The sequence below is a fragment of the Sminthopsis crassicaudata genome, chromosome 5, assembly GCF_048593235.1.
Source record: "Sminthopsis crassicaudata isolate SCR6 chromosome 5, ASM4859323v1, whole genome shotgun sequence".
In the NCBI taxonomy this organism is placed as follows: domain Eukaryota; kingdom Metazoa; phylum Chordata; class Mammalia; order Dasyuromorphia; family Dasyuridae; genus Sminthopsis; species Sminthopsis crassicaudata.
The window spans coordinates 131,848,327-132,136,684 of record NC_133621.1 but is presented as its reverse complement, the minus strand read 5'-3'; the positions used below and the strand labels follow the sequence as shown (position 1 = coordinate 132,136,684).

At 33.9% G+C, this 288,358-nt stretch overlaps 1 protein-coding gene across 5 annotated transcripts; it reads left to right on the top strand.

Moving 5' to 3' along the window:
- The first annotated feature begins 72,148 nt into the window (after positions 1 to 72,148).
- Positions 72,149 to 284,305, top strand: MDFIC (MyoD family inhibitor domain containing). Of its 5 annotated transcripts, XM_074268246.1 has the most exons (6): positions 166,752 to 166,874; positions 166,972 to 167,211; positions 168,001 to 168,157; positions 191,302 to 191,424; positions 235,673 to 235,948; positions 281,522 to 284,305. In XM_074268246.1, the coding sequence occupies exons 3-6, from the start codon at positions 168,064 to 168,066 to the stop codon at positions 281,767 to 281,769; spliced, it is 741 nt and encodes a 246-aa protein (XP_074124347.1). In that variant the 5' UTR covers positions 166,752 to 166,874; positions 166,972 to 167,211; positions 168,001 to 168,063; the 3' UTR covers positions 281,770 to 284,305. The 5 variants fall into 5 exon arrangements, with proteins under 5 accessions (XP_074124349.1, XP_074124345.1, XP_074124347.1 ...); XM_074268248.1 differs by lacking the exons at positions 166,752 to 166,874; positions 166,972 to 167,211 and adding an exon at positions 72,149 to 72,253; XM_074268244.1 differs by having other exon boundaries at positions 166,734 to 167,211.
- The last annotated feature ends 4,053 nt before the right edge of the window (positions 284,306 to 288,358 follow it).

Here is a 288,358-nt window from a genome sequence, read left to right as displayed (position 1 = left end):
GAGTCAACTGGATAACCCATAAATTGTTCTGATATCTTTTGTATCAGTGGCACGAGGGAGTTCTTATAGGGTCAGTGAAGATGCTGAACAGAAATTTAACAACCCAAAGTGCCTCATGCCATTGAAAACGTCTACCAATGCTTCTACATTGGGGGCCAAGATGCCTTATTCATTCATCATCCCAAGATTACATATATCTAGTATATACCATAAATAAGTATATACCTATTAAGTATATGTGTAATATAAGGTAATAGGATTATAGATCTAGAAGAGATTCAGAGAATTTTGGTCAATCTCATTTTACAAATGAAGAAATTGAAGGTCTTGCTTTAATGACAAGATATAAACCCAGGTTATCTGGGTTAAGAGACAGTTCTTTCAACTGTTTTATACTTTATCCTATAGGATATGATTTTACCTAGAAACCCAGCTTAGGTGCCATTGTTATGACTCAGGAACATAAGAAGAAACTCAAGCCATATTTCTAATGTAGAGGCATCCTTGGGATAGGTCTATGTAAGGAGAAGATAAGCATATGGCCCATTCTCATCTAGGGCTTGGTAAAATGAAAAAAAAAATGATGAATTTGGAGTTATAAGATCTGAGTTGAAATCCTAGTTCTGCTTCATAATACCTGTGTGACTTTGACCAAGTCTTTTAACTTCTCTGTACTTCCATTTCCCTTTCTATAAAATGAGGGGATTGGACTACATCACCTCTATTTCCTTTCTGCTCTAATACTATGATCACTCCATATTAGCTTACTATACTTTACAAACTACCAGGATCTCTGGAAGATGCCTGAATCCTTTAAAAAAAAAATTCTGTTACTTATGTCTCATGATGTGTTTTTTCCCTAAGATGTTTTAGTCCAGTATCTTATGGCTCCTCATCTCCAGCCAACTGAGATGCACAAATTATTTTAAGCTTGTAAATATTAATATCCTAAAACCCCATTCTAAAGCATTTTATTGTAATATGGACTTGCTTTAAATCCTATACCCTTTGTAGTTCTCTCACTATAATGAATAAAACTAAAACTACAAGTATTATCTTTATACTTTGCCACTCACATAATGTATGCAGTAGGTATTTAATATTCCCATCTGATGAACTGAACTGAAAGGAATTCCTCCCATTTAGTTGCTATCTCCGACCATTACCATAGTCTCCATTGCCGTTGCAGCATCTTTCAATGGGAACAAGTATTGAGCCTTCTGTTATCCTCCTTTCTCAAATAGTTTTTGATCCCCTCCTTCTTTGTTAGTATCCAGCATGTTAAACTCATAAAATATAGGTCTTCTGATTCACAGCTGGATGTGCTTAACCCGTCCTAGCAGGCTGTGCTTTGTGCTTTTAAATTATTTAGACCTGCCAGAGAAGTCTGAATCTGTTTCATCTTCGCCTTGTCTTCTATAATATTTTTTTATCTTACAGTGTTTCCATTAGTCATCATGGGCATGCTTATGGGCTAATATAGCCCTCTAAATCACCTTCTGGCATTGAGAATTCTGCCTTGGGGCTTCCAAAGCACTGGAAATTCTGCAGGGACCCCACTCCTCCAGGCCAGTTGAGTAGATTCCCTGGATCTTTAGAGAAACAAGAAACACACCCTGACAGTAATTCCCTCCTTTGAGCACACTGAAGTTGCATTTCAACAATTGAATGTTACATATAGAGTTTAGATTTATATTATTTAAAATATATACATACATATAACACCCCTCAAAATGCATTTCTTTCCACTGCCAGTTAAAAAGTTCTTCTCCCTGTGAAAGGTGATATTTGTCAAGTTAACGATGGCCTGTATTGATAGAAAACCTGTAAATAGAATGAAACACCTTTAAACAGCACATATTGGAGATTAACACCCACCTCATAGGCAAAATATTTTAACTGACTCCTGCAATATGTAGTTACCAGGATTCTGGGATTATTGTTTGACCTGAAATATAATCTGTATAATTATGAGCTGTGTGATAAGAGGATTCCATTGTACCTCAAAATTTGAAATCAATCTCATGCTTAAGTCTTAGATATGTATTCACATTAAATTATGAACAGAAGTTCTTGACAATTTTATATATGGGTCAGAATACCACTCTCCCATAATTGGAATTGGAACAGTCCTGCCCATTGTCTGGCACATAATTGGCATTTTCCATATTTGTAATAATATAAGTATGGTGGTTTGAACATACTCCCAGATCTAATCCAAACCAAGAAATATTTCTTATGTTCCTACTATGGCCAAATCATTATACTAGACTCTGGGGTTATAAAATATACAAAGACAAAATGAAAAATAGTTCCTGCCTGCAAAGAGGTCCTCCTGAATTCAGGGCTGGTGCTCTATCCACTGCGCCACCTAGCTACCCCCCTACCTGCAAAGAGGGATTCTATTTTATTATAATGTGGGGATACAATATGTAAACAGGAAGAAGACAGCCCAAGTAGGAAGATTAGAAAAGGCAGAAGCCTAAGGTTAGGAATTCATAACCTAGACTCTATGAACTTGTTTATTTTTATTTTTCAAAAAATATTTTTGATAATTTTCAATATTGCTGGTTTCCTTTATAACCCTATGTTTTTATCTTTTGCATTTTAAAAAAATTCTAAGAAGTTAAGAATATGAAAAAGCTCAATGACATCAAAATCAGTTAAGGATCTCTGCTTTAGGTAGTGGCATATGAGCTGGATATAGGGTTGCAATGGAGCCAGCTACTACTAGCTAGTGAGAGCTGATTTTTAAATTTTTCAGTGAGAGCATTTACACCTCAGAAATTGGCAAACACTACACATCAGAGCTTGTTTGGTGGTTCTGTTGATTTTCTAGACTTAGGAAAGTGATGGAGAAAATGTTAAATTTAACAGATTAAACTTTAAAGTGTATCCTATGTATATTCTTCTCCTCCCCCAACAACCACCTAGACCTGATTGTTAAACATTTATCAGCACATCCCCAGCTGAGCCTTCAATGAAGCTAAGAGGTAGAGATGAAGAGGAAAAGAATTCTAGGAATAGGTGATATTTTCCTAAAAGAAGTAAATGTGTATTACACTTCTTTATGAGTAGAACAGAATGAGAAAGCATAAAAATAGGCAGCTACACACTCAGCAGCAAGCTTAATATCAAGGATTCTCTCAGGAAGAAATGAGAATAGGTTTAGCTGCAGGAAAGAAGATGGAATGGCTGCTCATAGATCATTAGAACTGGAAAAGACATTAAAGACCATTTGGTTTTATTCTATCATTTTAGAGATAAATAAAAAAAAAATTTAGAGAAAGAAATGATTTGCTTAAAGCAAACAAAGTAAGTACCAGAGTCTGGATTAGAAGTGGTCTTCTGTCTCCTCTTAATCCAGTATTTTTATTTTTTTCAAATAAATAAGGAGTTCAGTTAAAATTCATTCCAAGGCAAAAAGCAGGGGGGGGGGGGAATAGGAGAATGACTATGGTTACCATGTTTTTCACATTCTTTTTTTTTTTTTTTTTTTTTTTGTTACCTTTGTTTATAACCCAAAATACTTTAGAATAAAAAACAGATGGATAAAGGTAGGCAACAAATGGACCATAGCTTGGATTTTGACTTCAGTTGAAAAGGACCCTTACTTTTTCATTTATCTTTTTGCTTGTTAAATGAGAGCAACATGCAGTTTCTATACATTTCCTTTTATTTAGTACAAAAATAACCCTATTTCATTGCTGTCATGAATGAAAGACACTCTTGAAGTCTTTAAGGTCTCTGTAGCTAAAGCAATGTGGGGAGATAAAGAAGTGATTCTGATAATCTAGTCAAACCCAGGGTGTCCCTGGGTGTTTCTAAGTGATGGCCTCAAATCACCTTCCCCTTCCAGCTGTGGGTACCAAACTTCAATGGTCAAGCTAAGACTCCTTTGTCTGAAAGATTTACTGCAGCAAGATTTTGCACTAGTGGGGAAAAATCCTGTTCAACAATAACAAAAGGAGAAAAAGAAACAAAATATTCCATTATGCATAAGGCATGCATGCCATTTTCAAGTGCAACTTGTTCAAAATTTTGAGATTTTCTTGAGAATTAAATATTTTACATTTAATGCTCAGATTAAAAATATGAAATGAGTTCTGTGTGACCCTCTCCTTACCCCATCTTAGCCAACTTACTTGAGTTTTTTTCTAAGGGGAAAGAAGGAAGGAAGCTATTATATTAAGTTCTTTATTGTTCAGCACTGTATGATTCTTTGACCTCATTTGAGGTTTTTTTTTTTTTTTTTTTTTGGCAAAGATTATGGAGTGGTTTGCCATTTTCTACTCCAGCTCATTTTGCAAATGAAGAATCAAGGAAAATAGGGTCAAGTGACTTGCCCAGGATTACAGAAGTAATAACTCTCTGAGACTAGTTTTGAACTCAGGAAGATGAGACTGCTTCATTCCAACTCTAGCACTCTATCCACTGTGCCACATAGCTGACTATATTAAGCTCTATTATTTGCTAAAGACTGGTGATAAAAATAAAGACAGAACAAAAGACTTTGCTTTCCCTTCTTGAGCTTCCACTTTACTAGAGGAAGACTTGAGCAGGGTGGCAATGGTTAGAAAGGTTGAGAGACATTTGGATAAGAAGGTTCCCGGCAGGGGTTTGATTGTGAAAGTGAAGGAAAACTGGTGAGAGGACAGCTTTCTTCTTACTGACATTTCCTGAAATTATAACTTAAATTGAGAGCTGAAAGGGAGGTTGTATAGTCTAGTCACCTTATTTTTACAAATGAAGAAATGGAAGCCCAGAATAGTTGCCAAAACTCACACCCATAAAAATGGGTAAATCTGGGTTTGAACCCCAGTGGTCTTAATCTAAAGCCACTACTGTAGTCCCCATACCATAGTCCCTCACTTGCTTCTTGCTATTTATTGTCTTTGGACAATAAAACAAAGTATCTCTTGGTAGCAACTAATTGTTTAATGATTAACTCTTTTCATTGTTGACATCAAAGACAGAAAGATATTTATCGAAGTGTAGAAATGGGGCCAGTTTACAAAAATTTAATTCTGAGAAGACAATGGAATCACATTGAAGGACAAGTGAATTTTGTCTTCACAATAGAACCTGTATACACAAATGACAATAGACATAGAGTCTATGGCTTTATGATCCAATGATCTGCTGTAATAGGCTGTTTCTATATCTGTAATATGTGATTTAACTGAGTCGACAGATTGATGTGTGAAGACATCAGCTGAGTGTTCTATGCTGTGTTTCCTGTTTGATATTTACTATTCTCTTGGACACAGGCATGGATGTAGCCTGTGTGCCAGGAATGGAACTTTCCCTCATAATATTTCCTGTGGGGGACAGGGAGGAGGGAAATAACACCTTTAATACTATCTGGCCCATTAAACAAATAAGAATTTGCCAGCTCTTTATCTCATCTACCAGCCACAAGGTGTATATGGGAGAAGGGAGGGCAAGTATTTGTCCTCTTATTTGAAGATGCTGCTACTTATGATGATTACAATCTGTGTGTGGATGAGTGGAACATAAGCACTTTGTGTGTATGTGTGTGTGTGAATACATCTAAAAAGATGAGTGTATGTGTGACTATTGCATGTAAATCTAACTGTTATACATTAGTGTCAGAGAATACTGTCCTATAGATAATTCCAATTCCTTCTGAGTCAAATGCATACCATAGTTGATAATAATATCATAGGATTATAGATTTAGACCTGGAAGAAACCTTGAAGGTTATAATCTAGAAATCAGGAAATTGAGGCAATCAGAGCTTAAATGACTTGCCCAGGATAAAAGCTAAGTGTATGATGTGGGATTTCAATACAGATGTTCCTGACTCAAAGAGCAGTGCCCCTTTCCATACAAGTGCAAATCACTGTGCATTAACTAGATTGAGATAAGCCATGGTCCCTGCCATCATATAGCTTGCAGTCTACATAGTTCCGTGATGTCTTAGCTCTTTCAAGTTTGGTGACACCTTGGAGTTCTTCCTGTCATAATGTATTATGATTGTGTTGAAAGCCTGCCTTTCCAGCATACTTTTAATGAATGTGACACACAACTCCCCTCTCCCCCTCTTTTTTTTTTTTTTTTTTTTGAGTGCTTTGCTAAAGCTGAATAAACACAGGCAATGCAATTACTCTCAGGCACTGGCAGTAAGCATTTGAATGTGGACAATGTCTTGGAACCTGAAAAGACCTGTACTTGCAGTGGATGCTCTGAGAAATGTTGAAGAGTTTGATATCAGTCAACTGATATGAGATTTTTACATAAAGAAAACTTTCTTTTCCATTGAACGGCACAAGAGAGAGGGCCCTGAAGAGAAAGGTGTTGTGCTCTTCTCTCATGGCCCCACTTTCTCTAAGAAAAGAAAAAAAAAAACCACTTAGGGAATTATTGAAAGCACACTTCTCACTAGCATAATATGTCACCACTTTAGAGAGATATATTTCACAAAAGATATCAAGAGTCTGAGGAGAGCATTGATACCTCTCTTTGTAAGTCATACTGACTGGCTTGGTTGTATCTTACAGGCACAAACAAGCATGCTCTCGATATAACTTTACTTTGTTATTTATTATGTTAGTATTACAATCATTATGTTACATTATTATGTTATTCAAAAAGTTGAAGCTTACAACTATAGAACCTCAAAAGGTATGAAACACTAAGGAAATTCATAAAGTACAAAATCATTACAGTAACCACAATGCTTCCATGCTTAAGTATTTTAAATAATACTTTCCTCCCCAACTAATATAACCTTTTTTTTTAACCACCAAGGATACACTCTTTTATGAAGCTATGCTTTATGAAAATAGAAACAGAATACTTCAACAACAATACTATATGATGATCAATTTTGATGGATGTGGCCATTTTCAATGGTGAGATGAACCAAATCAGTTCCAATAGGACATGTATACATATATTGTATTTAATTTATACTCTTAACATATTGAACATGTATTGGTCAATCTGCATCTGGGGTGGGGGGGAAAGAGGGAAAAAATTAGAACAAAAGGTTTGGCAATTGTCAATGTCGTAAAATTACCCATGCATATATCTGATAAATAAAAACTATTAAAATATTTTAAAAAAGAAAAAGAAAATAGAAACAGAAATACTAATGAAATATAAGTACCAGGTATCTCCATTTTTAGGTACTGTGGTGGCTAGAGAAGAATTTTTGAGTCCTTTACTTTGTAGTTTTGACAGGACTTCATAATTTCATAATAAAATATCAATATCAGATGATGTCGAAAGAGAAAGCTGTATTAATTCCACTATTCTTAAGTTATCCTGGAAGGAAGTGAAAAAACATTATGTTTCTGTCTTTGACTTATCTTCATTTTAGATCTTGTGCAATACAGCCTTCTTACTTCTAATGATAAATAAGAAAACTACCTTATTCCAGCTTTGCAATTCCCAGAAAAGTTTAGCTCTTATGGGAAAAGTAAATGAATGGGTCAGACACTATAGAAACTCCAAACTTCATTCTTGTTTGTCTTTTAAGTCCTCAAATAGAGATAGAGAGAATCAAGGCAAGTATTGAAGTAACATATTGAGACCAGAGAAATGTGGCAATTCTTATTGACCACTATCTTCCAACAATCCATTGGAAATGACCAGAGAGAATGAATGTTGCTGATACTAAGAATATCCATATTCTTAGTATCAGCAACATTCATTCTCTCTGGTCATTTCCTTGAGCATGATGAGGAAAAATGGTGATATTTTCAAAGGTGTTCCATTACACAAATTCCATAAACTCAATGAAGAGAAGTCCCATTTATTGAAAAAAAAATTGGAAACAATTATAGTTTTTAATTAGCTAATAAAAATAACAAACAACTAGTGAGAAGCTGGGATGATTTCTGGGTTATGTAGCCAGTTATGTCTTCTCTGGGTCTAGCCCCACTTGGATATCCTACCATCAGTTAGTCTCATGATATCCCAAATAACTTATCATCTTCCCTGCAAAATTTCTCCTCTTCTCAATTTTCCTATTTCTGTTTATAGTACAGTCACTCTGGGAAAAAGGAAGGAAAGAGACCAAACATTTATTAAGTGCCTACTATGTGTCAGGCATTATGCTAAAAGCTATTAACAAATCTTATCTCTTTTAATCTTCACGGCAATCTTTAAAGTACATGTTATCATTATCCCATTTTATAGTTGTTGGGGTTTTTCAGGGGGTAATTAGGGTTAAGTGACTTGCCCTGGCTCACTAGCTAGTCAGGATCTGAGGCTATATTTGAACTTCCTGACTCCACTGTGCCCCTGCCTCCAACCTCCACTTTATAGTAGAGGATACTAAGGCAGACAGTTAAATGATTTATTGAGAGTTATGTAGCTAGTAAGTGTCTGAGACCAGGTTTAAATTCTGTTCTTCCTTTCTCTAGGTCCAGTGCTCTATTTCCAGCTTCTTAAACTGCAGTTCGCAACCTCCTGTGGGGTCTAATAACTGAATGTGGGGCTGCAAAATTATGATTTATTATCAGTAAATGCTGATTTTGTATACCTATTTTATGTACCTCTAGGGAAACATAAAAAAAAAAAAAATTTCTTGGGTGAAAAGGGGTCACAAGTAGAAGTTTAAGAAGCCCTGAATTATACTACCTACCATTTCAGAGTAATTTTTGCTTTTTTCTCCTTTCTTACCTAAACATTTAAACTATTTCAATGTCTTGTTTATTCCACTCTCAGTCACAAATCTATATCTCCAATACTAATCTCCTGAGCTCTAAACCCAGCTCTCAAACTATTTACAGGTTTAAGTTTAGTTGCTTAGGGCTATCAGAATGTTGGCCACTTCACTATTTTGTATTATTTTATCTCTGATTCCATGAATTACAAAATTGCAGAATTTTAAAGATGAAAGAGACTTCATTAACCATCTAGTCAAACCTTTATGCAAAGAAATCCTCATAACACATAACAAATGGTCATAGAACCATTGTCTGAAGACCTCCAAGAAGGGGAAATCTACCATTTTTACAGGCAAGTCATCCAACTTTTGGACAGCTCTAATTTTAGGAATTTTTTCCTGACATCAAGACTAATAAATTAGTCTTTTTGTAATTTCCATCCATTACTCATGGTTCTGCCCTCTGGGGCCAAACAGAACAAATCTCATCTCTCCTCCAAATGATAACCCTTGAAATATTTGAGCACAGCTATTATGTTTCTGCCTAACTTTTTTTTTTTCCTTTTTGTTTCTAGACTAAACATGTCCAATTCCTTGAACTGATCTTTTAACTGCCAATAGGTCATGAACTCAAGGCTCTTACCATCATGATTGTCTTCTTCTGTATATTCATTTCCAGATGAGATCAGTTGTAAGTTTGGGAACAAAATGTCACACTTTGCTGCTGCTTCATCAGTTACCAGTATCCTTAGCAATATGCTCATAAAATGACTACTGGCATTACTATAGTTCATAATCAGTAGATTATTTGCATTAAGAAACTTTTCTAGAAGTAAGTAACTTTTGGCCAACGATAGGATGGCAAATTGGAAGGCTGTTGAGCTAAGTTTTTCTTTGTGGTCTTTTCAGCAGCAAATAATTGTTATTCTCTCATCCCTTTCAATCACCATAGTTTTTTTTTTTAATATTTAAAATTTATTTTTACAAGTATTCTTGATTGTAAATCTCCTTCCTATTGCCCTACAATAAAGCCAAAAAAAAAACAAAAACAAAACTTCATTAAAACAAATATGCATAATCCAGCAAAACAAATTCCCACATTATTCACATTCAATATACATGCTTCATTTTGAATTTTAAGTTCATTTCTTTTCTGGCAGAAAGTAAGTGGTATGAGTGACCATTATCAAGGCATTTGTGTATAACTATTTATATAACAAAATCCAAGCACATAATCTTTTTAGAGAAAAGGATTTTTGAATGGCATGATTCAAGGAACATTCTTTACTAAGCCTTCTTACTTTAGTTCTATCTTTTTGAGGTCAGGAAGGGTGTGATGTTCTTTTCATTTTAAATTTTGCCCTCCTGTTATAGGATAGGGTGCCATTTATATTCATTTCACCATCTTAGTAACTACTTCCCTTAGTGGGGAGCAAAAGAGTAAGAAAAACGTTTTTACCTGACTTCATTCCTGCCGAATCTAAGGATCACACGCCTTTTGGGGCATTTAGCAAAATGAGGCTTACAAAGATACTGAATTCCTAAACAAAAGAAGAAAATGATCTCTTTATTTTGCCTTATGTGCTACTTGAATTTCCATCAGAAGGAAGACATGAAGTTATATATGTGTATGAATGCATATATACATTCCATATATAAAATAGATACAGATATATAAACATATGTGTCTATACATGTACAATTTATAGGTATCTGTGTATTTAATGCAAATATATACATACTTATGCATGTATGCCTGGATATCTACTTGCTTACATATATACATAGACAGACATATCTCATAGGGATGAAGTTAAAACATTTGCTGAAATATTAGTATGACTTTTGGCATACCTTGTGTTCCTGTCCTAATAACAGAAAGTTAATGATCTAAACCCCAGAAATATGTATTTGGGCCACACATCATGGAGGTACTCGAGGCAGTTTCATGGAAGATGAATGGTTTTGATTTTTTTTTCCCCGTTAATTTCTGAATGACACATTTTGGAATTTCTTTCTCTCCCCTCCCCCCTTTTTTCTTCACTATTAATTTTCCATTATCTAATGACTCTTTTGAAAAAGAGAAAGTGAATGATCTGTGGGGATATTTAGAAGGAGAGGATTTCAGGTGCCTCAGGCAATGTGGTAGGTCTAACAGCTAAGTCTGAACTACTTTGGGATTTGAACACTCTTGGAGCCAAATGGCACTTTTTCAGCTTCAGTCACAGTACTGGAGCCGAGCAAATGGGCTCCTTCACACACAGTGTTTTCTCAGGATGAGAACAATACTGGCTTTCTCCATGCTAATTGCCCCTCTCTGATTTTCCCCGACATTTTCCTCACCCTATCTGCAGATCAGTCAAAGGCTGAGTTGTACCTTTTTTTTTATTATTAGTATTGGACTTTGGGAATATAGCCTACTGCAGTGTGCAAACATGAGTAAAGCAAATACACGACAACATGAATAAATTCATTTAAAGTAAACTACATTCTTATAATTACTTTATTGGATATGCAGGATGGTTTCCTCTCCTTAGGCAGCATGTACAATCATTTTATTTATTATTGCTGATAATAATATTATTAATATTCATAATAACAACATTTGTTGAAGACCTATGAGGTTGTAGCCTGTAAAGAACAAAGGCAAGGGTCCTGCTTTGTGGCCTTCCAATCCAACTCAGATGGACAAGGAGACACTTACATAGGGAGGGCTTATAGAACACAAGAAGGACAGGAGAAAATGCATTGGTTTGTGAGCTGCAAATACAATGATGCTCTTTCAAGATTATTATTGAAGTTCACAGGGCCAAACACCAAGTCAAATCAAGTCAATCTCCATAAGATTTGCCCTTTCACACCCATCAAAAAAATCATTTAAGGAATTTAAGGAAATTGAGTAGATATCTTGGGCATCATGTTCATTTCTAAGTGAGTAAGTGGGTGAGAGAGAATGAGAGAAAGCATGGGGGATAGGGTAAGGATGGCAATGAAAAATGATGTAGGCATATATAGACAGATATTATGTCAAGAATTATCTGTCTTTTGGAGAATAGGAATCATCACAAAATTTTATGAATTACTACAGTAGTGGTATTATTTGGTATCAGTACATTGAGAAAATACATGTCAAAAAGCTACCATGAATTTATTAGGGATTACTATAAAACCAGAGTAGTGATTGATTGGTATATGGAATTACCACCATTCTACCAATTTTGAATACTCTGCAAATTATATCTATGAGAGCTGCCATGATCACTAAGAAATTAAATGATTTGTACAGGATCACACAGTCAGTAGATATTACAGTTAGGATTCTGAGCCTAAAATCTACCTAAAATCTACTTTACGTCCAGCTCTCTATTATGCTATACATGAATTTAGTGATACTGTTAAATTAACATGTATTAATCATGGAATCTGTATCTATGTTAAATTCTGAATACACATATGTGCAAATCATCATTTAGTCTATGGAAGACCAGCTTATAACTGCTTTTTTCTGCACTCATAGATTGAACTTTTGTTAAAAAAGCATTAATCTTCAAAGCTTCTCTCTACCCACCCCCTTTTCCTATTAATATACAAACACTTTTTCCTGGTCCATGCATGATCTACATGTAGGGAATTAGTTTACCTTAAATTTATATAAAAAGTAAGCCCTACAATAATGGATAACTAATATACACCAAAGATTCTGCTTTGTCTCATTGACAAAGTCATTCTTTATATCTTGGTGAGAACCTAGGAGTACCAGATACACTGTTTCTGGGTACTTCCCTTATGTTTTACGGAAGAGCTAGATCTTTCCATCAACTAAGAATTATAGTAAGCTAGTTAAACTCTGCCCAGGAAATTTCAGGGAGTGATTAAGTACTGAGAACAGTAGATAAAATGTTTGAGGGTTTTTTTTGTTTTGTTTTGTTTTGTTTTGGTTTGGTTTGGTTTGGTTTTTTTGCAGAAAAAAGGGCAGAGGAGAGAGGAGAGGCAATAAAAAAAAGAATTTACAAGGACTATTGAATGGGGGAGGCATTTTGACAGAAGTTATGAATGAAAGAAATTGAGATACATACTGTTCCCTCTTCCTTCTCTATCCTGACTGTTTCTCATTTTCTGTGGTTGTCATCTTTTAGCACTTGTGCATTGTTCTTTGTTGATCTCATAATGTTTATTGACTCAATTATCCTCGCTATGCAGATAATTCCCAAATGTCTAGGCCCCCTTTAGACTCTTGAACTCTGAAACTGTCTCAACAAATTTCTGTTAGATTTCTCATAAATATTCCATTGGCATCTTGAACTCAACATGTCCAAAACAGAACTGATCGTCTTCCCCTTAGAGGCACGCTCTTCCAGAAGTGTCTAGTGATGTTCATTCACCAGATTTTTAGAATCATTATTTACTTTTCTGTCTTCTTATCTGCTTGTCCTTCCCATCAAACCAGCTGCTAATTCTATCATAATATCTCTTGTATTCAACTTACACAGTTGCCGTCTTCATTCAGGCTATCATCATCCTCCACTTGGACTATTGTCAGAATTGCTCAATTTATCTCCCTTTTTCAAGTGCCTTTTTTCTAATTCTTCTCTCTTCATTGCTAGAAAAAGAGTCTTCTTCTTCAGGTTCAGGTCTGGCCATGTCACTTCACTGCAGTTAGTGCCTCCCAATTGCCTTTAGGATTAAATACTAACTCATTTGCTTAACATTTAACAACTTCCACGATCTGGCTTCACTTACCTTTCTATCTATATTTTATATCCTTTTCATTTCATGTACTTCATATTCTAGCTAAACTGGATTACTACTTGGTTTTTCCCAAATTTAAAATGGTATCTCTTACTCCTAATAATTTATATAAGCCACATTACTAAGGGATTTCTGAACAACTTAGTCTACTTTCAATTAATCAGTCAGTCAACATGCACATATAAAGTGCCTTCCATATGTTGGATACTATATTAATACTGGCTCTTTAAAAAAACAAAAATGAAACATTTGCAGCTCTAAAGGCTCTTATAGTTTTTATACATATGTAATTACATGTAAAATGAATGAGGTATTTTTGTTAGGCAACAGGAGCTAGGATTGGACAAAGGCACGTGTAGGAAGTAGAGTCTGAGCAGAGTTTTGAAGGAGCCTTGAGATTCAAAAAGAAAGAAAGAAGGAATGCATTCCAGGCATAGGGACTACCTATCTATCCAAAGTTACAGAGACAGTTGATGGAATTAAATGAGTGTCCAAAGCAAGAAAGTCAATTTGTCTAGACTGCAGAATGCATCAGTAACATGTAATAAACTTGGAAAGGTAGACTTAGAACCATATTGTGAAGATGTTAAATGGCAGAGAAAAATTTGAATTTTATTCTAGAGGTAATATGAAGCCTCTAGGACTTCTTAAGCAAGGTAAAACAAGGTAATGCCTGTGGGTTTGGAAATATTATTCTGGTTGATATGTGGAGCATAGATTGGAGAGGGAAGTGTCTAGAATCAAGGAGACCAGTTAGAAGGTTATTAAAATACTTCAAGTATGAGGAGAAAAGGCCTTGCGTTTAGACACTAAGTAGTTATGTTCCTGGGGAAATAATTCTGTCTGCCTCAGTTTGCTCAGTCAAAATATGGCAGATAGAATAGCATCTACTTTAGAGTTTTGTGAGGATCAAAAAGCATACTAATTTATACAACACATAGCACAGTGCCTAACAATATGTAAATGAAGGTGATTGATGAAAGAGATATTATGGAGAATAGAAATAACAAGATTTGGAAACAGGTTGGATATTGGAGATAAAGGGGATTGAAGAATTGAAGAATTTCCCAATGGTATTGCTCTAGGCAGAAACATAGAAGTTCAGAATATGGGTAGGTCCAAGGTGTGTGTGTTGGGGGGGGGATAGCAAGTGAGAGGCTGCATAGCTAGAGCTTGGTATTTAGAGTCAGGAAGATCAAGGGTTCTTTAGGAACTAGCTGTATAATCCTAAGTGAATCACTTAACCAATGTGGGACTCAGTTTCCTCATCTGTAAAATGAAGAGATTTGAATTTTTGATTTCTGAGCCTCTTTTTATGATTCTATTTCTTCAGAAAACAAAGGACCCTCATGTTTCACCTGAATCAAGAAGCCATATCCTATAGATTGGACCAAATTGGATTTATATTTTGTGAAATTGAGTAAGCATTTTCCACAGACATTTTACCAAGTGTGGTCAGTGTTTTGTCAGATAACACTTTGAAAACAGACCCCATTAATGCCATCTGTTTTCAATTTGAACTTGTGCTAAATGGATGGCCTTAGATTTAAGGTGCCATCTTAAGATCCATTCTGAAGGCATATCTATGTACTCCCCTTCATTCTTTGGAGCTGTTATTCTTTCAAACTGCCATTCCTTTCTAATTATCAATGATGAGAAGATTTTTAGTGGTTCTGTATTTGACTTTTCTTATTCCCCTCTTACTTCCATCCACCAAGTAGACAATCTGTGTGTGGCCAAAAGGACAAAGGGAAATTCGTATGCAGTTCATGCCCTACCTGAATGAGAATTTTTGATGTCAATGGAGCCTGTTTCCTTCTAAGAGATTAAAAGCATTACTTTAGAGAGCTGTTTAATAAGATGTGAGCATTCATATGTTGTCTTGCTAGCTTTTAATGGTAATTAAGGTTGTAAGTGAGCTAACAGCAAAACTGCTTCATTGATAGGAGCCATTCAGAAACACCCTTCAAGCTGACAAGTTGGAGAAGAAACTGTCCAAAAAGCTTCTGGGCAAGAATCTGACACAATTACATAGTAAGCTCATAAATCAAACTTATCTTAAATGATCATGTTCAGTGCAGTTTTGGTTGCTTAATTTGTTTCTGTTATTTTAAAATCAGATTAAGTCCAGATTTTGGTTTAAAGATTAGCCATATTGCAAAATGAGCACAAAACATTCTTGGACCTGAATTAAAAAAATAATATATCATTAATATTCAAAACTGCAATGGAAAAATGTTTATTTGGTTCTATTTTTTTTTAGCACATTTACTCATAAACAAGTGAATATAGCTACAGTATTTTATAATTTACTGTTCTTATGAGATGGATGGAGATAAAAGAACATGTGTTTCTACTCTATTCTCTTTAGGATAATATATATTATATTTCTATTTCCAGTCAGAATTTAGGAATTGAAACCTAATAATTTTTAAACTGTAGTTTACCTCTTTTTTTGTATAATGATGAGCTTCAGTGGTTCAACAGAGTACATACAGGATTCTCAAAGGTTATGCTAGAACACTAAGATCTTTCAGGTTCTGCCATGCTGGAAAGACTTTGAGCATGGCCCTGGAAACAGACTATGTCTGATTTCCAATAACCATTTTCGTTAAAGGGAAGCAATGGAGAGCATGCTGAGCCTGATTGGAATGTTGACCTTTGCATCAATTTGATGCAATTTGCCTGTCTCTGCCATTTATTACCTGACATTGGGCATGTCATTTAACTTCTGTGTTCTTCAAATTCAGCTAGCTAGGTGGCACTGTGGAGAGAGAACTAGGCTTGGAGTCAGGAAGACTCTAAGTAAGTTCAGACACTAACTAACCATGTCCCTGGGCAAATAACTCTGTCTGCCTCAGTTTCCTCAACCAAAATATGGCAGATAATAGCAGCATCTATCTACCCTAGAGTTTTTCTGGGGATCAAATGGGATACTATTTATATAACACTTAGCACAGTGTCTATAAAGTACATATTTTCATCCTCTCTGTTCCCTAATTTATAAAATGAAGGGGTTAATGGGAACAGAGTGTGGAACACAACATAGCATTCTCATTCTCCCTGTTATTATTTGCTTGTATTTTGTTTTCTTTCTCAGTTTTTCTTTTTCTTCTTCCTTGATCTGATTTTTCTTGTGCAACAAGATAACTGGATAAATGTGTATACATATATTAGATCTAATATGTATTTCAACATATTTAATATGTATTGGATTACCTGCCAGCTAGGTGAGGGGGTGGGGTGAAGGAGGGGAAAATTTGGAACAAAAGGTTATGCAAGGGTCAATGTTGGAAAAATTACCCATGCATATGCTTAATAAATAAAAAGCTTTAATTAAAAAAAAAAAAGAAAAATAAATAAAACGAAGGGCTTATCTTAGACCAGAGATGGCAATACTCCCAATGTTAACAAGATTAAACAAGATTAAAATGTAATTGGGAAATATTTTAAAATACAAATAAAACTTCTATAACAAATAGGTAGTATTATTATGTGGTTTTCTAAGAAAGCACACAGAAATCCTTATGTGCTGTTTAGTGATTCTGTTTCTATTTGAGTTTGATAACAATGTTTTAGATGACTTCTAAAGTCTCTCCCACCTCTACCTCTATGAGAAGCATGGAATATCACCCATAGTAGGTGATGAATTCTTTAACCATGGCAACTCATCAGAAAAAAATTAAAAATATTTGGTCTGCTTCTGCATTTAAAGTGGTAGAATGGAAGAAAAGAAGGCAGACAGTGCCAAGAATAACAGTTTTTTAGACTCTCTACAAATTTTAACTTAACAGCTGGTAATTAAAATGTGAGATCTTTGTCTAATGAAAGATGAAGCAACATGTTACTGGAAGAAGTAAATTATATTAATATAGATATCCACACAAAAAAGGGACCTAGAAGAGACAAAGAAATTTCAATTAAAGAAAAGGATTGATCACAAGGTTTTTTGAAAGAGGTAAATAGAATTGGTAAAAATTATTTTGTGATGATTCTGAAAAAAACAAGAAATACCATTATATCTATAATTTTCCATTTAAGGTTTCCTGAATGAATATAAGGAAAAGGGCTATTGTAAAATACAATTGCAATTTATATCCCAAGATCTTTTCTGGAAAACGAAGCAGGCTGAGAAATTCTATAAAGAAGTTAATAGCATTTTGCAAATTTAGTCAATATATAATTTAATTCTTTGTAACTTTAATGCAGAAGTAGTCATGGGAGAAAAGTTGAAAAAATATGTTGGAAGATATGACTCACCATCACAAAATGAAACAAGCCAAAACCATAGAAGATTAAACTCAAGTTTATATGTCATGAATATTTTCTTCAAGAGAATAGTCAAGAGACATTGAACACAGCAAGAATGAAATAAATCATCAAAAAATATAAAAGTGATTATCATGAAAGGAAATATATGATTACTGATGTAGTAATAATTTCTAAACCAGCTGACTATGTCAGGTCATCTGCGTAATAGAATAAAGATCAAAATAAATAGCAAATTAGAAGAAAAATACAAATGATATTTGACATGCAGTTAAACAGTTTCAACTTGAGCTATTTAAATGAGCTATTTATAACAACAATAACAAAAGAAAGAAAATGAATAAAATAACAGACATTGAAATGGACTACTATCATGTTTTATGAAAATTTAATTGATATGACAACCATCAAACTCACAAAAAAAGATGAAATAGACTGAAAACATCTTATTCAACAAATATTCATTTTTAGTGAAGGTAATGGGAAAGATATAATGGGGAGGAGCAACATTCATTTTAAAATATAAAGTTAATTTTTAAACACTACAGATAAAGATGGTGAAAGATTGAAGACTATTGCTTCATAAAATAGTGAAAAAAAGTAAGATGAGTTCAAAGGAGACTGGAATAAAAAACAATTAAGTTAGATGATCATAGGAGTATTCATTTAAGATGGTACTGGAACGAGGACAACAAATATTCTTAAAAAGCAGAGAAGATCTGTCAAGGTAACTGCAATAAACTATTTTTTTTTTTAATGAATGACAATGGAACTACCACATTTGGACTCAAACATTACCATACCCAAAGTGTTAAGAAAACAAAAATGGAAAGCATGACTGGATCAGACCAAAATTATCTGTAGGAGGTCCATACTAGAGGTAACATAATTTTGAGAGTATAGAGTAACTAATTCTTGACATCTGAAAAAAAGATAAGATATATAGCAACTCAGAAAAAAAATCAGATATTATTATTATCCCCTCCAAAATTGAACAATATAAATTAAAAGCTACCAAAACCTATCCAGTATTATAAACTTTTTTTATGAAAATAATTTGCATACTTTTTTTTAAGGGACTCTGTAATGAAAAGATAAGTCTAGTAGATAGCAGATTTGCCCAAATACAGTTTCACAACAAATCTTTACAGTTACATAATTGATTAAAAGAATCAGAGAATAAAAGATCTTCTAGAAATTTTTGTTTGCTATCTATAAAAAAATTTTTAATTTGGTAGAGGAAATAGTCTTAATGGCTTTTCTTCAGAAAGATGTTTTTCACACAAACATTAAACACATCCAAAAGACCACTCGTCAAAACAGAGAACAATTTTGTTCACTGAGCTTCCCTCTGTGATTGCCTCCCATATTATCTTTATCTATTCCCTTTCTATAATGTAAATATTTCACCCTTTATTTAGTAATATTAAAGTGTATCAGATTTCAGATTATATGTAGTATATACATATGTAGATTATATAAATATAATACATTTACATTCCATATATTATATATTAGAAAGAAACTATATATATATACACAAAACATAATAGAGATTATAGAAACAGATTCAAATATATGCAAATAATTAGTTTTTGATAAGCTGACAGAAAATAAAATCCAGAGAAAAAATTTATAATTTAAAAAATGTTTTTGGGAAAACTGGATAGTAGCATGGTGAGAAAAAAATCTAAATCCTTATCTCATACCATATGTTGTAATGAATTCCAGCTAGATCAAAGAGTGAAATATAAAAAAGAACCATTAAAAAGTTTGAAGAAAATAGAGTAATATTTTTTCTTATTTATGAACTGAAGATAAATTTTTATCTACTGATAAAAATTAAAGAAATTATTGGAGATAAGGTAAATGTTTTTGATTACACAAAAATAAAAAAAGTCTTTACAACAAAAATGGAAACAAGAGTTTAAAAAATAACAGATGTGGAAAATATTTATACTAAATATGTCTTCCTTCCTTTTAAAGCTCAGTCTCTACCTAGAGCACAAAGAGTTGCAACATTTTTATGATTGACTCAAGCAAAAAACAACTGTCCAAAATATTATGTTATACACATATAATTTAGAAATTTATTTTTATTAAAATTTGTCAGATAACTTCAACTTTTCTATATAGCATGGAAAATTTTTTTATCTAGATTATGTATCTCCATATATGGATGGCTCATTCTAGGAATGCAAACTCCTATCAAAACCTTTTTAAAGAATTCTGCATTGAATATTTTGCATTTACTTTTAAAATTGTCAGTATTTGTGTCTTAAAAAAAGTAGTGTCCTTTTATGTTATTCCATTGTTCAAAGGGAGTACTTGTTTCTTGCCAATTGAAGAGTTTCTTTCTTGTAGATTCAAGAAACATAGAGATTCCTTATGGAGTCTCTCCATAACCAATGAAAACAGTTGGCAAATGGTTGCTGTCAGTAAATAATTGGGAATCATTCTACTTAGCCTTCAAAAAAACAAATAAAAAGATTATACTGGTGTCTTTTCTCCAAACAATGTTCCCTTGGCTATTAAAATATGCACAAATTTTGCCTTATTTATGTTTTCCATATTCAAATCCCTGAAACTTGGGCTACTTCCGCCCACATTGTTTTCTTTCCAACAAGGATAGAGGCTTATCAATGCTCTATGTATGCATTATATAAAAAGGAAATAAATAGATAGAATAGATGTTTAATGCTTCCCCTGTAAATTCATCATTTCAAAAGCATGACATTTCCCTTTGGGGCCGTGTTCTCAAAACCTAAATCTTTGCCAGTGTTAGTGAAAATAATAACCAATCAATACCTTTTCTAGGTATTTGAAGCCTATTTCACTCACATACTTTTCTACCATTTCTTTTTCACCTTCCCTTTTATTCCAGAAAAAGAAGTCTTTATAAGTTTATAGACACTCCCCTTGAAGGAGAAGAGGAAATGAATAAGAATGTTTTTGAAATTCTATCCATTGTTGAAGGCCTAACTCAAATGCCAGTTCCTATGCAACAACAAACTGACACTCATGTTATGTTTTAAAGTTTGCAAAACACTTATAGGTGAACACATATGGAGATTAAGTCACACTTGTAATGATGTCATTGTTTTAAAGATACATTACATGATCCCTTTCATCATGGAGACCAATCCCATGGGGTATATGACATATGCACAAAGGATATTTCAAAAGTATCTTCATCACAATAGCATAAAGTTCTAAGCAAGGAATATCCTGGGAATAAAGTTCACTAACTACCATGCTATGCATTGAGAATACAAAGAAAGGTAAAAGACATTCCCCAGCTCTTAAGGAGTTCACAATTTAATGTGGGAGACAAGACATAAACAATTATATGCAAATAAGCTCCATGCTGAATAAATAGGAAATAATCAATAGAGAGAACATGAGTAGAAGGTGACAAATAATCTGGGTTAGCTGGAGTACAGATGTGTCCAAGAAGGGGAAGTTGGGATGACTAGAGCCTTAAATGTTAGGTCAAAGAGGAATGAGCATTTTCAGTTTGGGGAGGTTAATACAAAATTACCTATTAGAAATGATTGGAACTACAAATAAATTTTTCCAATTAATCTTATTTTTACAGAAGTGTCAGGAAATCAATTATAGAAGCCATTTGGAATTAAAGACCAGTTTAGAGTGGTCAAATTGTAATCATCTCTTAACTAACCTACTGATAGTTTATTCAAAGTCATTTTTTTTGAAAGGACAATTCCACTACAAAATCCTATGTCTGACTGTCACAAAAGAGATTTAAGATTGTGCAAATTTTGATCATCATGAAAGAACTTGAGTAAATAAACTCTGAAATAAAGTTTGTAGTATATTAAAAAAAAAAAAGCTGATATGTAATGAAAGGATCTTCCTCTAGATAACCTTTCAGTTTTCTAGTGACATATTACAATCACTACTAAACTTTCTTCAGCAATCTTTTCCTGTTGATAAGTTCAATTGTTATTTGAAAGTCATGTTTGAATTAGCTGTTTTAGTCACCTTAATAACCAGTGCTAGTGACAGTTTGCTCAATTTAGAAGAAGAGATGGATGGATATTGAACATAAAGGGCCATTCACTATTTCATGATTCAATTTAAAAGTCTCACAAAAACTTCAACTTATTTTTGCCCTTCTACTAAGATTTTTTTTTCCCTTAAGAATGTTTCTCAGGTCAATCTCTGTTTCATGTCTTTGTCATAGCTGCCATTTTTATCATGCTTCACTCTAAGAGAGGTCATGTTTATGATCTAACACATTATTTATATATACAGACTTTTACTTTTAGGTTAACCAATTGTATCCAAAATAAAAGGTCCCCCCCAATCATCAAGTTGATTTTAAAAAATCATCCAAATACCTTTTTTGGATGACAACAGATTTTTTTCCTCACATAGATTCATTGTGTAGACATAACCTAAATGAACGAACATGAACAGACTTAATATGCACAAATAAACACTACTTTTTTTTTTTTTAAACAGGCTGTGTGTGTGTGTGTGTGTGTGTGTGTGTGTGTGTGTGTGTCTGTATGTCTGTCTGTGTCTGTGTACCCTACAGCATGGGATTAGGCCAGTGTTGGCCTAATTTTTAATAGAAATTTCTTATCAAGTGAGTATAGTTTCAATACTGATATTGATAAAATCTCTTCTGGGATTGCTTGCTCAACACTTTCCTGTGAAACAAACAAACAAACAAAAATTTATTTTCATCTACAAAGAGTTATGATCTAAATCATTCCACATTTGTTAATAAGTTCTTTCCAGAATTCTTATGTAGTGATATCCATATCTCCACATTGTTACAACAAAAATAAAAAATAAATGAAATCTAACCTCTGTAAAGTTTTAAGGCTGGTAATAAAAAAAAAAAAAAAAGTTCAGGGATGAGGACATCAGCACATCTGTACATGCTGCATTAGTTTTTAAATATATCCATAACTTTCCATTGATCAGAGTCTGAGGTAAATGATTAAATTACCATGGCTTTCATCTGAAATGTAAAACAAAAGAAGTTCTAAAAGCTAAGCAATCAATATGATAAAGGAAAAGAATCGTAGTTGGAACTCTGGCTAATGTAGACTGATTTTGTTGAAATTGTAGACTCTAGTACAAGATGAATGAAAAGCAGAAAGCTTATAGATGTTCTTCAGTTCACAGGAACACAGCCAGACAATCTTATTTATGCAGTGAAACTTTGAGTTTGACAAAATGTACACTGGCCTCTGGAGACTCAACTAAATAGCTAGTATTTTAAATGTTTAAAACTCCTAATAGGGACCTATCCCAGTGCCTCATTTCTTGAAGTTCTTAAAGTATCATGGCAGAGGTTGGCGAGTCATGATGAACTGCAATGATTTTTGAGTTCAGGCTCTGTGGTGGGCTGTCAGTTTGTCAGTTGAGGACTAGCCTTGCTAAGTTCCACAAGGCTCATCCTCAGAAGTTTGGGCAACAGCTGTGACTTGCATTTAACAGCTGCAATTCATGTAAATTATTTTCTAAAGAGTAGATGGGTAGTCATCTTTGAAATTAATGAACTGAGAAGCAATTATAAATAAATATTTTAAAGATCAGTCTTTTCCAGGAGTACTAGGCAATATAGAAATATAGCAGAGAGCTAGAAGGATTACAACTTGTATGCTCTCAGTTGCACTGCTCCACTAAGCCTCTGAAGCCTTCTTGATAATTCTTCCTTTGAGTTTACATGGTCTCCACGTGCAAACATTTATTGAGAACTTATTATATACCAGGCATTGTAAACCCCTATTTTATACTATATAGTAGAGATACAAGACAAAATGAAATAGTTTCTGCCCTAAAGAAGTTTTCATTGTATGGGTAGAGATAACTTATGTAAGGATATACAAAACATATATATATATATGCAACCCAGATTGGTTATAAGAATCATACTAAAATGATATTTCTCTTTTTTTTAACCTAAATATGTTATTTATTAGGTGCCATTTTAATCAAACTAACAAAGTATTTTTGCATACAGTTAGAAAAATAAAAATGTAATTTATCTGGATGATTAGAAAGATAAAGAAGATCAAGAGAAGTAATGAAAAAACAAATGGGTAAAAAAAAGTGCCTAGCAGTACCAGATCTCAGACTATTGTATGAAGCAGTAATAATCAAAACTATTTGGCACCAATTAAAAAACAGATGTCAGTCAATAAAACAAACAGATATTATTTATATGACATTAATGAAGGGCATAATATCTTTTAATTTTCAATAAATCCAAACATTCCACTAAAATTGTTGGGAAAACTCAAAATTCATTTAATAAACCTTCAGCATACATCAACATCTTCATCCATGAAAGCTGAATATGTGATAAAATGATATTTCTCTAACTCACAGCCTGAACACAGAATTTTATCATGTGTTTACACATGGCAAAGCTATAACTACCCATTTTGATGCCTCCAGCAAGTACAGCTAAGCAAGTTATCAAATCAACTTTGCAATTAATAAGATTAAAAACTATACAAGAAATAATTGTTATATTCAAGTGAGCAGGATATGATAACCCAAAACATTGTCCCATAGTGGGAAAGATCTACATAATCTCACTTCATCTTTACTTTTTCCATCAGGGAGACTCTGCTACAACCAGACTGGTCCCTTCATAATCCCATGAGCCTTTGCATTTTCATTGATGTTTCTTGTGTTGTTTCATGTAATGCTCCTCAATTGAAATGACCTCCAAAAGGTTTTGTTGATTCAAAGCCTAGTCAACTCAAGTGGTACTTCCACTATAAAACATTCCTTGTCTACACTTGCCCTCATTAATAGCAACTTTCCCCATTTATAATTTAATTAGAGACTATCTTGTAATTTTTGTGAATTGTTTCATATGGGTTTATTTTTTTTTCCTCTCTGATTAGATCAGTAAGTAGTTCCTTACCTAGGGTCCATAGACAAATTTCAAGGGGTAGGTTAACTTAGTTTAAAAAAATTGATGAGTATTTTATTATAATTTATATACTTTGTAATCCTGTGTATTTTACTTGATTCATTTAAAACATTATTCTGAGAAAGGGTCCAGAGGTTTCACTACATTGCCAAAGGGATCCATGATACAAAGAACGTTGAGATTCCGTATATTATCTGGTTTTAAAAAGTGCAAAGACATAGTCTTATATTTCTTTGTCCCCTCAGTATAGTACACAGCACTGTGTAGGATGAAGAGGAACTCAATAATTTGTAGTTGTTTATAAGGGCTGGTCAGAAAGATGATCTCTTTTTGCACGTGGTTCAAGAAAACATTGACTAGCTTTTCTATTCATTTCATTTAAAAAAAATTTTTTTCCAGTGGAAGTCAATGAATGCTCATAATTCAGTAATTCCACTCAAAGGCAATCCTTTGCAAGCAAATAATACGGATCCTGAAGAGTCAGTCTAATTTTTTTTTTTTGTTTCAATCTTGTTATTAATGAATATAACCCTGTTCATTTAAATAATCTGAAATTTGGCTGTTGTTAGTATAGTTATTTTAATACCTGGAGAATTGTATAAAATAGAAAGGAAACACAGAAAGGTAAAATAGTGAATGATTTGTGGTGAAGGGAAAAAAAAACCCACTTTTTGTGTGGAAGGAATCAATGAGGAGATATTGTTTTACGTGCCTAGTTAACTTAGCAGCACTTGGAAATTCTGAAACACATGGGATGCACACCATCAAATAGGGGATTTCTGAAATTACAGTTGTATGCTAATTACTCATTTTAGGCAGTGATTTTTCTGAAGCAGTAAATGATCCTAGGCCCTTCTGTCTCACTAAGGGAAAAAAAAAAGTTCGAAGTCGGGGACTGTTAGTCACCAGTGTAGGAATTGCCACTTTTCTAAAATCTGAATAGAAATGAATTCAATAAAGAGAGACATAATGACGGATTTATAAAAGTAACGTTCCTTCACATAATGGGTTTTCTATTCTAATGTTTCTTTACTGTAATCCTTTAAAATTATGCAAAAAATTTATTATTTAAGTGATAGTAAAGAATTCATTAAAAGATTAATAGTTCTGGTTTACCAATTCGCTTACTAGGTCACTTAATTATTTAGTTCATTAATTCTGTAAATGTCAGACTTACCATGAACTCTGGTGATTTGCATAAGTAAGGTTATAGTTCTACTAGCAATCACAGTCTAACAACTTCAAATAGGAACTTGGCATCATTTATATGTTTTAAGTGAAATAAAGTCTCTCTCTCTCTCTCTCTCTCTCTCTCTCTCTCTCTCTCTCTCTCTCTCTCTCTCTCTCTCTGTGTGTGTGTGTGTGTGTGTGTGTGTGTGTGTCTTTCCCCTTCCCTCTTTCTTACCAATGGAAATCCAAGAGCAGAGCAATTGTAACAATTTAATCTAGAGATTCAGCCTCTGATCTTATCCATTTAAAAGGTTAGTGGTGGGCAGTTCAAATTTTAAAATAGCAAGAAAATAGCATTGAGTTTAAATAATCTGAAAGACTCTTCTGAAAAACATGGGTTCCATTTAAAAAGATTTTATCATTGAAGGAACTATCAAGTCTTCTAAGGATGCATATTTTATTTTATTTATTAAAAATGGTTACTCACTGGGATTGCTTCAAGAGGAGCAACATCTCATTATCATAAGGGTCCTAGAGCAGAGTTGGCAGTTCATATATAATGAATATCATTTACACCATGCTAATGCATTCACATCACTCACAGGCACTGTTTACATTTATTACTTGTGAGTCTATACAATATAAAATTGGCACATTATTAGATTTAACAGTGGAATTAGTGTAAATAGCCATCAGCTGTTATTTAATCTTCAATACTAGTCATCCGGACAATGCAGAAAGCAAGATATACCTTTTGCTTTTGTTTCTCCACATGTATTATTTCCCACTCGTTTAGTATATCTGAAAGGAGAAAATCAGCTGTTGGTGTATAAGGCAGGAATCATCAGTGAGGTAGCTTGAAGCCTTTAGACTATACAAGAAGCCACTAACTGCATTTAACTCTAAAGGCAATTCTCTGGACCATTTTTTATCATACATAGTTTTGGTTTTTATCCCCCTTTGGCGATGTCTTTGGGAGAATTCTATTTGTTTGTAAGTTGGCTTCAAAATATTACACTATTGCCTCTTGGTTTCCCCATGGGATTATCTTCAGTTTATATGGATCCTGACTTCTTATGTGAGTGTCCCTAAAAAAGTCAAAAGTATAGCTAGATGGTGACAAAAGAATGTTCACCCTGTAGCATATTTGAGTTCAGTACCATGGTATGTTATTATTTAGTGCTCATTATGTTCAAGATGGCTAGCAGATGATAACTTATTTTCCTTAAGGCCCAGAAGTCTCAAATGCTCTCACTTTTTTGTCCTTGGCTTTCACTTTGAATCTTAGGACTCATCCCACTTTTCTTGTTTGTCTGACTACTTCAGTGTATCCAACCCTGGGCCCTAGCTTCTGCTTTTGCTGATCCACTATGATCTGATTACTCGTTCCCCATTCCTGACTTGATACAAGTATGGATTTTTCATCTCTCCTCTTCTTTACCCATGGTTCTGATGTCCAGTCTATCCTGACTCTGACTTCCCCACCTCCTATCCTGAAATAATTCTTCCTGTCAAGAAAGTGAACCATTTCAGCTCTGACCATATTTCCTAGTGGACTCAAGCATGATGGTAACATGATGAAAAGAAGGCAGAGTATAGAAAAATGGAGAAATTAAGTCAGGTTATTCAGAGGCAAAACTTATAGGCCACAGAAAAGGAAAGCAATATGGCAGTTTAAGGAAAGTATTATAAAATTATATACATATATATATATATATTTGTTCAGGAACATATATCTATGAGGATGAGGTACGGACTAACAACAGTTCATAGACTGACTATGCTGTCTGTAATATTCAGAGACGATGGCCATTTATAATATACAGCTCCCCACTCCATTCTTGTTTTTGCTCTACATAATTGGGCGAAAGAAGAAATCATGGTACAATGACACAATGAAAAACTGGAATATGTATACTTTATTCAGTGATGGAAGCCATGACCCAGTTATACTGCAAGTGACAACCACATACCATATGGGAACTTGCCGGAAAGAACTTATCCATTAAGACTGCATGTTACAAAACAAAAGCATATGGACCAAAGTTTTGTGCTTTGACTATCTCATCTGTCAAATGTAAATGATTAAATCTGAAAATAAACCAAAGCATTTTAGAAACTGTTTCTAGTTTATTCCTTGAGAATTATTATGGTCAGAATAAGAAAAGACAGCAATAGAGTTAGAGTGCTTCATTCTCCTTTTGCAAACTGCTAAGGATTTTTTTTAATATTATATTGAATCTATTTCCAATGAATTCCTCTTGGTCAGATCCACAAAGCCATTCTCTATTTTCCTTGGATTTCCTGCCAGTATTAATGAAGCATCCTCCTCCTTTAGGTTTTTTTTTTTTTTTTTCCAGTTGGCTTTGATCTGGAAATGATACCTTAAGATGGCTATGAGATTTTTTTCACTGACTTCAACTCAATTTCTTAGGCATGCTTGCAATTTTTTCTCCAACACTATTTCCAAAAACACCTTATTTGCAATTTCACTCAATGTTTTAACAAAACTTTGTCCAAGACCCAATTTTTCTCTTTTTCTTATGTATTTGTTATCAAAGAAAATAGGAATAGATTAAATGGTATTTAGAGTGAATTTTCTTAGAGGAATAGATAAAATGAATGAAAAAAGAAGAGAACTGAATGACTCCAAGAGTGTAGGTGGCTCTGGTGTGTGGATTTTGAAAGATAGGTTGAGTATCTTGGTCTATAATATAAAAGAAGTCAGTATAAGACTATTCAGGGAATAAATGGAAATGCATGGTTAAAATGTATGAAAAATTCAATTCAATTCCACAAGCATCTACTATTATTATTAAACATCTACTAGTACAGAAGAACAGAAATTTGAAAGTGGCATGGAGAGGTAAAATAGAGGTAAAAAGAAATAAAAAAAAATCATGCGGGTCTGGATTCAGGGTATTGCCAAATTATACTAGTTAGAGGAAACATGTAGCGTGATAAAATGATAAAGCAAAAATGTTCCAGATAGAAAAGGATAGAAGAAGAATAGGGAAAGTGTAATTGCTCCTTACATTCCTATACCATGTTACTAATTATGAAATGCTTCATACACATGATGTCATTTTATCCTCCTAATGCCTATAGGATAAATGAATGAATCAAATGAAAAAAGTATTTGCTAAGCACTTACCATGTCGTAAATACTGAGATTATCCCTTTTTAACACTGAGAAAACTGATAACTTGCTCAAGGTTCTATAATCTCTAGGACAACACATCTAAAAATGAACTTCTTATTATCTCCTTATTTTTAAAAATTCTTTATCTCAATGGTACTACCATTGGTTAGTACCACATAATTTTTCATATTGAGTTAACTTTGACTCGTCATTCTTCACATCAACTTAGATACCAAGTATTTCACCTTCTCAGTACCTTGTATGTAACCTCTCTTCATCATTCATGCTTCTACCATACAAGTGTCAGATCTTCTCATTTCTTTTTTAATCTATTGAGGTAATCTCCAGAAGGATTTGTCTGGTTCCAGGTATATATTATTACCAGACTTCTTTAGTAATCTTCATTGCTGTTGTTTTTTATCCTTCGTTCTCAAAGAGGATCAGGAAGGTGATCCTATGACTTGCAAGTGAATTGGATTTAAGTGAGGGAGAGCCATGCAAAGTCACCAGTCTTACTCTCTCCTTTGGAGCCATCTGGGTCCAGTGGCAGGATCAGAATGATTAAAGATGGCCCTGGATACAGTAGAAGACCTAGGTCTTTTTAAGCTGAGATCTTTTCCCAGGCTCTGTTTGCCTGAGGCAATGACCTTTCTGTGACTAAGGCTAGGTATGAAGAAATAAAGCATAGAAAGATTTCTTTTTATTCTGGCAAAAAAAAAATAATAATAATCAATCTGGGAGGGGAAAATCCTTAGGGTTTCTGGCCAAAAGAGAAATAATTACTATTTACATCAGAGCCCAAAAGATAGCCAAATGGAGCTTGGACTGGGATCAATTGCTGGCCAATCAATGAGAACCAGAGTAATTTGAATTTAAGGCACCATCCTTTAAAGCAAAATCTAGGCTGTAAAGATTTACAGGAATCTTGTGAGGTTTCAGTGATCAAAATTTACATTCCTTGGAGCAGAGCATCCACAGTTTAGAGTGTGATACCCTATGTGGACAGAGGAAGGGGAAGGAGGGAGCAAATGAGAGAAAGAGAAGAGGAAGGGAAAGAGGGAGGAAAGGAAAGGAGAGAAGGAAAGAAAGAAGGAATGAAGGGAGAGAGGGAGGGAATGAAAAAAGGAGGGAAGGAGGAAAAGGAAAAGGGAAAACAGAGGAACAAAGGAATGGAGGAGAGAAGGAAAGATGGATTGCATTGCCCAACTAGAACTGGCTGACTGGGTCCCCAGTGGGGCAACTTCTACTACTCATAGGTTGTTGTTTTTTCTTTATTCTTGAAGAGGATCAATGATATTAGGAAGATGACTTGCCTCTCTCTTCCAGAACCATCTGGCTCCAGAGGCAAAATATAGATCAGGGTGTTGGAGAAGGCCCTGAATACAGTGGGAGACCTTGACCTTTTTAAGGAATTTTCATACTTAGCTGATGAAATTAGTGAATAGAGTTTTGGGCTTGGACTTAGAAGGACTTGAGTTCAAATTTGACCCCAATCTATGTGATCCTGGGCAAGTCATTTGCTCTCTGTTTGTAAAGATGACTTCCTTTATCCAGATTTCTAGAGGGAACTGAGTTTTATGATCAAATCATCTTGTCAAGAAGAGGAGCTGAAACGTTTTTGCTCACTTTCTCATTAATATGTCTATTCTCCTCATTAAGCCTTTGCCAATCATGGTTGATTTTTAATTTGTTAGGGACATCCTCTTCGCTGAAAGTATTTAAGCATTCAAGGATCTCCGTGGCTTTGTCTTTAGGTATTGAGAAAGATTGATGATCATCATTTATTAATTATTAGCTAACCTAATTAATAAATTGATCATTAATTACCCAGAAACTGTCTCTTAAGATTTTCATTCACAACAATATTCTTTCTCATCTCATTCCTTCTAATATAATTTCAGCCAATTTCACACTTGCAGTTTCCGAAAATATCTTCAGACCACACAAGTGTGATCATATTATCCTTCTAATTCAGGGACTTCTTTTATTTGGAAGTGTTTGTGATCTTATTAGTTTGCACATGCCCTTTCCTAGGATCAGATGGCAATCCATTTATACTCTCTCATTCTTTTGTCTAGGACAATCTGTTAATATGCCAACACCTTGCTAGGGGCCTTCCTATAAATTTTTTAATATTGGGGGTTCTCATTGGAGCATGGGCTGTCCATTAGCACAATTGTGTATGTTAGTACATTAGTATGGTTAGTACAATTCTGGCTTGACTCTAATTAATCAGGTTTTATCTTGGAATGAAATGAGACACTTGTAGACCTCTTACCAATGAACAAAAATAGGATTACCTAGCTATGTCATGAAAGGATCTTCAGCAAAGAGACAGCACTAGCTCAGATAGATGCAGATCCCTCTATACCCATAAGTATCTGGTCTGGGGTGCAGGATGTGGTGACTCACACAAACATGGGATATTTGCTAAATTTGAAAAGCACTCCATTTTTTTTATTATAGCTTTTTATTTACCAGATATATGCATGGGTAATTTTACAACACTGACAATTGCCAAGCCTTTTGTTCCTATTTTTCCCCTCCTTTCCCCCACCCCCCTCCCCCAAATGAAAGGCTGACCAATACATGTTACATATGTTAAAGTATAAATTAAATACAACATATGTATACGTGTCCAAACAGTTATTTTGCTGTACAAAAAGAATCGGACTTTGAAATAGTGTACCATTAGCCTGTGAAGGAAATCAAAAATGCAGGCAGACAGAATTAGAGGGATTGGGAATTCTATGTAGTGATTCATAGTCATCTCCCAGAGTTCTTTCACTGGGCATAACTGGTTCAGTTCATTACTGGTCTATTGGAACTGATTTGGTTCATCTCATTGTTATTGAAGTGCATAATAATCTCCTGGTCCTGCTCATTTCATTCAGCATCAGTTCCTGTAAGTCTCTCCAGGCCTTTCTGAAATCATCCTGTTGGTCATTTCTTACAGAACAATAATATTCCATAATATTCATATACCACAATTTATTCAGCCATTCTCCAATTGATGAGCATCCATGTAGTTTCCAGTTTCTGGCCACTACAAAGAGGGCTGCCACAAACATTCTTGCACATACAGATCCCTTTCCCTTCTTTAATATCTCTTTGGGATATAAGCCCAGTAGTAGCACTGCTGGGTCAAAGGGTATGCACAGTTTGATAATTTTTTGAGCATAGTTCCAAATTGCTCTCCAGAATGGCTGGATGTATTCACAACTCCACCAACAATGTATCAGTGTCCCTATTTTCCCATATCCCCTCCAACATTCTGCATTATCTTTCCCTGTCATTTTAGCCAATCTGAAAAATGTGTAGTGGTATCTCAGAGTTGTCCTAATTTGCATTTCTCTGTTTAATAATGACTTGGAACATCTTTTCATATGGCTAGAAATAGTTTCAATTTCTTCGTCTGAGAATTGTCTGTTCATGTCCTTTGACCATTTATCAATTGGAGATTGGCTTAATTTCTTATAAATTAGAGTCAGTTCTCTATATATATTGGAAATGAGGTCTTTGTCTGAACCTTCGACTGTAAAAATGTTTTCCAGTTTATTACTTCCCTTCTAATCTTGTCTGCATCAGTTTTGTTTGTAAAAAAAAAAACTTTTAAATTTGATATAATCAAAATTTTCTAGTTTGTGATCAATAATTATCTCTAATTCTTCTTTGGTCATAAATTCCTTCCTCTTCCACAGGTCTGAGAGATAAACTATCCAATGTTCCTCTAATTTTTATTTATAATTTCATTCTTTATGCCTAGATCATGAACCCATTTTGACCTTATCTTGGTGTATGACATTAAGTGTGGGTCAATGTCTAGTTTCTGCCATACTAATTTCAAATTTTTCCAGCAAAAAAGCACCACTCCTAATAAACTAGTTTCTTTTATGCTTTTAGGCTATTAGGAAGGTGCATCAGTGATTGAGGCCTTTGTTCCCTAAGTATAGTTTTGGAGATAGTACCTTTGCATTTTAGGTGCGCAAATTTTAATGGAAACCCTAGTAAAATTTGTTCCCACTATATAAATAGTCCACTTAATTTTCCAATTATATTCTTTTCAATAATATACATTACACAATCTCTGCAAAATTCTCCATTGGCAATTGTTTACTATCTAATTATATCATCATGCATCTTTGCATTTGCTTTTGGGTGATTTGTAACTAATTTTTTTTTTTTTTTTTTTTTTTTTTTTTTTTTTTTTAGGAAACTATAGAATTCTGTGATTCATATCATCTGCCTCACTGTAAGGCATCAAAGCCAATCTTCCTGAAGGAAGTTAATTTTCATTGTCTATCATATAAATCGTAATGTTTGTAATCTAGATCTTTACAATCTTGTTCCAACTTACCTCTTCAACCTTTTATCATGATATATTCATTTATACACACTGTGATCCTGCCAAACTATCCTTGATCCTCAGTATCTTGGGTTTTCTCATTGTGGAATATCATAATCTCCCCATCTTGGAATTTTTCTTTACTAAGCACACTCTCTTCTTCAATTGATGAGTCCCTCCTAGGGCCTCCATTTTGTGAAGCAGCCTAGGTTAGCCAGTTTTTAATTCCCCTTCCAATTTCCAGACTTCAAAACTATATCTCTGCTATTTTTCATCCTGGAACTTTCCTCAGTTTCTAGAGTCTTCTCACCCTGGAACATCCAATCATATCATGGTCTTCATCTCTACCCCCATTCCCTCCAGAATATTATGAATGTTCAAGAAATGTTTTCCTTCTTCCTTCCTTCCTTCCTTCCTTCCTTCCTTCCTTCCTTCCTTCCTTCCTTCCTTCCTTCCTTCCTTCCTTCCTTCCTTTTCCTTTTTTTCATTTCTATTTTTCTCCTTATTCCCATATTTTATTCTGCCTTTTCCAACAGCTGAGTCTTGACTTAGGCCATTCTCAATATATAGGTCTAATCTCTCTCTTCTTTTCTCCTTCCCACCCTCCAATACACACTCTCATCAAACTTTCACATTCCTTTAAGGTCCTGTTGTCATTTATTACATGAAACTTTCACTGGTCTACGTCCTCTATCTCCACCTCAAGTTATAAGTAATTTCATTCTTTTTGAGTCTGTTATGATCCTTTGTGTTATGGTTAACTGTGTCTAAGTCTTATCTACCATTATAAACTGTAGACAGGCTCCTTGAAGGGAGCTTTATTCTTATAAACTCAGCATCTAATACATTCTTTTTCCTCAGTAGCCAATCTATGGGGTTCAGCTAAATTGGTCTTCTCTCTTTTTCTCACATATAGAAAGAATATTCCATCTCCCATTTTTGTATCTTGTAGAAGCTATCCTTAGAATGCATGCTTTCTTTACTCATGCTTCATAGAATCTCTTTCTGTCAAGATGTGATTCAAGTGCCACTTTCTCCATGAGGCTTTACCTAAATAGTAGTTATTCCCTCCTTAATTACCTTCTAATTAATTTCTTGTTGTTCAGTAATTTCAGTTATGTATAAGTCTGGGTTTTTGGGTTTTTGTTTTCATCTTCTTCCCCCCCCCCCCAAGACTATTGGGGTTAAGTGACTAGCCCAGGGTCACACAGCTTCTAAGTGTCTGAGGCCCATTTTAAAGTCAGGAAAATGAATCTTCCTGAATCCAGTTGCTCTATCTACTGCACTACCTAACTACCATCCTCTTTAACAACCTTGTTTTTATTTTTTTATATGTATGTGTGTCTATGTATATATGTATATGTTTATATATATCTTTGATACATTGCCTCCCCTGATAAGCTCATTGAACATAAAAATTGTTGATGAGCCTGGTGAAGCATTCTTAATATTAAACCAGCCCTGCATTCCTGGAATAAATCCTACTTGATCATAGTGTATTATCTTGGAGATGATTTTCTGAAGTCTTTTTGCTAATATCTTATTTAAGATTTTAGCATCAATATTCATTAAGGAGATTGGTCTATAATTTTCTTTCTCAGTTTTCGATCTACCAGGTTTAGGTATCAGTACCATGTCTGTGTCATAAAAGGAGTTTGGTAGGACTCCTTCATCCCCTATTTTTTCAAATAATTTATATAACATTGGGGCTAATTGTTCTTTAAATGTTTGGTAGAATTCACATGTGAATCCATCTGGCCCTGGGGATTTTTTCCTGGGGAGTTGATTAATAGCTTGTTCTATTTCTTTTTCTGAAATGGGACTATTTAAGCAATTTATCTCCTCCTCTGTTAATCTAGGGAGCCTATATTTTTGGAGAAAGTCATCCATTTCACTTAAGTTATCAAATTTATTGGCATAAAGTTGGGCAAAGTAACTCCTTATTATTTCTCTAATTTCCTCTTCATTGGTGGAAAGATCCCCCTTTTCATTTGTAAGACTATCAATTTGATTTTCCTCTTTCTTTTTTTTGATCAAATTTACCAAAGGTTTGTCTATTTTATTGGCTTTTTCATAAAACCAACTCTTGGTTTTATTTATTAATTCAATAGTTTTTTTACTTTCAATTTTATTGATTTCTCCTTTTAATTTTTGTATTTCGAGTTTAATTTTTGGTTGGGGGTTTATAATTTGGTCTTTTTCTAGCCTTTTAAGTTGTAAGCCCAATTCGTTAATCTTCTCTTTCTCAATTTTCTTCAAATAAGCCTCTAAAGATATAAAATTTCCCCTTATTACTGCTTTAGCTGCATCCCAAAGATTTTGATATGATGTCTCATCATTATCATTATCTTGGATGAAATTGTTAATTGTTTCTATAATTTGCTCTTTCACCCAGTCATTCTTTAAGATGAGATTATTCAGTTTCCAATTACTTTTTGGTCTATTTACCCCTAACTTTTTACTGAATGTAGCTTTTATTGCATTGTGATCTGAGAAGAAGGCATTTATTATTTCTGCCTTCCTACATTTAATTTTGAGATCTTTATGTCCTAATATATGGTCAATTTTTGTATAGGATCCATGAACTGCTGAGAAGAAAGTATATTCCTTCCTATTGCCATTCAGTTTTCTCCAAAGGTCTATCATACCTAGTTTTTCTAATGTTCTATTTACTTTTTTAATTTCTTTCTTGTTTGTTTTGTGGTTTGATTTGTCTAAATCTGAGAGTGCAAGGTTGAGATCTCCCACTATTATAGTTTTACTGTCTATTTCTTCTTGCAGTTCTCTTAACTTTTCCTTTAGAAAGTTAGATGCTATACCACTTGGTGCATATATGTTTAGTATTGATATGGCTTGGTGAAGCATTCTTATAATTTCAGGTAGGCTGAAGCTAGATGTCTTGAGCTCAGGAATTCTGAGCAGTAGTGACTTATGCTGCTCAAGTGACCATACTAAGTTTGTCATCATAGTGAGATCCTGGGAGAAAGGGGTCATCAAATGATCTAATGAATCAGCTCACATTCAAAACTGAGTAACATCAAAGCTTCTGTATCCATCAGTAGTGGGATCAGACCCCTTAGGACTGGATATTTTCTTTACTTGCATCCTGGAAAAGAGGGGGAGACCCAGCCAGAAAAAAAAAAGAAGAAAGAAAATAGAGCTTATTTAATATTCTAGTATCTATATTCCCAGAGGTTAGCACAGTGCCTGGAATAAAGTAAATGCTTGTTGATTTATTGTTAGATGTTTAAGAAATGTTTGTCAATTATTACTTCGAATTAAATCCTAGGACCTCCACATAAGACAGGGATGAATGAGGGGAAAATTTGAGCCTAACATCCTGTTGTTTAGCATGCTTACACAATCAAACAGATTTTTGGAATCTAAATACTTTGGGTAAAGGTGAACCATTTTAATTGATGCTTACTAAGGCACCTATGGGGACAACAAGAGTTGTAGAATAAAAAAAAAAGTAAACAGAATTATTTCTAAATGTTTGGTTTTTAATTATATCATTAAAGAATGTTGGTAAAGGAATTCTTAGTTGATACAGAGATATGCAATATATTGAACAAGTTTATTCAGTTGATCATTAGTGAATTTTGAAAATATGAAGTTACTAAGCCTACCCTTAAGGAATACTCTGGCTCTATTTAACATTTTCACCTCCGATCTATCATCATTACTCAAAGCTACTTGTGGCTGACCACCTATTTAACCACACAGTCATTCCTCTTTATTTATATTGAGTTCAGCTGAATAAAAGATGTCTACAGGGAGACTCTGCCTCTGTCAGGGATGAAAGGATATTATTAATGTTACTGTGCAAGAACATTCCTCAGCATTTATTGATCATTGGATTATTAATCTGATACTTGCTTATTAAAGAATAGTATTGAAAATAATAATTTTTTTTTACCGCCTATACTCTATAGTAAGGCAATTAGTCAGAGTAATGCACAAACTTCTTTAAGTATTCCCCTTCATCCTGTTGTACCTTCTCAGTAAATATTATTAAATGTTTTATGTGAAGCTATAACTATCAATTTTGGTGACCAAGATGAGTGAAACAAAATACTCACTTAATTCAGCTGAAGGTAGTGATGGTAGGCATAAATCCAGAAACATCCTAAGTCTTTTTCTTCTCAGAGAAGGAGGGTAGGATCTATATAGGAAAGCACTCATGTGGACTATTCTTGATGGAGGAAGAAACAGCTATAATATATCTACTTATTTTAGATAATTCTTGTTAAGGGTTAAGTTTTTTTTTTAATAATATGCTATTGAAAGATTAGTGCCTTCTAAATTCTAGCACCCAGAAAAAAGTATGTTCATAGCTCCCTAGTTCCAGCTCATTTCATATGTCAATATATTTAAGAGTTTACTCTCTCCTTCCATCTTTCCTTAATATAAAAGAGATTCAAAGGAGGTGGTCCCCATGTGAATTGAAGACTTCTGTGTGTTGTATTAGGGATTATCTAATGTAGGATGCAGTAAGATGAAACTATACTACTGCCCACCTTTGGACTGTTCACAGGATCATCTTTTTTTTGTTAACTCCTTCTCTGGATTCAAAAGCAGTCTGACATTCACTCTCTAATATACTCAATAATTTTTAAATTTATAGAAACTTTCCAATTGGCTTATTATACCTATTATACTAGGAATAGGGAAATCTCTCCTCTGGCTTGGTTTTCCTTCTTTCAGACTTGAATCATAAAACCATATACTTAAATTAAAGAATCATTATTAATGTACATATGATTAGCAGTATCAGTAACACAGTTAGTATAAGTAGACATTAAAACAAGGAATAGCAAGTTGTGACTTGAATCATATGACTAGAGAGTCTGATGTTTGAAAAAAGAGTAGGGCTTGAGCCTGGGAAGAAGAGAGTACTCCAGAAACAATTGGAGACTAGGACTGAGTATTCAGGGCAGAGCTCAGCAGCAGGACTAGGTGAAGGAATGTCAAGGTAGTCAGGGGGTGGGGATTAATGGTTCTGGAAGCTAACAGATAGGATGAAAAGGACAGTCTGGAGGATGGTTGACAAAGATCGAGTCTGAACTGGAGAGGAAGAAGCAGTAGATAAGAGAAAAGTCAGAACCAGACTCTGAGTTAAAAGCTAAATGAAGGGAGAGAGTCATTTACTGAAGTGTGTTCTGTGTTGCCATGCAAAGAGTGTTAGTTTGTAGTCAGGGGCTGTAGGTTCAAATCCTGGTTCTCCCATTTCTGACTGATATGACCTCAAGTTTTTTAACTATAAAATGGGAAGGTGGGAATGAACAACCTCTAACATCCCTTCCAGTTCTAAATCTATGATCCTCTATGTTTGTGACTGCAGTAAAGGTTTGCCAAGTATAACCTTTAAATGTGCAACTGGGAGATTCCCTTAGCAGCTTTACCCTTCTGTCAAAGGGCCTGTTAAAGTGAATTTTATTCTCTCTAGATTAATAGTGAGGGAAATTCATTTTGGCTTGGGTCAGAGTGATTGGTCTGATGTGAAATACTCTAAGAATAGTTCTATATCTGAGCATGGGGTTGCATATGAAGCAGACACAGTTTGAGCTTTTGTGATAAGTGTGTAGATGCCAACTCTAGGCTGGGATTGGAGTGGCCCACCCAGATTCAGCAAGTTGCCAAGTCTTGGTTTAGGATATTATTTTTCTTTTGATATCAATATCTGTTTCTTTGTTCAAGTCCCATGACATTTCATAAGCAAAGCATCTCATTGCTTAGATAAGATATTCTTTTCCAGTCTATATCTTGGTAAGTTTTTTTTTTCTTTTGGGTGGAATAATGAGTCTTTCCAGTGGCCCTTTTTTCCTTCCCTTTATACTGGGGTCACCATCTCTTTCCTGCCACCCCTCCCCTTTGGGTAAAACAAATCTAGGTCAATTATAATTTTTGAATGAGGAAGAAATAAAGGTTTTAAACTCTTTGAGGATAGGAAATGTATTCCCCATAATCTATTGCACACCCTGTGACAATTTAGAACAATGCCTTGATCACAATGGATATGTAATGATTATTTGTTTATAATGTTGATTGGCAAAGAAAACTCATGAGATATTAAAGTGATATTTTAACTTTAAAACTATCTATGAAAAATCGGGCATGGTCTAAGTATATGCCTTTACCCCAGGTATCAGGGGACCTGAGTTCTAGTCTGTGCTTTTAACTAACTTCTTGATTTGAGTATCAGTAAACTTATTTGTAAAATGGAGATGATATTTGCCTTATGCTTGATAGGAGTTTTGTAAATTGCAAATGAGCTGAGATAAATCATAAAAAGTCACTTTGTAAGTTTATAAAGCATTATACAAGTAGTAGAATGGATAGAAGGTCGATCTCGGATTAAGGAAAACCTATATTCACTTTTTGCCTGATACATACCAGCTGTTTGACCATAGGCAAATGACAACTTTCTAATATCCTTAAGGAGCTAACAATATAAATTATTAGAACTTAAATTGTCTAGGATGGCTATCTTCGAGATAGAGGGTACATACAAGTTAGTGATTTTTCTAGTCTTTTTTTTTTCCCTAAGCAGCTCAGAAACTATATTTAAAAAATCTGTTCTAGAATTTTACCAGGAATGTATTTGAAGCATATTATTTTATATCTATTAGAAACCAGCCTTTTTTTTCCTTTTCAAAGTTGGACAATGCTTTATCAGCTCTAGGTTAATAGTATTTTAGTTATTGTCCATGATTCCTCAAAGCTTACTAACAGTGTTTCTACAATCACATTTAAACTCGTATCAGAATTCTGCCATGTAATTCACCTAGACCTGGAGATTTGAACTCACTTAATGCATGTAAGTGTTTTCTTGCAGCTCTCTTGGGCCTCCATTCCTTCTTAATAATGTTTATTCTGCCCTTTCTAGTTTGAAGATGGATTTATTCAGTGGAGAAAACAGAATCAAAATGGAGATTGAATACTTTTGTCTTCATCTATTAACATTAAATAATCCTCCTCAAGAAGATCTATTCTTTATCTTTTTTCCCACTCAAACTATTAAATATCCCTTTCATGTTATCTTTAAGAGTTGTAAATCTCTGATTATTTTGTTTTTTAATCTCCCTTACACCATTCTTAGAGTTTTATGCCACCTTTTTGTATTTGTACCTCATTATATTATATTCTTTCCATTTTGGGTTACATTCTTTCAAAATTTGAGCCCATCAGAGAGTTCCTTGTGTAGCTACATTGATCTTTAAAATTTTCTCTCCTTTTTCTTCTCTCTGAGACTATTCGTGGTCATTTTCTAGACTCTTCAATTCTTTCTGAGTTGAGGATCAAGAATATCTTAAATGAAGTATTTTTCATTTACTAAATATTTAGCAAGCATCACTTATATGAAATAATAATTTTGATATAATGCATAAGGTTCCTAAGAATTTATTTATTCTATATAGAGTGCTACAGTGGGTGCTGGAGGATGTACAAAGTTTAAATAAAAAGTAGTAATTTCACTCATGCAGCATAAATTCTAGTAGGGGGAGAAGATACATAAGAACCATAATTCAAAATTAGAAACAAGTACATTAAAGAAATGCAGAACAAGCAACAATTATGATTCAAAGGAATTTACTCAGGGAGGGATCAGGTAAGTTTTCCTGATGCAGGTGACAACTGAGTGGATATTTAAAGGATTCATCATATGAAGATGGGAAGGGAGATCATTCAAAATCCAGGAACCAGCATAAGCAAAGGCTTGAAGATAGGAAAGCACATGGAAGGATAGATATTCAAGAAACTATCTTGAAACTAGGTATAAGTATGGGAAAAATATGAGATGAGGCCAGAAAGGCAGTGTGATCTCAGAATGTGGAAGACTTTAAACACCAGGTGGAAGAGTCATACATTTATTCTGTAGGTAACAGGGAACCATAAGAAAATTTTAGGGACATATAGGTGGTACAATGGATAGAGTGCCACTCCTGGAGTCAGGAAAACTCATCTTGCTGAGTTCAAATCTAGCCTCAGTCATTTATTAGTTATGTTACCATGGGCAAGTTACTCAACCTTGTTTGACTCAATTTCCTCATCTGTAAAATGAGTTGGAAAAGGAAATGGTCAACCATTCCAGTATCTTTGTCAAGAAAACCCCCAATGGGACCATGAAGAGTTGGACATGACTGAAGAATGACTGAAACAGCAGAAAATTTCAAGTGTACTGACATTTGCTATATATAAGGAATATTTTTCTGACAGTAGTACAAAGGATGGATTGGAGTGGGGAAGGAGTACAGTCAGGAAGAATTCAACATTTTCAAGTTAAAGTATGAAGTGCTTTTATTTTTCTTAGTTTTGAAGAGTGAAAATATGCAGGATAAAATTTCTGAACACTAAAGGTTCCACATCTATTCCCCATCCCCCCTTCATTTTTTTTTTTTTTTAATTCTGTCATCTGCTCATTTAATTCAACTGAGTGACAGATAGGTGGAACGTGTTATTCCTGTGAAGGAGAATGGATTTCTTGGTTAGTCACCACTGCGTGCTTTACCAACATGGTTAGTGCCTTCTCTATTAGGACAATTCAGTATAGGAACTGAGGAACGTGATGTGGATGAATCAAGATAGAATCAATTTTCTAGGTTGGTATGAAACCCATCTGTGCCATTGGAAGTCCTATCTTTTGGATAAGATTTCCCAACCACTTGGGTCACTGGAGATTTCATGGTCTGTGCTCTTATTGATGTCCTGTCTGAATTCTCCTATGTGTAATTATTTTCTTTTGACCTCTCTCTCCCTAGTAGCTTCACCCAGATATAATATTCTTCATTTTGGTTCCTAAATTGTTTTGTGGCATTTCTATGCATAGTTAAACAGTCAGCATGCTTTGCTGTGGATTTGCATTTCAAGATATAACCTTTGGAAGATGCAACCTTTGTGTCTATTTTCTGTATGACTTGAACACTTAATAATTCTAAAGTAAAGCAAATGTTGTGAAACACAATAAAGAGCTATGTCACTGAGGTGTTACCAAGTCTACACTGAAAATCGTGTGCTTTCCCCATGTGTGCTGTCTGTGTGAGCCCTTAGCCCAGTCACATGTCAAAGGATAAAGCAGGAAAACGGTAGGTTTGAGAAACTAGGAATTTTTCTTAACTAGCTAATTTTTCTTAATACTAGAATTATAATTAATAGGGCACATTGTTTCCTTCATACTGGCTCATTGATTTATGACTCTGAGAATGTCTTAGCATAACAGGGCTTGGTCTTTGATGGAAAAATGATTAGTTCATTTGTCTACTCAAGTAATTGCTTGATTTAAAAAAAAAAAAAAAAAAACCCAAGCAAAACAATACACTGGAACAGAAGGGCGTGGAGAGAGCAGCTCAGCAACTGGGTTCCCAAACAATGAAGTAGGGATTGTGCTTGCCTAAAGGCTGGTGTGATGAGAACAGGTTCTTCTCCTTGGTTTCTTGCTTAACCTGGAATAAATGAAGTATCCTTGCCTTTTTTTTTTTTTTTTTTTTTACAACTTTCTTATTGCTCAACCTCAGTCTCTGATTGTACATTCCTTACTTTAGAGTCAGCCTTCTCTTATCTGGCACTCCTCTTTCCTACCCTCTATAACAGCGCAAATTACCAAAAGGCTCCGGAAAAAAATCTGCTTGGCTGTTACTTTATCTCTTATTCTATGATGATTCTTCTTCATATGGAATCTCCTTTTTCTTTTTTCTTTTCACATGGAACCTTCTAATAATCATCCCTTTCATCAACAACATGTAATTTTTTCCAATCAAGAAGGACTAGTAAGGTTCCTGATCCAAGCTATCTGCCAGCTGGAAGAATAGACATACATCCCCTGATCTTTAAAAAAATATTGATAAAGTATTCCCCAAACATGGAAATTTCACTTTCACCCATTGGTTTGAATGGGTCTGGATCTGAAACCTTAATCTATTCTTAACATGGAAACTGGGAAAGAAAGGAAAATTTCAAGGAAGCATATCTGTGAAAAATTGACCAAGAAAACATAATAGAATGATAATATAAAGATACGAATTAGGAGTTGATCTGAATTCTAGTCCTGATTTTGCCAGAAATTAGCAGTGTGATAGTAGGGACATAAATTATACTCTTTGAGCCTTAATTTCCTTACTTAAAATTATATATGATAAAATTATAATAATAGCTCACATTCATATCATTTTATATAGTTTCAAATTGACTAAGGACTCTGGCCCCAGGTCCTTGGGAGTTTGCCTCAATGCTCCAGCTCTGCTGGGAGGATCTGGTGGTGGTGAGAGCAAGAGGAGGAGGAGGAGGAGGAGAAAAAGGAGGATGAGAAGGAAGTGGCAGAGGAGGAGGAGGAGAAGTGCTACTGATGGTGGGTACTAAAGGAATCCAAATGAAGGAGAAATTACTGTAGTAGAAACCTAAAGAAGACTTCTTGGAGGAAGTAGAAACTGATACATGCACTGAAAACCAGTTTTCCAATTTTATTAGAAAAACAGGACTTATGAAAAACAAGCAAGTACTTTCAGTTATTTATAAAACCTAATGAAAAAGATCTTAGGTAAAGAGCTATAAGGGATCTTACTATCAGATTCAACCTCTTCATTTTACAGATTAGGAAATCAAGGCACAGAGACTTTGAGTTACTTGCCCAGGGTCACATTGCCAGTAAATATTTGAAGTAAGATTTAATCTCGTCTTCCTCATTTCAAGTCCAGTTTTCTGTCCACTATGATTTGCTATCTCTTAAAAAATAGCAATAGGTACAGGAAAGCAGTCCTTAGAATCAAAGTGTTATTTATTCCGTCAGTCTGAGGGGTCAGTCTTCACTTGACTAAACCCATCCCTAGTCTCCTCTGAAGAAAACCTTTGAAGCTATCTTATTCTGAGCAATTAAACTGCACTCCAGATTTAAAACATAAGGAAAGTGCAGAAGGAACTGCTGAAAACAACAAAGGGAATGTGGGCTATCTTCTCTGCTTAGTCCTAAGTATATTTTTTGCTAGATATTTCCATTTTGGACCTGACTGTTTTTTTTTGTATAGTGCAAGACAGGGAATCAATGAAGGCACTTCCCCTCACTGAAAGAGAAAAAGATAAAAAGAAGAATGAATAACAAAGGGGAAAAATGGGTTTTTAAATAGGTAAAAGAAAGACCACACTGGTAGAAAAGGATAAACAACTCTGCACTGCCACCTCATGAAGTATGCTCTCCTAGTTTCCATTTAAGGCTGTTTACCCTGAGAAGAGAAGATAGAATTTAGCTGGGGCCTCAAATATTCATACTCTCTAGTTCAGACCACAAGTTCTCTCAAAGGACATTTATAGATGCCAATCTTTTTTCTTTTCTTTCTTTCTTTTTTTTTTTTTTTTAAATCTAAACTCAGCAAGTCTTTTTCAAACCAAGGAAAGCATATGATCCCCATGGTGAGTGTGTGTGAAGAGCCATTAGAAGGATTTCTGGGACCTAAACAGGGGGAAAATGCAATTAATTCCCCACTACCTTTTACTCAGTTTGTTTTCTTTAGTAGAAGGAGTCAGGAATCAAAAACAAGTGAAATCATTTTTCTTAAATCTTTCAAGAAGTTCACTTTGGGGCTGAGACCAATGATGAACTCTGTAAGCCAAAAATGGCCTATTTTCACAAAGAGTTGAGTGATGGAAAGCAGGCGGTGTCATGGAAAGTGTTATGTGAATGCTCAAATGAAAAAATATCTGGCTGTGAATGGATAGACATTGCTGAGCCTTTCTTATAGCAACCTAACCAAATGTCTTTACTTTTGGAGGATGATCATTTCAACTCATTTGCCTAAATTTTGAATCATCAGGTTCCTGTGATACAATTTGATAACCTTGAAAAGCTTCTCTCCCATTTTGAGATCAGATTTGAGCACAGATTAACCTCAAAGAAATGCTATAGATAGCCTAAGCTGCATGACTGACAAAGTGCTTTTAGTTGAGAATTTTGATTATAATCCTTTTCATAATGTAAATTCTGAATGTAGTGCATGGTTCCTTTACCACTAGTAACATTTTTTTTTTTTTTTAAATAAGGAAGGGTTGTCTTCGATCTATAATTGCTAGAAAACAACCACAACAAAGAATAACAGGTTATAAAATCGCAATAAGAGTCATACTATTAAGATAGAATGAGGCTAATATGGGCCTAATGGCAGGATAAAAGTAGTTATTCTTCTAAAAATAGGGATAACCATATTCCTTCTAGGTCAAGTATGACAAGGATTTCATAACATGGAACCTTGTGTACTAATCTTACTCAATCAGTCTTTGTTCATTTATTCAAAGTAATCCATTCCTCTTTAGAGATTTCTTCACTTCTTTTCTTCTAGAATATTTGAAATAAAGATGAATTTGAGATGGTTGATTTTGCTAGTCATTTTCCTGATAAAAGTGTTTAAATATAAGGGGATTCAGAGAAAATTTCAATTCAGCTAAATAAAGTTTTGGCATAATAGTTATTATTCTTAGTATTTGGGAAATATTTCAAATATTGGCATTAATGCAAAAATCACAGGGATGAAAATTTATGGAACTTATTACTTCTTAAAAAAAGTTATTAGTCTATTATAATTTAAAATTCTGTGCACACAATTTAGGGAAAAGATCTGAGAAATATTCTCAGATAATATTTCAATGTTCTGAGAGTCTTAATTTTAGTAAATTTGTAATATATTAACCCCCTAATTATTTGGATCTATTCAAATAGCATTTAGTGGCCCTGATACTCTAAGATTCTTTATTGTTTTGCTTTGATGATTTTTTTTTTCCATGTGATTCCTAGGTTTGTTTTGTTTATTTTTCCCCAGGGAACAATATAACACAGATAAGATGAGAGAAGCTGAGTTGACTATGACACTGAACTAGGAAGTCAGGAGTTTTATACTCTAGTTAAAATTTTGCCACTAATTAGCTATGTGATCTTGGGCAAGTCCTTAACCCCTTCTGACCTTCATTTCCACACTGGTAAAAATGAACTTCAAAGTACCCTCCAACTCTCAAATTGTACTGTTCCAGGCAAGGTTAGGCTATAGATTTAACCTAAAGACAAAACAAGTCCACTTTAGGTGTTTCAAGTATACATCAATATTTGAGAAAAGGGAAGATGCTGCTAGGTTATAACATATTTGTGAAAACTGGAGTAAGCATGTTTTAAGCAAGGCTTCTCTTTAATTATTGTCTGAGTTTCACATAAAGTCTGCTTCATCAACTGGATAAATATTTGACTGCTGTTCAGTAAATTGCATTAGTTTACTTTAACTGTATGCTCAGCCTTATTCAGGCATCCTACATTAGGCAATGTAGTGTGTAATGCATCTCTGCAGGTGACCAGAGCTATTCTCTGTATGAGGTAAATTAAAACTCATATTTTAAAAATTAAACATTCTTGCACTTCATGATTTCAATATTTAATTATAACCTGTGTCAAGGCCTAATCTCTGACTGAGTCAGGCATGAAATTAATCAAAAAAAAAAAAAAAAAAAAAGGAGGCAAAAGCTTAGCAATTCTTCTGCACTGTAAAAATAATGTGATTTCTTGAGGAACACGGTGATTTTCATATCCATTTTATGAGGAAGACTCCAATGACAGGGGAGTTAGATGCTCTATGTTACCACTATGGTTGAAAGATTGGCATGTCAGAAAATCAATGACATGGTATGATGGCTGTTACTTTGACAGAGAAGCAAACCTCTCTTTTTTTCAATAAAAGAATAAACTGGAGATCACTAAACCTGTTGAGAGAGTTAAGAGAAGATAAAAGAAACTTAAATGCTGAAATAAGTTTAAAATATTGATACTGAATGGGAAAGGACAAAACAAATCTACAAGTTCATTTCTAAACCGTCACAATTTTCTTTATTTAAATTTTAGCCTTTTTTGGTAAGAAATTATTTTTTGTAAAAATTCTGATTTTAATGAATCTGTGAATTTTTAAAGTGTTTTTTTTTTAAATCAGTTCAGATATGCATGAAATTTGAGAGAGGAAAAAAACTTCTTATAAGTTTTTACATGAAATTAGATGATTGGCTGTACCTGAATTGTACTTTGTTATCATCAAGATATTCTTTATATGCATGTATGGAGTAAAAAAGGATGCTGTGAAAAAGAGACTGTAAGATGGTAATCTTTTCAGGAAGGAGGAAAAGTTTCATCTAATTTTCCTGTATGTAAGGGGACATAAATGAACATACTACTTTGAGTTAAAGGTAGAATTATCATGTTAACATACTTTAGGCCAGGATGATATTTAAAATAATGAGTATTACAGTCATTTTCTACAAGCAAAGGATAAAACAAATGGATTTAAAGTACATATTAAGGCAATCATATTTAAATGTACATAGGCATATATGCGTGGATATACATACATGACTTTATATATGCACATATATATATATACATATGAAATGCCAAGTTTTTGAAATTTGGTTCTGATTTGATAATACTTCTAAGAGGACAGAACATTCTATGTATTAAAAAATAATTAAATAACTTGTACTACAAAAAAGCCATAACTAGGATAGGACAACAGCGTCCTTGTCTAAGGACGCTGAAATTTAGAAATCCTTACAGTTTTTTAGCAAAATAGAAACAATTGACTTTAACAACTAATTTGCACAAAGGATTCGTTCAAATAGGAAGTTACTAGATAGTAAAACTTTCTCCTTTCCTTAGTGGAATGGTCTTACTTTTTCTTGGGATCTCTGCTCATAGGTGCTACTGACCTTTCTGTCTCCCCTAACCCAACTTGAATTGATCTTTAAAAGCTGGTAATTTGTATTTATTCATTTTTTTTAAAATATCAGTATCTTAATCAAATATTCTAAACATTTCTTAATAACTTTTTCATTATCCTTCTCCCCTTAAACTATCTCCTCTTCCTAATTTCTGTTTTATCATTGAGAATATCACTATTTTTCTAGTCAACCAGACTCCCAGCCAAGGTCATTCTTGACTCCTCACTTTCTGTCACCATCCATACCCAATAAGTCACCAAATCTTATTCTTTCTTTCTTGGTAAGATCTCTTGTAAAAGCCTTCCCACCTCCTTCTCTCCTCTGACACTATACTGCCATTATCTCGGGACCAGCCTTCACCATCTCACAACTAGACTACTGTAATAGACTTTTGGTTGGCCTGGCAGGACCCTTTCTTCCATTCAGCTGTCAAATAGATCTTCCTCAAGTTCAATTCTACCCATATTACTCAAAATTTAATAAATACCATTGGCTCCCTATGATCTCCAGAATAAAATATAAAAACTATTTGACTTTTAAAGGCATTCATAACCTTGACCCTTCCAACTTTTCTAGTCCTCTTGCCCCTTACTCCTTTCCAAATATTTAATAATATGATGATACTGACTACTTTGTTGCTCTTTATATAAGACATTCTCTTTCCCAATTCCTGGCATTTTCACTGGCTGGCCTTGCTATTCTCCTTGCTCATTTATATCTCTTGGCTTCCTTCAAGTTTCTGCTAAAGTCCCACCTTTTTCACAGAAGTCTTTCCCAGTCTTTCTTAATATTGTGCCATTCAATCTGAAATTGTTGTAAATTATCCTGTATAAATTATCGGTTCATACTTGTTTGCATATTATCTTTTTCATTAGACTGAGCGGGATTGTATTTTGCCTTTTCTCAATGTTTAAGCATAGTTCCTGACACATAGAAGGCCCTTGATAAATGCTTCTTGATTTGATTAAACAACCCTTTTCAGTGTTCTTGAAACAAATACAGTAACAGCAGAAAGGACAAAATATTGGCCACTTCTGACAATGGATAACTTACTTCATATCTAAAATTTACCACTATTGTGCTGGAGGAAGAAAGTTCTATTCCACTAGAACCAAGATAGATGATGATTTGTTATACCACAAGCATTTGATTTGCATTAAACTTTCTATGAAAATTTTATTCCTTTATTCTGCTTTCTGTATTCTCATTTCTGTCTTTGTATCTATGGTACCTCATTTAGTACTTGGCATATATCAATCACTTAGTAAATGCCTGATGAACTGAATTAAACTTAGTTGTAAATGGACCATCTATAAAAGGTATGATACCCAGCCCATTGACATGGGAAGTATCATCTAAGTGTATGGTATCTGATGTGAACCTCCACCCCTTTTCTCTCTGTCTCTCTTTCTCTCTCTCTTTCATATGACTCACTCATTCCAACCTGCAGCGATGCTGGAAGTTCTGAGTTTTCTTTTTCAGGCAGGAGAGCATGTTGAGAGATGGAAGGTGTGGACAGTCATTTGATTACTTAAGCAAAAATGTAAACTTCCCCTCAGGGATCCGGGAGTAACTTTGGTGTGCGTGTATGTGTGTGTGTGTACGTGTGTGTGTTGTACTCCTACCACTTCCAGTGTAGTTCATGACTCTCCTCCAAATGGTATGTTTCTTATTTACACACAACAGTCACCAAGACACCTCTGACTCATAAACATGAAACAATTATCTCATAATAAGGCAAATCAAAAATATTCATACTTTCTTTTTTTATGAATGACTCAATGAGACATCATCATAATATTTTCTGAGTAGATGCATTAATAAAAAGTAAAAGCAATAATAATTTAACATTTTCTCAATAAAAAGCAAGAGCAAGAATAATTAAAATATACCAGTTTACCCATAAACCTGAGTCATTTTCTCCTACAAATATACCTGGGTTCCATGGGGAAAAATGGCCACACACACACACACACACATTTAACAAGGAGGTACATAAATAGGGAAACCCAAGTGCCCAGGAAGCCAACAACAATAGACACTGATATTCTGGGTTTTTTTTTAGAGAACAGTATATGACACACATAACTGGATAGGACTAACAGTATCTCTCCTCTCTGACCCCTTGCTGATCAAAGCTGGTGGTCAAAATTACTTTACTAAACTCTCAGTTTGCCACTGAAGAAGTGACAATTCTTTTAGCACATAGCCATCCTTAGTAGGTTATGAAAAAAGTGTTATGTTCTTTCAGCGACAAGAATTTCACTTAAGCCATATCTGCTCAGTGCTCTAATGAACTTGCACTTCTTAAGTAATAGGTTAACCTGATCTTTCCCCAGTCAGCTCTTCAAATAGCGAGAGATTCTGCCTTGTCCAATCAGCTCTCCACAAAGTCAAACAAAGTCTTATGGGGGAGGGGGGAGATTTGAAGCCTGTATTTCTCTTAAATTAGAGGGTAGTAGAAATAATTTCTGAGAGATTTCACTCTCATCCTGTAATGACTTCAGAAAGCAGTAAATTTAGGTAGTTCTCTATACGGCAAAGAGATTTACCTCTTTTCCAATGAGCCACATAGCTCTTAGCGGACCATCACCTCTTGTCCAATAAGCAAGACTACTAGTAAACTAGCTAGAAAATCTTCCTGTTAGCTCAGTTCCTGTTATCTTCTGGATTCTGTTGTGTCTAAGCAGCTTTTCTCAGCCCCTCTTGTACCTTTTGTCCCTGTTCCTCTTACATTCAGTTTTTTTCCACTTTTCTCTTTTTTCTACTCTTCTTGGCTCTGTGACTCTGAAAGCCTCACATCAGGGCTTTCTCTAAGTGAGTAGGGAAAATGCTAATTATGGACACACATACATGTGTGTCTATGCATATATATATATATATGTATACACATAGTTATACATATACACAAGCAAAATATGGAGACTAAAACTTATTTATTAGGACAGTTTTACAATGTGGTATATTATTAACAAGATTCAGTTTTGACATGGTTCAAATTATATCTCTTGAAATATTATATAGGTATTACTTTAGTTAGTATTTGGCAAGTATCAGTCACTTAATAGTTATTTTATAATTGACATAACATTTTACTTAAAATATGGCTATGAGGCTAATCACCAAGTGCTTTTGTGATAGGGAATTATACTATAATTACAAACTGGATTTTAGGACTTGAATCAAAGTATAACAATGAAGCAATACTTTGTTTAGGATTGGAGGCAACAATCTGTTCAAAGGCATGCATGGTGAGAGAAGATGGAGTGTAGAATAAGAAGAACCCTAAATAGGTCAATGCCCTTAGAATTTTGAGTGAAACAGAGAATATTATGCAAAAAGCCTGGATGGAGGATAGAGCTGCATCATGAAGGTTGGGTTTAGGAATACCAATTAAGCAGCAGTATGAGGAATGGTGAGAACAAGGGGAGATGAGATTGAGAGAGTATTTATAAAGCCACTGAAATAATACAGATGAAAGATGATGAGGGTCTCAGTATGTTGACTCTAAGTGAAAAAAAAGAAATGGATGTGAGTGATATGGTGGTAGAATAAATGATATTTGGCAGTTGATTGGATCTGGAGAGGTTGGGGTGTTGGAAGAAGAATGAATCAAGGATGACTGAAGTTTCAAACATGAGTAATTGGAATAATGGTGGTACTTTTCATAGAAATAGGGACATTAGAAAAAAATAGTTTTTTTTTGGGGGGGAATGAAATAACTTTTTTTCATCTTTAAAAGGAGGAGGTTGGCCAAGAAAACTCAGTGGTCACTTTAAAATCTATGATCTCTAATCTTTTTTGTCTCTAAGCTTCCCACTTTGCCACATTGTCTCTCTTGATTTTATTATTTATATCATAATTTTTTCTCAGAAACCTGTGAGATAGGAAGTATATTAATTCATGATCATAGGGTTAAGAAAAACTTTAGCAACCATCTAGTCTAACTCATAATTGAAAATAAATGAATGTTGAATGAATGACTGAAAAAAAAGAAGGAAACAAGCATTTATTAGGCATCTACACATGCCTATGTATTGTAGTAAATGCTTTTCAAACATTATCTCATTAAATCCTCACAAACTCCCTGGGGTAGGTAGTGTTGTTATTCTCAATTTACAGTTAAGGAAACCAAGTATGATAAAGGTTTAAAGAGTTGCTGAGAGTCACGTAGCGTCATGGAGCTCATAAGTGTTTGAAATCAGATTTGAACTTGGTTCTTCTTGGCTCTAAATCTAGCATTCTATGTATTACATCACCTAGTTGCAAAATATGGAAAGTTCTTGGGGATTAACAGGAAGTGGGGCAGAGTCAACTGAAATCTGGGGTCAGCTAGGGAGAGTGGGCTGGTTTGCTTTTCAATTATCAATTAAGACTACTGAACCTGAGGGTAAGATTGCTAAAGCAGCAACATATCCCAATAATTTATCATCCAGCTTTTGCCCGAAGAATTCCAATGAAGGGGATGGGAAAATATTAATATGCATTTTTTTATATCTACATCTATATCTGTGTAGCACTTATTATGTGTCAGGCATTTTGGTAAGTTTTTTTTTAAAATAAATATTATTTTTGTTTATTCTCACAAAAACTTGCAAGGAAGGTATCCTTATTATCTTCATTTTGCAGTTGGGTAAACTGAGACAGATAGTGGTTATATGACTTACTGAGGGTTGCAGCTTATATTTGCCAAATTCAGGGAATCCTGACTCCTGGCCAGCACTGTACCATGCCTTCAGCTAGTTCCAATGGGGAAGCACCCATCAGTCTGTTTTTACAAATGAGGAGAATGAACTTCTGAGATTTTAAATGGCTTGTTCATAGCTCAGTTAGATATGTGAGACAAGATTAGGATTGAGGTTTCTGCTGACTTCAAGTTCCTATCCACCATACTACGCTGGCACTTCAGTTTCACATTGTTACAAACAATGTGATTTAGAAATTAATAAGTAGAGATGATTCCTCTTTTTAGAGGAAGGAGTTTGTGGAAGAAAAGGAAGAGAAAATACTAAAAGAAACATCAAAACATTAATCAATACATTATCAGAGCAATGATAAAAGCACTCTAATTTTTCCTGTCTTTATAATTTTTCAAAGGATACAAAATTATTGCTCAGTACAGGAAATGTTACATGTTTCTGTATTAAAACTGGGATCTTTCAAATTTCACAGATGAGAGAAATCTGATACGCAGTGTTTTTCAATATGCTGTGTCTTATTGGGATAGGATTTGGACTATTGAAGGATGCCAGAGCTCAGGAGGCTGCAAACTTCAGAAAAAAAGTGTTGGTGTAGGTTTTCACAGAGACACAGTCTGCATATACTTGCCTAATTTGCAAGCTCCTCAAGGGCAAAGGATTAATTTCACTTTGGCTTATTCCTGATTCCTAGCAGAGTACTTGGAACATCCTAGCATCTTAATAAATACTTGTTGATTTATAGTCTTACCAGTTCAAGTCAGAAAGTACCAAATGAGAATCTTTGTTCTCTTTCAAAGATAATTTTCACTAGGCTGGGAATGGTGACCTCTATTTTATTTCTAATCCAGAGGAATTTTTTTTTTCTCACAAAATTTGGTAGTTCATGAAAGTTCTAAATTATGGCATAGCATCCTTGCATGTACTTAGTGGACAGACTGGGTCAGATAGGAGGCCAAGGTAGCATGACTTCATATAATCCACAGGGAATCCCAATTTTGAATTGAAATAACTTGGATGTACTGTATCAGTATTCTGAACATATTATTAGATGATTCTCATAGTTTCATTAATTCTGATTAAGCCCCATGTAGGCCCTCAGACCAATGATTTACTGTCCCTTGAAGATACTTGAATATTCATTAACTTGTGAGTTATGCAACTACTTATGAATCTTGGTAATCATTTATCTGTTATAAATGTCTCCTACCCCCATTGGAGAAGAGATATCCCTACAAACTGATGCCTTAATTTCTAGCAAACCAACCATCCTTTCAAAGACTCAAATTGATATTGTCTTTGTCCGAAAGATACCCAAATTACCTCACTTATTCTATGCAATAAAAATAAGATTCAAAGCAATTTTTTGGTTTGTTATAAACAAAATAAATGCTTATACCATTTGACTTGGTATCAAATGACCTAGGTGAAAATCTTGGCTCTGCTACATGCTAATTGTGTGGTTAGTAATGACTACTTAGAGGTAAAATAAGTTTCCTCTTCTGTAAAAATGAAGGAGATAGAACTAAATAACTTAAAAATTCCCTTTCAGCTCCAAAATTCTGTGAAAAACTGAACTTGTAAAGTTTTAGCATCACAGAGATGAATATTTTTAAAAAGGGGACTGGAAAATTGTTAATGGGAAGGCTACAAGATCTCTCAGAGAAATTGTTTCTCTAAACAAGCAGATAGGATTTGCATATTCTCTCAACAATCTACCTCCACCACAGGTGTGATCAATTGATTGCCAAATCAAATTGGCAATTATTTTCAGTGACATCTGAGTAATTGCCACCATTGTGGTTCTGTGACAAATTGCAGAGTTTGTTTTGTACAATTTGTGCATCCTTTGATTTTGAAGAAGCCCTTCTCTTCAGCTTCCCTACACTAGGTAAATATTCCCTTCCCCTCTGGATATCCCGAAACCCTTGCTTCATTTCCTACTTGTCTCTGTCCTGCTACCAGATTAAAAAAAAAAAAAAAAGCCTAATACCGCTCTCATTCCCTTCTCAATCTACATTCCTATTTCTTTAGCTCTGTGGTGACAATAATGAGGAATGCAATTTAATGGCATGATTGAAATAATTCATACCCAGTCATTAATGACTGATAATAATAACTCCAAATAGGATATTTGTATTTTAAATGAAAATTCTCAAATGCATATTTAATTGGTTTAATGTATGAGGATGATACTTTTATTATTTTTTTAAAGAACTTTTGGGATGCATTTGCCTACTAAGAACATATCCATTCCCAAATGGCACATGAAGTGGGTTCACTAACTTGTTACTCCACTTCTGAAAGATTGTTGTTACTTCAGAGATGAAAGTTGGATCAAACTTCAGAGAAAGTGAAATGAACCTACAAGTTATATAGCCAGCTGTGAGGCAACTATTTAGATTTGAATATCACTTCTGTAATTCTATTACCCCTTTTTAGGCACAGAAAAAATATGGAATTTTAAATGTAACACTGCTAAATAGCAGTTTATTTAATTTTTTAAAAAAAGTGTTAGCTATTGTTATATTCCCCCCCACTTAATAGTATTTTATTTCTTTGCAATTATATGTAAAGCTAATTTTCAACATTCATTTTATAAGATTTTAAATTCCAGATTTTTTTCTCCTGCTCCTCTCCCCAATCCAAGACAGCAAATACATGTACAAGCATATTAAACATATTTCCACATTAGTCATCTTGTGAAAAAAGAATCGGAACAAAAAGTAAAAACTACAAAAAAGAAAAAAAATTAGTTTTCTTTGACCTGCAGGTAGACTCCATAGTTCTTCTCTGGATGTGAATGGCATTTTCTATCATGAGTCTTTTTGAATTCTTAGATCACTATATTGCTGAACAGGACTGTCTGTCCTAGTTGATCATCATATAATGTTGCTATTACTATGTACAAGGTTTTCTTGGTTCTGCTTATTTCACTCAGCATAACTTCATATAAGTCTTTCCACATTTTTCTGAATTTACCAGCTCATCATCTCTTATAGCACGATAAATTTCCATTAAATAATATACCACAATTGGTCAGCCATTCCCCATTTGATGGCATTCACCTCAATTTCTACTTCTTTGCCACCACAAAAAGAGTTATTACAAATATTTTTGTATATGTATGTCCTTTTCCCTTTTTTATGATCTCTTTGGGATATGGACCTAGTAGTTGTAATGCTGGATCAAAGGTTTTATAGCCTTTTGGGCATAGTTCCAAATTGCTCTTCAAAATGGTTGATCAGTTCACTATTTCACAAGCAATGCATTAGTGTTCCAATTTCCCTCCAACACTTACCATTTTACTTTTCTCTCATGTTAATGGATATTATGATAGATATAAGGTGGTACCTCAGATTTGTTTTAATTTCCATTTTACTAGTCAACAGTAATTTACAGTATTTTTTATTTCACTAAAAATAGCTTTGATTTTGTCTTAAAACTGCTTGTTCATATCCTTTGATCATTTACTGATCAAAGAACTGGAAAATGACTTGTCTTCTTATAAATTTAACTCAATTCTCTATATGTTTTAGAAATGAGGTTTTTATCAGAAATTCTGACTGTAAAAATTGTTCCTCAGCTTCTGCACTTCTTCTAATTTTGGTTGTATTGGCTTTGATTGTGCATAATCTTTTAAATTTAATGTAATCAAAATTATCCATTTTGTATTTCATGTCATTTATCTCTTGCCTTCTCCATAAATCTGATAGATAAACTCCTAAATAGCATTTTGAATAAATTTTTCATCTAGTCAATAATTCAGATTCTTCAATTTTCATGTACTTTTAAGTATTTGAAATAGAATGACACATAATTCTTGGTGAAGTTTTAAGCTATTTCAGCTTAAATGCTATAATACATACCATGGTATAATGGAAAGGGTACTAGAGTTTGGTATTTTAAGACTTGACTTTACCTCTTTCCAATCTTATGTCCCTAGCAAGTTACTTATCCACTCTGGGTTTCAGTTTTCTCACTTGCGAAATGATAATTTTTGACTTGTGTTTTTTTTTTTAAACCTTTTCCAGTTCTAATATTGTCCTCCTATTCTACTATCTCACTTTTCTTTTAAAGGATAAAGGAATGTGAATCATTTCACAATAATTATGCCACCTTAATCTCTGCTGTTATGGTTGATCAGTAAGACATGCTCATTTTAAGATGAGGAAACTGAGGCAAATGGATGATGTGACTTGCCTGGAGTCACATAGATCATAACTGTCTCAGGCTAGATTTGAATTTCCCAATATTCTATCTACTATACCACTTACATGCTCTTATCTAATCTCTGGGTGATATGATGAGATATATATATATATATATATATATATATATATATATATATATATATATATATATATATATATATATATATATATATATATATATATATATACACACACACACACACACACACATATATATTTCCCCTGAGTCTGGGGTTAAGTGACTTGCCAGGGTCACACAGCTAGGAAGTGTTAAGTGTCTGAGATTTGAACTCAGGTCCTCCTGAATTCAAGGCTGTTGCTCTATCCACTGTGCCACCTAGATGACCCTGATATGATGATATTTACTGTAAAACTAAAACATTTTCAAGCCCTTCCATCTTTACTTATATACTAAAGTAATTCCAGTTTTAAAAGTTCTTTAATTCTCACTGTTATAGTAGCTTATACTGTCACTATGTGTTAACCAATCTGATCCCAGGCCAAGCCCCATTTGGTCATCCTTTGAGTCCTGATTGACTCAGATTTAATGCAAATAGAAATCATTTCTGCTTTGCCTAAAAGCCCTGAGAGTCTTCACCTCCCAGATTCATTTAGATTTTGTGTGTGTGTGTGTGGGGGGGGTAACTAAGGGAAAGAGGAGATTCTTTCCCTCAATTGCTATCTAGCCTCAATCACTTAATGGTTGCAGCCTCAATCAACCTCATACCAGTTGAAATCCTTTTTAAAAAGGCCAAGGTCTCCCATTGCATCCAGGGCCATTTCCAGTTGTCTTGATCTATGTCTTGCCATTGGACCCAGATGACTTTGGAGGGGAAAGTGAAGCAGGTGACCTTGAACAGACCTCCCTCATTAAAATGTAATTCACTTGCCTGTCATGGCATTGTCTCTCTGATAGCATGATCCTCTTTGAGAACAAAGAACAAACAACAATAGAATATGCCTTTCTACTCAGTATACAGCAAAATCTGACCATGAAGTTACTCAGGACCAACCCTGATATTCTGTCCCTAAGTATAGTGTTCAGATTTTAGATAAGATCAGAAGATATATAAAATGACCATTAAAAAAAACACAATTTCAAAATAAAGTAGCATAATAGCTAAAGTGCTATATCTGGAGTTAGGAAGACCTGAGTTTTCACTCAACTTCAGATACTAGATGTGTAACCCTGGGTAAGTTACCCATCCTTTCTTACCCTTGATTTTCTCTTCTGTAAAATGGGGGTAATAATAGCATTTACTTTACAGAGATACTGTAGGATCAAATGAGAAAATGTGTTTAAAATATTTGGTGAATTTGAAGGCATTATATAAAGGTTAGCTATGATTTTGATCTGGAAGAAACCTTTTAAGTCACTTAAGTAGAAGGGGGAAAAAAGTGAATAACCATTTTAAAATATTGCTTGCTATTTTCCAGGCACTATGCTAAGCACTTAAAAATTTTTTTTTTTTTTAATTCATGAGGCAGAGCCAAGATGGCAGAAGAAAGGAAGGGACTCCCTGAGCCTTCCTAAATTCCTCTCCATAAAACTTTAAAATAATATTTCAAAACAAATTCTGGAGAAGCAGAAGTTACACAAACATGGGGTAAAACAATTTTCCATTCCAAGATAACTGAGAGGGTAGATAGGAAAGGTCTATCTTACTACAGGGAGAATAAGTGCTGTACAGTAATGGTCCAGCTCTGCATTCCCAGAGAATCCATCAACAAGCCTTGGGGGCAACTGAATCACCCAAAGTGACCTCTGGAGTTTTCCGCCCACATACAGTAAGAGAGTAGGAAAAGAAGTTGGGACAAGGAAGTAGGTCAGAAGAAGATTATAGAGGACCCTTTGCTGGCACTGGCTGAAGGACTCTGTTACATTATCCATATAGGGATCCTAGAAAGAGTTGTGGGGTAGTAGCTCCAGGGACAGGAAGAACACTAACACACTGAAACTCAGAACCATAGAGTAGGGTTAAATGGAAATTGTAAGAATTCACTGATCAAAAGTGAAAACTCCTAGTAATATAATATAAAAATTCCAGAGCTCCTAGGTCAAGTAAAAAATACTTCAAGTAGTTATAAAGAAGCAAATATCATGGAACCACAATAATAATATCATTTAATAGCCTCTACATTGAATTATCAGTGGGCTTGCAACATGATATTCTATAGAACAAAGGAACTAGCTTTAAAAACAAGAATCATCTTCCCAGAAAAACTGTGTATAATCCTTCAGTGGAAAAACATTTAATTAATTTCAAGCATTCTTGAACCAGAACAAAACAGAAAATCTAATTTTCAAATACAAGATTCAAAAGTACCATAAAAAAGGTAAATAAGAAAGAGAAAGCATAAGGAATTCAATAAGATTACACAGTTTACTGGGAAGACTATACTTTAAACTCTTAAGATCTTTATTATTATTATTAGGGCTGTTAAAATTATTTTATGTATATAGGGAGAAAGGACATGGATATAAGGCATCTATGATGGGATGATATCCAAAATAATAAAATGAAGGAGTGGGGAAAAAAGGATGCACTGGGAGAAGGGGAAGAATGTGAAGTAAATTACCTCACATAAAAGAGGATTGAAAGAAATTTTACAGTGGAAGGGAAGAGTAGGGGGAGGGAGAAGTATCAAGCAGCACTTCATTGAAACTGATTGAAGAGGGAATGGCATACACACTCAGTTGGCCATAGAGATCTATCTTATCTCAAAAGATAGTAAAAGGAAAATGGGAAAAGAGAAGGGAGAGCTGATGGAAGGGAGGGTAAATTGGGAGATGTGATGCAGAAACAAAACAATTTTGAGAAGGGCAGGATGAAAGGAGAAACAGGATGAAAAAAAACACAGACAGAGACAGAGACAAAGAAAAAGGAAGATAAAGGGGGGAAATAGGATGGAGGACAATACACAGTAATCATTGCTGAATGTGAATGGGATAAATTCACTACTAAAAAGGAAAAGGATAGCAGAGTGGATAAAAAACCACATTCCTACAATACATTGTTTATAAGAAACACATTTAAAGCAGAAAGGCACATCCAAAGCAAATGTAAGAGGCTGTGGGAGAATCTATTATATTTCAGTTGAAGAAAAAGAAATAAGAGGTAGCAATCATGATCTCAAAGCAAAAAATAGATTTAATTTTAAAAAATAAGGAAGAAAATTAGATCTAGCTAAAATGTGCCATAGGCAATGGAAAAAGCACAGATAAATAGAAACACCCAAATTCTTAAAGGAAAAGTCAAATGAGTTACAGAAGGAAATACTAAAACAATAATAGTGGGGGAACCTCAATTTTCCCTTCCCAGAAATAGATACATCTAACAAAAAAAAAACAAACAAGAAAAGTTGAGAAGATGAATAGAATTTTAAAAAAATTTAGATGTGATTGTTGGTGGAGTTGTGAACTGATCCAACCATTCTGGAGAACAACTTAGAACTATGCCCAAAGGGCTGTCAAACATTCCATACTTTTTGATCCAGCAGTGTCTCTATGGAGTTTTGTCCCAAAGAGATCATTAAAAAAAATAAAGGAGAAAGGACCCACATGGACAAAAAATGTTTGTAGCAGTTCTTTTTGTAGTGGCAAGGAACTAGAAACTGAGTATATGTCCATTAGTTGGGGAATAACTGGATACATTATGGTATATGAATGTTATGGAATATTATTGTTCTATAAGAAATGATCAACAGGATAATTTTAGAAAGACCTGGAGAAACTTACATGAACTGATGCTAAGTGAAGTGACTAGAACCAAGAGAACAATGTATACTGCAACAACAAGATTATGTGATGATCAACTCTTTTGGACTTGACTATTTTCAACAATGAGCTGATTCATGCCAGTTTCAATAAATTTGTGATGGAGAGAGCCATCTGCATCCAGAGAGAGGACTATGGGGACTGAATATGGATCACAACATAGTATTTTCACCATTTTTGGTTGTTGTTTGCTTGGTTTTTTCCCCTTTCTCATATTTTCATTTTAGATTTAATTTTTCTTATGCAGGATGGTAAATGTGGAAATATGTTTAGAAGAACAGCACATATTTAACATATATTGGATTACTTGCTCTCTAGAGAATGGGAGTGAGGGGAAATGAGGGAGAAAAATTTGGAACAAAAGTTTTTGCAAAGGTGAATGTTGAAAACTATCTTTGCATGTATTTTGAAAATAAAAAGCTATTATTAAAAAAGTTAGATATGATATATCTCTGGAGAAAATTGCATGGGAATAGAAAGAATATATCTTTTTTCTCAGAAGTACATGAAAGCTCCACAAAAATTAACTGTTTTAGGGCAGAAAAGTATTGAATAAAACTCAAAGTAAGAAAACCCTTGAACTAATAAATAAAACTAGGAGCTGACTTTATGGAAAAAATAATAAAATAGATAAACCAATTGTTCATTTGATTTTTAAGAAAAGAATAAAACCAAATTACTAGTATCAAAGATGAGAAAGGTGAATTTACCATCAATGGACAGAAGATAAAAGCAATTAGTACATATTTTGCCCAATTACATACCAATAAATCTGACAAAGTGAAATGGATGAATATTTGCTAAAACATAGATTGCTCAGATTAACAGAAGAGGAAATAGAATAGTTAAACAATAACTTCATCTTAGAAAAAAGGAATTGAACATATCAATGAACTCTGTAAGAAAAAATCCCTTAGATGAATTCACAAGTGACTTACTTATATTAGACATTTAAAGAATAATTAATTCTAATGGTGCATAAACTATTTGAAAAAATAGTCAAAGAAGTAGTATTCTCCTTTTAAAACACAGATATGGTTCTATTACCCAAACCAGGGAGAGTAAACTCAGAGGAAGAAAACTTTAGGCCTATTTTAAAAATGAATATTGATGCAAACATTTTCAATAAAATGCTATCAAGGAGATTACAGAAACATATAAAGAACATATAAAGAGGTAGAATTTATATCAACAATGCAGGGCTGGTGCAATACTAAGAAAAATATCAGCATAATTGATCACATTAACAATCATGCAATTATCTCGATAGATCCATAAAAAGCTTTTGATACTATACAATACTCATTTCTTTTAAAAACACTAGAGAACATAGGAATAAATAGAGTTTTCCTTAAAATGACAAGTAATATCTATATAAAACTATGGGCAAGTATCATTTGTAATGGGGATAAGCTAGAAATCTTCTCTATAAAATCAGGGATGAAACAAGGATGCTCACTATCACCATTGTTATTCAATATTGTATTAGAAGTGTTTAACTATAGTAATAAGGGAAGGAAAAGAAATCAAAGGAATTAGAATAATCAATGATTAAACACAACTCTCTTTGTAAATGCTATGATGTTACAAATACACATTCTTAGAGGAACTACTAAAAATGTAATTGAAATAATTAACAACTTCAGCAAAGTTTCAGAATATAAAATAAAGCCACAAAAATCATTAGAATTTCTATATATTATCATTTAAGTCCAGCCATGAGAAAGAGAAATTCCATTTAATATTACTATAAACAATATAAAATACGTGTGAGTCTACCTGGTGATACAAACCCAGGAACTATATGAGCACAATTCCAAAACACTTTTCACTCTAATAAAGTCAAATCTAAACAAATGAAAAAGTATTAATTGCTGTTGAATAGGCTAAATCAATATAATAGAAATGATAATTCTACCTAAATCAATTTACTTATTCACTTTCATACCAATCAAACTAATAAAAATTATTATTATTATTATTATTGCTGAAGCAATTGGGTTAAGTGACTTGCCCAGATCACATAGCTAAGAAGTGTTAAGTGTCTGAGACCAGATGTGAACTCAAGTCCTCTTGACTTTAGGTATGGCTGATACTCTGTTCACTGCGTCACCTAGTTGCTACCCAAAATTATTTTAAAGCTAGGAAAAAAATAAAATTTCTGGAAGAACAAAAGGTCAAGAATATTAAGGAAATTAATTTTTTAAAAGTGTGAATGATGTATAAAATTAAAAAGTGTTTGCACAAACAAAACTATAATGCCATCAAGATTAGAAGGAAAGCAGGATACTGGAGAGAAATCTTTCACAGCAAATTTCTCTGACAAAAGCCTAATTCCTCAAATATATAGAGAATAGGGTCAAATTTATAAAAATATGAGTCATTCTCCAATTGATAGTGGTAAAAGGTTATGAGCAGGCAGTTTTCAAATGAAATCAAAGCTATCTATAGTCAGAAAAATGCTCTAAATAACTATCAATTAGAAAAATGCATATTAAAGCAACTGAGTTACCATTTTATATCTTGATTGAAATGATGGAAAGGAAAAATGACAAATGTTAGAGGGGATTGGGAAAATTAGGATATTAATGTTGGTGTTATGCAATGATCCAACCATCTGGAGAACAATTTGAAACTATGTCTGGAGGCTTATAATTTTTTTTTTTTTTTTTTTTTTTGAGGCAATCGGGATCAAGTGACTTGCCCAGGGTCACACAGCTAGAACTTGTTAAATGTCTGAGTCCAGATTTGAACTCAGGCACTCCTGACTTTATTTAGGCTGGTGTTCTAACCACTGTTTCTCCTAGATGCCCCAATTATAAATATTCTTTGACCCAGCAATAGCACTGCCTGTATTCCAAACAAACTAAAACAAACAAACAAACAAAAACAATAAAAGGGAAAAAAACCTATGTGTACAAAATATTTATAGCAATCTTTTTTTTCTCCCCGAGCTAATTGGAGTTAAGTGACTTGCCCAGGGTCACACAGCTAGGAAGTGTTAAGTATCTGAGACAAGATTGGAACTCAGATCCTCCTAATTTCAGGTTTGGTGCTCTATCCACTGCTCCACCTACCTGCCCATATGGCAACTCTTTTTATCATTGTAATGAATTGGAAATTGGAAGGATGCCCACCAAATGGGGTATGGCTGAAAAAGTTGTGTTATGTGTTGTGATGGAATGTTATTGTGCTATAAGAAATGATTATCATAATTACATGAACTAATGCAAGTGAGCAGAATCAGACTACTACACACAGCAACAGCAATTCTATGTGATGATCAGCTGTGAATGATGAAAAAATGCTATCTACATCAAGAGAAAGAACTGATGGAGTCTGAATATAGATCAAGACATACTTTTTTTTTTTTTTGCTTTATTTTTCCACTTTTTTTTGGTTTCTTTCACATAACTAATATGGTTTTTCATGACTGCATATATATTATCTATATCAAATTTACTTGCCATTTTATCTTGGGAGGATGTGGGGAGGAATAAAAGAATTTGGAACTGAATTTTTTTTTTGAAATGAATTCTTAAAAACTGGTTTTTTTTTTACATGTTATTGGAAAAAAATTAAAAATATATTAATTCATTTGATCCTCATCACAGCTCTACTAGATAGGTGCTGTTATTAGTCTCATTTTATAATTGAGGAAATTGAGACAGACTCAATTTAAGTGCCTTTTCAGGGTCACACAAATAGTAAATTCTGAAGATGGATTTGAATTTAGATATTCCTGACTCCAGACCAGCGTTTTTTTTTTGTTTTTGTTTTTTTTGTTTTTTTTTTAATCTACTGAATTATCAACCTCCAATTACCTCCTTTTATGAATAAGGAAATGAAGTCTTACAGAAGTAAAATGTTTTGACCAGTATCACACAAGTACTAAATAGAAGAAGAATGATTTGAATTCAGGTGATCTACAGCTAGATCTAAAACTTTTTTCATTACATGACACTGCTTTTTTTTTTTTTTTTTTTTTTTTTTTTGACACTTTGTCACTCTGACTTTCAGTGCTTGAGCAAAAGCAAAAAGACCACCAAGAAGATAATAAAAAGCAGTCTATATTGAAAGCAACGCAAAAATAAAAATAATGAGGAATAATTTTATATCACAGAAGAGAAGATAAAATAAAGGGAAAAATTAAAGATAGTATTTCTTTATCATCACTATTAATATAGAAAATAATATTTGTAAACCATCTGGAATATAGTAGATGCTTACTAAAAACTTATTCCCTTCCCTTTCCTTAGCCAAAGAGGTATTTGAGAGAATATCAATAATTACTAACCTGTGCCTTTTATGCTTGAAGAATCTTTATGAAAATAATATATACATCTATGAAGAATGTCCTTTATGAAAATATGACAATGGAACAGATAAACTTTCACAAATTATTTTCCATAGCATATTACATCTTTGTAATCACACAATTGACCAAAAGATGTAAAGAATATAATATCCTGCTGTTTTACTGTTGCATACAACTCTAGAGCAAAAAAGCTTTAAAAGCTCTTCTCCAACAATAAGGCTCTAATGCATAAATGATTACAAAACTTTTTTGATATATACAACTATAGAAATGCTATTCAAGGACATTCTGACTTAATAGTTTTATTTAAGATCAAGCAAAGCATTAAGCAGGGAAATATCAACCTGCCATTGGTGCTTTCCAATATCCTAGAAGACATCCAATAGAGTTTAAATGACATGTATCCTTTGATGAGCACAGAGTCTCAGCTGAAGACATAGTCTTTTCTGATTTTGTGGTCAACACTAACCATATTGAGAATCAGCTTCATTGAGCATGTAGTTATACAAATCATAGCTGATCATCACATAGAATTACTGTTGCTGTGTATAGTAGTCTGATTCTGTTCACTTGCATTAGTTCATGTAAGTCATCCCAGCTTCAGCTAGTTTTTCCTCCTGAGAAGAGTAAATTCTGTAATCCTTTTTTAGTTGAAAGACCATCGACCACTTCAAAGTTCTTTTAGAAAGCATTAACATTTTGGAACCATAGGATGAGGAAGGCCCCTACTTTGGGAAGACCCAGATCTTAGCACCCTTTTTCCTCAGTGTTCTGTCTGTTCCTTTAAAACAACCTTTTCATTTTCAGAAGGATATTCTTTGTCACAAGGCTACCTGCAACTAGCCAATGTCCTCAGGCTTAATCTTTTTAAAAATAATATCTTAGAAATTCTGATATTAGTATTTTTGTCAATGGGGCTTGCATCTCTGTCTGAGAGTTCACACTAGCTCTGGGTAAAAATTCTTCACACATACGTGTTTAATCTCTTGTAGCTAGACTGTATCTAATTAACATCTTCTCCAGAGGTAGTCCTTAGGGCAATTGCTAACGACTTCCATGGCCAAGGGTTTCCCTATTTCTTAGTCCAAAGCCTTTTCCATTTTCCCAGCCAGACTAATCTGTGGTAGCATGGACACAAAAGTAAGTAAGGCTAGCAAAATCATTATCTTCCTCCTACTTAGGCATATTCCAGCCTCTTCTCTCCCTGGAGCCAAGATATCTTTTTTAGATTTTATCACCATTACAGAAAAAGAAGAAAAATACTTAACAAAACAAATGCTTAAGTCCCATAGACATATACAGGCACCAAAGGTTCTATCAAAGGGCATTCTTTAAAATGGCTTCCCAGCAATCCCATATTGATTGGGTGTTTCTGAGTTGGCAGTAACTGTCTTGCCCATATCCTTCTTTAGAAGAGAAGGTGGTCTGAGATGAATTTTGTTTAGAAGCTTTTGTTTGGAAACTATTAGTGAGTTTCTCATTTTACATTTAGCTATAAACTGTTAGGATTACTAAGTGAGAACTCAGGTTGTCTGGATGGTGACAAGGTGAGAATTCAGGTTTTCTGGACAATTACAAGGTGAGAACTCAGGTTGACTTGATAGAGGGGGCAAGCTCATTGGCTGGGGTGGTTCTTCCCAGAAGCCCTTGCATTATCCCACGCCCATTCTCTGGGAGGATAAAAAGAGACAGCATTGGGCGCAAAGGGCAGATCGGCCTGGAGAAGGATAAGAGCTGGAGGAGATTCAGAGCCAGGATTCAAGAAGGAAGACTCTCTGCATTACATCAGGCCTGACGGGGCTCTCTGCAGGAAGGGAAGTCACTTCTAAGGACAAGAGTTAACAGCAACTGCCTGGAGACAACGGTTCACTACAGGAAGAAGAATCTGTCTTAAGGATTTGAGTAGACACAGCAGATCTCCTCCCAGAGAGCGATCCAGCAGCTTCTGGAGACCACAGCTCGCTACATTTGGCGTCCACACGTGGGGCAAGGACTTTTGCTTATCCTGACAAGAGGAGCTAGACCAGACCTTCGCAATTTGGCGCCCGAACAGGGACAGACACAGTCCTGATTCCAGTAGAAAAGCCTCCCATCCAGATCTCAGTCTCTCTGACCCAGAACCGTGAGTAAAGAGGAAACTTTGTTAAAGATTAAGTGAGTGTGCTACTAGATAAATAAGGAACTTAACTTGTTAAGGGCTAAACCAGGAATCTCTTATAGCTGAAATGGGGCAGATGTTAGCTATATTCAATCCCTGGACCTCAGCCGACTCATCCCCAGCCCCAGAAGCAACCTCAGCTCCACCCCCATTCAGGAGTGGTACTATAGAGAGTATAATCAACATAATTGAGGAGCAGAGTTTACTTGTAACCTGGGTACAGATTGCTAAACTCTTGGCTGCATTAAGACGCACATCCCCTTGGTTCTTAGAGGAAGAAAAGATAGATGTAGATAAATGGAAGCTAGTGGGATATGAAATGAAAGAATTTCAAGCAAAAAATGGGCCTCGTTCAATTTCTGCAGAAGTATTTTATATCTACAACATAGTTCAATTAGCCTTAAACTACCAAGCAAGTTGTAGGAGAAGGAAAAGTTCTAAAAATGAACAGAGGAGGAAGTGTGAGGAAAAAAGGAAAGATCAAGATCTTTCCCTAGAGCAAGAGGATTTAAATGAGGAATTATGGTATGATTCTCTTGAAGAAGCTTCAACCCTGCCTAGAGAACAGATTATTGACAGGCCCACATCAACCCCACCTTCAGAGATGGAGGAAGAAAGAGGGGAAGAGGCAGAAACACAAACAGAATTGCCTGTGAAGAAGCCTAAGCCTATGACAAGATTAGAAAAAGCATTGGTTAAAGCTAAGAGCAGAAGGACAGGATATAAGTGATTTTATACATGCATATCCTGTGATTGAAAATACTGACTCTGTAGGTAAAAAAAGGAGAAGATATGCACCTTTAGATTTGAATAAAATTAAGGATTTGAAAAAAGGTTGTACCCTTTATGGGGCTACATCAGCTTATGTCAAAATGTTACTAGATGGTTTGTCTTATGAAGTCCTAACCCCGAATGATTGGAAATCCATAGCAAGGACATGTCTGGAACCTGGAGAAAATTTATTATGGCTTGCGGAATTTCATGAATTATGTAAAATTCAAGTCAGATGCAATTTGGAAATAGGAGTTAACACACAATTCACTTTTGAGCACTTGGCTGGTGAAGGTCGGTATGGAGAGAATTCAGAACAGACTGATTATACCATGACAATATATGAACAAATTGCAAAGGCTGCAATAAAAGCTTGGGGTGTCCTTCCTGGACAGAAAGATCGTGGAGAGGCTTTCACTAAAATACAGCAAGGTCCCAATGAACCTTTTGCAGATTTTGTGGGACGTTTGCAAACTGCTGTCAAAAGAACTATTGGAGAAAATTCAGCTACAGAAATAATGACCAGACATCTGGCTAAGGAAAATGCCAATGAGATTTGCAAAAGAATTATATGGGGATTAGACAAAGATGCTCCTTTAGAGGAGATCATAAGACGCTGTGCTACAGTGGGAACAAATGCTTTTTACACCCGGACAATGATGAATGTGGAAAGACAGGGTCCCTCCTGGCAAGGGACTTCTAGAGAAACTCGGAGATGTTTTCAATGTGGAAAAATTGGACATCTAAGAGCTCAGTGTAGGTATGGAGATACAGTGAGAAGACAGGGTGAGAGAAGACCTAAAACCCCATGTCCAAAATGCAACAGAGGACTCCATTGGGCATCAGAGTGTAGAATAATTCAGGGAAATGGGATGAGGGGCCCAGGTCCAGGGCCCCAGGCAAAAAAGACGTGGGGTATGATGGCAGCTGATGTTACACCCAAAGAACCTTTAGAAGGCCAGGACTCTGATTTAATCAACCAGCAGAAAAGCAATCACATGGCAGAAAGGGATTACCCAATCAGTCAGCCAAAAGGCAATCAGATTGCAAAAATGGATTACACTTGGGGAGAATACAGGCCTTTTAAACCCACCAGAAGGGCAGTGTCCAGTGAGAGCATCTCCACTGTCCTTAGATAATCGCCAGGTGATGTGGAGAGATCCAGAAAGTGGTGAATGGAAGGGACCAGATAGGTTAACTGCCTGGGGGAGAGGGTTTGCTTGTATTTCTTCAGCAGGAGAAGGAATCAGATGGGTGCCAACAAGTCATATTCGCCTTGTCCATCAGAGAGAGACAGAAAAAGAGAAAGGCCTCAAAATAAAGGAGAAGATCTAAGAAACATCTGACACTGAAAGAGCATGGATAATAAGAAGACTGTTAAAGAACGTTAAAACCAGCAGGAATCATTGGACTTCCTCACACAAGATGAGACTAATGGACAATGGACTTATGGACATTTATAAATTTTCAATTTATGATTATGTTATATACTTCTAGCATGTGTTATGTTACTATGTTACTATGTGCTTATGTAATTTATGTAATTATCTGTAATACTTCCCATATTGATGGATTTATGTTTCAAGGTCATGACTGTCCTATGTTCTAAATCAAAAGAAAGGGGGAGATGTTAGGATTACTAAGTGAGAACTCAGGTTGTCTGGATGGTGACAAGGTGAGAATTCAGGTTTTCTGGACAATTACAAGGTGAGAACTCAGGTTGACTTGATAGAGGGGGCAAGCTCATTGGCTGGGGTGGTTCTTCCCAGAAGCCCTTGCATTATCCCACGCCCATTCTCTGGGAGGATAAAAAGAGACAGCATTGGGCGCAAAGGGCAGATCGGCCTGGAGAAGGATAAGAGCTGGAGGAGATTCAGAGCCAGGATTCAAGAAGGAAGACTCTCTGCATTACATCAGGCCTGACGGGGCTCTCTGCAGGAAGGGAAGTCACTTCTAAGGACAAGAGTTAACAGCAACTGCCTGGAGACAACGGTTCACTACAGGAAGAAGAATCTGTCTTAAGGATTTGAGTAGACACAGCAGATCTCCTCCCAGAGAGCGATCCAGCAGCTTCTGGAGACCACAGCTCGCTACATTTGGCGTCCACACGTGGGGCAAGGACTTTTGCTTATCCTGACAAGAGGAGCTAGACCAGACCTTCGCAATAAACTGATTTGGGAGAGATTATATTTCAACTTTATTTTTCAATCATGGGAAAGGTAGATGAATACATAACCTGCAGTCAGGAAGTTTCATCTTTGTAAATTCAAATCTGGTCTCAAATGCTTACTAGCTGTATGTCCCTAGGCAAGTCATTTCACCCTGTTTGCCTCAGTTCCTCACCTATAAAAAGAACTGGAAAAGGAAATGACAAACCACTTTAATATCTTGCCAAGAAAATCCCAAATGGAGTCACAAAGCGGTAAACATGACTGAAAAGACTGAAGAACAAACAAGTTTTTTTTAAGTAAGATTTTGTTTATTGTTTTTGTTTTTTTCTAAAATGGAATAATAAAAAAATTGTTTTTACAAATAATTACCCTCAGAAAACTGTGTCATACTTTACCACAAATATCCCTGGCACTCATGAAATGAATGGATATAATCTTAGATGATTCTAAGCATGTGGTCAATAAATAGGGGACAAAAAAAAAGTTTTGAAAAAAAAATTTAAAAAGGATCTTCTCATTGATGAGTATAAATTGTCATGTTATTGAAACTATGTCCTAAGGCTATGTGAATAATTATGTTGTGATACAGACTACACCAAAGTCAGCCATTTTACTGTAATAAACTGGTTATAGGCATAACATTTCAACTCATTCAAAAACATTTTTAATACTATCTGTTTGTTGAAATTGGGGCTTCTGGGTCCAACTGTGCAACTCCTAATGGAAGGAGTTATTTTAGACTCTGAAGGAGGAATTTGCCCTAATTATTCTTATGGGAAGAGTTTAGCCATTGGCTGGCCTTCATATCACTAAAGTTTTCCCACAAAAACATGCTAATGAGGGAGTGGAAAATAATATGTCTATTCCTTGGAAATATTGAAATAAACTAGTTGAATATATTAGAGCTTATTTAGAGCTCACATTCAAAGAATCTTCCTGGATGTGATGATTTTTGAAAGTTGAGTGAAGTGGTTTGAAATAATTTGACCTTTTTGCTAACTCTGAGCAAATGAATAAACTGATAGAATTAGTGCACTTAACAGAAGGGGTCATGGATTTGAAATTCAATTTTACAAGAATGAGCTAAGTATAGAGAAACTCATCACCAGGAGACTAGCTACTTGGAGAGAAATTATTTGGTTAGGACAACCTATGAAACAAAGAAAAATGCAAAATGGCCATTAATTCTGTAAAGCCTTCTTTCTCTTCTGTAGTTTTAGAACATTTAATAATTATTATACAGGGCAGCAATGTGGTATAGTGCTGAAATAATGGAAGAACTGCATTCAAATCCAGCTGGAAATATTTAAGAGTTGTGTGATTCTGGACAAAAAGAGTAGATAAAAATGAGAAAAATGCTTCAAATATGTAAAAATATAAAAATATTTAAGAGTTGTGTGATTCTGGACAAATCATTGAAACTCTGAACTTACAGGTTTTTCTTTTCTTAGATAAAGATAATATCAGAATTTAGGGTTTTTTGGGGGAGGGGGGAGAAGGACAAGACAATTGGAGTAAAGTGACTTGCTCAGGGTCACAAAAATTATATAAAAAACTACAAATCTACTATATATAACTTATTATTCCTTTCAAATACATGGCAAAATTATTATGCATATTTCTTTTTTTTCTTCCCTCTTTTTCTCATGAATAGAGATGGTTATTCCATCCTAGAGACCAATATATATATAGCCACACATGTGTGTATGTGTGTGTATATATATATATATTTGTTTGTTTGTTTATTTATTTATTTACACATTGGACATTCCCATCTTTTCTACCACAAGGAGTGTAATGGGCCTGGAACTGATCCCCCTGTGCGGAAGGGAGCCGCCCTAATGTCAGTCATCTCCAGGATGTGGTTCTGGGTTGACTAATAGAGCTACGGTCAGTAGATGTGTGGAACTATGAGTTGCTTGGCCATATAAGGAGAAAAACGGCTAGGCATTGCTAAAGGAGCTGGCCCCCGCCCACGAAGGGAGGAATCGGGGAGGGTCCAAGAAGATTCTGTATAAAAGTAGGGAACAGCAACGGCTCGGGGAGACATTTTGGGGAGCAGACAATAAAGAACAGCTCTGCTACATGTTGGCTCTCTGTTTGCTTATTCCCCGCTCCTGTCTCCGGAGCGGGGCCGGAGACGTCCGAAGGCTGGTGGAAGCTAGAAGCGCGGTAAGCAACTTTCGGTTTCCAGTGAGACTGCAACAAGGGGTGTGGCAAAAACCCCCAACAAAGGAGAACTGCTTTAGCCATTTTAGAGCATAGGTTCTTTTCCTTTTTCTCTGATCATCTTTAGAAAGAGACCAAGATCATCTCTCCTTTTAATAATTTTGGCTTTTCTCTCAAGTTTATGGAATGACTATACCATTAGCTTTTTGAAGAATGAATATTTTATCAGTAACAAGTTCTTCACTGTTAAAATATTATTCTTTTTATTCTTCATGATGATATTGGGAATTCACCGTGTCTAGCATTTTCTGATTCTTTTCTCAAAGAAAGTATTCATGTTGCTTAGACTCCTGCACGGCCTTTCTCATTCTTACTCTTGAACAATATTTTCCAATATATTTTCCCATCCTTATACATGACCATCTTTATATTAAAATCACTAATTATCAAAGTATATGTTTATTTAATTTTGCGGGTCTTATTATGTTCTAGAATTTCTTTACTTCTTCATTCTTTGAAACAGATGTTGATTCCTAAGCTATGTCCATTTTCATAATAATCTTTTATTTTAGAATGAGCACCACAATTATCCTATGAAATTATGTCTCTTTTTGTTTTAGGATGTCCAATTAAAAATACGACTTTGAGGGTAGTTAGATGGCATGATGAATAGAATAACAGCCCTAATTTTGGAGGACCTGATTTCAAATCCAGCATTAAACATTTAATACTTACTGTGTGACCCTGAGTAAGTCACTTTACTCCAATTGTCTTGTCCTTCTCCCCCCTCCCCCAAAAAACCCTAAATTCTGATATTATCTTTATCTAAGAAAAGAAAAACCTGTAAGTTCAGAGTTTCAATGATAATGAAAAAGAGTAGATTAAAAATGAGAAAAATGCTTCAAATACGTAAAAATATAAAAAAATATATCTTTCAATTGAAATAGCTTCATCCTAATCTACTTAAATCATTCTCCAAAAGGGAAATTTTTTACAATGAAATCAGTTATAACAATTTTATACACAACTAACCAATATAGATCAATTACTATTACTAGAAGATAAAAAGAAAATTAAAAAAAGAAATTAGTTAGCCACCACTTAAACTGCTTGCCAAATAGGAAGATATTATATTGCAGGCAAGAACAATATTGATTTAGAATATAAATTTGTAAAATCTTATGGAGAATAGTGGTAAAATTGATTACTTCAATATGACAATTTTTCTAATGTTACTTATAAATGAGTTTTTCCTTTGGGAGAGCATTTATGGTTTATTCAATTTAATTTTCTGATATTAGGTTGGTTAAGAGTTCTGTTTCATGTTCCATTATAGGCATTTAATTTGAGTATATGTGTAATCACACATTTTTAAAAATTGTGGCAAAATTTTAAATTCTCATTGTTTTTATTCCTTTTTTTATTTTTTGGTCAGTTTTTTCCTGACTTTTTATTTTAAAAATCAAATCTCTTACCTTTTTGTTTTCCACATTTCATGTTTCTTCTCTAATTTTCAAGATTTCCTCTTTTGTGATTATTTTGGGTTTGTTCATTCATTGATTTTCTAGCATTAAAAATTGGGTTCTAATATTACCATTTCAGATGAGCTTATATAGAAAGTGGAAATGACAGTGAAGAAAACAAATATTAGAAAACATTGCATTATGCTCAGCATACACAGAGGATCATAATTCTTAGGTCTCTAAAATTTAGATAGATACTGAAGACATGGGGGGAATTTAAAAAAAATTATCTTTACAAAAAACAAGTGACAGAAAATACCATTCACATGTTCCACTTATATCAATTTGTGTTTGAAAAATTTAAAGCATTCCTAAAAGCTGGGGTCTTCTTGGCAATGTGCAAATGTGAAGAAAAGAATATATTGCCTATTTGATAAGAGGTGACACTTTGTAATGAAGTATTAGTTAAATATCAGTGACAAAGAATTTAAGAGTCATTTATGATCTTTTGTAATATGATTTTGAAGTTGATTTTTGGTAACAAGCCAAAGAAAGCAGAACTGACTGAGAAGGTGTCTTAACTCTTGCTTATGGAATACATCTCTAATTTAAACTTCAAGATTTTTCTATTTTTCTTGGTGGGAGACAGGGAAAGAGAAAAGGCAAAAAAAGAGAAAAACATAGAGAGATAGAAAAAATCAGAGAAGGGGAAGGAGAGAAAAGATGGGAAGCAAAAGAGAAAGGAGAAAAGGACAGAGAGGGGAAAAGGGAGGGAAAGAAAGAATAAGAGAGAGGAGAAGAGAGAGAGAGGGGAGAGGAAAGGAGAATGGGGAAAGGAAGTGAAAGCTTCTGAATATAAGACCATGGTTAAGTCTATTTGTTCAGAGATTTATCTCTGTATTTCTCCATTGTGTGGCCTTTTTAGAAACACTCATTATACATGAAATAAAAATCAAAAATTTTAAATCTGTGGACAAAACCCATTCTAAAAATACAGACAGAAAATAAGTAAGAATTAAGGAGATCAGGAAGCTCCTGAGAGTAAGCAACACCAATTCAATTGATGTAGAATTAGGAAGGAAGAAGAAAGAGAATAAATTTTCATGGTCTTAGTGTGACAGGATATTTTCTCTAGGTAGGTTAGCAATAGAAGGAATGCTTCAGCTGCTCATTATTATATTCAATTTGGGGGGTAATGGTGCTCTTTGCTTAAAACTAGTCAGTTATGAATCTGTCCCACAGAGTTCCAAAATTCATGGGTTATTCTTAGGTAATCTAACTTCTGTCTCTATGATCCATGATTCTTCAATTCCTCATTTCACCTGGGAAAAAACTATACTTCCCAATAGCCCCTTTACCAATGAGGACCTACACAAGTCTCCCTTAATCTTACTATAGCACTGACCAATTGCTCTTTGAAATCAGTTATTTCTATATCTTGTGAAACTAGCTTCAATACACATACACACTCATGTATATGTATATGTGTGTGTGTGTCTATGTATATATATATGTGTGTGTGTGTATTATATATCTATATATATCTATATATAAATCTCTCTCTCTCTCTCTCTCTCTATATATATATATATATATATATGTCAGCATTTCTTAATTAAGTACTTTGGCACTCTGGATATGAGCTTTTGATTGGAAATGGTTCTGTATTGTAACTAATGAGTCTGGAGACAGAAAACCTATATTACCTGACCTTTGCTGATTACTACATGTATAGTCATATGATTTGGGGCAAATCACTTCATTTCACTGGGTCTCAGTTTTCTCTGTAAAATGAAATGATTCTAGATGGCCTCTGAGGACTCTATATTTATGATCAGATTATATTTTGTCTTTTGCCAATACTCAACAGAGCTTCCCCATTATATCTAAGCAGCTCCTGGCCCAGTGCCTGCTTTATACTTCATCTTTACTATTTATACTGAAATATGTTCTTTGCTTATTGGCTTGTGTTTTTGAATAATTGACCTTGGGTTCTTGGCTTTTAATATTCTGCCCTGCAAATTCCATTAGTAAGTCTGTATAGTTTAAATGCTGGCACATAATAAGTGCTTAATAAATATTTGTTGCATTGAATTGGTTCTCAATTAAGGAAAATAAGGGAAAATAAATTTGAATGCAGCTATAATATGCTATATCCTTGACTCTGAAAAGAAATAGGATTGTGGATAACTCTTACTTTCTTAAGGCAATCTAATGATTTAAATGTTATTTGATTGGTTTTATCATGAGAATTCTATACCTAAACCTTTCCCCTCTCTCTTCTTTACAGAAGTGGGAGATATAGGTATGAAACACTGTGTACAATAGACTCTTTTTTAATTTTTTGGTTAGTTTTAAAGAAATAATTTGCTTTTCCCCTTTAAAAATATTTTCTTAGAGCTGACAACTCACTTAGAAAGGGGAGGAGAAAGAGCATACTGGTAAATGTAGGTAATGTAAAAACAAAAGACACCATAAAAAAGTGCAAGAAAATGAAAATAATTCAATGCTTACCATGTGCAAGGGAATCACAGGAGCACATATGACAATGGAAAAGACATTAGAGATTAGAGATTATCTAGTCCAAACCTCTAATTTGTAGGTGAGAAAGCTGATCCCTAGAGAGGTTAATTGACTTGGTCAACATCATACCACTATTAAATGGAAGAGTCAGCATCCTCTAACTTGAAATTCAGTGCTCTTTTCAAGATACCATTAAATTTAATTTGAAAACCAAGGGGCAAACAATGCAATATAGTGGGAAAAGCCTTTGATGTGGAGTCATGTCTTCTAGGGGCACAGTGAACTTGGATTTAAATCCTATCTCATACATTTACCATGTTGTATGACCTAGGCAATTCACTTAATTTTTGTCTGCCTCAGTTTCCTCAATTGAAAATTAGGGATAATAATAGCATCTGTCTCAGATTTGCAATGAGGAGTCAATGAGATAATGTGTTAAGTACCTTTCAAATCTTAAAGTATTATATAAATAGTACTAATTTTCTGATTTCAAGATTTAATATGAGACTATGAGCGAAGCTTTTAAGTTCTGTGAGCCCCATCTTCTTTCTTGACAAATGGAGATATTATTTTCGCTATGTAACATATAACATTGATTGTTGGGAGGGAAAGCTCTATTTAAATGTCTTGGATTACTAGGTTCAACACATAACAGGTGCTTAATAAACATTCATTAAATTGCATATTCAGTCTTGCCTTAGCTAAAAAAAAAAAAAAAAAAGAAAAGACCCCTCTAATATATTGATTTTATCCTTGAGATGGATTTCTTTTTGGTATATAAGGAATTTCAAAAAGTAACAGAAAAATAGGTAGAGTAGTGTAAGGGTTAAGGAATTGGTCTTGAAGCAAGAAAGGTGTTAGTTTAGGTCCTGCAATTGGCACATACTGGCTATGAGACACTAGGCATGTCACTTAAATTAATTTTTATTGTTTTAGGCAACTCTCTAAAACTATGGGTTGCAGAGAATGTGCCAAGCTCTCTTCATAGAAGTTTACTAACTTCTGGGATGACTAATTCTGGGATTTCTTGTACCAGTGAAATCACAGATTCAGGCTTTATCTTGGTGGTTAGAAACTTATTCTTTGCTATGATCCTCAAAAGCATTGTATAATTTATGGCTGTGAAATAAGCCAAGTTTTTTTTCAAAAGACAAACTTCTCTTTCTTCACCTTTTCTTACTCTAGAATAGTCCCTCCAATTATTTTTTCACCTTCCTGATAGAACAAAGTATCCAATGTCCTCAAGTTCTCTCTATAATCTATCCCCTTCTCAAAATCTACTCTCATAGAATTTAATCAAAGTATAGTGAAAATGGTAATAGACTTGGAGTGAGAAAAAGTGGGTTCAACAATTGGCTTTGCTGTTTATTACTTGTGTAATACAATTTAACTCTTTTTAATTTAATTAGGTAAAAATTTAATTCATCTCTAAAATAAAAGGGTTGGGTGTACTGATCAGTTGGGGAATAGATGAACAAATTATGGTATATAAGTGCAATGGAATACTCTTGTGCCACAAAAATTGCCAAAAGAGACAGTTTTAGAAAAACCTGGAAAGGCTTGTATGAATTGATATAGAGTAAAGTAAATAGAACCAGGAAACAATTTATACAATAAAGTAACATTGTGAGAAAAAGAAATACTTAAGAACTCTGTTCAGTATATTGACCAATCACGATTTCAGTGGATCTATAATAAAAAGTATTACCGTACACAGGGGTAATGGGATTCGGAATGAAAAATGAGATTTTGTGGTTTTGAACATTAATAATGCAAGAATTTATTTCATTTACATATGCATATTTATTATGTTTTTTGTTTTCTCTTAAATCAGGGAGGAGAAAAAAAAAAAACTTGGAAAGTAAAATAAAGTGAGAGAATTGGAATATGGTCCTTCTCTATTTCACAAGGAAATTATGAGAATTAAGTAAAGTAATCATAGCTACATAAATCTGGTTCATAAAACTAGAAGTGACTCCAGAGGTTGAGTCCCACTCATTCAGTGTACATTTATGAATATGGAGACCTAGAAAGTTTGATTAACTCAAGATCATATGGCATGTCAGGATCAGAGATGAAATTTTGATGTAGGTCCTTTGAGACTAGAGCTACTGCTTCTCAATATCAGAGATTTTATGGTATTATAGTATATAGTATATAGTATATGGTATATTATAGTATTACATGTATAGATATATGGATAAAAATCAGAAAGACCTGATTTCAATCCTACTAATACATGTCAACTATTTGCCAGGTGGAGAGCCACTTAATCTCTCAAATCCTGAGACTACTCTCTAAGACTATGAATTACAGAAGTACAGTTATTCCTTCTTGTTCCTGCAATCTGGAAAATCCAAGTAGAACTTTTTTTTTTTTTTTGAGGTTGGGGTTGTGACTTGCCCAGGGTCACATAGCTAGGAAGCCAAGTAAAACTTTTTGACCCTCCCTTCCTATCAGATAAGAAGTCTGATTATTTTTTTCTTTTTCTTTTATGGGGTATTTATAGTACCTTATTGTAAAATTCAGGTTAAGTATTTAATCATCTGCCTTGGGTAGTCTGCTGATCTTCATGTCTGATCTGCAACTTATGCAAAACTCCCCCTAGATTTCCATTTAGTTTTCATAACCAACCTGTGATATATCATAACTGCAATGGAGAAAGTCATGATGTGGAAGGGATAGCTAACCTGCACCAGTGTAGAGAGATTTCCATATTGTTGAAATCACTTTTCATGAAATGTTAAAAAAAAGTCAGGGGCTGTCAGACTCCTAGCATGAAGAGCTAAGGTCAAAGGAATTAGATGTACTACAAAATCAATAAAGTATAAAGACTATAAAGATCTGCATTAAAAAAGTAAATATGATAATCCAATCATACTCTGGCTCTTGTGAGACCATATTTAGAGTGTTGAGTGGTCACCACAGTTTAAAGAGGACAAAAATGAGTAGAGGGGGACAAATTGAATAAAGAAAGACCTTGAATCCATAAAATATGAAAATTGATCGAAGGAACTTCAATATTTAGCCTCGGAGATGGGAAGGGGGCTTGGTCATTAAAGTTGTGTTCCAGTATTTTTAGGGCCATCACATGAAGAAGGAATTAGATTTGTTCTGTTTGGCTTCTGTGATACTGTTATTTCGTTGTGAACCTTCTATATAGAGAAAACTAGCACTCCTGGAGTGTAATCAGGCAAAGATAGCTTATGATTTAGTATGTGCTCCCAAGGCTTATGCTGAGTAAATTCTAGGCAGGCCTGAGATTGTCTAGTTTTCCCGACAGGAAGCTGTACCCCTGCCAGGTGAGCTCTATGTCAGCCCAGCAGTAGCTTGAACCAACTTGGGGAATAACCGCTAGTGAAATTGAGTAAATCAGCTGAGCCAAAGACGTTTGACAGTCACACAGTTAACCCTTTCACAGGTATTTTAGGAAGTGAATAAATGAGGACATTATAATAATTAAGATTTTTTACTTTTTTATTTTTCCCCATGAGACCAAAGAAATGGGAACAGATGGGAGAGTAGTAATAGAGATGGATGTATGAAGTCACCATGAAAATAGTACCATTGAATTCAAGGTAAAATCATGTTGGAAAAGACCATATTTTATTTCCCTAAAGCATACTTATAAAATCAGATTTTTGAAAAAGAAATATTCTCTCTATTCCTGAAAAATGTAAATGCTAACATTTTTGAGAGCTCCCTTCTAGGGTTCTACTGCACATAATAAAAATTAACATGCAGGGTTTTAAGCTTGTTGATAATTTCTCCTATGATTCTCACCTACTTTATCTATCGTATTCAATTTTACTTGTGGAAAGTACTCACAAATTCTTCTGTCATATAGGCTGCAAATGCTTGAAATCCATAGATGTTCACAACCACTCATGCAGAAAAGAAATATTTAACTACAAAGATATCTTGTATTTGGGGAGCTATTTGCCAACGCATCTTCCTCTGATATTTGAAGAATATGCCAAGTGATCTGTGTATAGGAACTCTAAGGCAATGCTCCCAAACTAGCTTTCTGAATATTTAGATATTATGTTAAGTGCTTCTTGCTCTAAAGTTTGAAGATGCTGTTTTTATCAAATAAAAGCATATTGGGTGTTCTTATTTTCTGTAGGGACTTCTCAGTTTGTCTAAAGATGTACACATGAACAGTGGGTTGTAGGAGTCTAGCCTTTTGTAACAAAGTAAAAAAAAAAGATAAAGTGCATTAATTATCACTAATAATTTAACTTTTGTTAAGAGAAAGGTTAATTATAACACTTGTATGATAACAACAGGTCTTCATTACTTTGAACAAATATGAAACATTCACATTGGAACAACTACATTTGGTTTAATATGAATTGCTATTAAGGAAAGTTAAATCAATATTTCATTTTTAAAGTGAACTCTAGGTGTGCCTTTTTATAAGAAAACCTAATCTACGGAAGTACAAATAGACAAAACAGATAAATTACAGGGAGAAAACTCATATTATCAATGGATTCTTGCCTATACAAAGAGTTCCAATAGCTAATTGGTTTCCCTAACGACCTTAAGTGATGAGATAGAAATAACCACTTAGCCCCTGTGTGATCTTAAGAAAGTCATTTAACTTCTTTGGGCCTTAGTGAGTTTATTATTATAAATATTTGTTAAAGAACATTATCTATTTATCAGAACCCACTGGGGGCAAAGAAACTTATTGAGCAAGTGTTAAAAACCATTGCCAACTAAAGGTCAAAATTCACTGCATTTATAATGAATATTAATAGGGGAGAATTTTATTTATTTTAAACAATGTGTATTCAATAAATGTACTACATAAAATTAGACATACCTAAACATAAAATTGAGCATTATTCTGAAAGGGACTTTAGAAATTACCCATTTTGATTTTCCCCGTTTTAAAAATTAACTGACATTTAGAGACATTAAACAATTGCCCATCATTTGGTTATTTAGTAGCAGAGGTGGAACAACAAACCAGATCTTGTGATTTCCAGGTCAATATTCTTTTTGCAACACTGATGCCATATTGGACAGAACTCTCAGAAAGAAGTCTGGAAGAGCTGAAAAAATAATGGTAAAGTTTAAGAATTCAAATATTAATTAGTCTTTCCCTTTTCCATAGTGCTTTATAAAAAAAAAAAAAAAGATTTTTTTCCCCTCTTTTCTTTCATCCTTAGCTAGATGTCATGTGACCTCTCTAGAACTCTGTTTCTTCATTGGTGAAATAAAGGATTTGGATGAGAGGTCTTCTAAAGTCCCTTTAACATCCAAATTTATAATCCTATGAATTCTATATTCATAAATATAGGTATAGATCAAGGTTCCATTAATACCGTATTGAGTCTACTTCTTTTAGGACTTGTGACCCAAGACAAGTCATTTTTATCTCTCTGAGTCTTAGGGCCTTCATTTATATTGAAGGAATTCAATAATAATATCTGTTTTATTTAGCTTGTGAGGATCAAGTGATATCATTGTGGAGGGAAAAATATTTTGTGAACAGTTAAGTATTAGACAGATGTTACTACTGATGTATCAGGGTTTGGATGATGACATTACTAAATACTCATTTGGAAACATTAGAGAGAGATTATTTAAAAAACTGACATATTAATGTTATTGCTAATGAAAAAAGAATGTTTGAGGAAGTATTATGCTCATTAGTCTATTAGAGTAATTAGTTATTTAATTATTCTTAACATCTCCAAGTCCTATCAGGCAGGTTGAATTATGTCTATCCCAAATCTGGAGCAGAAAAGAAATAACCAGCTGAGGAAAAACTGAACTGGGACTCTGATAATAGAGGGAAAGTGGACTCTGTTTCAAAATCTATGGAGTTAAAATTGAAGGCTAGTAACTCTTCTTAGTAGTTTCCTTTCAAGTAGTCAAATAAGTCCCGGAATATTTTTCTTGCTGTCTGAAAACTTTTCCATTATCTCATACAAAATCTTGTCCTAAAATTTTCCTGGACATTGTCTCAAGGGGTGTAATGACCTTATAAGAACAATTTTTTTCTAATGTAAGTACAGGGGCAGAACCATGATGATGGAGTAGAAAAGACACTTAGCTGAGCTCTCCCAATTTGCCTTCAAATAGCTAAAATAATAATTTAAATAAAATTCTAGAGTGGCAGAGCCTACAAAAGGTCAGAATGAGACAATTTTTTCCACAGCTCAAAACAATTTAAGGGGTCAGAAAAGGAAATCTGTGTCATGAGGGTGGAGGCTGTCCCAATACCCACATGAATGATCTAGCAATAGTGGGATCAGGTAGTGGTGGGTAGAAGAAGCAGCAGTTTTGGGAAGGCTTAAAAGCCAGAGACAATAAGGGGATTAGGCAACTGTTTAGGAAGAGACTATAAGGGAGGTCTGTGCTAATCTGGATGTAGGATCAGATTCGATTTAGTAACTCCATTACCTAGAATCACTTCTGGGTCCTAGTTCAAGGACATTAAGGAGCACATTTAGTCAAGAGGGGACAGGAGCCCTGAAAGGGCAGTATCAGTTCTGATTCCAAAGGATTAGGGACCCTGAGGATTAATATCACTCCCAGTCCCTAGGGATCAAAAGCCCTAAATCGCAATATTGATTGTAATCCCAAGGAATCAGGGGCCTTTGCTGGGTATAGATTCCCCTCCCCCAAAATGTGACCACACCTCATTCCAGATCACATCATCTTGGAAGGTCTGAAAACTTTCAAAACCCTAGAACTACCTCAGAAAACAGCCTTGCTCCCAAATTCCCCAAAACCAAAAATCCCATATCCTGAAGCTTCACATACTGCCCTTCACCCCCAATGTTAGAAATGGAGCCTTTTTAACATAAAATTCAAAATTAAGTCTTAATCTGACCATGAAAAGCTTCTATGGTGACAATAAAGATAAAAATACAAATTCAAAACAGCTACAAGCAAAGCCTCAAAGTGGGAGGGAAGAGGTGTGAATTGGATACAAGCCCAACAAGAATTTATGGAAGAACTAAAAAAATGATTTGAGAATCAAATGTAAGTGGTAGAGGAAAGTTTAGGAAAGAAATGAAAACAAAAGAAGAAAATTAAACTGTTGAAGAAAGAACTCTTTAAAAAAACAAAATTGGCTAAATGGAAAAAGAGATACAAAAATTCGCTGATAAAAATAATTCCTTAAAAAGTACAGTTGGCTAAATGGAAAGTACAATGGAGGTACAAAAGTTCATTGAAGAAAATCATTCCTTAAAATTAGAATTGGGAAGAAACAATAAAACAAAGTAAAAAAGATTTAACAAAATAGAAGAAAATATGAAAAAATATTAAATATCTAATCAGAAAAACAACTGCTTTGGAAAATGGATTGAAGAGGAATAATTTGGGAATTATAGGACTACCTGAAAGCCATAATAAAAAATAGACATCGTATTTTAAGAAATTATTAAAGAAAACTGCTTTACTGATATCTTAGAATCATATGGTAAATTCTCCACCATCTGAAAGAGATCTCAAAATGAAAAATAGAAGGAATATTATATCCAAATTCTAGAGCTCCCAAATCAATAATAAAATACATCAAGCAACTAGAGAGAAGTTATTCAAATACCATGAAGCAAAGTCAAGACAAGATTTAGCAGCTACCACATTAAAGGAACAGAAGATTTGTACTATAAAAGAGAGCTGAGATTACGACCAAGAATAATGTACCCAGAAAAACTGAGAATAATCCTTTAAGAGGAAAAATGGATATTTAATTAGAGGACTTTCAAACATTTCTGATGAAATGAACAGAGCTGAATAAATAATTTGACTTTCAGATAGAAGACCCAAGAGAAGCATAAAAAGAATTATAAGAGACTCAATAAAGTAAAAGTGTTTATCTTTCTTTAAATGGGAAGATGAACATAAAACTTCTAAGAACTTAATATTTATTAAAATAATTAGAAGATTTCTACATAGAAAGAAGACATGGGAATGAGTTGATTACCTTGTGATGATATTCAAAAATGTATAGTGAGAAAAAGGATGTACTGGGAGAAGAGGGAATGTAGGGGAAGAATGAGGAAAATTATCTCACATAAAAGAGGTGCATAAGAAAGAACTTTTACACTGGAAAGGAAAATGGTGGTGGTAATGGATCAATCCTTGATTCTCACTTACATCTAATTTAATTTACAATCTGATTTAAAGAGTGATATATACAAATGTGAGTGAGTGAGAGTGTATGTGCGTTCATTTGATAATTAAAATCTATCTTACCCTGTTAGGAATTAAGGGGAGGGCTAAGGGTATAAGGTAAAAAATGAGGTATAGGATGGCAGGGAGGAGGATAGATAAAAGAAGACTGTGGTCAGAAGCAAAACAGATTTTAGAGGAGAAACAGGATAAAGAGAGAAAGATAAACAGATGAAAAAGATAAACTGGGAAAATGGAAAGTTAGTAATCATAACTGTGAATATGAATGGAATTAACTAATTTATAAAATGGAAGTGGGAAGCAGAATGGATTAGATAGCAAAATTCAACAATACATTGCTTACAAAAAACACACTTGAAAGAGAAAGATGCACACAGATTTAAAATAAATAAAATAAAAGTGCTGGAGAAGAGCTTACAATTAGAAAGATAATCACAGTCTCAGACAAAACAAAAGCAAAAATGAGCCTAATTAAAAGGGATAATTATATCTTGCCAAAAAGAACCATAGAAAATGAAGTAATATCCATACTAACCATATATGGCACCAAATAATATAGCATTCAAATTCTTTAAGGACAAATGAAATAAATTATAGGAAGAAATGGATAGTAAAATTATATTAGTCAGGGACTTCAATTTTCTCCTCTCAGAACTAGATAAATCTAACTATACAATAAACAAGAAAGAAGTCAAGGAGATAAAAATCTTTAAAAAGTTAGAAATGATTAACCTCTGTAGAAAAACTGAAAGGAAATAGAAAGGAATATATCTTTTTCTCAGCCATATAGAATACTTTCACAAAAATTAATCACATATTAGGGCATAAAAGTTTACAACTATGCACAAATAATGCAGAAAGCAGAGCATTTAAGAGCATAATGCTGAAAATTAAATTCAATAAAGAGGAAATGGAAAAGATAGAAAGTAACTTAAATCTAAATAATCTATTTCTAAAGAATGAATGGGATAAAGAACAATTCAGAGAAATAATCAATAACTTCATTAAGTAGAATGACAACAATGAGACAACATTCCAAAATTTGTGGAACCAAAGCAATACTTATGAAAAAATTTATGTCTCTAAACATATTAATCAATAAAAGAGAGAAGAAATAGCAGAATCAATTCATGCAAATAAAAATAATAAAAAAGAACAAATTTCTTAACTTTTGTTCTAAAATGTAAGCATACTGGAGAATGTTCTTTTTTTTTATTATTTAATGGTTACAGTCATGTTTGACACTATTTGGGGTTTTCTTGGCAAAGGTACTTGAGTGGTTTGCCATCTCCTATTATTTAAGAGAAAAGAAACTGAAGCAAACTGGAATAATAGTATTTGAGATCATATTTAACTTAGATCTTCCTTCTCCTTCTCCAGGCCTAGCACTCTATCCATTGAGCTACCTAGCTGCCTGGAAGTACCAAATCTTTTTCCCTCCAGAAAAGTCTTTGGGTAGATCAGAAATGCAGACCTAGAAATGAAGAGAAGAATCCTTGAAAAGGGAGAGAAAAGGCTCATAAAAGAAAGATTATATATATATATATATATATATATATATATATATATATATATATATATATATATATATATATATATATATAACTTTGCTACCTTACAATTCTGCCAAAAGATACTACTTTTAACGCATTTTATTTTTACTCATTTAAAATAAGAATTTACAAAAACATTCCACCTACTTAACTTTTCTGTTTCTATAATATTTAAATACAAAATATTCAAAGTAAATACACAAATACACAGGTGTTAAAGTTAAGTTTATTTAAGTATAACAACTTTTGTATAAAGTCAAGTTTAACAATGGGAACAATTGGAATACTTTAAATTTTACTTTATAGAGTTTAGTAGCCACCTGTTTGGCACTGTCTGGTTGCCGTAGGATTGGTTCTTGTTTTGAGGTAGCAAGAAAGGTGCTTCTGAGACCTAGATGATAAGAGAGCAAGGGTAGAATAAAGAATGACAAGAGCTCTCACAATTCAAACTGAATAAACAATGCTGTTGCATGAGACTCCAATCTCTCTAGGAATAGAGCCTTCCTACAGAAATGGGAAAGCTGGTTTGCTACCTTCTCAGCACCCTTGCCACTGTGGCCAAACCAGTTTGATAAGTTTCTATTTTTGTTTTCCTTAGGTTCATTAGCTAGGCTTCTGTGCATGCTCTCAGATTGGCTAATAGCTGGAACTGATTGACAGGTGTGACAAACTCAACTGGGGGCAGCTCTTTGTAAAGGGAATTGATTTCTCTGTAAACACAGCTGTCAGCCTTCAGGACCCTGCTTGTGTCTCCAGGCTCCACAATTTATTCTGACTTCAGGGGTGGGAAGGGGAACCTGCTTGTAGTGTTTCTGCTATCTTGATAAATTCACCTCTGAAATGTCATCAAGTCCTGAAAGAAAGAATATGCTAATCTAAGTATCTGAATTGAGTTTTGAATAGTCATAGAATTATTTTGAGTTATGGCCCAGGATTTCAAAAAGAACAAGGCATTAGAGGGTCTTTAAAAATAAAAGCAAATATTAAGACAATAATAATAATAATACTTAAAAAAAATTTGGCCAATTCAACAAATAATTACTTTGAACCTATGTCATGCACGGTATTAGGTTACTGGCAAAAAAGTAGTCACATAACAAGTTTGTATCTTTACATAAAATTTTTATTTTTATAGACTCAGACTTCTAGCTAGAAGGTACCTTATAACTCATCAAACTCTGTCTTCTTTTTATAAATAAGGAAGCTGAGACTCACAGAGATAAAGTAATTTGGCCATGGTCATGTACACAGTAAAATAAACAGAAGTAGAAATCAAGCTACATCTTGGAAATGAAATTTATCAGAGAAACTTGTGGAAAAATTTTTTCCCCTTCTAATCTTACTTGCAATATTTTTTTGGCTCAAATACTTTAACAATTTGTCTTCTGTGATCTTTATGTACTCTGTCCTAGCCATAGATCTGAGACAATTTCTTCCTTGTTCTGCTAACTTCTTTCTAATGTATCCTTTAATATCTAAATCATGCAATATTTAGAAGTTATTTTGGTGCATGGTGTGAGGTGTTGATCTAAATCTTATTTTTGTCATTCCAGTTCTGGGTTTTTGAAGTAGTTTTCATCAAATAGTGAATATTTATCTAATAGTTGTGATTTTAGGATTTACTGAATGCTAAGTTATTAGTTTCATTTTCTTCTAAATGCCATTTACTACATCAGTCCCACTGATTAGTCTCTCAGATGTTTTTTAACCAGTACTAAATTGTTTTGAAAATTGTTGTCTTATTAAGTGCTCTTGGATAGGGTGAGCGAATATAATTAAGATGACAATACTCCCTAAACTAATCTATTTATTTAGTGCTATACCAATTAGACTCCCAAGAAACTATTTTAATGACCTAGAAAAAATAACATCAAAATTCACATGGAAGAACAAAAGATCAAGAATTTCAAGGGAAGTAATGAAAAAAAAATCAAATGAAGGTGGCCTAGCTGTACCTGATCTAGAACTATAATATAAAGCAGCAGTCACCAAAACCATTTGGTATTGGCTAAGAAATAGACTAGTTGATCAGTGGAATAGGTTAGCTTCACAGGACAAGATAATGAATAAAAATAGCAATCTAGTGTTTGACAAATCCAAAAATCCCAACTTTTGGGATAAGAATTCATTATTTGACAAAAACTGCTGGGAAAACTGGAAATTAGTATGGCAGAAACTAGGCATGGACCCACACTTAACAACATATACTAAGATAAGATCAAAATGGGTCCATGATTTAGGCATAAAGAATGAAATCATAAATTAGAGGAACATAGGATAGTTTACCTCTCAGACTTGTGGAGGAGGAAGGAATTTGCGACCAAAGGAAAACTAGAGATCATTATTGATCACAAAATAGAAAATTTTGATTACAGCAAATTAAAAAGCTTTTGCACAAACAAAACTAATGCAAACAAGATTAGAAGGGAAGTAACAAATTGGGAAAACATTTTTACAGTTAAAGGTTCTGATAAAGGCCTCATCTCCAAAATATACAGAGAATTGACTCTAATTTATAAGAAATTAAGCCATTCTCCAATTGATAAATGGTCAAAGGATATGAACAGACAATTTTCAGATGATGAAATTGAAACTATTTCCACTCATATGAAAGAGAGTTCCAAATCACTGCTGATCAGAGAAATGCAAATTAAGACAACTCTGAGATACCACTACACACCTGTCAGATTGGCTAAGATGACAGGAACAAATAATGATGAATGTTGGAGGGGATATGGGAAAACTGGGACACTGATGCATTGTTGGTGGAGGTGTGAAAGAATGCCACCATTCTGGAGAGTAATCTGGAATTATGCCCCAAAAGTTATCAAACTGTGCATACCCTTTGATCCAGCAGTGCTACTACTGGGCTTATATCCCAAGGAAATACTAAAGCAGGGAAAGGGATCTGTATGTGCCAAAATGTTTGTGGCAGCCCTTTTTGTAGTGGCTAGAAACTGGAAAATGAATGGATGCCCATCAATTGGAGAATGGTTGGGTAAATTATGGTATATGAATGTTATGCAATATTATTGTTGTGTAAGAAATGACCAACAGGATGAATACAGTGAGGCTTGGAGAGACTTACATCAACTGATGCTGAGTGAAATGAGCAGAAGTAGGAGAACACTTCAACAACAATACTATATATATTCTGATGGAAGTGGATATCTTCAACATAGAGAAAAGCTAATCCAATTCCAGTTGATCAATGATGGACAGAATCAGCTACACCCAGAGAAACAACACTGGGAAATGAGTGTAAACTATTAGCATTTTTTTTGTTTTTCTCCCCAGGTTATTTTTACCTTCAGAATCCAATTCTTCCTTTGCAACAACAACAACAACAAAATTCGGTTCTGCACATATATATTGTATCTAGGATATACTATAAGATATTTAATATGTATGGGAATGCCTGCCATCTAAGGGAGGGCGTGGAGGGAAGGAAGGGAAAAATTTGGAACAGGAGTACAAGGGATAATGTTGTAAAAATTACCTATATATATGTACTGTCAAAAATGTTATAATTATAAAATTAATAAAAAAAATAAGATAAAAAAGAAAATTGCTGTCTTTTAGTATAATTTGAAATCTAATGCTATTAGGTTACTTTCTTTTCCACTTTAAAAAAAAAAAAGCTATTCCCCTTGAGATTATTTACTTTTTTCTTCAGATAAATTTTATTTTGTTTTTTTCTATTGCTCTATAAAAAATACATTTTTGATTTGCTGTGGTCCTAAATAAAAACAATGATTTAGGCAACATTATCATTTTTATCATATTGACATTCTCATGATCAGCTAATACTTTTCCAATTATTTAAGTCTGGCACCTTTATTGTATTGAATATTTTGTAATTATATTCATATAGATCTTTGTGTTTCTTAGTAAGTAGACTCCCAAGTATTTTGTATATTCTGACGTTATTCTACATGACATTTTTTCTTTTTATTCTTTTTGGACTTTGTCAGTAATATACAGACACGATGATTTATTTGGATTTATTTTACATCCCTCAACTTTGTTCAAGTTATTTCAATTAATTTATAGCAGATTCTCTAAAGTTCTCTGACTAAGCTATCATATTATCTGCAATTATTCCTCAATTATTTCTGTTTTTGTAAAAAAAAAAAACAGGAATTCAAAGAATTCTTTCCTTTAATATGAGAGATATATCTGTCTAGAACCAAGAAACAGCATTGTTTGGATAATGGGGATTGATAGACAGCCTTTCCAATAAGAACAGGAGAAAAGTGAGGGTGTCTTCTATAACCATTATTTTATAAAGCAATGGAAATGCTAGTTATAGCAATAAGACCAGAAATAATTGAATTTTGCCAAAACCTTTTTTCTGTATCTATTGATTTAATCATTTGAATTTTTTCTTCTTTTTTTTCAATGTGATCAATTAAGTATGTAGGTTTCTAAAGGTAAAAAAGAGCCCTGGATTCCTGGTATAAATCCAGATTAATGTGTAATCTTTCTGATATATTGCTCTAGCCTTAGCTAATATGTTCTTTAATTTTTTTTTTTTGTATCAGTATAAATTGCAATCCTATGAGAATGTAAACACTTCATCTTTGTCTAGTTCTTTCTCATTGCTTACATATTTATTTTTTATGTTTCTCTTGATTTTAGTATTTATGCAGTATTTCAATGTTTCTACTCAGCTTTTTGTCAGGAATTCTTAGAAATCCTTTATTTCACTAAAACCATTTAAAAATATTTTTTTGTTTCATCTTTAACCTTTTGTCATACTCTCAGCTTCTTTATATTAGTAGATACCAGTTGTATTTGATTCAAACTTTTTCCTTGGTCCTTAAAAATCTTTCATTCTGGCTCCTTATGGTATTTTTCTTTGCTCTAGAAAATTCTGGTGTATGGCTTTTACATTCCAGGGAGTTTTCTTTCTTTCTTTCTTTCTTTCTTTCTTTCTTTCTTTCTTTCTTTCTTTCTTTCTTTCTTTCTTTCTTTCTTTCTTTCTTTCTTTCTTTCTTTCTTTCTTTCTAGGAAGTAATTGGTGGATTTGTAATGCTTCGGTTTCCTTGTCTCAATTTCCCTGAATTGTTCTGCCCCAGTTTCCTTGGTGGCAACCCTCCCCCTTCCTGGACATTAGGACTGGTATAATTAGGGCTGCGGAGTTCTGGCCACTTTGGCATTCCAAAGAGTCATAAAACTCCAAATAGCTTATCTCAAATACTTGGGCATCTTCTGGCCCAGACTTTATGTCTCCTGATTGACCATGTTCTTCACTCCCAATGTTTCAGAACTTATGATCCTTTCTCCTTAGCCCCAACCTGTCAGAACTGAATTATTGTCCTGCCTGGAATTTCCACTCACCCAATGCTCTGCCTTGCCTTTGTTTCTCTGATAGCTGGAGCCCTATAAAAGTCTCTGGAATTATTAGTTTACTGCTGGATGCTTTGAAATGAGGGTCCCATCCAAGCCGTCTGGCTATCACCAGTCCAACTTCTCCACTATTAAAATATTAAAAACCTCTAATCTCTGTCTTGCCTCAGTTTCTATGCCATTGCATTTCCATCCTGTTATTTCCCCTGAGCTCTCCTTATCTAATATGTCTGGGAAGTTTTCTTTCATGATTTCCTGAAATATGTTAACCAGGATTTTTTTTAGGTTGTCAAAAGATTCTTAAATGATCTCTCCTTGATATGTTTTCTTGGCCTATCATTTCTGATAAGAATTCCCTTTATACTTTATTATTATTTTTGGATCCTTTTACTTAGTGTTATTATTTAGTATTATCTTGTGGAATCATTAACTTTTTCTTGGGTCTGTTTTAATTTTTAAGTTTGAGCTTTGTTGATGTTTTCCTAATCTATTCTATTTATAAGTGTTTACTCCATAGCTTTCATTTCTTTCCCAATTTTTTCTTCTAGTACTCTCATTTCATTTGTAAAATTATTTTTACTTAAAAACATACCTCTTGCTTAATTTCTTCTAAGGATTATAATTTATCCTGTAACAAAACTGTGGGATATGTTTTGTTTTTTTACTTTTTCTTTATAAGTTTGGGGAAGTCCTATTTCTCTTCTGGATTTGTGTCCTACTGTGAAGACAGATAGGTTGCATAACATTTAATTAGGAAGCGACTAGATTTTTAAAATGTATGGTATCTAGAATTATGTGCTGTTATTTGGCTGTTGTATTGCACATTACAGAAATAAATATCTAGGAAAACTTTTTAAATATGTTATTGTGCCAGAATTTATGAGCATAGCTTCTATTAAGAATAGTGAGAATTTTATCTAATAATCTCATACACATTAATGACAAAAACCCTACCAAATATAGAGTAAAAAAATCTTTTTGAATCTATTATTATAGGTATGCAAACATATTTTTGTCTGATGATTTTTATAATGAAACAAATTCTGGATACTAGCCATACTAGTATGACTAGATTTTAGTACTAGAATAACTCTTTATGATGGAAGACTTTTCTATTTCTTTGTTTATTCATTCTTCTAGCTTTGCTTCTTGATTTAGGATTTTGTGTTACTGCCAGGATCTATATATTTCTGGAATATATGTCATGACCTTGTTTGATTATGACTTTAATTCTTTAGTTTCTGATGCTATTTTCTCTGTGTATTAAGTTCTTTGTTCTTCAAAGATCACAGGGGTGCCTTGGGCCAATGTCTTTAAATTTTCAACAGGACCTAAAAGATCTGATATAGTTGATTGATATTTTCATGGATTTCCTAGGCTCTAGAGTCTTGTGTCTAGGTAATGTAATATATGCTCACTATATATAGCAGATAGGTGCTGGCTCTAGTCCATGGGCCAGTAACTTAGTAGGATCTATTTAGAGCAGCACTGCTGGTTTAGACCAGAGGCATAAGTTCATGATTCAGTTCTATGTTTCAGAACAATGGTACTTTTGAGGTGAGATCTGAACCTAGATCTTTCTGACTTCAAATCTAGTATCCCATCTATTGTAATTGTCTTCTCTAAAATATAACATTCTCTTGTTGGAGTTTTCTTGGGGTTCTGTGAGAGCAGCCTTTCCTTCAGTTCAAATGCAGACAGGGATTAAAGTCCAAATCCTTTATTGTCTCTTTCAAAGTCTTGTCTCCTTTCCTTCAGCCTGGTTAGCTTTCTTATAGTCCAGATCCTTTATTATCTCCTTCCTGGTGCTGGATAGCTTTCTGGAGGCCTTTCAGAACTTGGTTTCAGTGGAGAAGTGGAGGATAGCCTGCCACCACTTCTCTGTCTTCCCTCATTCTGATTCTGGCTAACTTCTCTGAGCTTATATGATCTCTTATCAAAGGTATGAATCTTGTTACAGTAAATACTAAGTACATGTACTGAACTAGAGAACTATTAAGCACCGTGCTAAATTAGATAACTATTGTCTTCATCAATTCCACTGACTTAGCACCTTGTTTCAAGTTCTGGCCCATAACAGTCTATTACACATTTTGTCTCTAAAATAAAATGAATTGTATAGAAGCTCCTATAAGAGTTGCCAGTGTTAAAAGTTGAATCTAGTTTATTGTAGGCTCACTTACGATCCAGCAATTTTTACCTAATTTAGATCTAGATATGGGTGTCAGTTATATAAAAAATAATCTAACCAAGTACAGAGAGATTTGTCACCAATATTATGGTTGCCAACTCAAGAATTTTTTGGTCATGGCAAGTCATACAGCAGATTAATTAATATTAAAATAATATTTCATCTGAGAAATGCAGACATAATATGTTATCAATCCTGATAATTCTCTTTGTCTTTCTTGTTCTGGACTTGTGAGAGTGTAGAGAATTTCAGGTGTGAAAACTTCTTCAAAAGATGCAGTTCAACAATTAGAGTTTATAACATACTTTTAGAGTTGTCTGAGAGCATTGAGAGGGTAAGTGACATGCCTAGGCTCTCACAGCTAATATTTGTCAAAAGCAAGATAGCCCTATGTCTTCCCTATTCCAAAGCTGATCTTTAAGGTTATTTCCTCTCAGTATTCCCTTGTGGGGTAAAGTATACTTTGACCTTGTTTTTATCACTGAAAATACAAGTGTAGATATAGGGAGTTCACTACAACCCAATTCTCAAGGGAAGGGCAAAGTGAAACCTAGAAGCTTTCTTTTCTTAGATTATATCTCATGGGAAAACATTGTTAGGATTTCCTGGAATAGAACAGGAAGTTTTGTCAGATTTTTATAAAATCTGTATCTGAAGAATACGAGCCTAGAACCATCAAAAGTTTTCAATGACAGAACCAAATGATTGCATGCTTCATCTTTTGTTTTACTTCAACTTAATCTTCAGCCCTAACACTTTCATGTTTAAGTCTCTGTTATGTAATTTATGTGCATCAACATCTGTAGTGTACATGACATTTATGAAAGGATTAATTAGAAAAAAGACTTTGAAAACAGCTTAAAAACATCATCATGCCCTTAGGGCATGAACAATCAGTGTTGTGGTTCAAAAATGGTGATATCTTTTAGGTGGGTTTCATTGGTGGGTTTCATTCTAAGAAGCACATAGGTCCTTCTGGAGAACATGGTGGTTTCTCTGGTTATGGGCTATTTTAAGAAGAGAATTTCCTTTTGATTTTTTTAAAGGTAATAAAATCAACAGCAGTCTTTTCAGAAATTAGTGACCTATATCCTCTAGAATCTGAAGGTGATCTTTTTATGTTTGATTGTTTGGGGTATGCTCTGCTTTATAGTGAGAAATTTGTAAAAACTTTTAAGATGTCTTCTGGAGCTTATAATTTAGTTCAAAATGAACTCATTTTCAAATGCTAGAAACTTGATTTATTTAACATATTTTTAAAAAATCAAATATTTATCATACATAAGGAGGCACCATAGCACAGCTTAGTCTCAGAGTCAGAAACATACAGATTCAAACTATGGCAAGTAGAGTTCACAGGATTACAGAGCTAGAAAGAACCTATTAAGTCTTCAAATCCAACCTCCTTATTTTTCACACGAGGAAACTAAGGTTTACAAAGGTTAAGTGACTTGGCCACAGTTTTATTAGCAGTAAGTAACTGAGTGCCCTGGGCAAATATATAACCTCTCAGTGCCTCAGGGAATACTCTAATAAAGTAAATTGTGTTATTGCTGTTCAATCAAGGGAGCTTCTCACTGGGAATTCTTTACATCCAGGAAGTAGAGTCAAATCAATAAGCTTTTGATAAAAAACAAGTTTCCTCCCCTATATTCCTTTCTATGTCTCAAATGGGAATCATTAATTGAGAATTGAAAGGTATCTCAAATATCTCAATTCTCTAAGACCCTTATTTTCATGACAAAGAAATTTACCCAAGAAGATTAAGTATTTTGTCCAAGATCACAGAGGAGTTATCTGTCCAAAATACTTTTCATCATACATAGATATTCTTAATGAAAACACAGAAATCAGATTATGCAACATAAGGAGCAATTAATTAAAAACTCCCATTAATGAAATTTGATAAACCTAAAACTTTGAAAACCAATAATCTCCTGATCATACTGACCCCATTTCACATCTACTTGTACTGTTTACTGCAGGAGCCATTCATTCATTTAACTTGCTCAGCATACAAATCCCGAATGTTAAGTTATGGATATTTAAGAAAAGCACCAGGAGGGTATTTAGGATTTCTGTGTCAGCTGAGACAAAAGTATTTGACACATCATGTCAGACTGCATTGGCTGAGGTGGTGTACCCTGCCTAAAATAATGTGATTTGAAGGCAACAGTGAAATCTGGGGGGAAAGAAAGTCTAATTTTACAAAACTACAATTAAAAAAAAAAAAAGAATACCCAGGTGTCAAAATGATTCTCAAAACTTTCTCACATCCTGCCCTCCCCATGAAGATCCAGACAGGTAATCAACTGAAAATAAATGTTATGTTACCCATTGTTTGTAGTGGATTGCAGGTAATCAGAACCCAGTAATCTGTATCCTTCCCTGTTATGTACCACATAGCATTTGTATAATTCATTTCTTCATCCATATTTCATTCTTATTAATCATCATAAATAAGTAAGTTGCATCTTTTAATGACACACGGTTGAGGAAATTGACTATGTCAGAGTGTGACAGTGCTGCACAGTCATCATTAGGGGGATTTATTATTTTTGAAAAAAAGCAAGTTAAAAGATTCGTCTCAATAGGCAAAAGTGCAATTTAGGTTTTATTGTGCAAGAACCTCAAATGGAAACAGTTCTCTGGAAACTGTTTAACATACATGCAATTCAAACAACTGTCTTTATAGGGCCTTCAGTGCATCATCTTACTACAACAAAGTTCTACGCCCATGTTATTCCTTTCAAACTTCATAGTTGGAGCACTGCGTGAATACCTTTGCCATAGGAACTCACTGAGGCAGCAAACATTCAGCTTAGGATCTTTCCTCCAAATAACAGGCTTTTGGAGAAAGCTCCTGTTGCTCCCTTCAGAAGCAATTAATGGTTTTCAATACACCTGGAGCTTATTAATTCAGGAAGACATCTTAAAGCTGCAGTTCACATTTCACTTTAGTCTGTTTAGAAACTAAATAAAAGAAGGATTTCAAGATGCTGGTGAGTCTTATTCAGTATCTCTCCACCCCCTACCTCCCCCTCCCAGTCCTAGAAGACTTTTTCTGCTTCCTTTGGCAAAGAATTCAGAAACCCCAGCCAAAGTAGCTTCAATATGCCATGCGAATATTTCATCTCACCCCAATTTAACTATTTCAGATAGGAAAACATGAAATGGTCTTTAAAGAATAGTACACATTACTTGCTTAGATGAAGTCTGGCTTCTGTGAGATTCTCTAGGGTAGTAGAATGTGTAAGAAGGCTGACATTTCTTTGAAGAGGGCTATGTGATAGTTGATTTATTGTGTTATATGGTGGGAAAGTTTACTGGCAGCTCTTACAATTTTTAAATTTAGATAATCATGAATAGCTAGAATAGTTCATTAGTACCTTTGGTAATTCTGAAACACTCTGAAAACTGATCTCTACAATTTCCAATGGCTTTTTCTTAGTATAGAGCTTAATGGAGTCTATAGCCTATAATCAGTATATATATATGCTACTTCCAGTCTCTCTTCCTTTCCAATTTATCTTCTTTAGGGCTCCCAAAATAATCTTCCCAAAACAAAGGGCTGACTCTGTAACCCCACACTGCTCAAGAATCTTTACTGGATCCTGTTGATCTTGGAGTTAAATGCAATCTTTTTAGATTGGTATTAAATCCTTCTCAATCTGCTTCATTCTGTAATATTATTACCTTTCGTCCACTCTCTTTTCTTTTTCTTAAATAATAGTTTTATTTTCAAAAGTACATGCAGGGGGCAGCTAGGTGGTGCAGTGGATAGAGCACCAGCTCTGAATTCAGGAGGACCTGAGTTCAAATCTAATCTCAGACACTTAACACTTCCTAGCTGTGTGACCCTGGGTAAGTCACTTAACCCCAGCCTTAAGGGGAAAAAAAAAAGTACATGCAAAAATAGTTCTCAACATTTACCTTTGCAAAACCTTGTGTCCCAAAATTTTCTCTCTCCTTTTCCCCTACTTCCCTTCTCTAAACTGTAAATAATCCAAATATAGTTAAACATATACAATTCTTCTAAACATTTTTCTACATTTATCATGATGCACAGGAAAAACTAGATCAAAAAGGAAAAAAATGAAAAAGAAAAACCCCCAAACAAATAAAAAAAGTGAAAAAACTTTGTTTTGATCTATTTTCAATCCCTATAATCCTCTTTTTGGATGCAGATGGCTCTTTCCATCACGAGTCTATTTGGAATCACCTCATTGTTGAAAATAGCCACATCCATCAGAGTTGATAGTCACATAATCTTGTTGCTGTGTACAATGTTCACTTAGTTCTACTCACTTCACTTAGTATCACTTTATGGCCTTTCTGAAATCATGCTGGTGACATAGTTCTACAGAACACTGGGCCTGAAGTAAGGAATATCTGAGCTCAAATCTACCCTCAGATGCTTAACTGTGTTACCCAAAGTAAATCATTTAAACTCTTGTCTACCTCAGTATTTTCATGTACAAAAATGAAGATAATAATAGAACCTACCTCATAGGGTATTGTAAAGATCTAGTGAGATAGATAATATTTGTAAAGCACTTAGCACCAGCACATATTTAACCTATGTGTGTCTGGTTTATAATAGCAATAACTTAACAAATACTTGTTTCATTTCAATGTTTCCTTCTCTATTTGTACATTGTGCACATGTGTATGAACATATACATGTACATGAATGTATAGTTCTGTGATAATTACAGAAAAGAAATGTCAGTAGGCATTCCAAAATTATGTTATTTTCCTAACATGATTATTCATATAGTTGAATGACTGAGAAAATTTTGTCTAAGAATAATATGATTTCTATTTGGCTTAAATACAGAGACTACAAAAAATGACAAATAAATTAAATAGAGGGAGCAGTGTGGACAGGACATTAATTGCTAACTGATGGTAGAACTAAGTGTTGGTCTTGCCAATCTGGAAAAAAAAATTGGAAAAAAAAGTTACTAAATTCTTTATGTCCTTTGATCCAACAATTACTCTTTGGTTTATACTTCAAGGAAGTTAATGATAGAAAGAAAAGACCCATATGTACCAAAGTACATATCAGCACTATTTGCAATAGCAAAAAAAAAACCCAAAAAAACAAAAATGTAAGAAAAATCTATGAGTCCAATGATTAGAGAATGGCTCAACAAATTGTTGTATGTTAATATAATCAGATATTATTTCTCTGAAAGAAATGACAACTACGAACAATTCAGAAAGACAGAAAGACTTGCATGAGATGATAGAGTAAAGAAAATAGAATTTTAAAAAATGATATACACAGTGACTTTAACAATGTAAATGAAAACAATGCCAAAAGGCAACAAATCTAAAGTCAAATCCAATGGGTAATGCTGGTTCCAAATGATTAAACTTAAAGTACATATCCTTCCTTTCTGGTTAAAAAAAAAAAAAAGTAAACTAAAAAAGAAAAGGAAAGTGACATGCACTTCAGTCACAATCACTCCAATAGATGGTTTTGATAATTTTTTTTTTAAATGAGAAAGTCTACAGCAAGTTGATTTGCAGGAACGTGACTAATATGTCAAAATACATATACCTGTATAATCTATAATGGATTGCTTGTAATCTTGGAGAGGGGGAAGGTGAGAGAAGGAAGGAGAAAAATTTGGAACTCAAAATCTTACAAAAATGAATGTTGAAAGCTATCTTTACATATAATTAGAAAATAAAATACTATTTAAAAAATCTCAACACCCCCAAACCAAAATATACCAATAAAAACAACCCAGGAAGAACTAACTGAAAGTTTCTATGATAAACAAAAGATAAGCCAAAAAAAAAAAAAAAAAAAAGAAATGGCACCTTTTCCTCATAATGTGAGGAAGGTACAAAGGGGTTAGCAAAGCTTTAAGAAATCAGTGTTAATTCTGTATTTAGTCAATTCATTTCCACAAGTATGAAGCATTTTGCTAGATACTGGAGATAAAAGGTAAAAATTAAACCAATAGTCCTCAATCAGAAAGAGCTTCTATTCTGTATCTGGTTATTCATAGTTAAAGAAAAGTAATGATCCCTGTTAGTTCTCTCAGAATATTTCAGAATTTTTGTGCTAAATTATTTAGTTAAATCACCCAACCCACTGGAAAAAAAAAATAAGCATTTTGCATGAATTCTTTAGAATTCATTTTTCTCCTATTGGTCAGGTAAACCTGACAAAAAGATAGACTTTACAACCAAGTCAAATAGAAGAAGTGCAGCAAATATCCAATTAATGTTCAAGGAAAAAATATTTCAGAGATCACAGAGTCTTAGAACTAAAATGAAACTTAGGAGACATCTAGTCCACCCTCTCGTTTTACAGATGAAGAAGCTTAGGGAATGACCTTTATTCCTCTTTGAATTATAATTGTTGAACTTAACCTTACCCAGACAGCTAAAAAGCGAGGAACTGATTCTGGAATACTTAGCTATCCTAAACCGTCAAAAGAATATCTTTTCTTGAGGGGGAGAGAGAGTTGATTGAGAGGTCACTATTTCTAACTGACCTAAACTATAGTAACTCCAAAAGGTTTAGTCTTCAAATCTGTACTTACAATGGATTTTATACTGAATAATGAAAAAATGGGCTTATATGCTTGAAGATGTTAATATCAACAAAATTATAAGTATTTGAAAATCTCTTACCGGGTATGATGTATGAATGTGTCAGCATGTAATTATCTGGAGCTCTGCACCTTGAAATAGCATGAATGTGAGTGCCAATGATTAGGCACCATTATACATACTGAACCTATTAAAAACATTTGATCTCAAAAAACATGTAGCAATAAATACTTCTGATCTCAAAATGTATACTAAAAGTAAATACATTTGATTTTTAAAATATATTGGCATAAATATGCTTGATCTCAAATATATTCAAATAAATATAATATTTCTCCTGCTGTATGTGGCAAAATAAAAATATGGAATGTCTTATAGATGATTGCTCCATGTTTTTTCTTTTGCTAAAATTAAATTCTCAAATGAATGATACTATAATCACCTCAGTTAAAAATGCAAATTTTTCCATCAGAATAACTTCAAATGTATACAAATCTTAATATAGTTTTAAGCTGGGAAAAGGAGCCTTAATAATACTCTAATTTAAACCTAATATTTTTAAAAGAAAGACATACAGATGCTTAATAAGTACAATGACTTGCTCAAAATCCCACCAATAAGTATGTGGTTGAAAAAGGAGGCAGTCCCTCTTTCACTATACCAGTTCAATTCCATAAAAGATATATATATATATATATATATATATATATATATATATATATATATATAAAGTACCATGTATGTACAAGGCATTCTATTAGGTGCTAGGGATAGAGAGCTAAAAAGGACCCTCTACCTACAAGGAGCCACTTGAAATGAACTGGCATCCCTTCAATTATTCTTTTTGAGGTTGGAGTTCAGAATCTGTCTAGAAATGATAGACTTGACTTTGGTAGTTGATAAGAAAGAAATTGGCCCCTAGAGTTAGCATATAAGGGTCAAGAACAATACTCCAGAGGAGAAGAAGACAAGAGAAAAATAAAGAAGTTATGATGGGGAAGCATATCATGCTCAACCTATAACCATGCAGTCAATCAGTAGAGAAAGTGTTTTTTACGTATTCAGTGCAACTTCCTAGCCTATGGCTCTCATCCCATACAGAATAGTTGCAAAGACTTTTCTGTACTACTCTTTTGTGCAAACTAAATAATCAACCAAAAGATCAAAGTTCAAAAAAGAGTTAGTGATCTATTGATCTATGAGTACTCATCCTGTTATTCCAAGGTAAACTTTATAGTGGGCAAAAACCTATCTGTGAAATGAGGTTAACCATAGCACCAAACCCAGAGTTGCTGTGAGGATCAAATGAGATAATTTTTGTATAGTGCTTATAAATCTTAATTGGGAACGCTATTTATCATCATTATCATTGTTATTATTATTGTTGTTAGGAACACAGAGTTAGGTAGGGAATACATTATGTTCTCTTCAAACAAGTGACTTGAAGGAGACCTCAAATTGCAGTTGTCCTAAGATTCCCTTCTGCTTCTTCATGTGTGTGAATAAAATAAAAATAATAATATAATTATAAGTAGTGTTTATATATTTGTCCAGTGCTTCACATACCTTAAAGAGCATGCAAATGCTATTTATTATCATTATTTTGGTTAATATTATTATCATTATTAGATATCCTCTGAGTCTGAGTTTGGCAGACATCATCTCATAGTGTGTTTAAACCAGGGAATTGAAGGAGATCCCCAAACTGCAGCCATTTCTGGGTTTCCTTCCTGCTTTTCCCTTTATGTAAGTTTAATAATAATGACGATAGCTAGTGTTGAAATAGCACTTAAAAGTTTACAAACATTTTATAAATATTTCCTTTTATCCTTACATCAACCCTATAAGTTAGCTGTTATTGTTATGCCCATTTTACAGAAGAGGAAACCGAGGCTGACAGCAGTTAGGTAACTTGCTCAGGATCACATAGCTAGACTGAATTTAATCTCTTTTTGATTCCAGGTAGAGCTTATTTTGGATACTGTATATCTTTCTATATTCTCTATCACTTAAGCCACCCTAGTATACAAAGTATCATATGTATAGGTTTACTCATATACCCATTGAATGCAGCTTCCTGACCTATCAATAAGCATTTATCTACAAGGAAGGTAGAAGAAACTAGGGGTATGCTGGTGTATGATCAATTTACTATCATACCAAATAAGTTATATATACAATAATATATCTATATCTATATCTATGATATATACATATATGTGTTTTATATATAAACATACACATGGGCATACACACACATATATATCCAACCAATATATACTTGACTAACAGTTTTCTGTTTCTGAATCTTTCCTTAGGATTGCTTTCAATTCATCTTATTAAAGTACCTTTGCCAGTCCTGTGAGATCTAGGTCTAGGTACATACTGTCAATGTAAACAGCTAATTATTTACTGTGATATATAAGAGGCTTTGGAAATACCTTCTCTACCTTCTTTTAAGATATTTTGCCTACTCAGATGCAAGTCTTTTAGTATTATTCCTTTGAGTTACACATTGACAAACGCTAAAAATACAAATCCCAGGAGGACACATATGATATTGAAACCATAGTATAAATTAGATAGCTAAATCTCTTGACTCTAAAAGACAGGGGTACCTCATAGGATCATAGAGATACAGATTTAGAGATAGAACAGAAAGAGGTCAAGGATTCCTGTTCCCTCATTTTAGAGATGAAATTGGTTAAATGATGCCCTCAGGGTCAGAGAATTAGTAAGTATTGGAGACAATATTTGAATGTAAGTCTTCCTGACTCCAAATCCAGTGCTCTATTCATTAACTCATTCTGCCATGATCAGTAGGTGACCATTGGCTCTTTGATGAGGATAGGTTAAAAAGGGAAGTGGGAAACACCAACGATAAACTTTTATCTGTTTCACAATTTTTGCCTAGTTTCACCTTCTGGAGATATTGTTAACAAAAATATCTGTGACATATTATAGGAACAATAAAGAAGGGGTTAGGAAAACCTTTGATGTGAATAGCCTGTCACTTAATAATCAAAAATCTACTACTATACATCCTTTTATTTTGCACTAAATACATGAATTCTACTAAATTGAGAAGCTAAGGAGAATTTAAAGGATAAGAAAAGAAAGAGGCAACTTGGAACTTACAACTCCTGAAAAGAACAATAAAACATTATTTTCCTTTGGACAGCTCTAGGTTTCTGCAATGTTTCCATATTTAGTATTTTCTCCCAGAGGCATTCAAAATGTTGAAGCATAATCACTATGTGTAAAGAGTCAACCTATGTTGGGACAATGGTTTAACTTTTTCTCTTGACTGAATTTCACGGTCCCCTCCTGGATTCTTTTCCTCTTGTTGGGCAAATATAAGATTGCTATCTCTCTTACTGCTGCCATCCATTTCTACTATCTAAGAGAAGTTGCACTTACCTTTTTTTAAAGTGTCAAATATTGATGGTTGTGTCTGAAAAAAAGAAAGTGCTTTAGCTGCTGTTTGGGAATGCCAATACCAACACATGAGAGCTGAATGTAGAGCTGCAATTGTATCCAAGTAGAGAAAGTGTCATGTGAACTTTAAAGGATAAATCACTGCTTTCTGTTCTTTAGGAAACCTGACAACCCTTATATTTCTTGTTGCTTGATTGCCAAGTCAACCAGTCTTGGCATTGTCATTTACCATGTCTGAAATGTGACTAATGCAGCTACCTTAAATGGCAAAATCATGGGGTCAGTGAAATATTCTTTGAGTATCAAGTGGATTATAAGTAGCTTTGAAATTTGATTTGATTTTAATACTGCCCGCCAGACAGATACCAAATGGGCATGTCTATAGCTTTATTTATCAAGGCACAGCTCCAAAAATGACCCTAATTTTAGCAACAACATAACCTATTTCATCTTTTAAGCATGCATAGGTTAGCAACCTCCACAGATTCCCTTTTCATCTCTGATAAGTTGCTTTGTCAGAATGGACTCACCATTGAGTGCATAATCATTTTAGTAGCATGGATGTAAGCGTCAAACATTGTGGGGAGGAGCATGATGTCAACTATTACTAGTTTAATGGACACTTCTGCCTGCTCTAGGCATTCATCATCTCTGTAGCAGTAGCTCAGCCAAAGGCCCAAGTTTTCTATTCTAGTCACTAGCTACAATAAACATATATCTCACAGAGATTTTATCAATGTCAGATTATAGATACAAAATTCCTCAGGCAGAAAATAATCTTTCAGGTAGTTGAGGGTTCCCCCTCCCCTTTTTTGGCATGTATATAAACAGGAGATGGAGATTTCTTTTTATGATTCCAGCTGCAGAAGGTGCTATGTCTGTGTTTTAATACTAAAGTTGTTTCTCACATTTTTTATTTCATGTTTGAAAAATTAAACAACCAGAAACGGAAACAGCACTTGAGTAGTTATTTAGTTCCAGCACTTTTTAGAACAATAAACCTGCCTCAGTGAACACAGAAACATAAACTAAGCCTATGATTAATGAAAAAAAAAAAACTATACCATACTATATCTCTACTTCCTCTTTGTATATTTATAGACTCACATTCTTAAACTTCCCCTTTTTTCTACTTTGTTTTCACTTTAAAACTGGGGTTCTGTTATGAGGTACTTGGCTCTTGCTGTCTTAAGACTTTACGAGTTTCAGCTACCCAATAATGCAAGCCAATCTCAAACTCTGGAGCCAGGCTCATGGTTTCTTCCTTCTCCCTTCCTTCCTTTCCTTCCTTCCTTCCTTCCTTCCTTCTTCCTTCCTTCTCCTTCCTTCCTCCTTCCTTCCTTCCTTCCTTCCTTCTTCCTCCTTCTTCCTTCCTTCCTTCCTTCCTTCCTTCCTTCCTCCCTTCCTTCCTTCCTTCCTTCCTTCCTTCCTTCCTTCTTCCTTCCCTTCCCTCCTTCCTTCCTTCTCCCTCCCTCCTTCCTTCCTTCCTCCTTCCTTCCTTCTTCCCTTCACTTCCTTCCTCCTCCCTCTCTCCTTCCTTCCTTCCTCCCTCCCTCCTTCCTTCCTTCTCCTTCCTTCCTCCCTCTCCCTCCCTCCTCTCTCTTCCTTCCTTCCTTCCTCCTCCCTTCTCCTTCCCTTCTTCCTTCCTCCCCCTCCCCTCCCTCTCTCCTTCCTTCCTTCCTTCCTTCCTTCCTTCCTTCCTTCCTTCCTTCCTTCCTTCCTTCCTTCCTTCCTTCCTTCCTTCCTTCCTTCCTTCCTTCCTTCCGTCCTTCCTTCCTTCCTCCTTCCCTCCTTCCTTCCTTCCTTCCCTCCTTTCTTCCTTCCTTCCCTTCCCTCCTTCCCTCCTTCCTTCCTTCCTTCCTTCCTTCCTTCCTTCCCTTCCTTCCTTCCTTCCTTCCTTCCTTCCTTCCTTCCTCCCCTCGCTCCCTCTCTCCCCTCTCTCTTCCTTCTTTCCTTCCTTCCTTCCTTCCTTCCTTCCTTCCTTCCTTCCTTTCCTTCCTTCCTTCCTTCCTTCCTTCTCTTCCTTCCTTCCTTCCTTCCCTCCCTCCTTCTGTCCCTCCCTCCCTCCCCTCCTTCATTTTCTTCTTTCTTTCTTTCTTTTCTTTCTTTCTTTCTTTCTTTCTTTCTTTCTTTCTTTCTTTCTTTCTTTCTTTCTTTCTTTTCTTTCTTTCTTTTCTTTTCTTTCTTTCTTTCTTTCTTTCTTTCTTCTTTCTTTCTTTCTTTCTTTCTTCTTTCTTTCTTTCTTTCTTTCTTTCTTTCTTTCTTTCTTTCTTTTCTTTCTTCTTTCTTTCTTTCTTCTTTCTTCCTTCTTCCTTCCTTCCTTCCTTCCTTCCTTCCTTCCTTCCTTCCTTCCTTCCTTTCTTTCTTTCTTCTTCTTTTTAATTTCCTTCTTCTTATTCTTCTGGCTTATTCCATGTTCTTTAGTCTCCCTGCAGTGATATGTAAAAAGCAAGATTTTTACATTGTTAAAAAAATATTTCCTCATGAATCATGTTGGGAAGAGAAAAATCAGAACAAAAGGGAAAAATCACAAGAGAAAAAAAAACAGAAGAAAAAGAAAAAAATATAAACATAGTATATGCTGATTTACATTTAGTCTCCATAGTTTTCTCTCTGGATGTGGATAGTGTTTTCCATCTGAAGTTTATTGGGATTGCTAAACAGCCCAAGAAGAACCAACTGTCATAGTTGATCACCGTTCAATCTTGCTGTTGCTTTGAACAATGTTTTCCTGATTGTGCTTGTTTTTGTCCAGCATCAGTTCATGTAAATCTTTCCAGGCCTTTCTGAAATCAGCCTGCTCATCATTTTTTTTTAAGAGAACAATCGTTATTCCATTGCTTTCATATATTACAAAAAAAGAAAAGAGCTACTATAAACTTTTTTTGCACATGCGGATCCTTTTCCCTCTTTTACAATTTCTTTGGGATATTCCAATTGGGATACAGACCCAGTATTGGCATTGTTGGATCAAAAGGTAAGTACAGTTTTATAGCCCTTTGCAAATGGTTCCAAATGTTCTTCAGAACATTTAGATCATTTCACAATTCTACCAACAATACATTAGTGTCCCAGTTTTTCCACATTCCCCTCCAACATTTATCATTATTTTTTCCTGTCCTCTGAGCCAATCTAAAAGGTGAGAGGTGATACCTCCAAGTTGTTTTAATTTGTATTTCTCTAATAAATAGTGATTTAGAGCATTTTTTCAACATGATTATAGATGGTTTTAATTTTTTCATCTGAAAATTAATCTGTTCATTTCCTTTGATTTATCAATTGGAGTTGATTTGTATTCTTATAAATTTGACTTAGTTCTTTTATTTATTTTAGAAATGAGATCTTTAGCAGGAACATTGGCTGTAAATTTTTTTCTCCCCCGCTTTCTGCTTCTCTTCTAAACTTGGCTGTGTGTTGGTTTTATTTATTACAAAATCTTTTTAACTTCATGTAATCAAAGTTGCCCATTTTACATTTCATAATGTGTTCTAGTTTTGATTTGGCCACAAATTCCTCTCTTTTCCAAAGGATCTGATAAGTAAACTACCCCCTTGTTCTCCTAATTTGTTTATAGTATCGCACTTTATACCTAAGTCATGTATCCATTTTGACATTATTTTGGTATGGGGTGTGAGATGCAAGTGTTTTTTTAGTTTCTAAAATATTATTTTCTAATTTTCCTAGTACTTTCTGTAAAATAATGAGTTCTTATGCCAGAAGCAGGAGTTTTGAGGTTTATTAAACACTAGATTACTGTGATTATTGATTATTGTGTCATCTCCTAGTTTCAATAGCCAAGTTCTCTTCCTTGTACCTCAGATTCAGCTCATCAGTTCCTTACTTGCTACTCCAGATCTTCTAATTAAATGACCTTACTTGCTGAAATCTTAATTCCTGTATGCCTGTTCTTCGACCTTCTCTATCTGAATGGTATAGTTGAAAGGACATTGTGGGTATCACTTGACCTCTCTCAGTCTAAACTGTCTCATCTATTAAAGGTACAGATTGAACTTTTTGGGCCTCAGAAGTATATTCCAATGTTTAAATTTGTGATCTTCTGTTTTTGTCTTGGGGGTTAGAAAATTGCGTGCTTATTTTACCCCCTGAGTTGTGTTTAGATTACCCCTTTCCCACTGAACCCCTTTTTTTTTCCCCTAAGGCAATTAGGGTTAAGTGACTCGCCCAAGGTCACACAGCTAGGAAGTATTAGGTTTCTAAGGTTAGATTTGAACTCAAGTCTTCCTGACTTCAGGGATGGTTCTCTATCCACTGAGCCACCTAGCTGCTCCTTCAACCTTATTTTCTTAAATCTTCATTGACTTCTTGCTATTTGGACTTCTAGTCATTACCATACTTAAAACACGCAGGATATTGGACCCAATTGGAGAATTTTTCTTAATAATATTTATACTTTTCCCATTTCTTCCATTCATCAATAGAGCTCTCATTTTGAGATCTATCCTCATTTTCACCATGACATCCAGCTCCTCCTTGTTAGCAACAGAGGAGATACAGTTATTGTTGAACTTGTTTATCTTCTCTAATAGCATGTTGATTCTTTGAGAAAATAGTTGTACCCAATTTACCTTTATTTCCCTCAAATGTCTAATATCTTGACAGATCCTAATCTTTATACAGATAAGCTGGGCCTTTGTCATCATATTGAAGCTTCTCTTTTTTTCTACTATCTGGCCACCTCTGATTACTGAGAAAAATTACACAAACCAAGGAAAAATATGTTCAATAAATGCTTGTTGAACAAATGAATGAACGAGCCAATTCTTCCTTTTTCAGGAAACTGTTATTTATTATTGTTTTGCACATATTATAGGAAATTTGTGGAAATGAGCCTATCTGCAAATCTTCAGATGAATGCTATCCAAATGTTCAAGAAAATATTCATTTGAATCTCTAAAGATATTAATATCAAAAGGGACAATAAAACAGATTTAACAGTTTAAGAAATAAGTTAATGAAAACATTTGTGTAGTGAATTTGAAAATAAAATAATTTTATACTGATAAACTTGCTGACCCTTTAAATGACTGAAAATTTTCAAGTCATTAGAGATAAAGTATTTTAAAACTGACTCCCATTTTAAAATTCATAAATTGACTTTATTTTATAATTAGGACCAATCTGTTTACATATTAGCTTCTTCCTAGAGTCTTTCTCTCCCTTTGCCCAGGCAAGGGCATGTCTCTTTTCTTGAAGTGGGAAGCCAGAAGAACCAGGATCTTTCCTTTCCCAAGGTCTTGCCCACATTTCCCTTCATTCAGCTTTATGTAAATGGATTTGAGCCCTGGGTTAAATTCATACATGTATACACCCATAGGCAGACAGACTCACAGATATATACACGTGTGTGTGTGTGTGTGTGTGTGTGTGTGTGTGTGTGTGTGTGTGTGTTCAGGGCTTCTATTGAGTTTAAAATAGGAGTGTAACCTATTTTAAGAATAGTTTATCAATAATTCAATACTAACCTTGGTTTTAGTTTGCTTTCATACTTTTTAAAAATCTGTATCTTCATACAGAATATTCCAGAAAATATATCTCTGCCATAAGATCAAGAAACTTGTTTTTGAATATTGCCAGTCCCTGGAAAGAATTGGGATAATTTGAATTAAAGTGTATTGTTTTAAAAATAAGTTCTAAATTTTAAAAAATAAGCCTAAAATAGGTTGAATTTAAACTAAAAATGATTAAATAAGATTTTAGTCTAATATCCTGGATTTTATGAATTGTAGGATCATGGATTTAGAGATGTAAAAGGCTGTGGAAGTAATTTTGTCTGACTCCCTCATTTTATAGCTGAGAAAATTGAGACCCAGATAGCACCTAGGCGGTTCAGTCCATAAAAAGCTGGATCTGGAGAAAAGAAAAACTGTATTCAACTGTCTCTGACAGCTTTCTAACTGTATGAACCTGAGTAACTCACTTTATCTCAGTTTCTTCAAATATAAAATGGGAATGATAATAGCATCTACTTCCAAAGACTGTTGTGAGGATCAAATGAGATAATAATTCTAAAGTGTAGCAGTGACCCAAAATATAGTAAGGTCAATATAAATGCTGGCCATTATTATTCTTATTATGTAAACATTAATTGTATTATTAATATTATTATTTCACCTGAGATAATACAAGTAGTAAATTACAGAGCTAGGAACTGAACCAAAGTCCTCAAACTCCAAATGTAGCATTCCTTCCACCATATAAACATTTTTCTTTACAAATATTCTGTTCCACAATTATGATGAATTATAGAAATGAGTAAAAAATTCCAGTTTTTATATAGTCACTAAATTAAGTATTATTTAAGGTATAATTGTGTTTTTTATTTTACTAATGCCTTTTATTTTCATATCAGTCATTTCTCAGTTATGCCCGTGTCTCATGGATATATACCTTATATAAAGTTAAGACACTGCTAGAAACAGTGAGTTCATCTGGCAGCATATGCAGCATTTTGTCTCCATAATTCCTCTTTCTCCTCCTCTATGAGGAGGAAGGAGCCTTTTTTTTTTTTCTCCAGGGAAAATCTGAATATGATTATCTTTTAGAGTTGTTTTCATTTGTAACTTTGTAGTCTTTGCATAGGTGATGCAATGGATACGGCTCTGGGCCTGGAGTCAGATCAGAATTCAAATCTTCCCTTAGACTTTTACTAGATGTATGACCTTGGCTAAGTCACTTAGCACCTACCCACATAAAACTGGAGAAGGAAATGGTAAACCATTCCATTCTTTTTGCCAAGAAAACCCTATGGACCGTTGGTATACATCATAAAGAGTCAGACATGACTGAAAGATTGAAGAACAAACAAATCTTTGCATACAATGCTCTTGGTTTGTTTACTTTACATCAGTTTATACAAGTCTTCTCATATTTCTCTGAATTCCTTGCTATTTATCATTTCTTATGATGAAATATGTGATCATATTTACATTCCACAATTTGTTCTGTCATTTTCCACGTGATGGGCACACAACTCAAATCACATAAGATGAAGAGTCATTAAAAGCACACAAAATAATCAGCTAAAAACAATCATAATTACTCAAAGAACCTTGCTTACAAAATTTTATCCATAGCATCTACTGACAAATTACACAGCATGCATATGGATGGCACAGTGTGTATGTAAAAAAGACCAAAAACATCTCTGATGTTTATATGAATATGAAGACTTTCACAATTATGTAGATCTGAGGGGTTAAAATCAGTAAAATAAAATTACCAGAGTAGATACTCTAATCTCTGGTTCAAAAAAGATAGTAGAATTATGTAAAACTTGCTGGTTTCTAAATGATACTGTATAGTGGAAGTGCCAGTATTTTGCATAATCCATGTTACTGGGCGTAGTATCTGACTAGAGACTACTGTCTCTTCCTGGTAGAGTAACTGGGCATATTTTAAAAACTGAATTCAGCATTTTAAGAAATTAGACATAATTTATTTAAACTTGGCTTCAGGAGCTAGAAAAGGCCTTAAAAATAATTTAGTTTAACTCACTCATCTTATAGACCAGAAAACTGAGCCTTGGTAATGTTAAATGATTTGTCCAAGGTCATAAGAGACAGTAAATGAACCATTAGCCCATTTTAGGTTCTTTGACTCTGCTTCCGGTGCTTTTATACCACTATGACCCACTGATTCTCTAATCTCCAAGTACTTTAATTTAAATATGTTATAGGGTAAGAATCATTAATGTAGGGAGAGGAAGATAATCAATCAAGACTTAATGGTATTCCCCACCTTATGTGCTAGAGAAACAGATCCAAATTCCTTATTCCTTGATCTTAAAGAATTCTCTTTTCTTTTCTCTCCTTTTCCTTTCTTCCTTCCTTCTTCCCTCTCTCCTTCCCTCTTTCCTTCCTTCTCTCCTTCCCTCCTTCCTTCCTTCCTTCTGCCCCTCCCTCCCTCTCTCCTTCCTTCTCTCCCTCCCTCCCTCTCTCCCTCCTTCTCTCCCTCTCACTCCTTCCTTCTTTCCTTCCTTTTCTTTTTCTTTCTTTCTTTCTTTCTTTCTTTCTTTTTTTTTTTTTGAAAGGGAAGATGATGGTTTATACCTTAAAGAACTTTGACCTCTTCATCAAGGCACTTCGTAGCCAGAAGCTAAGTTTTTGGGGACTTCTGTTTCTTCTTGCAACAGGAAAAAAGTGAAATCATTACTATATGTGGGAATAGCTTTGTGCTGTCTCTGCCTATGGCTTTGGATCTGTTTCCCTGACTTTAGGCCAAGGACTTAGGGTTCCAAGCTACTTACTTGCTTAGAGTTTAGCAGTACTGTGATCGCTATCATGCATAAATAACACAGTGGAGATGACAGTCATTCTGGATTATTCTTTGTGTATCCCTGTGTGAAAAGATTGGCTACCAAATCTCATGGGGAGGATTTTCCCCTCATAGCATGCTTTAAGAGCTTTTGAAATGTTTCACTTCTGTCTTTTGAGCATATCTTGGGGTTCTGTTAGACCATGGAATAATGCAGGGAGGTAATTTCTTTTTCCTCCTGTCCTCCCCACCCCAAAGCAAAGAAAGGAGACAATAAGCACATAGCAATGAGAAAATAAGGTTGCCAAAGTGAATTTGGATTTGGACCCATTTGGCTGCCTCTTTGGCTCTGTATTTGTTTCCCTTAGCACAAGTCAATAAAAGGTGATCCTGATAAATAGATGATTTCAACTTTTAGGGACAACCTCAAGGGTTCTGGAGTTCATGGACTTCAGAGTCATGGCTGGCTGCCTAGTGGAAAATGCTTCCTGCTACTCTTCCTCCTCTCTTCAGAGGTTGTGATGACTACAGACAGGATCATTTTGAACCCAAACTGAATATGAGTCCTGATCTGTTGGTCAGGAGATTTGGACTTTGAAAATTCAAGCAATATCCAAGGTAAATAAGAAATATATATATAAAATAAGTGTGTGTATATATAGACACAAAAAAACCATATACACATATACATATATCAGTACCATGAGCAACATTACCTCCTGGGAAAGATAATTAATGCTATAAGTCATTGTTTTTTATTCAGTGGTTATTAAGGAACTGTTATGGGTCATTTATGTTTTAAATCTTTCTTTTATGTGGGAAATAGTTTATTCTACCTGGCATCTTATACGGTGAGAACCTTTTCTTGAAGGAACTGTGCTAATTCCTTTTGGGGTGACCTTGCACAGGAACTATACTTTGTTTTAGAGTTTAGGAGAGAAAGAAATGCTCTTTATAGTTCGGTTGGGAACCTAGGACTTGGGGAAAGCCCAGAGCAAAACCCACAAGAAGACAGCCCTCCATTTCCTCCTTTTAGTGTCTACTTCCCCCTTTCCCCAAAATAAGTTTTTAATTTAGTGTTACTCACACCTACATGTGATGCTTGCACATACAACTTTTGCTTGACGCTGTCTCTACATTTTTATATTTTATTATTTTCTGTGGAGTATCCAACAATCACAGAGATAGAAAATCAGTTCAATCCAGTAGGCAAAGCATAACATAGAATCAAAAGAACCTGAATGAAGTGTAGTGTCAGAACCCTTAAAATATGTTGCAAAACACTGTATATAAACCATTTAACTTCTATGAGGTGCAATTCCATCAGGTATGAAATGGAATTGTTGCTAGACAAGCACTTTAGAAACCATAAAGTGAACATTCATTATTTGTTTTAATGGCAATTTTACAAAAGTAATACTCAAATCACCTGATTGTGAGAATTGTTGTGTCAGCCAACTTAAGTTCCTAATTTATAATGGTGTCACTTCTATACAAGATGATGACTACAGAGGAAAAGCTATTGAATATTGAGTCAGAGGACTAGGTTTTAAATCCTGTCTCTGCCATTTGCTGTTTGTGTGATCCTATGAATATCATTTAATTTTTCTGGACCTCAGGTTCCTTATTTGAAAAATGAAAGGGTTAGACCAGATGACTTGTAAGGGTCTTTCCAGTTCTAACTCTCTGATCTTTCTATCGTATGCTTATACTTAAAGTGGAGAGAGACACAACTTAAACCCCAATTTGTCCATGAGAGGCATCCTTTTAATCCTGTCCCTGTACTTCATACTCCATTGTGTAGTTAAGCCTATTTTGCATTTTTATGTCAGTAACAATAGTGTCTTACTAGGAATATTATTATTCCCATCTAACAAATGTAGAAACTGACAGAGTGGAGTAGTAGCAGAGACTAGATTTGGATTAAGAAAAGCTGAGTTTTAGCTCAGCTCTGCAATTTACTAGCTGTGTTACTTTGGGCACATCTTTCCTTTTCTCTAAATGTCTGCTTTTCCGATGGTAAAATGTAGGGATTCAACTAGGAGATTTTTTACTTCCTTTCCTGCTTTAACATTTCATAATTCTCTAGTAGACCCTCTGGGTTCACTTCTCAATTACCTCTCAAATTGATGGGGTGAGTCTCTAGGGACCACCTGAATTCTCCTTGTCTCAGAATCTAGGAACAGAGTTAGAGATGCCAGCACTATTGCTTAGAGCCTTCCAACTGATGAACTCTCCTGAATATTGATTAGCAAATTGATATCTCCTCACTTTCAATTGAGGGCAGCTAGGTAGCATAGTGGATACAGTGCCAGGCCTGGAATCAGGAAGATTCATATTATAGAGTTCAAATCCAGCCTTAGACACTTACTAGCTGTGTAAATCTGGGCAGGTCTTTTAACCTTTTTTGCCTCAGTTTCCTTATCTGTAAAATAAGCTGAAGAAGGAAATGGCAAACTCTAGTTTCTTTGTCAAGAAAACCCCAAATGGAACCACAAAGAGTTGGATATAACTGAAATGACTGAATAATATCAATTAACCAGTTGACATTAATTAGCTTGATCACATATATTAAACATATGGGAAAATATAGCAAAAAATATGGGAAAGTGTTAAAAAAATACCTCCTCACACCCTTCCCCTCCCCAAATAACAATAAAAGAAAAATAAAACAGACATAAATCTTTCCTTTGGGAGATTGTTCTCAAACTTAAGTGCTTTTTCTCCCTCTTGTTCCCCAATATGGTTTCTGGGAATCCTTTTCTCCCTTTACAGAGTCCCCACCAAGTTTACATTAAGGCAAGGCATAGTTGATGGATGAGTCACTCCCCTGAGCCAGTGAAAGAGCTTTTCATCATCATAGAGTAAACTGACTAAATACAGTCAGAGGATATTTGGGCATATTCTGCTAGGGAGGAAAGGGTGATAGATAGAAAATAGATAGATAGATAGATAGATAGATAGATAGATAGATAGATAGATGTGGGGATTCAACTAGGAGATTTTTTACTTCCTTTCCTGCTTTAACATGATTCTCTAGTAAACCCTCTGGGTTCACTTCTCAATTACCTCTCAAATTGAAGGGGTGAGTCTCCAGGGATTACCTGAATGATAGATAAATAGATAGAAAGGGCTTTTCATACACACACACACACACACACACACACACACACACACACACACACACACAGACCCAGGCTTGCCAAGTTTCCATAAATCTTGGAACTAGATAAGGTCTCATTGCAGTCTTCTGACCCTATACGGTTAAATTACTTGCTTAAGTTCACATAGCTAATATATGATAGAGCCAAGACTTCTCATTCCAATTTCCATAGCTTTTTTTTTTTTTTTTTTTTCTGGATGCAGATGGCATTTTCTCTCCAAATTCTAACGGGATTGCTTTGGATCACTGAATCACTGAGAACCAAGTATTTCATAGTTGATCATCACACATTCTTCTGTTGTTGTGTACAATATATTCCTGGTTCTGCTTCCTTCATTCCACATCTGTTTGTGCAAATCTTTCCAGGCTTTTCTATAATCAGCCTGTTCATCATTTTTTTATAGAACAATAATATTCCATTATTTTCATATGCCACAACTTATTTAGCCATTCCCCAATTGATGGGCATCTGCTCATTTCTCAATTCTTTGTTACCACAAAAAAGAGCTGCTACAAACATTTTTGCATATGGGGCCCTTTTCCCTTCTTTATGATTTCCTTGGTATCCAGACTCAGTAATGGTTCTGCTGAGTCAAAGAGTATGCATAGTTTTATAGCCCTTTGGGCATAGTTCCAGATTGCTCTCCAGAATGGATGTATCATTTCACAATTCCACCAACAATGCATTAGTGTCCCACATCCCTCCAACATTTATCATCATCTTTTCCTGTCATCTTAGCCACTCTGAGAAATTGAAATGGTATCTCAGAGTTGTTTTAATTTGCATTTCTCTGATCAATAGTGATTTAGAGCATTTTTTCCCCCCATTAAAGCAGGTGGCTTTAATTTCATCATCTGAAAATGGTCTGTTTATATCCTTTGACCATTTATCAATTGGGGAATGACTTGTATTCTTATAAATTTGACATAGTTCTTTCTTTATATATTTTTGAAATGAGACCTTATCAGAAACACTGGCTATAAAGATTTTTTTCTCTCTGTACTTCCCTTTTAATCTTGTTTCTGTTAGTTTTGTGCAAAAACTTTTTAATTTAATGTAATCATAGTTGTCCATTTTGCCTTTCATAATGTTCTCTAATTCTTCTTTGGTCATATATTCCTCTCTTCTCCAAAGATCTGACAGATAAATTATCCCTTGTTCTCCTAATTTGTTTATGGTATCCTCCTTTACGCTCAAAGCATGTATTCATTTTAATCTTATTTTGATTATGTGGTGTGAGATATAAGTCTATGCTGAGTTTCAGTCACATTATTTTCTAGTTTTCCCAGCAATTTTCGGCAAATAGTGAGTTCTTATTTCAGAAGCTAGACTTTGGGGATTTAATCAAATACTAGATTCTATAGACCTTGATTATGTTATTGAGTGTATCTAATCTATTCCACTGATCTACTACTATATTTCTTAGCCAGTAAGCTTTATAATATAGTTTTAGGCCTGGTACCGGTAAGCTGTCATCCTTTGTATTATTTTCCCATTAATTCCCTTGATATTCTTGACCTTTTGTTTTTTCTAGATGAATTTTATTATCATTTTTCTAGTTCTATAAAATAATATTTTGGCAGTTTGATTGGTATGGCATGGAATAAATAAATCTATTTAGGCAGAATTGTCATTTTTATTATATTAGATTGGTCTGCCCATGAGCAATTGATATTTTTCCAATTGTTTAAATCTGACTTTATTTGAGTAAGAAGTGTTTTGTAATTGTGTTCCTATAGTTCTTGGATTTGTCTTGGCAGATAGACACCCAAATATTTTATTTTGTCTATACTTATTTTAAATGGAATTTCTCTTTCTATGTCTTGATGGGCTTTGCCAGTAATATATAGAAATGCTGATGATTCATGTGGATGCCTTCTGATTCCAAGTCCAAGCTTTCTACTAAATTATATAGTACAGCTTTTCCACTCCATTTTCAACTCTCATTCTTTTGAATCCTTAATTTCTTTAATGTGATGTATTTGACTTTTTTTTTCCTTTTCTACTGGCAGGCTTTGATGTTTTCCAGAAAGTTGGAGTAAATGGGCTAGGATATGATAACTCTATGGATATTAGGGGTGAACCTTAGAATTGGATGCATTATTAATCTTTTGTTAAATGACATCTCCTGTGACTTGGAACTATTGTTACTGGGGTTGCCCACTAAATGTCACTGGGAGCAGACCTATGTATAATATGACATATATATATATATATATGTAATATAATAAAATAAATATAATCTTCTTCTGTAGGTTATAAAAAGATCTGTAAAGAATTTTCCCTCATTCTCTTTTGAGTGCATTCTTTGGAATTCCACCAGTTATTCCAGAACTTTCAGTAAGAGAAATATTATTTCTCTCCCTTATTCTCTTTCCTCTCCAGCAGAGAGGTAACAGGAATAACTCAGTTGCTGAAAGTATAATATTTCAGGTCTGGCTATGTTCCTTTAGAATGTAAGCTAAATGTTACACATTTTCTAAATAATTGAGTAAACATTAAACCATTTTGCTGGCAGATCTCCTAAGTGTGGAGAGTAAATACTGTGGGGAATGTTTGAAACCATCATATTATCCAAACTTCTTATTTTCAGACTATAAAATGCAATATAATAAAATCTATTACTGAGTTTCTCTACTTTTAAAGTTGAATACTATAAAAATATAAAGATCCTCATCAAATATTTTTTAACTTCTTAATCTGCTTTCACTGGGATTTTTTTCACATTGCCACCTTGAGTCCATATATACAACTTGCATATTTTACTCACTATTCTACAAAAAGCACATTTTTTTCTTATAATCAAATAGATTACAAAACAAGAAACTCAAATTCATTTAAAGGCCAGTTCCTGTTGCATACTTGAAAAAGAAGTATTTATTGTTCCCTTTAAAAAAATCTAGCACTGGATTTGTTATCAGGAGTTTTGAGTTCAAATATTGCAGCTGTCAATTACTTCTTACGTGATCTTGAAGAAGTCATTTACCCATTGTTAGATTCAACATTCTTAAGGAAGTGGCCTTTAAAATCTTGGCTAGCTCTTCATTTCGTTTCCATTTTCCTTTTCCATTTTTGATATTGAATGAATAAGTGAAAAAATATTTATTAAGCTCTTATGTACAAAATATTATGCTAAGTACTTCAGGCATAAATAGAAAGGCAGAAACAGCTCGGGTTTTAAGAAATTCTTTAAGGAGGAAGCAACACATAAAAGAGATTTCATCTACAAGTCAAGTGAAAAGGTCTCAATATTGAGGGTGCAGCAACAAAGTAGATAGTTATGTATCTTTCTTTAGTATCTTATCTTCTGATAAAATCATATTTTTAATGATGTACCATTTGATAGCCAAATATTTTCATTCCTGTGCCTTTAATAGGTATGTTTGTTGAAGAAGTAAAGAATACAGCTCCCAAAGAAGCATTTGCCAAGTTGCATTTATATAGATTTGCTTCCTTGGATTATGTCTTTGGAGGATGGACTGGAAGATTTGCCTCTTTTGCTTGGACTATAAGTAATTTATTTTTCTTCTTTTTTTAAAAAAATCAGACTAACTAGTGAAGTTATCAATTTTATTAATTTTTGTCTCCAGTTCTTAGCTGAAGAGGCTCATAACTTAATCTAAAATTAAAGATCTTTAGTTAGTTCCTATCAGCCATTGCACCTTAGAAAACAAAAGCTAAGAAAGCCAGGAGAAAACCTTGTGGATATAAAGACAAGAGTCTCTTGCAAAAAAAAATATTTAAATCATTATATCATTCAACAAGAATTTATTGTCTATTCTGTGTCTAGAATACTGTTCTAGGTGCTAGAGATATGTCCACACAAACAAAATGAAAGTTCCTATCCATGAGTACCTTATATTCATCTGATGGGATATAACATATTCAAAGACTGGAGGCAGAAGAATATCACAGGCATGAGGGACAACTTGTTCAAAGAGGGAGAGGTAGGAGATGGAATATATTTATACAGGTGATAGCTAAAAGGCCAGTGTGACTAGAAAAAAAAGTAATATCCGTGTTGCCTACCTCAAAGAGTTATTCTGAATATCAAATACAATCATGTTATATATAGTCCTTTAGCATCTTGTCATACCCGTGAGTCCCTAGAATATTAATCTCATGTTTGAGGTACTCCGTAGATCAGCACCCCCCCCCCCCCAAACCAGCTACTCATAAGCTACTCCTAATGAATTTTGAACTAATATGTTGTGTAACTGTTAAGAATAGAGTTAAGGGAAATGATATATGATCACCCCAGAATGCTAGATGGAAGTGTGACTGTGAAGGGCTTTAAATGTAAAAGAGAATAGACATTCTATAAAGGGAAGATGACAGCCAACAGAGAGCAGCATGATGACATCAACAGAGAATATCAACATCTCTTCAAATTTGGAGGTATGAATTGCCCTGGTGTGTATGCTCTCCAGATTTTGGAACTGAATGCATGGAGTACTGGTGTTTATCACTTCATGTCTACTTATCACATGTGTTCCCTACATATCTCTCTATATAAATCTCCCACATTTATGTGTACTCCAAATTTAGTTCTAATGCTTATTGTATTCCCTTGTGTTTCTATGTGTGCCACTCTGGAGCATACTGGTGCTGAGCAGTTAAATCTTCAATCTTCCCTGGAATATCTCTGGTCTTTGCTGGAAACTTTTTAGCTTATTTATCTGTGCTCTAACTGGTTTTTATGGTAGGACTTCTTTCCCCCAGTGCCCACAAACATCTGGCTATTTAAAAAAATAGTTTTCAATTGAATGATGAAACTTACTATAGTTTCTCTTTGGATTTCTTTACCCTTTTCCTTTAGTCTTTTTTATTTTTTGGATCTTTTCTAGAACAGATATATACTTTTGACATTTATGAAACAATATTGTTTGGAGGTCCTCATAATATTCTTTTCCCAATAAAAAATTTCCCCCCAAGTGATACATAGAAAAAAGAAGTTAAGAAAATATAATTTTCTGCACTTATAGTTTAGTTGCTTTGCTCAAAAGGATGCAAGTAAATTGTGGACTAATATTCATGATTGTAAATTTAGAATTGGAATCTTAGAAATCACTATAACAACACTTGCTTTAGAGATGAAGAAAGTTTAAAATGACTTTCCCAAGAGCTCACTGATAAGTGGCAGAGCTAAGATTTTACTCAGATTCTCTTACTATAAATCCAGCACTTCAGTGCACTACTCCAAGCATGAGAAAGAAAAATTACAGGTTTTGCCTTCAGTTAACTTGAAAAGGCAATCAACTGTCCCCTAACCTCCCTACTCCACCCCCAAGCTTTCTCTCAATATTCTAATTAGTCTGGTTTTGGACTATTTATCTAGGGTATTATACTGAAATAATAATACCTTACCTCTACATGACACTTTAAGCTCTTCAAAGCCTTTTCTGTACTATCTCTGACTTGATTCTGATTAAAAAAAACAACAAAGGGGCTAACTAGAAGAGGTGTTATTTCTGCTTGTTTCTTTACATAGAGTTCTTAACTCAAAATTATATGAAGAAATTAGTCTCTACACAGTTTACTGATGAACTACAAACTCTAATTTAAATAATATCTTGTTTGGGGTAGTTTTTAAGAGGAAAAAAAATCTAAGCTTCTAATTTGAAAAAAAAAATGGAAAAGTAATTCTTTCCAAGGAGTTATATCCGAGCATATAATCAGAGGGGTGTGTCCCATCATTTCTAGAAGTCTGCAAAACATGATCCTAGCTTGGAAAGAAATTTCAGAAGGACAGATGGAGTTTGGAGGGAATATAACCCACACATTGAACTAACATTTATATGGCACTTTATAGTTTTCAAAGTTTTATGTATATTATCTTATTTGAGCATCACAATGAATAAGTGTTATTATTATCTCCATTTTACAGTTGAGGGAACTGAATCTTAGGCACAGCTAATGAATGTACAGTGTAAGATTTAAAACCATTCTCCCTGACTCCATGTTTCATGCTCTATCCAAAATGTCACTAATGAGGGTCTACGAAGTGGAAATAAAAAATTTGCATGAGAGCTTCCTTAGGGTGGGAGCCTCAAGAATTCAAGTCAAGCCTATAAATTACTTTTTAAAAACTAACTAGAGAACAGCTTTTAAAAAAAAAATCCTTTCCAGGACCCATATGTGCAAAAATGTTTGTGACAGCCCTTTTTGTAATGGCTAGAAACTGGAAACTACGTGGATGCCCATCAATTGGAGAATGGCTGAATAAATTATGGTATATTAATATTATGGAATATTATTGTTCTATAAGAAATGATCAGCAGGATGATTTTAGAGAGACTTGGGGAGACCTACATGAACTGATGCTAAGTGAAATGAGCAGAATCAGGAGATCATTGTACATGGCAACAACAAGATTATACAATGATCAATTCTGATGGGAAGTACCTCTTTCCAACAATGAGATGATTGAGATTAGTTCCAATAATCTTGTGATGAAGTGAGCCGTCTACACCCAGAGAGAGGACTGTGGGAACTGAGTGTGGACCACAACATAGCAATTTCACTCTTTCTGTTGTTATTTGCTTGCATTTTGTTTTCTTTCTCAGTTTTTTCCTTCTTGATCTTATTTTTCTTGTGCAGCAAGATAACTGTATAAATATGTGTATATATATATATATATATGTATGTTGGATTTAACATATATTTTAACATATTTAACATGTATTGTGTTACCTGCCATATGGGGAGGTGGGGAAGGAGGGGAAACACAAGGTTTTGCAAGGCTAATGTTGAAAAATTACCCATGCATATGTTTTTAAAATAAAAAGCTTTAATAAAAACAAAATAAAACAAAAAATTTAAAAATCCTTTCCAACACTTTCTTCATAAGAATTGATATTCATATAGCACTTTTAAATTTGCACTTCATCATGACAAATATTTTATTACATGAAACTTCTAACAATCATATAAAGTATGCTAAAGTATCATTATTCCCATTTTGTAGATAAGGAAATTGAGACTCAGTGAAATTAAATGGCTTGCTTTTGAATACAAATGTAGTAAGGGTGAAAGACAGGATTCCAAGTTTGGAATTAGATCCATCATGCAATCATTGATTCTTCCCTTCCCCTCACCCACTTTTATCCCATTTTGAATGATTACCAGATAGCAGTAGGTATTGATAACATATAAAAGTGCAGTCCCTGTGTTGTGATTCAATTATGCCATACATAGTGTTGCGGACTTTTGCAAGTTGTTATGCCCTCATTGGCTTCTGCTATACTGGATTGATGGTAGAAGTGTGCCAGCTATACCTGCTGGTGCCAGTTTGTCAAATCTTGAGTATATTTACACCTCAGAAATTCCCAATCATTACAAATCAGTTCTTAATTTATTGTTTTGTTGACAGTCTAATCTTAAAATATTAATAATGGGAATTAAATTTAAAAGTATTTGAGGCATAATTAACTACTTAACACAGTTGGCCAATCTAATTTTAGGAACAACTTCCCCAAAATGATTAGTATTACTCTTACATGCTAAATTTGGTCATTCAGTCAGAATAATTTTTGAATAAATCATAATACATATAATGCTTTTGTTCTAAGATTATAGTGAATAAAGCTTGATTTTTGCATGGTCAATCTAGGTAGTTCCCCCAATCAGCTCCAATTTAGGTCTCCTAGACTTCTTTTTTAGTATTGATTAATCCAGACCAACTATTTTCATCATGTTGTTCTCCTTCATATACCTATTATTATATTTGTGGGACTATAACATCAGGAATTAAGTACCCTATTTAATATATAATGTACAAAAATCTATGGGAAATTCAGTATAATACTTGGAGTGATTTAATGAAACAACAACAATAACAACTATTCTACAGACTGTGAGCAAGTTTCCTGTGTTAGAATTATTAAACCATGAAATATTTTGTAAAGGAAGCTGTGAAAAATAGTTCATTTTACTCATTTGAAATAAAACTAGAGAAAGCATTAAAAATTATACTAGAAAAAAACAAACAATTCTACTCTGGCAATTGGATTTATTATGTGTCCTAAAATGCTGAAAAAGAATTCTATCAATAAAACATGGTTTGGTGAAGGATTTAGTTGGAAACATTTTGTTCCTTTAAATAATATTTGTCTTTCTCAAAACATTTGTTGTAAATATTTCAAATACTATCTTCCAACTCTCTACCTTTCAACTGACCTCCAAAAAAGCATCTTTAATTTGGACAGCAGAAAATACTGTGCATTAAACATGTTACCTTTAGAATTTTATAGGCTTCTCAGCTGAATTTCAGGATCTATTAACAGACTTCAGTCTCAGTTGCCAATTTTTTAAATAACTAGAAAATTGACAAATAAAATGATCAGTAATTTATGGGAGGAACCTCATGAGAAGTAGCTGGCTAGAGCTTTTAAAAATAATACAAATGATCTTGCATTATTGTATACATGTAGTTCTCTCTTTCTCTGTGGGCCTCTCTTGCACCCAGCTACAAGAAGAAATGAGAGGAGAATCTTTACTTCCTTAGTGAGGTAATAACCTCCAACTTGAAGTAAGAAAGCAGAAGCAAGCTTAAGCCAGATAAGGTTGGAGATCCCTGTCAAAACAAGACAGTCGAGACCAAGAACACCATTTGCCATGAGAATTTTGTTCTCCTGAGTATCCCTGCATCCTCACTCCATTTCTCATGAGTCTGAGATCTAGAGTTTTGTATTTGGCCAACTGAGTTGTTTTGTTTATTGCATTTTTTTCCATTTCGCAAATTCTGTTTTTCAACAAATTGGTATCTTTTTCATATCTATTTTGTAAGAAGTTAATATGCTTTTTCCATTTCATCAAATTTATTTTGTAGGCAGTTATAGGCTTTTCCCATTTCATCAAATCTATTTTAAGGAGTTTTCTTCAAATAATTTCTGTTTTTCCTTTTCTATACCTTCTTGCAAAGATCTCATTTTCTTTCCCCATTTTTCTTCTCTCTTTTAAGATCATTTTTGAGAACTTCCAAGAAAGCTTTGTAAAATGGGAACCAGCTCATATGTCCATTTGGGGCTTCATCTGGAGTTGAATTGCCTTTAGGAACCTCAGGGTTTAAGGTCTGTTTTCTCTCTCCATAAAAGTTGTCTATGGCCAGATCCCTTTTTGTATTTTTGCTCATTTTTTAAAGGTTGAGATCTGCTCTTTTAAGACAAAGGGGTGACAGCTGCTTTTGCCCTGGGGCCAGTATTTCTGACTGACTTCCAGTGCTGGATAATTGTGGTTGCATGGCTTTCAATTTGCCTTTTGTATTAACTTTTGGGGTTTTACAGAAAATCTGCTAACCACTTGCTTGCAACTAGGACAGAGTAGCCTAAGAGTCTCACAGAAGATTCCCCACTGTGTCCATGGAATGCTGTGGCTCCCCACCCCAGCTCTTGCCATGGACTCCCTACACTGTGGTCTGGACTTGGCAGACTGTCCCTCTGCCTGATTGAAACAGACCTGTTCTGAAGTTCTTCCAACATATTTTCTTCTGGATATGTGTTGTACTCCAAATACTTATGGGTTCTGTCACTCTAAAACCAGTTCAGAGGCTTAATCTGCTGTTGTTTTGAGATGAGGTCAGAAGAGGTCACAGAAAGCTAGGTCTGTTTTCTGCCATATTTGCTCTGCCCCCCCCCCTCCACTTCCCACCTAGAGTTTCTTTAAGAGTTTTGCCTCTTACTCTTAGCCAAAACACAGCAGCATTGGCTACTCTGTCCTGGTTCAGAAGCCACTGGATCAGCAGATTCTCTGTGAGACCTTCAACACAACTATAAAAGGCAAATAGAAAACCCTTGAACCCCAATATAATGCAGGACTTGGCCATGCCAACCTAGCATGAGAGGGAGTTCAGCAGTAAGAGCCCCAGAACAGCATGAAGTTGCTGTTGTTTGTAGAGAAAGCTTGGGACAATGTCTCCTTTGCCTTAAGAGCAGATCTCAACTTTTAAAAATGTGCAAAAAACCAAAAGGAGCTCTGACCATAGATAGTTTTTATGGAGACAGAGAACAGATCTCAAACCCTAAGGACATTAAAGGCAAAACATCTCCAGATGAAGCCTCAAAGAGTAATATAAATTGGTCTCTTTCTTACAAAGCTTTCTTAGAATTCAAAATTTTAATATAGAGTTAGAAGAAAAATGGGGAAAGGAAATGACAGCTCTTGAAAAGGAAACAGAATTTATCTGAAGAAAACCATTCTTTAAATAATAGTTTTGGCAAAATGGAAAATGAAATTAACTCCTTGAAAAACAAAATTTCTGAAATCCAGTGAACAAAATAATTCATTTAAAAATTCAATTGGTCAAATGTAAAAGGAGATAAAAAACCAACTGAAGAAAATAATTCACTAAAAATTAGAATTGAACAAATGGAAGCAAATATCTCAATGAGACATCAAGAATTAGTCAAACAAAACAAAAAAAAATGAAAAAAATAGAAGAAAATGTAAATTACATCATCAGAAAAACAACTGATCTGGAAAATAGATCCAGGAGTATGTAGAGGGGGGGAACTCTGAAAAGGTATACTTGAATTAAGGACAGCATGGTGCTTATGGTGATGTAATGGTTGAGTGTGCTCAGTATGTTGTAGTGATGTAATCATACTGATTTATTTAAGGGAGTCTCAGACACAGAAGGCTCTCTTAGCCACAAACACAGAGAAGACTTTAGGATCCAGATTCCAGATTCTGGACTCCATATTTGGCCAGTCTTATGGTGGCTGTCCTGTCTCCTTCACTCCTCCACTAAGACCAAGGATTCGAGCTGATCCCAAGGTCCACCAGAGTCCAGACATTACACAGGAGAGAAAATCTAAGAATTGTTAGACTCCCTGAAAACCATGATGAAAAAAGAGCCTAGACGTATTTCAAGAAATTATCAAGGAAAACTGCCCTGATGTTCTAGAACCAGAGGGTAAAATAAGCATTGAAGCAATCTACCAATCATCTCTTGAAAGAGATCTGAAAATGAAGACTCTAAGGAATATTGTAACTAAATTTAAGAGTCTGTCTTTTCACCTAAAAACCAACCTTATGGGAAATATGAATCAATTCCTTTGTTCATTCAAAGGGGAAAGGAAGTAAGAAATTAAACAGATTTACTAGACTAAATTTACTAGAACTTTTGGGACAGACTGAAAATTGTGGGTAAATAGCCAATTTGGAGCAGCCAGATGGAGTCATGGATATAGTTTTGGATGAGGAGTCAGAAAGACTCATTTTCCTGAGTTCAAATCTGTCTTCAGACACTTATTAGCTGTTATGATTCTGGGCAAGTCACTTAATCCTGCTTGCCTCAGTTTCCTGATCTACAAATATGAGCTGGAGAAAGAAATGGAAAATCATTCCAATATTTCTGTCAAGAAAGCCCTAAATGGGGTTGCACGTAATGTTGGACACAGTATAATAATAAAGCCAATTTATAACTATTTTAGTTAAACTATGTTAGTTATGGATTATTATTTTGCTTATTGATGCTACAATAAGAGTTAAAACAACATATGGCAAGCCCATTCTTTTATGTCATGGTCACAGCGACAGGGTCATTGAAGTACTGAAAGTTCCAGATAAGATCTAATTGGGTAAATACACCAATGCACACCATCCTCCTTGCCAGTACTCTGCCAAGAAGAGTAAAAACAGAGGAATAACAGGTTGCTTACTTTCTGAGAACCGAAGAGAACTCATTGCTTACTCTCTACTTCTAAGCAGCCAAGGTTAAGTCAAGGTGCCTGCATAAGTATTGGACACCCCAGTACCCAGATTCTCAGAGCTCATTCCTATTGGGTGAATAGCTGTCAATACCACCTAATATTTAAATAAAAGAAAATAGCTATTACCAAAACTAGTTTTATTTTTTTTAAACAAGATAATTGGCTAGCTGAACTTCAGTGTAAGATAGTTTCCTGACATTATTACACTGAAGTTCAGCTAGCCAATTATCTATCTATGTATCTATCTATCTAAATATTTATATATACATATATATGTATATATATACATATATATACACACACATATACATACATATTTACTTTTACAGTTAGGTTTTGATTAATGCATCTCATGGATTCCTTGGGAATTCTTGCATGTATTCAAATTTGAATTATAGAACCACTTCAGGAGATGCTTTATTTGCACGAATGTGTACATATCATTGACTTCTATTTTTTCCCCTTTTATTTCTTAAGTCCTTTCTTTTAATCTCTCTTCTAAAAGGCAGAAGATGAAACAAGGCCAATTCTCAAAGTGGTTTATATTCAGCAGTACTATTTATGTCACCTGGACAATTGAACAATTCTAACTTTTTTTCCTTATCCTCCTTTCCCTATCCTTATATATTTTAACTTTACACAAATGTCAAAATAAACTTTCTAATGCACAGGTTTTACCATGTTATTTCCCTGTACAAAAGTGTGGAGTGGTTCCCTATTGTCTATAGGACTGTCCCAAAACTCTCATAACAATTTGAAGCTATCACAGCTATAAAATATTAACATGACAGTAAGACTTTTGGGATATCTCATATAGACTATAAATTCTTTAGATATGTAAAGAGTCCACAAATTGCTTCCATTCTACCTAACTTTTCAGATTAGTTTCATATTATTTCACTTCATCTAAACTGCATTGAACTGCTAGATGCTTGCCAACACACTTCCAGCACTCCCATTTCTGAGCATTTATGTAGGGCCTTGTTCATGTTGCTCATGTCTGAAACACATTTCCTGCAGATGTATGTGTTGAAAACTTTCTCTTCCATCAAGGCCCAGCTCAGTATCAACTCCTTCAAGAAATCATGATGAAACACAAGGAGAAAGTAATCCTATTTCCTTATCTAGACCTCTTCTTTGCTCCAGTCATAGCCTAAGTTTTATCATAATTATTTGTGTAATTGTCTTGTCTTCCCACTTAGAATTTTAAGCTCCTAGAGAATGAAAACTGTCATTATTCATCTATGTATTATCAGTGCCTAGCACACATGCCTTAAATATAGGATGCATTTTAAATTGCTTAGTGAATTGAAGACCTATTTCCTTTAAGATCATTTTTTTTACCATTAAAAAAAAAAAGGCAGAATTTAGGAAAGGAAAAGCAAAATCTCTTTTTTATGTTGTCTACATAATCCATTGTGAACATAGATTTCTGAATAATAATTTTTATGTCCTCTTAAATATTACCCATATTTCTTTGTTTTCTTTATTTCTTCAATAAGTTTGCATTGCTTTCATAGTAATTTAATCAAAGTTTTACAAAAGTAGTTGTAATTATGTGAAAAGGTCTTGTTTCATGAAATAAGTGGAGTATGGTGCTGCTACAAAGCAACACCATGGCTATTTCAATAAAAAAAAGGCAACAGCTGACAAATATATATGGTGCAAGAATAGGCCCTGCATCCCCTTGAGATTCTAAAGCCCCAGGCTTTTATAATCTGCTTCGCATTATCTTCCTTGGTGTTAGTTTTCAGGACTCCATAGTAATTCCCAGACATCTTCAGTCATTTCAGGTATATATCTCATCTCTAAAGTCCCTCATATATGCTGCCTTTCCCCATTAGATTGTAAGATGTTTGAGGGCAAGGACTATTTTGCTAAGTTTAATGTGTCTCCAAAATCTCTCTGTCTCTCTCTCTCTCTCTGTCTCTCTCTCTCTCTGTCTCTCTCTCTCTCTCTGTCTCTCTCTTTCTCTGTTTCTCTCTGTCTCTCTGTCTCTGTTTCTCTCTTTGTCTCTCTCGCTCTCTGTCTCTCTCTGTCTCTCTCTCTCTCTCTGTCTCTCTCTTTCTCTGTTTCTCTCTGTCTCTCTGTCTCTGTTTCTCTCTTTGTCTCTCTCGCTCTCTGTCTCTTTGTCTCTCTGTCTCTCTCTCTGTCTCTCTCTCTGTCTCTCTCTCTCTCTCTCTCTCTCTCTCTCTCTCTCTCTCTCTCTCTCTCTCTCTGTCTCTTTCTCTCCCTGTTTCTCTTTTTCCCTGTCTTTGTCTCTCTGTCTGTCTGTCTGTCTCTCTTACTTGTGGATGATTTTCTCATGATGTATCTCTAAATTTAGCCAGGCCCGCTTTGCAGATTAGACACATACAATACTTGGTAAACAATTATTTTTGGACATTAAAAGCTTAAGACAGCATTAAGACTTTGGGGACACCCTGTTTATCTTTGGGTCTGTATGAGGCCTGTCCAGGCTGAGAGACACTGATAGAGTTTGCATTTCTCTCTCTTAGCCTTGAAAAATCCAGAATCTTTTCTATGTTCTGATAATAAAGTTTAGTAGGACTTTAATGGAGGCATCTAAGAAAATGAAATTTGATGGAATGAATGTCAAATCCTGCACTTATGCTCAAAATTTCAGTGTGTAAGAGATAAGAAAACAGTATTATTTTTGAAAGCAGACATGAATGTTTTAGGTAACTGTGAGCCAATAAGACCCAACTTTCTAATGTGGTAGGCAAAACAAAAAGTATCGAGGATTGTTTTTAAAAGAATGAGATGTATATGGGGGCAGTGAGTGTAGATAGGGGAAAGAAGGAGGAGCTGTGTTGCTATGGCCAGTTTTAGTTGGGTCCCCGGGGCAGGGGGGAGGGTGCAGATTCTATAAGAGGACCCTGACATTAGGGAGGTGATGGCATGAGTTGGATTTAGGTAAGGGAGGGCTATGCAAGGTCACCTATCTCACTTTCCCCTCCAGAGCCATCTGAGTTCAGTGGCCAGATACAGATCAGAATGATTGGAGATGGCCCTAGTTAGCAAATATATCTGGTATTGTATTCAGGGATGATCTTGAGCACATGTAGAGGGAGGTGATCAAACTGGCTGTCATAAAATGATCTATTACAGACATTGTGGCTATTTAGCCTGAAGAAGAAAAGATGTAAAAGGCAAGTATCTACTATCTGAAGGGCTGAAGTATGGAAGACAAATAGACTTATTCAACTTGGACGCTGAAGGGATCATTAGGACAATGGATGAAATTTAAAGAGAGGCTTGATCTCCTCAACTGGAGATCACAACAAATGTAATTAGAGTTCCTTATAACAATGACAACAAAATACAAATACTCTTCTTAGAGTCAAAAAATCTGATTCTAGCAGTTTATGTCTATAAAGATCTTAAATTTTCTTACCCTCAGCTTCCTCATCTATGAAATGGGGATAACTGTAACATCTATTTCGCCTGGTTGTTGGGAGGAAAGCAATTTGTAAGCAATGAAATACAATATAAATGTGAAAAAGGGAGAAAGTCGGTTTGTTAAGTAATAAATTTTTCTCACCACAGAAGAGGAGGGATGAATGAACCTATATCTGTTATAAATTAATTTCTTGCCTTAGGTTAGAGATGGATTTCATGGACTAAGAAGTTATTTCCAATTCTATTTTCTGTGATTCTTTAACTTAACCAGAGGGAGTGATTCATTTGTTTGTAGAACTTTATCATGGCTGCATCTTGTATTTTATTGATGTTCACCAGCTGTGAAGGATATCTTAAGGTAGAGTCTTGTACATTTAGAACTATTTGTTGGTGAGCAGGTGAACATTAGGAACCTGTGAAATGCCCAGCATATTTTGTGAATATCATATGACCTCACAAATTACTTTAATTAAGCAATGACATATTTACATTTAAACATTCAGATATGAAGGATAAAATGTTAAATTTTCAGTTATAGGAAACTTCAGTGTCCTTTTGAGAGGTATGATAAAAATCAAAATTTAACAAATACTGTGAGTATGCAGTTCATTCTGGGCTATGTGCCCCCTTTCTTGTCTTTTCCTGTTTAGTTTTTAGCTTACTCTGTTACATAACCATTGCCTTTGCTTAAAGGTCAGCCAAGAGTAAAGTTATATCTTGCTGGAGGTGAGATGTAAACAGTGTCTGATCTTGCCCTGCCATTTTTCTTAAATCTTCTACAGAGCTGGGTTAGATTGTGCCAGTATTCATAAAAGAAGATTACATTTTAGAATCTGTATTGTATTATTCAATAAATATTTCAAGGTGTCTGCAAACATGGATTAATGGGTATTATATTTCAGGAAACAAGAAAGGTAGCAACCTGCAGAATTAAATAAAACACTCACGTTAGATGCTCATATAAACTGTAACTTAAAATATAAGTGTAAACTTCCTTTTCCTTTTGTTTCATTTTCCTGTCTTTATAAACCAATAAAAAATAAAGCTGAAAGAAACAAACTGGCTAGCGGTAACTATCACAGGCCTAAATATGACCTTCATACCACAAATCAAATGACTCCAAACCCTTTCTTTTAGCCAACAATGTTATTAGTCAATAAGTGTATTTTGATGAAGTTAAAAGATTTGTATGAACAGTGAAATTTCTGGCCAATCATTAGGGTTTCATGTGTCAAACAGCATACATGCATGAAGAAGTATAGTGGGAGGTAGACTGGGGATGTGTAGTGAAGGAAATGGCATTACTGATCTTAGAGTTCAAATTCTATAAGTGGATAGAACACTTGGGCCTGGAGTCAGGAAGATCTGGGTTCAAATGCAGCCTCAGATGCATAATAGCTGCATGACCCTTAGCAAGTCATTTAATTCTGTTTGCCTAAATCACTGGAGAAGGAAATGGAAAACTTTTCTAGTATCTTTGCCAAGAAAATATTACAGATACTATTGGGCTGATATGATCCACAGTGCCACAAAAAAGACAGAAGGACTGAATGATTGAACAACAAGCCATGGAACTATGGACAAATTTCAGTTTCTTGGGGCTTCAGTTTACTTATTTGTCAAATAAGTAGTTGGATTATAGCCACCCTTTCTTTTACTGCTAGAGCTATGATCCTACATATATAAAATATGAGGTTGAAGGGAAAGAATCTGAATGATCATTTATTTTACTATTTAACATGTGCTACAACAGAGCCATCATACATCTTAATGGCATCAACCAGATTTCATGGAAAAATCCTAAAATGTTATCTGTGTTCTTTTATGTAAACACAATTATACACACACAAAAAAGTAGTTTTCTGGATATTAAGTTGAACAAAATAGTACTTACAGGTCTCTCTCTCTATATATATATTATATCTCAAAAACTATCTAGTCTCATTCTCATTTTTACATTTGAGTAAACTCAAGGTAAAAAAGTTGTGTTAGGAACAGCTAAGTGGTACAATGGGTAGATCAACAGCCCTGAAGTCAGGAAGACCTGAGTTCAAATCCAGCCTCAGATACTTAACACTTCCTAACTGTGTGACCCTGGGCAAGTTACTTAACCCCAATTGCCTCAGGAAAAAAAAAAAAAAGTTGTGTTAGATATTACTTAGGATACACAGGATATCTTAATTATCTCTTTGGTATTTTATTAGTTGTTCAATATTTCTTAAATACCCACTGTGTGTGTATGCTTATCACAAAAAAGATGCAAATTAAAAAGGAAACAATTTATTTATTATTATTTTTTATTAAAGCTTTTTTATTTTTCAAAAAATATGCATGGACAATTTTTCTACATTAGCCCTTGCAAAACCTTGTGTTCTAATTTCATCTCCCTTTCCCCCATGCCCTCCCCTAGTTGGCAAGTAGTCCTATATATGCTAAACCTGGTAGAAATATAGGTTAAATCCAATATATGCACACATTTATACAATTATTGTACTGCACAAGAAAAATAAATCAAACTAGTAAAAAAAGAGAAGCAAAATAAAATGCAAGCAAACAACAACAAAAAAAGTGAAAATGCTATGTTGTAGTCCATACTCAGTTCCCATGGTCCTCTCTCTGGGTGGAGATGGATCTTTTCATCACTAAACAATTGGAACTGGTTTGAATCATCTCATTGTTGAAAAGAGCCATGTCCAACAGAAATGATCATCCTATAATCTTGTTGTTGACGTGTACAATGATCTCCTGGTTGTGCTCATTTCACTTAGCATCGTTCATGTAAGTTTCTTTAGGCCTTTCTGAAATTATCCTGCTGGTCATTTCTTACAGAACAATAATATTCCATAACATGCTTATACCATAATTTATTCAAACATTCTCCAATTGATGGGCATCCATTCAGTTTCCAGTTTCTTGCCACTACAAAAAGGGCTGCCACAACCATTTTTGCACATGTGGGTCCCTTTTCCTCAAAAGAAAACAATTTAATATGATATTAAAAATAATTTTAGGTACACAGAGAAACTGAACTTATTTTTAATGCATTTTAAAATATTTTAATGTATGGATCATGAATTTTTGTATACTTAAATAACATTATATAGTACAATATTATGGTCTTCATTTAAATAAAAATCATTTTTATACAAATCAAGTTAATGAATCCAAAAACTTATGCTTTAAGATATTTACAAATTTTGACATAGCTTAAATTTAAAAATAAATAAAATATCTGCCTTCTTTTTCTCCATGGAAACCATTGTAAAGGTAAAGGTAGTTTGTAAATTGTTAATTTGAACTTGAAACAAGGAGCTAAGTCAGTGGAATTGAGGAGACAATGTAATCATCTAGTTTGGTCCTACAACAAATAATGGTTTCCTAGTGATGTAATGATTAGTTTATACTCAGTGTAGAGCATATAGAGCATATAAGCTAGAAGCTCCCAAGGCACTAGAAGTTCTTGGAGGCTGAGACAGATTCATTCCATAGTCCACCTTTGTGGTAGCTGGAGGCTGAAGGACAAACCTTTGGATTCGGAGAGATTCAGAGAGCAGAGAAGACAGGTGGGAGCTCAGGCTCTTGGAACCAAGGAGAGAGATAGGCCTCTAAGAAAGCTAACCAAGCCTCAGGAAAGGAGACAAGATTTTGAAAGAGACAATAAAGGATTTGAACTTTTAACACCTGGCTGTACTTGTGGTGATTACATTGAACTGAAACTAAGGCTGTTCCTAGAGACCCCAGGAAAACCAAACCAAAGAGAACATTACAGTAAATAGTGGGTCATTTTATTATTAAGCATAACAAAGAAAAACTAGTTAAGATTAATTTATAACCAATTTTTTTGCCTTTTTTTAAAAAAGCTTTTAATTTTCAAAACATGAACAGATAATTTTTCCACATTGACCTTTGCGTGGTTTTGTGTTTCAGATTTTCCCTTTCTTTCCCCCACCTCCCTCCCCTAATTGGCAAGCAATCCAATATATGTAAAACCAAATTTTAAAGATCTTGAAAATAATGAATTATCATCAGTCTCTTTTGAAATGGAAATCTTGCACACATTAGGGAGAAACAGAAGTCTTTCTCTCATCTCCATCTCTTCTTCTTCCCCTACTCTCCTTCCTTCTTACCATTTTTTTCGTTATTAAATGTCCTGTGGTCTATAGCTCTTTAGCCACGGAGTAATAAATAGCAAACTGAAGTCATATAACTTTCTAAGTGTGCTAGGCTAGGACTATTAAATTCAAATAGAAACATGGGCCATTCAACCATATATAATGATTTCTGTGGAGGTACGTAGACTCAAAAAACCACATGTTTACATTATCTATATTTAATTATATTTTATTTATTTTGTTAAATATTTCCCAATTACATTTTAATCTGGTTCCTACCCAACATTAATTCAAGGATGTTGTAGGGCCACAATTTTGGCACCTTTAATCTAGTCAATTTATTATGACTCTTAAGTGGCTGATAAGATGCTAATCTGCATGTGTAGAAGTTTCCTGTTTCAATAAAATCACAAAAACAGTCCTTATCCTACAATCTTATAGATTATTTGGAATTCTTCATTGGATTCCAATCACCTATTTCATGCAATTTAGGCATCATGATAAGAATGAACATTGAGCAATTTCAATTTTTTTTTTCTGAGCTAGACTACTATTAGTTAATCTTTAATTTGATTTAGCCCTTCCTAATATTTGCAAGATGCAATATATAAACATATAATATATAAATATATATAAACAAGGAGTTCCTTCCATTCTGAAATCAAATTTATTCCAAATTATTTCATTTTCTGAATATTTGAATCCCAGGATACCCAGCTAACTTTACTTTCAAATGTTTTTAGCATCTAAGACATTTTGGCTTATCTAAAGTTTATTCTACCCTTTATATCTTTTTTTTTAAGTTATAGTTTTTATTTTACCAGATATATGCATGGGTAATTGTACAGCATTGATAATTGCCAAACCTTTTGTTCCAATTTTTCCCCTCCTTCCCCACACCCCCTCCCCGAGATGGCAGGTTGACCAATGCATGTTAACTATGTTAAAGTATGAATTAAATACAATATTTGTATACATGTCCAAACAGTTATTTTGCTGTACAAAAAGAATTGGACTTTGAAATGTGTACAATCAGCCTGTGAAGGAAATCAAAAATGCAGGTGGACAAAAATAGAGGGATTGGGAATTCTATGTAATGGTTCATAATCATTGCCCAGAGTTCTTTCCCTGGGTATAACTGGTTCAATTCATTACTGCTCTATTGGAACTGATTTGGTTCATCTCATTGTTGAAGAGGGCCATGCCCATCAAAATTGGTCATCATACAGTATTGTTGTTGAAGTATACAACGAACTCCTGGTCCTGCTCATTTCACTCAGCATCAGTTCATAACCTCTCCAGGCCTTTCTGAAATAATCCTGTTGGTCATTTCTTACAGAACAATAATATTCCATAATATTCACATACCACAATTTATTCAGCCATTCTCCAATTAATGGGTATCCACTCAGTTTCCAGGTTCTTGCCACTACATAAAGGGCTGCTACAAACATTCTTGCACATACAGGTCTCTTTCCCTTCTTTAAGATCTCTTTGGGATGTAAGCCCAGTACTAACACTGCTGGATCAAAGGGTATGCACAGTTTGATAACTTTTTGAGCATAGTTCATAGCCCTCTCCCTGGTCCCCATCAGGTCTAGTCAGTCAGTAATCAGTATGGTAAGCCTTGTGACCTCAGACACCTGCCAAATCTTAGAGACCTGGAATACTCCTTGGGACTGAGGTCTTTTATGCCTCAGGAGCAAGAAGCTAGCTGCATCACTGAAGTTGGGACCAATCATGTTGTAAAAGAGGAGAAAGTTCCACTGGGAGTCAGTGGAGTGGGTGTGGAAGTTGTGTCACTAATACTCAAACCAAAAGGCAGAATCTAATTAAATATATTTTAAATAAATTTTTATAATTAAGGAGGTGAATATGTTCAAATAAATGTTAATGCTACTCAATAATCTTTTCTCTAAAGTCTATCCATTTCACAAAGCATAATCATATTTTATAATGATAATAACACTACTAATAAAATTTACACAATACCTTCTATATGCCAGATACTTTACAAATGTAATCTCATTTGCTCCTCACAAAAATTTAAGCTGTAGATGCTATTATTATTCACATTTTAGAGTGGAGAAAACTGAGGCAGACAGAGGTTAAATATCTTGCTCAGGATTACACAGTTAGTAAATGTCCATGCTGGATTTGAATCCAGATCTTCCTGACTCCAGACCCAGAATTCTATTTACTATGGCACCTAGATACCTAATTTATATTAAAAGAAAAATAAAATGTTGCTTGCAAGAAGTAAAATATTCTGTTCTAAAAGTGAACAAACTAGAAGGATTAAATAATTAGATTGGTAGTTGATGTTTCTGGTTGGTTTAGATCAATAAATATGGTAAAAAATGCCACTGATACATATTTTATTAATATATTTAATATATATTCATATTTTTGTCTTATACAACACCATAGAACCACCATAGAACACCATAGAATATTCTCCATAGAACTGCATAAACTAATAGCTAAATTTATATAGAGAAATAAAGAGGAAAGAATATCATAAGAAATTACAGGAAAGAGAAGCTAATTTGATAATGCTGTACTTGAATTCCTAGATCTGAAAATGTATTATAAAATAGTTAAGAAAACTATCTTACGATAGAGAAATAAAGCAATGAAACAGAGTAGAGATACCATGCATACAGTTAAATGCATATAAAAAGTTAGTGCTTAATAAACCTATAAATGGAGAAACATTAGTCATTTAAATGTATTTAGAAACAGTGAAATAGTAGATAGATCCACATCTCACATGATTTATTCTACTGAATTCTACCGTTAAGAACAAAAGAAAAATACCATGATAAATATGTAAGAAAATAGTAGGTAGATTACTTTTTTTCTATACAAATAAAAGGTATTATTAGGAACAAGCTGTGCTTGATTACATTGAAATAAAAACATAAGTTACAAAAGCAATATAGTAAATATAAAGAAAAATAAGTTTGGGTAAAATATAAAAAATGGAACATTTAAAAATGATGTCTAAACTCTCAGAAGAGTTTATTTATGAAGGCACCTTCTAGTCCTAAAGAGATATAAACAGTTTATAAAACAGGGAACATGAATTACTAATAAACACTCCAGAAAGTGCTCAAATCACACGAATATCCAAAGAATTATAAATTAAAACAGCTTTGAGGTAGCCCTTTGTATCCTCCAAAGTAGCAAAAATGATTAAAGCAAGGAAGTCAAGTTGCTGAATTTATAGGGGAATAGGTCTATTCAATCATTGCTGATAAAATTGTAAAGTCGTAGAATTAAAAAAAAAAAAAACATTTGGCAGTATAAAGTAATGACAAAAATTAATATATTCCTTAACTCAATAATTGTCTTGCTGGGAATAAACCATAAGCATATTGGGGGTGGGGTGGGGAGCAGAAGACAGAGAGAGAAGAAAGAAGAAAGAAGAAGAAAGAAGAAGAAAGAAGAAGAAAGAAGAAGAAGAAGAAGAAAGAAGAAGAAGAAGAAGAAGAAGAGGAGGAGGAGGAGGAGGAGGAGGAGGAGGAGGAGGAGGAGAAGAAGGAGAAGAAGAAGAAGAAGAAGGAGAAGAAGAAGAAGAAGAAGGAGAAGAAGAAGAAGAAGAAGAAGAAGAAGAAGAAGAAGAAGAAGAAGAAGAAGAAGAAGAAAAAGAAGAAGAAGAAGAAGAAGAAGAAGAAGAAGAAGAAGAAGAAGAAGAAGAAGAAGAAGAAGAAGAAGAAGAAGAAGAAGAAGAAGAAGAAGAAGAAGAAGAAGAAGAAGAAGAAGGACAAAGGGGAGGGGGAAAGAGAGGGAAGAGAACCCTAAGCATATTATCAGAGTCAGAGACAGAGATAAAAACACACACAGGCATCTGAGCAAATTACAAGAACAGACACATAGAGATATAGTGACATACAGAGAGAGTGACAGAGACAGAGAGAAACAGATAGAGTCAGAAGCAGAGAGAAACAGAAAGACCTATGTGTTCAAAGATTTATGTGGCATTGTACTTACACATTTTGGAAAAGCCACTTCAATATCCTACATCAGGCTATATATATTGTACTACACAAATATAATGACATATTATGACAATATTCACAAGTATGATAAATGTAAAATCCAAGATGGCTTTTTAAAAGCAGTACAAAGCAAAAACCAAAACCAGACAGACATTCCTTTATACAAACTGAAATACATGCTTGAAATAAACTCCTTCTTCAACTTTCACTATTTCTTGGAATCCCTGGGTACCATTAAGACTCATTTCAGGCACTTCGTTCTATGTGAAAATTTTTCTGATCTTCCAAGGAAATCTAACTAGGGCTCCCCTTAACAAACTATCTTTTATTCTTATGTATATATTCCATATATTCTTACAAATATAAATGATGGTGAGGGGATAATGTTAAGGCTTTTATTAAGTGCTTACTACAGTGATTCTCAATTTGTGACTCTTAGGAGTCCCTGAGACTCAGGGTATCCATGAAGACAAAACTATTTTCAAGATAATCCTAAAATGTCATTGGCTTTTCCAAATACTTCCCTTTTTCTTTTCTTTTCTTTTTTCTTTTTTTTTTTTTAATTACATATCTGTGTCAGACCAGATTTTCTTCATATGCTTCAATTGAAACAACATATTGCAAAAGATGGAATGCAGAAGCTGATATGAAAACCCATCTGTCTTATTAAGCCAGACATAAAAGATATTTGCAAAAATATGTAAACCAATTCTACTCTTCTCGCTATTATTTTTTATTTTGGGAAATATAATTATTTTTCATAAAACATGCTATGTTAATGCATAATGGGTTTATTATTATTTTTTAAATTAATTAATAAATATTGCTCAAAATATTATTTTAATTTATAATAAAGTAAATATAAACAGATGTAACCCACTTATGGATCTTAGGAGATTTTTCCAGCAGGGAATAGCAGCTATTTGTATGTATACCGACAGAAGAACAGTAAGCCTCTATTGGAGAAGTTCATCCTTTACTACTGAGTGTGCAGTTTCAAGAGGGACTCACATAGAGAGGTAAGGGAGGAAGGGGACACCGGCCTTGCCATCCAGATCAATGGGGTGACAGATGTCACAGCCAGATTACCCTCAAGATGTAACCCACTGAAACAAAAGCTTTTTAAGGTCCCCAAATTTTAAGTGTAAAGGGATCTTAAGACCAAAAAGTTAAAAAATTAATGGCTTACAACATTACTACAATTGATGGCTTAATATTATGTTAAGATGTATATACCCAAACAAAAAGGTCCTTCTTTTTAAGAAGCTTTTTTAAAAAAAAAATTATTTAAAACTTAAATGCAAAATAAGGGAAAAAGAAAATAGCAAAAGATGGGGAATCAAGTAGAGATGTGAGTCTGGGCAAGATTAGGCAGTTCACTTTTCAGAAATTAGCATCCCAGAGTCCAATGTTTTGATGGGATAGAGATAAGGAAAATGGCTGGAATGTAGGTAGCCTAACATGGTAATGGCTGGAAATTTTTATTCATGTTTGTCTTATCTCCCATGTTGAAATGTAAGCTCCCTGAGGGGAAAAATTTACTGCTTAATCCAGTGCCTGACATACAGAAAGCACTTACTTAGTGCTTTGTTGATTAATGGTTTAAAGAACCAACTATGGGTGTACAAAAAGAATAGAGTAAATGGGAATAAACTGGACTAACCTCATTTGAGAGTTAGCAAAAGTGTCTAGAATTAGAGGAAGTTGTTATGCTATTTTTCATCTTGAAGTATTTATCTTAGTGAAAAGTTACAAAAGACATTGAATTGGCTTTTATTGATGTTCAGTTATTAAATTTATAATAAATAGTTTCCTTTAAGTGAAAAGACTGAAGTGATCTGGCCTGAAAATAGGAAGCTAGCTGGCTTTGAAACAAGGCTATGGGACAGGTCCAAGAAAGCTGGCAGTCATCCAGTCATGTGGAAGCAAATGAAGAAGCCACCATCTCTAAAGATCATAATTAAAGCAAAATATTTGAAATTATATAAAATAGCACCAAAGTTAGACTTTTTAAAGGTTTCATTAAAATGTGTTGAATTTTTACCCTGTTGGGGATAAGGGTGAGTATGCTGATATTCTTGAAGGAAAACTCCTCCAGAAAAAAGAGCATGGGTTCCTCCACTTTACCATTTATCACCAAGAACAATGCAATGATTAATTCTATTACCTGTTGCCAAAAGACCCAGAAGGAACTGTGGTCAGAATTATCATTCCCAGATGAGTCAGACATTATTATGATTTCAACTCTATTTAACTAAGACCCTGTTTTCAATATTATTGAAGTCAGTTGACATGCTGTATGACTTATCTATAATGCTTAGGCAGTTTTACAAATTCAAATATTCATATATAAGAAATGAGTTGCTTTGCCTGATAGGTAACTCTTCGTGGTCCAAGGTCCCAAAATTGTACATCGTTTGGTCCTCAGCAGTGTTTTAACTATTTCAAAAAGTAGGAAAAGTGAAGGAACTCAACTTATAACTTTTTTAGTCAATGAACTGAAATTAGATATGTGGTCCATTTCAAAAAAAAATTAGAGAGAGACAACTATCCATTTAAAAGTTTACAGTATTTGAATTGGGATAGTTCTAGTGTTTTGTTTAAGCTATAATAACTACATTATAATTGTAGTGCACACCTCTTATTTCTGTTGAGATATTGAATGTGGTGGATAACTATAGCTTCAGTTTTGAGCTGCAGTAGACTAAACAGATTTGGTTTCTACACTAAATGACACACCACTAGAGTGAATGGGAGTGAGATGGCACCAGAAGGCTATCTAAAGAAGGATAAAAGCACCTAAGTAGAGAATAGAGCTTTGATACCCAATCAATAGTGGGCATTTGGCCTATGAAAAGATACTATATTTCCATTTCCGGCTTGGATGAGCTTGGGAGTTACAGTCTTCCCAAAATAAATAACAACAAAATCAACTAACCATAATGGATGGGAACATTAGTAGAACCAGAAAAATTGAGGTCTAAGAAAAAAATCCAGACAGGTAATGCCCTTCCCCTTTCTCCATTACAAATTAAGATAAAGATATACAGAACCTATCTACAGAATCTTCTTAAAGCTATCCATAATTCAGGAATTTGGTATCAGCAATAGTTTAGTACCTAAATATTCTCCCAATCAAGATACATTACTCCTTTTAATGTCCTGAGGGGAAAAAAAAAAGAGAACCTCTTACTCTAAGCTACAACTTAGCAGTTTTCAAGGACTACTTTCTTGGCCACTTTGTATTTCTTTATATTTTCTCTGCTGATTAAAACTAAGGTTAGCTTATGGAAGTTTATGTCCTTTCAGAATAATAGTTTCTTGATCCTGGTTATCTCTTTCCAGTCAGTCTTCGTTGATTTTTTAAGCAAAGGGGTAAGAAAAAGAAAAGGATATTGAGTAAAGAAGGTAATGTTTTGAACCTTTATGGATTTACTTATGCCTGAATTTTAGATATAGTAAAATATACATGCATATTTGATGATAACTTGTCTTCAGGGAGAAGAATGACTATTTATGGCACTAGGATAGGAGTCAGAGAGACTTGAATTAAAATACAATCTAAGACTCTAGATTTGTGACATTGGGCATGTCTCTTACTTTCGGTCAGCCTCATTTTTCTCATATGTAAAATGGGGATGATAACATTTTCCAGAATTACTGAGAAGATCAAATGAGTTAAGATTGATAAAGTATTTTGTAAAACATAAACTAAAAATAATAGATAATGATGATTAAAATCACATACTGTTTACAAGAATTCTAGTATCATATAGGATCTATGATCTCATCAATGTGTATTTATTTTACTTTACAACTTTTCCATGCCTATGTGTCTAGGGCAACTTCCATCCACGGATCCTACAAATTCAACACAAGGGGTCCACTCAACTTTCTGAGAGACTTGACATTTCATGGCTATCACTGAAAGATAAGGACTGTCTACTAGCTATTGAAGATGTATGAAAATCAAAGCCTGTATTACTAATTACTGGATGACTATATAGACAACAAATTAATCAGAACCTCTTCAAACTCTTAACTACCCACAAATAGTACAAAATAACAAAAGGCCTTTGAATTTTTAAGTGCGATGTGAAAAATTATATCATAAAATAAAACTTTATTTTCAAGTATGACCAAATTCCTATAATTTTGACAAAGTAAGAACAATAGCAGAAATAACCATATTCTTTCTTGAACAATGGTCTGTCTTTCTATTGTGTCTCAGACTGGAACAATTTGGGAATGAGTCAGTGCCAGGAAAGGCATTTGCTGAACATGTATTAATGTGAATGAGCTAGAGCCTCTGGCTATTGGGTGGGGAAAATGTAGTTGCTATTGAGAATATCACAGTCCCAATTCCTACAATTCTCTTGGAAATTCTCTGTGATTTGGAGCAGCCTAAGCATTTTATATGAACTTTTATTCATGCATCATTTATCTCTTATAATTTATTCATTCAACAAACATTTCTTGAGGCTAGATGTTGGTGATATAAAAACAAAAACAGAATTAGCCAAGCTGTCAAGCAACTTATAAGGTGGGTATAGGATAAATATAAAGTAATGGAATAGAGAAGGCAGTAACATTGGGGGAATAAAAAAAATGCTTCATGTAGGAAGCAGCTAAGTGATGTTGGGCCTTTAGTTAGGAAAAATTGTGTTCATGAATTCAAATCTGGCCTCAGATATTTACTAGCTATAACTCTGGGCAAGTCACTCAACTCTGCCTTAATTTCCTAAAATGTAAAATGAGTTGGACAAGGAGATGGCAAACTACTCCAATATCTTTGTCAAGAAAACATCAAATGGGGTCACAGAGAATCAGATACAGCTGAAATGAGTGAACAACAAAGGAGGAAACAGGAACTGAGTCTTAAAGACAGTTCCAAGAGGTAGAAGTGAAGACAGAGCATTCAAGGTATGTGAGAGGCAGTTTGTTGAGAGCCCAAGAGAAAAGAGATGGCATGTTCTCTGTAAACAAAAAAATAAGTAGTTCCAGTTTAATTGGGATATAGAGCTCATGAGTGGGACTACTATATAATTAACCTGGAAAGTCATATTGGATCTAGATTGGGAAGGGTTTCACATACCAACAGAGCAGTTTGTATTTTATCAAAAAGGCAATAGGGAGCCACTGAAGCTTCTTGAATGGGATAATAGCTTGGTCGTTGCAGTGTTTTGTGTATATTCATTAGGCAGCTAGATGGGGGATGAGGTGAAGAAAGTAAAAACAGAGCTAATCCAATTAGGAGGGTAGTGACTATGGAAATGGAAATAGGGGATCTAGGACAAATCTTATCCATGCTCTCCTACAAGTTCAGCACAAAGGGTCCACTCAACTTGTTGGAAATCTTGACATTAAACAGTTATTGTTAGAACATGAGGACCTTCCCTTGTCATTGTAGACATATATGTAAACCAAAACTGTGTGGTGAAAGAAAATAGAAGCTTAGATAATTGCTGGATGACTAAACATTTGGAGGTGTGGAGGAAGAAACAAGATTCTGGCTAGATTCACAATGGGTAGAATAGTGTGCTGGAATGAATTTATACTGGCTTGTGAGTGTCAATTAAATTTTCAGAATTTCAGAAAATTCAACAGATTTGGGCATTTTGCCCAGTTTCCTCATCTCTGAAACAGGGATAATATTTTTCTACTATAAGATGATACCTAATAAAAAGGGTTGATGTAGAGACTATTTAGGAATCTATTGCAATTATCCGGGAAATGAGATGCTTTTGATAAGATATGAGGGATCTTGTAATCCATAAGACTTGACAACTGATTGCATATGAATTAATCAGTGAGAGAGAAAAGTAGAGGAAGACTCCTGAAGTTGTGAATCTGTGTGCCTGGAAAAATGGTAGTACCCTAGAGAGAACAAGGAAGTTAAGGAAGGGTGAGCATACAAGAAAGACAATGAATGAAGTTTTGGACATGAGTCTGAGAACTTAAGATATCCGTTTTCTCTATTGGATTAAAAATTTCTTGAGATAGGAATAATATTTTACTCATCTTTTTGTTTACTCAATAAATATTTTTGAATGACTGCTTTATAAATCACAATGCTATATGGTTAATTTATGGTTAATTTATGACAGTCTAGTTGCAACTTTTTTAGTCATTGGTACATAAATCGATCCAACAAATATTAATTGAATACCTCTCATAGATTTAATATTGTGCCACACTAGGTGATACAAAAGAATTATATAAAGGCATACAACATGTAGTTTCCCTATCCTTGAGATACTTGTATCCTAGAGGCACCAAACTTATCCTTCCTTAAATTTTATTTATACCCAGATTTTCCTTACCCAAATTTGAATCATTTCTACAGCATTTTTTAATTATTATTTTCAAGAAGGACAATTCTATTTACAAGAATTCATTATTTCAACAAGCATTTAGTAAGAGCCCTCAATGTGCCTGTGGCTGGCATTATAGGAAATGATAGGTTTAGCTAAATCTTCATGAAGTTTGTAGTAAGTGCATTGGCTGCTGTTGGCAATGAGGAATAATAGAAAGAGTAGTGATTTTAGGATTAGAGGATGTGGGTTCAAATTTTACTCTTGTTCTTTAATGTGGCCAAGTCATTTGCCCTCTCACAGCCTGTTTCTTCAGGTTCAAAAGGATAGGGTTGGACTGGGTGACTTTTAATTCAGGTATATATCTATTATTCTCTTTTAAAAAAACTTTTGCTTTTTACTTTTTTGGTTTAAAATAAAAATCTTGAAAATTCAGATGAACAGTATTAGAAGACACAATATAGTATTTGCATCATTGTGGTATAAGGGATAGAGAGTTTGTTTTTAAGTCAAGAAGGCCTGGATTCATAACTCTGCACTGATACTTGAATTATAGGTAATCATCTCTCATCCCCCCTATAACTCTCTAAGATTATAATAAATTACAAGGGAGATATAGATCTAGATGGTAGCATAATGGAGGGAGAGTCACCCGTAAGAGTTGAAATCACTAAAGAAATAACAGATTCAGACCAAAAAACATATATTTAATGTTCTACTGAAGTTGCAAGCTTTATTCCCTGAAGTCATGTAGCTAGTTAGCGATGAAGGTAGAATGTGCATTAAGGTCTCCCAATTTGTACTTGGTCCAGTTAGAAAATTATCACATTGCATTAATATTTTTTAAAAAGTTTTTTATCTTTACCATTCAATTTTATTATTGATATATGCATTATTGCTATAGTGATTCTAAGAGAACCAGATATATAAAATTTTGCCTAAGTGACACTGGATGAAAATACACTTAGATATAGGAGTTTTAAAGGATTAAAGGATTTAAAGGAATAGCTTATTAAAAAATATGAATACAATAAATTAGTAGAACCCACATGGCTGCTGTTATGGTAGCTATTTATTTCATAAAGTAAAAGCATTGAAATATTCCTGACTTATTCTTTCGTTTTACATTAAATTAAATGATTCTCTGGATTGCCAGCCTGTTACTGATGCCCTAATGAAATAATCTGGTCCTTGTGTTGGCCCGTGTTCCAGCAAAAGGCTACTGAGGAGGTTTATTTCACTTTGGGTGTTCTGACAGCTTCATTTTACCCTCAGTAAATTATTCTATTTACTTATTGAGTTATAAACATTTGACACTTGACATTCTGTATTAATCACATGAGTTTACTTCTGAACAGTGACTATTGTCTCTGAAGCAATATTATCTCAATTGGGAAATGACTTTAGAACATTGTACACAATCAGATCCTTCTGACTCCAGTGGTGTCTAAGCCACCATATTCATGTTAATAATGCTTCCTTGAATGCAGAAATCTGACTGTTTCCTTTTGTACTATGTTGAAATTTCATTTCCGAGCAGCAATGAGACATAACAAGCTTTGTAGTTCCAAAGAATTATTTCATTTCCTTACTGCTTCAAGTCACTCCGATTTCAGCCTATGGCCTTATAACATCACAAGGGTCTTTAAAATCATTCAGAAATGCACATTCTTTCTTGCTTCCACCGACCCAGCAATGACAGTTGTATACTACAGACTTCTAGGAAATTTCTCAGAAAGCTAAGAAATGTTGGGTGCTATGGGTCCCTCTTAGAGAGGTGTTTTCCTGGTTATTTTTTTAAACCAAAGAATCATATCTGTAATTGTCAACTACTTGCTAACTATAAAAGGAATTTATAAATGAAGCAACTGTAATTTCAATTTCATTTCCAGATTAGTGAAGTTAGTTATTAGCAAAAGGTTATCAGAATCTTCATATCCTTAAAAGGGTTTTTTAAAAGTAAGAGTAATGAAAATAAAGACTCCTCTCCCTCCAAAAGAAGCATAGTAAAATCATCTCACCAGAATTAACTAATTCTAACTAGATAGTGCTATTTTATATACTAAAAGGCAATGCCTGGTTCAAAATAAAAAGTAGTTGACAATATAACACCAGGTCTATGCAAATGAGGGCTTCCCACTAATAGTATTTGGAGAAAATTGAAAAATAGTCCTTAAAGAAAGGCAAAACTTTCAGGAATTTAAGGGAATAGTACCTTAGTATCATAACTACATTTTATAAAGATTTTACTATGCATTCAATATGATGAACTCATAATATGCAAATCTATTCACCAGTTAATACACATTCATTACATACATGGATAATGGTTCCAAAGGAGCTCTTATAAATATGCTCTGAATACATATTAGGAATGATCTGTACGGTATAACTGGATTTATTGTATATTAAGAGTCTAAAATGCAGAATGTTAGTTGGCTAAAACTCATTCACAGGATATATCAAAGTAACTAACACAAAGGAAACATTATTGTGTAACTTCCAAATGCATATTATGTAAGAGACAAGAAATCAGAGTCAACATCTGAGTCCATTAATGGATTAGTTGACTATGTAGAGAAGAACATCTTGTTCTAGTACATTATTTATTCTATGAATATAAGAGATAATTTAGATATGAAGATGTATGTGCTATTTTGATGATATAAAATATTAGAAAGATAATTGCACATGGAACATATTAGTATTAATAAGGGATAAGGAAATGCAGGCTTATATTTTTTGCCTACCCTCTAACCTTAGTAATCTTAGAGTCACGCTGTATGTATAAGAAGAACAGCTAGGTAGCACAGGTCTTGGAAGCAGGAAGACTCATTTTAAGAGTTCACATCTGGCCTCAGAACTTATTAGTTTTGTCAATCTAAGCAAGTCATTTAACTCTGTTTACCTCAGTTACTTCATCTATAAAATGAGCAAAAAGAATGACAAACCACTCTGGTATATCTTTGCCAAGAAAACCCCAAATAGGATCACAAAGAATTGGATACACTAAAAATGACTGGATATAGCTAAAGGTAATAGATAGATTGTATTTATAATTTCCTTGTTATAAGAAAAATTCTGATGAAAAATTTCTATCAATGCAGGTCAGCACTATTTCTGCAACTTATGGTCTTAGAGAAGTATCTAGAGCCCTGAAGATGAAATGAATTAATTATATGGGAATCTCAAAACCTTTATATTTTAGGAGCCAGATTTGAAACAAGGTTACCCTAGTTCTGAAGCTGGTTTTCTAACCAGTATTCCACACTGCCTCTAAAACAATAGATCTCAATATAAAAAGCATTGCTTTTGTATCAGAATAAGATGATTTGAAGCTCTAAGAACCTGTAGTTTATCAATATGTCAGTATCCTGATGGATAAGCAAATTTGTTGTTGTAGTCATTTTGTCATTTCTGACTCTTCATAACCCTTTTTTGGGTTTTCTTGGCAAATACACTGGAGGTTTGTCATTTCCTAATTCTGCTCATTAACAGATGAGGAAACTGAGGCAGATAAGATTAAATGACTTGCTCAGGGTCACTCATCAAAATGGGTCTTCCTGATTTCAGGCTTAATACCTTATCTTTTTACACTACTTAGCGGCCCCTAAAGACCTATTTGAAAAAAAAAATCATTATTTTCTATAGGTATTGTATAACTTCAGATCATTACAGCATCTAAAGAAGGGAAGATAGTTGAGGATCACTTCAAATGGTGGATATAAGCAAGTAGTAAAATAAGGGATTATAAGGAAGTATTATCAGTAAAATGATGGGCTGATTTTCTTGGTAAAGAACAATAAAACAAACAACAAAAGATAATAACTCAAGTGTATCTTTGAGCTTTTGGAGAACTTGAGGAAGCATTCTAGCATGTTGGATAGGCCTCTGTGGTAAACTTATTATTATGGAGAAGATTTACACAGAATGGGAAGATAAGATATGTGTGTGATCTTATGGATTATTGAATAAAATATTTGTCTTATCTCTTTGAGTTTTTAAGTTTCTTTGATGAGAAAGGCTCTTCAGACATAGAGAAATATATTTTTATAAATGAAAATTTATGGAATCTCAGAGCTTGAGGTAATCTTGTCCAACCTGTTCATTTTCTAGATGATGAAATAAATCGAAAGTCAGATGTGTTATGACTTGCCCAAGATAGCACAGAAAATCTGTAACAGTTCAGGAAGGAGAATCTAGATTTTCTGAATCACTGTCCAGTGATTTTCCCTCCTGATTATAACACTCTGTCTTACATTTAGAATTTAGGAATACTTTTTACATGGTGAATATAACTATACTTATGGGCCAGATGGGAGATCAACACAAAAATTGTTTTTTTTTTTCCCTTCAATAACCTAGTGATTCTATGTGTGTGAAGGTACATGTTTTATATGTATTTCTTTGTGTATATATATATATGTGTGTGTATGTGTGTGTGTGTATATATATATATATATATATATATATATATATATACATATATATACATGTACACACACACACACACACACACACATATATATATATATATATATATATATATATATATATATATATATATATATATATATATATATATATATATATATATATATATAGAGAGAGAGAGAGAGAGAGAGAGAGAGAGAGAGAGAGAGAGAGAGATACACAGAAGATGAACCAGGAAGTCAAGTGCATAAATATAGCTGTAGTAATCAAGTTCATATATAGATCATTAATTTAAAACAATTAAATTTTAACATTATTTGTTAATAATAGCACCTACTTCCAAAACTGGCATGAGAATAAAAAATATAGTATTTGTAAAATTCTTTATAAACTCAAGGTAGCTATCTGTCTATTTATCTATCCTTATACACACACACACACACACACACACACACACATTTATTTATAAAATTAATAAAAGCATCAGATTTGGGAACAGGAAAATCTGAGTTCATTTCCTATATCAGACATTAGCTCTATGACCCTTTGTGAGCAAGTAACTTAATCTGGCTTAAATTTGGTTTTTTTAATCTATTAAATAGGGATGATAGCATCTACCTTGAAGGATTGTTGTGAGGCTCAAATGAGATAATAATTGTAAAGCATTTAGTATAGTACCTAGAACATAGCTATGTAATGTTACTTATTGTTATATGTGTACTTTATAAATCTTATAGAATCATATACATGCTAGCAGTTGCTATTATGAAGATAGTAATGATTGGATATAGATTAAGTATGGCTCCAGAAGACAAATAGAATGCCTACTCAGGGAGGAAGGGTAACCTTTAAGAAAAATATAAAGGGAGCATTCAAGACAAATAAATGTTGCTCATCCAATGTACTAAATCAGGAACTATCAATTCATAAAGAATTAATTAGGTAAGTGAACAATATAATTCAGGCCAGGAGAAATTAGGAACCCCAACAATTGTTTTACAAGTATTCAATTAAGATAGAACTAGCCAGATTGAGCTACCTCAATCTAGAACATTTAGGACGTCTGGTTGTTTAAGTTGCATCTGACTTTTCTTTACTCCATTTTGGGGTTTTCTTGGCAAAGTTACTGGAGTGGTTTACCATTTCCTTCTTCAGTTCATTTCACTGATGAAGGATTGAGTGAGGCAAACAGGATTAAGTGACTTACACAGAGTCACACTGCTAATAAGTATATGAGGTCGGATTTGAACTCAAGAAGATGAATCTTCTACTTTCCAAACCCAGTGTTCTAACCACTGTACACCTAGCTGTCCCAGGACTCACCACCTAGCTGCCCCAGGACATGTGTACTAACTTTGCATAAGCACCTTCTTCATCCCCACTAAAGTAACTGGGTAATCATCCTTATTTTCTATCATTTTACCCAACCTACATGCAAATTTCCTCCTCAGAAACCTTATGGCAGGCCTGACTTTTAAAAAATTTTCTTCATGAAATATTGTTTTATTTGTCAAACTAATAAAAGAAGTGCCTAGGTTTACCAGAATTCAGTGTAATCAAAAGGAGCATCTACTATTCAGTTGGGGGGTAAAATATAGGCAGAAGTGATCAGATACTGGGATTGACTAAAAAAAAAAAAAATTTAGGAATATTAGAGACAAGTTCATTTGCTCATTTCTAATTTTCATTTTCAAATATAGAACAATCTATTTGCCTATTGAGTACATCAAAGAGACAACTAGGAAAAGAAAATATATTATAGTACAATCCCATTTTCTATATTATAAAAATAAATCTCCGTATTTTATTATATGTTAGCATAATACCGATTCACATAGCTCCTTCCTACTTATCCTGGTTCTCTGCAGGTTGGAAGCTAGGTTGTCATAAACCTATGGAGGGAAATTTGAAGGTTTATGGTAGTAGAGGAATTCATTTCCTTGCCCCACAGGCACTAAAGAGCAGGTCAGATTATAGCAGGGATAATCAGGCATTTGCCCCTTGGCCTGCATAAAAATACTGTGTTTATTGGATTTTGATAAGTAAAGGGATAGCAGAGAGCCGCAAGATCCTGGAAGGTGTGTCTGGTGGTCTGGTTCTATGGGGATTTGCCAAGGTTGAAATTTTGCTAACTTTCTATTTTATTCACTCTTACAGCCCTGAATAGATGTTATTGTACCCTGTGGAGCTAGGAAGAGGATAGAGAACTAAATGACACTTATGAACCTCACAGGATGTTGGAGTTGCAAAGTGTAAAGTACTATTTTATGGAAAATCACATTTCCTAGCATTCAGTGGCGTTTAGTTCTTTTGTTTAATATATTGGGGAATTAACATGATAGTGTGGAGAAAGTGTTACATAATCTGTAAGAATATTTTTATAGAGTTGGTAGTTGTATGCATGTAATATAAATATTGACTGACAGTGGAACAAAGTAATCCCCTAAGGTTATAAAAGTTATTAAATTTGCATTACAATTTGTAAAGTTGAATACTAAAGGGAATATGGTCTAAATAAGTTAATTATTTTAACTCAACTCACTTAGTTGACTGGCATGTTTGCAGAAATATGAATTACAAGTCAAATTTTTTTGTGTGTTGTAACACAGTAGTTTGCATGATTTAGTATACCATAGAATCCATTTTAAAATTGATTGTCTTTGCAAATGGTTACCTACTGCCTAGAAATTTCCATGAGAAAACAGTCAAAGCCACCAAAAAAGATCTATCTAATAATAATAATAAATTTGCTTTTTAGAAACAGTTTATTTTTTTCTTTTTTCTTTCTTTATTCATTATACCTCTCAAATGAAAAACATACACATAAACATGTCAAGGGAAAGCCAAATAGTTTGGATGTATTTTTAATTTGTACTATGAAACCAAATGCCTTTTATCTAATGTTTTAAAATTTCTATCCAATCTACCTTGAGCCTCCACTGAATACAATAAACCATAGACAGGCAGAAAGAAAAACACTTCTGCTGAAATTCTAATTAATTAAACTTCATTATCATCCACAAATATGAAAGTAAGATTCATATAAGTAGATAGGCTATCACTGTTGAGGAGTTTTCACCAACTACAAGAATGGTGTAAAGTCACCAGGGATTTAGGAATGAATTTTCTTCATTTCATCTCATTTGGAGTGTGCAGTTTTTTATGTATCTATTGCCTGGGGCCGAAGTGCACCAGGGAGACATATGGAAAAAAGGGAGAGCCATTAAAACCTCCTAACCACACTTCAAAGTGCCAATTGTTTTTCTAGGATATTTCAGCTTTCTCTTGGGTTAAGAGTTGGGATTCTCTGATTAATCAAGCATCCCTACCTCATCCCTTAAGCCCCACCCATTTTCTTTTATGAATGGGGGGGGGAAAGAGGCCTTAGTTTCTTGATTTAGAAACTACTGACTCTTGGGAAGGCATGGCTTCCACAGAAGTGAAATGAGAGAGTGATCGATGTCCCTTATGCTGAAATAAAAATCTGAATCTATAATTTGGGATGTTTCACAATGCTCAGTAGCCTCTTTCATGAAATGGTTATGCTCACTTTGGGAATAGCACTCAATTAAAAAAACACTATTTTGAAAAATGGATTCTGGGAAAATTCCAGACCATCAGCTTGAGATTACTTTTTCTAAAGGGTCTACTTGGTCAAAAGATGCTGTTAAGTGCTTGTTTTATAAATTTTTTTTAGAAGTTTCGTAACAAAAATGTTGAGCTATCATCATCATAGCTAGACATTTTATAAGAATAATACTTTAGTGGAAATAACAGAAACCAAATGAAAAAATATATGTAGTTCCTGAAATAGCAAACTTTTATGCTCTTTTGTGCCTGTGATGGTTTGACTTTATGGGGTCTAACTTTAGGGTAAGGCAAAAATTTGGGTAAGAAGTCCGTTCAGTAATGACTAACATTTCTATAACTCTTGGTAGGCATGAAATATTTTGCAAAATCTGAGATTAAAAAAAAAAAAAGTAACCTTCCCAAAATGACATAGATAATATATGGGGAAGCTGGGATTTGAATTCATGTCTTCTAATTCTAAGGAGTTTGATATGCTAGGGAACCATGCTGCTTTTGTAAATCTTAGGTGAATATAAGGCAGTCTATGAATCTTAAACAAATTAAAGGCTCCTGTAATAACAATATTCCTCTAGTTTGGCACAGATAAATTTAAAGAGATGATATTGTGAATGAATATGTTGTGGTTCAAAATATATTTGCCTAGGGGGAAAATTGACAAAAGGGCTGAATTCCTATCTTTATAGGTACCTTTGTTCATTGGATCATAAATTTAGAGTAGATGGATCCTTAAAAGTCAGAGTACAATCCTCTTATTTCACAGATATGGAAAACTTAGTTTAGAGATGTTAATTGGCAGCTAGTTTTAAGGCAGAATTTAAGTCAGATTTTTCTACTTCAATTCCAGCATTCTATCTACTTTGCTACCTCATAGCAACATAAAATACTAGAGTTAAAAATGACCTTAGAGTGTATCTAACCCAACACCATCTTTGTTTTATAAACATGGCAATTGAGACCCAAAGCAGTTAAATAATCTTGGGAAAAGATCAGAGATCTTATTTGTGGGAAGAGCCAGAAGCCTGATCTTCTAATTCAGCATGCTTAGATAGAATAATTTGCCACCTGGAATTTATAAGTTTTATTTTGAAAAATGGGGTCTCCTTGGATTAGACCCTTTTGCTAGGTTCTGCAGGAGAATTTGTAGATAATCCCTTCCTGGTTCCATCCAATATGTTGAACTTTGGAAGCCTTTCTGGTCACAAGGGATTCAGGGATTAATACTGTATTGATAATTAAAAAAAAAAAAAGTCATCTAATTGGTTTCAGAATTGGAAGAACTGATGACTCAGGAGGTGCTAAGACAACATTGACTACAAATAGGAAAAGTATGATCTGTCTTCTTTGGAAGTTGTGAGTGAGGAGTTCTGCTTTTACCTGTAGGAATGGACAGCTACCCCATCTCCCCCCTGGCTAGTATATGTTTCTGAACATATAACATTTCTGGTTGTTTTTGTATTGACTGTTTCCTGATTTGAAGTATTACAAGATGGGAGTACCCACATAATTTTATGAATTTCGTATCTACTGAGGTCCCCTCAAAGGTCCTAATGGTGACCAGGGTCAGTAAGTATCAGAATCCACTGTGAGATGAAAATATAGTCACTAACTACTGCTGGAGTCACAAGGAGACTCAGAAGTTATTCTGAGACATAATTAGGCAATGAATAGGTATTGCAAGGTCTGGAGAAATTGCAAGATGGCACTAGTATAAGGCAGAAATGAAACAATTAACCTTATAGTTTATTCAATATATTTAAGCTTAAGTGTGGCAATTTACCCCTTCTAAATAGACAGTTGATACTAGAGTAAATTAACTAGTAATAAAGCCTGAACCTGAAATTAATTTTTTTTCAATGAACAAAAAAGAATTTTTTTTTTCTTTTCACTCCTTAATCCCATCACCATTGGGGAAAACAAAGGGAAAATAAAACCTTAAAAACAAATAATAAATTCTTGCATTGGCCATGTTAAAAATATTTGATTCATTCTGCACATTGAAACCATCACTTCTCTCTGGAATCATGGTTAGTTATTGGGTTTTTCAGAGTTTTTAAGTTCTTCCAAAGCTGTTTATTCTTACATTGCTGTTGTTAGTGTGCAAAATATTCTTGTTTAGACCATAATGCATCAGCTCACATAAGTCTTCCCAGGTTTCATGGAAACTTGTTATTCAGTTGTGTCTGCTTCTTAATGATCTCATGGATCATGGCATATACCAGATCTTTCTATCACCCACTATATCTCAAGTCTGTCTAAGTTTATGTTAATTGTTTCCATGACACTATCTATCTTTCACAACCTTTTTCATCCCCTTTTCCTTTTGCCTTCAGTCTTTCCCAGTATCAGGGTATTTTCCAACAAGTTCCATTTTATCATTGTGTGGTCCAGGTATTTAAGCTTGAGATTAAGTATTTGACCTGCAAGTGACTAGTCTGAATTAATTTCCTTAAGTATTGACTTATTTGACCTCCTTGCTGTACAAGGGGCTCTCAAAAATCTTCTCTAGCGTCATAGTTAGAAAACATGGATTCCTTATAGTTCAACTCTCACAGCTATACATTGCTTACTAGAAAAACCATAGTTTTGATTGCCTTTGTGAGCAAGGTGATGTCTCTGCTTTTTAGTAGCTTTCCTTCTAAGGAGTCAGGCCTTTCTTTTATTTCATGTAGTCATTGTTTGTAGTGATCTTTGAACCCAAGAATATAAAATCTGTTACTGCTTCCATTTCTTTTCCCTCTATTAGCCAAAAAGTGATGGGATCAATTGCCAACATCTGTGTGTGTGTGTGTGTGTGTGTGTATGTGTGTGTGTGTGTGTGTGTGTATGTATGTGTGTGTGTGTGTGTGTGTGTGTGTGTGTGTGTGTGAAACTCTAGCTTTTACTCTCCTATTTCACCCTCATCAAAGCCTTTTAAATTCCTCTTTATTTTCTGCCACTGGAGTGGTATCATCTGCATATCTGAGATTGTTGATATTTCTCCTGGCAACTTTAATTCTGGCCTTTGATTCCTCCAGCCTGACATTTCCCATGAGGTAATCTGCATATAAGTCAAATAAATAGACAGTGAGAATATACAATCTTGTCATACTCCTTTTCCAATCTTAAACCAATCCGTTGTTCCATGTTGGGTTCTAATTATTGCTTCTTGGGCCACATACACATTCTTCAGGAGATAAGTAATATGATCTGGGTACTTCCCTCTATGTACTTGCCATATTTTGTTTTGATTCACAGCTCCTGCAACTGTCTCTTTCATCATTTCTTGGGGGAACAAGAATATTCCATTAAATATAAAAACCATATTTTGTTCAGCTACTCCCCAAATGATGGGTACCCCCTTAGCTTCCAATTCTTTGTTATTATAAAAATAGCTATAATAAATGCTTATTTTATGAACTCTTAAGTAGTGATATCATGGACTTATGATTTCATATTGATATAGAACACTCCCTATATAGTTGCAAGTTATCATCCTTACTGCAATTTATAATCTTAGAAAATTTCCTAAAAGATTAAAAAACCTAACTAAGGTCACACAAATCAGTATTTGTCAGAATTTAGATAACTGAACTTGGATCTTCCTTATTTTGAGACCAGATTTCTCTCCTCCATATTATATTGCCTCTTATTACAATACATTTTCTCTTTCATTCACTTGTGATTCAGAAAAAAAATATCATTGAATGGGATGCCATGTCTTGGCCTTATATGTTGATAGGATAAGTGATTAGATATTGGGGTGATATTCAAAAGAAGAAGAAAAAAGATCCCTTCAAAATATTTTCCTTAAATTATGAAGAAATTTCCATAAATGCTTCTCATAATTTTATTGCACTTACTGATATTCTATCAATTATAAGTTTGAGATATGATCAGATATGATCCTTTTTAAAGACATATACTCCTGAGAAAATTAAGAAAGATGTTAGCCATGTCTTTCTGTGAATTAGTTTACTCAGATACTTTCCATCAACTACTCGGAGAAATCAGGGCACTAAGGTCACAGTCCAGGCTTTGGATAGTCAGAAAGAAGTGTGAAGATTCCAGGTGCCTGGGAAATAGGGACATCAGGAGGTGGGAAAGGGAAGAATAAAGGGGGAAATGATAAAGGGGAGTTAGAAGGGTGCCAAAGGCAAACTTCACCTACTTTAAGATTTTGCCCAGGGCCAGCCTAGTATGTGTTATATGTTAACTATAGCCTTAGTTATGTTGAATTTCTGACATGGCTTTTATTCCCTAATGCAAAATTTGGAGAAAAATGGAGATGAGTTAAAAATGTTATTGTTAAAAAAAAAATCAGACTAAAATGAGCTTCTGTGTAACATCTGTCAAGAAGAGTTGAGAGTTCATGCTCAGTGAGAATTATCTTCTTTATTAATTGTTTTGACTATGCCATTTCCTAGCTCAAAACTCTGTAATGAATTCCAATTGATTCTTTAGCAAATCTACATTTTGTTTCAAGGCCTTCTATTAATTGGCCCTTCTTATCACCTAATCTTTTGGCATACCTACATTTACCCTTTTGGTCTTCACCCAGCAAACCTGCTTATTGCCAAATGCCTACAGCATCCTTGCTTCCATTTTTGAGCTTTCATTGCCATTTATTTTTGTAATGGCATCTCCTCTGCCATACCATATAGCAACTCTCTTTCTAAACCATTGAGGAAGAAACAATCAAGAGACCCCATTAGGAAGTCTTAATTGAGCTAATATAATATATCTATTGGAGACTAATTAATTAATCAAGTTAAGACAAGGTAAGTTAATAAAAATGAATGTCCTAAATGCCTCTGGTGAATCCAAACACTAGAGTAACTAGTTAGAGGTCATATTGTTATATATATTATATTGTTATATTAACACGAAGAGGTAGTATGGGATAGCAAGGGAACTAACTTGCTAGTCAGGAAGCCCTGGATTTAAATTCCATTTATAACACACACTGGACAAGTCACTGAAGCTCCCAGTGTTTCTAGCTAACTCTAAAACTATCAAGTGTAGATAAGCTGTTGATCTGAATTGGTAGATGAAGCTTCCTACTTTGTGCTTTCCATACGATAAAGTCACAAGACTGGACCAAAACAAGAACCACAAGAACAATAACAGCATTTTAAACATTAATTATAGTGATTTTTAGTACTAATAATGACAGTGATGTGTTTGACACAGATTCTAGTAAATTAGGAGTCTTGACAATCCATCAGTCCTCCTGGATTCTTCTATGCTTTACTCTGTTCTTGACTAGTTATATGTGCCTGGGCTATACCATGTATAATTAACTATGTAGCTAAGTTAAGGCCATATGATGAAGAGAAGGAAACAAGGAAGAAAAGAGGGAAGGAAACAAACATTTATTAAGGGACCAGGCATTATGCTGAGTGTTTTACAAATTTTATTTCATATAATCTTCACAACAACCTTGGGAGGGAATTATCCTTATTTTATAGCTAAGGAAAGTGAGGTAGATAAAAGTTAAATTATTTGTCAGAGTTATAGGGCTTGTTGGAGGCCAGATTTGAACTCAGTTCTTTTTGATTCCAGGTCCAGTGGGCCAGCTTGTAATACACTTGAGTGATTATTTCCTCCCTGACTTTTGTGTTCATAAAGTAAATACAATAAGTTAATACAATTAATACAACTCATTTGATGCTCAATTTGTGTGTCCTTACTTCTCTTTTCTCTGGGGGAAAGAATGGATCTGGCAACATCCTGCAGAGCATTTGAGGTCTTGTAGGAATCAGATAATTGATTTTAGGTATGGGTAGAGTCACTTACTGATCCCACCTCCCAAACAGCACAATAAATCACATAAATTCTTTACTGGACAGGTGGAAGAACTTGCAGGGTTTCTGCTGGAATGAAAATTGTTTATGGAATTCTATAAGAACTCCCAATAGTCCAAGATATCTTTGGTCATATGCCACCGAATATAACAGGTTTTTCAACTAGCCTACACTTCTCATTCTAAAGTGTTGATCTTGGAGAAAGTCAGAAATTAGTTCAAACCTAATATCAGATTAGCGGTGTGATCCTTAACCTCATCTTAACCTCATCTATCAAATAATCTATAAAATAATCATATCTACTCAGGAGGTAGTACTAAATAATATTTGTAAAATATCTGTAAAATGCTTAGCATAATTGCTGACACAAAATTGCTATGTAAATGTTAAATATTATTAATGTAAGAGACAGCCCCTTCTTTGGATTTCAAGTTAATTCAATTTAACAAGTTTTTGAGTAACTACTAAATACAAAGTATCAAGAATACAAAAATGAGAAATGACTCAGTCCTTACCATTGGGGAATTATATTTTACTAAGGGGAAATATAATAGATAAGCAAATAATAAAATGCAGATGGAATATGAGAATAGGAAAACTGATATTCAGGTCCAGTATTTTAGGAGTGTTAAGAGGAGGAAATTCATTCATGGAGGATAAGGGAGGGCTTCAACTTGAAGGTAACAACTAGTCTAAGAATGAAAGAAAGAATTTCAACCAGAAGAGATAAGGAGGGAGTTTATTCCAAGCAGGGGAATATATAGCCTACATAGGAATAGATGATGACAGAATGGACTTGGGGAACAGATTGTAATTCAGTTTGGCTGGAATAAAGAATATGAAGGAGAATGAAATGAAAAATGACCAAAAAGTAAGTTGAAGCAATTTCTGGTTTGCCCTTTAAAGGCAACAGGGAACCATTGACATATTTTAAGCTGAGAAGTAACATATGTGGTCAAACCTATGAATTAGGAAAATTACTTTAACAACTATATGAAGGTTGAAAACAATGAAAAAAGCACAATAATAAGCACTGGGAATAAAAGAGAATAAAAGAGTCTCCAGCTCTCAAGAAGCTTACATTCTAATAGGGGAAGATAACACATCCAGGAAGTTTCAGTTGTCAGTCAGACAGAAATGCCCAGTGGCCCCAGCAATAAAGTTTATATCATCTCCTTAACAAAACTATGATATTTAATCATTTGACTTTGCCCAGAACGTTGTTGACAAGCACTTTCTTTTTTAGGTTTTCAGTTGACACTGCTGAGGAGGTAGAATGCAAAGCAAATTGTCAAGTTTCTCTCCATTCTCTGGTTATTTCCCTTGATGACACTTGAGAGGGGGTGGGGCTGGACAGAAACCAGGGCCAATGGTTTTGAAGCATTTCTATTCTCAGGAATCCTGGGCTTACTTACCCGTCATAGCAGCTAGTTAGTGGTTGATGTTGATGCTGGTTTGGGTATTTGTCCTCTTCTCCTCTAGGATTAGAGATGTCTGTGAGGGTCAGATTGGAAGATGAGCATGTAGTCTGGAGCAACTGTAATTTCTGACACTCTCAGGCTGTTGAGTCTGAGGGGAAGTGGTGGTTTGTGGTGGTTGCAGTGGCATGACTCACCTGGCACCCTTGTTTTATAGAAAAAGTGAGAACCTAGAAAAAAAGAGGAGATAAGATTATGTTACAGTAGGCTGGTTGAGAGAGAGTGAGGGTCTGAACTAGGATTTTGGACATATAAAATGGAAAGGAGAGGAAGGAAGGTTTTAAGAAATCGTATGGAATTAGCAAATAATTACATGTGGGCATTCAGAGAAAGATGAGTCAAAGGTTACCACAAGATTTCAAATCTAAGTGGCTGGAAGGATAAAGTTGGAATTATGTTTTAACCAGAAACAGAGGATGAGAAGCCATTTTGTACTTGTTGAATTTGAAGTTTCTGTACAATATTCAGAAGAAGTCCAAAAGGCAACTAGAAAGACAGAATTGGGAATCAAGGAAGAGATTGGCATTGAGCATAGAATTGGGAGTCATATTGGAATTATAATTGAACTTCTGGAGTAGATAAGAATCATTAAGGGAGAAATATGGAAAGGTTCTTTTAGAAACCCTGAGGATTGATAGGAGGGAGAAAGAAAAGTATGGTTATATTTGAGATATACTATATTCCACCCCACCAGGATATTGAAAAAATGGATAATAAAGTTGAGAAACAGAGTCATGATCCAGTGGCAGTGAGAGATTTCCCCTTCAGATGATTCTTGGGGTTCTTTGTTAACAATAAAGAAGAAAATATGATAAATTCTACCATTCATTTAGTAAATATTTCAATCTTCAGAAGGCAAGAAAGTACTTCAAAAGATGACAAACTCCATATTCAGAGATATAGAGAGCTGCTATCTTGGATCTAATAGGAAGGATTCACTGCTAATCTAGAAGAGAGCACCTTGGAAGGAAATACATTATCTTAGAATTTTTGACAGAAGATGAAGGAAAGATAGTTATAGCTTAATTCACAATTGAGATTTTGGGAGAATGAATTTTAAAGAATTCAGAAAAAAAGAAAAAAGTACAATCCCATGGTCTGAAATTCTAAAGTGGTAAAAGCTCAAAAGAGATGGGAAACTCTCAAAAATAAATTATGACAACTGGAAAAAAACAATCAATTCTATTAGGAAGAAAAAAGGGAAGCTCTCTAAAGGGGTAGGTGTTGAAGGCATCAGCCTTCAGGTTTTATATAGATGATCAACAACATGATCAATAATGGAATAAGAAAGTAGAATTAAACCAAATCAGTTATATTCTCAATGAATATGTTTCTTGCTTTGAATGTCCTTCCCATGCTATGTTAGCCTAAGTAAGTTTTATTCTCTCAAGATGTTAGCTGGGTATGTTGTGTTGCATTTTATTTCAATCTCAGACCTAAGGCAATAGATCAGCCAGGTGAAGTCTGGTTGCTCTCTCTTTTAGAGAGAGAGAGAGAGGGTGAGAAAGAGAGAGAGAGAGAGAAAGAGAGAGAGAGAGAGAGACAGAGACAGAGAGAGAAGAGAGAGAGAGAGAGAGAGAGAGAGAGAGAGAGACAGAGAGAGAGAGAGAGAGAGAGAGAGACAGAGAGACAGAGAGACAGAGAGAGACAGAGAGATGTATTTTGGTAAAGAAGTTTCACAGATTATCCACATAATTGCCTGTTGTATTCTGGACAATAAGCATTCTTCATCCTCTTAGATTGGTTAGACCAAGCTCATGGATCTCAAGCTAGGAAGATTACAACCTATCTTGGGGCTTGATGTAATCATAGCCTAATAATTTGAAACCATGAACATTTGGAGACCTCACCCTACTAGAGAATTAATCATTTAATTTTGACTGGTTATCCAGAATGATGATGAAAAAAATAGATGTTTTGTGACTAAGACGAAATTTAATTGGGATAGATATCCTGTCCAAAACTTTGGTTAAAAAACCCAATTCTGCAAGGATATTATGGGAAAGTGTGACTAAACAAGAGATGATCTAAAATACACCTTGGTACTTTAGCCAACAACAAGCCGACATAGAAACCAAATAACTTTACATGACTAGTAGTATTCATAGATCTTGTATTGGAAGAGTCCTCAGAAGACTTTAATTCAACTCTCATTTTTTAATATGAAGAAATTGAGGCTGAGGGAAGTTAAGTGACCACTGGGTCATGACATTAAGCATAAAGCATCAGAGGTGAGTTTTAAACTGAGGTCCTCTGACTCCAGTAACTGAATTAACAGAGGTAAAGGAGCCCAAAGTAAGGCAGACAGTAGTCCCATTGTACTTAGCCTTTTTAGAAGTCATCTGGAAAATTGTATTTGGTTTAGTAGCAGATTTTTGTAAGGAGACTGACAGACTGAAAGAGGAAGAGCAAGAATGGAGACTGTTATATGAGGACTGGTAGAAAGAAATAGAGATTTTTTTTAACTTGGAGCAATCATGCTGTAGGATGGAGAATGAACATTTTTGCTTTCTTCAGGATGGACTTTTATGTAGATGAGATACTAGAGTGTTTTGTTTGTTTAAGGGAAAAGAAAAATAAACTATAAAGATGTAGATTTCAATCTGAAGTAAAGAAAACTCTCTTAACAATCAAAACTGTACAAAAATTGAAATGAATATGTTATGAGGGAGTAAATGTGTTTGGTAGTGTGTCATAATTCATTTATTGTGTGGGACTCAGAGCATTGCCTGGAATTACATTCATCTATATCCAAAGACAGAATTTCCTTTCTAATAGAGAATTTAGGTGTTTTTGTTTTTTGTGGTTTTTTTTGTTGTTGTTGTTTTTTGTTTTTTGTTTTTTTCCTGAGGCAATTGGGATTGTGATTTGCCCAGAGTCAAACAGCTAGGACCTGTTACAGGTCTGAGATCAGATTTTAAATCAGGTCCTGCTGACTTCAGGTCCCATGTTCTATCCACTGTGCCACCTAGCTACCCAGGGGTTTTTTTTTTTTGTTTTTTTTTTCTCTTTAGCACAATTGAGACAGTGGGATATCCTAGAAGCATCATTTCCAGGTGGAATAGATATTCTCATGGACCAGGACAGAAATTTCTCAAGACCTACACATATTTATACGGATGGTGAGGAAGGAAGCCAGCAGAAAAAGATAGACCAAAAATGAGACAGAAAGTATGATAGATGAATGGATGAATGAATGAAAAAAAGTATTAAATGCTAGGGACTAAAGTATGTGGTATACATAAAGAAAAAGCAAAATAGTCCCTGCTTTCAAGGAGCTAACATTCTAATAATGGTAGTCTGGGAAGAGCACTTTGATCAAGGAAATGTACAGGGATGGTGGTATTCACTAAACCCTTTCAAAGTATCTAATGACCTCATCAGGATACAGGAAAATGACAAATGGAAAATTGCCTTTTGATGGAGGGTACAGAAAATATCCTATAGTTGAGAGTTTCCATATTGGCAAAAGATATGAAGCAATTCTTTAGGTTTGTGAGATGTTGTTATGCTTTTCATCCCCCCAGATTTTGCTCTTGATAGTACTTTAGCCTTATTTCATTCTACAGCCCAAGGCATTTGCTAGATAGCAAAACCAGGAGGGAGATTCAGTGATCTCAAAAATCAATTTACCAGGTGCCCCCCTTGATCTATCATCACCTGCAAAAATCATTATTTTTTAGTATACCCAATTCCTTGTGATTCTCATCTCATAGACTACACTATCCTCATAGTCTGTATTCCTTCTACACATTGACCACAGCAAATATGGGGATAGGGGGTTGTTCACAGTAACAGTTATATTTAAGTTATGGGAGAACTATTTTGAGAAAAAATGACATCTCAGTATCACCACCATCATTGCTAACAGCAGACATGATATTGTATTGGATTAAAAATGGAAACCTAGAATGTTTATTGTAATTCCTACAGTCTCTCTTCTATCCTTAAGTCAAAGTAATATTAGTCTTTTCATGGACCTGCTTTCATTCAAGGGTTCTATTGGTGGTTAAAAAATAATTGGTGAATTTTTCTCTATTTTCCTGGATACCCTATTCCTACAAGAGCTGGCCACTTAATCCTGAGAATAATTTTCTAGCTATATAAGTCTCATTTCAAGTTGTCTCTGATGGTTATATCTAGCTATCTCTAATCTCCAGACTTTTGGTTTTCTAGGTAAAGATTATTCTTTCTATGGCATATCAATCCAGTACAATAGGGAACATGACCTAGATATTTGAAAATTATCTAAGGTGTTTTACTTCTCAACATCAAGATGATTTGATCACTGTACACTGCTGAATTCTCTTATAATGAGGCTATTCATGCATTCATCTAATGGGCCTTTTTATTAAAAAAAACTTAAGGTTTTCAGTCTTTTTCCTTCCTGTATTTGGATTATAAATTGTAGTTTTCCAAAACCTGGGGAAATTTGAGACAGACTTGCAAGGCACACTACAGGCATACAAAATACTCTGTAAGTGGGCAATAAACTTTCATTATAACTCTGGATAAGCTTTAGGTGTATGAGATCAGGTCTAGATGTCTCTTCAATATTTGCATGTCTATTGACCAGGGACTCTTAACCGTTTTATTATGGACCAAAGCTTTTGGCTATGATGAAGCCTATGGACTCTTTCTCAGAATAGTGTTCTAAAATCCAGAAAATAAAATACATAGATTATAAAGGAATAAATGATATTAAAATACATTTTACAAAACCTCAAATTAATGCACTCTTAGTTAAGAACTCCTGCTCTAGTCTAGATCTTTCCCAATCACTTAGGTGGTAAGATAGGTAGACTTCTGATTAGGAATGTCCCTACTCTCTTCATTACACAATGATCATGTGCTCTAATAATTTATACCTTATTATGATTTACTTAGATACTTCAATGAATCTGTGACTAATCCATATGGGAACTCCTTCCTTTCCTATAAAACACAACCTATCTGCATCTTCTCATTTTGTTTATGTCCTCTCATAAATTTTTCATAAGGTTCCTCCAGTAAGCTGAGGCATTCCTCTAGACCTCTTGATATTGTATGAGTCCCAATAAGGCAAGAAGATATTCTTTTAGTCATTTTTCACTCTTTATATATGACTAAACCAACTCCTTTTGGGGTCCTATAGCTTTCTGATAATATATTTTAAATCTTCTGTTCATCCTTCATAGATAAGATGTTTTAGACTTCATGTCCACTTGTACTTTGGGTGACCTTCAACTTTAGTTCTGCAGAGGCTTTGGCATTTCATGACTCACAGGAATACACCATCAGTGGAAGAATATTGCTGTTCAAAAATGAGCCTTTGTTGGAGAAAGATGTTTGAGATCAAACCATAACACAGTTTTCCCAAAGCAGTAGACTCATTTTCCTCTTCCTTATCAAATAGCGGTTAGTTCACTATCCATTCAAGAGCTTGATTGAATTTATCAGGTTAGAGTTACCTCAGTTTTATGTTACAACTCCTTATCTTGATTCTTTCTTCTAACTTGGCACTGACTTTGTTCTTTTACATGTTGATTGTGTACAGATAGCTGATTTAAAATGACTTCTTTCAGTAATCACATCCTATTAAAATATAACCAATTTCTCCTTTTTTTGGTCACATTAATCAGTATTTAACATGCACAGTATATTTGAGTTCTCTTCTTAAAGGAACTGTTCATGATACATACAAACATACATATGTTGAAACCTGTTTTTTAATGAAAAAGAGGGAGTTCCTTTCCTTATGTCAGTTCCTCTAATCATATATAGCACAGCCCAGAATGTGATTCCCAAGGTGTTAATGAGCTATTAAATTAACCATATAAGATTGATCTATGATTTGATCCCTTTAAGAAGTGAAGGCAGATCTCTATTGGACCAAACAATTGTCTCAATGATTGGCTAAGCAAAAGGATTGATCATAAAGCCCCCCAGAGGGGGCTTTAAACAGATCATCCCTGCATGACTATCAGTTGTTCAGTTTAAGAGAATTTGTAAGCTTGGAACTGCCAGTTAAGGAAGGGGGAAGAGAATTTCTTCCTTTCCATTCTTTACATTGGTAATATAGCTTTGAAAAGAGACTGGACTAGGAGATACTGCATCCAGCAGGGAGGATAGACACACACTCTCATACATACATACTGAGAAATTGTTACCAGAGGGGGGAATATCATGGGGTGTGATTCCTGATATTTGAGAATCAAACTATGGAAAGGAGCTGACCTTGGGCATCCACTATGAAGACTCTAGAATTATGAAAGAACACAAATCCACATAAAGTGTTAACCTGAGTACAATCTAAAGAGAAAAGGAGTTTTATCCCAGAATTCTTTTTCAAATGACCAGCTGTAGAATGGGAGAACAAATTCATCCAGCAACTGACTTTAAAAACTGATCATGGAAACTAGTTATTTTTAGGGACTTTTAATGACTTGACTACAAAAAGTTAAGTACCCAATTCTGGGTAATTCTTTTAGAAAAGAAATGAGCAAGATACCGGTAGTGACATATTAACTTCATTTACATTTACTTTCAAGTTTGATAACTTATATGATGATTTTTTTCCCTTTTGACTGAGTCAGTCTATTTCAAATGTTTAAAAAATTAATTTTGCATTTTAATCTTGATAGAACTAAACATTATATGGAACATTATTAAGGATTTCATAAAGAGTTCTACAATTGTTATTCACTTTAGCTCATTAAACTAAATTACAAAGTGTATAATTTATAATAGGTTTTTTTTTTTTTTTTTTTTTTTAACCAACTTCTTGTCATCCTTACACAAAATTTCTACACTTAACACATGGGATGTCTGTCCGGTTGATACATTTCTTCCTTCCTGAGAACAGCCATTGGAGATGCCTGTCAGGGCATCTGTCCCAAGTTTAGTAGCTCATGTTTGGTTGTCCAAACCACTTCCTGTCCCTCCAAGCCAACTAGTTCTACCTGATTTCAGAGTTTTCTCTTTACCAAGCCCAGGAGTTGGACGCCGGGCCAGATTTCAGCTTTCCCCTTTCTGTTGCTGGGTTTCTATTTCCCTTAGGGCATTCTCATGATTGCAACTTCGCCGGAGGCAGAATTGGAAAGTGGAGGAAAACTGGGTGTATGTGTGTGTGTGTGTGTGTGTGTGTGTGTGTGTGTGTGTGTGTGTGTGTTGGGGGGTGGGGTACACGACATCTGCTTCCCACCCTCTTTTCCAGAGGCCCATCTGAAGGGCGAAGTCTGAGCTCTAAAATCCTGTCCAGAGGACTGAGCAGCCTTCTGGCCTCCTGACCCAGACACGGACCAGGGGGTGGGGAGGAGCAAGGCGGGCAGCAGGACCCCGAGCTGCGCCTCCCTTCAGTCTCAGTGGCTGTGGCCACCCGCCAAGAGTTAGATGCTTTCATGATCCGGAAATGATGAAAAAAGAAAGAAAGAAAGAAAAGTGTTTCTGATGTGTGGTAGGAGGGGAGGGAAGGGGAGGAAGAGGGAAGGGGAGGTACAGGGCGAAAGGTCCCCAGCGGTGGGTGCTCGGGGGCGCGGGGAAGGGGCGGGGTGCGCGGAGCCAGCGCAGCAGAGTCCAGGCAGAGACATAGTCCCGGAGCAGCAGCAACTGCGGCGGCGGCGGCGGCGGCGGCAGCAGCGGCCGAAGCCAAGGCCAAGGCCACGGCCACGGCCGCGGGACGGGAGATGCTGCGGCTCCCGGAGGCTAGCTAACTTTCCACTGCAGGAGAGGCGGGGGGACGGGGAATAGGAAGAGTGCGTCGGTTCGCAGACAGGGATGCAGAGGTACGAAAGTGAAGTTTGCCAGTTTGGTGGAGTTGGTTAGTTGCTTTCCCCCACCGCCCCGCGGAGGAGGGGCTTTCCTGTCTCCCCCTCCCCTCCCGTCACTTTGCTGACTCCTCCTCCCTCTTCTCCCAAACTCAAACTGAGCCCCCTTTCTCCCTCCCGCCCCCTTCCCTAGCACCCACACATCCACCCCTTCTGAGCTCTTCCCTCCCCACCCCCCAGGACTAGCAGAAACTTTACTTTGGCGGTCGAGTGACAGTGTAATAGTTTGCTTACTTCTTCTCTTTTTCAAATCAAAACTTCCCAAGGGGTGGGGCTTGAGGAGGGGAGCTGGGGGAGGGAATATTCCTGGTGGGTGGTGTGCTTTTCTTATAAAATGTTATTTCTCCCCCCCTCCCCCGCTTGCTGCTGTAATCCCGAATGCAACACATAAAAGTCCTTTCATTTGTTTGTTCCTTCAGGGTCGTCTGTTAGTTGTGTCAGAAGGGGGGTAAGCTCTATATTTCTTGGTGAGAGACTGGCAGATGTCCCAAGTGGGAGAACCTCTTCCTTCTCGGCCTGAAGGGCCAAAGCGTGGAGCTGAGTCTGAAAGCAGATTTTTGATCTCACTCCCTGGGGGTAAGTTGCTTGCTTTAAAGTTTCTTTATAATTATTGTCTTAATTTTTTTTTTTTTTTAATTTGTGTGTGGTATATGTGGACCTGTTTTAACTTGCATGTATAGAATTTAAAAATCATTACCAAGAAAAGTATCAGATGCTAGGTCTAATATTCCTCTTTCCCCATGCTGGGGGAGAAAAGGATTGATTCACTTCATTTTGAGGGCAAATGACTTTTTATAACTAAAGGACCTAAGACTCATAGGATCATAGATCTCAAGCTGGAAGAGGAGCTAGAGGCCACTTAGTACAACTCCCCTCTTTTTTTTTTTTTTTTTTTAATTGAAGAAACTGTGCTTTTGGAATACTGTAGGTCTGTGAACATGTCTGTGCTTTTAGTTTAATCTGTTTGTTCTGGAGGCTATCTTGAAACCCTTTTTCTAATCCTAGTTCCTGTGTCCTACTTCTTTGAAAGGGCCCATGCCTACATTTTCACTTAATTGTTTGGTTTGATATATAGATGCCTTAAAAGGAACACTTCACAAGAATGAATTAACTATTGTTCAATACTGTTTGTAAAAGAAGATAATTTTTCATTTGGGTAATTTTCAAAGCAGCCTTATAAACAAAGTAGACAATAGCTTTATTTTACTGGGGATAACACTCCTTATTTTCTTTTGTGATCCTTACACAGGTATGACCTCTGCTTTCTGGTACTTTTGTTTTATCCACTGACAATTCTAGTTGGAAGATCAGATAAGGAATATCAAAGTCCATACTTTTTAGAGTTAAGAAACTAATCTAACTTTCAGTTTAAATAATAACTCAATAGTTGTTGTTGTTGGTTTTTTTAATAACAAAATTATAGCCTTCTGGGGTAGTTTTTTTTTTTTTTTTTTAAGGACATAGAAGGAAATGAGAGATAAGAAGTAAATCAAAGCCTGAGCAGATTGAAACTATAAAATACCCATGGTTAAAGAAAAATGTTCTGGTATGGAGGATTGTAAAATTGAACTAAAGTTATTGTTTTTCTGTTCTAAAAAAAGGACTCAATTTCTAAACAGAGAAAACCAAAATGAATTAGCTCCCCCCCAAAAAAAAAATCACACACGTAGAACTGGAATGATGAACAGGTGTTTTTCTAGAAACCATCTTTGTTCTACACATATTATGTAAACAGAAGAATTTTTTTGTCATTATGGATGACCTTTATATTCATTTCAAGTAGTCAGCATGCTGTTTATATTCAGACATGGGCTATTCATCACCCTAAACAATGTTTGTGACATAAAACCAATTTAGAACTTTTGAACAATTGTTATTTTAAAAAGTAATTTTCTAGATTATTGACCCTTATTTTAATTGTGTATACTTATTTTTGTTTTTTAAATTATCCTCACACTGAGCTGCTATAAGAGCTTGGAATGACAAGTTCTTTCACCTGTAGAGTGGGTCATTATGAGTGTCATATGATCAAACCCTAAGGATCTATCCAGTACTTACTGTATGAAGTTTGAGAATAAGCTGTTTAAAACTCATTTATTTAGAATGTGAACATGACTTTGATTTTAATTGAAAGTTAACTTATTTCAATTGTATTTCTAGATCATGGTAGAAAATATTTATATGCAGAATTTTGTCCTATTATGCTTCTCATGACCTTTTATAGTCTTTTCTTTAGGGTAATCCTCAAAAGTACAGATTGATGAATTTGTGATAGGAAGTAGCTGAAGCTAACTGAAGCTTTATTTTAAAAATTGCAAACATCTTAGAAATAATAATAGTTTATAATTATATGGTTCTTCTAAAATGTGCAAAGTGCTTTAAGTGTATCATCTTCTTTGGTCATTAAAACCTCTGGGAATTAGATGCTATTATTGTCCCCATTCTACAGATGAAGATTTGAGGCTGAAACAGATTAAGTGACTTGTCCAGTGTAACATAGTCAATGTCTGAGGCTGGATTTGTTCTCATTGACTCTTCCTGATTTCCAGTTCCATGCTCTCTCTGGGAGAAGCAGGAAAAGCTTCATGAGAAAGCACTGTTTAAATGGAACACTAATCATCCTATTGATTTTTATTTCTACCAATCTCTTTCCTAAGCTTCTGTCATTATCAACTGTGTGTTAGATTTCTCCATCTGCATGGGCATCTCAAAATCAAGTCCTATTCAACTCATTTTCTTTACCCCCCTTAACCCATTTCTCTAACACACTTCCAGTTTCTGTTGAGGACACCAATAAAAGTCATCCAGGTTTGCAATTTTGGTGTCATTCTTCCTTCACTTTTGCACCCATATCATCTGCCCAGAGTTGTGAATCCTACCTTGTCAGCTTTCATATCCACTCTCTTCTCTCCATTCAGTTAGTCACCACCATAATTGAGGTTTCAAGCCTGGACAATTTTAGTAGGCTCCAGTTAGTATTTTTGCCTCTAATATTTCCCCTTTCCAATCCTCTTTCACACAGCTGCCAAAATAAACTTCCTAAAGCAAGTTGACCTTCCTAAAGAGTTGGCCAAGTCAACTCTTGCTTAAAAATCTTCAGTGCCTCCCAATTTCCTCTATGGTAAAGTTCAGATTCCTCAAGATGGCATTTAAACTCTTTACAATCTGGTTCCAGTTTGCTTTTCCAAACTTATTTCTCATTATCTCCCTTTATGCAGTCTATGTTTCATTCCAAATGGTTGACTTGGTGGTTGGCTTAATCTAACATAGCCTCTGCAGGTTCCATGTCTCTGTAAGGAGTACCCTTATATGCCTAAAGTATATATCTTTCTCACCTTCCTTTTAGAATCTTGGTATTGTTTTAAGGCTTAGTTTATATATCTCCTTCTACCAAAAGCCTTTTCTAAACTGCTTGTTTATTACTTCTCTCGATGGCCTCAAATTGTCTTGTTTTTTTTTTTTTTAATTTACACATTTTAGCTTTCATTAGAATATAAGCTCCCTGAGAGCAGGAGCTATATTTCATTTATGCCTTTGAAAACTAGTGCCTAGACAAATGTCTCACACATAATAAGCGCTTAATATTTGCCTGCCAAATTAAATTGAATCAATGTGAAGGATAAGAAAGATTCTGAAAGGGGAGATGAATAAGAAAATCATTGCAACTAAAGGATTTGAATTCCTGTGCAAATTAGTGGAGGTAATAGACATCACATCAATTCTGGAAAACTTAATGAAAATAACATGTAATGAGCCTTTTTTTGGGAGGCAATTGTAGGTTAAGTTACTTGCCCAGGGTCACAGCTAAGTAAGTGCCTGAGGCTGTTTTTGAACTCAGTTCCTTCTGACTTCAGAGCCTGTGCTCTATCCACTGTACCACCTAACTGTCCTCATTATGAAGCTTTAAATGTAGTTTGGAGCCAATTTGAGAAAGAACTAAGCTACCAAAGCTAAGAGTTTACTTTTTATCCTAGGAGCCAGTGGTAACAGTGAGAGATTTTTTACTGGGATGATGATATAGACCAATGCCCTAGGAAGATTATTTTGGCAGTTGTATGAAGGAAGGGTGGGTTTGGTTCAGAGGAAGAAGACCCAAGTCAGATTCTGGCAATCCAAGAAGACAGGGATGAGGGCCTGAAATAGGGTTGTTGCACTGTGAATACACAAAAAGGGTGAATGTAAGAGATGAGAAATCTAGAGTACTCCCAATGGATCTATGTGGATGATGAGGGAAGCAAGATAAGTTCTGATCTTGGGTGACCGGAGACATAGTGAAGTTATTTCTGGAGGTGATTCTTTTATAGTTGGAGAAAACTTGAAGAGAACTTATGTTTGCACAATAATAAGAACATGTCCTATTCAGGAGCTAATTTACAAATCTTTACTTTTTTGACTAAATTATTTTTAAAATTAAACATATTATCAAGAAAAAAGAAAACAATGAGCAGCTTGGCATAGTGGATAGAGTACCAACCCTGGAGTCAGGAGAATCTGAATTCAAATATGACCTCTGACTTTTGACACTTAGCTTTGTGACTCTGGGCAAGTCACTTATCCCTGACTGCTTTGCCAAAAAAAAAAAAAGGAAAAAAGTGAACTTATAGGTGATTTGATGTTAATATGTGATGAAGTAGTGCTTACAAAAAAAACCACTTAATCAAGCAGTATCATTTATAGTCTAGGAAATAAATTTAGGGTTTGTTTATCTTAGTAGTTAAAATAGTTGATTAACGTTTCTATAGTGCTTTAAATTTTACCTTGAGTGTTCCTCTGAACAGCCTGGGGATAATCACTATCATTCCCATTTCATAGATGAGCCAACTGGAGTGCAGAGATGGTAATGACTTGCCTGTGGTTATAGAGCTAGTGAGTCTTAATGCTGGAATTTTAAAGCAGATCTCTTGAGTCCAAATCCACTGCATTTTTCACCTTTCCACACTTAAACCCAGAGACTCGGTCAAAAGATTTCCCAAGATCCCAGAGCTAGTTAGTATTGAGAAAAGGTGATAGGGAATAGAATTTCCAAGTCATTCTATGTGTTTACTGGGATGAATGTGGAGAAACAGGAAATCTATGTTCTAACTTTTTAGCCTATTATATTAAGGATAATACCATCTGAATAATATTTGTTAGCCAGTGAAACTTATTCATATTTTTTTCCCTGATGCTCTTGCCAAGCCTTTAATATGTGGACTCTAAGTACTGAAATACACGATAATGTGATAATGTGTGATTTAATGCATTCTTCTCTCTTGGGAGGATCCTCTGAGACTATTAGGCGGACTTTTCATAGCAGGATGCAAAATGCCAATGAAGTTAATTAAAAATAATCTGAAATAGAAGCTAGGGAGCAGGTTTTCAAGTTGGAATTACATAGAACAAGCTTTATTTTAGATATGTAGTTTAGATGTCCAAGACTTTTAAATACTTAATGAGACTTCCTGGGAGAGAACAGTTCTGATCACTATATATACAAATTTGTATGTCTATATCACATCATAATTTATATGCATATGTATCTCATATGTATATGTCTATAGACATACACAATTCGTCCTTTTGATTTCTATAGTACTATTTCTAAATAGAAGTCAAACATCTATACAGAATTAGTTTTGATCTTTACAAAGAGATATTAGATTTAATACCTTGCAAAAGAGATCCAGTAACCTTCTTTCCTATTGCTTCTGACTTCAGAACCCAAATCAATCTGCATCATTGAGGACAATATACATATCAAATTAAGTTCTTGATTTGAAAAAAGCTGGGCTGTATTCCAAAAATTTGTTGTAAATTTGTCATTAGAATTTTAGAATTATTTTCCCATGGAAAAATATTATAATTTTAGCTGTAAAAATTCTGATTCTATGAGAGATTCTAATGGTTTCTAGAGAAACTACTATTTCATGTGAAACAGAAACACACTTGGACTTGAAGATCCTGGATATAAAGAGCATTGTGAAAATAAACATAATACTTAATCTCTCCAAAACTCATCTTCCTCAGTTAACTGGTTATAATAATACTTGCACTACTTATCTTGTGTATATTTCCCTCCCAATCTGGTATTTAATGACTTTGTATACATTTATGTTTATCAACTTTCTATTTATGTGGTATACATGTATCTCCTCAGTTAATAAGTAAGCACCTTCTGAGTAAGGGTTGTTTCATATCTTTGTACTGTATTTCAAGTGCCTGATTCAGTGCTTGGCACAGAGCAGGTTCATTAAAAATGTTTTTAATTGGTAGGGCAATTTTAAGGAAAGTTCTTTATAAATTATAAAACACAGTTAAATGTAAACTGTAATTAGCTTATGAAAGACCATCCTAAAATATACTTTTTAATATAAAATTAATTTTATACTATTTTTCAGTTAGTAATTGAAATTAAAAATTAAGCTGACAAATAATTAATAGTTTTAAAAAACGTTATATTAAGAGAGGCTTGGAGAGACATTTATGAAATGATACTAAGTGAAATGAGCAGAACCAGGAGATTATACACTTCAACAACAATTCTGATGGATGTGGCTCTCTTCAACAATGAGAGGATCCAAATCAGTTCTAATTGATCTGATCCAAATCAGTTCCAATTGATCTGTAATGAACAGAACCAGCTACACTCAGAGAACTAACACTAGAAAATGAGTATGGACCACAACATAACATTTCCACTCTTTCTATTATTGTTTGCTTGCATTTTTGTTTTTTCTTCTCTTTTGTTTTTACCTTCTTTCTAAATCTGATCTTTCTTATGTAGCAAGATAACTGTATAAACATGTACACATATGTTATATTTAACATATACTTTAACATATTTAACATGTATGGTACTACTTGCCATCTAGGGGAGAGGGTGGGGGGAAGGAGGAGAAAAGTTGAAACAGAAATTTTTGCAAGGGTCAATGTTGAAAAATTACCCATGCATATGTTTTGTAAATAAAAAGCTATTAAAAAAAACCCCACATTATCTTGAATTCTGGTATTTGAGTAAACTTTTAGTAACATTAAGAAAACAAATTTAATTAAGAGAAAATAAATTTAATTAAGAGAAAATAAATTTAATTAAGAGAAAACAAGCTTTCCTTCTTTTTCTTTCCCTTATTTTGTCCCATATTTTTAATTGTATTGATATAGAGAATTCCTACAATGGAGGGTCCTTCTGCTAATGCAGATTGTTACCTTTTCATCTTATAGCATTAGAGACTTATTTGGGAGATACCCAGGCTTCCTGTATGTGAGACTTGGACTTGAATTCTTTCTGGCTCTGAGCCACTGTCTCTGTTCTGTGTCCAGAAATAGATAAGATTTATATGTATTTATATAGTTATCTTTTTGTTTGATGTTAGATCTACCTATCTATATCTGTCTGACTGCCTGTTTGTCTGTTTGTCTATTTTTATCTAACTTTTCAGCAATTTCAAGAACTATTGTAATAGATGCCCTGTTTCATTTTAAAACTATTTGACTATTTTTATTGATATTTTATGATCAGTCAGTGGTAGCATTGATTTTTAGATCACAAATTGAGTATAGAATCTTGATACTTCATGGGGATTTGAGAGCATTTCATTCATCACTTACCCCCAATCATCAAGCTTCTATGTGCAGATATCTAATGATATTTAACTTCCCTACCTTCTGAAGCCACTCATTCAACATTTGGGGCTGTTATAATAAAGCTTTGCCTCAAACTGAGCTTCAGTCAATCTGTTAACTTAAATTGTGTCTTCCAGAGCCAGAATAAAGCATTTTCTAGTTGATAGTCCTTCAAAAGTCCTTGGACAGTTACCATGTCAGTGTTAAATGTGTCACTTAGATTCACAAACATTTATTAGGCACCTGCTGTATTTAGGTATTGTGATTGCCCTGGGCAAGTCACTTAACCCTGTTTGTCTCAGTTTCCTCTTCTGTAAAGTGAGCTGCAGAAAAAAAAGGCAAACCTACTATAGCTTCTCTGTCAAGAAAATCTGGAATGGCGTCAGGAAGAGTTGGACACAACTGAAAAAGACTGGACAATAAGAATTGGATATACAAAACCAAAATGATCTTGTGCCTTCAAGGAGATTATATTTTCCTTTTTTCTCACTTAGTCTTTTCAATTTTTCTGGCTAAACTTTTCTAGTTCCTTCTTATATTTTTTGTGTGTCATGGTTCATAGTCTTTCATTGCTTACATTTTTTAGGTATTGTCCAATTTTTCAATGGGGAGAAGAGAAGGGAATTACCACTTTTATTTCGCTTATTATATGCTAGCCAAGGGCTAAGCACTTTTTCCATTTGATTCTCACACAGTCTTTGTGAAGTGAGTGTGATTATTATCCTATCTTATAGTTGAGGAAATTGAGGCAGCTAGAGGTTCAATAACTTGACCAGAATTGCACAGTTTCTGAGATCACAATTGAAGTCAGGTAGGTCTTTGTAGGTCCAGGCCCAGTACTCTCTCCACTACTGCTTCAGTGATAGTAACTCATTTATATAGCAACCAGCATATTCTTCATAACTGCCAGGTGAGGTAGGTTGTACAAGTGTTGTGATGTTTTTAAGTTGTTTCAATCCTGTCCACCTCTTCATGACCCTATGGAGTTTTCTTGGCAAAGCTATTGGAGTGGTTTGCTATTTCCTTCTTCAGCTCATTTTACAGATGAGGAAACTGAGGTAAACAGAGTGAAATGACTTGCTCAGGATCACCTAGCTAGTAAGTGTCTGAGATCAGATTTGAATTCAGGAAGAGGAGTCCTCCTGTCTCCAAGCTCAATCCTCTGTCCATTGTGCCACCAAGATGTCCTGGTTTTATCTACAAAGGTCATAAGAAGTTTTGTCAAACACCTTCTCAAAGTACAGTATACTGTGTCTTTGATATTCTGATCTCTCAAGTTTACATTTTACAATGCTTCAGTGATTTGTGATTTCATCATTTGGTGATGAAATGCCTTTCTACATCCTACACATACACCTTTTATTAATATTAATTACAAATTTAATATAATATAGTACATATTTTTTTCAGGTTTTTATCATTTTAAAATTTTTATCATTTATCAACTTGTAAATATCTTGATGATAAGCTTTTTTTTTTTCAACTCAGCTTTGCTAATCTCTATTGATAATATGCATTCATCCCTGAACCCACACTTGAAGCCTTTCCAATTCAGTATTACCTATCAGAACTCTGACAATCTAAGGCCAATATGTGACTTCAGTGAAGGAATTAATCATCTGCCTGATAAATCCTGTTGGTTAAATTCACAAACATTTATTGGTACTTGCTGTGTTTAGGGACTGTGATTGTCCTGGACAAGTCACTTAAATCTGTTTACTTCAGTTTCCTCATCTGTAAAATGAACTGGAGAAGAAAATTGTCAGACCATTCCAGTATCTCTGCCTGGAGCTGTTGGTCTAGCATAAGGTTGAAAGCCCTTTTTGTCTGAGGAAGTTTTATATGATCCCATCTTGAATCTGAGCTGAGATAATTCTGGCAGTGTTTTTACATGCACACTGAAAAGTGCCTGTATTGTGTGTTCAGACCCAAGATTGCAGAGAAGTCACACATTTGGTTTTGAATTGACTTTTGGTTGTGTTCAGAAAATTTTTACTGTTGCCAAATATTTTTTTGCAACCCCCACATTCGGTTATGTGACCCCATCTGGGTCATAACACAAGTTTAAGAAGCACTGGTCTAGTGGATGTGGCTGGCTCTTGGTGATCACTGTTTCCTTTACAAGTGTTCACAAGTCATCTCTTTAATTTTCTGGAATTTAAAAAAAATCCATAATTATTCAGAGTTTATTAAAATGATAGAATTTTGTTAAGAATTAAAGTTTCACCTGTTGGAAATTTTTCTCGCTCTCATCTCTCTTAAATTTTGTTTCTCTTATCTCCTTTTTGTTGAAAATTGGGACATTTTCTCATTTATGACCTCTTGGTGTCTTTCCCATTCTAGAATGAATTTTTTAGAGATTGCTTACAGCAACTCAATAATAACACTGCCATTTTTTTTCCTAATACTCAAGTGCAATAGGTTCAGAGATGATGACTTGAACTAATTAAGGGAATCTAAGTACTCTTACTATCTTCTTCCATTTCTTGGCTTTTAATTTCCCCCTTTTTTTCCGTTCTCCCCAAATCTATAGATTATACCTACTCATAGAGAAAAACAGAAGAAAAATAAGATTTTACTTTTCTATGTTATCTATTATCCTATCATACAACTTGAGCAGCATTACATTTTATACAGAAAAGGTGAAATCTGGATTCAGATTCCAATTATGTGATCTTGAGTCACATATCTTGGATATTTGTCCAAAAACTGAATATTGGAGTAACTGACCGTTCTGTTGTTTTTTGACTTCATCTTCAGCCCAATTCATTCTGTACTTTAATATAATTTTTCTCTGTTCTTTTTAGATTATGCCACTTCCTTTTCGTAACTTGCCTACATTTCCATTTATCATACATGTGTTTTAAAATCTAAATTGGCTAATGAGTTTATCTACATCATTTTTCCTAATTCCTGGCACTTAATGGGTATTTAATAAATAGTTATTGACTGACTAGATAGTAGTACTTTTTCTTCCTTGTTCAAATTCTGTATTGGTAGGGCTGACTTTACTTTTAGAATTACTGGCCATGGGCATTTCTCTTTTCAACTGTTCTCTTGAAACCTATGATGTACATCAGGTTGTATCTATCTTTCATAAACAATAAGAAGCACGAGAGTTTTTTCCTGATATAACTGGATAGAGATGTAGGAAGGAATAAGAAGGTTAAAAAGATGTATCTATACTGGTTAATTTGAGGAATGCCTCCCTATTCATTGTCTATTTTGTACAAGACAGTGTAGTTTGGATATAAGGATTAAAATTTATGTGGAATTCAACCCAAGTGAGTATGATATTAGAGAGAATATGTCAAGGACAAAAAGGTGATTAAAAAAAAAGAAAGTTTTAGGTAAGATCACTTTCAATTTGGGGTGATAAAAGAAAGCTTAATGGGGGGGGGAGATGGGGTTGGATCTTTAACAAATCTGTCTACAGATTGAAATGGAGGAGTTACAGTGTATGTTCCAAATAAGAGAGGCACCATGAGTCAAAATTTACAAAGGGAAGATGAGATAGTCTAATGTAGAATGACTGAATTTGCCTGATGTAAAGTAGAAGTGAAAGAGAGCAGCATTATTGTTTTATGCTCTTGATGGGGAAGAGAGGGAGAGGTATGGGAAGAATGCCTAGGGTTTGGTGGATCAACAAGGCCACAGATGCTCATCCACAATGAGGACACCAAATAGAGATAAGGAAAAAAGGCAAGGAGTTAGGGAGTGAAGAACCTGGTCAAACATTGTTCAGGAGGCTAAGGTATATCTAGGTTTTAGTCTGTATAGAAGGAGATAAACATCTAGCATCTATGGGAGCCAAACACCAAGGAAGTATTGATAAGGGTGAGAGACTAGGCCAGTGATTTCCTTTGGATAGAGAAATACAAAGTGTGGAGATTCTTTTTAGAGCAGTATTGATGGTGCTTATGTTAGTGTGATTATTAGGGAGTCTTTGGAAATCTTGCATGAGTTGGCATTTTTTTTCTTTTTTTTTAACCTTATTTCCTGGGTCTAGATGAAGTGATTTCATTTTTAAAACAGCCCAGACACAATGTGCAAGTTAGTCAGCCAGCATTGTGTTTTTGAAGTATAGATTCTGGAAAAATTGAAGCAGAATGCTTTGGCAGAATCAGAAAGTTATGTCTTTCACCCTTGACAAATTTGTTGAAATACAAAGTGTGGAAAATGTACAACAAATCCATCTTTCTGGGATGGCGTGAGCATAGTACTTCTGGGAGGCAACAGACTGATTATATGGTTTCAAAATTTCTCTTCTGATTTTCTGGTTTGAGATTAGACTCAGTTCTGAATAGTTTCACTTCAGTACTACATTGATGTAGATTTAAACTCTTGCTTCCTGTTCTCTTTAATCATCACTCTTTTCATATAAACATGTTTATATTTTGAATGACTTTCTGGGAGAAACAGTGAATGCATTTAATAAAGTCACTCAAATTTTAAACATTCTCTTTTTATATCAATACAAATATTCTTAAGCAGGAAAGTCTTTGGTTTTTAGAAACAGATTTATGTTATAGATATTAATGCCATTTTCCAACATGAAGAGGATCTATTGAGAAGATAGTTCTTTTAGTCTGTATTCAACTTTTGAGCTTCTGAATGTATTCTCACTTCTGTTTTCATATTCACACCCACATATTCCTAATAAGATGATTCATGTGCATGTGTCTTTACTCTTGTCCTTTAGGAAGTTTCAAGTTTGACTACTAATCTGAAGTTAGTATTTGCATATCTGAATCATTTTTCATCATTGGAATGTCAAAAGGGAAAATCAAATCAGCAAATATTTATCAACCACCTTCTGGGTACAAAATACCATGCTAGGCCCCCTGAAGAATTCAGAAAGAAAATACAATTAATTTGCTTTCATCAATAAGTTTTCAGTGTAATTGGAAGCCTCTCTACAACAAACTAACAACAAAGACAATAAAGATTAAGAGTTAATGATATAAGATTTAAATGAAATTATGAAAATAATAGAAGAGATGCCACAATGCAACATGCAATCAATCAGCTTTGGAATACAGTCATTGTTCACATATTGACCTGCTGTACCCTCCGAGGTCAGAGAAAGAAAAAATCGTTTTAGGCTAGGAGTAGTTCATCCTCATCTGTTTAGGTCATCAGGCTGTGATGCTATTTTGGGGGTATTGAGCCTCCACCTTGCTGGTTTAGGTAGAGTTAAGCACTAAAAATAGGACTTGATTGGGCAGCTGTGGAAAAGTAGTTTGGGGTCAAATTGTAGAGAGCCTTGAATTCCAAGTTAAACCAGATTTAATCTAGGCAGATTAGAGAATTGAATATTTTTGAGCAGGAGAGTGACATGATCAAAATTAAAATTTTAGGAATGCTTTTTGTTTGTAGTATACATGATAGATGTGAGACTGGAGGTAGGGGAGCCTTATAATCCAGGATATAGTTACAGTGACGACTCAATGGTGAGGCAGCAGCATAATATAATAGAACAGACATGAGATTGCTAACTAGAAGACTTGAGTATATATGCCAGTTGCCTTTTACCACTTGTATGCTCTTGGTCAAGTCGCTTAATTTTTCTGATCCTTAATTTTATCTTGAAGTACTTTTCAGCATAACATTCTGAGATTTTAGATGATGACAATAGTTAACATTTATATATCACTTTAGGGTTAGGAAAGCACTTTTGATTCTCGCAACAATCCATGAAGTAGTGACTATTATTATCTCTGTCTTATAGATGAGGAAACTGAGGTTACAAGAGGTTATGTGACTTTTCCAGGGTCATAAGCTGGTATCCAAAGTACAATTTGAACTCAAGTCTTCCTCACTTCAAAATGAGCATTCTTCTCATTCATAAAGTAGTTTAAAGAAAATAGTGTGTATGTATAAAACATATACATAATCTATACCTATGCATGTACACACAATATACATATAAGTATGTCTATCTATGTATGTGTGTAGGTTAAAAACAAATATTGACTTTTGGAAAGTAAGGACCTGGATTGAATTCTGGCTTTGCCACCATGATAATAGCTTTATGTGACTTAGGACAAATTATGTGGCTTCTTTGATTCCCCCATTTGCTCATCTGTAAAAATTATTGTCTCTATTACCCATAGTATAGAGTTCTGAGATAAGTGCCTATGTAAGGCACAAGGCTCTGTATATACATAGCAATATCTATTATTGAAATAGGATGGTAGCCTGTGAAAATAAGGAAGGAAGAGGGTAAATATGAGAGGGGAAAAAAGGAAAATGGAAACTTTTTCTACTTGTTTAAGAATTTTGTCAATAAAGCAGAGTAGGACTGGAACAGAGTTAGGTTCTGGAATCTAAAGGGTGGGAACATTCCCTGGGGATATCCCAAAGGGCTATATATCTATAAATATAAATTATAAATTAGTTTATAATTCTGTTTATTCTATCCCATTGGGAGGGTTTTAGGTGAAAAAGTCATTTCTAAGGGGTACAGTAGCAAAAATATGAGTTTTGGAATTAGAGAATCTGGATTCAAAGTATGAACCTATTGTTTACTTCATGTGTGATTTTGATCAAATCACAAATCTTCTTGTCCTCAGTTTCTTCTTCTGTAAAATGAGATATTTTCTTTGACATTACCTACCTCTTTCTTTTTTCTCTTTCTCATATATCTATTCTCTCTCTCTTCTCTGTCTTTCTAACTAATTACATCTAACCATCTGACTATCTACATATATGTGTCTGTCTACATCTGTCTATTTCTGTCTCTCATCTTTTAAGTTACATTTTGTGGATGTGTATTATAACCATTCTTAAGAAAAAATTAGGTGGATAGAGCACTAACCTGAGTTCAAATCCAGTCTCAGACATTTAATACTTCCTAGCTGTGGGACCCTGGGAAAGTCACTTAACTCCAATTGCCTCAGCAAAAAAAAAAAAAAAAAAAAAAAAAAAAAAAAAAAAAAATTCAGGATAAATTTTGCCTCAATGCATCTAGTTTATCACTTGTACTACAGAATCCTTGGAAGTAGTTAAATAATATCGTATTAAAGAGTGACTATAATTCAAAGTACATGCAACCTTATGCTTTAATGAGATCCAATGATTTTGGAAAACAATTGCCTAATGATTGAAGAATGATTAAGCAATTTATAATATATAGAATTGATGAAATATTTCTGTTTGTAAGAAAAAAGTAGGGGCAGGGATGGGAATTGCAGCTGTTATATCATGAGAATTTAAGATGAGGAAATTTTTGTTAAACAGATATCCACTTTTCCCCTGTACTTACGTAGTCTTAGGGAGTTGCCTGGACCTCTGTGAAGTGAAGTGACTAGTGTTAGTATCACCTAGCCAATAAGTGTCTAGAGGCAAAAAAATAATTTTAAGAATTCAAAGAAGGATGGGACAACTTGTTTGAAGCAATGCAGAGTTAACAAAACAAGACAAAAAGAATTAAATGCAAATGTTCTACTTTTTAAATAGCATTTTTATTTATTTTTATTGAAGCTTTTTATTCACAAAGCATATGCATGGGTAGTTTTTCCAGCATTGACCTCTGCTTGATCCCCTGCTGCAAATTTTCCCCTTCTTCCCCTCATCCCCTCCCCCACCCAGCAGGCAGTCCAATACATGCCAAATATGCCGAAATATATGCCAGATCCGATAATGTGTATACATATTCACATTGCCATCTGATTGCACAAGAAAAATCAAATCAAGAAGGAAGAAAAAGAAAAACTGAGAAAAAAGAAACAAAATGCAAGCAAATAATATTAGAGTGAGAATGCTATGCTGTGTTCCACCCTCTGTTCCCATGGTTTTCTCTCTGGGTGTAGGATGGTTCCCTTTATCACTGCATAAGTGGAACTGATCCGAATCATCTCAATGTTGAAGAGAGCCACATCCGTCATAAGTGATCATGATATAATTTTGTTATTGCCATGTAGCTCTTGATTCTGTTCATTTCACTTTGCATCAGTTCACACAGGTCTCTTCAAGCCTCTCTGAAATCATCCTGTTGGGAGTTTCTTATAGAACAATAATATTCTATAATATTCATATACCATAACTTATTCAACCATTCTCCAGTTGATGGGCATTCACTCAGTTTCCAGTTCCTTGCCACTACAAAGAGGGCTGCCACAAACATTTTTCCACATGTTGGTCCCTTTCCCTCTTTTAAGATCTCTTTGGGATATAAGCCCAGTAGAAACACTGCTAGATCAAAGGATATGCACCCTTTGATAACTTTTTGAGCATAGTTCCAAACTGCTGTCCAGGATGGTTGGATCCATTCACAGTTTCACCAACAATGTATCAGTGTCCCAGTTTTCCCACAATCCCCTCCAACATTCATCGTTATCTTTGTCTGTCATCTTAGCCAGTCTGACAGGTATGTAGTGGTATCTCAGAGTTGTCTTAATTTTCATTTCTCTGATCAATAGTGATTTGGAACACCTTTTCATGTGGCTACAAATAGTTTCAATTTCTTCATCTGAAAATTGTTCACATTCTTTGACCATTTATCAATTGGAGAATGGCTTGAACTATTATAACTTTGAGTCAATTCTCTATATATTTTAGAAATGAGGCCTTCATCAGAACATTTTGGAGGTAAAAATGTTTTCTTGGTTTATTGCTTCCCTTCTAACCTTGTCTGCATTAGTTTTGTTTGTACAAATCCTTTTTAACTTAATGTAATCAAAATTATCTATTTTATGATCAATAATGATCTCTAGTTCATCTTTGGTCACAAATTCCTTTCTCCTCCACAGGTCTGAGAGGTAAACTATTCTATATTCTTCTAATTTGTTTATAGTATCATCCTTTATGTCTAGATCATGAACCCATTTCGACCTTATCTTGGTATATGGTATTAGATGTGGGTCTAAGCTACTTTCTGCCATACTAGTTTCCAATTTTTTCCAGCAGTTTTTGTCAAGTAGTGAATTCTTACCCCAAAAGGTAGGCCATTTTGTAAACAGCATTTTAAAATAGCAATTGAAACACATAAAATAATAATTTTTGCTTTGATTAAAATAATAAATTTGATAAAATAATACATTTTGCTTTAATTCCTATATGGATTGATGATATCATCATTATGAATATTGCATAAACATTTTGCTTATCTATCTCAGATATTTGCTTATCTATTTTTTTTCACTTACAAACTTTTTATCTTGTACCATATAGTTTTGATACTAACTTAAAAACAGATAATTTCAAATCTTCATTCCTCTCTTCTTTCCCCCTCTTACTATGATTTGACTCAATCAGCAGGAATTTAAGGGATACAAATACAAAAAATTAACCCCTATTTTCAAGAAGGTTGGAGGAGACTACATGCTCATTTACATTGTACCAGGCAAAGACATATAGAATAAATACTAAAGTAGGCAGTAATATACAAGATAGCTAAATATGTTAGTCTATACAATATTGATTGATGTGGGAGGGGGAAAAAGCAGGAAAGGTTTTATGTAGGAGATACTGTTTGAGCAACTTGAAGGCTTGAAGAGTTCAAAATGTGTTCCAGGCTTTGGAAATACTTTTGTAAAGGCTTGAATGGAAGGGTATGTGTGAGGTGGGGAATAAAAATTCATTGTGTGAAGGAAAGGGAGGACAACTGATTTAGACCAAGGTTTGTGGAGAAAGAAGCAAGATATAATGAGAAAGGATCATTAGATTTGCTATTAAGAGATCACTGGTAACTTTGGAGAGAACAATTTTATTTGAATAATGAATCTGGAAGCTATAGGGCTTTAGAGAGAATAAAAGTAGAAGGGATGAAGGCACCATTTGTAGATGGCTTTCTCTAGGCAATAGCACAAAAGGAAGAAGAGATAATGATGTGGGGAACACTGAAACTGTCTCTCTCTCTCTCTGACTTTGGGGGAAACACTTAAGAAACTCCTTGAACCCTGGGAGGAGCTCTCCCCTGAGAGACCCACTCTAGGGAATCTATTATCTTGGTGGGACTAGTTGAGTCCAGGACTACTCTTACTTAGCCTGAACTGGAGATCTAGATAGAAATCTGGATAGAAATATCCACCTCTGTTGAGATGGAGATTAGTCCAGGGACACTCATTCAGATGGAAAATTTCTATTCAATTTGCTAAGATTTCATTCTGATTTCTACTCAATCTGCACCCAGCCCCTCGCTGAAGTCTCAAATTATAAAAAGGGGCAACTTGGGGCTCATTTCTTGCAGAGAGCCAAAAGTAGAAATCATGCCAAGTAACCTCTCTTTCCTTGGCATAGCTGCCTTGAAGACCCTCTGCCTACTGAAAAGACATTCTCTTTTCAGCATTAACCCCTCTTTATCTCTTTCACCTATTTCCCTAACAGGACCACACCCCTCTTTACCTCTGTCTGGATTTCTCTGCTAAGAACTTTACCTTACCTCTGAGGAAGTCAGCCTTCCTAGCAAAGGCTGGCTTTTCAGTTCCAACAATAAACTTCTTTTGCCAGTCTAACTTTTCAGGTTTGCAAATTATTTTATGAAGGACCTGCAGGCTGACCAGAGGGGGTTCCCACAACTCTCTGCCTTGCACCGAACTTCATCAATAAGAGACCATACATAGTGGAGATAATTGATCAAGTGAGGGTTTAAAGATGGAAAAAGCTCAAGGCATGTTTTTCCACAGCACAGAAGCAACCAGTAGATGAGAGACTGAAACTTAGTAAAAGAATGGGGTCCTGAGAGGGGGGAATCTTCTAGAGAAGGTGAAATAGAAGGAGACATTTTGTACATGTAGAGGGGTTTACCATATGACAAGAAAGTCTGCTTCTTCATGAGACAATGGTGAAGGAGGAAATAGTGAAGAAAAGCATCTGAGTAATATAAGATGGGATGGAGGGAAGAAGAGGGAACTTTCATTGAATGACTTTAATTATTTTAGTGAGTATTAAAAAAAATGGGAAGGGGAGGCTAGTGAAGGGACTAGAATTTTGATTAGCCAGCTGGTGAGTGGAGACTAAACTGATTAGGGAGATTAAAAAGATTGCCTTGCTGCAGTGAGGACCCAGTTAAAAATATGTAATATGCAATTGTAGTGGACCCACTCAGCAAGGTTTGTGATATCCTCCAACTTCATTTACCAGCATGTAAATAGGAGGCAAACTGGCAAAGATTGGAACTCATATGAGTTTGTGAATTGGTAAAGTGTGAAGGTTAATAGCATAAGAGGCAAGGGACTCTACTGCAGTTTTTAGAATTGAGCTAATTCACCAAACACTTGAGATAGGGAAGGCAAGAAAACGCAATCTTTGCAGGACTGATGCCCTGGGGAAAAAGTTTAAGTATGAAGGGAAGGATTGATCGGTAGTATTCTCAGTGTAGGAATTGGGAGTATGACAATAAATGATAAAATGTTTTGCAGATAGTTTTTCAAAATTGACAGTATAACCCTGTACGTTGGTTCAATATTACTTTTAAAATGTTTGTAGTTTCTTGTTTTTTTTTTCCTTTAAATTAAATCCTCACATTTATGTAGCATCCTTTACAGTCTGCTTTCACAGATAGATATTATTATGGAATTATGAGGTGGACAGACCTTATTATCTTCATCTCACAGGTGAGGAAATTGAAATTGAGAAAGATTAAATGACTTGATCATTTTTAGAGTTATTTTTGGTAAAATTAGGACTAATCATAATAACAATAATATTAGTAGCTACTATGTATATAAGCATACTCTATGCCGGGCACTGGGCCAGGCCTGTTGATCTTCACTACAACCCTAGGAGGTAGGTGCTATTATTATTCCCTCCCTCCCCCCCCTTTTTTTTTTGTTGTTGAGGAAACTGGGATTTTGACTTGCCTCAGGTTGCTCAACTAAAGTAAGATTGGACTTGAACTCAAGTCTGGCTGCCTCCAGACCCCAGAAGTCTATCCATCATGTCACCTAGGTACCCAAACTGGAATTCAGGTTTTCTGTCAGTGTTTTAACTTTTATACCACACTGTTTCTTTCAACTTGTCTGTTAATAGAATTATATATATGTGTGTTCCTTTTCCTCTTCTCTTAAGCTAACTTTGACATGTTGGCAGAAAAAACATACCTTTATATTAATTAGATGATTAGATAATATTCTATGATTATTCAGAATACTGTGACACTCGGTGATGAGTAGTATGTGCTCTATTTCAACATTCAGTGTGCTCTCAATTTAAAAAAAATAATTGTATAGCATTATGTTCCAATTACATTATATGAGGAGAAGAGCTTAGGAAGTCTATCACATCTATTTCATTGATATTGACATTCTCCTTAAGGGGAAAATTGCAATCCTGAAGAATAAAGAAACTAGAGGCATATATAAAAATGCTAGAAAAGCATAAAATTTCTGATGGCATATTTCCATATGGATCACCTGTCTGGGGAGTAAATCTTTCAGAACCATGATATACAGGTTGTCCCTAAAGTCTTAGTGCAGTGCCATAATAAGACTATTGGGACATCTAGTTTTGAAGATAGAAATGCTATTTTAGAATAGGTTTCAGTGTATGCTGTAGATCTAGCCCAGCCAAAATATTTGTCAATTCCAAATTGCCACGATTAATATATGTGCTTATATAAGTAGTGAAAATCTGGAAATGGAGCTGGTTTTATAGTTGTCTTAATACTCAGAATCTGATTGGTTGACTGAAATGTGCTGCTAAACTGTCTGGTTCTATGGCTGTATATCTTATTGATTACATTTGTGTCAATTATACTCCCTTCTATAAAATTAAGCTTCATAAGATTCTCAATGATTGCAATTGAGTCTATTACCTCCACTGTGGTGTTTAAAATAGTGCTCTATACCTCATCAGTGTTTTATGGAAATGAATATTGAAGGAGATATGTATCATATAAAATGATAGATATTAGCAAATCATGGAACAGTTAATCGACACAGATTATCCAGTTCATAGAAGTGAAGAGTTAGGGAAATTCAAAGCATAGTATTTCATCACTTCCTACCCTGTATCTAACACTGGACGTGGGTGGAAGCATTATGTTCTAGTGGAAAAACAAAACAAAAACAGTATGCAAGGGGCTTGGGAGAAGTGGCTTCTTGGCTTCTGACAGATAGAAATCCTAGAATCTTGGGGTTAATAATTTGACATCCCTGAGGTTTAGATTCCATTTGTGTAAAATGGGGATAATAGAACCTGCTCTTCCTAACTCTCTTGGAGGGTTGGGCAATCAAATAAAGTGATGTATGTAAGTCCTTAAAAAACTATGAAATATGATTTTTGGGTGGTTATTGCTGTGCATTGTTTTTCAGTTGTGTCTGACTTTGTGACACCGTTTGGGGTTTCCTTGGCAAAGATACTGGAGTGATTTGCTGTTTCTTCTCCAACTCATTTTACAGAGCAGGAAATTAAGCCAAACAAGGTTAAGTGACTTTCCCAGGCTCACACAGCTAATAAGTGTCTGGGATCAGATTTGGATTCAGGAAGATGAATCTTTCTGACTTCAGACCTGGCATTCAATTACTAAGCCATCTATTAGCATAAAAAAGAAGTATGACACTGCCCTTTTGTCTTCTGTGATACAGCTTGCATCAACATAACCTCTCAGAACTGGAAGGCACAGGAGAAGTCACTTAGTGTGTTCTATACTTGTGCCTCTAGAAACTCCTCTCAATAAGTGGTGCTCCAGCCTAAATGAAGACCTTAAACATTTTGGTTCAGCTCTACAAGTACAAGATTGGGGACACATGGTTAAATAATGAGTCACATGAAGATTGTAGCCTTTAGTGGACTAAACATCAAAGAGTCAGAAATGTTGATTTAACTTAGGTTTAATGAACTTAATGAAAGTCTTTGTTGAAAATCTTAAAAAAAAAGAGAGAGAGAGAGAGAGAACTCACTACTTGCAGCAGCTTATTCTTTGGTGCAGCAGAATTTGTCAGGAAGTTTTAATGTAAATCCAATCAATGTCAATTTCTTCCCACTGTTCTTAACTCTACCCTATAGAGCCCAGCAGAAGAGACAGGTAGCTCATGAATAAGGTATGGGACTTGGAGTTAGGAAAGCCTACATTTGAATTCTACCTTGGAAAAACTTAGTACCTCTATGACTCTAGCAAAATATTTATATCCTTCTTCTGCCTCAGTTTCTTCATCTGTAAAGTGGGGGTAACGCTATCTACCTCCTAGGGTTATCATGATAATAAAATGAGAGAATATTTTAAAAGCATTTTGTAACACTGTATACATAGTTATTGTTACTACTATTGAGTATTATTGCTACATGATGCTTGAAGACAGCCATCCTGTTTCTTCTAAGTCTTGTCTTCCTAGACTGAACAACTAGAATCCATTAGAATAAGACCTTTTCATCAACCTGGTTATATCTTCTCTATGGTTCATTTAATTTTGTCACAGATCTTCAAAATGTGGCACTCAGATTTTAGCACACACAACTGCCCTTGTGATCTGATCAGCTAAGAATACATCAGTTATTATTTTTGGACACCACAATTCTATTACTGTAGCCTAAGATTAATTAGTTGTTTTTTTTTTTAAACTGTTATGTGATACTATTGACTCTCTTGATTTTGAAGTCCATTAACACCTACAGATCTTCCTCCCAAGGCCTATGTTTTCCTAATCCTATACTTGTACAGTTGATTTTTGAGTCCAGATGTAAGACTTTATATTTATCCTTCTTAAATTTAATTTTCCTTTTTTTTCTCTTCCCTTTCTCTTCATCCTTCCATTTTCCTTTTCAATAGATGCTAAGCACTGAGTCTTGAAGAAAGATATAAACAGATATTTATGAACTCACAGATTTTCCAATTATTGATTAAAATTTATGTATAATAGTAATAATTTTTCTTTGGTTATTTGTTAAAATAGCTTCTAACATAATAAAACTATCATTAAAAAGAGATAAGTTCCATGAGATTATAAAGATCATTCTATATTTTGTTTATAATAATGCTGATTAAAGTTTTACAAAGCTGAAAAGGGTTAAGCATTCATCAGATTTTTATTTATTATTATTTAAAAATATTTCATGGTTTTTGCATGGCAATAATAAAATTGAAGGTCTTTTTAGTTCCATGTGGTATCTTTCATTGTCATGTGTTGAATCATAAGAAATACAAAACAGATTTTTGGCAGAACTCCACACTCTTTCTGAAATTACCATAGTGTAAGTGATTTGCTCACAAGACACACATTCACATGGGCAGAAAACTTAAGTATTCCAATTAATTCAGATGATTTTGTTTTATTTGAAGCATTATGACTTATCTTAACAAAGCTGGAATCACTGTATAAAGTTAATATCTAAGTAGTGTTTAAACAGATACATTAGAACATTATGCAAAATACAGAATTTTTAAAAAAGAATTTTATAGATTATAGCCCCTAACACTACTTGGAGGCAATAATTAGAAAAGATGTTCTTTTCCTCCTCCCAAAAGCAGTCAGACTTTTAAGTATAGGAATCAGGACTTGAGCTGGGATTTTACTGGGAAAGGAAACTCTTTATCAGTGTAGGTTGGCACTTTTTCTTCAATTTACAGATTTAGCTATTTAGAGGTTTTTATGCACATTGTGTGTCAGAAAGGGGACTGTGCCATGATGCCTCTCATAAGATCATTTTTGTTTTGTTTTGTTTTGCTTTGCAATTGAGATTGTGACTTGTCCTGGGTCACACAGATAATAAGTGTTAAGTGTCAGAGGTCAAGTCCCCTGGACTCTAGGGTTGCTGTTCTATTTACTGCACTACCTAACTGCTCCCTATTATAAGATCTTTAAGCATCTAGAAAACTTATAAATTGAATATATTCTCATCATTTTATGGTGAAATGGAAAAAAAAGCACTAACTTTAGAGTTAGAAGATCTGGTTTCAACTTGACTCTGTTTACTATCTATGTGATATTGGGGGGGAAAAAAGTAATGTTTCTGAATCTCAGTTTCCTCATCTATAAAATTAAAGAGGTTGGAGTAAATTACTTGTGGTCCCTTTTATATCTAAAGTGATGATCATTAAAGTAAAAGGAACATTATCTATCAAAAGCATTTATTATATTCCTATAATGTGACAATCTCTGGTGATACAAATGCATTAAATGAAACCTAAACAAGAAAATCTGGTGGCAAACAGTAAACTTAAATTTTTTTCTATTTAGAAAAATGTGACCAAGACAATACAGAGAGAGCTATCACACCACCCACCAATAGTCTATTTGTGCATGGAGAGAATCAAGACCAGTCCATCTGGGGAAATCGTTCAGATGGAGATCTCATCAGAAGTAAGTAAATTGTAATACTTTAGTTTTACTTTGCCGGCAAGATAAAAATAAGAATTATTGACTCAGTTAAATATGTCACGTGTAATTGTGTTACTGTTATTTCTTGAAATATGTCAAGAGTGTTATTTCCTGAATGGTTTTTATCCTTGATTATAAATACAGACCAGAAACAAATATATAAGCAAAGCCAATTCCCACCCTTCCCACAGTAATGGAGCCAGTGACTTCACAGTCCAGCAAGGGATAGCCAGCCAAGGGTTACTGGAAGACTTTGGGGAGAATCCCAGCCTTTGCCTAAGTGGAAAGATTGCTTGGCTGCCCTCCCTGTTCCCAGAATTTTAAACCTTTTTAGGTGTGTGGTTCATAAGGATGAAGTGCATGGAAGGATAATATTAAAGAGCTCTCACACGGTGATTCTACCATAAGACTTCCTAGTTCTCCTGTATAGGATTCAATGGAAATCATTGATCTAGTGATAGAAGGGAATCTCAGAACCCATCTAGTTTGTACCCTTCATTTTACAGATGAGTAAACTGAGGGTCTGGCAGTATAAATGAGTTTTCCAAACTATCAATGACTTCTTGATTTTGAAATTTGATATTGTATCATCTTGCATCCTATGACCTCTTAAAATTCCTGCGTAGTTTGAACAATTGATCCTCAATATAACATTGTCTTCAACATGGGAAACACCTTTAAAATAAACAAGCAAACCTTCTATCACTGTCCTTTTAGTTCTTTGGTAACTAAAGCAGCACAAATTGGGTTATCCTTGATAATAAATAGCATGATTTTGTAGTACTTATTTTAAAACTGATGAATTAAACTAATTTTCTGTAGGAGATTTTTGAGAGAATTTTAAGTTAGATAATTAGAAACATTCTGGAATGTTACAGTAGTCAAGCAGTGAGAATCGCTACTGTTTATGACTTTGGTCTGGAGCTTAAATTTCAAAATTGAAAAGCAAACAGATTTTTCTTGGCTACCATACTGATGGATTTGTGGCTGCAGCAGTGGCCAATTGATTTTCTAGGGAAAGAAGGGTGGTGTTTGACAATAACACTAACTGCATAAGACAAGTCACTGGGAATGCCAAGAAAGTTTTCTCTGATCCACACCTGAGAAGGCAAACTACTTAGATCTTTTAGAACTACAAGAGTGAAATTAATATTAGTATGCTTTGTGATTTGATTTGCTAAATTAAAGTGAATTATAAATAATATATTTTCACTTGATTAATTCCATTTATATTGAAATTCTAGGCAGATTCTGTGACAGTCAAGATCTAAGTAGTATGTAATCAACTTTTCGAGTTGTGTGTAGTGGTAAAAAAAAATTCAGTGTAATAACACTGAATTTTTGTTTATTTGTTGTGTTCTTGTTTTGCTCTAGATTTTAGGCATGGATTGAAAAAACAAGAATGTTTCTAATTATCTCTTGAGGTATCTTAAAGTTCACTTGTTGGTATAGGAGGTCCTAGTGTAGCTACTCCCATCACCTGATGCACATCAGTAACTCTTCTGTAGCTTTATAATTTGAGAGTGGGTATTCAGAGTGGATACTCATAGGGTCAAAAATTTAGAACTAAAGTTAGAGGTCCTGCAATTTCCACTCAATCATTTTACAGGTAAGGAGACTGAGTCACAGAGAGATCAGCTGACTTTTCCATGGTCACACAGCTGGCATGTATCAGAAACTGGAATTGAACTAGACCTGAGTCTTCTCAACTCCAAGTTATTTTTTCCATGCATTATGTTTTGCTGCTTCTTGCTAAATCATCAGGCTCTCTAAAATAGTCTGTATTCAATGGAGTGTCAAAATCCTATAGAATTTTGTTCTATGTGTTTTTGCTAATTCAAGCCAGTAGAACAACTAGACTTAGATTTTTACTACTTGTGTCACTTGACCAATGTTGAATAATATCAATTTAGAAATGTCTGTATTGCAGATTTCTATTTAGACAATGAGCAGATTTGAATTTAATAATCTTTTTAGTTGACTCAACTAAACCATCAATACTAAATTTTTCATTTAGTCATTTCACTTGTGTCCAACTTCATGACTCCATTTAGGGTTTTCTTGACAAAGTTACTAGAGTGGTTTGTCATTTTCTTCTTCAGCTCATTTTACAGATAAAGAAATTGAGGCAAACAGAGTTAAGTGACTTGCACATGGTCACATAGCTAAGAAGTGTCTGAGGACAGATTTTTTTTTTTGAATCCCTAATACTGACTTTATTGTGGCATGAAAAAATAGACTTTAATGAGAAATAATCAAAAGCAATACTTACAGAAATCATTCAAAGCATCAAAAGAAATTCAAAGCAATTCCTAAGCAAAATATCATGTCATTTTACCAGTTTCCTTTCCCTATCTGAAACTGCTTTCAAGGTAATTTAAAACTCTAAGGCTAGACATAGAATATATGAATATTTTAAAGTAATTAACATAGATGTTTTTGTCTGTGCTATATCAAACATTCCTTTGGCATAAAAAAGAATGGTAAGTAATTAATATCCTGTTTGAATTAATTATAAGTTCCTTGAACAAAAAAAAATTGCACTAAACTTTCTCTACAATGCCCACAACATGCATCTTGTTCTCCTAATCCTGGGGTATTTTTCTTTCTTTTTTTTTTTCAATTAAAGCTTTGTATTTTTCAAAACATATGTGTGGATAATTCTTCAACATTAGTCCTTGCAAAACTCTGTGTTCCAATTCTGCCTCCTCTTTCCTCATGCCCTCCCTAGATGGCAAGTACTCCAATATATGTTAAACATGGTAGAAATATATGTTAAATCCAATATATGCATACATATTTTTATAATTATGTGCCACACTAAAGAAAAAGTGAAGCAAAACAAAATGCAAGCAAACAACAAGAGGAGTGTGAACCACGCTCAGTTTCCACAGTCCTCTCTCTGGGTGCAAGAGGGCTTTCTTCATCACTGAAAAAATGGAACTGGCCTGAATCATCTCATTGTTCTGTCCATCAGCATTGATCATCTTATAATCTTGTTGTTGCCGTGTATAATGATCTCCTGGTTCTGCTCATTTCACTCAGCATCAGTTCATGTAAGTCTCTCCAGGCCTCTCTGAAATCATCCTGATTGTTTCTTACAGAATGATAATATTCATAGCATTCATATACCATAATTTATTCAGCCATTCTCCAATTGATGGGCATCCACTCAGTTTCCAGTTTCTTGCCATTACAAAAAGTGAGGCCAGATTTGAACTCGGAAATGAGAACCTCCCTGAACAATATCTACACTGTTACCTAGCTTCGCATAAGTATTAATTTAGGTTAGTCCAATGACATGCTCTTAGGATCATGTATACTTAGAAAAATGAATAATTTCATGACAGATACCACAGAGATATTTTGCCCCTGATTTTCTGTAATTCTGCCCATTTATGACTGCAGAAAAAACAGGAAGCACTGAAATGATTGAGCTAGCTGGAAAATTGTTGAGGATGAAGGTCAACTACTGAGATTATTATGGACTCCTATTTGTGGGTAACATTTTTTAGTGACACATCAGACTTAGGCCAGTACCCTTGTTAGCTTAGGTTCAATACTGATATAAAATAAATACTTAGAGGTCACTGAATAGAAGGTTAGAATATAAAATATATTCAGCAAGAATATTGTAGCACTTAGCTACAATAGATGTGGTCTCCTTCATTTCTGTCTTGGAAATAAATATGTCTAGTTAACAGGGCTGAGTATGGTAATTTGGGAGGTGTTGGGACATCCACCAAATCTGAAGAGTGCATATCCATATAATCTATTTGAGCATATTTTTATGGCCTTTTAATTTTGTGCTTTGAGGGGGTTTATTCCTAAGTGGTGGATTGAACCTTTGGTGGAAAGTTCAGTGGAATAGATTCCAAGATCTCTTCCAACTCATTCTATTCTATGATTCTATGAATAATAGCTACCACTGCCTCATAAAAATGTCCCTTATTGCCACTGTTAGAAAAGGCCTACTCTACGGGAAGGCCCAGAGCTTTGTGGAAATTTTAAGTTGCTGAAATAGAATGAATATATATGGCAGTACTTGCCAATTATTGTAGAATCCAGTGTTTACTACTATTTTCATTTTTCTAACTAAGAAATTTAGGCATCTAGAGCAATTTGTGTTAATTCAAAATCAGGCAAAGTTTTCATTGCCTTGTATCTTATGTCTTCTCCTCTATGATGACATATAACTGTTGCTAACTTCTTTTTTAAAGAGACTAATTTACCTTTAAAAGAAGCTCAATGTACATGCCTTTTTTTTTTTTTTTTTTACCACAACTATGGGGTCATATACATTATCCAGAGTTTAGCTCCAGAGAAAGGTAGAGGAAAGAAATGGGGATAAAAAGACCTAAGGAATTTTGGAGGAGATCAGATGAAAGAGCTACAAAATTGTAGTAAATGTGGAGTGAGGAATTTAGTCTATGGAAAACTCTATTTAATCTGAGAGCTTTAAGATTACAGAATTGTAAATTTTTTCTACAATCTATGTCCCAACTTTATTTCCCCAAAGATCACTATTGCAAGAATAAAATAAGTCAAAAACTTAAGTTACTAAAATCCAAGAAGTTTGCTGTTTTTCGTGAAACACAAAAAATATGGCAATGAATAGAACCAAATTGCAGTACATTATTTCACATGCATTTAAACTTGCTTCAAAATATATATATATTGCAAGGTATTTGCTGAGAATATGATACATTTGGAAGAGTACTGGCTTTGGAGAGAATCTTCATTCATATCCCCAACCTTTTCATTGTTTGTGTAACTTTAGGTAGGTTACTTATTCTTCTCAGTTTGAAGAAGCAGATTTAAATTTGCAGCTAAATTCTCAGTAAACTTCAAGCAAAGAATAGGAGCAAAATTCTGTAGTTAAAAGATTCTTGATGTTATTACAAGATACACAGAATTTGAGGCTGATACTTCACTAACTGTGTGACCAAAGACAAGTCACTTGATTTAAATATAATGTAGTATAGGCCCTTCCCATTTCCTAAAGACATTTTGAGTGGAAATGCTTTGTCAACATTACGTGTTTTATAAATGTGAGTTATTGTTACATAAACCTTTTTTGTCTTTTGAGTAGCTGATAGAGCTTGGTGTTGTATTACTAAAGCATTTATAGCATTTGCCTTGTTTCACAGTGACAGTCATTGTTAGAATTGCATAGTTAGATTTACAGTTCTCATCTCTTAAATGGCTCTTGGGAAAAGTTGTGAACTGAACAACAACAGAAATTATCCTCAATTTATCCTGTTTGTATGTTGCATGTATTTAATTTTTTATGTGTTGTCTCTTTCCCAGTAGATTACTTCTTTCTTTGTAACCCCAGAACTTAGCACAATGCTTGGCACATAGTAGATGCTTAATTGGATGTTGAAGGGAATCATTACCAGCAGGTTATAATAGGACTCTCTGAATTGCAAGGTAGGGCAGCTGACAAATATTTAAAAACAAAACAATTTTTTTTTGCTTATAAATATCATAAACCAATTGTTACTTTTTTTTGTCCTGATTGTCCATACATCAATAATTATTGTATGTATGTTCCATTTCCACAATGCACACATAGCAATCTGTTATCCTGTGGTAAAAACACTACTTTTAAAATAAACTCTCACAATAGAGTATTTTTTACAAATTTCATATTTCTAGTTAGTTTTCCCTTTTTCTTGCTCCCTGACAGTAAAAATGCATCTTTTACCCAAGGATTCCAAAGGAATGGTTGCTTAAAACTTGACTTTCCCCCTTTTGGCCTTCAGCATTCAGAACTGCTGGCTGTCCCCGAATAACATAACATCTCTCTCAACAGAGCAGTCAGGGAGCATGTGTTTCCCTCTTCCTTTTAGCATCTAGCACATTGTAAGGACCCAATAAATCTTTTACAGCAATAATAGACCCTGGAAAGAAGGCTCTGGCTCATTGTTGCTCCAGAAGAGGAGGGAGCAGGGAGTAACATCTGTAGTGAGTCAGGATGGAGTTGGCTCTAGTTTACGGGAGCCTTATGGTGGCTCCCTGAGTGGAGAAGAGGCGGACAGCTGGCTCTCACAGAATTGGTTCTAGTGCTCCCGCCACGGTGCTGGATGGTGGGACCATCAGAAAAAAGAAAGAGGCAAGAGTGTGGGAACATTTTCAAATGAACTACCCACTCTATTTTCCTTGCTTCCATGGAATCAGTACAGACAGCTGCAGAGCCAGGAGGAGTTCTTTCCCACTGGTTGACAGAACTTTCTCCTCTTTCCTTTGAGGGGTGGGTAAGTAGGATTGGCAGCTTACCTCTCCATTCCTCCAGATGCTGGCTGCCCTCCTTCTTAGACTCCTTTAGGAGATAATTTATATAACGGACTGTTAGCTTCATGTGCTGTGGTTGTTTTTGATTTAGTTTTTTGAGAACTGAGCTCTGGAAACTCCAGGGAGTGGTCGCTTTGGAAATTGTTCTCTAATTAAAGGGTGTACCTCTAAGGCTATATAAGCTGAGCTTTTTCCAAACTGTTGTCAACTCTAACCTTGACCTACATGGACCACCCACTTGTGGGTCATGATTGGTTCATAGAGATATAAAGATGGCTTACCTCTGGAGTAATACAAATTGTTTCCAATTAGAATTAGGGACCAGTGAAAGTAATAAAATATATGGAAAGTTTCTACTAATTAGTATAATTAAGTTGAAAAATGAGTTTACCCATTCAAGTTGAGAAATATTTCATCATCAAACTAGGGAAGAATTAAAAATTGCTATAGAGTTTTTGTTGAGAAGTCATATATATCAAAACCCTATTTTAGTGCTAATGATTTCAGTATATATTTGAGAAAACTTTTTTTATTTGAATTTTAAATTCAGAAGATAGCGTTTCATATTTGACATTTTGTAAAAAAATCATGATTTTCAGATATAGGATACCTGAACAAAAGCAAAAATAACTTGATACACATGAAACCTTACACTTTTTTCTTTCAGAATACCTAGCATATATTAATATTATTTAAATTATAGAACTTTGCCTCATATTAAAGACAAAATTTTTGACCTTGTAAAATAAATGCTGCTGTGAGATGTCCATTTCAATTAATGCTAATTTTTCTAATAAACCCATCATATGCATAAAAAATAGCCAACTTTGCTTTTAAAAATTAGAACAGAGATGGAATTAAGAATAATATTTAAATCTTGCTCTTTTAGGGGATTATTTATATATGTATGTATATATATTTATACATATACACATCAGTGCACATACATGTCTTTTGCATTTGAGTATTTTTTTTTTTTTTTTTTTTTTTTGACCAGGCTGGTGATTTCAGTGGTTAAGAGAACTCCTAGTGTGCTTGGGGCTCTTGGGATGTGAGGTCTGACTGTAGCTTAGGTCAAAAACTCCAATTTCTTGGCTTCTCTACCACTTCTACTCTAAGATAGGGGATACTGAAATGTTATTTGGCTTGCTCATGGTCCTGTAGTTGTTAGGTATCTGTGGCAGGATTTTGACCCTCCTTGCTTTAAGGGCAGTCCCCTCAGACCGGCTTCTTGAGTGAAATTCTCCTGTCCAAAGGGGCTTTGAGTCTCAATTCTAGTACTCTTTTATAAAAATTTTTACTATTTGCTATGTCTTTGGACATTTCCTTTATACAAATGATTTTTTTTTCCTTAGGCACTTAGGGTTAAATGACTTGCCCAGGGTCACAAAGCTAGGAAGTGTTAAGTGTCTAAGAACAGATTTGTACTCAGGTTCTCCTGACTTCAAGGCTAGTGCTCTATCCACTGCAACACCTAGCTTCCCCTATACAAATGATTTTTAATTCTAAATGTTATCCACTACTTCCAGACTGTTTCTTTAGATTCTGTTCTGTTGGAATTTTTGCTAGGTTTAACTGTTTAGCTCAAAAAGTTCTGTCCTTTTTTACTTTACAGAATTCTCATATTACAAAGCTGAGAAAGTCAACATGCCATAGTTAGATTGAAATCTTTATCCTCTGACATCCATTCAAAATTGCCCTAACTTTATGAAGCTATTGTATTATGAGGTGGTGGTTGTTGTTGTTGTTGTTGTTTTTTGATCACCCCACATGATGCCTTTCTCATGGTTTTTCCTGTTTCCTCTTAAGGAATCTTTACTGTTAGTATTGCTTTATTAATTGGAAAATCTGTTATCATTTTCATTTTCCCTTGCCAGCTTGACCATTGGATCTCACTGTAATGAAACATGTCAAAATTTTGTTAAGCAACTACTTTCTGGAAAATATCTTGAATAAAAGAGATTCGTATATTTTGCTGATCATATGTGTGATTATTGTGCTAGAAATTAGTATATGGAATAATTTGCTGGAAATTTTGATATATAGGAAATGCTCATTTGAATTTTAGAAGGTTTCAGCATTATTGATGCCTTTTGTCTGCAATTATTTTACTATTTCCCTTCTGTCAAAGAAAAACAAGTAAGCAAAAAAAAAAAATTCAACCCACCAACTAATGTACAAAATATCAGAGCTTGTCCTAGTGATCTTCTTTGTTTCAACTGTGAGAGGCAACATATGTTTCATTAGCTGTTAATCCAGGACAAAAGTGTCAGGCTCAGATTCATTTCTATTTGAGTTTGTTACCACTGCTCTAGGACATTCATTGATTTTTTTTTAACTCCTCAGAATTCAGCTTCATTTCAATGATCTTTATATCAAAATTATTATATCTTGGTTCTGTTTATTTTGCTCTGCATCAGTTTTCATGAAGATATTTCCACAATTCTATGAATTCTCTTTATGTGTCATTCCTTAATGTACAATGATATTTGATTACATCCAGAGGTATTTTTTTAGGCATTCTTTAATCAATGGGTGTAATATTCTTTTTCTCTAGATTGTAATCATTCTCTGGGAGCAGATCCTTTGGGGAGCTTCTGGAGGCTGCTTCCTTTCAGTTCAGTTCAATAATCTCAAAATGCAGCCAGGAGGCTTTCCAAATCTTATCTCCAGATCCTTTATTTTCTACTTCAAGCCTTGTCTCTTTCACTTGGGGCTAGCTTTCTTAGAGGTCTCTCTCTCTCTCTCTGATTCCCAAGAGCTCTTGTCTGAGTGTCTCCATCCAGCATGAAAGTTGAAGTTATCATGAATCAGACTCTGCCTCCGAGCGTGGGATTGTGGGTTTCCCAGAAGTCAATCCTAGTTGTGAATCTCCCAAAGTCCTCTCCTTTGAAGTCCCCTGAAGTTCTCCCAGGAAGTCCTCTCCTTGACTGAATCCAGACTCTGACTCTCCACACTGAATCCTGGCTCCTTATATCCTCCCAGAGAATGGGCTTGTGGGTACTCCCTGGGCTTGTGGGAGTCCTTAAAAGTATGCTCTCTTAAAAGTTTGAATCTCATGGAATTCTAGTAAATACATTACTGAACTAGAGAACTGTTAAGTACCATGTTAAATTAGATAATTACTGTCTCTATCCATTCCAGTTACTTAGCACCTTGTAAGAATCCTAACAAAATGGGTATGGAACTTTGAAGTTTATTAGTATCACAAAGAGTGCTATGAATATTTTGGTATGTTGGATACAATGGTATTTGTTTTTTTAACCTCCTTGGGGATATAGGTCCAATAGTGAGATCGCTACATCAAAAATTATAAACAAGTTTTTTCAATTTTATATAGACTGGAAAATCTAGAAAGTTGGACCATTTCCTATCTTTACTATCAATCACATTTTAAAGTATGTTTGAACAAAAACATTAATTGCTCTCCTATATTATTATTCTTCCAATACATAAGAAAGAAAAAAGATGATAATAGAAGGATGAGGGTTGGGGAGAGAAGATGAGAAGAATATAGTATTTTGCCAGCTTCACTAATCCTGTTTGATTGGCTGTTGATAATTTAGAAGGAAGGCAGGTCCTAAGTTTTACTCCTTTTCTGCTCTTCCTGTCCCACTTTAACTTCTCCTCCTAACATCCCTAATAATTCAACATATGTGTGGAAGATTCTAAAAACACCATTTGTGTGTGTGTGTGTGTGTGTGTGTGTGTGTGTGTGTGTCTACAGAAACATATTCTCTGATGTTTACTAATTATATTAAGATACTATACTAATCCTAAATAGAGAAACTGTTTTGGACTATGTTGGGAAGTACTTGCATACTTGCATGACAAATTTTAGTGTGCTTTAAAAGTTTTCTGATAAGTTCAAAAAGAGTTTATTTAGAAGTTTTAAAATCAGGCTTTAGGGCATACAGATATGCCAGTGTAAATTATTATAGTACTCCCTAGTCACATCTTTATTTTTCCCTTTTAATGTTAAACAAAGTACTCTACAAATGCTTGTATTTACCACTGCCCTAATGATTCATTTCTCCCCCTTTTTTGTTTGTCTACCCACTGCTCCTTTTTATACAGATAATCTTAAGGGTGTGTTTTTTTACAAAGTGTTTCCAGCTGTTAATTTTCCATTTCTTTTCCTTCCTTCTCACCTCCTTTTCTGACTTTCTTTCCTTTCCTTTCCCCTTTTTGGTGTTTGTAATCCTACTGTGCACTTATTTAAAATTGGTGTTCAGTTCAACAGATTTCAGGAAATGAAATTCATTACAATTTTAGAGACTCTTTTTAGTAATTAGTTTGTTCCAATATTTAACTTCACTTGTCTGGATTTGTAAACTTGACTTTGCCTCAAGAATGTAATGGGGTTGTGAAATGGTAAGCTGTATACAAACTAATCTGGCAAATGATAGTGGTTCAAATTGTACTAACAAGGAATATGCTTTCAGGTCACATGCCTAATTTTCATCTCTCCATGACATCCTGATTTAAAAAAAAATCATCTTCTATAAGCTTCCATAGTGTCCCGATTAGTTACTAAATTTAATTACAACTGGTTTTTACTTCAATTCAGCACACTATTTTATGTAGATCTTTCTTTGAAATCCTATTCTGATATCTAATTCTGCATGAAAGTGAGTTTGTAATGTTTTTAAAAATTAAATTTTATTGATCTCTTGTTTTTCTGTGACCACAATTTCTCAATCTATCCCCTCATATACCTACTAAGCAATACACTAACAAATATATATTTTTAAATAGGAAGAAAAAGAAGTTGATTAAAACTAACATATAGCGTCCTCTCTGCAAAGTAGAGAAAGAGGTTCATTTTATCTTTTCATTCAGGGTTTAGCTTAATTCAGTGCTAAGCTTAATTTGTTCTTGCTTTTGTTTCTGTTTACATTGTTAAAGTCATCTGAATTTTGAAAGACTGTTCAAGAAGCCAAACTTTAGTAGGCCTTACTAAATTGTAAAGGCTTCATTCATGTATTGACAGGCTTATATGTCTGTTGTCCAAGAACCACTTTGATGTAGCTCAAGGTGGAAAAAAAATCATCAGCGGAAGTTTGGTTCTTAGATGACAAGTTTTTGGGCTCTGGTGATTCATCAAACATGGAGCAATGGTGAGTACCCATATGTGGCCCTTTATAAATATCAGCAAAGCATTGTCTTAAGAATTACAAAAGAAAGAAAGGGAGGAAGGAAAAAAGAAAGAAAGGAAGGAAAGACAGACATAGTCCTTGCTGTAAAGAGTTAACAAAATAATAGGCACAATTCACAAATAACATAATGAAAAATTGAACATGAATATTTCACTAGAGATAGAGTGAATTTCATAGTCCATGACAGAAGAAAATTTTAGTTTAGGAGGGCATCAGAAAACTTTATGGAAACAGTAGCATTTGAATTGCCTCAGGTATCTTTTTATTTTTTATTTTGTAAAATTTTTTGGTATCTTTTATCATTTACCTTAAACACACACACACACACACACACACACACACACACACACACACATGCTTATTGCTATCAATCTGTCATGTTTGTCCTTAGATGACTCAGGAAGATCGAGTCTGATGAATTTGAGCATCTTTGCTTCACTTAAACCCAATTCATGGGCAAGTCAAGTCATCACCCATGATGTTACTGGTCCTCTTCAAAAATTAAGACCATTACTACCAACTTTCACCACCACCACCATCACCACTACAACTGCAACCATCCATTTTTTATTAGTATCTTAATCCTTTCCTAACCTAGTAATTTGTGATGCAATCATGATGAGGAGCTATTTTTGTTACCTCAAAGTATTATAACCAGTGCCAAAGGGAAATAAATTATGTTGACAGTATTTTGGGAGAAAGGTGCCATAGGAAAAGTAGGAAGAACTTGACTCCCTTTATCTTTCTGCTGTGCATGCTTGCCAATCAGGGAAAGAAGGATCAGTGGTAATAAGAAATTGTAGTAATGCTTTTGAGCCTCAGGGAAGATGGATATTCAGGGAAGCTTATGGAGTTTGGTGAGAATTCATGTTTGGTAGATCTTGAAGTGCTGGAGATGACTGCTGTAATCTTTAAAGGTTCTCAGCCCTCTAGTCCCAAATGCCACACACTCTCTGAATTTAGATAAAAGTTTGGAGAACATTTTACATAGAGTAAGCTTTGCATTATAATATAGTCTAAATATACATTTAAAAAAAATTGACTCCTAAAAGTTATCTGTGTTGATCCTTCTGGGGAATCTCTTTAGAATACTTTCAGATTCTGGTATTAGAGGGTGAAAATTGCATTAAGTGTGTCATAGAATGTGCCCGGGAAATAAGTGGGTGGAAAAATTCTCTCCGTTTTGGAACATTATTTAATTAAATACATTTTCTCTGGTACTTTGAGACCTTGGCATTGTGAAATTTAAGAAACAAAGTAAGATTCCCACAGATTCAAATTGTCATAAATAATTGATTAATACCAATGCAATCATAATAAGATTAAATGAAGTCTGTGCTTTCAAGCATTCATTGCTGTCCATCATTCCCCATCTTTAATATTGCTCTTTTTCATAAAATAACATCTATGTAGGGGGCCTTCTTTGGGGATTAAAAGCTTCATTTTTTACTGTTTTTCTTATATCCCTTTAAGTATCCTAGAGACCTACTATAATGGGTGTCTCATGAAACAGAAAGCTTTTTGAGAACCTATTGCCATCATTTTAACTTCTTAGAGTTCATTGGTGAAATCGAATTCTTGCTATCACTCTTTTCCTACAATAAATATTTTATTTTCTAGTATTTAACTACATATGAATAAATACTACTGTATTGTAGAGATGGAAAGGAATTGCCTAGTGATTTTGTTGGCATAGGGAATTTCTGATGTGGATACTCTGTACCAGAACTATTGGCATTCTCTATACAATTTAAAGTCTTAAAGAGTTCCTGAGAACAGTAGATAATTGAGTTACTCACATGTCAAGCACTACATATCAGGCAGAACTCAAATCCACAACTTCAAAAATGTAAGCAATACTTTCTCATACTGTGAAATTAAGACCAAATATAATTATTTAATTATTTATCTATTTGTTTGTTTGTTTATTTATATTGAGAGCATTTCCATTTTGACTACATTTTTTAGCCTTGAGTTTTCTTAGGAATATAAGGCCATAAACTGAGATCTGGAAGGGAGTGAAGAGACCAAGCTAGTCTAAACCCTACTTAACAGATGAAGAAAATGAGACTGACTGAATTGTCTAAGATCGCATAGGTGGTAAAGATAGCATTGATTCCAAGCTCAGCACTCTTTCTACTATATCAATGTTTTTAATAAAAAAATTTTGTTTTATAAAACTGATTTTTAAAATGTTGTAGATTTGGAGATAAATGATTTTTTTTTTTTACTTAAAATCAAATAGATAAACTTCTGAATATATAATATTTTTTAGGGACAATTCTTCAATGCATATTTTACATAGTATCTACTACTTTTATAATATTTTCTTCTGGAACAAAATGTCATAGAGTGAAGGATAAAGAATTCAGTTCAGCGCCTATGATAAATGGTGGGGTTACAAGAAAAGGTAAAGGATAGTTCCTGCTCTCAGAGATTACAATCTAATGGGGGAAATAATATGCAAATATATATATGTATATATCCATATTCAGGAAAAATAGGAAATAATTAAAAGAGAGAAAGCACAGTAATTAAGAAGGGATAAGGAAGGCTTTCTGTAGAAGGCAGGATATTAGTTGGTATGTAAATAGGAGACAAGGAGTTCAGTAGTTGGGGTGGAGGAGGGAGAATGTTCCAGGTGTAGAGAACAGCCAGAGCAACTATCTGGAGTTTAGAGATGGAATGTCTTTTTCATGGAACTGCCAAGAGGTCAGTGTTACTGGATTGCAGTGTACTTTTGGGGGGGAGTAAGGTCAGTAAGTAAGTCAGTAAGTAATTAAGTAAGAAGATAGAAAGGTGGGAAGGGACGAGTTTATGAAGGGCTTTGAATGTCAAACAGAGCCTTTTTATATTTGCTCCTGGAGGCCATAGAAACAAGTGGAGTTTATTGAATCGAATGAGTGGGGGTATGTATAATAACATGATTAGACCTGATCAAGGAAATTGTTCTATATTGTATTCTAAAGTTAGGAAAATCACATTGTGGCTGAATGGAGGATGGATTAGAGTGGGAGAGACTTGAGGCAGGGAGATTCATGAGCAGGCTTTTGCAGTAATCAAAACATCAGATAAGGAAGGGCCTGCACCAGAGTGGTGGGTGGCGGTGTCAGAGGAGAGAAGGGAGCATATTGGAAAGAATTTGTAAATGTGGAATCAACAGACCTGGCAAAAGTTTGAATATGGAGGCAAAAAGGGCTTTTGGGGTGAGAGATAGGGAGGAATCCAGGATGGCTCCTAGATTTCAATCCTAAGGGGCTATTCATTTCTTTAAAGCAGGAGGTTGTTTTTTTTTTTTTGTTGTTGTTGTTGTTGTTGTTGTTTTTTGAGGCTGGAGTTAAGTGACTTGCCCAGGGTCACACAGCTAGGATGTGTTAAGTGTCTGAGACCAGATTTGAACTCTGGTCCTCTTGAATTCAAGGCTGGTGCTCTATCCACTGTGCCACCTAGCTGCCCCCAAAGCAGGAGTTTTTAAACTGGGATCCCTAAAATAGATTTTAAAAATATGTATTTTAATAACTTTCAGTATATTTATTTTCTTTGTTATTCTACATATTTTATTTTGTGCATTTAAAACATTATTCTCAGAATGGTTCATTAGGCTTTACCAGACTACCAAAAGGGACCATGGCACAACAAAAAATTAAGAATTCCTATTTTAAAGTCTAAACTTCTTTGAAACTCATTTACAATATGAAGATAGTCCTGCTACAAGTTCTCCTGATTATCAGGTACCAGATTAAATTTGGGGTGCAGTTAATTGTCCACTGATTGAAAGAGGGGAGTGAATTAATTCTTCAAGTCTTAATACTAAATAGTAAGCACCAGAATTATCTGTTGGATTTTTATATAAATGTAGTAGACAGAGGTAGTGGGATGATGAATAGAAAGCAGATATCAGGAAATCCTGTATTCAAGTCCTACCTTTGACATATACTATGTGACCCTGAGAAATTTTTTCCTCTCTCAGGGAACTCTAGGTTCTAACTTTCTGGGTTTTTTTTTTTGTTTTTTTTTTTTTTGTTTTGTTTTTTTTTTTTTTTTGGTTTTGTTTTGTTTTGTTTTGTTTTTTCCATCAGAAAGTTCCTCAAATCAGGGAAATAACAGGTTCAGTCTCTTTCCAAGAGTAAACAATAGGGAGCAAAATTTTAAAGTCTGTATGCTCTTTACCATATTTAGCCTTTTGATTGGTCTTCTTAGCAGTCTTGAATTTATTAGAAATTATGCAATATGAAAATGTGTGTTACTGGTTTTTGTTTATAGTGAAAAGGAAGATAGCTTTTTCAGATGAAGTTTATGCTCTGTAGCTAGAAAACAATTTATTAATTATAGAATCTTACAATTGCCTTGCATACTGCTTACAAAGTGTTTTTCCAACTGCTATTTCATTTATTTTAGCAAGACAGTGATCATTCCCACTTTACAGTGAGAAAAACTTGTTGAATAAGTAGCAAAGTTAGAGCTGTACTCTACATTCTTAGCAGAAGATGTTTGCTTTGGGTTCTCGTGCTACTTCATTAGCAGCCTCTGTAAGAAACTGATGTCATTGTATATCAGAGCTAGAGAATGTCATGATACCTGTTCTATTAGCAGTTTGAGCATATGTACTGAACAAACAGAGAACATGGTACAATGGGAGGAGTGTTAGATTTAAAATTAGGGATAATTTGAGTTGAACACTTACTGTGGTAATCCTGTGCAAATCACTGAACCTAACCACTTCAGTTTCCTTCTCTGTAAAATGAGGCTAACAACAGCCTCACAGGTTATTGTGAAGATCAAATAACATAACAAAAAGCATTTTGCAAAACTTTAAATTTCTCTATAAATGCAATCTACTATTATTTGGTGTCCTTGGAACTAATTTTCCTCATGGATAAAAGTGGGGCTTGTACTAGGTGGTCTCCAGGATCCCTGTTACTTTTAAATGTGTGATTATGTATATGTGCTCAGGCATGTGCGTGTGTGCATGCACAAAGTGAATAGGGATGGAGAGAGAGGGAGAGGGAGAGAAAGAGAGAGAGAGAGAGAGAGAGAGAGAGAGAGAGAGAGAGAGAGAGAGAGAGAGAGAGAGAGAGAGAGAGAGAGAGAAGAGAGAGAGAGAGAGAGAGAGAGAGAGAGAGAGAGAGAGAGAGAGAGAGAGAGAGAGAGAGAGAAAGAGAGAGAAAGAGAGAGAGAGAGAGAGAGAGAGAGAGAGAGAGAGAGAGAGAGAGAGAGAGAGAGAGAGAGAGGGAGGAAGGAAGAGAGAGAAATAAGAATATAAGGTCTCAGTACTGGCTTCAAGTTCCCTAACAGATTTAGAAGTAGAAGGTAGCTTTTTTTCTGTCACAATAAATTCAATTCAATATTTATTAAGTAATCCTGTTCGGTGTAAGTCATTTGGGATTAACAATGAAAAACAGCATGGTTCTAGCTTTGGAGGATCATACAGATTGGAGGAGGGAGAGGGAGAAGGAGTAAAGATAAGGCATCTACAATAATTGTGTGGTATGTAAAGTAAATGATCTGAATACAGTGCTGTACAAGAAACCGTTTTTAATCTGGAAGTTCAGGAAAGGTTTCTTGGTGGAGATGGCTGTGAGCTGGTATTTTAGTAGGAAATTTCAAGGAATGAATACTTTTTCATGAGGGTGTGAGAGAGGGAGGAGGGAGAGGAGAAAGAGAGTGGAAAGAGGGGAGAGAAAGAGTAAAAATAGGGTAGAGAGAATGAGAATGAAGAGGCAAAATAGGATGGCATAAGATCAGGCAATGTTGAGTAGCCTAACTTGAATGAAATAAAGGATCTACAAATAGAAATTGAGTGAAATGAAGATGTAAGGATATGGGCTAAGCAAGAATGAAGCATTCATCAAGGTTGAGTGACCTAAGTATTTTTCATCTTATGTCTGGGCATATGATTTAATTTGTGTAGGGAACTCCTATTGTGGAAACTTCTTTCAGGAATAAATTGATATCGATAATTCAGCTACATTTCATAGTCTCATGAGAATTTCCTGAAACACAAAGAGTTCAGGTAACTTGCTTGTGGTCACACAAATATGTGTCAGAGATAAGATCTGGACTCAGCCTTTTCTTATGGAGGCTCTCTTTGTCCCTAAGCCTCAATGGGATCTTCTTAGACTAAACTATAATTTCTTCATCCTGGAATTCAAATCATCTCACAATATAACTCCTACTTATTTTTTTCTTCCTCGCTTCACTCTATTCATTTTTTAAAAATGAATTCTGTGTTCCAGTCAAGTTGTATTTTTTACTATTTGTTCCATGTTTTCTGCCAGTATATTACACTTTTGTGTAAGATTCCTTTGAAAGCTGTTTAAAATCTGTATGCCAAAAGTCCAAGTGGAAAGCTATTATTATAGAACAGGCGATGGTGATGAAGACCTAAAAAAGGGGGATGATGGTAAAATTGAGAGAAGGGTAGATATGAGAAATATAACAAGATAGAATCTATAGGACTTGTTAGCTAATTAGGTGGGAGAGAAAGATAACAGATAATAGATGGCTCAAGTTTTGAACATGGATGATGGAAGGGTATTTTTCATATTAATATAAAGATGAAAACTTGGATGAGGAATGGATTGTTAATGGAGAGATGATGAGTCAAGTTTGAGTTCTGCAGAGAGACAGACAGAGACAGAGAGACAAAGGAAGAGAGGAGGGATAAGCTTTTGGAGGAATACTTAAAGTTAGAGGAGGAAAAATAGTCAATTAAAAGATCGGTTAGGAATGGAGGACCAGAAGAAATTAATTGTCTGAAATCCAAAAGAAGAGAGAGTATCCAAAAAGAATGAATTCTTGGTGTTATATGATACGGAAAGATTAAGGAGGATAAGTAGAAGGAAAAGGTCACAGATTTGGCCATTATGAAATCTTTAGATAATCAGGAGAAAGCAATTTTAGTAGAACAATGGGCATGAAAATAATAACTGAAAGCAGTGAGGAGTAAGCATATGATGGAAAAGTATAAGGTTGAGAATGTAGACTGTTTTTCTCAAACAGAGCAGCAAAGAAAGAAGAAAAATATTTTGGCTTGAGGATATGATCAAGTGACGATATATTTTAGAAAAGCAAATACCTTCATATATTTTATGTCTGATAGGAAACAACAAATAAAATGGGATGGGAGAGAGAGATAGTGGTGGTATCAAACAACTCTAAAAGGAGATAGGAGACAGACATCAAATGGATGTTAGCTTTTGTAATTTTCTTCCCTCCCTCTCTTCTTCCTTCCTTCCCTCCCTCCCTCCTAACTCCCTCTCTTTCCCTCCTTCCTAACTTCCTCCCCCCTCCTTCCATCCCTCCTTCCTTCCCTTCTTGTCTTCCTCCCTAATTTCCTCTCCTCTCCTCTTCTTTCCTCTCTTTTCCTGTTTCCTCTCCTTTCCTTTTCCCTTTTCTTTTTCCTTTCCTTTTTCCTTTCCAGACGCTTTCTTTCTTTGCTTTTTTCCTTCCTTTTTCAATATGTACTATTGATAGACCAATTGAATCATTGAAGAAAATGTAATAGATTAAATGTAAGGATGTGAAAAGTAGCTGAAACTTATAGAATATGACTTATTCAATAGTGTACTGGAAGTGGTTGGTAAAGCGCTATATAAATGTCAACTATTATGATTATTATTATAAATGATTCATATAAACTGGTTATTAAAATGTAATTTTTTTGACAGAGCAGTTATTGGCTCCTAGGCTTTACTGCCTTGCTTTGCTAGGTTATTCATTCATTTCATTCGATTCATTTAACACATTTATAATTGAATGCCTGCTACATACAGGGCACGGTGCTAGGCACTGTTCACTTTGGATGACTTTCATGCCCTCATGTACTTTGTCTCAGCAATGGAATTCTTTGGCATTTAAAGAAAAAAATATTATTGGTTATATTTCATTTGATACTGTGCTTGGGATAATGTTTGTGAAATTATTTTGAAAACTGTAAGACATTTAACATATGTTGGCACCATTTGACATATCTTCAGCTCAGCTCAAATATCACCTTCTACTTGAAACCTTTCTTGATTCCCATGCTTCTTTTAGTACTTCTTTCCATCTCCTAATATTACATTGTATTTAATGTATATGTTTACATATGCTTAAAATGTGTATTGCTATGAAAATATAGTAAGTATATATGTATACAATAAATTACATTGTAATTAATTTGCATGTTTTATACATTTTTATTATATTGTGTGCTTTAAACATAGTAAGTGTATATGTATATGTTTAATTTATGTTGTAATTTGTATTTATATAGATTCTTATATGCTATGGAAATAATAAGCATATATATATGCATATATCTAAATTACATTGTAATTATATATGCTTATATTCTATGCTATGGAGATATAGTAAGTACATATAAATGTATGTATATGTATACACATATGGAGTACATGTTCTCTTTCATGATAGAATGTAAACTTCTCAAACCTATTATTTCATTTTTATCTTTAGAGTCCCTGTGCCTAATACAGTTCCAGACACAAAGGAAAGACTTAATAAAAAAATTAATGTAGAACACATGTGCTGGACAGGAATCAATGTGTTTCATATCTATGTGATTTATTTTAAAGGGCAAAGGCTCTCTTTTCCATATTTCTAAAGTCTTTAAGATTTAGTCTTTTTTATAATTTTGCTGCTAAAATCTTTAAATTGAACATGATGCTTCCATTTAATATTCTTACTGTAGTACTCCAATGAAATGTACATTATTTGTATATGTGTATGTACATGCATAGTTCTATACTTGCTCATATTTATGCATCTATACACATACATATATACCACACACACATTTATATAATATCCTTTAGTATATATCATAAAGACTTTTGGCAATTACTCTAATTAAAATGAATAATCAGAATGAAACAAAATCTTAGGTAAGAGAGATGCAATTTATCTAAGATGACATTAATATGTGTAGCAATATCAAAATTTTTAACAATATAAGTATGTGTATGGTATCTCATCGGTATCTGGGCAGTTGAGACAACACATAATTAGTTTCAATTTTCTATGAGAAGGAGATGTGAGAGTTAAAACAAATTGCTGATAAAGCATCTACTTGGGAGAATAGTGTATTTTGAAACTTTGTGCAATATCAGCCATTTCTTTCAATTCTATGGAAATATGGTAAAAGACTGCGAAGATTTATTAGGGGCAGTTTTCAACCATTCCTCCTCTATAAAAGTTCAGACTTTGCTAATTTAGTAAAAGTTACTTAAATGGGGTAGTGTAGCAAATATTTCTAAGCTTATTGGGCAAACATCTGTTCTGTATAACATCTAACACATTGTTGGTGTACAATAAACACAGACTAATTATCTGCTTATACCAGAACATTCAGAACAACAATTCTTCAACATATTAAAATGCTGAAGATAGTATTTGTTATTTAGCTTTTCAGAAATGGACTAACAGTTATTCTTTCACAAAGCACTGAAAAATTAGCCTCCTCCAGAAACACCATCAAATGTATAATGAAGAAGTTTAGACCATTAAAATGAAGCATATTATGGGTAGGTGGGGAATGTAGAATGTTGGGTAAGGTGACAGTATATAAAGGAAAGTAATTAAAATGCCTCTTTCTAAGAAATACTTATAGTGCCAGAGAAAAGTACAAGTCATTGGTCTTTCCAATTTGGTTGCCTTCAATATATCTGATTGTTTGAGGTGGTAAAATATAGAAATAAAATTGATGGAAAAGAGGATTTTTAAAATTTACAGTAACGAACAGAGATGCATACATAAGATGACTCGACTTTAATTCAAATTTTGCTGCCCATTTTTTGGCCCTAGTTTTGCCCAAATTACATTTTGCTAAAAGACTGTTTGTAACTTAATAGTACAGTCAATACATGTGCAATGAGTTTAGGATTAGAAAGACATATAAAGACACACAAGATTGAGTTTCTTGTGCAGTATGCTCCAAAAAAGGGACAATTTATTATTCTCTTAAGGTCTTCTCAAAATTGAACATAAAATGTTTTCATTTCTTTCTTCTTATAGAGCTTATGATTATGATGATGATGTTAACAAGCATTTTTTTCCCTCCAAATCAAAACCCATGTAAGATCATCATCATCATCATTATCATCATCGACATTATCATCACCACCACTGACATCTACGTTTTGAAAACACTTTAGAAATATTATCTCATTTTATTCTCATAACAAAGTCTGGGAGTTATGAATTATTATGAAAAAGGTTTAAGTGTCTTGTACAGGATCATATAGTTTATGTTTGAGGCTGGATTTGAATTCAGGTTTTCCTGACAACAGGTCTAGTGCTCTTATCTACTTTGTTACCTAGTTGCCTCCAACTATTCACTTTTTTGTCCAACAAAATCAAGCAAGTCAAAATTCTAACTTGGCAATGTCCTGGAAAAAGATATATATATATATATCATTCCTTCACCTGGAATCCATCACCTTTTTAATATGAGATAGGTAATTAGCTTCTGTGGGCAACATCCAGTGACAGGGCTTATATAGTAACTGGGTTAAAGAAGAGAATGCATATAATTTCCTTTTTGGTTCTTTTTTGCAAAAATAGAAAGTTCAGGTTATCAATTCTTACCACTTTATCCAGAGATTTTTTCCAGGTCAGGCAGGCCATTGAGTTCCTAAACTAATTTGTGATTGCTCATTCCACTGGTCAGAATTCCTACATTTTAAAAAATTGTCTTTATAATGTTGTTATTATCCTTATAATTTATTAGAAATAAGTACCTATTCTAAAATGGAATAGACAATTACTTCTGATCTCATGATTGTTTAAAACTTTGCATCTCAATGAATAATACCTTATTTTTTTTCCCGAGGCCAAATGAATCTTGAGCAAACATCTTCTCCAGGCTTGAAGTCTAGCTAGAAGTCACAATATTATTGCTTATCAATATTATTACCTGACATTTATATAATGCTTTAAAGTTTTCAGAATGCTTTTAAAATATGCTATTATTTTAATCTCACTTGGGAGATAGTTGTACACTTATTCCCATTTTACAGAGAAGAAAATTGAAATTGAGGCAGGGATTTATACATAACTACTAAGTATCTGAGGCAGGGTTTGAACTAAAATCTTACTAACTCTAAGCTCTTATTTCTAGCCATGCCACTGGAATATACTAGGAAAAAGTAATTGATTTATTTTTATTTTTTTATTTTTTTGGTGACATCTCCGACATATGAAGTGCAAGCATGTTAATGGTACGAGTCATTAACATTTAAACATATGCAAAAAGTGAGATGAGGGTGATTTTTCATTTTAGTAAATCTTGTTTCTTTTTCAAAAATGGAAAACAACAACAACAATAACCCCTTCAACTCCCAATCATTACCATTTAGGTATTAAATATAAAATTATATATCTAAGTCCCCAAAGTCAGAAACTGCAACAGTGAATTTCAGCTTGTTTGGTAATAATGATAGATTTGCAGTGAATATTTTTAGCATTTGAGACACACAATTACAAAGAGTTGAAAGATAGTGTACAGTTTGGGAGCCTAGAATAGCATTTCCTGGGTTGGAGGGGAGGGGATGTGGTTGAGGCAATTTGATATTTTTCTTTTTTTTCCTTTACTGATTGAGAGTGTAGATCTTACTTCATTCCATAAAAACATGTATTCGAATAGATCTGTAAATACTGTGTATTTTAGTAAGCCCATTTTGATGTGTGTCTCAGTGCCTCTATGGGTTTTTGCATATAACATTAAAACTTAGTCCCTTGGAAAATGAAGTTTTGCCATACAGAGATTTTAATTAATTCTTATAAATTCTCACAAGAGTTGCTTTGAACTATAGAGTTTCCAATCTATTGGGTCTGATGAAACCTACCTCTTAGAGTGCTCTGGGACCTGACTATAGAAGTCTCATGAGCTGTTAATGTTTATATGTGGAGGCTACTGAAAGATTGGTGAGATCACTGATGGCTGGAAAGATATAGATACTTCCTGAAAAATTAGGAAGTACCCACCCATGACAAGCTTGTTAGTCTAACTTCCATATTTCTGGGACTTTAAAAAGTAAGCATACTGTATTTAGAGGATAAACAGAACATTTGGTGACAGCCAAAAGCTAGATTTATTTAGCAATTAGCTCCATTTTCCAGAGGTGTTGGCCTCCTGTTCAAGATGTCTGTGGACAACATCCAGTGAAAGGGCTTATACAGTAACTGGGGCATTGGGTTAAAGAAGGGAATGCATATAATTTCCTTTTTGGTTCTTTTTTGCAAAAATAGAAAGTTCAGGTTATCAATTTTTACTACTTTACCCAGAGATTTTTTCCAGGTCAGGCAGGCCATTGAGTTCCTAAACTAAGCCAACAGAATTCTAGCTTTAATGATTTACTTCCTGTATGACCTTAGACTATTAATTTAACTATTCTGGGTCTAAATTTTCTTATCTTTAAAATAAGAGGGGAGATTAGGTAATCTCTGAGGGTCCTGTTAGCTCTGAGTCTGTAATTTTAAGAGAATTAATAAGAATCATTTTTGAATAATGGAACAACAATATGGGATTTTGTTAGTGGTTGGTTTAGTGAATGTTTAACAACCAGCTTGCCAGGGCAGAAAAATACGCACAACATAATTTCATATGTAATCTGTATTATTAACATTTTCTCTATTACTTTCTAAAGTGTAGACATTCAACAAAATAGTAAATCGGGTCATGATTTGTTGGATTTGCTTATATGTAAGATGTAAAGGTTCATAATGAAAATTTCACAATCAGCTCTAACCAGTTCAATATAACTCCAGCAAATCCTTGGATTTGATACTTTATGTTAATCAAAATAAATTTATTAGGCTACAGAGAGACAAATTTATCCAGTGACTAGTGTGTTTGCTTGTTAAATTTACTCTCACTGAACAATCCAGCTTCTAGGTAAAATTGGCTCTTGATTACTATGCTCTCTATGTGAATGGACCAAATACAAAAGAAATCCAAAATAATTTTTGACATGTAAGGGATCTCCTCCTCAACCTTTCACCTGCTCTAGCCCCCCCCCCATTTGTTAAGAGAGTCTCATACTTTAAGGAATTGAATATACCTATATCATAAAAATAAATACAAAATCAAATAGTGTTCTCACAGTTCTAATAAACATGCTCACATTTTACAGATGACTTTGTTTCCCCAACCATTTATTCCACTAATTACATAAAATGATTCATTTTATTTTATCAAACATCTTAAAAAAGATATTTGCACAGTTGCACATTACAGAGAAATAGATGTTTTGTTTCTTGTAATTAAAGGATAGAGTTACAATCAATGTGTTCCATAAGATTCTAAAATTTTAGTTGCATTAGATACAAAAATTATGGTCTCCTTTGCTTAGCTTTCCAAGCACTCTTTGATTTGTGATATTTTGATAAGAATTAATCCTAATCTCTGGTCACTTATGTGGAGAGTAGCCTTTTAAGTGAATAATTTATTAGGATAATGGCATATATGGGAAAGAAACAAAATGTCCAGAAAGGTGTTACAGTAAGAATTGAAAAACCGCATTCTATGATTTTAGTAATGCATATTAGCTTTTTCTCTTAGAATTATACAGTAAATATTTAGTGGGGGGAGGGAGAAGGGAAGAAGGAAGGAAAAACCTATACTGTCAAAGGAAATATTAAGCATTTTGGCCCAAATTTTAACTGTTCATGTTTTTCTGTTAGTTTGATTATAATATTAAGAATATTTTATGAACTTCAGTAGCTTATATATGATCTTCACCTCTTTTTATTTCTGGGCATAAAACTAATTGTAGATTAATTTGACAGTGTGAGATGAAAAGATGGAAGATTTTGAAATGTACTCCAGTTTCTATCTTTAATTATTTTTATAGTAATTGTTATGAAACAAAAAAGTAAAACAAATTTTTTTTCAATAAATATTTATTTTAACATTACATTGAATTAAAATGAATTAGCAATACATACAGTGATTGGTAGGTAACTTTTTTACAATACAATACAATACAATGCAATAATATACTATACTATACTGTACCATACCATGCTATACTAATACTATATAATACAATACACATTTATTAAGTGCCAGGCATTATGCTAAGCCTTGGAGACACAATTAAGAAAAGGCAGTCCTTCCCCAGAAGGAACTTACAATCTACTGGCAGATGATGAGTCCTAATTATATTTTAAAATTTGAAATCATCTCCATAATGTTGAATTATTTGTGCTTTCTATTGGGATATTTTCTTGTTGATTAGAATCAGTAGAGTGGCTGTTATGTTAAAACTAGATCTTAGAGATTCTCTTTCCTATAATATAAGCTTTGAAATTCTAACCATCTTGCCTTACTGGTATAGCCAAAGATTTCTGATCCATTCCCTTTTATTTTATTATTATTATTTTCTGAGGCAATTGGAGTTAAGTGACTTGGTTCACACATCTAGAAAGTGTTAAGTGTCTGACATCAGATTTGAACTTAGGTCCTTCCGACTTCATGGCTGGTGCTCTATCTACTGCACCCCTAGCTGCCCCTCCATTCCTTTTTAATTCCCCCTTCCTTCAAAGTTGGCATTGGTAAGAGCCAGATGGTGTTAGATATATATGTTTATTAGACTTTGAAATAAATTTAAATATCATACCTTCCAGGATATTTGAAGAACTTCTGACAACTTAATTTATAGACTTTTCTCTTTGATAGGCTAGTTGTTTTGGTTTTCTTACTGTCTTTCACTTTCTTGGCTGTTGTAGGTACTTCCTTGCTGAGGAAATTATCTCCTCTAAAAGTTGGTAGACATTTTTTTAGAACTGCTGTGATCAAAAAAATTCATCTCTTTTCAGTCTAGTAATAAGTCTTTCTGCATTTGTGTAGAGTGGTATTTAGATGAGACAATATATATTCAGGGTCATAGTATTCCTGATTTGGTAAGATTTGCCAAAGTGTGTACTCCATTAGCAATGAGTTGATGATGTAAAGTATCTTCCCACATCTCAGTGAGACATCAGAATGAAACCTAGTGGAAGTTCCCTTCTTCAAATCTTTAACACTGGAATTCTTAACCTTTTGTCTTGGAGGCATTTGATAGTGTGGTGAAGCCTGTGGAACTTTTCTCAGAAAAAATATTTAAAGGCATAAAAGGAAATATAAAGGATAACAAAGGAAACTGATTATATTGAAATACAGTTGTAAAAATATTTTTTAAAAAAACAAGTACACAGTTTTAAATAACTACTTTATTACTTGTTTTTTTAATTAACATATTTGAACAATTAAAAATTTTTTTTTTCATCATACTCTTCATTTTAATCTTCATTTTAATTGCTTATGTAGAATCACATTTGATTTCTGAAGTTTTAAATAACTTGGGTCAAGGCTATAGTAACTGAATGACAGTTGCTTTTTTCTGTGTTTTTGACAAGGAAATGATAGATGAATTACTGGTGTAAAGTATGATTCATCTTGGTGTTTTGAACCATTACATCAAAGGGATTAAAAATGAGTATGTGTATAATAAAGCTGCTTTGTATATGTTGAAGTCTATCTTACCACCTAGGTTTTTAAGATTTTAGAAACCATTCAATCATAGTATGAGATCATAGATTTAGAACTTCTTGTTATTTGTCCTTCATTTCCAAAGAGTACCAGTGATGTCATGGGTAATGTTTTGACCTGCTTATAAATTGGATTTAAGTGAGGCAGAATTGCTCCTGGGTCATCATAGTCCAGTGGCAGGGTAAAAGACAAGATGACTGTCAATGATTTGAAGTGATCTTAAAGGTCTTATAGGCTAATCTCCTTAATTTAAAGACTTAGGAACAAAGATCCTGTGTGGTAATTGATTTGCCCAAGGTTACACTGACAGAACCAGCTGTCAGTCAATAAATATTTCTTAAGGTGTTTACTAAGTACCAAGTATTATGCAACTGGGAAGCTAGATGGTATAGTGCTTAGAGCATCTGGCTGAGAGTGAGGAAGATCTGAGTTCAAATGTGGTCATAGACACTTACTGGTTTTGAGACTGTCCAAATTACTTAACCCCTTTTTGCTTTAACTCATTTTTTAAAATGAGAAACACTGGAGAAGGAAATGTTACATCACTCTAGTATTTTTACCAGGAAAACTTCAGAGACAAAAAGGCTCTAGAATCCTAAAGATTGATGCTACCAACAAAAAAAACAAACATTGGGGAAAACCAGAAAGACAAAAACATAGCTCCTAGTGTTAAGGCCTTCTTGACTTCAAATCCTTTGCTCTTCTCTATCATAGCACAGTTTGCAATGCTCCATCTGGCTAATGACCATTCATTGCTGCTTTGCCAATATGTATTTTTTGTAGAGTGGGAAGTAAGATCCTTATTCTCCCAGAGAGTACTTTTAGGATCAGTTCTCTGTGCATGCATAGGGCAGGCCAGAACTACAATTATCATAATGATCACTTTCTCCATCTATACTCCCTGACTGAATCCTCTTCTCTCTAATCAATCCTCTGTTAATCTTTCTGGAGTCTTTCAGTCAGGTCTGTTTCTGAGCTCCACTGACTTAGAAACTAGAAAGGAGCAGATGTGAACTGTTTCTTCTTTCATTAACCCGAGGACAGCTTTCAGCCTTGAAAACGTTATAACACCTACCAGAGGTCACTTCCTGGCATTCTAAAAAAGCCCAACAGAAACAGGAAGCTACCTTCTTCAGCCTTGGATTGATAACTTTTCATTCTTTTCCATTTGTCACCATACTTTCGAGACACTGTGGTGGCTTAAACAAATTGACAATGTTGTTCATCCAGCTCATAGAATATTTTCTTGTTTTCTTTTCTTACAAATAAAAGTACTTGGATCTTTTTTTTAATTTAGAGAGTCTCTTAATTATTTTTGTCTCAGTTGTCTCTTGCTCTTCATGACTTCATTTGGGGTTTTCTTGGCAAAGATACTGGAGTGGTTTATCATTGCTTTCTCCAGCTCATTTAACAGATGAGGAAACTGAGGCAAACACAGTTCAGTTACTTGCCTAGGGTCATATGACTAGAATATATCTGAGACAGGTTTTGAATTTAGATCTTCCTGATGGAGCCCAGCATTCCATCCACTGCCATCATGAAATATACTTTGATACTTATATATTTATACTATATAATTATTTGCATGTAATAATTATATAAGTTAGCATATAACAATAAATATAATATATAATTGTAGATGATTAGGTAATATATATTACTTTTCATTTTATAAAGCTGCCTTGAAAAAATGATAGAAGGGACTGAGAATTAAGAATGATAAAATAGTAATTATAATTCTGTCTTCCAAATATCCTGTCTTAGGTTGTATAAAATGTTGGGATTAGAAATGAATTTAGAGATGATCTAATTTAACTCCATAACAGTTAGAAGAAAGTGAATAAGAAAAACTAAATGACTTGTCCAGCATCATGTATGTCTGTGTCAGAATCAAGGTTTAAACCTAAGTAATCCAGGAACTCAGATTCAGTACTTTTTTCTTTTCTTTTGGCTAAAAAAAGAGTAGGTTTGTTTAGGAAAGAGGTTACAGACAAAATAAGAGGTAAAATAGGCACCAGGAATGGCAAATATTAAATAGAATAGGGAAAGCAATAGGATAGCCAAGTAAAGGGATTTGAAAAAATCTATTAAAGAGATATTTCATGAAGGCCTGAGTATCCCAAGTTATATCCATAGAAGAGTTTAGTAGACTAACCAGAATTAAAAATATTATAAGGAGAAAGACATCATATAAGGGAGAAAAAAAATTAATCAGCACTTTTTCAAGTATGGCACACAGTTTTCTTTGACTCTTGTTTTTAATGATGTTTTTCTTGACTTTCCTATTTCCCTTTTCCCCCTTTTTTCTTTCCTGTCCTTTGCATCTTTAGCATCTTTCTTGGTCAATGCATTGTTTATAATTTATCACCGCAAAAATGGAATGCCTTCTTTAAAAATTGCTAAGTTCCTCTTAATGGATTAGCACACTGTCTTTCTGGAAAAGATCATAAAAGATTTAAGATTTAAAGTTAAAATATGAAAAAATAAAGAGTTTTGGATGTTTTGTTTAAAATTAGGGGAAAAAAAAACCCAAACCAAACCCTAAGCTTTTAATACTATTGATTAAAAGAACTTCATTATAGAGATGTAGTAGTTTGATCAAATATTTTAGTTAATAATAACCTTATATATCATACTAATTATTTTTGAAAGGATTAAATATGTGAAATTTAATTATTATTAGCAAAAAAATCCTCTTGCTTTTAATTTGTTTTTGCTTTTTTTAATAGCTCAAGCAAGTTAGTCAAACTAAATTTACTTTGTCAACATTTGTTTAAAAAACTAAATTCTACATTGGTTATTTCTATCTGGAATTTAAGTACTATTTTCATAGCTATAAGTAAGATACCAGTTTGGTCAAAGCATCATTCTCTACATCTTAAAAGTACATTTTTTACTAAAAAATAAAATTAAAATGTGTTGTGCTTTTTGGCACTGATTTTGCATATTCTATGTTAAGAGAAAATAATTTTTATTGACTTTAAAATTTTATTTTCTCACAGATTGCATATCCAAAAGTGAAACATGTTACTTTGTGTATGACTGAAATGCTCATTCTTTTCTTATTACTTGGAGAACTTTTTCAGGCCCCTTTTTAAGACCCCAAAATCTTCCCTGTGATTTCCTTATATAGCTCCTTGGAAAAGTTGAGAAGGTGTAAATTGTATTTTATAATACCAACTAATGAACTATGCTTTGAATTATTTTAAAGAAGTTGTTGCACACTGGTTTCATATATGATCCAGAGGAAAGATAATTCATCTTCATTTAAACCTTTATGCAGGAACCAAAGTTCCAGATGGAAGTATATAAGCTCTTTACTATCATATGTGTACATAGGATGGACAGAATTGGGAGAAAACCAGCTCTGAGTCTTTGAGAAACTTTGCTATTAGATAAGGACAATATAGCATATGATATGTGATTTCATTAGTTAGAAACTTTTTCTACTAATGGAATGGAATGGAATGGAATAAGCATTATTAAGCATCTATGCTATGCATTTATACATATTTTATATGATCTTCACAACAGTCCTGAGAAGTAGGTCCTATTATTCTCGTTTTATAGTTGAAGAAACTGAGGCAGATAGAGATTTAAGTGTCTTAACCCAAGGTTACCCAGCCAATAAGTGTTAAGGACCATGCCTAGGTGAAGAGTCAGGTCAATTTTCCGAGAGCCTCCACATCTGTGAATCATAACAGCTGAAGGAATTGCAAAGCAGCCTTTATTGATACAGGTGCTGCTTGTGGACTGGGAATGAAATAAATTGGAGGCAGAGGGAAGAGGAAAGAGGTCAGATAATGTAACTGCCTCTCAGTGGGGAGGTCAGAGAATAGCAACAACTGCCTCTCAGTCTCTTTGTATCCTTCTCTTCTTCTTCCTCCTCCTCCTCATCTCACATGAAGAGATCCATTCTATAGGTCTGAGTTAGACCTCCAGCAGCCACTGGCAGGTGACTCCCTTATCACAACAAATAAGGATTTGAGGCTGGATTTGAACTTGGGTTTTCCTACTTCAGATCCAATACTCTGTCCCCTGTGACTTATAGAAGCCGTTAGGTAACTTTTATCATTTGAAACCTTCTCTTCAGTTTGGATTCTGGGAATAGTAAGCAATAGTAAGTAGAAATCTACATTTCAGAATTTTGAAAACTGCATTGATTGACTTCCTTTAAAATCCTTTATATTTTATTTCATACAGTTTAAAATATGATTTTGACCCTGGGATTCATAGGCTTCATCAGATTATCAAAGGAATCCATAGCACAAAAAAAAGGTTAAGAATTCCTCTTTTGAGAGTTGTTTTATTGATATTTTAGAGTCAGAAATCCAGTATATTTTTATAGAAGGGCTTGACTTCAGGTCTTCAAGATTTAGAAGTCAGTTTTCTATCAGGCCATACTGCCTCTCACATGACATATGCAGGGAATCCCTAAGGTCTCAGTGTATTTCTGAGTTATTAAAGCTTAAAACTGCATTAACACTTGGAATAAATACCCTGTGTATAGCTTGAATAAAATATGTATATAAAACAAAATATACATTAGGGTATGAAATGGGCAGATTAGTGAAACTGAGGCAAGATTAGGGCTTCCTGTTTCAAATACTCTAAAAAAACTTTTGGAATAAAATGGGTTTCAGTTTGTGTCTTGACATAGAAAACAAACTTGAAAGATAGTTATAACAAAAAAGTTTTATCTTTTATGTTCATAATTGTTAAAACTTTGAAAGCATAGATTATAAATTTTTCACTTTAAAATTTTTACAATATCGAAATATAAAATTCCCACAATTTAATGTAATTTGGTCCCAGTTTCCTCCAGTGTTATGTGAAATCTTTGTTTCTTGTGTTAGTTAAAAAGCCTTCCTAGGTACAGATAAGTCTTGATAATATCACTTATGGCAATGAATTTGTATTTACCTTTTACCTCTTGCCTCTCATTCCCACCCCATACCTTTCATTTATTTTGTCTTGCAAATTGTGAGATTTTTCCTATTTTTATAGTTTGTTATTTTAGACCAGTAGGAGGAAGAATGGATTTTTAAATCTGACAACAGCTATGATCTGCTTGTAGTCCTTGTTGCTAGAAAGGCTCAGGCTATTGGATTATCTGAATTCAGTCGTTCTAAGCCCAGAAGGTATCAAAAATCCCACCAATATGAGGACCTTCTCCCTTCAACCCCTCCCAAAAAGCAGAGGACTAGAGACTGCCTAATAAAAAGTGAAACTGCATTGATTGGAAAAGTGGATTGGAAAAGCACTTACAACCTGGCCTAGATAAAGAGTCCCATTCTCAATAATAACATTTAGATAAAATTTAGATTACTATGTCAAAAAATGCATTGCTCCAACATTTAATGGCAACTTATAAAGGTTCAGGAATATAAATTGATTATGTTTTTAATTATTTAAATTCCCCAGACATTAGATAATATAATTGTTAGCATAATAATTTTTTATTTGTGCTTTTTTGGGGGTGTTGATAATAATATTAATGTGGCAACTTGCTATCATGGATGGAGAGCTTGCTTATTCTGACTCTGACACTTTATTTTAAGGAGATTCTCAAGTGGCTCTCTGAAGGAAGCTCCTAACTTTTTTGTGTTTTTTGTATCTTGTGTCATTCTGATGAAACCTATGAACACCTTCATAGAATAATATTTTTTTTCTTTAAATTTCCTATTGAAGGAAATATTAAGTTTCAGTTAGAGATTAGTAAAAATAAAAATGTGGGGTTTTTTTTTTTTGTTTTTTGTTTTTTTCCTTCCATGTTCATGTACTTTTCAAATTCTGTCTTTGGATTTCAGGAGTGTTCAAGTTAAGAACCCATAGCTTCAAGACAAATTTGTAGAACAATGATGTAGAAATGCTTTGATAGAGAGATTTCCCTCAGTAAGGAGCTCTCTACACTAATAAAATAATGACTGGACCACAAAAAAGTTTATTCCTATAGAAAATAATCTGCTTTTAGTTGGCTATACTAAGTTGGAAAGGGCCAGAATGGTGCCTTCTCTGGGTTCAATTAAGCATTTATTAAAGTCTTACTCTGTCAGGTTCATTTCTAGTTTCAGGGTATCATTTAGGAGCAGAGATATGATATGATATTATTAGATCTGGCTTCCATTAAATAGAATTAACAAATACTTGCCCAACAAGCATCTATTTTTTGCTGACATTCTTCTCCCTGTCTTTCTGACTCTTCACAATAAAATTTAAAGTATGATGTCCCATAAGTGATTTATAATAGATTCATTATTCTGTTGGTTCCACATATTCCAAATCATGCCTAATTTGGGATCTGGATTATTTATAGTTATCTTTGAAGTTTGTTGATATTTTTGAATGACTTGACATTCTTCAAACTTGAATTGAGCCTCTTTTGGCCATTTGGAAGAAGATGTATGCATACAAATAGGTTTCCAAAATGGACCATGTTAGAATATTAGGGCAGAAATTTTTTTTTTAGAAATTCAGCAAATAATGTCTGAAAGAACTGATTATTCTTTTATATTAATCAGTTATTAAATTAGGACTAAGATTTTTTACCTTGTCGTTTCCTCATTCAAAAATCAGTCCCTTGTAGGTTATTCAACCAGCATCTGAAGGACATTGCTGATAATGAGATTGGCTTAACTTTCTCTTCAGTTGGGTTGGGTGGTAATTAGATTTGTCTAGATTGTGTGGAAGGGCATATCCAGGAAGAAAAGTAACATAAACAAAGTCAGGTCCACCAGCTTCTCATTAGAATAGACCCACCTCTCATTGTGATATTCATTATCTTCATTAATTGTTAACCAATCAGAATTTGCTGCCTGTGGAAATACCGACTCTTCAAAGAACATATAAGCATCAAAATCCAGCTTTGGCTCAGGAGAGAAAGCCAAATGACCTTTTTATTTGTTATTGATTTTTCCCCAAATTATCTCTTGTACTTTTTATATTTTATGTGTCCTTGATGCTATAAGTAGTACAAAACCAAAATTCTATGACTTTTTAATACAAAGACTTTAAAACTATTTTGTGTATTTTCAGGTAGTTGAATAAATGAAACCCAGCATATTACACAACTTGTGTGCTCATTTCCTGCCTAATAGAATACTCATTTATACAATTCCTACTATGCATCAGGCACTATGCTGCTTTTTTGTTTAAAACAAATATTTCATTTGAACTGAAACCCAAAAGGAAAAGAGAATTCTTAGGGGTAAGAGAAGGAAATGCATTTTAGGAATGGGGTTAGTCTGTTTAAAAACTTGGAGATTAGAGATGGAGCGTTAGATATGCAGACTAATAAGAAGGCCAGTTTAGACTAGGAGTACAAGAAATTATATATATATGTATGTGCATGTACACACACACACACACACACACACACACACACACACACACAATAAAGGTAAATAAAGGTAGGTTGGTTCCAGGTTCTAAAGGCTTTAAATACCAAACAAAGGGAGTTTGTATTGTACCCTAGAAGTAGTAGGTGACATAGAGACCTGTGCTTAGGCTTCCTGTAGAAGGATTTTACCTGGGACTTAAAAGGAAGAAAAGAAGTAGAGAGAAGGAGGGAGGAATTTCAGGGATGCTAAATGACTAGTGAAAATGCCCATAGTTGGCAGAGGAACTATACTGGGCAGGAAGCATTAAGAAAACTAAGGTCATTGGACTGCAATAACAAAGACTGTATTGTCCTTATTGTAAAGGTAGGTAAGGACATCCCAGATTAGCTCTATACCACTTGACTCCTGTTGTCAACATAATTACATCTTAGTGTTTCAAAGCTACATCTGTGGCAGTTTTTGAGATTAGATCCTTAAATCTTTCATTTGTAGATTTCCTTGACTTTTACTCAACTTCTGTAATATTTTTTGCTCATTTGTTCAGTTTCTTGGGTATTAATCAGAAAGTTATTGAAATAATTCATAGAATAGATAATGCCTAAAATGTCAGTTAATAATAATAATAAAAATAGTATTGCTTTCTTGAGGAATAACTCGTAAATGAATTATTTTTCATTTACCCATTTTTTCTAGTAAACTTATATGTGTAATATGACTGGAATGGAATGAAAGTGCTATCATAACTTATGACCTGGTAGTTGAAATGCTTGTGTATGTGCATATCAGCTAAACAGTTCCTTTGGTTTAGCTGCTATTTTTGATATTCTGCTGAAAATATTTATTCACTGAATTATCAAAGTAGGTCTCTTAAACTTCTGCTTGAAAATTAACAAAGTTTTAAAAATATTCATAGATATCCTTTTGGTAGCACTAAAAAGAACATGTATTCATACCAAAAATGCCTCGTATAAAATATAGAGGTATTTCTAAAGAAATTGTTAGTGTTGGTTGATCCTTGGTTTTCCTTATAAAGTCAGCATAGCATAAAAAATTCAGTATGAAAAATTGATTTTAAAAGATTGATTGTGCCTTGATGGTACCCTGTTATTTAGTTAATATATGCTTTCTGTGTTACAGAAGATACAGTGTATGCTATTTATTTCCTACAAAATATTCAAAAATAATTGCTGACAAAAGCCACTTTACAGAGGTGCATCTTGTAATATGAATGTTAATATTGTGGATAGTTATGCAGAAGTATCTATTGATGTATTTTGAAGATTCTCATGGAGTCCAGTGAAGGTTTTCATTTTTAAAAAGGAAGAAAGAGAAGCTTACATAACCACTGAGGATACCTTTTTCTAAAGAATTATGTGATATAAAAATTTGGCCTTTTTACATCTGACTAAAGTCTCTAAAACATTATAAAGGCAAGAACAATAGGCTTAAAAGGAATATGTTATGTATAAGGTCCATTTTCAGAGTCATTTTCAAATTTGTCATCTTTTAAACAATTGATGCAGTAATGTATAAGAAAAAAACAATGCATTTTTGTAATGGGTCTTAAATCCCAATACTTTTCTGGTTAAGTATGTGAATGCTTATATAATCTAAATAAGTTGGTTTGAATTAATGTACTTTAGTTTACTTGAAATAAGGTCAAAACTATCAGTACAGTTTGAGATTAAAAATGTTTTAGGGAAAATGTGTGTAATAAGATGCATAAGGATTTTGTCATTCGTTGTTTATTTCCTCACACTTTAACATGTTAATTTTAGAAAGGATATAAGTTGCTATACTTTAAAAGCCCTTTTTTTCATCCACCAAGTCATAATTTCCTTTTTAAAAAAATAGTGCCTTATTACAGCAAGACATCTTTCCTAGAAAACTATATACAATTTACTTTTACACTTCAATAGCTTTCAGAAGACCCTGCATGATAAATTAAAAGATAGCTTTATAAAAATGGAAGATGGGCTTCTCAAAAGTTATAGAGAATAGTGTGCTTGGCAGTACTGTGGTATTACCTTACATTTCTAATGCTCTCAATTAGTGGTTTTCTTCCAATGAGATAGAAGCAAACATCGGGTCAAAATAGAGGATTGATGTTCCAAGCCTGACGTTTTCCTTAATTCACTTAGCCATATTACTTTGGCCAGCTCCAAATCTTTATTCTCTTATCTGAAAAGTGAGAGAATTAATTTCATAAACATGTCCATTGGTGATTTATGTGTTTCTAAGAGTGAAAGTTCAGAGTTTATAAGGAAAATTTTAAAATTTCTCCTTTTCTTTAAAAAACTGTGATTCTTTTTTAGTGCCTGAATTAATTATGTTTTCTGGTTGAAGAGTTTAAGGGTAAAAGGTTGATTGACATACTTATTCAAGCTCTACTTAAAACAAGTGAGAAGATATTTGACTAATTAAAAAGTAGGAGGGGTTAGAGCTGGGGAGCTTTATATTTCCTTCAAAAAAAAATTATACAATTTTACTGTAAATCCTCAATGTATATTTTAGACTGGTTTGGGTAGTTTGAGGTTTTTTTAAGGCCTTTCTTTTTATAGCCTAATGCTTATCCCAGTGCCTGCCACATAATAGGTATTTAATAAATTTTTATTGACCTAGAAATAATCATTTTGACTTCAAGAATTTTATATGCATTCATTGCAAATAAGTTTTAGCACAAAAATATTATTAATGTATTTTTAAAATTTCCTTGTAAAATGTTTTCTAATATTAGCATTTAAAAAAAAAATCAAATTTTAATCCTCTATATTCCAAGTGTGTAGCTATGAGATGAGATTTCCAAACTTTTTTAGAAAGTCTTAATTATTGTATCAACTTATTTGGTTTTGCCCTCCTTTCTCTAACTTTGTATTTTTGTTTAAAATTTGATTGATTTTGTTTTGATACAGCAGATAGTTCTCAATATGCACACAAAATAAAACAGTTTATCATTTGTTAACAGAAAAGTTTCTAAGTTTGTGCTGAAGCCCGTTTGAAGCAGCTTGTTACATTTTTAAGATGAGCATTTATATCTCAGATTTCAACAACTGCTATAGATCCAGGCTGGACTTACTGTTTTATTGATTATTTAGACTTAAGAAAGCTGCTGAGAAAATGTTACCATTAAATATTAGACTTAAGTGTGTTATGTGTATGTTTTTTCCCCAGAAGCCAATTGTTAAACATTTACTAGCACACAATGAGTATGTCCTTTAACTTAGAAATTGTTACTGACTTTGACCCTTGTATTTGGCCATAGTTTTAAAATCAGGAAGACATGGATTCAAGTCTCCCTACTGATAGTAATTGATTATATTATTGGGCAAGTCTTTTAATCTTTTAATATTATATGCAAATTTCTAAAACCTTTAAGTTGAAAAGAAGATACTAATCTATATTATTATTAAAAGAAATTTCTTCCTTACCAAGGATTTCCATATTTCAGTAAAATCACAAGTTCAGTTACTGTACCTTTGTTAACTTTGGTTTTGAATTTATTATGTGTATTATTCTTTTGACTTTTATCTTTACTTTGCATTGGTTCATACATGTCTTTCCATGTTTCTCTAAATTTCTTACAATCTCAGTTCCTTAGAGCCCAGTAATTTTATTATATTTTTATATCATGATTTCTTCATATGTTTCCCAAATATTGGGTGCCCTTTTTGTTTGTAATTTTAAAAATCAAATAATGTTCCAGTGAATATTTTTGTACATGTCTTTTTTTTGCAATTGAATATCTTTGTGATATAGTCACAGTAGTAGAATCTTTGGGTCAAAAGTTATGAAAAATTTACTATTTTGTTTCATTTTATTTTCTATGTAATATTTTTTAATCATAAAGGCATCCTTCATTTCTACTTTTACTTTTCATGTGCTCACAGAATTAATTTGATATAAAAATGGAATGGATATCATTCTAGGATACAGTGTAATGCTATATTATCTTAAAAATAGAACAATGAAATGCTATATTGTCTTTAAAATGAACAATGAAGGATGGTGAAAAAGAGTAGAAGTACAAATACAAAAGGAAATTGGCTAAAAGACTGTAGAAGAAAGTAAAGGCACGCTAGGGAAAGATGATTTTAAAAATTCATTGAAGAAGGACAAATAGCATATAATTGGGGCACTTTCATCTCTTGGGCATGATAGTTCTTCTAAGAAATAAGGAGCAACAAACAAATACCTAAGTTGGTAACTGAGGTAGTCTTCAGGCAACAAAGTATGTTGAGGTATGGAGGTAATGATTAGTAAAAATTAATGTGACGGCAATTTTCAAAAGAGGAACTACAACATCATAATTTATTCATTCCCTGAAAAAAAGGATTTGATATTAAATTTTATAAAATTTCAATTTCTTTGAATTATCAGATTCTCCAATGATTTCTCCTTTACCCTTTGGGTGAAATGAAACAATGTGCTTGAAAGTTCCAAGCTGGAGCTGATAAGGACATGATAAAACTTTTCACCCAAAGGATTACCAAAAAAATTGCTTAGAGAAACCATCTCTAAATGGAAACTGCCATTTACTTGAGCAATTGTAGTCTAGTCAAAATTAAAGAGGTCTGCTATAGATAACACTAAACTATTCACATTTATAGAGATGGGTGCCTCTAGGCTTGTAATAGCCCCCCCCCCCCCAAATTATATAACAGTATACAAAATAGAAAACCACACCATATTGATATGTATTGAAACAACTTATTTCTTTGGGTAATATTTATTTCCTATAATCTTTATCCATATTGACTGTAAAAGCAAAGTGCTGAGCACCTGGTATGTTCTTATTATGTACTTGTTTGTTTAATTTAAAGTCTTTAATTCCCATGTTTTCTCCTATATTTTTCCAATCTGCACTTATCTTCTTTATTGTAAAATTTAAAATCTATAACCATTTAATTTTATAACAGTGCATATGTATGCAATTAAATAACCATGGAAATGGGCTTAAAATGCCTGGGAAATTTTTATAATTTTATTAAGTCTTACTTTTGTAAAGAGACCAGTGACTGAACATCGTTGGTACATGTTAATAGATTATATGCAATAGCAATATATTGCTTTTTCATTGCTATTTCAGAAGCAGCAGATTCATGTATAGTTATTACTAGCTACACTATCTCCCCCCCCTTTTTTTTTTTATCAAAAGAGGTTCATGCTATTGAATCATTACTCCAATATTTATCATTCTTATTGAAAATCACTAGACCTAAATCTATTGGTTTCTCCCTAGATTGAAAACATTTGAACTTAAAAAGCACAGTATTTCCTAAGACATTTGTAAGTATTCATCATGGATATTAAAATTACAATCAGGCTGTGTGTAGTGTGAGGAGTGATTAAAAAAAAAAAAAAACCTTTAAACATATGGTAAGCGGGTGACCAATGCTATCCAGGTTTGAAGATGCTGAATGTTCATATAACTGGTATTTGAAATTTTGATGTGTATTGCATTCGTTACTGAATATCAAGAATACATTTTTTTGCTCATACAGAGGGAGTTTAAAATGGGGTCTTTTGTAGAAGCATACGGTCTGTTTAGAATGATATAACAGATGCTGAATGTTCACATATCAAACAAAATGCCAGCTTTCTGTAGAAAAGAGGTGTCAAAAAGTTTCTTTGTACCTTTAACGCATGTGATTATGTAGTACAAAATGCAGAGTTTGTAAAATTTCTTGAATATACAGGCAAAAAAATGAATAATTCAAAACAACTCATAAGTTCTACATTCTATTGTACCTTTTATAACGCAGGCAGAAGATAGCATTGTGCTCCCAGTAGAGCTGAATTTGCACAAGTTACACCTCTGAAAATGCCAGATGGTCTATGGTCTACTTTTGAGAGCTGTCACATATGTAAAGATTTGAAAAAAGAAAGACAGCTGAATGAGAGCAGTGGATCATTAAAGGGAGAGTGAGGGTCCCTAGGCATCACTTGTGTTTTAAGAAGCATTGTGTCGTTTCCCATATTACCTTTTTTTTTTTTTTTTTAAAGTCATACACAATCTTTATATAATAAGGTAAAAAATATTTTTGTTTTAGACCAAATGATTGTGACTTAATTTTCTGTCAGATACTTTTGTTCTTTATTCTAGAAAGCAGTCATATGTTTCCTAATTGGTTTCAAGTGCAATTTAACCATACGATTCAATTTTCCCCTGTGAAAAATTATCAATAAAACTAAAATAAATTTAAATGGAGATGACTAACACATTTGGAGGTTCATGTAGTTTTGATTTGACCTGTATGCCTTGTGTGAGCGGCAAAATCATTCAGCCAAAAAGTTGTGTTTTAATGTCAAAATACTGGAATGAAGTACTTTTTTTCCTTTTTAGTTTTTGGGCATTAATAATAAAAACTACAACAAAATCATTATAAATTGAATGTAAAACTGGAAAGAATAAAGACTTTCATTTTTTGAGATTGCCCATTTGCAGACTTACTTATAGAAATAGATATTTTAAAATTTTAATTATGATTTGGAATATTTTAGATGGTTTTAAAGACATGAGGATGGTTTAGGGAATTATACTATGAAAATTTGACAAATTAAAATAAATTAGGTGGTTAGGGAAAGGTCATATCTATCAGTTTTAAGAACTTGGTTTTTAGGCATAGAATTATTTTCTGGTTTTCTTGTTTTTCTTGTTAAGATTATTTATTGCTTAGGAATTTTTATTTGATTTTGTCTGTAGCATATATCCAAAAAAAAAAGTTAGGAGCTTTAGGCCATCTTCTTGGAAGTGGACAATGTACATTCTTAACAGAATTCTCCTGTGTGAACTTTTATTACTGTGAAAAAAAATTCTATTTGCTTTGAGACCAAACGGCAAAGGTTCTACATTGAGTTTAATAGTCTCTACCATTTTTCCCCCCCAATATATATGCATTCCTAGTTTAAGGCTCTGTGGTAGTCATTAGAATGTCATTCTAGTTTAGGGAAGAGGTTATGTGAGCAGCAAATTAATTACCATATCAAAGGACTGCACACTCATATAAAAGAGAACTCCTTCTATAGAATCCTTGATTGTGCTTTATGGCTTTAAGAGGGCATGTATAATCAGAATTACAAGAAAAAATAAAAAATCTGAGACATTATGTAAAAATGTTTGTAGCAGTTCATTTTGTAGAGGCAAGGAACTGGAAAAAGAATGAATGCCCATCAATTAGGGAATGGCTGAATAAATGATGGTATATTAATATAATGAAATATTATTGTTTTATAAGAAATGATGAGCAGGGTGATTTTAGAAATGCCTAGAAACACTTACATGAACTGATGCCAAGTGAAGTGAGCAGAACCAAGAGAACAATTTACACAGTAATAAGATTATGTGGTGAGCAACTGTGATAGACGTGACTCTTCAAGAATGAGGTGATTCAAGGCAATTCCAATAGTTTTATGATGGAAAGCGCCATCCACAGAGAGAGAACTATGAAGACTGAATGTGGACCAAAGCACATTTTCAACTTTTGTTGTTGTTATTTTGCTTATTTTTCCCCCTCTTTTTTGATTTTGTATATATGTATGTATTTTGCTCAGAATGATGAATAAAGAAATAGCTTTAGAAGAATTGCATACATTTAAACTATATTAGATTGCTTGCTTTCTTGGGGAAAGAAAGGGAGAAGAGGGAAAAAAATGGAGTGCAAGATTTAGTGAAGGTAAATGTTGAAAATTATCTTTACATGTATTTGGCAAAATAAAATATCATTTAAAAATATAAGACATTGTCAGAACAAAAATAAAGAGCTGTAATACTTTTCTACTACGACTTATTGTATAGTATCGCTAAAATGAGTAACAAATTTTTTAGATAATTGGATTCCTGGCTTTAGAAAGTAGTTGACCACTGATGCTAATATAATAAAAATGGTTTGAAAGAACTTTGGGGTATTATCTTTCATGTGCCAATTGAAAAAAAAATCAAGAGTTATAAGCTCCTTTGAAATTACAGTGTGTAAATTAACCTATTTTTTGTATAATTAAAACATTTATATTCAGAGATCATTTGGTATGTGTACAGTAAATGAAATGATGTTGTTATAGAATTATTCCTTAACTTAAAATTAGGCCCTCACTATCCTAGATATTTATTTCATTTTAGTTCATTCTTCTCTAAAGTCTTATTTTGTTGCTTTACTGTGGCTTAGAGGATGGTACTGGTTTCTTGGAGACTATTTCATCGATACTGTAAGCTCTGGCAGCTTTTGCCAACCTGGAAAGCATTAAAGTATGAATCTGGTAAAAAAGTTCATGTCCATTTTCTGAAATCCAGCCTTGTTAAGTTCAAAAAAGCTCAAAAAAAAAAAAAAAGCTCAAAGTTGGTTGTAATGTAATTAATTTTTTGACTTTGGTGATGGCTAGGTGGGATAATGGATAGAGTCCCATGTTTGGAGTCAGAAAGATGAGTCTTCCTGATTTGAAATATGGCCTCAGACACTGTTTGCCTCAGTTTTTATCTGTAAAATGAGTTGGAGAGGAAATGGCAAATCACTCCAATATTTTTGCCAAAAAACAAAAACAAAAACCCCAAAAACCCCAAACCCTCAAATGGGGTCATAGAGAGTTGAACATGACTGAAAATGTCTAAATAGCAACAAACTTTTAAAGATCATCTATTCATTGAGTCACCAAAGGATTGCATCTGCATTGATGATGAGATAGTTACACCAGTAAAATAATAGATATTCTTGAGGAACTGAAATAAGTCCTGGTAAATCCCTACTAATTACTGTTATTTTATTAAGTTTATTGTGAATTACTGTATGATTGGATGTCCTTTTATACTATTTTTTAAAATGAAAATCTCTACATTTTCAATTCAACAAACATTTATTAAGCATCTATAAGATATAGGACACTATTAGATAGAAAGGAAGATATAAAAATTAAGTAAGATATGGCCCCATGATTTCACGAAGCTGACAGTCTAGTAATTATCAAGTATCTAAAATTTAAAAGGAATATGATATAATTTGTACATTCCAAGGAAATCTTGGGATCATAAGTTATAATTAAAAGGGATCTTTTGGATGATGCAGTAGTCCTAACCTCTTAGTTAACAGTTGAAATTGAAGATTAAGTATTTTACAAAAAGGCAATATAAGATGATAACATTTATATAATATAATAACAGATGACCTTATAAATAACAGGCAATATTTGAAGCTGACTCCAAATTTAGCCATCATTTTCTCTGTCAACTAAATTCAATTCAAGAAGAATTTATTAAATCTTTGCTCTTCAGTCATTTCAGTCATGTCTAACTCGTGATCTCATTTTGGGTTTTGTTATTGGAATGATTTGTCATTTCCTTCTCTATCTCATCTTACAGATGAGAAAATTGAGGCAAATAGAGTTAAGTGAATTGTCCAGGATCACACAGCTAGTAAATGGCTAAGACACTTTATCCACTATATCATTTAGCTGCTGGATACTGGGGATACAAAATCAAAAACACCAAAAGCACCTACCTTCAAGAAGCTTACATTCTATTGTCTCACCCCTGGTTATTAGCATGAAAACCAAAAATTTAAAAGAGATAATTTTTTAAGATAGTCTCTTTTTTTATTAATTTAGGAGCCTTTTTAAGGCCTAGATTATTTCCTCTATAATTTATCTTGTTCCATGGTTGATTCCATTTTAATGATTTTTTAAAATTATTACATTACTCCTAGTTCTGTCTAGAATGTCACATTTTGCAACCTTACTAATCAACCAGTCAATAAGAATTTATTAACTGCCTACTTTTCAAATATGTCTTTGTGGATTTTGCCAGTCTTTTCAATAATTTTTCTCCTATCATTTGGAATATAGAGATTATAAAACTTTGATTTCTAACATTATATTTTTGATATATTAACATTTTCTTCTTTTCTTCATTTTAGCACAACCTCAGCGCTTGCCTGAGCCCCAAACTTCAGCACAAGAACAAAGTGAGGAAGAAATGGGCAAAATAAAGAATGTCCATACAAATCTGAGAAATGGAAATGGAATTCACAATGGAGTTAGACATGTATCTATAGATAACAGAAAACTTTCTGCACCTGTTTCACAAAAAATGCATAAAAAAATTCAGTCCAGCTTATCTGTAAACAGTGATATGAGCAAGAAGAGTAAAGTAAGCGCTGTGTTTTCTCAGAAACCAGGTTCATCTCCTGAAGGTAAGCTAAGTCAAGTGCACATTTAAAAATTTTTTATACTAATTTCTTGCTGCTATTAGTAGCAGGATCAATTAAATACAACTAAAATCATCCTATAATTCTAGCAGGAAAGAATTTAAAGACAATCTGGTCCAGAGACTCATTTTTCACTTAAAATGAAATAGAGAAGTCAATGTCAAAGTTGGGGTCAGAGCCAGAACCCAAATTTTCTGATTCCCCTGCCCAGAGCCGGAACCCAAATCTTCTGATTCCCCTGCTCATACTCTACTTTTATTTAAATTTCAGAGAAAAATAGAAATTAAGGACAAAACACAAAGTAACTTTCAAAGGTAATCATTAAATATTTTAACAAAGTAACAACTGATTTCTTTTAAAATTAATTTCTCAGAGCGAAGAGTAACTCCACTGCTTAAAACTTTAATGGCCTAAAACTTAAAATATTCTTGTAGTTTTAGGTTGTTAAAGCCTAAAACTTACTCTTAGGCTTTTATTACACTCTATATAAATAACTACTATTGCTCTTACTATCATTGTCACTAATATATAGATGCACATATTTAAATGAAATATATAGAATAGAGACAGGAATTAGATCTGTGATTTTATTGATATAGGAAGGTATCACTTTTCCACTTCTCCACTGAAAGAGATCAGTATCTTCTCTTCAACTTAAAGTCTTGGATAGTTAGAAAACAGGGAAGTTAAGCAATTTCCCAGGGTTATTCAGCCAGTATATTAGAGGTGAGACTGGAATTGTGGTCTTCTTGACTTTGAGGCTAATTCTCTATCTATTACACCAAACTGCATGTATATATATATTTTAGCCACCATGTAATCAACTCTATATCTCACTAATTATATGCTGTCTGGTAGAATATCTCTGGTTATTCCCACTCAGATATATCATACTTTCTTAATCTTCCCCTAATCTTTCATTTCCACTACCGTAGCAATTATTTATTATCACCTGTTGAATTCAGCTAATCCTAATTCCCGTTCACTTCTGCTAACTGCCTTCTAGTTGTAGCTGTGCTTGCCCCAACCTTGTAGCAAGCCCAAAGTTCCTAGCTGAAGGTACTGGGGATAGTTAACTGGAGAAGACCTGGGGACATGATAACTGTCTTCAAGTATTTCAAAAGTTGTTATGTGGAAGAAAATTAGACTACCTTTTCTTGCCCTCAAAAAGCAGATCTCCAAGAAATGAGGGCAAATTGGCAGAGTCAGATTTAGGTTGGCTATAAGTAAAAAATTTTATAACAGTTGGAATTATCCAGAAATATAAGGGGCTTCCACAAAAAAATTTCTTAGAGGTCTTGAAGAAGATGCTGTTTAGTCATCTGTTGGAAATGGTACAAATTGGATAATATCCTTTACAGATATAAAGTGCATTCAACAACCTTTGACATTTCTTCCAACTCTTAGATTCTGCAGAGTTAACCCTAGGACTTAATTTGAAAATATTTGATGAAGCATAAATAATATTAGATAATACCTTATTCCTTCTTATTAGTATAACTATTTCTGAAAATTTTGCTATTTTACCTACAAAAATCTATCTTTTTCTTTTTGTCAGGGGACCCATATAATTTTTATTTACCTATATCTCTCTCTAGTATACCTTTGTCTTCTAGACCTTCCTCTTCCTGCAGTGCTTAGTATTTTTTAGTGTAGTGTCTATATTAAATTACATTGCCTTTCTGCTCATTTCCCTAACTTTCATTTTCAACTTCCATTAAAGTCTAAATTTCTTCCTGTTTGATGCCTATATAAAACCGAGCACTCTTCATTTGTCAAGATGGGTTTTACTCACAAATAGGAAATTGTGTTGAGAATTACCAGTAATGAATTGGAAGAAACTATATTACACTTTGCTTACCGGTGTTCTAAATTCAACTGAGTTAAAATGTTAGATTGATCAAATGATATGATAATAAGCTGTCTGCATAGTTCTAGGTCAGTGACATTACTTCCCAAACTAATTAGATTGGAAGGGACATGATTGGCACTTTAAAATGAGTTTGACATGTAAGATGTGTGGTCAACTCTGAAGTACAGGTAGGCTGTTAACTAAACTGATTCTCTGAGGGTTTGAGAATGCAATGCAATTTTATTTAGAAGACTTCAGCATCTAGGTGATCAGGTGAAATAATGCTATGTCAAAGAGAAGTACTATATATGTGTTATTTGAGACACCTATCATTTCTTTTTATCTTCCTCCTTTTGATCTAGTCACTTTTAACATTTTTCTTTAATTCACTTTTCACGAAAGCTCAAGAATCTACATCCTTTATGAAAATTCAGACTGGTTAAAATTACTAAAGTATTTATAATCTGTAATAGAGCTATAAATAGTGAGTACTTAATAAAAGTTTGTTGATTGATTAGAAACTTCAGGTAGACCTTATTAGAATAAAAATGCAAATGAATACTTTATATGGACAAAAGCAAAGAATATTCTGCCCATATTTAGAGGAGATAAGTGCCTTCATACCAAGGGGAATAGTGAAATCAAGGAAATATTTCCCTTGATAGATGGATTTCAACTAAGGCTAATCCATGATTTGATTCTTAGTTTGAAGTAATTTAGTTCTTGCCAGTTCTTTTGGTAATTCTACCTGGCATTTTTTATACTTTTTCCCCCACCTTAACACTCTCTTTAGAAAAGCTTAACCCTGAATAGGTTAGTACAACTGAACCTCAAACTCTGTGGAAAGGAGGTACCTTTCTATTTCTCAGAAGACCATTTATTATATTTAATGAAAGAGAAGCAAGGCTAATATATAAATACTGTCGATTATTACCACAGTCCAGTATTAATTTCACTTTCAGACCTGATAGCTAACGTTTTACAAACTCTAAATCAATTTAACAAAAGTAAATTAGACTTTGTCAAAGCCAAGGATTTCAGAAGTATATAATTTAGACCATTTGCTCTTCCAAAAAAAAATTTTTTTTTTACACATTTCTGTGAGGGCCTGTGAAATGTCCATGGATAAACTGTATATATATGGTTACTATCCTGAGGAAAATTTCCATTTTGCAAATAACCAGTTTTGGAAGCACTTTGCTAAAATTGAAGAGCATGTATTACACGCAGCTAGCATACTATTTTAAAAGATGGCAATCTTCACAGTCCAAAGTGATTGGTTTTTGAAAGATGAAGAAATTAATTTTCACTGTTAAACATAATCTTAAAACATAAATATTCAGATTTTCTTTTTCAAATGGAAATGCGAAAATAAAATAGTATTAGAAGTGGGACCTTCTTTTTTTTTTTTTTTAAATGAGAAAAATGGACATCAAAGGAAAGCAATTCGGGACCTTAAGTCTCACTAGTTACCAGAAGACTTAATATTATGTCATTCCGATGTAAAATATAACTAGATTAAAAATAAAAACAGCCCTCACAATTTCTTCTGAAATTAAATTTCCTTATTCCTTCCTCCCATTAAAATAATATACATTCACTTAAAATAGATTAAACTCTATGTTGTGAGTTAGACAAAGAAGGCAGCTGTGATAAAGTGTGAGAAGCTTGATGTCAGTACTCCTGGTTTTATCTATCAGTTATTCTATTTGCCTGCTATTTGATCTTGAGCCAGTCCCTTACTTGCAGATAACTCATTTTTTCATCTGTAAAATGAGAATAATAATGTGTTTATTGTCTTTCTTAGGCTATTTTGGGCATTAATATCTGTAGGAGTGAACTGAGCAAGATTCTGGGCACTGTCTTAGTCCTCATGGGGATTACAGTAGAGTGGGGAGAAATGACATATCCTCAGATACAAAATAATGCATGTGAACTTCATTGGAGAGATTGGTATAAAAATCAAAGCCTTAGGCGAGGCTCACATGGCAAAGGATTGTTATCAGTGGGGATCAGGGAAGGCTTTCTGGAAGAGGTGACATTTGAGTTGCATTTTGAAAGATGGCTAGTAACTTATCAAGTGAAAACAGAGAAAGATAATATTCTAGGCATAAGATAGTATGTATGAGCCCGAATATGAGCATGAGGGAAGCAGGGGGACATTCATTAAGGGAGAGCAGTCATATTTGTCTGCAACTTCAGGAGGACATATTTTGAGCTAGGCAAAGAATAAGATAAGGCTAGATTGTAAAAGTAAGTGACACTAGATTATGGAAGACCCTGAGTGTCAGGCAAAGAAGTATGAATTTTACTATGCAACCAATAGGGAGTCCCTGGAGAATCCCAAACAAAAAAAGTACATGACTGTAACGTGCAGTTGTCTCCAGAAGCTGCCGATCGCTCTCTGGGAGGAGATCTGCTGTGTCAACTCAAATCTCTCGGACAGATTCTTCTTCCTGTAGAGAGCCCTTGTCTCCAGACAGTTGCCGTTAACTCTGGTCCAGAGAAGTGACTTCCCTCTTTTATCCTCCCAGAGAATGGGCGTGGGATAATGCAAGGGCTTCTGGAAAAAATTACTTCAACCAATGAACTTGCTCCTCCCAAGCAGGCAAGCTCTTCCCCAGGAATTCACAAGTAAAACTACCAGGAAAGGCCGGAACTAGAGAATTGTCAAGTACTGACTTAGCACTTAGTAAGAATCTAATATCTCATTATCTCATTAGCACTTAGTAAGAACCTAACACATGACCAGATTTCTTCCTAAGAAAGATCAGACAAAAATGAGTACTATGAGAGAGGTGGAGGGAAATTGATGAATAATTCATATTGTTGTAGTTGTTCAATCTTGTCCAACTATTCCTGATACCATTTGGGATTTTCTTGGCAAAGATACTAGTGTGGTTTGCCATTTCCTTCTCCAGCTAATTTTACAGATGAGGAAACTGAAATAAACAGAGTTAAAGGACTTGCCCAGGGTCACGTAGTTAAAGTGTCTGAGGCTAGATTTGAACTCAGGTATTCCCAGACTTCAGGTTTAATGGTCTATCTACTAAACCACCTTGTTGTTCATAAGATCAAATAGTTTTTTTTTTTTTTTTAATAATTATAACTTTTTTTTGACAGTACATATGCATGGGTAATTTTTTACAACATTATCCCTTGCACTTACTTCTGTTCAGATTTTTTCCCTTCCTCCCCCAATCCCCTACCCCAGATGGCAGGCAGTCTTATACATGTTAAATATATTACAATATATTCTAAGTACAATATATGTGTGTAGAACCGAATTTCTTGTTGCACAGGAAGAATTGGATTCAGAAGGTAAAAATAACAGTTTACACTCATTTCCCAGTGTTCCTTTTCTGGATGTAGCTGATTCTGTCTATCATTGATCAATTGGAATTGGATTAGCTCTTCTCTATGTTGAAGATACACACTTCCATCAGAATACATCCTTATACAGTATCATTGTTGAAGTGTATAATGATCTTCTGGTTCTGCTCATTTCACTCAGCATCAGTTGATGTAAGTCTCTGCAAGCCTCTCTGAATTCATCCTGTTGGTCATTTCTTATAGAACAATAATATTCCATAACATTCATATACCATAATTTACCCAACCATTCTCCAATTGATGGACATCCATTCATCTTCCAGTTTCTAGTCACTATGAAAAGGGCTGCCACAAGCATTTTGGCACATACGGGTCCTTTTCCCTTCTTTAGTATTTCCTTGGGCAGATAGTTTTTTAAAAGTATTTTTAGGTCAAATGTGGTGGATCATGTTTATAAATTCCTCTGTGAGTGAGTGTAAAGCTGGTGGGTCTCTTGAGCTTAGGAGTTCTGAGGCTGTGCTACATTATGTCTGGCATTTATATGGTGACCCTTCTCCCAGGTTACCTAAAGAGGTGCAAGCTGGTGCTTTTGCCTTCCTAATATCTCTTGTGCGTTCCTCCTTTTCTCTTCTAACCCAACTTGGTTTCAACCCTGAAACCTGGACTGTTGCAATAATCTGCTGGTGGTTCTACCTGTCCCAAGTCTATCGCCACTCCCATCCTCCATTCACCTGTAAATGCAATCTTCCTAAAGTATGAGTCTGATCCTGTTACTCCTGCTCACTTCATAAATCCACTGGCTTCCTGTTGCCTTGAAGATCAAACATAAAATCCTCTCTTTGAAATCCACAATCTTCTTTTGCATTTCTCATCTTCTAACTAGCCTATATTTTTTACCCACCTTACTACAAGTCCCAGGGACACTGATCTCCTTTCTATATCTCTTGATTTGGGGCATTTTCACTAGTTGTATCCTGGAATTCTTTTCTTCCTTATCTCAGTCTTCTGTTCTCTTTCAAACCCTGGTCAAATCTCACCATCTTCTTCATTTTTTAAAGCTTTTTATTTTCAAAACATATGCTATAGATTTCAATATTCACCCTTGTAAAACCTTGTGCTCCATTTTTTTTCTCCCTACCTTCCCCTTACCCCTCATTTTAGATGGCAAGTAATTCAATATATGTTAAACGTGCAATTTGCCTATACATATTTCCATAATTATTAAGCCGCATAAGAAAAATCAGATGATAAAGGGAAAAATGAGAAAGAAAACAAAATTAAAGCAAACAACAACAACAACAAAGTGAAAATACTATGTTGTCATTCACACTCAATCCCCAAAGCCCTCTCTTTGGGTGCAAATGGCTCTCTCCATCATAACACCATTGGCTTTGAATCACCTCACTGTTGTAAAAAGCCAAGTCAATCAGAATTGATCTTCACATAATCTTGTGTTGTATACAATGTTCTCTTGATTCTACTCACTTCACTTAGTATCAGTTCATTTATGTAATTTCTCCAGGCCTTTCTGAAATCATCCTGCTGATCATTTCTTATAGAACATTAATAGTCCATAACATTTATAAACCATAACTCATTCAACCATTCTACAACTGATGGGCATCCACTCATTTTCCAGTTCTTTACCACTACAGAAAGGGCTGCTGCAAACATTAAAATTCTATCTTCTATACTATAGAAACCTTTCTCCATCTCCCTTAATTCTAATACCTTCCTTCTGATAGTTGATGTTCTTCATTTTATCCTGTCTATAATATTGTTGTATCTAGGCATTTTAAAATTATGTCTCCAACAAATTGGGAGCTCCTTAGGGAGCAAGGATTGTCCCCAAGTTCCTTACAAACTTATGCACAGGTGGTAAGAAGTAGAACAGATGTTATTCTGGTCCAACAAGAATCTTGGATGACCTCTGTTTGATATAGGTCTTGGAACTGGTCAAATAATGGTTCCTTAGAATTAGGTTAGAAGTTATACTATCAAGAAGTTAAGAACTAGGTATATTTATAGATAAATAAATACAAAATAAGGTATGAGGCATGTATGAGATGTTAACAGTTTAAATCATTAAGGTGAATAGGCACTAATTTGGAGAACATTTTAAAGTAAGATTTGTTTCTATAATTTATCATTCAGTCAAGAAATATTTTTTGAGTACTTACCTATAGTATTCATAAATGACTTTGGACTTAGACACTTTATTGGCTTTTACATTACATTCTTAATTGAGCATAATAGCATAGGTTGTCAGTATTAAAAGAAATGCATTTCATTGGCCATGTTGCCTCAAAATTCATCTTTTTGAAAGTTGTTTTCTTTTATTATATTATGTCTGAACTCAGATTGAGTAATTTACACTTTTTTGACAATTTTGAGACACTGACATTCCCCCACCCCTAAATTATCTCTTTTCATGCTTTGCTTTGTAGAAACTCTTATTCTGCCAAAGACTCTGATATATACTTAAAGTTCTTTCTAACTTTTAGTTTTAAAGTATGTGTTTTCTAAGAAAGGCAGTGTGCTATTGTCCAAAGAATCCTGAATGATGAGGCAGGAATGGTAATATTATAAGCTAACATTTATATATAACATTATATATATATATATATATATATATATATATATATATATATATATATACACACAATAATTTAAGCTAGCACTTTCAGGTCTCAGATTATCTTCATGATTCTGGGATATGTGTATTATTATTATTATTCCCATTTTATAGATAATGTTTCTGAGGCAGAGTCCAGGGTTTTGTTTTAGTTGTGTCTGACTTTAGTGACCCCATTTCAGTTTTCTTGGCAAAGATACTTTGCCATTTCCTTCTCCAGGCCATTTTACAAATGAGGAAACTGAGGCAAAAGGATCAAGTGACTTCTTCAAGGTCACATAGCTAGTAAGTGTATGAGGCTGCATTTGGGATGGAAAAATTTATGTTTAGAGAAATACAAAAGATTTTCTATTTTATTTATTTTTAAGACTGGATAATTCTTGGTGATATGAATTCAAAATATATTTCTATGAAAGTGATAGTCACGTTCATATTTATTTTATAGATATTTATCTGTCTCAAATATTTGTTTCTTGTTGAAATTATTTCTTTTAAAAGTTTTAATTTCTTTCCCTTATAAAGATAGGTGTATTTCTTGAATTTACATTTTCAAAAAGGCTTTAATCAGTTGTGCCTCTTGTTGAGATAAGTAAGCAGCGTAAACCCTTATGTCCTAAAATGCTGCTTCCAGTTTCTTTAAAAACCATTACTAGAAAATAAATATATGCTCACACACATTTAAAAATGCTGTTTTTTATGTTGTTGTTAAGTGCCTTTAATGGAATTGGTTGGGGATAGGTATCCTGTGTGGTGAAACATTGTATGATTTATTTAAAGGTTATTAAATTATCACATTTCTCCTTGTTTTGTATAATTAAATATTTTCATACATACTTTACTTTTCTGATTGCATCACCAAGGTGGAGAGTTTTAAAACTAAATGTTTAAGATTCTTGACCTTTTAAGTAATTATAGTATAATAATCTGGTATTCTATAATATTCAAATTGCTAAGGGTTTTCATTATAGTCAAAGGGGTTCTCCCTGCCAAAAGGACTGTGATAAATCCAAGTGTGTTTTAGGCTGGTCAATTATCATTAAAGGTTTTTTGTAAAACTAAGTTTTTAGCAGGAACCATTTTATCTTTTTGCAACATTTGCCACTTTTGAAAGAGCTCATATTTGGTATTGTAGGTTAGGAACATTTATGAAGACATATACACCTTATCTAAATATCTCATTGGACACAATTCCAGAGCTAGAATGATGAGTATAGAGTAACAATGACCCTTCTCTTTTTCAGTTGTAGATACTTATAAGTCTAAAGACTCATGAATAATTTTGCAGCTTGTTAAAACCTTATTTTTGTAGTGCAAACTTCTTGAATTGAGATTTTTTTTTTTTTTTTGGTCCTGCATCCCCAGTGCTTAACACATAGTGGGCTATTAATAAATTCTGGTTGGTTGATTGGTTCAGCAATCCCATGGAAACTTGGTCATGTTCTTCTTGGTGTTCTTTGAGAAATATTACTATAGAGTTACCAGTAATTTAGATTCAATTCTATTAGCACCAAAATTCTTTTTGTAAAATTAGGTAACTATTAGAGAAATCTAATTGACTTTGCAGTCATGTATCTGAAAGAACCTTGATTCTTCAGGGATGAGTTCTGCTATTTAAGAAAAACTCTGGTCACCTCCTGGTTATTTTGGCACTAAAGTATATGACATAGTGAGTGAACTCTTGATTTTAGGAACCCAAGGAATTTCTGTATTATTTTCCAGCCTGTAAATGGAATCCAACTCTTGTCAAATAGTTGTCAGTCATGAGAATGCCACATATAACTGTGGGGACATTGGTACTGTTCTGGCAAGTATTTTCATTTGTATGTTTGAAACTTTTTCAGTACTTAATACCCTTTTAATATTCTTGTTATACAATCATGAATTATATGAGAATGGGTTGTACTGATGCAATTAGCTGTATCATTTAGTCAACACATGTATCTTCTATCTTAGGCTGTCTTGAGAAAACTTATTCATGAGCCATTATCTCTTCTTACATGAGCCATTATTCCTTTTTTTTTTCAAGGATTTCATGATCAAGGACAAAGAGAGATGATACATGCACCCTTTTTAGAACTCCCACTCTAGGAGCCCCAGTGAGCTGATGATTGAGGAATACCCTAGTGACCCACTATATCCTGGCTGGCTCCAATCCATTCCTTGCTTTCTGACATGAACACTATCCTCCCTGCCCTTCCCTTATATCAGTCCCTGTCTGGTCTTTGACCATAATTATAGAAATACTTCCTTTGCTACTAGAAGGGATGTATTGGTTCCTAATCATAGGGCTCCTCTTACCATCTCTGTAGATTTTCAAACCAAAATACTGTTTCCTGACTTCTACTTCCTAATATATATGTTGTCTCTCCTATGAAAATGTAGGTTTCTCAAATAAACTACCTTCAGGTTTATATTTATATTCCTAACATTTAGCACAGAGCTTGAACATAGTAAGCATCTAAGAAATGCTTTATATTTAAAATAAGAGGTGGATTATAATAATATAATATTATAAGTAATATATTAACACTGAATAAAATTTCTCTATAAGTTCAGATAAGAGAGAGAACATTTTTTAAAAATAAGATGATCAAAGAAAATTTCATGTTATTAGAGTTGGTCACTAAAGGATGAATATGAGATGAGGATGTGGTAGACTATTCTAGGGCAAGGGAATGACATGGATTGGGGCTTGGAGATGAATAAGTGAAATATGTTAGTGAGGCAGGTAGATAGTACAATGGAGATTATCCCCTGGGACTGGAGTCAGGAAGATCTGAATTCACATTCAGCCTCAGACTCTTCACTAGTTGTGTATTCTTGGATATGTCTATTAATCTATGTTTACTCCAGTTTCCTTATCTATAAAATGGGAAGAAGTAAGTACTATATAAATGAAGATTGAATTTGAAGTCAGCAGAGGACTGGTGGTCAAATCTTGCCACTAATCCTGAGTCCGAGCAAGCCGTTTACTTCTCCAAGACTTAGTTTCCTCATCTTTAAACTGAGAGGGCTAGTTTAGGAAATATCTAAATTTGGATTCTAAATCAGAAATCTTATACTTTTGATTCTTAGCCCCAAACTCTTTCTCCTAATACATTGTTTCCAGAATAATGCAGATTGTAAAACCAAGCAAAATTATCAAAATACAAAATTAATATTTAGATGGTAAAGCTTTAGATTTTCATTTAACCTACAATTTTAGTTATTCTTCACAGAAGAGAATGGAATATACCCATGGAGATAAAAGGATGGTATAATCTGGTGTTGTAACCACAGCTTCTAGAAACAGATTTCCTATGAATTCTGACAGGAAATAACTCTGAATTGCTCCACATACTTTGGTTTTTTTGGATGCTATCTTGTTTTGTTTTCCCCAGGCATTGGACCTTTCATCCTCTGTCACTAAACTGATATGGGGAAAAGGTCTTGCAATATTGCTTTCTGAAGTAATATGTGCCAGGCCTTTGAAAAACAGTATTTTCATAAATCTCATTCTACTGCCAACACACTAAATGGAACACAAATATTTCACTGGCTGAAAATTAATTTTAAATAATACAGAATATCCAGAACTTACCCACATCAGAGAGAGAGGGAAAGTGTTCATTTTTAAAATGAGGATTTTCAACTACTTTGTTTACATTTTCCACAGTAGCATAAACCCAATAAAGAAGTTGTGAGTTTATAGAGAAAAGAGTTTAAATAAATTTTAATGGAATGAAAATGAAATCTACTATAGAACCTTTAACTACAACGCTGTTGCCATTTATTGAAATGTAATTTTGAGATAGTCTTGTCAAATGAAGTACCTAAACCAATTTTGTTTTTCTAATGGTTCATATGTTATCATTTTAGTGCACTGCATCATTCCGGGGGGGGGGGGTGTTGTTTTTTTAGGACCATGAGTTAAAGCTTTATTTTGTGATTTGGAATAAATTCTTCACATGGACATTTTATTGTAAACCCATTGGAAATTAGAAAAGTGCCAAGTTCTAGAAAGTTTTCCATTCTTTATCATAATTCACATTTTAGAGGTTTTGACAGGTTTTTTAAAATAACATTTAGAAACTTTTAGATCTCTTTTTTTCTGTGCCACAATCCTTTACCCTCTCAACACAATCATTAATTGTAATTGTATACTTTCTACATTTGAGGGAGAAGGTCTATGGATGAGAGTTATCTTATGAAAGTACAACTCTTTTTGTAAATGAAAGTTCCAATTAGAGAATCTTTGGTGGGTGTGGAAGAAACAAAACAATGGTAGGATTGCTGGGTTGGTCCATAAAGAGAGACATGGAATTTCTCTGGGCTTTGATATAGAAACAAGTTAAATAAAAAGGATCAAATTTGTTGAGAGGGAATCTTCAGAGGAAAGGACCATAGCTTATAAACTTACAGAGATATAAGAAACCTTGTGGTTGAGTCCTTTCAGTCTTATCTAATCCCCACGAGCCCATTTGGTATTTCCTTGGTAGAGATATTGGAGTGGTTTGCCTTTCTCTTCTATAGTTTAGTTTATAGATGAAGAAACTGAGGAAGATACAGGTAAAGTGAATTGCCCAGTGTCATAGAGCTAGTAAATGTAGAAGGTAGGATTTGAACTCAGATTTCTGGTTGACACTTTATCCACAGCACCACCTAGCTGCCCTTAAGGAACCTGAAAGGACATCTTATCCATCCTTCTCAACATAATGATGAAAAAACAGAAAACTATTCTTATCTTTTCTCTTTCCCTCCCAAACCTTATACTTCTTCTTTATATTTTACATTTCTTGAACCATAATTAAGCCAGTGCTGTCAAGCTTTTTGGAATAAGTATGTCAATCTAACCCTATGTCACCACTATAACTTTTTTTTTTTTTTCCCAATTAGCAAAAATCTATCTTCTCTCCCTCCCAATGACTTTCAAACATCCCTCAAATGAGAAATAAAAAAAAAAAAAGCAAAACATAACTCCTATCATAAACATGTATAGTCAAACAAAACAAACATCAAAAAACCCTGTCTTTCTTTTGCATTCTTGAATTCATCATCTCTCTATCAGGAAGTATGTATAGTATGTTTCAACATGAATTCTCTGGAGTCATGGTTAGCCATTATGCCTAATCGTTCTTAAGCCTTTCAAAGATGTTTGTCTATTTAATCTTGCTGTCATTGTATACATTGTTCTCTTTCTTCTGTTCACTTCATTTTGTATTTGCTCATAAAAGTTTTGCTAAGTTTTTTCCAAAACCATCCCTTTAATCATTTGTAATAGCACAAAAGTAGAATGTAACTTTCATGAGGATAGAGATTGTCTTAATTTTTATATTTGTATTTCCAGGACTTAGTACCTATTTGGCATATTATAAATGCTCAGTAAATGCTTTTTTCATTTATGTATTTTCATAATAATAATAGTATCATACATTACTACTAATCTACTGTTTACTAATAATCTACCACTATGACTAAAATTATCTACTAATAATAGTACTTTACAACCTATAAAGTATTTTTTTCTTATGATATATTGAAATAGATGGTACAAGTATTACTGCTGTACTTTTAGTGATGAAGAAACAGATATAGAAAAATGAAGGTTATTCCAAGGTCATGAGACAAATGAGGGACAGAGCCAGTTGTGACTCATGCTCTGCTTCACTTTCTAAAAGTTCAATGCCTGAAAGATAGCACTCAGAAAAAAAAAAAAAAACAATTCAAGTGATTACTAAATTTAGGATATTAGAGTGCTTCATAGATCTAATGCTGGATTCTGTGCTTTTTAACTTGTTTATAAATATGTATTAACTAATATTTATATATGTTTATATAGATATTATGTAATGTCTATTTCTAAATGACTAGTATTGTAAATACCCTGTAAGTTTAAAGGTTATATACATGTAAAATATATTATTATTATTGATATTACCCTTCATAATACTAAAAACTTTTGAGCCATTGAAGCAATTTGCAGCTCTACTAGCTGAGAATTAATGTGTCTTGTCTTCCCATAGACCCTCTTAAATGTGAGTGTAAGATGGTAATTCAGTTTTAATTTGCATATTCTCTGATTATTTGTGGTTTTGAACATTTTAAGATCATTTTAAAATAGTTACTAGTTCTTATTTATTCTTTTGAAAATTGCTTCTGCCCTTTGATCACATCTCTAGGGATCAGTAGTTCATATATATATATATATATATATATATATATATATATATATATATATATGAAACTCTGTGTGTGTGTGTGTGTGTATACATATATATATATATGTGTATATTTATATATATATATATATATATATATATACTTTTGTATGGACATAACATATTAAATAATATATTATTTAGATGTCAAGTCCCTATAGATTTTGGATGTCAGATATCAGAGCTATGTGATACAAATGAGCATGGTACACTGGAAAGTATATTAGATTTGAAGTCTACAGACCAGTGTTTGAACCTCATTTGCCATTTAAGGCTTAGTCTTTCTGGTCCTTAGTTTCCTCATTTGTAAAATGAGGAGATTGAAAATGATGTCTTCTGTGGTCTCTTTTAACTTTAAATTTATGATCTTTTAAATGCCCCCTCATCCACATCTTTCATTCAAATTTTAGCTGCATTGATTTTATTTGTTTAAAGGTTTTTAAATTTTAGATCATTAAAATTTTTTCATTTTTTATTGTTATTTCTGTATTGTTTCTTATTATTATTTCCTCCATGCTTGTATTTTTGAATGATATTGTTTTATGTAAGCTTCAATTTTTTTAATGGTATGACAGGAAAATATTTGAAAACCTAGTACTTGCTTTTTCTATTATTTCTGCTACTTATGTCAACTTATTTCTCTTTTCCTTTCCTTTCTACTATGACCTTTATGAATTGTAGGGGAAGAGATTATGGAGAGGGAAAGACAACTGCCCTTGAAATGAAGTTATTACTTCTTTGAGGTCAATTCTTCTCTTAAAAATATTCCACTTAAGTCATCCAAACATGGAAAAAATTCTTTAACATTTGACTTAATTCTTATTTTTCACAAAAATACTTAGAGTTATAAATGGAATAAAGTTCATAACATAATTAAAGGGAATACTATAATAAGAATTTGTTGTTTATTCATTTCAGTTAAGTCTGACTCTTTATGATCCTATTTGGAATTTTCTTGTCAAAGATGCTGCAGTATTTTGCCATTTCCTTCTTCATCTAATTTTATAGATGAGGAAACTGAGGCAAGTGGAGTTAAGTGACTGACTCCAGACATAGTGCTTTGTCCACTGTGCCACTTAGTTGACCTATGTAAAGGATAGAATGCAACATAATAAAAAATGGTCCATATCTCTCTTTAATCTCTGCCATTTGGTAGGCTAATTCTAGTAAACTTTTAACTCAGGAATTCTGAGCTATAGTTAGACTATTTGAATTAAAACTAACACCAATATGGGGCACCCCTAGAAAGAACAGACCAGAAAACTGTCTAAAGACCGTTTGGAAATGGAGCAAGTCAAAGTTTCTTAGGTGATTTCTAGTGGGATCGGGTTTATGAGTGGCTGTTTTACTTCCAGCCAGATAAAATAGACCTAGACTTAAAAAAATCCCTACAAGTATTGTGATATGATTAATTTAGGTACAAACACATATGTTTTCCAATTAGTTCTGGATGCATTTGTTCCCTATTGGTATGATGTGGTTTGTTTTTTGAAAACCACTAGCTTACTTTTATGTGATGGAATTTACAGTGTGTTTGAGATTAGGTATTGTATTTTAAGGATTAAAGTCTTGTTTTGCAACCTAAAATATTACTTCTTTTAAAGTTGCATTAATATTTGCTGGGACATAGTGATGTTGGACTAGTAGTACTTAACTAGTAGTTATTTTCATCATAAGCTTTTCAGTTTTGTATTTTTCCAGGGTGGTAACAGTGTCTTGCCACTGGTGGAAACTAACTAGTGTTTCACATCATGGAAAAATTTTTAGTGAAGCTAATCCAGCTCTGGAGAGCATTAAATAAAAACAAACATCCAGTTCTGTCTCATCAGGAAATATCTCCAAAGTTTTACCAATATATAAAAGGCATTTATACTAAACAGTATAATGTGATATGGTGAAAATAACAGGGGACTTGGAGTTAAGAGGCCTGTGTATAAATAGCAGTTCTAACACTTACAAACCCTATGTCTTTTCAGCAATCTGGATCTCAATAGTCACAGTAATATGGGAATAATAGTATTTATAATTTTATCTTTTAGTCATTCTTCAGTTGTGTCTAATTCTTCATGATCCCACTTGGTTGTTGTTGTGGTTGTTGTTTTTTTTTTGGCAAACATTCTGGAGTAATTTGGTTTCTCCAGCTTATTTTATAGATGAGAAAACTGAGGCAAATTGAGTTAAGTGAGTTGCCCAGGATCCCAGGACTAGAAAGTCCCTGAGGCTGGATTTAAATTCCTGAACATGATTCTCTCTTACTCTAGACCCAGCACTCTATCTACCACACCACCTAGCTGCCCAAATAGTACATACTGCCCACTTAATGGAGTTGTTTTGATGAAAGCATATTGCAAACCTATAAAATGCTACAGAAATGGCTGGTTATTAATATGATATTAATATAAAATCCCTGTCTTTTTCATTATATATATATGTATATATATATATATATATATATATCTGTAGTAAAATAGTTAAAACAAGCAGCCTAATTTCATTTAGTCAATCAACAGCCAATTAAGCATCTGCTACATGCAAGGCATTGTGTGAGTAGTCAGAGATACAAAGACATAAATGAAACAGTCCTTGCTATGTGGGGTTATAGTCTAGACAAGGGAGACATCTACAAATAGAATAAAATGCAAACATAGATGTAGGATTATGGGAGGGAGAAAGGAACTAGCAACTAGAGAGATTAGGAAAGGCATGGTGTAGAAGGTGACTTTGAATTAAGTCTTGAAGAAAGCTTCATCTTTAGAAAAAAGAGGGAAAGAAATAATGTATTCCAAACATGGTAGACAGCCAGCAAAAATGCATGGAGATAAGATTTATAGTTTTATGTATGAATAATATTAAGAAAGATGAATTTGGCTGATCTGGTATGTGTGAGAGGAGTAATGTAAAATAAAGGCTAAAAAGGTGTGAAGAACCTTAAAAGACAAAAAAAGAAGAGTTTATACAGGCAGTAGAGAAATCTTGTGTTGTTTTTTTTTTTTTTCCCCCTAAGGTAATTGGGGTTAAATGACTTGCCCAGGATCACACAGCTAGAAACTGTTAAGTGTCTAAGGCCACATTTGAATTCAGGTCCTCCTGACTTCAGAGCTGGTACTCTATCCACTGAGCCACCTAGCTGTCCCCTGAACTCCTGGCTTTTAAATAATGAAGTAACACATTAAAGGGGCATCTGGATGGCATAATGAATAGAACATCAATCCTGGAACCAGGAAGATCCACATTCAAATCTGGCCTCAGATTCTTACTAGCTCTGTGACCCTGGGAAAATCCCTTCACCCTGTGTGCTTCTGTTTCCTCATCTATACATGAGCTAGAGAAGGAAATGGGAAACTACTCCAATATCTTTGCCAGGAAAACCCCAAATGGAGTCACAGTTGGAAATGACTAAAACAACTTAACAATAACATTGTCATAGTTCCATTTCATTTTTCCTTCAAATAACTTAAAACGGATTTCTTTGCTGGGAAAACAAGCAAATAAACAAAAAAACAATTTTCTATTTGAGTAGTTCTATCATCTGCACTTCTTTTTATGTATGTAACAATGTGTTGTAGGGAGAGAAGTGATGTTAACATGGGTAAGAATGAGAGAAACTTTGAGTGGTATTAGCCGCTGTTTCCACCTGGTACTTAGATTGAAGATAACAGGGAACAAAAATATCATCTGTTTCTTTTTGCTTGTCCCCAAGAGCTTTGGGGTGAACTCTTATGAATCATTTGTCATTGTTGTAGAATAAAAGCTCTCTGATTCATATGAGAATGAGATCAGAAATATACTGTGTCATATGCTGTCAACTTCATGAAGCTACTAGTCAACTTGGTTTCTGAGCTCTGTGAACATATTCCTCTGCCCTAATGAACGTCTACTTTATAGCACAGTGGAACATCATTAAATGTTTCTGTTGAAAAATTTAATTTCTCTTTTTTTACTTTTCTCTCTCATTTTTTAAATTTTCTGACATCTTTTATGAATGTTAAGTAAAAAGAGTCTGAGGGATTTTCTGGTACAATTGGAAAAAGTACTGACTGAAGGCAGTAGGTTCAAATCCACTTCTGATGTTTGGCCAAACTTCTCAGACTTTCTTCCCTCTAAGGCTCCTTCTAAGTAACAAGCCAGCCTGGTGGATAAAACATCTGGCTGGAGTCAGAAAGACCTGAGTTCAAATGTGGTCTCAGGCACTTACGAGCTGTGTGACTTCAGCAAGTCACTTAAGTCATCTGTACAAGAGGTTGGAGAAGGAAATGGCAAATCATTCCAGTGTCTTTGCCAAGAAAACCCCAAGTGAAGTCACAAAGAATGACTGGAAAATGACCCGACAATAATGAAAGACCCCTTCCTGCTTGAAGTCTGGGATGTTATGACTCCTAGTCTTCTACCTGTGCTTCTAACTTCAACCAGCCTATTATGGTAGTAGGAAATTGTTTTCCAACTTCATGAATAAAATAATAATTGTCTTATTATATTAGATATACTATTATTATTGTTATTATTTATTAGATCACTAGGATGACTGGCTGCATGGATTGCTGTTATGTAATATCTGAAGATAAGGCTTACTTTTTAGAATAGCTTTCCAAAGGTAATTCTCCTAGTCACTCTACAGTCACTCCCCAAGTTATGATTATATTGTTTATGCATATCTGTGTATACCAACAAAGTTTCATAAGCTGGGAGGCACAAATACCCACACACATATACACAGACAGACAGACGTAGACTATAAGAGACAGATGAAGATTGAGAGACAGACACAGAAAGAGAGACAGAGAGAAGAGGGAGAGGGGAGAAAGAGACAAAGAAAAGAGAGGAGAGAGGTGAGAGAGGGAGAAAGAAAAAAAGAGAGTGACAGAAAAAGAGACAGAAAGGAGAGAAAGAGAGGTGAGAAAGAAAAAGATAGTGACAGGGAAAGAGAGAAAGACAATGACAGAGAGGGAGAGAGACAGAAAAGGAGAGATAGAGACACAGAAAGAGACAGAAAGGGAGAGAGATAGAATATAGAGACAGAGAGAACAGAGAAAGAGAAGGAGGAGAAGGAAAGAGAGAGAGGGAGAGAGAAATAGAGAGAAAGAAGATAGAGAAGAGAAAGACAGGCAGAGAGAGAGGAAAAGGAGGGAGGAGAGAGACATTAAGAGGGAAGGAGAGACAAAAAGAGAGAAGAGAGAGGCAGAGACAGAGCAGCTAACATAGCTTTTCCCAGGACCATTACAATTTGTCACCCATACTTGCTAGCAGTATTCCTGCTGAGAATGAGGAATGTAGCTTCCTGCCCCCACCTTCTCTGGATCCTCTTCCTCCTCCCACTGTTCCCCTCCCTCCTCCTCCCACTGCTCCCCTCCCTCATCCTTCCTGTCCCTACTCTCACCCTGCCCTTTCCCCTCACCCCACCCCACCAACCACCTAAACTCCATTTATTGACTTTTAAAAGAAAACAAGTCCATTAATGGCTTTGTCTCTGGGATCCTCCTTTTCCTCCTATCTCCACAGAAGGGGTGGAAGAGGGAGGGAACCAGTAGCAGAGAAATGACCAGGACAGGACTAGGCTATTTGTGTCCTGGTGCATTTTGTTTGCTTCAGTTTAAAGATTGGATTTCCAGACGCTTTTGGAACTCCACTCCACTTAGAAGGCTGGAGGCTGCTGAATCCTTGCTGAATAAGAAAGACCCTTAAGAGAATACAATATTGTCCTCGTTTGGCAGCATGACAAAATGATTAGTGACTTGTTCTCAAACTCAGGAAGTTCTAAGTTCTGGCCCTTTTTCTGAATTAGTAGATATTATGAGACTAGACAAATCATGGAACTTCTCAGGAAATTGTCTAAGGACTCTAAGTTTCAGAGAAAGTTTTTGTTCATGTAGAAAAATAAGGGGGATGGGAAAGCATTTATATAATTATTGCTATATTCTAGGCATTCTGCTAGACATTTTTTACAAATATCTCATTTGATCCTCACCACAAACTTAGTAAGGTAGATACCATTACTTCCCCAATTTACAACTGAGGAAACTGAGGTAAAATAGGTTAAATGATTTGTCCACAACTTATAAATTGTTCAGGAATTCCTTCTATCAATGAAATAGCAGCTCTAATCCTTTTGTTGTTCAGTTGTTTCAATTGCCTTTAACTCTTTGTGATCCCAGCTGATTTTATAGATGAGAAAACTGAGGCAATTATTTTTCAATGACTTGTCTTAGATCATACAGCTAAGAAGTATCAGAAATCACATTTGAACTCAGATCTTTCTGACTGCAGGCTCAGTGTTCTATCCACTTAAATGGATATTTTGGATTTCATGCCTTCCCATGCCCTCCATTCCCAATTAGAGAAACAGGGTGAGGATGAGGTAGAATTATAAGGTTAATGACATCTTGCAGGAACAGATTTTCTCAATTATGAGTTGTCTTAGGGTTGCTGAAAAAGTTAGCCAAATCCCAAAGTAGCACAACTAGGTCTGAGCTGAGCTTCCTCCTTAATTACCATGACACCATCTTGTTTTAGGCTTTAAGCAGATATATTGCTCCTTTTGTATAGATGAAGAAATGTCCAAATAAATTGGCCTAATATAGTCCAAAGAACATGACAGGTTGATTTCAAAACAAACTTGGGATCCCTGTGACTATTCCCCTATCCCCATAATCTTATTTTATATCAGGTAATATTTACCCAGTGTGTGTGTGTGTGTGTGTGTGTGTGTGTGTGTGTGTGTGTGTGTGTATGTGTTTGTATGCATGGAGTTATGGAATGATCACTTTAAAAAAAAAAAAACAACAAAAACATTTGGTTAATTTTCTTCTTTTTTTAAAAGAGGGTAGTTTGAAAATCTTCTCTAGAGATCATCATGGAAGCTGCTCATTGAGGACTAGGATAATATTTTACTCATTTTTATATCTCCTTTCCTTTCCCTACAGTATCTTGTGGATAGTAGGTACTGAGTAAATATTTGTAGAATTAAATTTGTGAGATTCTTGGCCAATATCAGATGAATTATATGACCTCTGAAGGTCTCCAGGCTGTTGTTTCAAAAATTCTGCAACTCTATGAACTGAACAGAATAATTTCTTCCTTGCACATCCATGAATACTACAATAGTTACTAACTGGTTCCCAATTCACATAGTGGTGCTCTACACTGATTGGTCTGATTCTATTTAGATAGAATGCTGGTGACTGATAGCCGAGCTTTCTCAAAGTATTTTCCCATTTCTTTCTCATTGTATGAAACTTCTCTAGCCACTGTTTTCATGACACCTTCAACTGAGCAAAATTAACTAAAAAAAAAAAAAAAAAAAAAAAAGAAACAATAATATAAATAACCAATTTATATAATCCTTTGAGGTTGGGTCACATTTTATACTATTTGATGCTCACAGCAACTTTGTAAAGAAAATAAACATTGTAATTCTTATTTTACAGATGAGATTGGCCTAACACTAGCACTCTTAATTCTGGTTTGATTGAGTCAAAATTGAACATCAAAGAGTGAGTGAACATTTAACAAAAAAGAAGGCTTACTCTACCCTAACACAGAGAAGATATGCAACAAGGAAATTTAGTTTTATCTTTGGCAGACTCAGCCTTGATCCTCCTCTTCTCAAGTATCTATCAAGTCTGAGAAGCCCCAGGGCTTACTGAAGTGGGACTTTTTATGCCCTTAGGTCACTAAGAAGCAGATGTCAATCAGGTTCCAGGGACTGCTTTGTCTTCTTTTAGGAAAAATTAATGTTGTTTGTCCTTTGTTCTCAAAGGAAACTATGGTATCAGGGAGGTGATGCTATCACATGCAAGTGAATTGGATTTAAGTGAAAGTCCCTTCCTGGGAAGGAAGGGAGAGGCATAGAAATGACCTGTTTTGGAGAAAAATATTGGTAGATATTTGTCTTTTCCCTGAGGAAATTAATATAGTACCATTTTATATTACTATAGTATTATACTTTCCCTCTCCCTTCTCCCCCCAAGATATGTGATCAGGAAAAACAGACTTTCCCCCTTTTAGCTTCACTTTCTTTTGGAACTATTTCTTGAGGCACTCTAGAGGTAATTCGAATAACTTTGCTCAGTTCACCTGGGGAGATAATAAAGAAAGGAGGAAAAAATTGTGAAGGAATGAGTTTATCCCTCTGAGTAATTCAACCAGTAGAGGATTGTTGATGATGTCATTGGGAGATACTATAATGATGGACAAATTCCAGTTTTCCCCCTTGCTGGAGCTTAATAAAAGCACTCTTTAAATATAATGTATGTATAAGGACCTGAAAGGAAGGCAGTCCCCTGGAGTAGGGCTTTTAGGATTCTGTGAGTCTTTTTATATATCCATCAATTTGTCACTAAAACTTATATGTTTTGAATCTTATAGCCTTTTGTGCTGATAAGGGCTAATGATGTCTACCTAGAAGATCCTGAAAATGGACATCAAACATTCCTCTCTCTGAAGAGGAATCTTCTTAACTCAAAAATTAATTATTGTAATATTTATTTGTAGCTTATTAAAGAACTGTGGAATCTCTTTATCTCTGCCCATCATTTCTACCTATCATTAAAGGCCCAGCCACCTTCTCCATGATACTTTCTGTAATCACATCAGCCAAGAAAGATCCCTCTTTCCTCTTCACTCTAAAAGCTCTTAGCTTGTTCCACTTCTGAAGTATATACTACAGGTTACCTTGTGCTACAGTTATTTGTATGCATATCCCATCTTTCCTTTTAGACTGCAAATTCTTTTTTTTTTTTTTTTAATTTTTTATTATATATATATTTTTATAATATTATCCCTTGTATTCATTTTTCCAAATTATCCCCCCCTCCCTCTATTCCCTCCCCCCGATGACAGGCAATCCCATACATTTTATATGTGTTACAATATAGTCTAGGTACAATACATGTGTGTGAATATCATTTTCTTGTGACTGCAAATTCTTTATAGGAAGATCTAATATCTTATACTTCTTTGTAGCTTCCATAGTACATAGCACAGACCCCTTCACATAATTGGTATTTAGGAAATTGCCAAATAATGAATTTGGGATGTGACATAAGACAGTTGCCATTTTAAAGTCTTTACAAATAACAAAAGTTTATCATTAGGAGAGATTTTGATCTTTTAAACCTATCCCTTAATTTTGAGAGTATTTTATTATCGTTTTCTTCTCCCCTTCCCCCCAAAAAACCCTTTATAACTCTAAGGATTAACTTCAGAAATTGTCTAATCAAGAAAATGTCTTGATTCATAGGATTCCAGATTTTGGAGAAGTACAGAATGAGTTCTATGACAGAAACGGGTTGATCACTAAGGTCTTTTGAAGTTAAGAAGAATAGACACATATTTAATATTTTCAAGGATTTGAGGTGACCATTTATGGTAAAAAAAAAAAAAACAAAAACAAAAACACCTGGATTTCTCAAAACAATAGAAAGCATGTATTTTACTAATAATTATAATTTATTATAATCCCAATTTGAGCACACTGAGATCATTAAGCATTAGTATGGTCTTGACAGTTTGTATACAATTTCATTTTAAAAGATGGAAAGGTTTAAAATAGCAGTGGGCTGAAGAATTATAAACAGTATAGCTCAAATGCTATCTAACTTTCCTACTAGTTTTCTAATCACAAGAACCATCAGTGCATGGGAAAAATTTTAAGATTAGGTAGTCCAGATTGCAGTTGGTTTTGTTTGCTTGGTTTGAAGCATTTCTGTCATGGTTTTAACTTTTTCTGACATTTAAAAAACAAAACAAAACAAAACATATCCCTTCCAATTCAGCTGAATGCATTAAAAATTTTTTGTATTTGGTGTTATTGAGTATGGTTTTTATCATTTTTACCTCAATGTATTATACTTTTGAACTCATCTGCTGAATAAACAAACACTAAAATAAATTGGAAAAATAGTAAAATATAGGAGTTGTCCAGATTTGTCATTTTTTAATGATTAAAATAACAGATCATGAGACCATTTTATGCTCTGGCCTAAGAAGCCTCACTTGTGCTTTCTTAAACCTTAGAATTTAGTTTCTCCTAAATATGTCTCTGTTTGTTCTGGTTTGACTGCTAAAAAGTAAACCATTACAAGCCAGTGGGGAGACTCAGATTTGATATATGAAGTGGGAGAAGGCATGTGTGGGTGAAGTTGTACTTAACAGTTTGGATTGGTAGAAGTTTTTATGTGGGACCACGAAAAGTCACCAGAATACAGATCATTAGATCAACTGGCTATTAATTCATCTTTTCTTCAATCTTAATCCCTATACTTATACCCTTAACTCCATTCCATTCTATATTTCTGAAAAGTTGCCACATAGGTTATCTTTCCTTTCTCCTTAGTTTTCCAGTCAATTTAGCAGTAAGAAGCTATTGTGTGCCAGACACTATATTAAACTCTGAGGATACAGGTAGGAAAAAGAAAGGTAATCCTTGCCCTCAAAAAATTTACAATAGAATGGGGGAAGACAGCACAAAAAAGGGAATTTACTAAGGCCAAGTGGGGGTAAGAGGGAAGGAGGACTTTTTTTGTTCTGAGGCAATTGGGGTTAAATGACTTGCCGAGGCTCCCACAGCTAGCAAGTGTTAAGTGTCTGAGATCAAATTTGAATTCAGGTCCTCCTGACTTCAGGGCTGCTACTCTATCCACTGCACCATCTAGCTCCCTGAGGACATTTTTCAATCTCTCTTAATCCATTGAGTTTCTGTCCACTGACTTCCAGATTTCCACTTGATCTTCTCAAGTAATTGTTCTATATCAACCTTACATTTAAAAAATTAAAGCCAAATTCCTATAAAACCTTCCACTCTTCAACTCCTTGACATTTGGATTTAATCCCTGGCATTCCAATGAAATTCATTTCCTTAAATTCATCAGTCCATTATTGCTTAAGGTCTTTTCTTAGTGATTCTAATCCCATATCCTCTTTTCTTACTTTCTTGTATCATTTGACATTCTTGTCCTATGTACTCTCTTCTCTTTGGGTTCTTGTAATGCTATTCTGTCCAAGCTCACTATCTTTTTAACCTTTCTAACCCCTTCTCAATTTCCTTCTTCACCTCATCATTCATGACCCATCCTATATGGGGTATATCTTCTGCTACAAATCTCCATGTGAATTTCCATAATAATCTTAAACTGAACATGAAAATGAGCCAAAATTAATTTTCATTTCTTATAACTTTCCTTTTCCTTCTCCATATTTCCCATTTGCAAGGTACTCTTAATTCTTCCTCCTCTATTTCTCTTCCTCTGCACAACATTTAATCACTTGCCAAGTTTTGCTCTTTTTGCTTCCACAACATCTCACATCTGTTCCTGTCTATCTGAAGCATAACCAATCTGATTCAGTCCCTCATGATCTCTCACTGAGACTATCGTGATACTTTTCTAACTGGTTTCCCTTCATCTAGTTTCTCCCCCTCTTAGTCTATCTTTCACACAGCTACAAGTTTGATGTTGCTAAAGCACAGGTATAATCATGTTATTCCCTTACAAAGCTTCAGGGGCATATAGACAAATACAAACTCCTTAGCCTGGCAATTATCCATTACAGATTTGCACCAACTTTTATTTTTAGGCTGATTATACAATACTCTTAAGCCCTTTATGTTCTGGTTTCAATTGACCCATTTATTCTTCCCTATTATGACATTTCAGCTCTCATTCTTATGCCTTTTTATAAACTGAACCCCATGACTGAAGGGTGCTATTTTTTTGAATTTCTTTTTATTGGAACTGATAGTTCCCTTTAAGGCTTATTTCAAGTCCCAGTCACTTCCTATAGTATATACCCTTCCTGATTTTCCTAGCTGTCAGTGGGCCCATCTAAATTATTTTGTATTTTTGTGTATGTTTGTGACTCTCTCTCTCTCTCTCTCTCTCTCTCTCTCTCTCTCTCTCTCTCTCTCTCTCTCTCTCTCTCTCTCTCTCTCTCTCTCTCTCTCTTTCTCTCTCTCTCTCTTTCTATATATATATGTACCTAATATTAGCAATATATAAGATTTCTGTGTGTATGTATATATACAGTAACATATATTAAATATATCTATCTATGTAATGTAGATGTATAGATAGTTTTTATTTATGTATATGTGTTCTATCCTTCTAATAGATCATAAGCTCCTTGAGGGCAAGGGTTTTCTAGTTTTGTCTTTGTGGCTCCAACTTCTGGAACAGTGTCTGGCACACAGTAGATAGATAATAAATGCATATTGAATTGAATAATATTACCATTTTATATTTGTGTAGCTCTTTACAATTTACAAAATTCTTTGACTCCCAACAATTCTGTGTGGTGGGTGAGACAGATAATCTCTATTTGGGAATTAAATTGAACTTGCAATTTCATTGATTTAGAAAATTCTTGATGAGGAAGATGTGCACCAGTACAGATTGGTACCTGATCTATTGTAACAATGTCTTAAAAAATTGTTTGGTGCATTGAAAGGTTAAGTGATTTGTCCCGAATCATATAACATGTGTCAAAGTTGAGATTTTAACTCAGGTCTTCCTGATTCAAAGGCCAGTTTTCTTTCCATTAGGCAACAGTCCTCTTATCTTGATTTTACACTCATGGAAATTTGTTCAGAAAGAATGTGTGTTTTACCAGAGGTCACAAAGGGGCAGAAATAGGATTCAAACTTCAATTCCAAGCTACTTTCCTAATAAATATAATATAGTATAATATAGCTATGGTAAACTGGAGATGTTTGGATAAAATATGGAAAAGACATTCTGTTTTCAGTTTTTTTTTTTTAAATTTCAACAAACAAAATGTTCATCTAAATTTCCTGAACTCTCAGCAACAATTAGGGCTTCCAATTTGATATCAACTTCTGATAATATGTTAATTAAATTCTTATTTTAAAGTAATCATGGTTGTTTTGATGTTTAGCCAATTTGTTTTTATTGAGTTCCAAGTAGTCCATTTAATTGTCAAAGGCATTCATTACCTAATTAAAATAAGATAAATTATCTCTTAAGATATGTCAGTAATTTTAGCATCATTAAGATTAAAAAGCTGCTGATACTTCGAATTTTGTGACTATCTTATCAAATGTTTAGATAACTTGGCCAAATTAATAAAGTATTAAATAGAATAACTATAATTCACATTACTAAATATGATTCTGAAAAGCTTTGTGTAAACCAAATTTATTTTACATTGGATTGTAATACATAGTAGGTGAAATATTTTTAAATCCCTTTATGATAATATATTCGTTGTTACTGTTTAGCTGTATCTGATTCTTCATGACTCTATATGGAGTTTTATTGTCAATTTTACGTAAATGCACATGTACACATATACATACTACACACATATATTCATATGTATATATGTATACATATCTACACATATGTAAAACCACGTAATATTCCCTTGACTGATCTGTTTTATAAATTCATAATTTAGTATATAGAATTTCTAAAAGTAGAACACAGGCATGTTACTGAAGTAGCTTATCAGTGAACAATAAGTAAAAAAGTAAAAATTGGAAATATAAATATATATACCTTAAAGCTAAAAAAAATCTGTTCTTAAGGAACAAGAATTTCTTATCTTTACTTTTGTGTTAAAACTGTGACTGGAATTAACTATATTGATGTAATAAGATTTATTTGAGAAAAGAAACATTAACATTAATATTATTTTCTCTGAAGTGCTGCCTATTAGGATAAAAATAATCGTAGTATAAACCAGGCCACATAAGTTAGAAAATGAGAAAATAAAAGAAGCTGAGTAGGAAAAGCCTAAGTCAAAATGGATGATAAAGGGAAAAAAATCTTATTCTGGAAGGAAAAATAGAAGATAGTATATGTTCAGTGAAAGTAGATGTAGGAGGCAATTAGAAGAATAGAATACAATACTTAGAAAACAGAGCCTAGAGAGGTTAGCCAACTTCTAGAAGGGAAAACACACACAAACAAATGGTAGCTGTCCTTTAGAAGTTTGGAAAATCCACGCATCAGGGAAGAATGTGAAGATAATTGAAAGAAAAGAGCAAAATGGATTAATATACTAGTTTTCCAAAGACATATTAAACCTGCCTAAATTTCTACTCTGACTTCTCCAGGGAAATCAAACTGGAGGTACTGGACCTCTTGGGGAATAATATCCCTATAACGTAACATAATTTAAAGTTGACACTGCAAGTTGAAGTTTATTTTTTTAATAATAATTATGCTCAGAGAAGGACACAGAAATTGCATTTTGGAGTGACAGAAAGGGAGTTATTTTAGAAAGAATTTTCAACAACTATGGAGTATTTGACAGGAGTTGCTAAAGTAAAACTGAAAATGATTTCTACTCCAAGCTGCATAAATTATTTGAATCAGAACAAGTACTTTATTGAGCACCAACTGTATATTTGATGCAAGGGGGGATTCTTTTTCTGTCCAAACTATAATCTTCTTCCTTCATTTCTTCCGCTATCATAACTAAGAAAAAAATCTTACGATAGGGCTTTTTAATGTGTCATGAATCCCTTGGCCGGACCCCTACTCAGACTAATGTTTTTAAATGCATAAAATGAAAAACATAAAATTACAAAAGACATTTATATCAAACTATTCAAATAAATAAGTTATTGGACTTTAGATTAAGAACCCATGCTAATTATTATCCATTAGATTATGAGCTTCTAAAGGACAGGGTTCATCTTTTTTTTTTTTTAGCACATGCCTGGCATATCAGACCCTTAAAAAATATTGATTGGTTAAAATCAAGTTTAACTAGTATGTCCTCTTTTATTATTCAGGAAGTTGAATTCCAGAGTGATTGACTTTTGTGAGGTCACATAGATAGTTAATGAGTCTGGAACACAGGTCTCCTGATGTATCATTCCTTTTTCCTAAGATTTTTACCGCACTGCCTCAAAGGCCAGATAATGTTTTTGTTTGTCTCCCTTGTCTTTGGGCAAAGCAGTTTTTGAAAGTTATCTATTCAGAGCATTCAAAGGATTTTAGAATTAGGATTGGAAAGAAAGAGATCAGAGTCCAATCTCCTAATTTTATAGAACCTGAGAAATAGAATAATTTGATCAGTTTCACAAAGTTCTTTTGTTGTTGTTTAGTCATTTCCATTCTTTATGACCCCATCTCATTTTGCAGCTAAGGAACTGAGGCAAAAGGGGTTAAGTGACTTGCCCAGGATTATATCAGATTTGAACCTCAGGCCTTCTCAGTTCCACATCCAACTTTTTATCTATTGGGGGAACTACTTACCTATTCCATTGAAAGACCTTTGTTTTCATAAGCATCAGAAAGATTATTGCTTTGTCCAAATTTTAAGGCTTTTCTCTTTAAAGTCTTGAAATCATCTCACTAGGCAGATCAACATAGAAAAAAAAAAACTGATTTGTTTGTTTTTGTATAAATAAAGAACACAGGAATCAATGTGGTAAGTTAATATCAGAAGGTGGAAGGAGTGTTAACTGCCAATTCTTTGTTGTGTTAATTTCCTAGTTTTAGAACAATTCATATTCTTTATTACATTGACAGATTTTAGTTGGTATAAAAGGTTATATTTTATTCTTGGTTTTTCCTTGCTATTTTAAGTAATTTATAGAGTGGTGTTTTGCTGCTATTGTTTATTTAATTATATGGTAAACTCAGGCATATCTCTTTTTATCAACTTTAGAGCACTCTGAACATATTTATGGATTTCCTGGGCTCTGAAATATTATTTTTTTCCTGTAGTAACAAAACAGCTAAATTAAAGTAGAGCTATTTATGCATTTAAAAATTCCACATCATGTTGTCCTGGTTGGCTGAAGCTACACAGCTGTGGCATTTAAAAATTAAAACAAAATAATCCCCACAATGAAAAACCCCCAACATCCAGCAAATGAAAATTGGGGTATTGATATTAATAGGTATCATGAATAGATGGAAGAGGAGTGTGGAAAGAATAATAAGAGCAGCATTGATTTGCAAATTAATTCCATAAATAACAGGATTTACTTCTTGCTTTGAAAATGTGCTTTGGTATCCCAGCTTCTTTTTAAACTTCTAACTCTGCTTGGTCCTCTTCATCTTGCCTTGAATTTGTATTAGACTGCTGTGATTCCTTGGTGATGGCCTGTCTTTTCTGTCAGTGTTCCGGAGTTCATGGCTGTCCTTCTCAAGGCCTAGTTCCTTTTGCCTGCGTGAAGCCTGTAACACCTGCTGTGACTGCTGTTCCTGCCTCACTGTGGGCCTAGCGGAACACCCCCTCCCACTGGGGACCTTGGCCACCACTTGGATTGTGATTTTGCCCTTTCTGATTCTTACTGTGAGCAGCTAAGTGCCTGGAGATTTGCTGTGAGTTTTCTGAAGCTTGGGATTATAGTTAGCCTAAACACTGACCAAGGTCAGCATCTCTTCATGCCCCTATTGACTGCTACAATGCCCCATGAACGCTTCTGATGGCAGGGAAGTGACCCAGCTTGCCCAGTGAGTTTCTTTACTATAGGTTAATGTCAATGACTAAAAGCAATGGACAGCAGCTCCAGCATTTTCCCCTACTTCATCTTTTCCCAGGTTTACTCCCACAGAGGTGGTATAATTTAAAATATATTAAAATTATTTATTATTAAAATATATCTTTATGTATCTTATATCTTTAAGTATCAATTTTTATGTATTTTATTAAGTAGTTCCCAATTACGTGAAAAATTTTAAATAATCATGTTTTTAAAAGCTTGAGTTCCAAATTCTCTCCTTCCCACCCATCCTTCCCCATTCTTGAGAAGGCAAGCAATTTTAGATCAATTATACATGTGAAGTCATACAAACATTTCAGTATTAGCTGTGTTGAAAAAGAAAACACAAACAAACAAACAAACAAAAAAGAGTTGCATTTTGAGTTTGCCAGTTCTGTCTCTGGAGGCAGATAGTATTTTTCATCATGGGTCTTTTGAAATTGTCTTAGATCATTATATTATTGAGAAAAGCTTTCATGGTTGATTCCCCCTTAAAATATTGTTGTTACTATGTACAATGCTCTCCCAATTCTGCACTCTTCACTTTGCATCATTGTATTGCTGAGAAAAGTGAAATCTTTCATGGTTGATTCCCCCTTAAAATATTGTTGTTACTATGTAGAATGTTCTCCCAATTCTGCTCTCTTCACTTTGCACAAATTCATACAAGTCTTTCTAGTTTTTTTTTAAACCATCCTGATCATAATTTCTTATATCAAACTAGTATTCCATCACAATCAAAACAATTTCCACAATTTCCAATTCTTGACTGCCAAAAAATGGGCAGCTATATATGTAGTGGTATTGTCACAGGGTATGCACAGTTTTATAGCCCTTTAAGTATAGTTCCATATTGTTCTCCAAAATGGTTGCATCATTCACAACTCCACCAGTAATGCTTTAGGGTACCAATTTTTCCAAAATTTGTCATTTGTTCTTCAATCTCATGTTAGTCAATTTGATATGTATGAGGTGACATCTCAGAGTTTTTTTGAAATCTGTATTCCTCTAATTATTACAGACTCAGAGCATTTTTTATTACTATTGATAGTAATGATTATCTTCTGAAAACTGCCACTTCATATCCTTTGATCATTTATCAATTGGGGAATAGCTCTTATTTTTATAACTTTGATTCGGTCCTCTACATATTTGGAAAATGAGGCCTTTATTTAGGCCCTTATATAAAAATCTCTCTCCTCTTCCCAGTTTTCTATTTTCTTCCTCATTTTGGTTGCATTAGTTTTATTATGCAACTATTGCATTAGTTATATAAAAGCTCTTAAATTTCATCTTGGTGGCACAGTGGATAAAGTGCTGGACCTGGACTCAGGAAGACTTATCTTCCTGAGTTCATATCTATTCTCAGATACTTACAAGCTGTGTGATGTTGAGCAAGTTACTGTTTGCCTCAGTTTCCCCATCTGTAAAGTGAGCTGAAGAAGAAGATGGCAAACCACTCCAAGTACCTTTTCTAAGAAAACCCTAAACAGGATCATGAAGATCTGGACATGACTGAAAAAAAATTCAGCAACAGCAACAATCAAAATTTGCCATTTTACATCTTTTGCTGTTTCTATCTCTTGTTTGATCATAAATGCTTTCCTTATCCATAGATCCTGCAAGTATATTTTTCCATATTCCCCTAATTTACTTATGATATCATACTTTATATCTAAATTATTTATCCATTTTGACCTTATTTTTGGTAAATAGTGTTAAAGGTTTATGCATAGTTTCTGCCCAACTGCTTTGCAGATTTCCCAGCAATTTTTGTCAAATAGTGAGCATCTTTGGATTTATCAATTACTAGATTATCATGGTCATCTGCTGCTGTGTATTGTTAGCTAATCTATTCCACTGATTCATTGTTCTATTTCTTATCCAGTACCTGATTGTTTTGATGACTATTGCTTTGTAATATAGTTTGAAATTTTGAAATGGTAGGCTGCTTTTCTTAACTTGTTTTTTCATTATTTTCCTTGATATTTTTCTTTTAGATGACTTTTGTTACCATTTTTTCTAGCTTTATAAAATAATTCTTTGGTAGTTTAATTGGTTTGGCTGTAAATAAGTAAATTAATTTAGGTAGAATTTTCATTTTTATTATATTGGATTACCCTACACATGAGCAATTAATATTTTTCTAACTGTTTAGATCTGTCTTTATTTGTGTAAAAAGTATTTTGTAATTGTATACCTACCTATAATACCTGGAGGGATTAATCTTGTCAAGGAGATTCTCAAATATTTTATATTATCTGCAGTTATTTTAAATGGAATTTCTCTATTTCTTGCTTTTGGCGTTGGTAGCATATAAAAAAGCTAATCATTTATGTGGGTTTATTTTGTATCCTGCAACTTTGCTGAAGTTGTAGTTTCTTAGCTTATCCTTTTTAATTAGTTTTATCTTGCTTTTGCATTGTCTGAGATCATGATTACTAGCTTTTTTTACTTTAGCTAATGCATAATAGATTTTGCTCTAGTTTCTTCTTATTATAACTCCATAAATTTCCCTATGTTTCAAGTATCTTTCTTGTAGATAACATATTGCTGGATTCTGGTTTCTAATACATTTCTATTATACATATGAGTACATCATATTCACACTCACAGTTATAATTACTAATATGCATTTCTCTCCATCATATTTCCTCCTGTTTATTTTTTCTCTCTTCTTATCCTGTCCCTCCTCTAAAGTCTATTTTGCTTCTGATCATTATCTTCTTTAATCTACCCTCCCTTATATCATCTTCCTACACTTTCTCTTGTCTCCTTCCCTCCCTACTTGCTTCTTGGATAAGAAAGATTTCTAGTAGTGTATGAGTGTTTTGGTTTAGATATGAAATGAGGTTTCTCTTCCATGTAAAAAAGTTTTCTGTATTGCATCTCTTTTACATGAGATAATAATTATGCTTATTTTCCCTCTCCCTTCTCCTTTCTCCCTCAGCTTCCCTCTTTCTCATATACTCATTTTTCTTTTTATACCATCCCAACATAATTTATTCATTCTTATACTTGATTTCTATTTAAAATCCTTCTGTCATTAACAATGGTAAAATTCTTAGACATTATACATGCTTCATCTTCCCATATAGAAAAGCAAACAGTTTAACCTTTTTGAGTTCCTTGGGATTTCTCTTTCATGTTTACCTTTTTATGCTTCTTAGGTTTTGTATTTGAAACTCATATTCTATTCAGTTCTGTTCTTTTTATCAGGAGTGCCTGAAAGTCCTTTATCTCATTAAATATCCATTTTTTTTTCCCCTTGAAGAATGATATTCAGTTTTCCAGGCTTAGATTCTCCCTGTTTGGAATCCTAGCTCTTTTGCCTTCTGGAATACTATCTTCCAAGTCTTTTGTTCATATAAGATGGAAACAGTTAAATATTGTGAAATATTGACAATGGCTCCTTAGTATTTGAATGGTTTCTTTGAAGTCTTTTCTCCTTGCTCTGGGGGCTCTGGAATTTGTCTGTAATATTCCTGGGAGTTTTCATCTTGGGATCTCTTTCAGGGAGTGATTGGTGAATTCTGTTTCTTCTTCTGGCTTTACAATTTTGGAACAGTTTCTTTGCTCGTGACTTTCAGGTAATTCACTAGTGCTTAAATTATCTCTCTTTAATTTGCTTTCCAGGTCAGTTGTTTTTCCAATGAGAAATTTCACATCTTATTGCTATTCCCTTTGACTTTACATTATTTCTTTATATCTCAGTGAATCATTAGCTTCCACTTGCCCAATTCTAATTTTTAAGGATTTTTCATCTTCAATATCTCATTTCCCACTTTATCAATTCTGATTTTTAAGGAGTTATTTTCATTTTTGTATTTCTTTTTTCCTTTCAGCCAATTCTGTTTCTTAATTGTTTTTTTTAAAGATTCTGTGCATGTGTCTCTTTTACCAATTTGTTGTCTTTTCATAATTTTCTTCCTTTACTTTCATTTATTTACCCATTTTTCCCTTTACTACTTCTTAAGCATGTGTTTAATTCACATTGGACATTGGAATTAATACTGCTCCTCAGAGTCCCCATTCTCTTGGGACTGGAGACAATATTGTTCCTCAAAGTTCCTAGTCTCTTGGGGGCAGAAATTTCACTCTTCCTCAGAGCTTCTTCTCCCTCTTAACCAAAATACTTCTCCCTGCCCTTGACCCAGAAGTAGGTATAGGTAACTGCTGTCAAATAGTATCTTGTCTTTTTTTCCAGGACTAATACAAAGATACCCTCCAATATATTTCTGACCAGGTGCCAGGTCCTTCTACCATTTTTGGCTGTAGAGCTTTCAAAACTGCTGTTTCTTTTACCACTACCTAATAGTTTAAAGTGTTTTATCCATGTGATCTCCAAGTCAGCCTTCTTCCTTATGCCACAGATCTCTTTTTTCTATCTACTATATTGCCTTGGATTGAAAGAAGGTCTTACTCTTTCTTTGTTGTCTTTCCTACTCCAGAATTTTATTTGAAGCATTTTTTTTAATAAAAGGTATTTGGAAGGAACTATTGGGAGAATTCAACTAAATACTCTCTACTCTGCCATCTTTACTCCACCTCTGCCTATCAGTAAAATTTAAAAGAAAAGGATAGAGAAAGGTAAAATCAACATGCAAATCTTACATTGTATGTATGACTTTAATGACTATCCAAAACCTCAGAAGCATCAAACTTCAATTTTGTTAAACCTAAAGATTTTAGTTTCAAATTATTTTTTTTAAACCAGAACATGTGGTTTACCAGCATGTAAATATTATCACTGTTTTCTACAATGTGTTGAAAATATACTAGGAAAATACTTTTTTAATCCCCAAAATATATATAGTAGTTCATTAATAGCTAAAATCTTTCATATTGAGCCTATGTTTTTAATAAGTCAACCTAATATGAGTAATATTCTATATTTTATACTAAAATAGAATTTTACTTTTATTTTGTATATTTTAGTTCCTTATGAAAATGAATAGATAGTCTTTGAAACACTTAAGTAGAAGATAAGTAGTCCCACTCCAGATAAATAACTAAATCTCTTAGTTCAGATGGTTAATTTATTAAGAATTTCTAAGGATGAATATACTGTAGCTTAGCATGGTAACCAATTCTGCTATGGCTCAGTCAAGAAGTTTTTCCTCCTTTCAAACCATCATTTCTACTATTTTTATGTAAAACCATTTGTTTTTTGTTGAGTGTTCTTTTTGTAGATGTTGCCTTTCTAGTCTCCCCCTTTTAAAGAGGTGAACAATGAAAGGATCTGTTTGGAAGCTTCTTTAGATAGAAATCTTATGACACTAATATTTATGTAATATTTCTCAAAATTGGACATTTATTAGTGATTTTCTCTCCCTCAATATTTGAAAAAAAAATCCATGACAGTCCTCTGCTGTTCTCTTATCAAGACAAGATTTCCCAAGTCAGTACATTTTCTCTTGGCTGTCTCCCATGCTAAGAATTCATTCCATCCCACCCATCAGCCATCACCCCCATCTCTACATCTTGATTCCTCTGGCATCCTACAAATATTAGTCAAAATCTCACTTCTGTAAGAAACCTTTGCCATTTCTCTTTAATGTTAGTGCTTTCTCTCTGAGATTTTTTTCCAGTTTATCCTGCATATATCTTGTTTCTACTTATTTATTTTCATGTCTTCTCTACTTTATGGTATGGACTCTTCTTGCATTTCTTTAAAGCTTCAGCATTTAGTCAAGGCTTGATAGATAGTAAGTATTTAATAAACACTGGTTGACTTGAAAAATTTTCAGATGACTAGTTCTTAGTATTAAGTGTAAAGCCTCTCTTAATGATGATAAATGTCACATAAAATCCAGAAATATTGCAAAAAAAATCCAGTTTATTTTTAGTTGTTTGTTTTAGCCAGTGATAGATTTTAGTGATAGATTTTAGGTTTTATCATCTTTTTCTGTCCAAGTTTTCCTTCTCCTTCATTCCACTGATTTGGACTAGATGAGCTTTAAGGATCGTTCCATCTCTAAAATTCTATGATCCTCATAGTAGAAGTCATAATAAGTAGTACAATCACCCAGATAAGGCAGTAGGGCAAGGGACCTAAATAATCTTCATAATGGTGAACAATCAAGACATATATAACATACTCTTTACTTTAATAGGGAGTTTACTTCTAATAATTTTTTCAGAAAATGAGAACAGCAATAATTACCACCTGAGTCCTGCCTCAAAGGAATGTTGTATTGTTTAATAAGACATTTCTAGACTATCCTTTAGTTTCTGAGGGAACAGATACCAGTATAGAAAGTGAACACTTGCCTTCCTTGCTGATTATTTCCTTAATAAAGTCTTGCTGCCACTTAAAAAAAAAAAAAAAAAAAAAGACCTTGTTGACCTATCTCATTTTCTTTCCTCTTGTAGGAAAATGTTGCTCGTTTTTGGCTGTATTATAACTAAAATGATATGTGGCCATTTGGGACAGGGTTCTCTGTAATACGTGCACACCAGGCCAGTTTATTCAGGCTGTAGGTCAGTCTAGGGCTTTAGGCCAGAAACACTTCAAGGTCTCTGGCTTGGATACACTGAACCACTTGAAACTGAGCTACTGTGCTGTATTAGTAAATATTTCCCCACCCCCACACGCTTGAGGAGCATAATTCCCTAGAGATGTCTGGGCGTCTTTCCCCACAGCTGGATTCACAGAAGCTAGATAAATGACTTAGCAATGTCTGCTGGAATCCAGGATAACTGAATCCTCTTTTAGTCTACTTTCTAATTTTTTATGAAGAAATTGCTAACTTTCATATTAGTGTAGCTTTTTAGTAAAAGAATATATAGAAAGAATAATGATTGGACCTGATTGGTTTGCATCATAAAGGGAGCTGTGCTGTCATTGTTCACAAAGCAATCTTAGTAGCCAAAGAATTTAGAAAGATTGTTAGAGATAGATAATTTTGACTACAAAGCCTGGTATAAACCTAGTGTAACTTTCTAAGTTACGAATCATAAATAGCTAAAACATGAATTTTGGGTGGTATAGAATTGGATTATTTATGTTTTGTCATTTGTGTTTATAGTTGAAACCTTAAATAATAACAAATGTTTGGTTACTGTTATTAATCCATTACAATTATATGTATACATGTATATTTCCTTAGTTGCATATATAATACATACATATTTATAAAACTTATGTTAATTATATATAACTATTATATGACATATTACATTAACAATATTCAATATTATATGTCATGCAGGTTTATTAGTTATATTTAATTTCCTTTGTTATATAGGTTATGATGTATATCTAAATTAGGGATCTCAGGCATTTGGAAGAGGCTTTTTAGTTATTCTTGATCAAAAGAAATTTTGTTGAGGTTAGCAGATAGATAAGGAGTTCATACTCTAATCTTTATTAACCAAAGTATTTGTTCATAGCTATTCTCAGAATTCACTGCCAGTTTCACAGATAATCAGGGCATCCTGTGAAATAAATTTTTACAAAAAGGAAACCAAAGAAAGATAAGAGTTACACAGAATGGATGTTTCTTAACTTTCATTCTTCATTCACTTGTTTTATAATCACAGATTTTCAATAATATTTTGATTGAGGTGGTCACTTTTGGAATTTGGGGACATTTAATGTCAGGATTCTTACAAGGTGCTAAGTCAGTTATCTAATCTAGCATGGTACTTAACAGTTCTCTCACTAATATATTTAGTACTGATTAGAGTTCTACAAGATTCACACCTTTAAGAGAGCATATAAAAGCTAGGAGCCTCAACCAGAATGTGCTCTAGGAGATTCACAAGCCAGAGATGGCATTTGGGCAGAACGAAGGAAGACAGAGATGTGGTGGCAGGTTGTCCTGTGGAGAACACTGAAACCAAGGTGCAGAAGGCCTCCAGAAAACTAGCCAAGCCCCAAGTGAAGGAGATAAGATTTTGGAAGAGACAATAGAGGATTTGGACTTTGGCTGCATTTGGGGTGATTATACAGAACTGAAATGAAGGCTGCCTTCAGAAGCCCCCCAAGAAATCTGTTCTCAGAGAACATTATATTTTAGAGAAGAATATTACAATTTAAAATAGTTATTTTTTAAATAAAGAAACCAGTTATTAAGGGTTTTTTGGTTGGTTTTTGTTTTTTGTTAAGTATTAAGAAAGCCTAGCTTTCTTCAGTTAAAGTCACAGGTATTGCCACCAGTCATTTGGGGTTCTTTTTAAGAGGTTTAAGAGGTTTATTTTTAAAGTTTTAGTAATAACTCAACATTCTTAATCCAAAGATTTTTTTTTAGTTGACTGAAAGATTGTGTTCACTTCAATCATTACATTTTTCTTTTCCAATAAGTGTCTAAAGATTTTTTATACTTTTTGCTATTTTACTGTTCACATATTTCTTTGTTTTTACCATAATAGGTTTTAGTCTTGCTCTCTAATGTTTTTTTAGTACAGTGAATTATGAACTGTTCATGTGAACTCAAAACTATCCTTTCTTGAAATCAGTCTGTTCATTAGGAGCCAAACATTTGGGAAGTAGATTGTCCATATCACTTCATAAAGCCATAGAATGTTAAATCTTCACTAATAGGAAAATTAAATATTTCTTGCTAACAGAGAATCTCATGATTACATGTTATGGGAAAAATCTTTCTTCTTTGAGGAACCAATATTTAAAAATGATTATATTTCTGTGCTTATATTTTTTACTTTTATCTGTTTTTCTTCCCTAGTATTTTCCTAAAATACTTAACCAGGAAAAAAAAAGTTCTTATTAAAAGTAATTTTGGATTTTTCCCCTTGATTTACATTAAAAACATGATTCTACTAATTCTCATAGTATGACTGGCATTGTTTTGTTTACCTTAGAGCAAAAAACAAGCTACAAAACAATTACTTCCTCAAATTTACTTTTATTCTTTTCTTTGCCTGAGGTCATAAATGAACTTACATTGTAGAATAGTCCCAAATCACAGAAAAGCAATGGAAGGAAGGCATTATTTGTGAGGAAAAAGACAGAAAAAAACCCTCATGATTAAATTGCTTTAGTTAGAATCTAGTGTATGCTGTGTGCTACTGAAACCTTTAAGCTTATAAAGTATAGAAAACGAAACTATTTCTAGTAAAATTTTGGTCTACTTTTTTTTTTTAATCCTTTATCACTTCAATCTTTAAAAATCTGTTCCTTCTGGTTTCTGATTTCTTTCCGGTATCTATTCATAGAACTCTGTTTCCAGAAAAGGGGCCTGCATTACTTTTTCCAGTAACAGAGTGATTGTTCAAAGAAAGTTTTTTGACACTTTACCAAGAACTTAATCTTCTGAAATCCTCCATTGGACCTAGAATTCCCAACTGGTTGGTTCAAATTCTGGACCCCATGGTGTACCAAATATGCTGTTGGTCTTTCTTTATTGTCATTTGTCATTTCCAGATTAGCATATCCTTTTGATTAAGAGAGTCTCTGATTTTTCAAATAGATTAATATCTAAATTTTATCAGGCTTTTACAATAAAAGATGTTACTTCTCAGTCTTAACTCATTTGTCTAAGCATTTACTAATTTGCTAAGAGTTAATAGTTGCTTTCTACTATTCTCTTCCTGAAAGAATAATCTTTGGAAGGGAAAGGGACCAGGTCTGAAGTTTTAGACAGTGAGCAAAGGCTAAAAAAGATAGGTGGGCAACAAGTCAAACAGCAGGAATTTTTTATATTTATATCCAGTCTCTCTCCCCGGACACCATTTATAATGCATCGTCCAACTTCTAGAAACAGTTTTAACCTTACTATTGCAAATGGAAAGAATGACGAAAATAGGCCCTACTCCTAGAATGAAAAAAAAAAAAAAGTTCTCATTTTCAAAACAACAAATAATTATTTCCACTACGTTGAAGTTAGACTCTCTTTCCTGTTTAAAATAAACACTTGCTTGTTTCTTTTTTGAATTATAATTAGAATGTCTCTAAAAGTTGTAGTGGGTCATTCTGACTTCTCAGTTTTAAGGATATCTTCTCTGCTTTCCTGTAAGAATACTGGACTAGAAAGCAAAACTAGATTCTAATTCTGACCCTGCCAAAAACTAGCCTTATGACCTTCTCTCCAGGATTTTGTTTCCACAGGTAGAAAAACTAGGAGGTTGGGCTAAATGATCTTTAAAGTGCCTTACATTTTTGAATCTTGTAGAAATACAAATAAAATATTAACAGAAAAAAATGTCTTGGCTATCTAGAACAGTTTCAAATAAGATTCAGTGAGAGCAAACTTTTGTCCTCTAAGTACTAGCCTACCTAAGTTCAGAAACTTATCCTTAGTTTGACTACAGTATATATATATATATATATATATATATATATATATATATATATATATATATATATATATTTTAATCATAGTCAATTTTGGAACCATCTATGTAGTCAAAGATGAGTTACAACATGCATTGGTGGCAGGGGGATGTCCATATTATTGAAATGACAGGTTCTCAGAGTAAGTTTAGCATGAAATATAGTATATATATATATCTATATATATTTATATAGATATATATATATAGTATAAATATAGTATGAGATACCAAGAAACATAGTTGTAATATAAATATATATATATATATATATACATATATATATATATATATATATATATATATATATATATATATATATATATATATATATATATAGTATAAATATAGTATGAGATACCAAGAAACATAGTTGTAATATAAATATAATATGAGATACCAAGAGCACTTTAATTAGGAAAGTAGAACTGAAAATTACAAGTATGGAATGAATAGAAGAAATTTTAAGGAGAAAAAATTGGCATGATATGTCTCCTTGATGCACTAGTATATCTGAGACAAGATGGAAAGGCATCAAACATAGTTTCAACCATAATTTCAGAGAATGTTAACAAAAAATAAAGAAGTCAGCTGGTTTGGGAAGGAAAATGATGAATTTTTTTTTCAATGGGGAAGTGACAGAGAAACTGAATGAATACACACACACACACACACACACACACACAAACACACACCATCCAGTAAGCAATCTGAAATACACATCAGGAGTTTAAGATTGGTATTGTAGACTGATTAGGGAATCAACTAAACAGAAATGAGCAAATCATAGATATAATCTTCCCTGCATGTTCTATACTTAAGGATCCTACCATCTTTTCTCCAGGATCTCCCTTCTCTAATTCACGGAGTTGTTTTTTGTTTGTTTTTATCTTTGTAAATTTACATACTGTTCACTTAATAGATTTTAAAAAAATTAATAATCACCAGGAAAATATTTCCATATATAAAATAGAATACAAAAATATTATAAATAACATTTTGAATGTCTATTATGTATAGCTTTTTTTTGTTTTCTTTTCTGAACTTAACAACCTCCAAATAAAATATAATAAATATAGTATAACAAAAGAAGGGGGCTATACATGAAATTTGGGATCTCTATTATAAAATGTAACTTTCAAATCTATCCTACTTATCTGTGATTCTTTCTGGATTTCCTTTTCTTATGTGTACCTTCTAAATGCAGGGCTTCTTAAAATTTTTCTATTTATGACTCCTTTTTGCCCAAGAAATGTTTATGTGATCCTGATATACTTGGGTTCTCTTCTATTATTTTAAGCTGCATTGGTTTTGTTTGTGAAAAACTTTTTTTACTTAATATAATCAAAATTATACATTTTATCTTCTGTGATCCTCCCTATCCATTCCTTATTTGATTGTGGACTTTATCTGTAGATTTGAAAAGTAGTTTCATCTTTGAAAGTTTATTTCTGATGTAAAGTTTTATGTCTGAGTCATCAATCTATTTGACCAAGTATATAGTATTGGTTCAAATTCAAATTTCTGCCAGATTGCTTTTCAGTTTTCCCAGCAGTTATTGAATTCTTACCCCAATAACTGAAATCTTCAGCTTTATCAAACACTGTATTACAGTATTCATATGTATCTGGATACTCTGCACCCATGTATCAACCACTTTCTTAACTACTACCAAATCATTTTGATGAATGCTGCTTTGTAGTATAGTTTGAAATCTAGTACTGCTAGCCCACTTTCCTTGTCACCTTTTTTTTCACATTATTTCCTCTAAAATTCTTGATCTTCATTCTTTCAGATGAATTTTTCCCTTAGCTCTATGGAATATGTTTTGAGAATTTGATTGGAACAGCAATGAGTAAGCAAATTAATATAGTTAGTATTGCCATTTTTATTATATCTATTTAACCTATTTTAGTTATTTTAGCCTGTAGTTTTCTGTAAAAATGTTTTATAAAGATTATTTTATATAGTGCCCGTGTGTATGTCTCAGCAGGTAGGTTTCAAATATTTTATACACAAGCAGGTAGATCTCAAATATTTTACACATGCTGTAATTATTTTAAATGGAATTTCCTGACTCTTTGTACTGAGTCTCATTGGTAACATATAGAAATTCAGATAATTTAAGTGGATTTATTTCATTTCCTGTCACATTGCTTATGTTTTAAATTATTTAAATTAATTTTAGTTGATTTTCTGGGCTTTTTATATTTATATTACATATAAATATGTGTTATATATTATATTTTTCATATCATCTGCTGAAAGTAACAGTTTTGTTTCTTTGCCCATGCTTATTCACTTATTTTCTTTTTTCTTGTTTATAACCAGCATGTCAAGCATTTTTATTAAATTGTAGTGATAGTATTGGCATCTTCCTTTTATTCAGATCTTGTTGAACATGCCTCTGGGTTATCTTTGTTATTTCCTATTTCTCCTGGCACAGAAATTCTTTATACCAATGAATTAGCAACTCATTGTATTGTTGGGTATCATTTAAGATGTCTAAAATATTGATTATGTTTTTGGAGAATGTGATTTGACCCATAATTTTCCTCATTTCACAAGAGAATTCTCCTATACTTGATGTTTCCAAGTCATTCTTTGGATTTAATTTTTGTGCTAATTTTCTATGTAAAGGTTTTATTGTCATTAATATATAAATTCTATGAGAACAAGGTATTAAGGTATGCCATCGCTTGACATATTTCAAGGGCTACTTCACCATATATATATACACAATGTTTTAAAATTGACTTTTGCCAATGTCTAATATTCTTTATTTACATGGGAATAGATATTTACTCATCGCTCCTGAACTAAGCCACACCAGATCTTTCTAGTAGAGCCAGATTCTTATCTGAGTGCATAACATTATATAAAATTTCTTGCTTAATTCCAAGAAAGCCTGAGTATTGCCAAGTTAGAATGAGTACCCACTATTATATTAATTCTTGTATCACCAAAGTCTGTACATAAGGCATTAGCACCTACTTTTAGTGTCTGTGATATACAGCCAGCATTCTCATAGGCTTGTTGCAAAACAAAGCTAGTCTTAAAAATGGCTTGCCCTAACTGGATTGTTGCTTTTTAAAAAATGCAAATCCATATGCAGTAAATATTAAAATGGCAACCATAAACAAAAGTATTACACACTCAGCAATGTCTCTAGATATTGATGAGGGTTTTATGAAAACTGAAATGTTTCTTCATTTCCAGTTCACTTTTTGTAAACTACCTCTATAAATCTTGAAATATAAATTAATAAATAAAAAATAAATTTAAATAGAATTGGAAATGAACAATTTATCAGTATTTTGTGATTTTAATGCAAAGGTAAGCACAGAGGAAGATAATTAAAATTTTATTGGAAAGTATGATGTGGGATTTCATTGAAAGGGGAAGAATATATGCTATATACTTGGTACATAACATTACTCATTTATTAGAAGAGGCAGGTAGATAGTACAGTGGGTAGTGTCAGGCGTGGAGTTACGAAAACTAGTCTTCCTGAGTTCACATCTAATTTAAGACACTAGCTGTGAGATCTTGGGCAAGTCCCTCAACCCTGTTTTCCTCAATTCTTCATCTGTAAAATAATTGGAAAAAGAAATGGTAAATGATATTTTTGCCAAGAAAATCCCAAAATGGGATTGCAGTTAGGCACAAATGAAAACAATTGAAGAAAAAATTGTTGCATGTAGGACCTTTAAAACCATTAAAGAGTAAGATAACCTATTCATGCCATCAAAAGACTCATTTTGAAATTAAATCTAGAGCACATAGTGATGTAAAACCGAAAACAGATTCACATTTACAACTGAAAATAGGCCTGCCAATTCTATCACTGTCTCATTTTTATGCTGATAACTTTACAAAATTATTTTTAATCACAGAATGTCAGAATTGAGAAGAATTCCAGAGATCATCTAGTCACATACATGAACAGGAATATCCTATTAGCTATCTGAAATATATAATCATCCATTTTCTTTTTAAAAATTTCCAATGAAGAGAAGCTCATTTCTACTCAGTATGAATGAATGAGTGAAAAAAATTAAGCACTTAAAATTTCCACTAAGTGCTGATAATATTCTTCCCACTCATGTTTTAAAAAAAGGAAAGAGAAAGGAAAAGAAAGGAAGGAAAGAGGAATACCACTCCATTTCACTCCCTTAAATGGTCTCTTTTTCCTTATTAAAGTATAAACCCAATAAGGAAGGAGACTGCTTCAAGTTCAGGAAACTTAAACAAGTTTTAAACAAGCATTTTTTTTTAAGAAAACAAACTCTAAGTTAATTTAGAGTACTTATTTGACTCGTTCTTTCTAAGCAATGATAGCTGATTTGATTACTGCTCCCAAGTGGCAGAAAGCTTAATAAAAGGGATGTAGTGGTGAATGAGGGATATAAAGGAGGGTGAGCATGGTGAATTGCAATATGGATGTTTGGGTCAGGCTGTATACTGGGGAAGATTCCCTGGTCAGAAACTTACATCTCTGTACCAGAGAAAATGTAGCTCATATGATTTTTAGACCGTTTAAATTGTTTTAAAAATATTTTTCTGTATTTCCTCTATTGATTCCATTTTCTGATTATGAAATTTTAGGATCCATCTGATTAATGAAGATGATATTTGTTCCTTTTTATCATTTGATAGGGAAAGAGACCTTTAAATGCCACATTTATTGCTACTTTTGAAAAATCTGTTGTCATTATTCCTCTATTGACATTATTTTTTTTCCCTTTCTCTCTTTGATATACTTGACAATTGAATGAACATTATGAAGATTGTTGTGTTCACTGTATCCTGGCCTGCTTGTTCTGTGAGTTCCTGACCCTCTGCAATATCGTATTAGGACAAGCATCATGTGGCATCTGTACGTCGGAGGCCTGCTGCTGTTGCTGTGGTGATGAAGTAGGAGATGACTGTAACTGTCCTTGTGACATGGATTGTGGCATAATGGATGCCTGTTGTGAATCATCAGACTGTTTAGAAATCTGTATGGAATGCTGTGGAATTTGTTTCCCATCATAAATATTTATCCCTTATTTTATTTGTTCAAAACTGGAGTTTTTGTTGTTGCTGTTTTTTCTTTTTAAAATTCTCATAAGAGGGAAAAGCGTCACAAGAGTCTCATGAAACAACCCAGTTACTTGAACTGTTACTACCCTCTTTTTAAAGAATATTTGAAAACTCCATATCATAACCAAATGTATATGGTTTTATGTGTGAAATTGTAATTACTTTTTTTTCTGTAATAGGTTGATTTAACTAATGGGAGATTTTGAAAAAACAACAACATAAATATTCATTTTTCTCCTACTTCTTAACTAGATTTGTGATAATCATTCCTGGAAGCTTGCTTGCTCCAAACACGTTTATTTCTAAATGAGTATTTAAAAAAAGAAAGTTTATTTTTGTTATTTGCCTACTAATGCTTAAAATGAACTGTTCTTTATAGTTTAAATTAGAGAGAACAAACTCAAAGCTGTCTTAAAAACAAAATTGTGGGAACTCAAGTCTCAGAGGCTTTCCACATTGGTTACTTGAAGAATTTAGTTTCATATCAGACTTAAGAAGTTAAGATGAAAATTCTGCACTCTTAATCAGTTACAATTAAGTATACATAGCCATTTTAAATCAGTAAGAAATACAGTATTTAGAAGGAAAAAAACATGTTGGTTAAGACTTGCCAAAATGTGTATTTTGTTATAGCTGATTATAATATTTTTAGTTTCATTATGAGGTTTTATGTTGATCAAAGTAAAAAGTTATGAAGCTGATACACTATATTTAGAGTGGGGAAATGCCAGCACCATTACATTAATAAATTTGTGGTTTAATTTGAAACTGCTATCTTTTGTGGGTATTTGCAATTTTGGAATTGTTTTGATTTCTATTGGAATTTAACCAGTTTTAAAACGACAGATTACAAAAATGGCAGTTATTACAAATTCCTTAACAATGCAATGAGAATTCTTATTTCCACCAATGTGATTTGAGTAGATTTCAAGATTTCCAGTCTTGAAATTAACCAAATCATCAATTACATATACTACACATTTTTGCCTTATGTATTAGGAAAGTAGGAAAAGACAAGAAGAGTTCTAGATTATTTGAGACTTGCAACATTTGCATCTGTTTTGTTAGAATGTTTCCCTACTATGTGTCTCCTACTGTGTTTTGATTTTTCCAGATTGTAATTCTTTTTAGAGGTTAGATTGATATTTCTTGCTTTGTATCTAATTTATTGCTCTCCTCCTTCCCATTCCCTACTGTTGTCCTTTATAATTGAAAAGGACCAAAATGACTTCACAATGTCAGGTCAATGTATGGTGTATCTGACTCTGGCTGATCAAACTAATTAACTTTCCAGACATCTTTTAGCATAAACTTTTTAAAAAGTCATGCAACATTAGTCTTGGAAATGCATGACACAGATTCCAAGTTCAGAAGTGCCTTCTGTTACCATATCCCTTGTATGAAACATAAGTTATTTTATGTATTGTTGTTGCTGTTTGGTCATATCCTATTCTTTGTAACCCCATGGATTATACTGTTCATGAGGTTTTCTTGGCAAAAATACTGGAGGGGTTTGCCATTTCCTTCTCCTATGGATTAAGGCAAGTAGAAATTAAATGACTTACCTAAAATCACACAGCAATAAGTGTTCAAGGCTGAATTTGAACTTAGAAGTAGAAGTCTTTCTCGCTCAGGCCAGGCACTCTATCCAATGAGCCACTTAGCTACCTTATTTCATGTATTACAGAACTTAAAATAAGCAAAACAGCAACAACAACGTGTCTTTACTCCTACTTGTGGTGCATTTTACAAACTGAGGACTTTTGAGCTATTGAATTTAAAATAGAGTGTTAATAAATATTCCATTTCCTTTTCTTTCCTAAAGAATGCCTACAAATATAAGAGCTTTGTAGTATTTTATGCATAACCAGAATCTCAATATTTATATGTACCCAAACCTAACATTCCATATACTCACTAGATATATGAAACATTACAAATTATGAGTATCATCTGTATAGACATAGAAAGTCTCATAATGACCTGGAATTATCAGATTATTTCATTTTTTCCTGAAAATAATTTTTGATTGAGTGCTGCCTGACATTTAAGTGTATTCTGCAATTTTCTTTAGAAATATCAGCACTTTTGTAATATATGTCTCTGTAGCAGAGAATTGTTAGTTTAATAGGGGGATTTCATTTTTATATTCTCAAAATTCTCTTTTGTCTACTTTAGACAATAATTTTGTAAGCACCTTGAATAATAAAAACAAAGCAGAAATAAAAGTAGACAAATGTGAACTTGTACTCTTGAGCATCAGTTTCAGAATTTCTCTGTACAAAATATTCTGTTGAAAATTATGGAAATTGTGATTGTTCTATATTTTACAATTAAAAGTTTTTGGGGTTTTTTTTTGGGGGGGGAGTTCTCATTCCCTTTCTTTAAAAAATTGGTAATGTGGTCTTTGAATTTTATATTAACTGGATCTTGTATTATCCTAAAGAACACTATTTTGAAATTAAAGAAACAACAGCTTTATGTTGAATCATTGGTATATTTTCATGCCAAACTGTTTCATTGATCTTGGTTTTCTCTTTTAATGTTTTTTTTGTTGTTGTTGTTGTGATTTAAGACTTTTGTTTTAGTCTTGTTACATTTATTTTCCAAAAGATTGATTTTGTTGGTTGTGCCACTCAAATATAATCAATGGACATAAATATACCAGTGTGGACAAATAGCCACAGTGCATTATGGCACCAGATATTTGTTTTATTGAAAAATTGATCATAAACTTGTATAAATTGAATTTGAGTTGGCAAATTTTCTCATGATCAACTTTAAAATTTTCATCTTTAACTTATTAAAAAGCTAACTTTTACTGTATGATTAAATAGACTGATCATTCGCAAGTAGTACATCATGAGTTTTAGATTTAATGGATCTCATGAGAGTGAAAATCATCAGAAATATTCAAATTATTCTAGAGGAGTTTCCATCACATTATATAAGTAATATTTAACTTGTATCTTAGGCAAGTTGGTTTTTGACTAAGCAAATGATCAAGCTCAGTGCTTTGGGAAACCCTTGATTATATTTTAGAGAATAATAATTTTGATGTTTGTTATATTACTATGGATAAACAAACTTTATTCATCTGCAGTAAGCAGGTCCTCTAGACTAGACATTGAGAACTAGTTGAATGCCAAATTTGTAGAATATTTTTAGTGGAATATCCCTGGGAATCTATGCTTGACTTCTTGCTATTTGATATTTTTTATCAACAGCCTTCATGAAACCAGAAATGAAATGTTTATCAATTGAGCAGATAACACAAAGCTAGGAGAGAATAACTAACAGATTTGATGACAGTCATGATCAAAAAAAAAAAACAAAAAAAAAAAAAAACACAAAAAACCCCAGCAACCCATTAATAGATGAAAAACTTAAGGCTGACTCTATTAACATGTAATTTAATAAGCATAAATTGTTGATAATAATAATTTCTTAGTGGTTTGATGTCATTTCATACAGCGTCACCCATTTTTTTTAAACAGGAGGAAGCTGAGAAATGAAGTAATTAAATGACTTGCCCAGAATTACTTGGGTAGTTAAATGGCAGAGTCAGGATTTGAAACTAGGCCTTCTCATTCCAAATTTGGTGCTTTTCCCCCAATATATTCCCTTTTAAAATTTGACTTTAGATCAATTTACACATATAATATGGGAGAGGTGTGTAGTTAGCAATTCATTTGAAAAAAATCTGGAATTATTTAAGGGAAAGTTAGTGTAAATCAGCCTATATGGTGACTTTTATGTGGTCATCAAAGAAGCTAATGAAGATTTTGTTGTTTAGTTAATTTCCATCTTGTCTAACTCTTTATGATCCAATTTAGGGTTTTGTTGGCAAAAAAAAATGCTTTAGTCATTTTTCATTTCCTTCTCTAGTTAATTTTACAGATGGGGGACTGAGGCAATTATGATTAAGTGACTTGCCCAGGATCACACATCTAGTAAGTATCTGAAGCCAGATTTGAACTTAGGAAGATGAGACTTCTGACCACAGGTCCAACACTCTATCCGTGTTCTACTTAATTGTCCCTAATGAAACTTTAGCCTGTATTGAGAAGTACAGAATCCATAAATAGTGAGTGGACAATCTCACCATATTTTACTTCGTACAGAACATATTTGCATTATTTTGTTCATTTCTGGACACTACATTTTAAGAGAGACAATGATATTGTAGAAAGCTTCTAGAAGTGGGTGACTAGAATAATGAAAGATCTCAAGGTTATCTATCATCACGTGAGCATCACTTAAATGAATTAAGGTTGCTTAGACCAAAGTTAAGAGTACTAAAAGAAAAAGACACATTAGCAGTCTTGAAGCATTTGCAAGGGGGAATAAATTTGTCCTGTTTGGCCCCAAAGAGCAAGAACTAATATAAATGAATGGAAAACACAGAAGTTAATTGAGGATTGATCTAAGAAGAAAAAGTTCTCAACAAATCAAGTTAGTCAGAAGTAGAACAGGCTGCTTAGTTGGTGGTGAAGTGACCATTTCTAGGTAACTTCAGCTAAATGTGGCAGGAGTAATCTTTTAAAGACAAAATTTCTTCAGATTTTGAATTGAATTAGATAATCCCCTGAGGTCCTTTCAATTTTGAACATCTATGAATAAAGGCAACTACATCTACTATCTTTCATATTCTTTACTAAAGTTCATCATGTTTCATGTTGGTAGCAAGGTGGTCTGGTGGACAGAACATTGAAATTTGGAATCAGAGGGACAGCTAGGTGGCACGGTGGTTAGAGCACCAGCCCTGAAGTCAGGACCTGAGTTCAAATGTGACCTCAGACACGGAACATTTCCTAGCTGTGTGACCCTGGACAAGTCATTTAATCCCAATTGCCTCAGCAGAAAAAAAGAAAAAAAAAAAAACTTGGAGTCATTAAGAACAGTTCTAATGTGGGTTACTGGTCATGTGATCCTGGACACATCACTTAATGGTGATCAACCTCATTTTCATAATCTAGCAAATGAGGATAATCATAGTGCTTATTTCAGTAGCCAAGATCAAATAAAAAGTTGTGACATACTAAAAGTTCAAGAGCCATAGTTTCTGAGTAATTAGCAGTCATTTTATTACTTATGACTAGGGAATAATGAATAAAAGTCATTTAGCTATCTCTATGAAACCAAAGACCCCCCATGAAACCCACTTAATGCTTACATGCCACTGGAAGAGTGGGTGTTTCCAAGGGTAGAAATCAACTTTGTTTTGTTAACAAATAATGTGAGAATTAATATTAGAATGAGAGGTGGGCTTATAATGAGGGTTAGATGTGAAGTGTCACTCAGTCTTGGTTAAAGAGATGTATCTATGCCCATATCACCCTGACTTGGTTAATCTAGACAAAAGAGGGAATCCACTTCACTTCAGAACTGTATGACACAATGAGCCAGAATTCAACAGTTTATCTAGACTAGAATTTCTTTTTATCAGGTCTGAGTTTTCCTAGTTGGATGTGTGTGTGTGTGTGTGTGTGTGTATTTGCTGAGGCAATTGGGATTAAGTGACTTGCCCAGGGTCACACAGCTAGGAAGTGTTAAGTGTCTGAGGTCACATTTGAACTCAGGTCCTCCTGATTTCAGGGCTGGTGCTCTATCCACTGCACCAACTAGCTGCCCTAGTTGGGGATATTTTTTTAACTATTTCATCTTATCATCAAATCTACATCCTGCCACTGGAGATAACTCCAGAGGAGAAAGTGAGCCTAACTTTAGTGTATGTGGTGAAATGTGGTGACTTTTTACAGTCCTCTCCTCATTTAAATCCAATTCACTTACATATCATGACATCACTTCCTGATTGATGTCACTGTCCTCTTCCTGAATTAAAGACATATAAAAAACATTATTTCCCTTGAGATGCTAGCTAGATAACCTATAGGGAATGATTTATGAATGAGGAAATAGGAAGGGGAAAAACTGTAATTCTAAATGAATAATTGGTTACTAATAAAAGAGGGAAATAATAGTTTCTCTTAAAATGTACAACACAAAGCAAACCTTAAAGCTAAATACTATCTAGCTATTATTAAGTTCCAATTTTGTATAAATAAAATGCTTAATAATCATAAAATTTATGTAGAAGTCTAGAAATTTTATGGTTTTCTTTCTTAAATTCTAAGTAGTGATTATTACCAACTTGTAAAATGAGTCAGTTTATTCCTGAAGAAGATACTTTTTCTCCCCAAGCCATTCTATAACTCACTCCACCTATTCTTTAAAATAATTTTTTTAAGGAAAGAGTTCAGAAAAATTAACCAACATATAAAAATAATATGGCAAGATACATAGTACTCTACACCCATGGTCCCTCTCTACAAAGAAAGGAGGGAGATATTTTCTAATCTCTTTACTGGGGTTATTTGATAACATAACATTATTTGTGAATTATGATTGACCAACCAGAATCAGTAGATTTCTTTCAACATTCAACTAGATTGTAAATCCCCTGTAACTACTATTATCTTCAATTCATGTGGAAAATTGTGAATTGTGAATATCCTTTGGGGAAGATCTTGGTATTTCT

Bases quoted from the DNA above. Each gene is read 5' to 3' on its own strand.
- MDFIC (XM_074268248.1), top strand. From the start codon at position 168,064: ATGTCCCAAGTGGGAGAACCTCTTCCTTCTCGGCCTGAAGGGCCAAAG. The intron at 191,425-235,672 runs GTAAGTAAATTG...TCTTCATTTTAG, and splicing joins AGATGGAGATCTCATCAGAA to CACAACCTCAGCGCTTGCCT. The intron at 235,949-281,521 runs GTAAGCTAAGTC...AACATTATGAAG, and splicing joins ACCAGGTTCATCTCCTGAAG to ATTGTTGTGTTCACTGTATC.